Source organism: Vulpes lagopus, chromosome 23 (genome assembly GCF_018345385.1).
Source record: "Vulpes lagopus strain Blue_001 chromosome 23, ASM1834538v1, whole genome shotgun sequence".
NCBI classification, from domain to species: domain Eukaryota; kingdom Metazoa; phylum Chordata; class Mammalia; order Carnivora; family Canidae; genus Vulpes; species Vulpes lagopus.
In genome coordinates, this window is record NC_054846.1 from 47160739 (window position 1) to 47404531 (window position 243793).

Here is a 243793-nt window from a genome sequence, read left to right on the forward strand (position 1 = left end):
CCATGATGCCCCAACAGGACGGACCAGAGCAGACCTTTCCAACTAGAGAAGTATCCTAGCCTTCTTCTACCCCACCTTCTACATCCTCCCCCAGATTTTGCCCCAAGAAAGGGAAGGCTATACTTTGGGGATTCCAGACTGGGCTGGTGCTTGGGGAGTTAGTATGGGCTTGGGAGCCATATCGATTTAGGAATCTCCCACATTGGGTCGTTCACACCAACAGAATTGAGTGTTTCAGGCCTTTGAGTTAATGGTAATTTCCCTAGAAAGCTCTGAACACCACCTGAAACCCACTCACCTGGCCCCTAGTCTGTGTGCATATCTATCCAGTGAGGAACTGGGCATCTCTCCACAGGTATGCTGTGGGGCTTCAAATATAAGAGATGGAGGCTGTCTCAGTTGAGGCAGACCTAGATTCTGAGGCTGGGATTCTTCTCCCAAGGCTTCATCTCTAACAGTGAGGAGCGGAAGTTGTCTCATCTCGGGGCTCCAGCCGGGTAAATCCTACTGGCTCCAGCTGCGCAGCCAACCCGATGGGGTCTCCCTCCATGGCTCCTGGGGATCCTGGTCCCTCCCTGCAACCGTGGACCTGCCTGGAGATGCAGGTGAGTCAACACAAGAGTGGGAAGATGGGGAGGCGATAGAAAAGATCTCTAAGAGGTGTGGACTGGATATGGAAGCTCTAGGAACTGTGGTACTTCCTGATGACTTCAAACTTGCCACTGGACAGAGTGAACCATATTCGGGGAGAGAACAAAGAAGGGGGGTAAATATTCCCAGTTATGTGGCTAAAGATGATCTGGAGAGTGGGAACGTGTTGGCCCTAATGGGACTTCCTTCTGTTAACTCAGTGGAAATCGGACTGCAGTGTTTTACCTTGAACCTGAAGAATGTTACCTGTCAGTGGCAGCAACGGGACCACGCTAGCTCCCGAGGCTTCTTCTATCACAGCAGGGCACGGTGCTGCCCCGGACACAGGTGAGAGCTGAACTGCTGATTGGGACGTCATGGGAGAGAGGCACGATCACGCAGAAGGGGAGAGATTGCTCTTGGTCCTCTTCACTCCCCTCCCTTGTCCCCAGACCAACTGGCCTCCATGCTCTCATCCTCCAATAGGTATTTTACCTTCTCAGCCTCTCTCCATCCCCATTGGCCTGGGTTTAGCCCAGATTTAATCATAGCACCTAAACCACTGCAACAACCTACATTCTCATTCACCTGCAGTTTATCCCTCATGCTGCTGACAGAGTGACCTTTGTTAAACTTTGAATGGCCTTCCCATACTCAAATGCATACTGAACCCCTCCACCAGCAAATCCAATTAAGATTTCACCTTCAAGAATTACCACCAAGCACCTCACTGATCTGTCACTCCCCCCACACTCAATCTAAAACCAAGTTTGTGTTTTTCAGATTTTTATTTAAATTCTAGATAGTTAACCTATAGTGTACTACTGGGTTCAGAAGTAGAATTTAGCGATTCATCACTTACAACACCCAGTGTTCATCACAATACCCTCCTTGATGCTCATCACCCATCTAGCTCATCCCCTGCCAACCTCCCTCCATCAACCCTTAGTTTGTACTCTCTCATTAAGAGATTCATATGGTTTGTTTCCCTCTCTTTTTTTCTTCCCATATGTTCATCTGTTTTATTTCTTAAATTCCACATGAGTGAAATCATATGGTATTTGTCTTTCTCTGACTTACTTATTTCACTTAGCATACCATAATACACTCTAGCTCCATCTATATCATTGCCAATGGCAAGATTTTGTTCTTTCTGATATATATATCCCACATCTTCTTTATCCATTCATCAGTCAATGGACATTTGAGTTCTTTCCATAGTTTGGCTACTATTGATAATGCTGCTATGAACATCGGGTACATGTATCCCTTCGAATCCGTATTTTTGTATCCTTTGGGTAAATAACTAGTAGTGCAATTGCTGGGTCATAGGGTGGTTCTATTTTTAACTTTTCAAGGAACCTCGGTACTGTTTTCTAGAGTGGCTGCACCAGTTTGCATTCCTGCCAACAGCGTGAGAGTTCCCCTCTCCCCCCCATCCTCACCAACACCTGTTGTTTCTTGTGTTGATAATTTTAGCCATTCTGACAGGTGTTAGGTGGTAGCTCATTGTGGTGTTTGTTTGTTTTTTTCTCATTGTGGTTTTGATTTGTATTTCCCTGATGATGAGTGATTTTGAGCATCTTTTCATGTGCCTGTAAGCCATCTGTATGTCTTCTTTGGAAAAATGTTTATGTCTTCTGTCCATTTCTTAACTGGCCTATTTGTTCTTTGGGTGTTGAATTTGTTAAGTTCTTTATAGATTTTTGGATTCTAACCCTTTATCAGATATGTCATTTGCAAATATCTTCTCCCATTTTGGAAGCTGCCTCTTATTTATTTTTTAAGACTTTATTTATTTATTCATGAGACACAGAGAGAGAGGCAGAGACATAGGCAGATGGAGAAGCAGGCTCCCTGTGGGGGGTCGGATGTGGAACTCATCCCAGGATCCCAGGATTCCTTCTGAGGTGAAGGCAGATGCTCAACCACTGAGCCACCCAGCACCCCGCCAGTTAGGCTCCCTTTTAGTTTTGTTGATTGTTTCCATCACTGCGCAGAAGCTTTTCATCTTGATGAAGTCCCAATAGTTCATTTTTATTTTTCTTTCCCTGCCTACAGCCACATGTCTAGTAAGAAGTTGCTACAGCCAAGGTCAAAGAGGTTGCTGCCTATGTCCTCCTCTAGGATTTTGATGGAGTACTGTCTGTCATCCATTTTGAATTTATTTTTGTGTATGGTGTAAGAAAGTTAAAACCAAATCTTGTTGGCTTTACCTACTAAATATCTCCAGAATCTGTCCACTTTTGTTCAGCATTGCCATTCCCCTAGTAGGAGCCATCGTGATGTCTCACTTGGGCTACTGAGAAGACTTATTAACTGATCACCTCTTAAATCCTCCAAATCATTCTCCACATAGGAGCCAGAGTTATCTTTTAAAGTGTAAAAATGAACAACACAACAGTCTCTGCTTAAAAATCTTCAATAACTCCCCACTGATCTTGGAATTCAAAAAAAGAAGAAGAAGAAGAACCCTATTGTGGCCTCATAGAGTACTTAAAAGACTCAACCCCTACGAATGCCTTCAGCTTCCTCTTACACCATGCTGTCTTTTCTTCTCTACAACTCTTTATTTCTTCTACCTGCCACATTGTCTCCCACCTCCAGGTCTTTATACATGCTGTCTACCCAGCCCTCCTGTCCTAACTTGTACTTATCCTTCATATCTCAACTCAAATGTCACCTCCTCAGGGAACTGGCTCCTGGTCTTCTTCATCAGGTCCAATAGCACCTGATTGTACCACATACCTCTCCTTCCTAAGTACTTATCATAGTTACAATTTTACATTTATACTGTATGTGATTATTTAACTGATAATATCATTCTGTCTCAGGACTCCAGTTGAAAAAGGATGATCTTTATTTTTTATTGTTTATTTTTAAAATTTCACTCATTTATTTGAGAGAGAAAGAGAATGAGCGAGAGAGAGAGCACAGGTGGAGTGAAGGGCAGAGGGAGCAGCTGGCTCCCCGCTGAGCAAGGAGCCCAAAGTGGGGCTCGATCCCAGGACTCCAGGATCATGACCTGAGCCAAAGGCAGATGTTTAACCAACTGAGCCACCCAGGCGCCCTGAGAAAAGCTGATCTTGACTATACATGATCCCTAAGGGCAAAGTCAATGTCTGCTTTTACTCATTAATGTATTCTCACCTACCACAGCGCCTAGAACTTAGCAGTTACTCAGCAAAAATTGCTAAATTAATAAAGCATGAAGAAACCGCCATTAACAGTTTTAATGTATTCTTGCAGTTTTTCTATGTACTTACACATATCTATACATAACATTTAATTTTCAGTATAAATTGGATCACATTATATATATGGCTTGCCAACTTACTTTTTTTCCTTAAAAATGTGTCTTGGAGCCCATTGCAAAAAGATGTAACTGATTCTTTTTAATAACTGCACAGATTTCCACAGTCTAGAGGTGTCATGAATGGATTAAAGGGAAGCAAAACTGACATCACCATTTTTTTTACCCAAACCTGCTCCTCTTCCTTTTGTCCTCCATCAACTCAGTTTTCTGGGCCTGAAACATGAAAGTCACCCTGGACTTCTGCTTTTTCCCCCACCCTCCAGGTCCAATCAGAAACAGTCTTGTCATCTCTACCTCTTCAGTATCCCTTGAATCCATCTCTTTTCCTCCACCCTCCTTGCCACCACCCTGTTTCTGGTCCTCATCACTTCATACGTGGAGACCATAAAAGTGTCCTATTGGATTTCCCTGCTTCTAGTCTGTCCTCACACATTCTTTCCTACAAAGTGTGGTGACAGTGACCTTCCCAAAGTACAATGCTAATTTTGACAAGTTTCTGTTTAATCCTTAAATTGTTACATATTACTACATTACTACAATCCATAATTACTCCAAGACAAGTTCAAGCTCCTTAAAAAAGTCATAAGGGGTCAGCCCCGGTGGCTTAGAGGTTTAGTGCCGCCTTCAGCCCGGGGCGTGATCCTGGAGGCCCGGGATCAAGTCCCATGTCAGGTTCCCTGCATGATGAAGCCTGCTTCTCCCTCTGCCTCTCTCTCTCTCTCCTCTCTCTCTAATAAATAAATAAAATCTTAAAAAAAAAAAAAGTCATAAGGCCATCCATGACCTTAGTCTGCCCTCTGCCACTTACCACTCACCACTAGGCCCTCTAAGCTAAGAGCATTCTGTACCACTTAGAATTTCCCCCAAAGCACCGTATCTCTTATCTGTGCACAAGCATGTGCCTGGGATGCCTGTTTATCCCCTTTGCCTATCCTATTTATAGTCCAAAACTCAGTCCAAGCACTGCCTTGTCCAGGAAGTATTCTCTGACCCTCCCCATCTGGGTTAGATTGTCCTCCTTGATGGGACGCCTGGGTGGCTCAGTGGTTGAGCATCTGCCTTTGGCTCAGGGTGTGATCCCAGCATCCTGGGACTGAGTCCTGCATCAGGCTTCCTCTGAAGAATCTGCTTCTCCCTCTGCCTATGTCTCTGCCTCTCTCTATGTCTCTCATGAATGAATAGTCTTTTTTTTTAAATAAAGGGGTTTTTTTCCTCCTTGATACCCCTCAAACCAGGCTGTACACACCACAGAAAAATACCATCTGTCTGTTTTTCTACCATTCCCACTGGAATGAGAGCTCCTTGATTATTCCTCTATATATTCATAGGGCCTAGCACAGTGCCTGGCACATGGATCAACTATCTGTTGAATAAAGAAGTAAATACATAAATTCATTAGTAAATAATTTTAGTAATGGCTAGCCATTTAGGAATTATAATCAGGAAGGAGACATGATTCATTTGTTCAATAAATAATTATTGAGGGTGGCTATGTGCCACACTGTAGAGTGCCAAATAAAACAAAAAGTTTCCATATTGTTGGGGCTTCCATTATAGTTGGCGGGAGAGGAAGGGAGGGCTAAAAAAGAAGTAAAGAGACCACGGAACAGGTTATATGACAGAGACTAAGTGAGAGTATGGGGGATGGGTGCTAATTTAGATTGTGTGGTCAGAGAAAGCCTCACCAAGGAGCAGACAGGGAGTGGAGGCCTAAATGGCATAAAAAGAATGAGTCACATGGAGATCTAGAGTCAGAGCAATCCAGGGCAAGGTGAAGTGCAAACGCGGTGTTCGGGGCACATCTGTAGAATAGCAAGGCAGCCCATGTAGATGAAGGGTGGCACACTGGTGTTAAGAATTATAGGAGATGGGGACGCCTGGGTGGCTCAGCACTTGAGTGTCTGCCTTTGGTTCAGGGGTTGATCCCAGGTCCCGGAATCGAGTCCCGCATCGGGCTTCCTGCATGGAGCCTACTTCTCCCTCTGCCTGTGTCTCTGTCTCTCTCTCTCTGTCTCTCATGAATAAATAAAATCTTAAAAAAAAAAAAGAATTATAGGAGATGAACTAGATGTTATACTATATGTTTGCCATTTGAATTAAATTTTTTTTAAAAAGAAGCATTATAGGAGATATGAATGGCCAGGCAGGGAGGAACTAAATCATATGGAGTCCTGTGGGCCCTGGCATGGAGTTTGGCTTTCATTCAAGGGGGGACAGGGAGCCACCGAAGGATTTCAAACAGAAGAGTGATGTAATATGACTTTCCTTTTAAAAAGGTATGTTTCTCTGTGAAATGATGAAGAAGTAAAGGTAGAAGGAGAGCCACCAGTTAGACGTTTGCCTTAATCCAGGCCAGAGATCGAGGTGGTTCATTGAATGTGGTAGTGGGAAAGGTTCAAACAAATGGACAGGTTGGGGATATCTTCTGGACATCCTCAAATCAACGTTTTGGAAGCAAATTCAGGTGGCTCTGTGGAGAACAAACTCCACAAGGGAGTGGTGAAAACAAAGGCAGAAGAGCCAGTTGGGAGGCTATTGTAATCATCTAATAGTAGAACATAGAGAGGTGACTAACAGGCCTACTGTACGAGATGAAAAACATGATCTTTCCACCAGAAAGATGAAGGCTCTTTGAAACAATCCTGTGAAGTAAGGATTATTAACCCATTTTACAGATGAGGAAATGGGAGCAGAGATAAATCATTTACCAGAGTAGTACACCAATAAGCCAAGACCTGAACTCTAGGGCCCAGGCTATTTTCATGAATCATTTAGCTCTTTCCTTAAGGGGAAGAGGCTGGACACCAAAGTCAACTTCCGAAAACAAAAACATCAAGGCAGGAAGACAGAAAGCTTTGGAAGCTCATCCAAGGGAAGATTTAGATTATAATCCCTACAGGCCATATCCCGTGGGATGGGATTTATCAGGATTAGTATAGAGGTAGGTCTGGTTCAATGACTCCATGGGGATGATTCTTAGGGATCCCATTTGGGAGAAGTGTGAAGAGGAGAAAAATCCAGGATTACAACCCTCCCGGTTCTCCCGCTGCCACTTCAAGTCACGAAACGACAGCATTATTCACATCCTTGTGGAGGTGACCACAGCCCAGGGTGCTGTTCACAGCTACCTGGGCTCCCCTTTCTGGATCCACCAGGCTGGTAAGAACTTGCTTCCCTTCTCCTCCCACACATTTTCTGCCCCTACCGCCCCTGACCCCATGCCCCAGGATCACCACTTCTGACCCATGGCCCTGGTGGCACGATATCTCATGCACAAAAGGGCTTAGGCCAGTCCCTGCTGGCATCCCCGTAGTGCTCATCCCCACTCCAAACTTGCAATGGAGGGAGGTCTCCAGTGGGCAGCTGGAATTGGAATGGCAACACCCATCATCCTGGGGAGCCCAAGAGACCTGCTATCAGCTCCGATACACAGGAGAAGGCCATCAAGACTGGAAGGTATGACCAAGGAAAAAATGCCCACAGATCTCACTATACAGGGTATTCCTGAGTTTCATTGGATCTGTTATCAAGAGTGAGGGCATCCATGTACCTGTATCTGGGTTTGTATATCTATGTTTATCTGATTCAGCTGGTATCTTAACCTGTCCTTGGCATTTGACACTGCTGACTACTCCCATTTAAAGTTTTCTGCTCCCTTTGCCTTTGGGATACCAGTCTCCTGATTCTCAACTACTTCTCTGGCTGAACCTCCTCACTCTTTCCTAGCTCCTCCTTTTCCACCCTTCCTGAATATGTTATGCTTCCTATAGCCCCATTCTAGACTCTTTTCTAGATAAATATATATGCTCACCCTATGTAACTGCTTATAGTTTTAATGACTATGCATTAACCATCACACACCATTCCAACACCCATATGGAAAGGAACTTCTATGCCCTAAGTAAATTACCTGAACTTTGGAAGTCTCACTTTTGTCATTGGTGAAATGGAGATACAACTACCTATCTTCCAGAGTTATTAGTAAAAATTAAATGTATAAATATCTAGCATACTGCCTGGCAGATAGAAGGTACTCAATATAACTTAGTTAAATATTACTTTCTCGGGATCCCTGGGTGGTGCAGCGGTTTGGCGCCTGCCTTTGGCCCAGGACGAGATCCTGGAGACCCGGGATCGAATCCCACATCAGGCTCCCGGTGCATGGAGCCTGCTTCTCCCTCCGCCTGTGTCTCTGCCTCTCTCTCTCTCTGTGACTATCATAAATAAAAAAAAAAAAAAAGAAAAATATTACTTTCTCTACTTTTATTCTCACTAACCGCATGTATTACAACTTCTTACCAGACAGCTCTGCACAAAAGGCCCCTGGGGCATTGCAATCCAGTATATCCAAAACTAAACTCCTGCTCCTCCCCAAGTTTATTTTACCTTTTTTTAAAAAAGATTTTATTTATTTATTCATTCATGAGAGACACAGGCAGAGGGAGAAACAGGCTCCACGGAGGAAGCCCAACATGGGACTCGATCCCAGGTCCCCAGGATCACACCCCAGGCCAAAGGCGGTGCTAAACCGCTGAGCCACCTGGGCTGCTCTATTTTACCTTTTTATAGGGGTATAAGTTACATTCAGTAAAATACATAGATCTTAAATATACAATTGATCAATTGGTACATGTATACACCCATTTAACCATTGCCCAGATCAAGATATAGGTTATTTCTAGCACCCCAGAAGCTCCTCCTGCCCCTTTCGGCCACACACATACCCCAAGGTAACCACTAGTCTAGTCTCACTGTATCATTGATAAGTTTTGACTGTTGTTGAACTTAATAAAATGGAACCATATAGTATGTCTTCCTCAAACTTACTTATTCCCTGACCACTTACCCTGGAATCACCCTTGGCTCTTCCTTCTTTTCCCTTATCCCTCCATTTATTAACACGGAAGTTGAGGTTATTGTACTAACAGTCCTCAGATCCCTACTACCGCTGTCCTAGCTCATCTTTGAGCACCCAGCCTGCCCATCCACCCGCTTAGCGGGTTCCTGAACTACTCTGTAACCCCAAGCAAGCAACTCAGGCAGCATGACATGCCTCTTCATGCTCCCATTCTCCCTTACTTGCATCACCATTATTGCACTAATTACTCGTAATTATTTACGGGTTTGCATGTCTTCCTCATTAGACTTGTGAGAAACCATGTTTCATTTATGCTCTGTCCCGATGCCTAGCACAGGGCTTGACATCCCCTACAGTTATGTTTGCTCGTCTCCCTGCTTGTCCACACGACGCTTGTTCCCTCTGCTTGGAATCTGTCCCTGTATCCTGAGCACCTGGCATCCGCCGCTGGATGCATGTTACTTGTATGTGATGCATGTGAACAGTCTATGTGGCCCTGAGCATCTAAATGTGCCCGGGGTTTCCCGTCGCCTGACCCGGATCCTGGAGAGCACTTCTGGCGGGATGCCCGCGGGACCTGGTCAGTGCTGGGTGCACTTGTGTCAGGAGGAGTAGTTAGTTCTCGGTGCAGGTGAGGTCGGTGTGTCGGGCGCGTTCCTCTCGGGGCTCGGGAGGGCTAGGCGGCTCCGTCTCCCAAGTTTCCGCAGGGATGCATGTATTTTGCCTGGGAGGCCCTTTGGGGAGCGGGGATCCCCGGAGATTCAGGGCGGTAGGACTGATGCCAGGCTGCCGAGGCCCCGCCGCCCGAGCCTGCCCATCGCCTCGCTCCCCCCCCACCCCCGCGCAGGTGCTGGAGCCGCCTCTCGGGGCCCAGGGAGACACCCTGGAGCTGCGCCCGCGCTCCCGCTACCGCTTACAGCTGCGCGCCAGGCTCCACGGCCCCACCTACCAAGGCCCCTGGAGCGCCTGGTCAGACCCAGTGAGCGTGGACACCACCTCCGAGACCGGTGAGGGCCGCGCGGGGCGCCGGGCGCTCTGCGGCTGCGCGAGGGGCGGGGCCTGGGGCTGGGGGCGGGACATGCGGGCCTGGGCTGGGCTGGGGCGGGGTCTGAGGCCCCCCTGTGGTGCCGGGGGCGGGGTCTGAGGGGCCGGGGCGGGGCCTGTGATGCCGGGGGCGGGGCCTGAGGGGCCGGGGGCGGGGCTTCGGCCCAGGGCCGCAGAGATCTGACTGGTTTTGTCCCTTAGCCTGGATCACCTTGCTGACCGCTCTGCTCGTGGTGCTGGTCGTCAGCGCCCTCCTGGGCCTGCTGCTGCTGAGGTGGCAGTTCCCTGCGCTCTACAGGTACCTCCCCGGTCACTCAGGGGACAGGGGTGGGAGGCCTCTAAACGAGCATCCCAGGGTTACACTCTGCCAAGGACCAAGGACCGAGGACCACATGTCCACACCTGTGGCTTCAGCCACTTCGTGCACGCCTCCCCTAGGAGTCGCACGCCTCCTTACACTCTAACGTGCCGCTATACCGGACACCTCCAGCAACCCCACCTCCTGACTCCCCATCTCAGTAACAGGGCTGCTGCCCACCCATCACGTAAACCCGAACACTAGGCACCTCCCTCCCCTTTATCCAGTCTGGCCTGGTCTGGTCATCCCACCTCCTAAACCTCGCTCAAACGGTGGTCCTCTTTTTCTAGCCCTACAGACACTGTCAGGCTACTGAAACAGACCCTCTTCTCCCTCCAATCTAGCCTCCCACAGCCACCCAAATAATCTCAAATCCACATGAACTTGCACTCCCCTCCTTAAGCCTCATTACTTGCTCCCTAGGATAGAATCCAGGCTCTGGAATGACAAGCAAGGCTCTGTAAAATCTGGCCCTTGCCAGCCTTTCCACCTCCTCCCACCCTGTGCATCAGCCTTGCCAAACTGTTGGTGATTTCCTCCATAAGTCAAGTGGTTTTGCTTCTCACTGCCAGGGACATCCTCCCTGGATGACTAATACCCCTTTATCTTTAAATAACTTTCTCCACCAGCTCCTAGAAACCTTCCTAAACCTTCCCCTATTGGCTACTCTCTTTGTGTCACAGTACAGACATCTGTCACAGTACCAGTAGCATTTTGCAGTGTTTATTTCTTTATATATCTTCTCTATACCTTACTTGGTCATCTTTAGATCCTCAGCCCAGTGCCTGCCAAATAGCACACCCTTAAATAAATGTTGCTAATGACTTGCTTATGTGGGAAGACAAAAGCTGAAGAGAAATGTCATGGGAAGTTATAAACAGAAGGATAGAAAAGCAAAATATAACAAACAAATATGATGATGGAATCCACACCACCTCAGTCCTTCTGCTGGTAACATCTCTTGGTTCTTGAAGACTCGTCTCAGAAGGCAGCTCCTTCAGGCAGCCTCTCTCGGTGACCCTAGACTAGGTCAGATGTCCCTCCTCTATGCTCTCATCTCTCCTTGAATGTGTCTTTCTTTGAATTTTTAATTCACTCATCTGTATGAGCAGACCGGATTGTCGCCTCTGTGCAGGTAGTCAGATCCAACAAAACAGCTGGGAGATGCTGCTGAATCAGGCAAACTCAGCTTCCTGACCCCAACTTGCCAGATAAATCACTCCTCCCCTGGAAAATGTGAGTGAGGTCGCAAAAGAAGCCTGAAATGTTATTCAGCGAAAGTCTTTCCAATGTGGAAATATGAGCCTAAAGAAATGCAGGTTCCCCAATTTACCTTAATCTATCCTCTTCCCAGAGAGACCACCTACCCCAGTAACTTAGTAATAAGCACCCCCCCTGGTTCTCTTCATTCACCCATTCAACTAATTTCTTGAGCACCTACTATGAGCCAGACAAGTGTGCTATCTATCCCCTAGAGATATAGGACTCAGCAAACAAACTCTGTGTTCTCATGGAGTTTATATGCTCGTGGAGTGAGACAAACACAAACATGTATGATAATCTAATGTGTATACAATAAGCATACGAGTCAATAAGTGCTGAAAAAGAAAAATAAAGCAGAGCAGGAAATAGTGACAGGGAAGGGAGGTGGTACTGTTTTAGACATGGCAGTCAGGGAAGGCTTCTCCCTCAGGATGGCAGTTGAGCAAAGACCTAAATGACATGGGATGACAAATCAAGAGGAGCAGAGTGCTCCTTTGCAAGTGCAAAGGCCCTGAAGCAGGGCTATTTTTTGCACGTTCCCACCACTGACCCCCCTTCCCCTCCCTTTCACCAGCGCCCCTCTATCTTATCTCACTTATTGCCTTGACTCTTGCTTCCCCAAGCCTTACTCCCTGACCTCGGCCTCACTCACCCCCAGCTCAGTGGTCTCCCCTTCCCTCTCCATTCATCCCTGTGACTCAGTCTCCTCTTCCTTCTCCCCAAGGAGCCTGAAGCATGCCCTGTGGCCCTCACTTCCAGACCTGCACCGGGTCCTAGGCCAGTACCTTAGGGATGCTGCAGCGCTGAGTCCGGTGAGTGTGTTCCCTTTGCTACTCCCCACTCCCAGCCCTGCCTAGAGTTGGATCCTTGCCCCACTGCCCACTTTTCCAAGGCCCTTGCCCCACCAGCATACCATCCCTGGGCCCTGCCCCCAGCTAACCCTCCTTCCTGCACAGTCCAGGTCTTGCCCCCACCACACCTGCTCTAATCCAGACTCCTTTCCCCCCCATCTCTCCCAGCCCAAGGCTGCAGTCTCAGATGCCTTTGAGGAAGTAGAACCCAGCCCCCTTGAAATTCTACCCAAGTCCTCAGAGAAGACTCCAGTGGCCCTGTGCTCCTCCCAGGCCCAGATGGACTACCGAGGCTTGCCCCCTTCTTGCCTGGGGACCATGCCTCTGTGTGTGTGCCCACCCATGGCGGAGTCGGGGTCCTACTGCACCACTCACATCGCCAACCATTCCTACTTACCTCTAAGCTGCTGGCAGGCCCCTCTCTCCCCATACCCTGGACAGATCCAAACCCACCAGACTTCTTTTTTCAACCTCCCTACCCACCCCAACCCCACAACACAAACATCTCAGACCTCATGTCCATCCCCCTCTGTCTGTCCTCATAGTTGGGCTCCCCGACACTGACAACGTTTGGTACTGCTGCTGACATAAAGCCGGGTTCATGTATTTGACTAAGCTCCTCTAACTCGCCTGCTTTCTCTCTCCTCCCTAATGCTCGACTCCTTGAGAAGACATCTCCACATCCCCACTTCCCATTTGCTCTTCAGACAATTTTGGTTAGTTCTCCTGCTTTGCTAAGGAAACTACTCAGGCCCAGTTCACTCTAAACCCTGTAATTGCCATGTCCGGTAGGGGCTTGTCAATCCTCAATTTATTTGGTCTCTCTGGGCATGTCATGGTGACGGCTCATTTCTCCTTTAAATTCTCTCCTACCTTGGCTTCCATAATATCACCACCTCTCCTGGCTCTGAGTATAGGAGTAGTTAAAAGCACAAACTCTTGAGTCAGAGCTGGGTTCAATTCCTCTCTTACCTACTTGCTAGCTGTGTAACCTTGGGCATGTAATTTAAAACCTTTGAGCCTTGATTTTCTCACTGTAACACAGAGATAATGCCAGAGCCCCGCAGAGTTGTGAAGAGGACAATGAGCTGATCTAAGTAGAGCACAGTGCCTAGAACATAGTATGTTTATATCTGAACTATTGTAATTATTCCTTCCTGTTCTCTTATCCTGGCATCTCTCCCACCCCTTAATTATCATAGCTCCTCAAGAGTCCATTCTCTTTCCTGTAAGCTGGCCATTCCAAAGTTCTTACCTCCAGCCTTGACTTCTACTACTGTACCTGTGATGCTTTCTGCAAGGAATTGTTTATGTGTCTGCCTCCTACTACTAGATGTGAGCTCCTTGAGGGCCACAGCGCCGTGATTTATTTGTCTCTTTCCCCCCAGCACCTAGAGCAGTGCTTGGTGCAGGAGAGTAGGCCTTCCATAAATGTTTCTTTCTTTTTTTTTTTTTTTTTCATAAATGTTTCTTAAATGAAGGAAATCTTTCTGGACAGTGCCACCTTGACCCCATGCTAAGCTCCCTCATTCTCTAAGCCATTCATTCGCAGCAGTAAATGTGCTTAGGCCAGGGGCACCTGGGTGGTTCAGTCAGTTAAGTGTCTGCCTCTGGCTCAGGTCATGATCTCAGGGTCCTGGGATCAGGCTCCTTGCTCAGCGGGCAGTCTGCTTCTCCTTCTCCCTCTGCTCCTCACTCCCCCATCCACCCCCCCCCCCATGTTATCTCTCTCTCTTTCAGATAAATAAATAAAATCTTTATTAAAAGTGTGCTTAGGCCATTCTGGTTATGGATTCTCATGATTCATTCAAACTCGAAAATAAATTTTTTTTTTTTTTACGGGCTACTAAGCATACCCACTATTTTAATCAGGGTCTTGGCAGAAATAGATGGCACACTCAAACTGAGCATCTTGATGAGAGTCTAATAAAGGGTGTATTTATAAAGATGAGGCAGGACTTAGGAAAACCGTCAAGGAATAGTGCCGTACCCTAGGGCTAACAACAGCTGGGAACTGTACCACCTGTAGGGAGCAAGGGGCAAGGGGGGAGTGTGGTTACTAGATCTGCAGAAAGCCACTCTAAGAGAGGGCTGCCTGACTGGAGTGTGACCTTTGGTAGAGAGCCAACCTGTGACGCCATGGCAGAGAGAGAGCCAGGGGAATAAATAGCTCCGGTTCAGTCTCCCTCCACCCATTGTTCTCCCCTGTATTAGTTTGCTAAAACTGCCGTAACAGACTACCACAAAGTTGGTGGCTTCAAGAACAGAAATGTACTGTCTCACAGTTCTGGAGGCTAGAAGTTCAAGGCATCATTAGGGTTGGCTCCTTCTGAGAGCTGTGAGGAAGAGTCTGTTCATGCCTCTCCCCTAGCTTCTAGGGGTTCCCTGGCAAACGTGGCATTCCTTGGCTTGTAGAAGCATCACCCCCATCTCTGCCTTTATCTTCACATGGTGACATTCTCCTTGTGTGTATCTGTGTCCATGCTTCCCCGTTTCATAAGGACACCAGTCTCCCTGGATTGAATGACCAAAATGACCTCACCCAAATGACCTCATCTTCACTAATTACATCTGCAATGATCTTATTTCCAAATAAGGTTCCACTCTGGGGTATTGGGGCTTAGTAATTCAACATATGAACTCAGAGGGAGTGGGGTGGACGAAGTTTAATCCATAGTATCCTCCAATTAGTAGAACCCAAACGGGAACCAAAGCCCAAGGGAATCCATTGATATAGGCCATATAAATCACCCTCACAAGGCACAGGGCATGGTAGAGACGGATATAAGAATATATCTGAATGGGACAAATGGATGACATCCAGTATACTCATTTTCCTTCCCCTAGCCATGGTCAAGGCTCCAACTCTGGTCCTAGGGACTCAAGACTAGGATTGAGATCCACAGCACTGAACTTCTCACCTTTGCACTCACACTTAGCCATCATATCCTGACCACTTTTACTTCCTAAGTCCATCTCCTCCATCTCCACTGAGCTATTGCTACAGCCTGCTAACTAGTATCTCTGCCTCCAGTATCTCTCCTTAAACCCAACCTGTCTGCTGATTGATCTTCCTATCCATCCCACTCTATACCCCTAAATCTTTAGCTTCACTCTTCAGAACCTGATCTCTTCCTCGTCTAGTGTTTTCCTACCTTAGGATTAAAAATGTTAACATAATACCAAGCACATAGTAAACACTCGATGTTTATTGAGCTATTTTTATTATCATCCCAACCGGGCTGTTCCACCACTCAGATGTCACCTGTATTTTATTCCTTTCATGCCCTTTGCTTTCCTAGACTTGAGTTCTAGTGGGAGTCCTCCCATCTAACCAGCTCTTTGGCTCTAATTATCCTTCTCTAAAGCCTTGTTCTCCATCCCCTCCACATGAGAAGCAGTGATCTTTCTTTCCTAACTGGAAAGCTCCCTGTGTTTTCTATCCCATTTCTTCCTGAGTAAGGTAACCCAAGCACCTTGCTCTCTCAGCCAGCCCTTGCCTGGCTTCTTCCATTTCCCTTGGCTCTTTTGCCTCCACCTTCAGAAATGTATAGGCTCTTGGTACTGGTTCCCTCAAGCTCTCATGCACTGTCCCTGTCTCAATCCCAAGTTTCTCACGCAAGTATCCCATGCTTGCTGCCTCTACACGTTCCCCATCCCCAGCCTTCTTTCTCCAGCTCTTTCCTTGAGCACACACTCTTCTGACCCAGCTCTCTCCAAGGTTGCTGATGATTTATTGTCAATGGCCAGACCTGACCTTTTCTGTCATCATTCTTCTTAACCATTTTGCATATCTTAGAATGCCTCCCTCTTTACGGTCCATGTCAGTATAATTTCCACTGACTTCTTTCATTCCTTTATTTTAAAATGTATGAAATCCCTGAGGTTTTCCCCCTATCCTTCTTTTTCTCTATAGTTACCCTTACTCCAGAGGTTTGCTGGCCACGTCTTGCATTTAGATATGTTTTGTTTGGCTCCTCTCTATGCAGAAACTTACTGATTCCACAATGTCTAGCAGATAAAATCCCAATTCCTTAGCTTCACATTGAATTCCAAGCTTCACCAGCTTGACTCTAGACAACTTCTTCTACATTCTCTGAGGTTCAGGGTCTCCCTGTCTCCAGCCGCAAGTCGTCCATGTAATTGGAAATTTAAAAAAAAAAATGAATACTTCAAAATCAAAATTAATAACAATATTAAGTTTGGGCTAAGAGCCCCATATTTTTCTCTGTCATCATGAGTGATCTAAGGTAATTATTAGAAACATGATTTTTCCAGCCTCTCTCTGGGACAGTAAACAGCATATGATTAGGAGTGAAGGTGTTAGCCAGATAGTTTGGCTCCGCTATTTATTTTTGGCTGTGTGCCTTTGGGCATGTTTCTAACCTTTTTCTGACCCAGTTTCTTTTTCCATAAAAAGGGAATAGAGTATCTGCCTTATGGGATCAAGGATTAAAGTCAATAATGTATGTAAACTTTTTAAACACGGTAGTTAGTGGATGGCCAATAAATGGTACCCATTATTATCTTTATTACTGCTGCTTCACCTCTAAGCATATTCACACAATTCATCCAGGTCCTTATGAGAGCACTGGATTGAATGGGAGTCAGACCTGGCTTCCCACCAACTGTGTGGCTCAGGCAATCCCTTCCCCTGGGCCTTGGCTTTCTCATCTGTAAAATATGGGTATGTTGCCAGGATGGGGAGGATGCACCGTGCTCAGATTAGACTAGTGCATCTTCAAAATTCTTGCCACCTCTAAAGCCCCATGGAGGTAAGCCACAATGGCTCTCAGAAGGCAGTCCCAATCTTATTATTTCCAGAAAGGCAGGTCTGGGTCCTGATCTTTCTTCTTGATCTTAAGGAATTCATGCCTTTCCCACCCTCATTTTCCCCCATTTGCAAAACAACAACAAAACAATTTTTTAAAATTTATTTATTTATTTATTGGACACAGAGAGGACAAGCAGGGGAGAGGTAGAAGGGGAGGGAGAGGCAGATTCCCCACTGAGCAGGAGCCCGATGGGGGGGGGGCTCCATCCCAGGACCCTGGGGTCATGACCTGAGCCCAAGGCAGCCGCTCAACCCCACCGACGAGCCACCCGGGCGCCCCACAAAACCACGTTTCACGCGTGCTGCTCCTTCCTAGCAGTGCTCCCACAGGCACCAAGCTAACAAGCTAATAATAGCTCTGGCTTCTTTCCGCTCCTAAGCTGCCCAACCACTTCCCCGCCCCTGCCCACCTGCCGTCTCTCCCTCCTCTGAACGGCTCGGGGCTGTAGGGCCCTCCACCGAGTTCCCGCACTTCCGTAGCATCAATACCACCCCCCGGCCGGCCTCAAGTGCGAAGGGCGGACGCGGGGAAGGAATGAATGGAAGCGGCTCGGGAGGGCGCAGGCCCCGCCCCGGCCCCGCCCCCAGGCCCCCAGGCCCCGCCCCTCTCGCCTTCAGACTCCGGGCCTCCCGGGACCAGCCTTAACCCTCTCGCCCTTCGAATCACGCTCCGCGGCTGGATTCTCGTGAGATCTGCGGCTCGCACCGGAAGCCCCGCCTCCCGTGCCGTCAAAGGCCAATGGGCGAAGGCGACGGTTGCGACGGTTGGGTTTTGAAGGAGCCAATGAGTGCTCGGAGCGGAGAGTTTAAGAAGCGCAGGCCGGCGCGGCGGAGGCCGGTAGGCGATTGGAGCCCGCTGGGAGCTGCAGGTGGGAGGCCGTCTGGGGGCGCGGGCGGGGCGCGGCCGGGGTGGCCGGGGCTGAGCGCGGTCGCGTCTTCCCCCAGGACTCGGCGGGCACCGCGTTCATGGCGCAGTTCGTGTTCGAGAGCGACCTGCACTCGCTGCTGCAGCTGGACGCGCCCATCCCCAATGCGCCCCCCGCGCGCTGGCAGCGCAAGGCCAGGGAGGCCGCGGGCCCGGCGCCCTCGCCCATGCGGGCGGCCAACCGGTCCCACAGCGCCGGCAGGACCCCCGGCCGGACTCCGGGTCAGTGGGGTGCGGCGGGCCGCGGGGGAGGGAGGCGGGCCGGCCGACAGCGCCCCAGGAGCCTGCTCCCACTCTCGGCCTCCCTCTCCCCGCGCCAGGCAAGTCCAGCTCCAAGGCTCAGACCACTCCCAGCAAACCCGGCGGGGACCGCTACATCCCCCATCGCAGTGCTTCCCAGATGGAGGTGGCCAGTTTCCTCCTGAGCAAGGAAAACCAGCCTGAAGAGAGCCACACGCCCACCAAGAAGGTACGTGATCCAGAGGGGCTTGGAGCCCAACACCAGCCCGTGCACCCTGGACCATGCATCCTGCCTCACGCCCACCCTGTTGCCAGGAACATCAGAAAGCCTGGGCTCTGAACCTGAACGGTTTTGACGTGGAGGAAGCCAAGATCCTGCGGCTCAGTGGAAAACCACAGAACGCCCCAGAGGGTAAGACCTGAAGTTCTTGGTTCCGGGAGGGAGGTGTCAGCACGACCCTTAGTCTGCTCCTCCCACCTAAGACTGTAGCGAGGGCAGGTGTTGATCTGACCTTCCAGGCTAGGGGCCGTGGGAGGAGCCCGTTGTCCCACTGTGTGGGCCCGCTGGGTTGCCACAGGTTACCAGAACAGACTGAAAGTGCTGTACAGCCAGAAGGCCACGCCAGGCTCCACCCGGAAGACCTGCCGTTACATTCCCTCCCTGCCAGACCGAATCCTGGACGCCCCTGAAATCCGGAATGACTACTGTGAGTGCAGCCTTCCCCTTGCCCATTCATTGGGTGGAGGGAGAGGGCCTGGGCACCGGGCACGCGGGGAAGCTCATGCTCCCCCTTCCCGTCCCCCTTCCCTGCTCTGGCAGACCTGAACCTTGTGGACTGGAGCTCTGGGAATGTGCTGGCTGTGGCGTTGGACAACAGTGTGTACTTGTGGAGTGCTAGCTCCGGTGACATCTTGCAGCTGCTGCAGATGGAGCAGCCTGGGGAGTACATATCTTCAGTGGCCTGGATCAAGGAGGGCAACTACCTGGCTGTGGGCACCAGCAGTGCTGAGGTGCAGGTGAGACCCGTCCCTGTGCCGCAGGCCTGTGGTGCACAGACCCAGGGGGCTTGTCCGGCAGGAGCGGAGTGGGGCACCAGCAGTGCCCCTGTGGGCAGCAGTGCCAAGTCGCAGTGTCTGATCCTAGCAGCCTTCTCTCTCCAGCTGTGGGACGTGCAGCAGCAGAAGCGGCTTCGAAACATGACCGGTCATTCTGCCCGAGTGAGCTCCCTGTGCTGGAACAGCTATATCTTGTCCAGGTGTGTGGTTTTAGCTGGTCTGTTGCAAACCCTGTCTGATTTTTGCCAGCTCGCCCCAGAGATGCACCTGTGAACTGAAGCAACTCAGTCCTGCTGGGCAGTGTGTGGCACTGCCGCTGACCCTCGTTCCGTTCCCTTCCCTCAGTGGCTCACGTTCTGGCCACATCCATCATCATGATGTTCGGGTCGCAGAACACCATGTGGCCACACTGAGTGGCCACAGCCAGGAGGTGTGTGGACTGCGCTGGGCCCCAGATGGACGACATTTGGCCAGCGGTGGCAACGATAACTTGGTCAATGTGTGGCCTAGTGCTCCTGGAGAGGGTGGCTGGGTCCCCCTGCAGACATTCACCCAGCACCAAGGGGCAGTCAAGGTGAGAGTGGGGCTGGGTTGGGTCCTCTGCAGACCCTCACCCGGAACCTGGGAGACGGGATGGTAGTTTTGGACAGAATTACCCTGTGACCCCAGTAGCTCCTTGTCTAGCCCCTGTACCTGCTGATTCCACCTTTATCCTACCTAGGCTGTAGCTTGGTGTCCGTGGCAGTCCAATGTCCTGGCAACTGGAGGGGGCACCAGTGACCGACACATTCGCATCTGGAATGTCTGCTCTGGGGCCTGCCTGAGTGCCGTGGATGCTCAATCCCAGGTAGTCTTTTACCTAGCCTCTCCCTCCCAGAAGCAGTCTTACTTTGTTTAGTCTTCCTTGGGCAACTGTCCCCACTAGTGGCTTCGCCGATTCTATACCCTGATGATTTCCAGAATTGTAACTTCACTCTCACTCAAGAGGTCAGGACCATACTGATGTGTGTGGCTTAACTCCAACCTCAGTCCTGTAGGTGGCAACGCCCTAATATGTCCTAAATTAAGTTTGTCACTTCTTGTCTCTCTGAAATGTGTGTTCCTCTTATATTGTTTGAGAGGGATAGAACCTACTCAGGAACCTGCTGCAAGACTTCCTAGAATCTTTCATCGTCTCTTCATCTAGTCACCGAAACATAGCATTTTTACCTCAGGATCATTCACATGTGTCCCCTCCACTCGAGGTCACTCTTCTTCCCAGTGGAGGCCCATTTCAAGAACTGTGGTGGTTCGGGTCCAAGTCTGGCACCTGGCGGGGCCCGATACTCCAGTGGACTTAGGTCTCATTTGGATAATGTTGCTCTACGTTGTGCCCTCACCTCAACCCCTCTCCACAGGTGTGCTCCATCCTCTGGTCTCCTCACTACAAGGAGCTCATCTCTGGCCATGGCTTCGCCCAGAACCAGTTGGTTATTTGGAAATACCCAACCATGGCCAAGGTGGCTGAGCTTAAAGGTAGGTACTAAGCGACAAGCCAGACACAGAAGGCTACATGTTCCATGTGGTTGATCACATGAAATGTCCAAAGAGGCGAATGCAAAGAAAACAGATTGATGGGGGCTGGGGGGGGGTGGGCAGAAGGTGAGGAGAGACTTTCTTTAGGGAGTGATGAAAACATTGTGCAATTAGTGTCGTGATGGGGTTGCACAACTTTGTGAATATACTAAAAACCAACCAATTGTGTACTCTAAAGGGAAGAATTCTGTGGTATGTGAATGGTCTCAGAGGTGTTCTAAAAAACAAAAGGAATGTGGCCCTCCACACTGGCGGCTGGAGGTGTGTCTATACTCCCAAGCACTGCTCTCATTTGTTCCCTCCTCGTGCCTCAGGTCACACTGCCCGGGTCCTCAGCCTGACCATGAGCCCAGACGGGGCCACTGTGGCCTCAGCGGCTGCAGATGAGACCCTGCGGCTATGGCGCTGCTTTGAGTTGGATCCTGCACGGCGGCGGGAGCGGGAGAAGGCCAGCGCGGCCAAGAGCAGCCTCATCCACCAAGGCATCCGTTGAGGACCAACTCATTACCCCAGTTTTTTGTTTTTTATTTTTCTAATAAAGTCATGTCTCCCTCTCTTCTCCTCGCATGAGCTCTGTCCAAGCAGCCTTCCCCAGAGCTCCTGTCCACTGTCCTCAGAGAGCCAGAACCATCCCTCCTGTTTGCAGACAGGGCTGGCACCTCTTCATTCACACATGTACACACGCAGCCTGGGTGGTTTCCTCTGTCACTTTTAATGAAGACCTAAGTGAGTGAGCAGCCTCCACAGGCTGTAGTCCCAGGCCCCCCACCCACTCTGACCTTTGGTCAAGAAGCTTCTGCTTCAGTGTGGGCTAGAGAAGGAGGGGTCATGGGTCCAGAGTGACAGATTATTGCTGACCTCTTCAGTGTGAGGAAAAAGGCCACAAGACCCTGGTGGGGGCCAGTCCTGAGTGCTCCCCTCCCAAGTTTAAGGCCAGGAGGGGAAGATGAGTGTCCAGCCCTTGAGCCCCCGGCTCTGGAGTGGCAGAGGGCAGTGCGGCCGTGTCCTCGGAGCTGGCCGGGAGAAGCGGGTGAGCGACGGAAGCCATGGTCCCTGTGTGCCAGCTGTGGGGAGGGGAGGGCCTGCCCCCTGCTCAGTCCTGACCACACAGGGCCCTGGTCACAGGTCACCGGTGTAGGCGGGGAGGACGTCAGATGCTGCCCAAGGTGCAGTCCTGAGGCACTTAGGTGGGCACCTAGCTAGGCCACGTTTCTCAGTTGGCCTTTACTTTGGCGGTACCTGGAGCTCCGTTTTGCTGAAGTACACGGGGCAGCCGCTTGCCTTTGGTATAGGAGTGATACCAGAAGTTGGAGAAGAGCACAAAGAAGATGGTGCCGTACATCCAGATGAGGTGGATGATGACTGGGTACTGGTAGTCACAGCTAGGCATGAAGTAGTACTGGGAGATGTGCAGCGACACCAGCACGAACTGGATCTAGAAGGGAGAAGGCCAGGGTCAGATGAACAGTGCTGGTGTAGGGAAAGGCTGAATGCGGAGGCCTGGGGTCAAAGGGGAGGCAGGATGAATAAAGGGCGGGTGGCTCCCGGGCCCCTCACCAGCTGGATGGCTGTCATGTGCTTTTTCCACCACAGGTAGGGCTGAGCCACAGGGCCCAGGGCGGACAACCCGTAGTACAGGTACATGATGACATGCACTGAGGAGTTGATCATGGCGTGGAAAGAGCCCATTCCTCCTGTCGGGACAAGGAGCGGGGTCAGGAGAGGCCAGCGGCTGGTCCTCAGTGCCTGCCCCTCCGCCCCCCCCACACTGTGGCCTTCACCACTCACCCGGGGCAATCTTTACCCCCCACCACCAGCTCCAGGGAAGCACGGAGTGGTGGAAGACATGGAGGAAGGTCACCTGTCCATCTTTTTTCCGGAGAATAAATATCACCTAAGAAGAGTGGGGAAATGGGTTTCAGAGCCAGGGCCGCCGCTTTCTCCCCACCAGGTCCTCGTATCTCCTGTAACCACTCACCGTGTCCATCAGCTCGATGAACTTGGAGAAGAGGAAGAGCCAGGCCACTCGAACCATCTGCAAGAGGTCAGACAGCCTTAGGACCCCCACACTACTCCAGAAACGTCTCAGAACTGGCCCATGAGCCCAGGTCACACCCAAACTGCTATCCCCAGGGTGCTTATAACCTAGCACGAGTACCCCCCCGCCCCCCGCCGCCCCCGCTTACCCTTAGTGCCTCCGGGCTGTTGGAATAGTCTACTGGATCGCAGCGCCAGGTGTAGGTACTCAACCAGCCAGACATCAAGAACTAGGAAAGGGTGTGGATTAGACCACCAGAGTTCCACCCTGCCCAGTCCCTCCGGCTATCCAGCTAAAGCAATGGATCTGAGCCTCTCTGGAAAGGAGATGTCATGCTCTGACCTGACCTCAAAGCCTGCCCCTCATCCTGCCAGCAGGAATTAAAACCTGGGCATCCCAGGGGCCCACCTCATAGACAATGTAGAGGGAGAGCGCCACCAGTGAGAAGTTGTAGACAATCATGAAGCCCCGGAGCTGGAAGGGCTTCCGATTGGCCATGATGCGAGGCCCAAGTGAGAGAACGAAGTACACGTAGGTCAGGAGGATGGAGGTCATTAGCAGGGGGGACCCCATCAGAGGGTAGCCCTGGAGCCGAGGATCTGTGAATAAGGGTCCAGGAGTCAGGAGGAGTCACGGGATCCGAAGGGGCCCCACCAGGTGGACAGGGGTGGGGTTGGGTCACAGAGGGTCAGGGAGTCCCTAGGGACTCTCCACTAGGAGACAGCCCCAGATCCAGGGATCCTGGGGCAGGAGGGAGGAGAGCAGCTTACCTGCATGCTTCATCATCTCCTGGTACAAGTTCACGATCGCCTCCATCCTGGCTACGGACTCTGGGGAGGTGAGGGCGGTGGGTGTCAGGGCTGGGTGCCTCCATCCCACCCCTGACCCCCCGACAGGACACAGACCAGACCAGACAACTCCTGACACCTCCGTGCAGAAAGGTCAGAAGAGTGAGGGAAGGAATTGCTGGGGAACGGGGGTAGGAGGCAGCTTCCCGCCCCTCCACACCTCCCTTCCCTCCCTCTCGGCCCGCCACGCCACCGAGATTCTTCCCACCGACCTCACTCCCCCTCTCCCTCCACAGGAGCTCTCCGTTGCCGCACTCTCCGGAGAAGCTCACCTTTCCTCTCCAGAGTGACTGCCTCTGCCTTGCCCGCCAGTCTCCCACTTCTCCAGCTCTGGGTCTTTTTTCTCCCCGGGGGATCCTCCCAATCCACTTTCGGGATGCTCAGCTCCCGGGACGATCCCCCCCCATACTCCCTCCTCTCCTCGGCCCTCCTGGGCCCTCACCTCCCGTGACTCTGTCTCCGCTCTCCGCTCCCTGCTCCCCTCCTCTCCGGCACTCCCCTCCAGCCCTTCCTCTCGGGAGCCTGGCCCTTTGAGACTCCTGCCCCGGCGGCTCCACCTGTCTGACTAGATCTGGGAGCGCCCCGCCCTCCACCCGCCCCCGCTGCACTGTGCATGGGGTGGAGGGTGGGTCCAGGCCACAGGTCAGGGCCTGGAGGAGCAGGACCCACCAGGATTGGGAAAGCCAAGAGGAAAGCATGGGACTCACCACCCACCCACCCACCCCGGACGGCCAGATGAGCTAAGGCTCTAGCTTAGTTTTGAGCCAGAAACCTCCAGCCCAGCCCTAGCCTTGGCCCAAAGAGAGCTGTTGAAAACCCATACCCAGCATCCTCTCCTGATCTAGCCATAAATTCTCGGTTTGCCCTGCTTCGGAATGGGTACGGTAGCCCTTCTCTCCCTGGGAGGGGCAGGGAAGCCAGTGGCATGTGAGGAGGTGGGTGAGTGGAGGAGGTCTCAGGAATCTTCCCCTCCCTTAGGGAGGGTCCTAATGAACTAGGCCCTCTCCCCCTCAGAACCCGAAGGAATGTCGGGGGAGGGCACACTGGGACACAAAAGCCTGGGCCCAGACCCAGGAGGGCCAGGGATGCCGAGGCTGTCCCAGAGGGACAAGGCACTCCCCTCACAGCCAGGGCAGGAGATGCTCAGGGCAGGAGATGCTCGGCGAGCTGCCTGCACCCAGGTGTGCCCGGTTCCCTCTATCAAGAGAACAAGCCGTGCAGGCGCTTAGTGAAGAATGTCCGCTTCACCTCCTGACACATCCACCCAGGCCATCGGCGTGCCCCTCGCACACTCAGCTGGGCACGCATCTCACAGGTGCTCCCCCAGCCTCCGGGTGGACCCCCCAACCACACCCCGCCGCGGTCGGTCCCCGAGCCCTCCCTCCCACACAGCTCTCCCCACCACCACCGACAGGCTGACCCATGGTGAGCAGGAGCACACAGGTGTTCACGGACACACCTCCCAAACAAGCCTCCATGGACTCTGACACGCACAGTTTCTGATGCTCAGACCCACTCCTGACTCCACTCACGCGGGCAACACGCCCCAAACACTCACACGGCCTCCTTCGCTGGTCCTGCGTTACCATGTGCAAGTGTTCATGCTCACACCCTCGGGCCTACACGCAGATTTACTCGCACGTACGTGAGTCACAGATCGGTGTGGTCACAGACATAAACTCAAACACCGCACTTAGAGGTGAGTGAACATAAAATCACCCACACCACATTGAGACACACCTGCCTTCGGTCATGCACGCAGATCTCTCCCACGGATGACAATCCCCATTCATTCATTCACCGTCCGATCTCGCGGGTCGCCTCTTCTGTGGCAGGGCCTACCTGGCACAGGCCTGTGCTCGCACACGCACACACAGTTCCTCCCCGACCCGCGAGCCTGCCAGCTGGTTATCTCTCCCGCTCTCTCAACCACCTCCTCGAGTTCGCCCTCCACAGACACTCATGCACCCTGGAGGTCAGGAGCGGCTCGAGGCTCTGGAAATGACCTGTCCCCAAGCTTGAGGAGCGCCGGGTGTGTCCCAGGAGGGGAACCAGGCGGGTGCTCCCTTGAAGACGGATGGAAGGGGAAAAGGAGACAGGCAGGGGCCGGGGGAGGGGAAAGAGGAGGAGAAGAGCTCGAGCGCGGAGAGGGAGGAGGAGAGGGAGGGTAGGAGGCGCAGAGGGAGGGAGGGAGGGTCGGGAGGTGGTGAGAGAAGGCCTAGGTTTGAGCAAATAGGGGCCGGGAGCGGAGGGAGGCGGCCGGCCAGGCCCGCCCCGGAGAGCTGGGACCTCCCACCCACGGTCCCAGGAACCGCCTCGCCCACGGGCAGGGCAGGGCAGGGCAGGGCGGGCAGGGCGCCCGGGCACGTGGACGGCCCGCGCGTGGAAGGGCCGCACTCACCAGCGGGGGGCCGGGCGGGCAGCAGCGGCGGGCTCGGAGGGAGCAGGGCCACACAGAAGTCCCCAGGGCCGGCCTGCCTGCCACTTCCTCATCTGCTGGGCCGACTTTCTGTCACCAGAGGGGGACGGGGCGGGCCGGGCGGGGGGCGCCTGCTGATTGGCCCCGACTCGGCTCGGCCCGAGGGGCGGGCGCAGGGGCGGGCCGCCAGATTCCGGGGCAGGAAGCACGCCCAGCGCGGGCTCCCCACCCCTTCCCTCCGCATCCCGCGGCCCGCCCCCCGCCCGCCCGAGGTGCACCTTGCTCGCGCCGGGCCCTCCGGGGACAGTCCACCAACGCGCCCCACGCGCCCTGATGGGCCCTGCCCTCCGGGGCGCCCCCTCCAGGGGATGGGGGGCGGAGGCAGCACGTGGGTGCCGGGGCTGGGCTGGGGGAGCAGCTGGGCCGGGAAGCCTTCCCTGCTGAGCCCTAGCATTAGGAACTGCTAGGAGGGCTCCGCAGTGGGAGAGTCCGAGTGGCCCGAGGCAGGAACAGTGAGTCACTGGCTAAACTGGCCTTGAAGGCAGTGAAAGGAAAAAAAGGCAAGTGGAGCCAACTGTGGCTGAATGCAGGAGGGAGGGCTTGAAGGCCAAGCCGGGCAGTTCGGTTTTATTCTGGAAGCACAGGAGAAACAGCGAAGGTTTCCGAGGAGGCTACACAGTCAGGCGTGTGTCATCAAATATTTATTGACCACCTACCGTGTGCAAGAGTGTGGTAAGTGCTAGTGACACATCGGTGAGCGGGGCAGATGCTGTCCCGGCATGGGGTTTACCACCCAGCTGAGTCACTTCACTCTGGCAGCCAGGGTGATGAGGTTATTGAGGCAGGCCAGGTGAGAGCCTGACCTACGGAGGTTTGGAGACTGATGGGATGAGAGTGGCAGAACCAGAGACGTCCCCAACACAGGTGGACTCGTTCTCTCTACATATACTTAGCTGTCTACCCGGCTTCCTGCGCTCTCCCCTCTCAGCTCCACACACTCACCCACGAGACTGAACTGGGGTGAGGACCCCGTTTTAGCGGAATGAAATCTCTATCTCCAGGAGCTCCTGGGGTGGTGCTGTGCATATAAGTGACCCAATAACTGCTTGTCAGACTGGATGGTGTAAATGTGGACAGGAAGGGAATTCAGAAGAGACAGTGGTTTGGGAAAAACATATGTTCATAAATGGTGGGCTGGAGCCATGTGGGAGTTCAATCTTAGAGGTAAGAGGCCAGAGCCAAGGTAGAACTATGGTCCAGCCCATCAGTAGCTACCCTTGAAAGGAAAGGGTGGAAGAATTCAAAGGCTCAAATTTAATGGCATTTTATAACACTAAGGCTTCCCTGATCTCGCCTTGAGCCTGCGTTATTCTCCTGGGCCACATCCTGTTGCCCAAGGATGTCTGCATCTTTCACACACCCCCACCCCTCTAAGCCTTGTCCCCTGGCTCAATACAAGGTACAGCTCTCCCAGGTAGTAAATCACCTCCCTCCGCTCCCGCAATCCTACAGCAAAGCAATAATCTGCAACCTCCTCCACTCTAAGTTCCACTCAGTCCTGTGTTAGTGGTCTCCGTATCTCTTGCACCAGGCCCACTGTCTGGTTCATTTGATCCTTCGTAATATTTGTGGAGTGAATATTAGAATAAGTGAGACTGTGAGAAAGCTAAGAGAGGTCCTGGGACCCAGAGTCAGGTGGGGAGGACAGTGAGAATTCAGAAGGCTTTTTACTCCCCCCCGGGAGTGGCAGTCTCCCTTGAGTCAATAAATATTTGTTGAAAGCCTAATGTGGTCCAAGTATACTTTGGTGGCTTTGGGGTCACCTCTGCCTCCAGAGGCCTGAGTTTTAAGTCTTCTACTGAGGACCTGCATGACCTTCTGCAAGTTGTTGAATCTCTATAAAACAGGAACAGTGCCTCCCTCATCGTCAAGTGTGGAGGAGCTAGCCCGCATACAGCGCTTAGCACTGCTTCTGTGCTCGACAATTCACAGACACGGTGGGAAGCAGCCCGTACGTCAAGAACCTACCACTCCTGATAACCAATGTACCAGTCTTGTGTGTGGATTCATGAGCATCGGTTTAACAAATATTTCCTAAGTGCTTACTGTGTACGCACAGTGCCCCGAGAGTACTGTCAAGAGGTTCTGGATTCAGCATCCATCTAGAGACAAGTCAGACACGAACGAAGCAGACTACTGGAGATGATGTGTGTGCAGTCCCACAGGTCAAGTACAATAGAGGCAGACTTCAACTACCCATTTATTCACTTGGGCCATGGTGGTCAATGTTGATTACATGAATGAACAGGCGCCAAGACTCCCTTCACTCAGTTCCAAGCCTAGTCCCGGGAGACACCGTCTTCCAACATCTGATAGATGTCATGTGGCCCCAAGTCCTACAAATGGCATCTCCAGGGCCCTCGGTTTCCTGCAAAAACACTTGCAGTCTAGAGGAGAAGACAGACGTCTAGATGACCAATCATAGTAGCAGGTGGCGAGTGTTCCCACAGAGATAAACAGAGGGTTATGAAAGCACTGAGGAGGAGCACCTTACCCCAGGGTGGGGGTGAGTTCATGACGGCTTTGTAGAAAGGACACCTAAGGTGAAGATTGAAGGGCACTTTCTAGAAAGCAGGGAAACACAGGGGCAGAGGCAGGCACATGTGTGAAGGCACAGAATCAAGAGATGTGGTGGATTTGGGGAGCTCTAGGTAGTTCAGTGCAGCTCCAGCTCAGAGGGCAGAGAGGTCAGGGCAGGAGACACAGGCAGGAAATCAGTTTATACAGAGCCTTACATGCCATGGTAAAAAGTTTGGATTTTGTTCTGTTTATGTTTTTCAGCCATGGCTGTATGCAATCACCTGGGGAGCTTTTAAAATATCAATGTCTGGCTCTCACCTTCAGATTGACTCTAATGGCTGTTTTTAACGGGAAGAGGCTTGAACATGTTTACGGGCTGTGCGGAAGGAGACAATGGGATCCAGCATACAGAGGGTGGGATTGGCCTCTGGCTAAGGAGACCTCACAGACTGACTTGTATGGGAAAGGGTAAATCAGTCAGGTGACTGGGAGAGGAAGTCATTTGGGGCCTGCAGAGAAGCTGGATGGAAGGGACAGGTTGATCAACTAGAGAGACTGAAGGGGTCCAGGAACTCAGTCCTGATAAGCTGGAGAGTGGGGGTTAAGGGAAGAATGCCCAGTCCAACAGCTAAAATTCCCCCTCCTTCATGGAACCTTCCTGACCGGCTAGGAGGGAGGTAACTCTCCCCTAGGGTCCCACCCTGTCTGATGCCCAACTCATTCACTACTCTCTCAGGGGTCCTGCTCTATCCTCATTCCCCGGAAGATAAATCACTGATGTACTTTCTGCAAGGGTTTGGTCTCAAAACCACCATCCACGTGAAGGCCAACAACTCCGTTCCCATGATGATCGGAGGCTTGACATGTTTCAGCAGAAACATTTAAAGGAAATGGGATCAAAGAAGCAGGCATGGCAATGAGGAACAAGTGGAAAAAGGCAGGCCTGTGTGTGCATGAGCAGGTGGGCAAATGGGGAGCAGTGGAGGGGCTGCGGCATGGGAGACGCGGGGAGTTGGCTACAAATGACAGGAACTGAAGGTCTAGGCTAGCGGATGCCAGAGTGGCAGGTAGAGATGGAAGCAGTCGCCAGGGGCTGTGTCAGGCTTCTCCCTTCCCCATCCTGTAAAGGACAAAGGGCACTTTCTACCCAGTTATCACACAGGAGTTGGGGGGAGGGCTGAGTCTGTGAGGACAGGGGAATGAAGAGAGGATGAAGGGTCTGTCAGTTAATCACTCTGCATATCCCTGGGCCTTTGCCAGCTAGAGGGTGTCCTCCGCCTGAGGCTGAGACTTTTGCTGAAGGAACCCGAGCTGGAAAGATATCCAGAGGGCAGGAGGGAGAGACTGTGTGCAAATACCCATCATGTCTGTCCGTGGGCAGCCAATGCCTACACGCTGTGGGCATCAGTCAGTGTTCACTGAACAGAACTAAAGAAACTCTGGTACAGGGAGAGGGCTCTGAGAGGCCCTGCAGAAAAAGCTGTGGAGAGAGAAAAGGGAAGATTTTGGGTTCGGGACAAACCAGGGGAGGTCATCAAGATGAGGGGAAAGAGAGCCGGATCCTGAGGGTGTGTTGAGAAGGGCCAAAAGGGGAAAAAAGAGAAAGTGTAGCTTATTGTTCAATACTTTCTCTGGCAAGAAAGGGGCCAGCTGCTTTCCACACACTCCTCAGGTTCGGTTCTGTACGGTTAACTACTATTAGCACTGCTTCGTGGACGTAAAGAGTGGAATCAGAAACGGTGATGGAGGGACGCCTGGGTGGCTCAGTGGTTGAGTGTCTGCCTTCAGCTCAGGTTGTGATCCTGGGGTCCTGGGATTGAATTCTACATCGGGCTGCCGGCAGGGAGCCTGCTTCTCCCTCTGCCTGTGTCTCTGTCTCTGTCTGTCATGAATAAATAAAGTCTTTTTAAAAAAAAAAAAGGTGATGGAATTCTCTCAAGGTCACGTGGCAAGTAAGGCAGCAGGAACACAGGTGTTCCAGGCTGAGGAAAAAGTGTGGACAAAGGGATGGAAGGAGACAAGCACAGCACAGGTGTAGGGAACTGGTACATCTGATTCTGCTTGGCCAAAGGGTATGCGGAATAAGAGGCCTTCATGTGTAAGAAGGTGAAAACATAGGCTGGCCCCAAATCCTGAAGTAGTCTGAATGAAAGAATGAGGAGTTTTGTTTGTATTGGGGTGTCCCTAAGAATTTTTAAGAAAGAGGTTGGTATGACCCCCATTATCTGTTACAAAGACAAACCTGGGGACAGTATGCTGTATAACCAGCAGGAAAGGAGAGGAAGAGGATCCAGCTGGGAGGTGTGACCCACGGAAGGCCTGCCCTAGAGCAATGGGAGTGAGCAGGAAGGCAGGACAGAGCAGAGAGGACACAGGATTGACAGGAAGGTGGTCATGCTGGATAACTCAGGTGGGAGCGGAGTGGAGGAAACTAATGCCTTCGGGGACATCTGGAGTTTGAAGTAAGATGGCACATTCCACAGGCAATCTTAAACACGGTTCTGTAGGCTTAAAGAATGGACTTGAGGAAAAAAAGGACTTGAGGGCTTGAGGGGAAAAAAAAAAAGTCCAAGGATTCCCTGAAATCCCACAAAGTGGGCTGTGGGGGCTCAGACACATTCCCACCCCTTGCCCTCATCTCCTTTAGGAACTCCTGCCCCCACCCCACTAGCCTGATAACCACGGTGGTCTCCCCATTTCCCTCAGTCCAGGCTCCTAGCGACGCAGAATCCAAGCAAGAACAATAGGAGTTCGTACACGAGACGAGCCCTGCTGCCGCAGAGTGGAGAAATACAGAGTCGGGGGCCTTGGCCATTGGAGCCCTGGAGCCCACCTGCAGCCAGTTACCCTTCAACCCCCCATCCCCATAACCCAAACACACCAGGGTCCCCCTTTCTTTGTGTTTGGCTAGGGCTAGTTTAACTGTACTGTGCTGTAACCAAAGCAGTCCAACACACCATGATGCAGTAACAATGAAATTGCTCAGGAGAGAGTAAGGGAAGAGAACAGTAGTTAGTATTTGAGGGCTGACTCTTGACCTCAAGGACCTTTCATGTCGTTCCAAGAAGCTTGGACTTTACCCTGTAGAAAATTACGAGCCACTTAAAGGTTTAACTTTCATTTTAAGTATGTTCAGTGGAGGACTGAACATGTTCAGTTGAGGACTGGGCTATCGCCCCATTTCACAGAGGTGGAAACTGAAGTTCTTGGAAGTGAGACAACTCTTCTAAGGTCACACAATGAATGTGTCCAGGTCAGATATAATTTAAGAATGGTGGAACGTACAGGGAAGGAGATGGCAAAGGTAGGTATCCCTGGAAGAATGAGTTATTCACTAGATTGAGGCGGGGGGCTCAGAGCAGGATAAAGAGGGCAGAGCCTGTGCAAGCAGTGGAGGTGTGAGACGGCACCAGACTCCCAGGTCCTGGCTCCAGGTGAGAGGGCTCACAGCTTAAAGGCAAGAATAGGGGAGCTGCCATGACACAACGAGGCCTACGGGGCAGGTGGGGAGTGTGAAGAAGCAAGCACGAGCTCTGGTCTGCCACACCTGGGGAATTACAACAGCAGCCCACGGACACCTGGACGCAGGCCTAGTAAGCGTGGACAAATGAGAAGGGAACTCATCACAAGTGCACACAGAAAGAGACCTCTGCATGGTGTAGGGCCCCCTTTAGGGACAGGATGGAGGCCAACTATGGAACTGAGTCTTTACCTAGTTGGGACAGGAGATACGGTTTAGGAGGGAGGATAAAGAATATTTTGGGTGAGGGAGCCTGTCGTTTGGTCTCAAAGCAATATGACACAATTGAAGAGACCAAACTGGGCTTTAATGGAAGAGGGTGGGTGTCAACTAAATGGGAGAAAGAAAATGTACAAAACTAGATGCAAAAATGACTTCTCACGCCAGATAAACCAGTGTCAAAATGCTCTGCACTCGGTGCTGAGGTGATACCATGGGGGCTGAGATGCATGCAAAGGATCTCTCAGGAGGCTGCTGAGCATGACATCCCCGTAGACGAGGTGCAGAGGGAGGAAGAAGTTCTGTCCTCATAAAGGGACTGATCGATCGTTGGTTTAAGCAACAATTGCTGACGGCAGTTCTAGACACTACCTGAGGACAGCAAACGTTTATTGAACATCTATCGTTAAGCACTATTCTGAGCACTTCCTATGTATTAACCTAGTTAAACATCACAGCAACCCTACAATAACAGCCACTAATATCATCATCCGCAGGAATAAGGAAACTGAGGAACAGAGGTAAACTAATTAGCCCAAGCCACACAGCTAGTAAGTGGCACAGCTAGGATTTGAACCTAGGCAGTCTGAACCTGCTCTTTTAACCTAAACGCTACACGGTACTATCTCTCCAACATCAACTAAACCACACCACTACTGGTAATAGCAGCAGCTAGCACTTAGAGTGTTTATGCCCCGCTGAGTGCTATACAGTGTGCCAGACACACACATTTCATGCCAAAGATCACACTGCTCTCATGTAGATGGACTGCGATTCAAGCCCTGACAGCTCAGAGTGCTTGAACTTGGAGGACAATAAAGAGCATAAAAGAGGAAGTAAGTGACCTTATTTTGAGTGGCACCAAGTTGTGCCTACACTGGGGTGTCAGCAAGCTTCACAGAGTGGCTCATGGGCTCAACTTTTAAAGATGACTGGGTATCGGCAGACAGAACGATGGGGCAAAATGTTTCTTGCAGAGGGAACCATGGGACTAAAGGAACGGAGACCAGAAACAGTTTGTGACTTTCAGGAAACTTTAAGCAGCTTCTATGGCTTGGGAATAAAGTGGGTGGCAGGACAACAGAGAAACTAAGTCAGGAGAAGTCAGGGGGCCAGATCACACAGAATCTTTTACTTGCCTTCCCAGGAACTTTGAACTGTTTTTCACTTTTTCAATAAAGTACATGTAATGGCAAAAAAGACAGAAAGAAGTATTCCCCAGGGAATCTGGTGGCTTACTCTGAACCCCTTTGGACTAGTAGGAATTCCTTGAACTCTATTTTCTCTTAAGAATGCATACGTGATCATTTTTTGTTCTCTAAATTACCCTCAAGAAAATGAGTGTTCTAGGGTGATTTGATCCTAGGACTTTCAGTATGTGTGGCACACTGCCCCACCACCCTGCCAGGTACTTGGACTCCCCCGTTTGAGAAACATGGGGAGGGAACTAACTACCAGAGGATTTTAATCAAGGGAGCAATGTGATCCGATCAGTTTAGAAAGACCTGGCAGCCATATCAAAGATGCGTTGGAGTGGGAGAGAGGGAGTCTGAACACCACTCTTAGGGAAAGAGGCCTAGGGCTTAAACTGCAGGGCAGGATGGAGAGATATTAGAAAGTCCGAGAGACAAGATTTGGTACCTGACTAGGTAACAGGGGCTGGGACCCAGAAGGATTTAGGGTGGCTTCCATAGACCTAGCTCAGGGCACACCCAAGAAACTGGAAAAAAAAAGACAGGCTTCGAGGGAAGGATGACTGGACTTGAACGTTCAGAATCTGAGGTACCTATGGATCCTAGGGGCAGAGAGCTCCGAGCTGAAAATAAAAGTGGCGATCACAGAGACAGCAGGCAGAGGGAGAGGCCAAGAGCTACAGAACAGGAATGGTCAAAGATGTAGAGGCCAAGTGGGGAGAAAGAGATGAGAAGGAAGTGGTGAGCACTATCAAATGCCATGGAGATAAAGTCAGATGAGCACTAAAAAAAATCCGGATTTAGTTCAAACAGTGATGTTTGAGGGGGTGCCTGGGTGGTTCAGTGAGTTAAACGCCTGCCTTCGGCTCAGGTCATGACGCTGGGGTCCTGGGCTCCCTGCCCGGCGGGAGTCTGCTTCTCCCTCTCCCTCTGCCCCTCCCTACTCCCCCTGCTTGTGCTATCTCCAATAAATACAAAAGTTCTTAAACAAACTAGTGATGTTTGACAGAGTAGTTCCAGAAGAATGGTAAAAGGAATGGCAGGTGTGAAAGAAGAGGCAATGTTGTGTGGCCCCTGTATTTCAGGAGTGTGGCTGTGAGTCAGTGAGCAGGGATGTGGGGTCAAGGAGTACCATGGAAGAGACACTAAAAGGACACTAAGCAGGGCCATGAAAATGGAAGCAGCCCAGAGAAAGTAGTAGAAAGAATAGAGGTGGTATACAAGCAGGGGTGTGGGCAAGAGAAGACCACAGACGGGAAATCTGGGTGAGAACCAGAGAAGGCAGTGGAGTGGCAGAGGGCAAGCAGGGAGTGGAGCAGCCCAGGCCTCTGATTGTTCAGTAGGACAGGTTATCATCCCATGGAAAATGTCATTTACTGCTTTCATTGCAAGTCTCTCTGGTCACAGATCTTGCCCACGGGATAGAGGGATGCCAGAGAGCTGGAAGGTAACTTCTGACATACATACTACATGCATCTCTGGGGTAACTTACCACATCTTTGATGAGTTTTCACTACAGAACTAGTCCAAGCTAGAAAACAATCGTAGGGAAGTACTCTGGCGGGATATAGGTATGTTAACTTGCAGGTGATGGAGAGGGAACTTCAGTAATAGTTTGTACAGGTTTGAGGGCTGATCTAGGAAAATTCTGGCTTATTTTATATAACATAGTCACGCAATGAGGGAAACAAGCAAAATGCATGGGAATAAATAGGCTTGCGAATCACTGCCAGAGACTTTAAAGCTAGGAAGGATCCCTGGGATCAGCCAGTTGACAAGACGGAGACCCAGGGAAGTCAGGTGCCTTGTCCACAATGCATTTGGGGAAGCAGCCACATAAACTCATCCAGAGACCATAACAGAGATCCAGACCTGCCTGTGACCCTAAGAGGCACAAGAACCAGGGAGAAGTTAAAGGGAAGAAGAGAAGAAAAGAGGGAGATTGTTCTGTGGGACACACACGTTGAAGTGATGGGGTGCCACGGCCTTGTCAGATGGGCTGGAGAGTTTGCCTTCTGCTTCAACTAGAAAGCCCCGTCCGCAGAGCAGCAAATGCTTCCCAAGTGTTACTCCTGTGTGTTTGAGGCCGTCAGGACAGAGCCACATCAGAGCCTCCACAGGGTTGGCATGAATAACTCTCAGGACTAAACCAAAAACAGACCACAGCCCCTGGCCCTATTCCTGGCCCACCACTAAACTTCAATAAGCTATCCCCCCACATCTGGAAGATGGAAGAAAACGTACAGCTCTTAGTAATTTCTCTGGACAGTAATCAGGAGTTGACCCAGGGTGGGCGTTTGGAAGGATTCAGCCTCCGTCCCGCCTGGTGCTGGGATCAGCTCACACGGCTCCTGTGTCCACGGGGCACAGAGAATACATTGTCCGTAAGGAGGATTATTCTGTACAAGAAGCTCAGACAAAGGGAGAGGTTGTTCCCAGCTGCCTGGGGGAGGTGAGCATGGAGTGGGAAATGGGACCAGCCTTGCACTAGGGCATTCCTGCAGAGTGCAGCTTCCTCCCTGACAGCAGGACAGGACGTGGGCAATCCACCCCTCCAGCTCAGTCCTCAGGCCAGAGCCCATAGTGGAGCTGGAAGGAGCACTCAGCTACAGCCCATCTATTTTGGCCATTTCACAAAAGTACAAGGTTATGTAAGGCTAGCTAGGTAGGTGGGGCAGCAGTAGACCTCAGAAGGGGTAGAGAATGGGGTGACTGGGGCAGTGAGTAAAAGGGAGCTTCAATGACGGAATTCCAGCCACAGGCCAGAGCTGGAGATGCTGTCCTAGGCAATGGCTGTCATGCTGATATGGATTAAGTAAGCCTCTGCCTTCAGCGGGATGAAGACCACACTAAGTAAGAGCTCATGGTTTCGCAGCGCTTCTTTCTCCACCCGAGACATAATCCCAGGAGACAATGGCCTCATCTCATTCTCCTCATCTCATTCGCCCCGAGAGCAGGAGAAAGCACAGTCCCCAAGCAAAACAGAGGAGTCAGAAACAGAGGAATACCATCAAAGGGGAGCGACACCGTTTACAAATTTTAAATCTGAACAAGTAAGCCCACCACGTCCTCTTCTTCAAAGGGAGCTACATATATACTCGCTCTCGCGGAAATGGGGGGAATGAGTGTGTGAGGGGAGGGAGATGCTTTCCGTTGAGGCATTTACTGGGTTGTCTGAGTCCCAAAACTGGCAATGCTACATAGGTGTATGCACTCTAGAGGGGGTGGGGGTGCGGGTGGGGGGTTGGAAATGAGAACATGTGTTTCCAGAGTAAAGAATATAGATGTGAGTGCCTCCAGAGTAAAGAATGGGGCCCAAGAGGTGGGTAAGGTCCTGCACATGCTCCTGTTGGGGCAGGACGGCATTTCCACTCTGGAAGGACAAGGAACCCGTTTCAAATATTATGGTGGCAATGAAGGTGGTATGAGCCTGGGACAACAAAGAAACTTGGGGTTGGTGCCTCTCAAGAGGAGAGAATCTTCTGGGGGAATTAAGGACCTAGCACAAAGCTGCTTCAGGGGTTTTAGAGCAGCACAGCTTGAACCCTACCCAGTATGATGTTTAGCTCTGACACTTCCAGCAGAGACGGAAAAGATAAGAACAGAAGGAACACCTGAGTGGGCTGACAGAGCAATAGAGCAGTACTGCTGAAGTGGAGGAAAGGTCTGGCATGGCCTCAGAGCTGATAACAGGACTCCTCGCGTGGCGGTGTGCTAGGACCAGTGAACTCTATGGATACCGTTTCTTGTCTTGATGGAGCAGGAGTGGATCTGACACATCGCGGACCACTTTTCCAGTCCTTTGCTGCCACAGCCTGGCACAATTCTGACCGGCACCAAACAAAAGCCAAAGGATTGGTGTGTGACAGAAGAGAACAGAAAAAGGCAGCAAGAAGGTATGGGCAGGCTCTCTGCATACCTCTTGGGATTTTTGGATCAAAGCTAATCAAAGCTAAGAAGACATTTTATGGGGAACAAATTGGAACCGCCTTGCATCAACTCTGAAAGTCTCTGACACAGGGCCTCTGACCGCTAGAGAGCTCCCTCGTAAATCACTGTCGGCTAACATGGACCCTGTGGCCATCAATTTAAAGAACTTCATTCAGAGAAACCCTTTGGTCTTCTCCGGACTCAAACCCTGCCCCTGCCTGCAAAGGAGCACCAAGAAAGGGGGCTTAGGTTGCAGACCCAACTCACTCTGCTCTTCAGCTTTATGTAAAGCATGCGGAGGTCCTGAGGGCTGTCCCCACCCACCAGCAATCTGGCTCTCATTTGAGCCACAATTTTAGTGGACTGGAGGAAAGCCATCCTGGCCCGAGTCCAGGAACCAGGAGCTATTATGAGAGCAATGAAACCCAGAAGAAAGACGGTGTAAAGCGTGATTCCCCTCTCCCTCTAAAATAAGAAAAATGAGTCCGGGGAGAAGGGGCTTCACGTGCTAACAAAGCCCCTTTCTCACACAGTCCTACCTGGTAGAGCCACTTCCTGGGAAGCCCACACCTACTGGACCTTCAGCATCTTCTTGCATGTGTATAAGATAGGGTGAAGGAGAGGGGAGGGCAGGCCCACGCTTCACCAGAGCTGTGGGTGGACCCTCTGACCCAGCCCAGAAGCCCCGTTGCCGGCAGCTTGGAGAGATGGCCCTGATGGAACCTGGGCAGGGGGGCCTGTGGAGCCGGCATGCCTCTAAGGACATACACAGGCTGTGACAGTTTCTGGCACCATAAAATACGGACAGGCTTTCAAACAGAACAGAGTGGTCCATGATCTTGTGTCCATCAGCTCACCGCTGACACGAAGGAGTGTCAGATCCTGCTGGGTTCTGGATCCAGGACTGAGGAGGGCAGTGGGAGAAGTGGCTGTAGAAACTATCATTTATTGAATGCCCATTATTTCATAGGCTGTACTGTTTTACATTCATTTTCTCATTTCAGTCCTCACAACAACCCTATGAGGTAGGTATCATCACCATTTACAAAGAAAACAGGCTCAGAAAAATCAGGTCACTTGCCCAAGGTCACTCAGCTAGTCTGTGGTGCAGCTGGAACCTGTCTGGCGCTGAAAGCCCATGTTCTCTTTATTATACCCGTCTAGTCCAGCTTTGGGCAAAGTTGCCGGCCACACTCACCGCTGGTAGGGATGCATTGAAGCGGACTTGATGTTGGTTTTTATTCCACTTGGCATTTTCCCTAAAAGGAACATGAAGAAAGACACCTGAAGCACAGTAAGACTTTCATGATAAATCAGAGAGGTGGTCTCCCAGGCTCCCTTCTGCCACCCTTTCGCTCTATCAGCTCAGAACCTCTGTGGCCTCTGACCCCGGGTAGCAAAGATTAGAGGTGTGGGTCCTGACCAGCCCTCTCCCGGAAGGTATCTGGAAAAAAAGGACTGATAGTATGAGGGGTCAGAACACACCCCAGCAGTCTCGTGCTCAGCTACTTCCGGAAAAGACAGCTAGACCCCATTTACTGTCACAGGCAAAAGACTGTTCTCTCTTACTGTAACTGCTCCGTTTCCTGGAGGGCTTTGGAAAAAAACAAAAAAAACAAAACAAAACACAAAACACCTCTTCTAGCTACGCACATCTGAACTCCTCCAGACTGTTCTCATAACTATTAACAGTAGATCAGAGAGATTGAATACAAAGAAAAGAGTACGTGTAGCTTGCTTGTCTTTCAATCCCAGCATCCCTACTGAATGGTCTTAACTGAAGCCCACCCACTGGTCTAAGACCCTGACAGCACACTCAGTGTCCAGAGTAAACGGGACAAGAAGGTAGTTGACACAGAGCTCTAAGATGGGGCTGGGAGGTGCAGTCCTGCTGCTCAAAGTTCTTCCTTTCGCTGGTACCTGCTACAGTCTCAAAAGGGTGTTTTTACTCTTAAAAATTGATTTCTGGGTCACAGTCCAAGGAGGATAGGAGAAAATCTCCAACTCTGGAATACTGGGGGCCCAGACAATCCAGCTTATCCCTATTTCCATGCTTCGAGTCTGCTACCATGTCATTCTCCGCCACCTTACCTGTTTGACCTGCCTGGGCCATCTGCACCCCACTGAGCAGTGGCTGCTGTTGGCTCGGAGCTCCTGCCATCTGTACTTGCTGTAATCCTGAGGCTCCAGCAAGGATCGGCCCAGCTCCTGGCTGGCCGGGCTGGCCAGGACCACTACTACCGGAAGGCCTCCAATTAGACAGCCCCTTCCCAAAGGCCACAGCTGCTACTAAGGCATTGGTGTCTGCGGGGTTAAAGGTCTGCTTGTTTGGCCGGAGACCTGAAGAAAAAGGGGAAGTGAAGAGCTTGTGACGCGCCGCTGACCCTGGACTAAACCTGGCAGCAGGAAGACCAGCCCCAGGAGCCCCAGGGCTTCAGCAGCACCCAAACTCACCAGCAGCCCAGAAAAAGAGACCCCAAGAGACCCCCACAACTATCTCAGAATTATCTCTTCTCATTTTGCCCCTTTCCTCTGCCTGCTCCAGGGCTGGCCCTCAGTATAAACGGCAAACAGAATGGACACATCCCTCTCCTAAGCAGTTGTCTTCTATCCTCACTTCACCACCACCCAAACCACCAGTCCTAGTCCAGTCATCTTCTCCTCCTTTCCCTCCTCCATTTTTGCCACCAATCCTTCCATACCTCCACTCTCAGATTCCCGTTCCTCTTTGCTGATTTTCTCCAGAAGGTTCGAGCACATTTTATTCAAGCTCTGGATCTGCTTCTGTAACACACATACATTTGTGCAGAGATCAGAGCAGACAGGAAATGCTTGTGATGAGGGCTGTTCCTTGTGCTCTTCCAGGGGCAACTTTTATATAACCAATTGTGCACCCCTACCAGACACCAACAGTACTGCCCAGCTTCTCATGAAGGGCCCCAGGGGAGGGGGGAGCAGCAGGGCAGTGACTTGGTCCAACCTGAGCTGCGTCAGCACCAATGCGAGCAGCATCTGTTGTGAGCTGTTTCTCTTGCTCTTCGACCTCAGGGTCAGGCTTGGTTCTCAGGTGGTCAGGGACCACCTCGTGGCTGAAAACAGGCACTCGTCCTTCGGTCTGCCGCTGTAACACACAGATGTTACTGATCCTCCCATGCAATCCAAGACAATTCAATCTGGCTTGCTACACAGCTCCTTCCACTGGCAAATGGTACATTTTTGGGGAAAACACAGCCTGACACTTACAGTATCTGGCTTCCTAGGACACTGTTGCTCTTACTCCCTGCTTCATTTCCATCTGCTCACACCTCTATTTCTACCAGACATAGAGGCAAGTTTCTCTTTGCTACATTTTAATAAAATACCAAAAGAGACAAAAATCACAAAAGAACACACTTTTTCCTCAAGATAGGTATTGGAGGAGAAAGGTCTTTGCCTTGGCACAGAGGCCTCAGGTTTATTTGGCACTACTTGGAAGTAGCTCCCCAATTCCAGAAGGAAAAAAAGGCCTCAATAAAGCAGCCCTTGCTTTCTATTACCACACACTACACATTCAGAACTTCTAAAATAACCAAGCAACAATTGTGCCCTAAGCCCTCATCTAAGAATTTAATTTCCCATGTTATGCCCTTCTCCTCTTCTTACCATGAGATCTTCATCACGGTCTGGGGACAGCACCAGGGGGATGATGACCTGGTTGCGGAACAGCGGTGTCTTTTCATGCTTCAAGACCTTGTTCAAAGTGTTCAACTGTCCAGAGAGCAAGGCGAAGCTGTCCAGAACAGACGGCCTGGTAGTGGTAAGAAGGTGTCACGATGTTCTCAGTAAAGTAGCCTCGAAGGGGTCTTTCAGACTAGGAATACCCAGGCTCACTCGAAAAAGACTCAGAGCACTACAGCTGGACTGGGCAGGAACCAGAGTGGATCCCAGGGATTGTGGGGTTATGAAAAAGGGACATGCTTTTAGTTTCTAACACAGATGGAAAAATAAGGCAGCTCATTATTTGAATGGGGTAAAAGACCAGTGGCAAAGTAAGAACCATGGCTACGCTTATCATTAAAAATTTATAAACTGGGCAAAAAGAGATCTTTCAGGCCTGAAAACAGGATCCACACTTGCAGAGTAGGTTGGACCTAAAAGACTCAGCAATATCTATCATAAGAGATCCGAGATGAATGCTGTACTCTTACTGTAGTGGGAGGACCCACTGACGGAGTACCTCCACCCAGAGAAGTCAAAGGGTGACAATCAAAAGCTAGAAAAAACTTGGGTTGGAAAACTGGGCATTTCTCTATTTCTGTGCCACAGTGGCTCTACGACAAACTTCACTTGTTAAATGTTGGGAAACATAGCTCTTTTCAAATTAAAAGATGTTTGCAGGACAGCACGGGTAGCTTGGCGGTTTAGCACCACCTTCAGCCCAGGGCGTAATCCTGGAGACCCGAGATCGAGTCCCACGTCGGGCTCCCTGCAGGGAGCTCCCTGCAGGGAGCCTGCTTCTCCCTCTGCCTGTGTCTCTGCCTCTCTCAATCATTCTGTGTCTCTCATGAATAAATAAATGAAATCTAAAAACAAAAAAACAAACTTGGAAATTTAAAAGAAAAAAAAATGTTTGCAAAGTGATAAATTGTGACATCCCTGGAGATGTCCTATCAATCAGGAGGCCTGCCCCCTCAACCCCCACCCCATGGAGCCCTCCTCAGCTTGCCCTGGCAACCCTTACCAGGTCAGCCGGTCATACTCGTTCTCCAACTTGTATATGAAACTCCCCAGTGAGTTCTTCAGATCAGCCACTTGACTCAGCAGTGCATCTAATGATGCCTCCAGCTGCTTCTCCTCCCTCTGCACCAATAGGAACAGGTTGGTTACCCAGATAGGTGTGGCTATGTCGCATACAGAGAAGGCTGAAAAGCCGGGATGACAGTATGCAAAACTAGTCAAGTAACCCAGGCTCTCACTGGTTCAGGAAAGCCAGGCTGTTCTCTATCTTTGGTATTTGGGTTACAGACAGCATCAATTCTTAGACCTTTCAATCCATTTGCCTGACCTCAATTCCTCCTTTCCCTCATTGTCTGCTAATTCATGTCTGGCTTTCCTCTGTATTAGACACTCTCTCAGGGAAGCCCGCGTGGCTCAGTGGTTTAGTGCTGCCTTTGGCCCAGGGGCCGTGATCCTGGGGCCTCAGGACTGAGTCCCACGTCCGGCTCCCTGCGTGGAGCCTGCTTCTCCCTCTGCCTGTGTCTCTCCCTCTCTCTCTCTGTCTCTCATGAATAAATAAATAAAATTTAAAAAAAAATAGAAACACTCTCTCACTGAGGCATTTTTTTCAGACATAATCCCTGGGCTTTATTAACTTTTGTGTGCCTCTGCAGTATTTTGTCTTTCTCTTGTCCTAGAACTTGCCTTGTGAGCCTGGAAGTTCTTGCCAGTCACACAATCTCCGGAAAACATACCCATGCTTGTGGAAACGAAGGAAACTAAGGTTTCCCTGAAACTTGTACCCCCACGGCCCCTCCCCCACTCCTCATCTGCCGTCAGCATTTGAAGTTTTCAAGCTTCTTCTTGCTGGATTAGTCGGCATTCGCTTTATCTCTGTGCCCATATTCCTGCGTCCCTTCCACAAGCTCACTCAGCCTGAAGACATTTACTGACAGCCAACCAGGTGCAAGAAAGTAAGCCGCAAGTGAAAAACAAAGACAAAACGCACATGCTCCTAGGAGCCAGAGACACAATTTTAAAATGCTGGGGTGTCTGCAGTTTCCTCCCGTCTGTGATCTCCGGTTTTACTCCATTTCTTCATCCTCAACAACTAACAGGCTCAGGCTGGGAGAAATGATGCAGAGCTGTCTTGCAAACTCACCAAGGGGCATGACGAGGGCCTGGATCCGGGGCTCCACTCACAGAGCCTCAGATTTTAAGTAGCTCGGCTCTGGGCCTCCCTCCCCTTCCCCCAATCCCTCGGTCCCTCGGGCTCCTCTGCAATTCCATCCAGATCCCTCATGTCTACATCCAACAGCTTGGGCAGGGGCCGGAGCCAACTTGCATTTTCTTGAGCTGCCTTCCTTGCATTGCATGTCAACCGTCCCAGTTACCGTAGCCTGATCCCTCCGTGCACGCCAGCTAGTCCACGCAGCCTCCTTCCCCATGACAATGCCCCAACCTCCCATCTCTTGCCAAGTGGGCCCCACCCCCACCGCTCCAGTCGTCCGCGCCCCCGCGGGCCCTTACCCGTCAGCTACGCGCTCTGCCCCCTCCCGTCGGCCCCGACTCCTCACTCTCTCCTCGGCCAGCCCATTCTCAGTCCTGTCACCTGAAGCTAGCTGGCGGTTAACAGCCCCAAGCCCGCTCTCACCTGCATGGCGATGGCGGCGGCGGCGACGGCGGCGACTTCCCCTTCCGATTTGCTAGTCGGCGATCCACTCTGAGAGGCCTCGTCCCCCAATCAGAAAGCTCAGGGAGAGCGCGGCCCGCCCCCTCACTTCCGGTTCCGGCGGGGCTCCAGGAGCCGGGTCAGGGGTCGAGAGTGGAGCATCTTCTCTGGCCCGGGCCGGCGCGGGAGGGCTGTGTGATGGCCTCGGAGCGCCCGGAGCCGGAGGTGAGGGGCGGGAGGGCGCAACGCAGGGCGCTGGACCCCGGGCCCCGAGGGGGAGGCCTCCTCCCGGTTTGGGGGCGGCCGGGCCGCGTAGCCTGCGCAGGCACCCGCCCGGCCCCAAAGGCCCGACCACTGAGCCTCCTCCCCGCGGCCCGCAGTGTCGTCGCGGGGGCGGCTAGAGCAGAAACCCGTCGCTTTGTTTTGTTTATTGAAATTTCAGACACGTCCCCGGCTCCAGGGCTCTCGGATTCTTCGGTCTTTAATATCGATGTTAACAAAACTTGAGGTTTGATTTTTCTACCGCAGTTTCCGTGGGCAACATGGCACTAGTGTGTTGATGGTTTTTGCATTTCTGCAGGCATTGGAATGCCGTGAACAGCGTGAGTTAACTTAGTTGTAGCGCTTATGCACTTAGGGAGCAGCTTTGGTTTCGTGGGGAAAAAAAAAAAAAAAACACTTGGCTCAGAGTGAAGTCTCGTCCCAGTATTGGTGTCGCCATTTAGCTGTCTGTGCAACTTTGGGCAAGTCTTGACTATCCCGATCCTGTTTCCTTCTTCATTAAGATACCTGTCTTACGGTGTGTTGTGAGGACCTTCTGCATTAAACCAGAAAATGCATATGAGCACCCATTAGGTGCTAATGAAAGGAACCTGTACGTACATGATGTTATTCAAACTTGTGCCAGGGAGGTGGCAATATCCATTTCTCATTTGCAGATAAGGAAACCCAAAAGTGAAGGTTAAGTACCTTACCCAAGTGCTGCTGAGCTGGGGAGTAGCAGAGTTTTGAAATTATAAGATCTGAGCATAAAATCAGATTTGGAAAGAACATCACTAAAAGAAGTGCCCAGTATTCTAAGAGAATATATGAGTAGGTGGGAAGGGTGAAGGATGTGTATAGTGACATAAGTAGTAGTTATTACTTAGTGAATGCTTACTGCATGCCAGGCACCATTCTCGACACTTTGCAAATATCAATTAGTGCTCTCATCCCTAGATGCTTTTTATCATCTCCATCTTTCATTTGGGGGAAATTGAGGCACAGAGCTCACCAAAGCAACATAGTAACACAGCTAGTAAGTAGTAGAGCTAGGAATCCCAAACGGGGCCTGGCTCCAGGTCTTATGTTCTTAAACTTCATGATTATAGTATAATAACATAACCACAGGATGGTAAATCTCCAGTTTGTGGGGATTTGGTGTGATGAGACCCGAGATTAAGTAAGAAATGTTGCCCTATTTTAAAGAATCAGATAGGGACACCTGGGTGTCTCAGTCAATTGAGCTCTTGGTTTCAGCTTAGGTCATGATCTCCCGGTGGAGAGACCCGAGTCCCATGTTGGGCTCTGGGCTCAATGGGGAAATCTGCTTGAGAGTCTCCTTCTTCCCCTTCCTCCCTCAAATAAAAAAAAATAAATCTTTAGAAAAAAATAAAAGAATCAGACACATTCAGGGATAGCGGGATAGCCTATGCATCGTACATATCAATATTGAGAAAGCCTGAAAGAATTTGGAATACATCTCTTTAAGGATTAAGATGAGGGGAAATGGGGGGATGTTCTAGGAAAATACAGTATACCTTTTAGGCAGGTAGTCTAAAACAGCACTGTCATCCCCCCCCCCCATTCTTGCTCCCACACCTCAAATAAATAAATAAATAAAACAGCACTGTCCAGTAGAAATCTAATGCACATACATAAATTTTCTAGTAACCCCATTTAAAATGGTAAAAAGAAACAAATGAAACCAGTTTTAGTAATGTATTTTATTTAACTCTACATTTACAAAATATTACCATTTCAACATGCAATATTTAAAATTATAAGATATTTATCATTCTTTTTTGTACTAGAGTTTAAAAATCCAGCATGTATTTTATACTTAATAGCACTTCTCATTTTGGACTACTGAACTAGCAACATTCCAGGTTCTCAGTAGCCCCATTTGGTAATGGCTTCCATATTGATCGGTGCAGATCTGTAGTAACTTGGAGTCAAGACAAAGTTGGAGTCTCATTCAGCCAAAAGTTAAGCATGTGTTAAGTTCTTGATCTGAATTTCTGAAAATTTTAACTCAGAAGGTAAGGGGAGTGAAGAGTTCTGCCCCTGGTCAGAAAAGTGACTGACTTTTAGAGGTTGTTAAAATCCCAAGAGAAAAAAATTGGGCATAGTCAGAAATCATTCATTCATCAAATACCTAAAATATTTTATGAGTGCTACTATGGACTCAGAATCATGCTAAGTATCAGGGTGGATGCGGAGCAGTGTAAGACAGACATGTCCCCTATTTTAATGGAGTAAACAAACACTGAATTATAGTGAGGGCTGCAAAGGAAAACTACAGAGTGAATTAATGTTTGAAAGGGATTCTTAACTGACTCTGTTAGGAAGTGTGAGAAGGGAGGGCTGGGTTGAGAATGCCTTCTCAGAGAAATGACATTTCAGCCTGAAAACTGAGTAGAGGTTGGCCATGAGCAGAGGCAGAGGCGATTGTGAAAATCCTGAGAGAGAAGGAGCTTAGAGCCTTCAGAGAACAGAGGAAGCAGTGGCCGCTGTGAGTGCACTGTGGCAGTGGGAATAGCTAACACTTCTGGAGTGTTTACCGAGTATTGCCTAATCCTTGTAAAACCTCCATGAAATAGGCACTGTTATTTTCCCAATGTCACAGATGAGGAAACTAAGGTACAGAGAGTTTAAGTAACTTCAGCAAGGCCTTGTACTAGCAAGTGGCAGCAAAACCAGTGTTTAAAAGATCCCAGGTGTGCTGATGCAGTGGGAGATTGGGGAGAGATGAGCAGATTCAGGTTGAGCCCATGCTAGAGGTTCAGGACTTTGGCATAAGCACAGTAGTAAGGAGTCTACAGACAATTCAAGGGGGAAAAATGTCTAAATTGTTTCATGGGATTCTATGAACAGAAAACAGCATGAGGGTTAGAAAAGGTTTCAAAGATGATACTTTAACCACAAAGGGACAGGTGCAAAGAGCAAACAAAACCCAATAAATTGAGAAGGGCGATGATTCCTTCATGCTGATATACATGGTATGCAGCACAGTGCCTAATTATTATTCATCTTGTTATACATACATGGTATGTAGGTCTCAAGAAATGTTCCAAAGAATGATAGGCTGCTTCTACCATTATTCAGATTCTTATTGAATTGCAACAACATCTTTATGAAGTAGATATTCTTACCTACATGTTATCAATGAAGAAACTGAGGCCTAGAAAAATTAAGTAACTTGTCCGAGCTCACACAGATAGCAAGTAGTAGAACCAGATTTGAATTGAAGTCTCTGACTCCAGAACCACGCTTTCTCTGCCAGACTACTCCAAGAGGACTGCGCTTCGGACTCGGGTATTAAATATCAGGGAATCAAAGCTCCATGGGAGTCTGGAAGCAGGGAGAACACAGCTAATTCAGGGATTGTCAGATGTTAAAGTAGAGGAATCCCTCGGGGAGCTTGTTAAATTTCCTTTCTGGAGTCCTATCAATTCAAATTCAGTTGGTTTGGGTGGTGCCCAGGAATCTGCATTTTAATAAGCACCTGAGGCCATTCTGATGCACCTGGTCCTTGGATCACACCTCAAAAACTACTCTTCTATCTGCTTAAATTAATTATTAAGTTTTCTGGATCTGATCAATTACATCTTGCATCTTCGAGATGGTGATTTGAACACCTAGCTGTTGACTTTGAAGGGGTCATGGATGAGGCAGAATGTTGCAAGAAAGCTCAAATTGAGGAGATGTCCCTGGTTTTAAGAGGGTGGATTCTGTAAGAACTGGTTGATGAACTAGGTGGGTTTCAGCTTGGCCTTGGACAGTCAGTCCATCATTCAAAACAACTTTCAAGACAAGGTGGAGAAATGGAAGAGTACTGTAGTGGAAATAGGCGGCCTAATAGCCACTAATCTAAATGTTGTCTAATAGCACAGCACCCATCTGTGTCCCACCTGGTTTGTCTCCCCTTTCCCTCCTTACCTAGCAAACCCTGCTCAACCTTCAGGGCCACTTTCTCCCAAGACCCTAGTCTAGGTTAGGTTACTTTATTATATGCTGCCACAGAACTGCATTCTCCTTTGGTGCATTTACTCAGTTTGTAATAATATAGTAATTAGAGAAATTATTTGATTAAATTTTTTCTCCATTATGGGGTAAATTTTTTGAGAGCAGAGAATGCCAGTTTTTGCTTTCCAAGGTATCCTTAGGATCCAGCCCAGTGCTATCAAGTAGCTGGCTCTCCATAAATTTGTTGACCAATGAATGAGTACATACTCTCCTTGTCTCTGTCCTCTTTGGACTGCGATGAGAAATTGATGGCATCCTGATCGAATTAGCAGGGAAATTAAGCTGGAAAGAGATTTGCTAGAAGGCAAAACAGCACTCCGAGCTTCACAATAGAAAAACAGACTGAATTTATCCAATGTAACAAGACTAATTGAATAATTGTATGTGTCCCAAAAAGCCAGCTGCATGAGGACAGAATGGAGGATGTGTCTTAACAGCAACATAAGTGAAAAAGTCATGAAGTTTCCCTGCACCAACAGTACAGTCAATCTTCCAAATAGAACTTAAGAGACTGAATCTGTGACTGCACCTGGATATTGTATTCCATTCTGGCCCCCACATTTTAAGTTGAAAAAGAGACCAACCAAAGCTCATAGGCATATGATCTAAGATATAAAATAGGGATCCCTGGGTGGCGCAGCAGTTTAGCGCCTGCCTTTGGCCCAGGTCGCGATCCTGGAGACCCGGGATCCAGTCCCACGTCGGGCTCCCAGTGCATGGAGCCTGCTTCTCCCTCTGCCTGTGTCTCTGCCTCTCTCTCTCTCTCTCTGTGACTATCATTAAAAAAAAAAAAAAAAAAAAAGATATAAAATAATGAGGAAACTAAAAACCATGCCATTTGAGATACATCTAAAGAACTTGGGATTGGACGCCTGGGTGGCTCAGCTGTTGAGCACCTGCCTTTGGCCCAGGATATAATCCTGGAGTCCCAAGATCAAGTCCCACATCGGGCTCCCTGCATGGAGCCTGCTTCTTCCTCTGCCTGTGTCTCTGCCTCTCTCTCTGTCTCTCATGAATAAATAAATAAAATATTTTTTTGAAAAAAAGAGTTTGGGAGATGTTTACAATGGAGAAGTAGACTCCAGACTCCCCTCAGATGTTTGCTAGATTCTCCTTTGGCAGAGGGTCAGACTTTCCCTGTGGGGCCTGAGGAAGTAAAACCAAAAGTGGGTTAGATGTTTTCAAGAGAACAGATCTCAAGGTTGGATGAATATTATATCAAGAACATATTTTGGCGCAGATAACTGAGGAAGAGCAAAACTGGTGAATGGCTGTCCGGACTCCTTCCAGACTTAAAGGAGAACCTGATGGTTGAATTACTTGTTATTACTTGTTACACTAATATGCTGTTGGAGAAGGTGATCATATTTATAGAGGAGGAAACTAAAGCTCAAGCCCAGCGGCTCCACTATAGAAACACACTGTCTTTCAAAACAAATCTGTTGAACCCACACCAGCTCTCCCTCCCCAGATTCCAAGAATAGTAGAAAAAGAGAGAATATTAGAAAAGCACACTTTAGTGAAAATCTGGTAAAAACTTATACGGAAGCAAAGGAAAAATCCACACAATAAAATAGGCTAGTTTTTTCCATAAAGTACATGAGGAAGGAACACTTGAATAACAAAGAGCAGATGTTGACAAAAATGAAAAATTTGGAATCACTGGTAAGAAATTCAGAACAGAGCTTGAAACAGAAGAGAATAAATTAAGCTTATGAGAGCAATTTCCCTTATTTATACATTTCATTCAACAAATATTTGAATACCTAGTGTGTCTTGGCACTGTGCTAGTTGCTAAGGATACAGCAAAGAACAATATATAGACACAGCTTCTACCTCCCTGGAGCTTCTAGACTTGTAGGTGAAACAAACATTACAAAATACAGAAATTCTTCATTATAAACTGTAGTAGGGGCTATGAAGAAGAATTGTAGATTGTTTTGTGAATGCTTGACATGAGGTACCTGATTTAGTTTAGGGGATCATAGAAAGATTCATTCATTAAACCCAGAATTGCCAAGATTTTAGTCCTAGAAGATGGAGTGACCCAAGTGTTCCCAGTTGTTCCCACGGTGCTGATTTAACCCGGCTCAGTTTGGGCCCAAACTCCCTTTGTTGTTTCCTTGCATAGCTGAAATAGGCTGGCATTTGGAAAACAAAGTCTTTACTAAGTACCAAAGAGGAAAATAGTAACCGAGATTAGTGTTAAAATGATCTCACCTGGGATCCCTGGGTGGCGCAGTGGTTTGGCGACTGCCTTTGGCCCAGGCGCGATCCTGGAGACCCGGGTTCGAATCCCACGTCGGGCTCCCAGTGCATGGAGCCTCCTTCTCCCTCTGCCTATGTCTCTGCCTCTCTCTCTCTGTGTGACTATCATAAAAAAAAAAAAAATTTATCTCACCTTGAGAAGAGTTGTACTGATTATTAGTTTTAATTTTTTTTTTTTTTTTTTTTTTTTTTTTTTTTTTAAATTTTTATTTATTATAGTCACAGAGAGAGAGAGAGAGAGGCAGAGACACAGGCAGAGGGAGAAGCAGGCTCCATGCACCGGGAGCCCGACGCGGGATTCGATCCGGGGTCTCCGGGATCGCGCCCTGGGCCAAAGGCAGGCGCCAAACCGCTGCGCCACCCAGGGATCCCAATTTTTTTTTTTTTAAGTAGGCTCCACGCCCAGTGTGGAGCCCAGTGTGGGACTAAAACTCATGACCCTGAGATCAAGACCTGAGTTGAGATCAACCCGGTTGGATGCTTAACCAACTGGGCCACCTAGGCACCCCCTGATTATTAGTTGTAAACATCACTGCTTTGCTTAGAATGATATGGTGAATTCACTTATTCAGCAAAATCATATAGAGCATCTGATGTCCTGGGTACTGCTTAGGCTCGAAGAATAGAATGATGAACAGGATGCTGAATTTGAGTATCCTTCTTATTCTCATAATATTCCAAGCCCCAGGGGTGCTTGAGTGGCCCAGACCATTAAATGTCTGCCTTTGACTCAGGTCATGATCCCAGGGTCCTGGGTTCTAGCCTCATGTCTGGCTCCCTGCTCAGTGGGAAGACTGCTTCTCCTCCCTTTGCTCCTCTCTCCTGCTCTCTCTCTCTCTCTCTCTCTCTCTCTCATAAATAAATTCTCAAACAAACAAAAAAAAAACCTTGGCAGGGGCCCAGCATCAGCAATTAGATAAGAGTGGGCACCCATCTCACACCCACACCACTTGTCCTGAGGGAGAGCTTGACTGGCTCATGAGAGCATCCCACCTTGAGACCAAGGGCCAGGCAGAGGGCAAGTAACTGCTGCAGTTTCCTTCTTTGCAAAGTAGATCCCTGTTCTGTTTTTAGCATCTTGGCGATAAGAATATGCAATCTGATGGGACCTTTTGGGGGAATGGTGGTTAGAAGTGATGGTAAATACCTATATCTGATTTTTCTAGCTAACTCGGAAATCATTCCACAACTAACTGGTTTCCAGTGCTATCTTAGCCATCCTGACACCTTTCTGTTACTTTCTAATTAATCACCAGTTTTTGTCTTATTCTAAAGATTCCTTAAAATGGTAGCTAAGCTCACTTGTCTTGAAGGCTAGTTCAACTGTCTTTACCTGTGTGTGTGTATGTGTGTGTATAAAACCAGACTTTCGGGGATCCCTGGGTGGCGCAGCGGTTTGGCGCCTGCCTTTGGCCCAGGGCGTGATCCTGGAGACCCGGGATCGAATCCCACGTCGGGCTCCCGGTGCATGGAGCCTGCTTCTCCCTCTGCCTGTGTCGCTGCCTCTCTCTCTGTGACTATCATGAATAAATAAATAAATAATCTTTTAAAAAAATAAATAAAACCAGACTTTCTCAATGAAAGTCAGTGCTGGCTTTACATTCTGGCACAACTGGTGTCTCATGGGGGACCAGTCTCAAACAGTTCCCGGAATGGCTGCTTTGAGTAGCTCTGGTCTAGGCCACTGTCATTTCCCCTGGTTGTTAGGGGATCTTTCTGAATCACATGGTAGCCAGAGGGAATTTTTTTTTTTTTACACAGATGTAATGTTACTGCTCTGCTGAAAAAAAGTTCAGTAGCTTGTCCTAACTCTTGGGATAAAATCCAAAATCCTGTCCAGTACCTACCTGAGCCCAGTGTAGGGAAAGAAGTGTAATAATAGAGAGTAGGGTGATTTTAGGTTATCTTAGAGACCTAACACAAAATAATACTGAATCATATCATATCAGTGTTTCAAGTATCTTATCTTTCTGATGATGACAGAGCATCCTTTCTGCCTCCTAGAGATCTGTCATGTTCTTTCTTTTCTTTTCTTTTCTTTTCTTTTCTTTCCTTTCCTTTCCTTTCCTTTCCTTTCCTTTCCTTTTCTTTTCTTTTCTTTTCTTAAGATTTTATTTGTTTGAGAGAGAATGAGTGGGTGGGGAGAGAGCAGAGGGAGAGGAAGAAGCAGACTCCCTACTGAGTCCAGAGCCCAATGTAGGTCTCAGTCCCAGGATCCCAAGATCATGACCTGAGCCCAAGGCAGAAGTTCAACCAACTGAGCCACCCAGGTGCCCCAAATCTTTTCTGCTCATCTTTTTTTTTTAAAGATTATATTTATTTATTCATGAGAGAGACACAGAGAGAGACAGACATAGGCAGAGGGAGAAGCAGGCTCCCTGCAGGGAGCCCAATGTGGAACTCAATCCCAGGACCCTGGGGGTCACGACCTGAGCCAGAAGGCAGATGCTCAACCACTGGGCCACCCAGGTGCCTCTTTTCTGCTCTTAATTAAGTCCCCAGTTCTATCCATTTGTCACTCTCAGTCTTTGGGCTCTGTGGCTTATGAGGCCTGGGTTTGACTTCTGATCCTCTACCTACTAATTATGTTAAATTTTTTCAATATTTTGGACCTCGGAATTTTTCTGTTCAGTGTTTTATGTACAGACTGGATGAGTGTACTTGTGTGAAGAGCCTTGTATTGTGCCTGGTAATAACCTCTAATAGTTGATTTTTATAATATTCTTTATAAGTGTCAGGCATTGTGCAGAACACCTCATATGCCTGATTTCACTTTACCTACTTAACAACACTAGATCAAGATTAGGATTATATCCATTTATAGGACACACACACCCCTTGTGCTCACTCATTCTCCAATAAATAAAATCTTTATTTTTTAAAAAAGATTTATTTATTTTTTCATGAGAGAGAGCAGCAGAGACATAGGCAGAGGGAGAAGCAGGCTCCATGCAGGGAGCCCAATGTGGAACTTGATCCCAGATCCTGGGATCATGCCCTGAGCCAAAGGCAGACACTCAACTGCTGAGCCTCCTAGGTGTCCCTAAATAAAATCTTTAAAAAAAAAAGTTTTTTTTTAAGAATTATATCCATTTTACAGATGAGAGCACTGAGGCTTAGGAAGGTTAAGAATGCTTTCCCTGACCTCACAGGCTACTAAGAGGCTGAGTTGGGATTCATGCCAGGCTATCTGAGTCTGAAGTTCTTGTATTTAGTCTGTCCAGGGCACTGTTATATATATTATAGGTGTTCAAAGAATGTTAACCTTCTTGCCTTCTGCTCTCACTGTGCCACATCCCAGGGTCTGTTTCTGCATCTTTTGCCACATGCCTCCTGTCCTGGAGAAGAAAGACTTTCTTCACCTTTAGTCCTCACATCTCTGTTCTCCATGCTCCTCTTTGCTCCCGGGCACCCTTCCTTAGTGCTTTTCCAGGGCTTTTTCAGTTTCTCTTCCACATTTCCCCCATTTAGGGGAGAAAACTTTCCTTTCAATACTACATTTCTTAATAGGTGGTCATTAGCCTCTGTTCATTTCTCTTCTACCCCTCTCCAGTGCTTGCAGCCTGGCATTTCCCCCTCACCCTTCAGGGACCCTGGAGGAGCAGTTTGCAATTTGCCTAAAATGGGAGGAGAGTAATCTTTTCATTGGAGGCTAGAGTAAGGGAATAAAGGAATTTCAGATAACCTTGTTCAGGAAGAAACATTGAGGGAGTTCAGACCAATGGACCCAGGTTTTCTGCATGAAACAGTAGGTGAGTTTATCTGTTGGGATCCCAGGAGTTGAGAGATCAGGAAATGTTCTAGGGGAATAGGAGAGGTTGCTCACCGGGGAGAAGTAAAAGGATTGCTAAAGGCCTACTGGAGGTGGCATTCCTGGCAAGATGACAAGTTTCTTTGTGTCAAAGTGCAGCTGGCATGGTATATGTGTGGACAAAAGAGAATGTCAAATCCATCCTGAGTCAAGATTTGGCAAGGCTTGTGAGTGGAAGGACAAGGATGCGGATAAGGGAACTGATGCTTGTCAGGACACTGTTGAGTCAACTGCCTGTGAGGCAGTGGTGGGAAGGATCTAGAGTACTGACCGCAATGAAGTGTGGAGGGTGGGAAAAGTGGGTTGTGATCCACAGAAGTTGAATCTGGAGGCATTCAGCAGGCTTGCTAGTCACCCAGCGAAGAGTCCTTTAAGTGGCCATTGTTGTCAAGGCTTCTTTGGAGGAAGCGTTGGCATTATTGATTATCTGCTCTGTTGTAAGCAATTTGCTGTGCATAGGGACACAAGACTAGAACAAGACACAGTTCCTGCCCTCAACAAGTTCGTAGCTTATAGGAGAAACACCTAATGTGAAAAGGTCACTTCATCAACATAGAAGTCCGCATAAGGGGAATGGGAGCAGAGAATCAAGTCCTTGGGAGCACTTTGCACTGAGGTGGGAGTTAACTTTTTGCCTCTGCTGCCTTGTCTCTCACTTAGGTATTATGAACTCCTTAGACAAGTTATTTCCGTGTTGATCTACGAATGCTAGGAACTTAGTGAATTTTTACATTTTTTTTTTAATGTCTCTTTGTGTCCAGGTAGAAGAAGCTGGGCAGGTGTTCCTGTTGATGAAAAAGGATTATCGAATCTCCCGAAATGTCCGCCTGGCCTGGTTCCTCAATCACCTGCATCAAACTGTGCAGGCCACACCCCAGGAGATGCTGGTGAGGCCCAGAAACATACAGGATACGCTAGGCTGGCCCAGAAGGATCTGATTTTTTAAAGAGGATCCTAGAAACGGGAGGGGAGATTTATCCTGGGGGGGTCTGATTCTAGAATGGACAAGTGACTTTGCCCGCAAGATGGTTTCACAGGGGAAATGTTTAATTTTCCATACAGGAAGAATATATAGTTGGACTGTGGGAGCTGGAGCCAGTGGTTTGCCATTGGATATAGAAGTTCAGGTCCTGGAAATAAAGGGGTGACTCTTCCCTGACACTTTTCTGGTCTCTATCCTAATTGTCAGCTCCAGTCTGAGCAGGAGTTGGAAGTCCTCAGTGTCCTGCCCCCTGGGTGGCAGCCAGATGAACCAGTGGTCCCAAGGCCATTTCTCCTTGTACCTTCCACCCGGGTCACCTTCCTGGCTTGGCAGTATCGATTTGTCATTGAACTCGACCTTAGCCCGTCCACTGGCATTGTGGTAAGGGATTGAGGGGAGACAGTGGGAGGGAAGGAGGGAGAAGAGGGTGAGGGAGAGAGGGAGAGGCATGAGAGAAGTGGAAAGTGATCCCAGCCTACCATTGGAGGAAGGAAACAGGCTTGTACATGGTTGAGTGTTTAAAGAGATCCCCTTCGATCTGTGGCACTGTATTGTGTGTGTGGGGGTGTGTGTGACCAACCTTCAGATAAGAGTTCCACTGAACCATGGAAGCTGCTTGCTCCTGCCCTGTGCTCAGGGCTGCTTTGGTCACACTTGAGAGATCTTTCTCTGCATTGCCCTCAGGATGATTCCACAGGAGAGATATTGTTTGATGAAGTTTTCCATGCCCTCTCCCGCTGCCTGGGCGGGCTGCTTCGACCCTTCCGCGTGCCCGGATCGTGCATCGACTTCCAGCCCGAGATCTACATAACTATCCAGGCCTACTCCTCAATCATTGGCCTGCAGGCCCACCAGGTATTGCTTCCTCTCCTGAAGTCTATACCCTCAGAACTCATTTCCGAGAGTCCACTGATCAAGCCCTTGTCTCATCTCTGCGGTCTATGCCCGGAGTCCCTAGCTCTGCTGGCTTCTTGAACCTATTTACTAGTCATCTCTGAGTCTCTCTTCTCTCAAGAAGAATCTGTTCCTCTGTTCTTCAAGAGCCTTCTCATGAACTTTAGGTCATTTGGCCTTGATTGGACAAATGCCTCTCTCATTCCTGTAAGTCTGTGGTTCCGGCCCCTGAATGTCTGTTTTATGCCACCACCACTCTCCTAATTTGATTAGAAGGTTTGCTTGTATTCTGACTCATGGCCCTACCTCTGGGAGATGATCTTTTAGAAGAATTTTATGATTTTGAAATATAACAAATACCCAGAAATATAATTTCTTCCAAGGACAGAGGAGGGTCATTTTCTCTGAGGGCCTTGTGAACTGCTGAGTGTTATGCTGACCATACAGATAATTACAGGGCTTATCCACCACCCAAGCAGGCTATCACAAGACACTCCTTTTGGACAATGGCCAAGTCTGTTACTGGGATATCTGTTTTGGGCTTAGATAAGCAGTGGCCCAATTTCCCCTCATCTGCTTTTAACCTTTTAACCACCCTCAACTCATTGGTAGGGGCTTACCCGAAAACAATCTTTAATGGCCATGTTGTCACCTTAGCTGTCAAACAGGCTGTGAGAAAGGGATGCGAGGAACAACACCTGAAGGTCGGTCAAGGCAATTGATGCAGGTCTGGATCCCAGCCCTCTGTTGTGTTTTAAGTGCTCTCCTAGCACAGCTGTTAGGACTGTTGGTTGTAGGCTACATCCCCAGAGAGAAGCCTGGCTTCGCAGGCACTAACAGCCAAGATAGGGAAGACATGGGTGGTAGGTAATCACTCAACACTTGGTTCATCTTGGCAGATGCTTTCTGAAACCTGATCTGTGCAAGGCCTGGGCTATGTCCCAGAGTCACAGATGAATCAGACACTGTCCCTGTCCTGATGGGAGGAGTTGAGAGTTTAGTGGGGGAGACAGATATTGAAGGAGGTAGTTTCAGTTGAATGTGATAAGGACACTGATAAGTAATGACTCGGGTGCCATGGAGCACCAAGAGGGAGCACCCAGCCAAGCCTGGGGCTGCAACAGGAAAGACTTTCGCACAAAGAAGCATTTGAAGTAAGTCTTGAAGGAAGGATTGAGGTTAACCCTTCAAAGAAGATGGACTTTCCAGACAGAGAGGCCCAAAAGCAAAGCCACAGAGCTCTGGAACTGTGCTTCCCAATCACAGGTGTCCTAGTGAACTACATGTAATTCTGTTTGATAAAGTAACATTTGAATGTGGGGATGGGGACTGGTAGTAAAGAGGAGACAGATAAATGGAGGGGCAACTGACTGACTTAGTTGGCAGAACATGTGACTCGATCTCGGGGCTGTGAGTTTGAGCTCCACATTGGGTGTAAAGATTACTTAGAAATAAGATCTTTTTTTTTTTAAGACTTTGTTTATTCATGAGAGACAGAGAGAGGCAGAGACACAGGCAGAGGAAGCCTGATGTGGGACTCGATCCCAGGACTCAGGGATCACAACCTGAGCCAAGACACTCAACCACTGAGCCACCCAGGCGCCCTAAAAATAAGATTTTTAAAAATTAGGCAGAGAGAACCAAGCAAGGTTACACTTATATGGTATGCTTCTATATTATTCGAACAGTATAGCCTTTTGGAAAGTAATTTGCTAGTATGTAGTAAGGATAACAATAATGATCACTGTGATTGGAACTTTCTGGGAATGTTTTCTGATTAAATAATCTAAAAGAAAAAAAATTTTTTTAATAAAAAAAGAGAGGGCAGCCCGGGTGGCTCAGCGGTTTAGCGCCTGCCTTCAGCCCAGGGCCTGATCATGGAGACCTGGGATCAAGTCCCACATCAGGCTCCCTCTCTGCCTCTCTCTCTCTCTGTGTGTGTGTCTCTCATGAATAAATAAATAAAAATCTTTAAAAAAATAAAAATGAAAAAATAGAGATAAGTGGAGGCAGAATAAGAGAGGCCTTAAATGTCATGGCTAAGAACTTACCCTTTGTTCTATAGAGGAGTTTAGTGTGGTGATGACAAGTGCTAGACGTGGATTCACACACCCCTGTATTTGCTTGCTGGCTGCATTCACTTGTAAAAGTTACTTAACCACTCTGTACATCTTTGTCTTTTCCCCAAAATAAGAGTATTAACAGTACCAATATCATATGGTGATCGAGTTCATATATATCACTTAGAACAGTGCCTGCCATGTAGAAAACATGCAAACGTTAGCTATTAGAACTGTTCACTATTATTAAAACTATTAAAAATGGGAGGTTTTTCAATGGATGGTAACAGGATCAGATTTGTGGTTTGAAAAGATAGAATGGAGGACGGATCCTGTTGGGGAGAGCAGGCAAGAAGATGAATGCAGCCCCAGAGAAGAGGTGGGCCCTGAACCAGGGCAGCCCCTGTGGAGAAGGAACAGGCTTACTCAGATTACCTCACCCCCAGGGGCCTCAGCCCTGGGCTAGCTTCTTCCCTATCTCTAAAGCTCCCCAAGATGTATCCTGCTTTTCCTTAAAACAAAACAAAAGTTAAAAAAAAAAAAAAAAGTTAGATCACGTGTATAGCGTATGTCCATTCAAAGAAATTTGAAAAATACATAAAATACAAAGAAAAACAAAACTCACCCAGAATGAACCACTACTATGAACATTTTATGGAATTTCCTTCTTGTCTTTGAGTACTTGTTTATCCTCCTTCACTACCACCCCACCGTCCAAAGAGGAGAAACATCAGGCGAATTCCAGACATGTAGTTTGACATCCTGCTTTTTCAGTGTATAGTCTGGGCATTTTTCCTTGTCAGTAAGTTTTCTTTGAAAATATGATTTTTAATTGCTGCCCAGTTTAATATTTTATCGCATTTTATCATTACATATTTAGCCAGACTCCACTGTTGGGCTCTTGGGTTGATCCACTTTTCACTCCTATAAATGGTACAGCTGTGAACAGCTTTCCCACTTTAGAGCCCCAGTTCCTACTCTTGCTCTGATTCTGGTTTTCTTCTTAGAGTCCCCCTCGCCCCTCTTCTGGCTGGGACCACCCCCTTCCCAGTCCCAAGTAGGGAGTGAAGATGTAGTTATTGCCTGGGAAGGCAGGGGCAGGGGAACAGCAGGCATATGAGGAGGTGGTGGGAGTCTGAGAGAGAGAAGAGATCACAGGGGCCACCAGGCCCGTGTGAAACTTCTAGGATGGGCGCACTTATTTATGTTGAAAGGAGGAGGAAAGGAATCCCATGGAGAGAGAATGATGGTATTAGACAAGAGATCCAAGATGAGTTGGAGAGATTAGCTTTGGGGGGAAGAAAAAGCAAGGAATCTTTTCTTCAGAGCCTTGAAAGAAAACCAAAAACCCAGATAATGTAAACACGGAGCAAACATTGTGGGTATTTTCTATGGGTTGGAGAGTAGTACACCATTGGGGTGAAAGTAAGCCAGGAGTTCCTGTTGACTGGTTTCCTTTCTCTGTGAAGAGACAAGTAAGGGGCAGCCCTGGTGGCTCAGTGGTTTAACACCATCTTCAGCCCAGAGTGTGATCCTGGAGACCCAGGATCGAGTCCCACATCGGGCTCCCTGCATGGAGCCTGCTTCTCCCTCTGCCTATGTCTCTGCCCCTCTCTCTCTCTCTCTCATGAATAAATAAATAAAATCTTTTTTTAAAAAAAGAGAGAGACAAGTAGGAGTTACCTGCTGAGGTTAAAAGGAAGAAAGGAACGCTCAACTGGGAAGATGATTTTGAACCTAAGAGAAAACCTACCTGTGCAGTATTTAGAAATCAACAAGAATAAGAGTATGAGTCAGAATGAGAAAGGCTTTGCCAGGCTGAGGTGGGGCAGTCTGGTGACCTGAGATGGAAAATCTTATGGCACCCCCATGCGGGAGCTTGGGGAAACCCAGTGTGCAGGACTGTAAGCAGAGGGAGGTTGTGAACCCAGTTTAAGGTCATTAATAGCCTGATACCCTGATGGAGGAGATGATCTGATAAGAGAGGAACTGGCTGTGGATTTAGCCAACTTTAGATCCTGGGTGAGAAGTCAGGATCGCATAGAGGGAGCTGTGGAGAATAAATAGGGAGGCTAGATAGGGGCTTGCCAGTGTCCCCCCAACCTTCATATCTTTCCGTTGTGCTTTTCAGGTGCTGGTGCAGGGCTGCCTTTTGGACCCTTCTCAGCGAGAGGCATTCCTGCAGCAGGTATACGAACAGCTCTGTCTGTTTGAGGATAAGGTGGCCACCATGCTACAGCAGCAGTATGACCCCCAGAGTCAGGTATGTGGGAGAGAAAGCAGGTGGAGGCCATTTAAAGAAACTATTAAGAGACAGAAGGGCGAGAAGAGGGATAAGCCCCAATATGGAGGGAAGAGAGGGCAGAAAAAGGGGCTAAGAGCCAGAGTGAGCCAAGGATAGAATTGCTGGTGAGTGCACACAACAGGTTCCTCCCCTGCTAGAAGAGGGAAAGGGTCAGCTATGTTCCCCAAGACATGCACTCTTGCCAGGAGAAAATGTGAAAGCTGTTTGCCTGTGTGATTTCAGTCCTAGATGTCCTTCACTGGATCTGAGAAGGTGATTGTGGGTGGTTTTGTTCTCTAGGACTTTGTACAGTCAGGGATAAAGCTGCTTGGACTCAGTTGAATGCGCTTGCTCATTCCTTTGGGTATCCTAGAAGTAGCCCACATATCTGAAGTCCTACATGTCTGAAGACTTAATTTGATTGATATATAAAATATTTTCTAATAGCAATGGGAAACTACAGGAAAGGGGTCTTATTGACAAAAGGTGGGGAAGCCTGCTCCCCTGTAATCCGGTGCACCATGCGTTTTCAGGCTGCCTGTCCATCTACGGGTCAGCATCTGAGCACACCTGGGCAAGCAAGCATAGTCAGGACTCGGCTGCACAGCAGGGCATTGGGGTCTTCACAGGGTAGGCCTGTCTGGCCCAGGCAGTGCGGGGCTGTAGATTCCAGTGTTGCTGTGGAAGGGACAGTCGTGCCATCTGTTGAATTCGGTCTCCTCTGTGATTTGGGCCAGGCAGAGGACCAGTCCCCAGACTCAGGGGAGCCCCCGGGCCGGAAGGTGGGAGTCTCCATGGTGACAGCTGACTTGGGGCTGGTCAGTATGATTCGTCAGGGCATCTTGGCACTGCAGTTGCTCCCTTCAAACTCTAGCGCAGGTCAGTATAAGGAATGGTGGTGAGGTTGGGGAAATAGGAGGGTGTAGGAAGGGGGCATTATCAGTACAGATTGAGGTTCCTGGGTACCAGTGGGTCCCAGGGAAGAGGATCTGTCTCCTTGTTTGAGGAAGGTCAATGTGCACAAGTGTATCTCTCAAGTACCCTCAGCTCTGACAGCCATCTGGGACCCTAGTGGGAAGGAGTAGAGCTCTAAGGACATCACTTAGGACACCAGGATCCAGCAATCAGGAGGGAGAAGCAGGATGGACGGGAAGAAGAAAGGATGTTTGCAGATCATAAAACATATTGGTTGGTGGGCACTAAGGCCTTATGGGCCCCATCAGTTGAATGCCCCCCTGTGACTTTGATCTGGTCAGTGTCCCCAGGTCTGTCCAATGTTTCCTGCTCCAGGTATCATTGTGATCACAGATGGGGTGACCAGTGTCCCTGATGTTGCCGTCTGTGAGACGTTGCTGAACCAGCTTCGCAGTGGCACCGTGGCTTGTTCCTTTGTGCAGGTGAGGACTTTCTAGGAAGGAGGAAAGGGAAGTATGGTATATCACAAAGTTGGACATGGCTGGTTACTTTCTTTTGGGGGGGGTGGCGGGGACTGGTTACTTTCTTACAGGTGATGATTTCTTACAGAAAGCCAATAACATAGTTACATGTGTGTTAATGGGGGGAATAGTTGTCTAGAACAGGGTAGGCGGCAGTGGTGGGAGAGGACTCTCATCTTCATCCTTAGGGTATGAGGAGACAGCATGTTGTAATAATAAGAGTGCTGAATTTGAAATCTCATGGTCATTTCCAGCCTCATCTCCCCCATTAGGTTAGTTATCACTGTTTGATTGCAAAGATTGGAAAACCCAACTCAAACTAGCTTGAGCAAAGGAAGGAATAGGATAATGCAGCCAATTTGGATTGATGGAATAGGAAGGGTAGGAAGTAAAGCACTCTGGGAAACAAGGCTGGAGGGTAGGCATTGGCCAGAACATGAAAAGCTGGTTCTGATATGTTAAGAACTTCAGGATAATTCTGTGGGTGATGCAGGTAAGCACAAGGAAAGTCATTAGTTGCATTTATGTTTTATAAAGGTCACTCTTGCTGCTACATGAAGGCAGGAGTAGAGAGGCAGGGGGATTATTAAATGGAGTGCTCAAGGTGAGAGAGGAATAGGGCTGGGGAATAATGGTTAAGAGACCAGGGGATAGAATTGAGAAAATGGAGAGGTAGGGTCAACATGACTTATGATTAGCAGAGTATGAGGGGCGAGCAAGAGAGGTCAAGGGTGTCTCCAAGTTTGTGACCTCAGTGGTAACTGGATAGCTGACTGGCAGAGCAAAAAGGAAAAGAAGCAGCCTAGGTGGAGTGAGGACAAGATGATGAGCCCAGGTTTGTGCATGTTGCATTTGAGGTGTCTGTGGGTCAACAGGATAGCAGTTGAAAGCATCACCTTTGGAGTTAGGCATGCCTGACCCGAATCCTGGCTCCACTTATGAGCTGTGGGACACTGGGCACATCGTTTGATTCTTGGTCAGATTCATTTGTAAATGAAGATTATAACAGTGCCTACCTCGTTGGGTGAGACAATGCATTTAAAGTGCTCAGCAGAGTGCATAATTATGTCATAGCTGCTATTCATAGCAGTTGGATATGCAGATCTGATACTCAGGAGACAGCACGAGTTGAGAGAGTTAGGATTTGTCAGCCTACAGATGGTAATTGGGCAGAGAGGAGGGCCCCTGAAGAGCCTTGGGGAATACCAGTGTTTAAAGGTCTTTCATAAGAAGGGGGCCCAGCAAAGAATGAAGGGAAATAATCAGACAAGAACCAGAGGATAGCAGGGAAGTCCCAAGTTTGGGGAAGAAAGGAGCGGTTAACTGTGAGATGCAGCAGAGAGATCAGGTAAAATGAAGAATGAGACATACCCTTTGAATTTGATGATTAAGGGGTCATGAGGATCTTTTCCAGGCCATTTCAGCAAAGAGATGGCAAGGGAAGGGATTGCAGTGGGTGGAAGAGTGGATGGAAGAGAAGGAAGCAGAGACAAGTGGACATGAGGACTGGGCTTGTTTCAATTGAGTGGGGAGCAGGAGAGAAGGGAAGCCAGAGGGAAGTGCAGGGTGGAAAAGGCAGGTGCTTTGTTCTGCCGGTTTGTTTTCCAAGCTAGAGACTTTAAGCATGTTTCTAAGGATCCATGAGGAAGCGGAGTTTGAAAATAGGGAAAGAAAAAGGAAGCCTGATGGAGTAAAGTGTTTCCATGGACGAGAGAACACTGGCTCAAAGAAGTAGATCAAGGAACTCCGCTACTCTTTGCTAGAGAGTAGCACTTCTTCCTTTGAAAGGAGAAGGATAAAGTGATGATAGGGATAAATTCATTTAGGGGCCTCGGGTCCCTCTCTGAAGGAAAAGGTGAGGGTGAGTACTGTGAGGAGGGGCAGCCAGAGTGGGGGAGAAGTGTTGAGGACAGCCCCAAAGGACTTGCTGGGTTGGGTGTCACATGTGTACCTCTCTCCATTTGGTGATCCTCGTTGGGGTTTGGAGGTCGAAGCAGAGTGAGGTCAAAAGGGCCAGGGATAGACTTAGAGAGCAGAGGTTCAAGGGCTTGCAGTCTTAATGAGGTCAAAGAGCAGCAGGAGAAGGAGAATGGAAAGAATCCAGGGAGGGATACAATGGTGTGTAATCAGTAGGATGTGGCAATTGAAATTGCAAAAATGAGGTGGTTCCAAACGAAGCCAAGGGCCAGCATGTAGGCAACAGGCGGCAGTGGAATACAGAGAGTTCCTGGAGATGAGGGTTCAGGAACTGAGAGATCAAGGAATTGAAACAACTCAAGTTTTTCTGTGAAGGACTAGCCAGTAAATATTTTAAGCTTTGTTGGCCTATATACAGTTGGCACAACTATTCAGCTCTGCTCTTGTAGCATCAGAGCACTCACAGACAAGATGAATGGGCATGGCTGTGTTCCAATAAAACTTTATTTACAAAAACAAGTGATGTGCTAGATTTGGCCCAAAGGTTGTGTGTAGTTTGCCACATAACCTTTGGCAAACTGATCTACGGGCTTAGTATTCAAATTATGGTCCATGGACCAGCAGCATTGGCATCACCAGGGAGCTTGTTAGAAATGGAAAATCTTGGGCCCACCCCACACATAATGCATCTTAACAAAATCTCCAGGCGTTTTATATATATCCTAAGGTTTGAGAAGCACTTTGTTAGAGACATTGAAGTCTCTCCAATAGTAACAAAAAGCAGTTCTCAAAATCTTTAGTGAGTGATGCAGTCTAGCGTTTGATGTTCTAAAGAAGGGTGTAGCGACATGGCATGGGCTTCAGACAGGGGCCCAGGGAAGGACAGCTGCAGAGCAGCAGTCTGTCCCGGGAGAACATTGACCCACTCCCAGCTCTGTGGTCTCCGGGGGTGGGAGCAGCCACCAGCCTAGTCTCTTCCACTCTTTTTGTACTTCCTTCTTGGCTGCCTCTTTTGGAGCTAGGCCTCTAATTGTTCATTTTCTCTAGGTGGGAGGAGTTTACTCTTATGACTGCAGTTTTGGCCACGTGCCCAATGTGGAATTGATGAAGTTCATCGCAATGGCCACATTTGGCTCTTACCTGTCCACGTGTCCTGAGCCGGAACCAGGCAGCCCGGGTCTGACTGTCTATCACCGGGCATTTCTCCTCTACTCCTTTCTGCGCAGTGGGGAAGCCCTGAACCCCGAGTATTACTGTGGTAAGGGGCGGGGGGCAAGGGTGCATAGCACAGACCCGGAGGTAATGCCCTGGGGGACCTGAGCACGGGCCTGGGGCCAACTGTTCTGGCTCGGCTCTCTCCCCGGGGATGGCGCATAGCCCCTCCCTGTAGCTCTCTGATAGCCACCCACCCCTCTCCCACCCTGCTGGTCTTCTAGGCTCCCAGCACCGCCTGTTTAATGAGCACCTGGTGTCCGCAAGCAGCAACCCTGCCCTGGCTCTGCGCCGGAAAAAGCACACTGAAAAGGAGGTGCCCGCTGACTTGGTCAGCACTGTGTCCGTACGGCTTCGAGAGGGATACAGTGTCCGAGAGGTCACGCTGGCCAAAGGTAAAAGGGTCTCTAGGCCCTGCCTTGTCACGCAAGTCTCAGACCTGCCAGACGGAGCGGCAGGCACCTAGGGATCACACAGGAGATTCTGCTTGTCATTGGAGACAAGTGGGTTATGATCTGCCTTCAGGACTTAGTTCTCTTAGGATTTAGCTTCCCGGTTCCCTCTCCTTTGCCAGAGGTGAGTCAAATGAGGGTGGTGTGGTGTCCTGAATTTGGCTCTGTTCTCGCATCACTCCTGCAACTCCCATCTGTAGTTTGGCAGTTGGCAGGCTCTAGGCCTGAAATCTCTGGAACCATGCTTGGAACCTTTAGTTAAGCTAGAGTTCCAGGAGGTGGGTGGGGGTTTCGGGTAGAACTTGGTCCCCGGCTGGAGTCCTGCGTCTTCTTCCCCTAACTGGCCTCCCACTTCCCCCATAGGAGGGTCTCAGCTGGAGGTAAAGCTCGTGCTGTTATGGAAACACAACATGCGCATTGAATATGTGGCTGTGGCACCCTGGCCCCTGGAGCCTGAGGGCCCTCGAGGAACAAGGGTGGAAGTGACAATGGAAGGTGGCTATGACATTCTACACGATGTGTCCTGTGCACTAAGGCAACCCATTCGCTCACTGTATCGTACCCACGTTATCCGACGGTTCTGGAACACACTGCAGAGGTGAATGAGGTCACCACTCAGTGAGTGATGCCCCATTTGTTGTGTGGAGGGACAGAGGTGTGGAACTGGGAGCTGGTGAGAGTCCCCCTGAGCACCAGGCTTGTGTCCAGGGTCACCCATCCTCCTGAGGCTCCCTTCCTCTGTGCCCACCGGAGTGAGGTGTGGCTCAGGGTCGGCCCTTATTCTGCAGCATTAACCAGACGGACCAGATGCTAGCCCACCTTCAGTCCTTCTCTTCAGTCCCAGAGCATTTCACGCTTCCTGATAGCACCAAGAGTGGAGTGCCACTCTTCTATATCCCTCCTGGCTCCACCACCCCGGTAAGTGGCTCTAATGCTCATTATCCCCATTAATGTCATGCCCACCCAGACTTGGATTGGCACAGCTTCTAGAGCCCAGAGCCACCTTCTTTTTCTTTCCCTCTCAAGTCTGAGGCACTTAAACCAGAATCTTAGCCTTGAGAGCATTCTCCCTCCTTCCAAGTTCCTGGCAGAGAAAGATCTATAGAGAGAGGCTGTCCTTAGCAGACCACGGGGGTCCGAGGTAAAGACTTGGAGAACATCTAGATGCCCGTGAGCCCCTTCTCCACTTGGTGTATTCTGGCCTCCCCCAGCATCTTCACCCATTTCCCACCAGCACCAACTACCGTGGACTGTGTATTTTGCAAAGACCGTAGCTTCCTTTGTGCTAATGATTTCACACTCGGCCACAGACGTCGGCCTCATGCTGCCAGGCGGGGGCTTATGCTGGCATGAAGCCGCCTCACCCTGAATTCCTGCCATCACTCAACCGCTTTCCTCTTCAGTCAGTGATGGAGATGTGGCAAGCCGCATCCTTGGTCTGAATTTAGCTCTAAAGGGCTACACAGTCTGTCTCTGGGCTCATCCCAATCTGACCTTCATCCTAGAGGCCTGTGTTTTTCTTCTTTCCCAGGCTGGGCTCTGAGTTCCTTTAGCCATAAACCATTGCCCTCTCTGAGCCCTGGACTCCATAGTCCTGTTTGCTGTGTGGTTCTTGTGCCATGTTTTCTGTGAATGCTCCTATAGGGCGGTCCTTCCTGTCCCCAGGTGCTCTCCCTTCAGCACAGTGGGTCCGACTCATCCCACGCCCAGTTTGCAGCCTACTGGAAGCCAGTGCTGTCCATGGATGCCAACTCATGGCAGCGCTGGCTGCACATGCATCGCCTGGTGCTAATCCTGGAGCACGACACGTGGGTACCCTCTGCAGGCCGAGTGGACAAGGTGTGATGGGGAAGGGGAGCAACTGATGAACTCTCACCCACCTTCAGCCAAGGATAAACTATAACCCTTCCCTAGCCTTCTGGGTTACCCACCCCCACCTCCTCAGACAGGACCTGGAAGAGACAGGGAGCAGTCTGTTCTTTGCCCCCAAGCCTGCAAGATCTGACCTAGGCACGCACCCGTCTTGCAGACCGATCCCCAAGCACTTGCACACCCCCGGCAGTAATGGGCGCTACAGCACCGTGCAATGCAGGATCTCACACTCCTCACTGACCTCTCTGCTTCGGGACTGGAGCAGCTTCGTGCTGGTTGAGGGCTACTCATATGTGAAGCTGCTCTCCAGGTGGGCAAAGTCATGTCCCCTCGCTCCCCGCCCCCCCCCGTCACCACACCCCATGCCTCTTCCTCTAACCCCAGACCTCACCACTCCTTCTCCTCAACCCACTGACTCCCAGTCTAGAGCTGCTCACTGACCCCCATTTCTCCCTAGTGCCCCAGACCAGCCACCCTCTTCCTTCTACATGGTCCGCATCATTTCCAAGGCCCCGTGCATGGTCCTTCGCCTGGGTTTTCCCATCGGCACACCAGCCCAGGCCCGACACAAGGTGAGCTGAGCCCTGACTGCCTCCCAGACCCAGGAGTCCTGTAGGTTAGACTCAGTCTTTCTCCTCAACTCATACAGGGCCAGGGCCAGTAGAGATGGGAGACCCCAAACCAAGAAAGGCTTAGAGTAGAGGACTCTCCCACTTTGTCTGGGGGACCCTTCTCCCAGACCTATAGGAGACAGGGTTAGGAGGATCTGATCACTTTTCTCCTCCAGATTGTATCTGGCTTACGGGAAGAGATCCTTCGGCTGCGTTTCCCTCACCGGGTACAAAGCAAGGAGCCAACACCCAAGGTCAAACGAAAAGGGCTGGGGGGCATTGGTGGGGGCAGCTCTCCCTCCAAGTCCCCCCCCATGCTGGGCCCGCAGCAGGCCCTATCTGACCGGCCTTGCCTTGTGGTCCTGCATAAGCCCCTCGACAAGCTACTCATCAGGTTGGTGTAGAGGCTGGACTGTACAGGAGGGCTGGGACTCAGCTGGGTCTTGAGTGGAGGTCGAGGTGTGGCCTCTGTTGCCCAGGTATGAGAAGCTACCCTTGGACTACCGGGCGCCCTTCTTACTGACACTGGAGCCACCAGGGCCACTGCCATTGGTGTCCGGCCGCTCAGCCTCTTCCAGCCTAGCATCTCTGTCCCGCTACCTCTACCATCAGCGCTGGCTCTGGAGCGTCCCATCAGGCCTGGCCCCCGCACTGCCACTCAGTGCCATTGCACAGCTTCTGTCCATCCTCACTGAGTACGTCATCTCAGCATGACCGGGCAGCTCTGGATGGGAAGAGAGCAAGTGTAGATTCTGGGTTGAGCCACAGGCAGAAAGTGAAGTGAGACCCTGCCCTCTCTCAGCCCCTGTGCCATCGCCGTTACACACAATATTTAGCTCAGAACAGCGCCTGCCCCTGCCCTGCCCTGCCCTGCCTTCACTCCCACACCCCATAGTCGGCCTGTGCAACTAGAATTTGTTGCACCCAAGACACCCATGATCTGAGGAGGGCTGCCAGCAGACAGGTCTGCCTGGGTGGCTGCCAGAAGTGGCCACATACGGGGATGGGGGGCAGTAGGATAGACTCTGAGTGTCTTTCCCCAGTCTTATCCTCTCCCCACCCCCACCTTTATGGGGCTTTAGAGTCCGACTCTCTGAAGGCTTCCACTTCGCCTGCAGTGGGGAAGGAATCATCAACATGGTCCTGGAGCTTCCAATTCAGGTATGTGCCATCCCTCATGACACTTCCCCACCAGGGTCCATCATTAGAGGGACACTTGCCTCCAAGCTGCGTCGGGACTGCTATAAACTTGGCCTCATGGGGACCCTGTGACCAGAGGACCTGAAGACTGAGGCCCATCCCAGGACAATGTGACAGGGGCTAGGGTTCTGGGGGCTAGAGCTGGGCCAGGCTGGATCTCTGACTTGGCCAAGGTTTGCCCACCATCTCCCGTTTTGCCCCCAGAGCGAGCCCCTGGGGCAGGCTGCAGGTGAAGAGAGGCACACATGCGTTGTGCAGTACATCCTCTTCCCCCCACACTCTACGTCCACCAAGGACAGGTGAGACCCAGGCTCTCTCTGGGAGCTGCCTATCTCCATATTCCCACTTCTCCTACTGCCCCTGGAGTTCTGTCTCTGAGCTATTAGAGAGTTGGGGTAGGGGTGCTTCGTCAGGCAAATGCCTGTCCGGAAAGTCACATGGGAATTATGTTTGTCCTGTGCCCCCTCCATGGGCTGACCCCCTGCCATTGGTTATGGATCAGACTCTCCTCCCTGCCAGGCTCAGGCCTCCTCCTCCTCCTCCTTTAGCTTCTCAACAGATGATGACAACGATGTGGAGGTAGAGGCCCTGGAAGGAGACTCAGAGCTCAACCTGGTCACCGAGGTGTGGGTGGAGCCTCAGTATGGGCGGGTGGGACCCGGCCCCGAGAGCTGGAAGCACCTCCAGGACCTGACCTACTCTGAGATCCCTCAAGCTGTGAGTGGCCTCTAAGTACCCCCACGCCTTAGCGAGTGAGGTGCCGTCCCCTCTAGAGTACCACAGCCCGCGGCCTTCCTGGCCCCTCTGAGTCTCTGTGGTCTGCCTGTCTGTGACAGTGTGGGCTTCCTTGAGAGCTGGACCCCAGAATACTGGCCTAGGACAGGCTGACCCCTGACCTCTGCTGTTTGTGCCCCAGCTCCACCCTCGGGATGCAGCCTGCATAGGCTCCATGCTGAGCTTCGAATACCTGATACAGCTGTGCCAGAGCAAGGAATGGAGTCCTCTGCCCCCAGAGCCAAGGGTCTCTGATGGTCAGTGGGGAAGGGACCCCTGGGGTGGACTGTGGCGTAGGGAGTGGGCGGCAGTCCTAGTTGGGGCATCTGGGTCTCACTATGGGTCTTATCTTCCTTAGGATTGGAACAGGGAGGAGATACCTATGTCCACGAGATCCCTTTCCATTTTGACTTAATGGGACTGTTGCCTCAGTGTCAACAGCTCCAGATGTTCTTCCTTCTGCTTTCCAGAGGTGGGTGAACTTCGTACTTACCCACACCTAGAGGGCCAGCGGGCATGGGAATGATAGAGAGCAGATGAGTCTGCAAACAAGCAGATGAGTGCTGGGGCAGGAGGAGGCTTGGAGGCCACCCGAGGGCTGCCGTGGTCAGGGCTGAGCCAGGGTGCTAGGCCACAGGAGGCTCTTGGTGCTGAGCGGAGTGTGTGTCGGGCAGAGCCAGAGGGCGTCCCTCTCGCCGAGGGGCCCTGTCCCGCCAACGACATGGTGCTGTGCCTGCTGCACAGCTGCCTGGGGCAGGAGCTGAGTGACCGGGAGATCCCGCTGACCATGGCTGAGCAAGCCACCTTCTTGAGTGAGGTGCTACGACGGACCTGCCACGGTCCAGGTGAGCTCTCACCTCTTTCCTAAAGAGCACACTCTGGCCCAGCCCCCTTTGCCCCACCCCATGGGGGGTGGGAGAGTTCTGTCTTTGGGTTTGGGCCTCCCTGTCTCTTCACCTCAGTGCCCTGCCTCTGCTAGCCCTGCCCTCGTCCACCCACCTCTACCCCTATTGTAGGTCCAGAGGAGCCACCGGCAGGGGGCCACAGGATCCTAAAGGATCAAGCAGTCAGCAGCACCCAAGCCACTGGAGACTCAGCACTTCCTCCCCTGGTCAGCACTGATTTGTCTCCTTGAGCCGGTTTTCCCACTGACCTCCTTCTGTTAGCACGTATTCATGCCCCGATTTTGTATCGCCGAGGATATTAAGCGCCTCCTGCCAGCGACAGGATACTGTCACTCCCCTTTGTCCTGGATCTCATAAGCTATACTGAGGGCAGCACTCCAGGGTAGAGGAAGGGAGCAGGGGTTGGGTGGTCCCTTGCAGATCACTCTGTTTCTCTCTTACAGGCTGGAGGCCCTCCTGAGACTCTCAAGCCTCTCATCTCTGCCCAGCCCCCACAGTGGCGCTGCTATGCAAGGCTTGTGACTCCCCAGCATGTGTTTCTGACTTTCCTCCCAGCTACCTTCCCAGGTACCACCTGCTTACCTTCATCACCAGCCCCAGATACAAACCCCTGGGCACCCTCACTGGCCCACCAGGCAGCTCTGACTTCCATCTCTCTTCTCTTCTTCAGACGTCCAACATCTGGCTGCCTATGGTTTGGAGGGACCCTCTCAAGAGGAGACAAAGCCGAAGTTCGGGGATTGGAGTGGGGCCGCCAGCCCGAAAGATCTGGGAGGACCTGGGATGAGGGCTCCAAAGGCCCAAGTCCCCATGCTCAGTGTTACGCCAGCCGGCGGTAAGGCTGCTCCCTTTTTGGTCAGTTAAGCAGGAGCAGGAATGGGAGCAAAGAGAAAGCTTGGAGACCATGTGACATCTCTTCCCACAGACACTGCCCAGGACCCAGGGGACCTAAGCCCACCTTTCCGTCGGGACTTACAGGCTTATGCTGGGCGTCAGGCTCCACAGACAGAGGGTGCCGATGGCCCCCGGACCCGGTGTCCTGTTTACATCTATAGCTGTGCCCTGGAAGCACTGAGGGAGCAAATGGTTGGCCTGCAGCCCCCTCAGGCACCCCGAGACCTCATCTTTCAGTGAGTACCCTCGGTGTTGACCTCGGTCCTCCCCCAGCCACGGCCCCCAGCCAAGGCTCATGAACACACTCATGGGTACGGACAGACAGGCTGATGATCAAGGCAAGGACTCAGTCCATGTCCTGCCTACTCCTGGCTTAGCTTCCTTCAGCAAATCAGTTGAACTTGCTGGGCCATGAATACATTCAGTAGAGACATATGGACAGTCCATGGGAGCATGGGTGGATGGGGAGTCTGAGATGTCCTTTAGGAGAGTTGGCCAAGCTTGTGCCTCCCTCCTATTGCTAGGACTCCGTTCCTCGACCAGCCCTCCCCATCCTCAGTCTGGATGGAGCCCAGGTACAAGGAGGCAGCCAACCATTGTGCCTTGCTGCAGGAGCACGCGCAGCGATGCTATGTCCGTGGTGAGCAGGAGGCCATGCAAGAGAGCATCAGGGAGGAGCGAGGCTTCTCGGGATTATGGGCATGGGCACTGGAGAGGCCATGCCAGAGCTCAACTGTCATGGCCCCTTCCACTTTCTCAGGGCTGTTCCGGAGTTTGCAGCAAGCACAGAGCGTCAGCTCACAGGACTTGCTGATAGCAGTCGATGCCTGTGAGGAGCTGCTGCAAGAAGTAGACATCACCCCTTTCCTGCTTGCACTGTGTGGCCACACTCGGAGTCTGCCCCAGGCACCCCCAAGCCCTGGGCCTCTCAGCCCTGGGCCCTTCAGCAGCAGCATCGAGGAGGCCCCTGAGCCTAGAGAACGAGCCATCCTGGCTTCCGAGTCCAGGTTAGGATTGGCCCTGAGTGGTGTGTGAGGCTGCACAAAGTCCCTGGAAAGAGAGCTTCTGAGCCAGGGTGAGGGCTGTGCAAGGTGGTGCCCACACACCACGGAGGCAGTTGCTTTGTCGCCAGCTTCTTCTGCTTCCCAGACTTCTCTCTCCCATCTATAGTCTCTGTCTTCTTTTCTGGCCTGGAATGTTGAGCTGGGTGAGAGGTATGTAGAGTTGCCAGCTGCCATCAGTGAAAGTAGGAAGCTTGTTCTGAGGATATTTGTGCAATAGTAGTAACCCCTAGAACCACTTGTGCATTTCCCGAGAGCATGTCCCTCACTGCTGAGTCCCCAGCTCACCTAAGAGGTCCAGCAGGACCCTGATGGAGGGAGGGAGAAAGGCAAGTGAGCAGACATCTGTGTGTCTGGCCCCCGCAGTGTATTAGCCTCGAGGAAGCAGAAGAAGCAGAGGGAGGAGTGTGCTGACGATGCCCAGGCCCCGAACTCCAGCCCTTTTCCCCATCTAGAGCTCTAGACGCACCCCCCCCCCACCTTTCATGCTTGAAATCCATGCATTTTTTTCTCACCAAAACTAACTTCTCTATCTGTGTTCTCCCATGGGTGAATGAGATCACCCTCCACCCAGCAGCCCAAGTCAGAAAACTGGGAGTCCTCCTTACTCATTGCTTCATGTCACAGAAATGTCTGGTCGTTAAGAAACGTGGGGGTTCGAGCCAAAATGGGTGGGTCGGTTCCCCTTGCCCCTCGCACCACCTGTGCCGTTGTGCCAGGCACCCTTGCTAGAGCCGAAGATGGGTGTGTGCCACTCCCAGTAGGGAAGCAGGCTCCTCCAGGACTTGGCGGTCCTTAGTGCCTCGACACCCCTCACCCCCATCCTGCCTTCTCAGCATAGAGACCGAGGACCTCAGCGAGCCTGAGTCTCAGAGCAGCCGTGTCCCTGGCAACCCAGACCCTAGCCTGGAGATCTCTCTGACAGACGTTTGCCAGCTCAGAGGAGAAGCCCATGATGCCCTTCATAGCCTCATCCAGGTGGGACGCTTGCTGAGGGCAGAGGAGGGTGGAGGCCTGCCTGTGCTGGTGTGTCCTCTCTTAGGGGTGGGGGGTGGGGGGCTGTGTAGGCATCTACTCTAGGGTAGGGGGCAGTGTCCTGCCAAGGGCCGGCTGACATAATAACTCCCAAACAGGAGAAGTTCCTGGAGATCAGTGGTCTCCACTTCCGCACGGTGCCCTCCAATCCGCACTACTTCTTCTATTGCCCTCCATCCAGCCGGCGAGAGGCGAGTGGCTTCTTCCCTTCCTCCCTTCCTCCCTTCCTCCCTTGTACCCCCTGAGCCATAGCCTCACTGAGCCCCCTGAGTCTAGATCCTCTTGACTCTTGGCTCCCTGAGGCCTGGATGTGACTCTTGTCCTGCCTCAGATAAAGCTCTCTTTCTTTTGCTCAGGATGAGGGCCCCCGGGACATAGTAGACAGAAAAGTCAGTGATCTGGAGTTTTCAGAGGCTGAACTCCTAGGAGAAGAAGGTGTGTGGGCAAGTGGGTAGAGGTGGGAAGGCTGCTTCAGGCCAGGGAAGCTGCTTTGGGGCCCTCCACCGCCAGCCTCTCCCAGCCACCACATGACATGCTCCTTGTCTAGGAGACACGTCAGCCTGCTGCGTGGTCACTGAGAGTGACCCAGAGCTGGAAGTAGAATACCGAGAGAGCCGTGAAGCAGACCTGGGGCCGGCGGGGCTCGACTCCGCCTCACTGTCAGATGCAGACACCGTGAACCCTGATGAAGACTCCTTCAGTATACTGGGGGGCGACTCACCAACGGGGCCTGAGAGCCTGGTGCGTGACCTGCCGCCTCTCTTCCTGCACCTCACGTGCTCTGTGCGGCTGCATGGGCAGCACAGCTCAGTACCTGTGTGCAGCCTGCCCACCTGCCTGGGTGAGTCCAGGGTACCTGAGGGAGGGCCCCAGGTGCCAGGACAGCCTGCCTGCCTGCCTGCCTGCCTGCCAGGGGTGGGGGTGGGGGGAGGGGGAGAGCCCATGGCTGTAATTCATGAGCGCTGAGGACTTGAAGTCTGTGCCTGTCCCTGGGCTCCGGCAGCCCTCTTGACTTTTCCCCTCTCCCAGGCCAGGTGCTTTCCAGTCTGGAGGGCCCCCCCCTTGGAGGCCGAGTGCCCCTGAGGGACCTCAGTGTTACCCTGGATGTCTTCGTGTTGACCTTGCCTCTGGAAGTGGAGCTTCCCCCGACCTCGGACCCTCAGCACCACAGGTGTGGCAGCAAGTTTGGTGGGGGGATCTAGGGCCTTGATGGGGGTAGGGGCCCATTAAAGAATCTAGAGACACTTGGGGACTCAGGACCCCTTGAGGATTCCAAGAAAGGAGTTCTGAAGAGGCCCTAGGAAGAGAGTAGCTGCTGCTCTTTGACCTTTGCTCCCACCTTATTCAGATCCACCTCTGAAAGCAGTGCTTCATTCCCACGATCTCCAGGGCAGCCATCATCTTTAAGGTCGGATGATGGCCTAGGACCCCCACTGCCACCCCCAGAAGAAGACAGGTACTTTCCTTTCTGTCTCTCAGAGTTCCTTGCTCTCTGTCAGTTTTGTTTTTTGGAAACCAACATCTAAACTTTTCTTCCACGTAGGCACCCTGGACTGTCCAATTTGGCCACACCCCACAGACTGGCTATTGAGACCACCATGAGTGAGGTGAGGGCCTTCCCTTCTCCAACCTAAGTGGTGACCCCTCAACACTGTAACTGATACCCTTTCCATCATGTGAGTAAGGTTAAGGGGCTCCTTTATTCTAAGTTCAAAGTAAGGCCGCCCTCAATCTGTGAGGCAAAGTGTCTTTTGGTCTGCAATTGAGGGGATGCCCCAACTGGCAAGGAAGGTGCCCTTCACCACTTGCTGGATTATTCTCTGACTGTAGATCCGCTGGTTGCTGGAGGATGAGATGGTGGGAGCCCTCCGAAGAGGGGGCATCCCCCAGGGCCCTACTCTGCACCGTGCAGCTGCCCACATCCATAGCTCTCCTGGACGCTCTACCTGCCTTCGCCAAACCCTACCACTGAGTTTTGTGTTTGGACCAGAACGTTCCCTTACACAATTCAAGGAGGTATGCTGCCCTCAGAAACCCCCCTGGTCATCCTGGAGCCCGTTCTTCCCTGGACTTCAGATACAGAAGTAGAAGTCCTGGTTTGATTCCATAGCATTACCCTCTGGACGGCCGCCTCACCACATTGTCCCTCACCCCGTGCCTGGCAGCCCAACTCAATGGGAAGAGACCCTGCTCTCCTTCTTGCCACTATGCCTGTTAAACTTTAGGCAAGCCACTGAACCTTTGCACACCTCAGTAATTGGGGTGCCAGAGTCTGCTTCACCAGGTAGTTTTGAGGGTCTGATGAGGAAGTGTGGGGTGCCACATACAGGGAGGGCTGCTCTTGCCTAAACTGTGACCTTGGCTCCTGCTCCCCAGGAGTTCCGCCGCCTTCACCTCCCTGGCCATGTTCTTCTTGAGGATCCCGAAAGTGGCTTCTTCTTTGTAGCAGTTGGCCAACAGCCAGGTGGGTCCCAAAGGGAGCCCCCTTCGACTGCCTGGGCTTGGCACAGCCACGAGGACAGGGCTGAAGGCATCGAAGGGGAGGTGAGCCTTTCCCGGGATGCCTTGGGAATGGAGGGGGTGGAGGTAGGTATGTGGAGCCTATATTCACTTCTAACTTTCTGCCCCTCAGGCCCTGACAACCAGCCCCCAAGCCCCTGGCTCCCCAGAGGGTTCTGAGGGCACCCCCCTCCTTAGCTTGCCACAGGGAGGTAAGAGAGGACTCAGGTAAAAAGTCTGGGGGCTAGGACCAGGGACTTGTAGGTCCCTGGCCCTGCTTCCATTTTCAGAGGGCGATCCTCAGCCAGATCAATAGAGGTTCCAGGCCTTTCCCTTCTCTTCCCAGGGAGCCAGCCTGGGCCCAGCCGGGGGCTGAGCCTTATGTCCAGTCAGGGCAGCGTGGACTCTGACCACCTAGGTAAGCTGGGACAATGGGGGAGGGTCTAGGCTGATGGGAGGCAGACTCAGGGCTGTGCGGCAGGACCAGGCAGGGGGCCTCAGAATGGACTGACGTGAAGGGGCCAGGCCCAGCAAACCTGATGATGCTCACAGGATCAGATGAGCCAAAGGATGGGACTGAACTTAAGCACGTTTGACACAGGTTACGATGGTGGCAGCAGTGGCTCAGACAGCGAGGGTCCCAATGAGACCCTGGGGGAGAAGGCTCCCTTCACGTTGCGGACCCCACCTGGGCCAGCACCTCCCCAGCCTTCACTCTCAGGCCTCCCTGGGCCCTGCCTGCCTGACTTCTGGCTCATCGTTCGGGTACTGCAGGACCGCGTAGAAGTATATGCTCATGCACGGTAAGTAGCGCCCTGCACCTGACTCTGATGTCTGCTGCTTTTCCCTGGTCCCACAACACTCCTCTCCAGGGTTGTTCAAAAGTAAGACTTGGGACTAGGCTTTGGACAGGGGTCTGACTGCATTCTGGAGCTGGGTGGTCCTGACTACTTCCCGCAGCCTGCAGCAAAGCAGGTCACTCTCTACTTTCCTAATGGAGTTAAAAGCTGGTAGGATTTTGGCTCCTGGCCTTCATTAAGAGCTGCCACAGTTCAGAGCAGCTTCAGAGGTTGACATGGGAATAACAGGTGATACTTAACAAGCGCTTACTGTGTGGCAGACACTGTTCTGAGTGCTCCACCTGGATCAGCTCCTTTCATCTATGCAGCAGTGCTAGACAGTATTACTCTCCTTATGGCAGGGGGAGGATACTCAAGCACAGGTAAGTTCAGTACTTGCCCAAGGTCACAGGAAAGGGCAGAGCCAGGATTCCCAGCAGAGCCTCTTTATTTTATTTTATTTTTTAATGTTTTATTTATTCATAAGAAGACACAGAGAGACAGAGACACAGGCAGAGGGAGAAACAGGCTCCATGCAGGGAGCCCCACGTGGACCTCGATCCTGGGTCTCCAGGATCATACCCTGGGTCGAAGTCGGCACTAAAGCACTGAACCACCCAGGCTGCCCAGCAGAGCCTCTTTAAATATGACTCCCATCTTGGGATGGGGTGGGTTTGAGAAGGAAAGACCACCGTTCTGCTCAAGATCTGAGAATGGAGAGCAGATGAGCTACGTGAAGGAAGCTTCAGCGTGCTGCCCACGAGGAAGCTGATAAAGCAAGCATGGGATCTGTGTTTCTATAATTGCTACGGAGAGTTCTGCTTTTCCCATTTCCCACCATGTTTGCTTCCCTTTGGCCAATCCTACTCCCTTTTCATGGTTTCTCTTGGCCCCCCCGCTCTCAAGACCCCACCACCAACAACAACTGTGTCTGATCCATCCCTCCCCTATAGGAGCCTGATTCGGGAGGATGGGGGTCCAGGCACCGAGTGCCGTCACCTGCAGCAGCTCCTGGTGAGACAAGTTGGGGAGATCTGCAGGGAGGTCAACCAGGTAAGGGACAGCTAGGGACAGAGCTTTCTTTTTTAAAGATTTTATTTATTCATGAGAGACACAGAGAAAAAGGCAGAGACACAGGCAGAGGGAGAAGCAGGCTCCTTGCAGGGAGCCCAGTGTGGGACTTGATCCCAGGACCCCGGGATCACGACAAGAGCCAAAGGCAGATGCTCAACCACTGAGCCACCCATGTGTCCCTGGGGACAGGGCTTTCTGGCATGGGACACTGCTCAGATGAGGCAGGAGTTTCCAGGACTTGACCTTCAGAGGCTCTTAATCTGCCTTGGACATTTCCTACTGAGATACTGTTACTCCCTGGGCTCTACAAGCTGGGGAATGCTCCCTCCCCTCGCCCAGTAAGGCAGGTTACTCTCCCAGACCCTGACTAGAGCTAGCTGTTCCATCTTGTGGTGCCGTGCTAGCATTAGGGATATAATGGTGAACAAGACAGGGAAACCCTGACTCTCTGGGAGCTTATGTCGCATGGGGGAGATAGACATTGAACAACTAAATTACACAAATTATTTCCATTACAATTGTGAAGAATCATACAAAGGAAAAGTAGAGACTGCTTGCTACAAGAGCAAATGACGGGGTCCGATCTTCTGCAGTGTCAGGGGGAAAATTGAATTTTTAAACTGAGGCCTGAAGGCTGGGTAACAGATTCTGGCAAAGAGGAGGGACGAGTGTTCATAACCTGGGGTTCAGAGCCCTGAGCCCAGTGACTGTGGGACACATCTCTGATTCCCCAGTGATTACTGATACTCTCTTGATCGCTGACCCCACCCCCTCCCCAAGATAACGGGCATCCTCTCTGGCCTCTGATCACCCCTGACCACTGCCACCAATGTATGAGGAATTGAGGAATGTTTCAGTTCCCTGATACTTGGCTCCTCCTCCCAGCGGCTGCTTCTGCAGGACCTCCATGACAGTCACGTGTGTAACTCTCTTCTGGTGGCCGAGAGCGAAGAAGATCTGTGGCGCAGTGAGACCCCCTTCCACTCCCGTCAGCGGGCACCACTGCCTACCGATGGTGAGACCCCACCCAGAAGCCTCCCTCATGGGCTGCTGCTGCCCTTCCAGTAGGAGGATTTGCCTTCCAATCTGCTGTCCCTCCTGACGGGCAGGCACAGGACCCCTTTGGGCTTCCTGAGACTTCTGGTCATGGTTAGGAAGCCTGACGATCTACTTGAGATGCTAATGAAGTCTTGACACTCCTGCTCTCTTCTGTTACTCCTGATGACCCCTCACCCCAGCTCAGGGGGAAAGCCAAATGATGATATCATTCTTTGCAATTCTCCCATCCGGTTTACAAGTAAAATCAGACTACTTCTATATTTAATATTCTCACCAAGTCTGTAGGTGAATGTTCCTAACAGTTCCGGACACTGCGTCTCTCAGCACATCCTGAGATGTGCTCTATATCAAAGCACCATTCCCCTAATTAGCAGGCTTCCCAGGGTTTTGATGGTGTCTTCCGCACATGGAGCATGTGCTAGGACAACCACACACCTTTGCTTCAAATGCCTTCTGGCAGCGTGCGATGGGAGACTGGTCGGAGCCCTGAGACGGCCCTTCCTCATTAGAGTCTGTCCACGTGTTTTTGCTGGACAACCAGCATTCTGTTCCAAACTGCAGCCCTCTGTGTGCTCTAAACATGCTCACATCCAGCATCCATCCCTGGTTTCTCTGGGAAACCAGGTGGCCCCCTCTGCCATCAGGAGGCTCCTCATCAACCTGGCAACCTGGAAAGGGTCAGACAGGGTGCTGGACTGTGTCCCTGGGCTCTTGCTTTCTGCCCTACTACCCTGTGGGTTCTTTGGGGTAGCTGTCCTCCGGCGCACAGTGTTTTCCCTGACTCTGCAGGTGTGTATCAGCACTCCTATTCTCAGTTCTTACTTCTATTCTTTTATCCTATTGCTACTCCCTGTGATTACACAGCTGGGGGTGTATGTTATGTATTATGACACAGCCAATGTCTCGACGTTATCTTAAGGATTTTCTCATGTCTACCTTACCTGCCACCTCTTCTTAGCTCCTTCTCCACATCTTCCTGAGAGCCTTCGTGCTGTGACCTGGCTTCCTAAGAGCACGGTCCTGCCACCTTACCCAGAATGGCCATCCTTCCCCTGCAGAGTAACAGACCGGGCCAAGGAGTCCTGAGGAGTGAGGACAAGTAGACCAGTTTCTTTTTTTTTTTTTTTTTTTTTAGTAGACCAGTTTCAAAGTGAGAAGTAGCAAGGGCAGAAGGCTGTGTCCCGCTTCTGACCCCCTGTCTCCCTTCTCCCCAGATTACGCTGCTGATGAGAGCTGTGCACCCCGAGGGTACCTAGCAGCCACAATGCAGTTTGTCCCTGGCCATTTCTCCTGTGATGTTGTGTGGGGAACCGTGATTCGCGTCCATTCACGCCTGAAAATGGGTCCCAGCATGGGAGTCTCTCGGGGTATGTGACGGGCAAGAGAGGGCAGGTAGAGTGGGAGAGAATCTGGAGAAGGGGGCGTCCTGAGCCCCTGTCCCTCCACAGCCATCCAGGCCCTGCGCTCCGTGCTCAATGCCTTCTCTGTGGTGAACCGGAAGAACATGTTTGTCTATCAGGAACGAGCTACAAAGGCTGTGTACTACCTGCGGTATGTGGGTGAGCCCTGGGAAGAGGGGGTAAAGCAGGGGTCAAGGATAGGGGCAGAGGACGTATGCCCAAAGACTGTGCCACTCTCTCCCAGGCTCCTGGAGACGTCGTGCAGCGAGCGATCATGGGAGGGTGACGCGCTGCCCCCCTCCCTGGCTCTGTCACGAAGCCAGGAGCCCATCTACTCTGAGGAAACATCGGCACGTATCACCCCCTCCCCACCCCCCAAAGCCTCTGTGCTCCCCTCATACTTGGCCCCCTGGAGCCGGGCCCTGACCCACGTTTCTCTGCAGGGTCCTCGTTCTCCCCTGGACATGGCTTCTAGCCGCAGTTCAGATGCTGCTCGTCCTGTGGGCCAAGTGGACAGGCATATCCAGCTGCTGGTGCACGGCGTAGGACAGGCAGGTAAGCGCCACGAGGAGGGGGCAGGGGAGTAACCAGAGGAGGTTCCAGAATCCTCCTGAGACTTCTGGCACCTGCCCGCTCTAGCTCATGCTGTGCTCCCGGTTTCCCTCAAGCAGGAACCAGGCAGAACAGACCCCCGTGATGTTTAGAGGGTAGGCGCTGCAGCTCATTGAAATTCAGCTTGGAGAGAGGACCCATTAAAGCCGACACTAGCTGTCTAGCCTGGCTGACTGGGGGGATGGTTCCAGTGGGTGGAAACCGAGGGCAGGTTTGGGGTGAAGGTGCTGGGTTCAGATTGGGAGATGGTGAGCGCGAGGGACCCAGTAGGCAACTGGATGTTGCAACTCATACTTATGGCTGATTTAATGTGTACTTGGCCTTGGGCTCAGACTATTACGTATGAGGTAGATGTTGGTATTATTCCCATCATATGGATGAGGACACTGAGGCTTTGACAGGTGACACTCCCCTGTCCACAGTTACATAGTGAACTAGAACTTGGCAGAGCTAGAACATGGTGCCAGCTGCCTCCAGTGTGTGGGGGACTGTTCAGGTATGGGGGTCAAGGGCTGGTCTGGGGGTTGCTGGATCCTCTGCCAGTGACTCTGTGGCTGCGTCAAGGTCCTGAGATTACAGATGAGCTAGTACGGGTCCTGCGTCGGCGCCTGGACGAGGCCACACTGGACGTCATCACTGTCATGCTTGTTCGGAACTGCAAGCTGACACCCGCTGATGTGGAGGTCAGCTCTCTCCCAACCTCAGCCTCCCTCCAAGGCTCGGGTGCGGGGACAGTGTCTGCTTCACCCTCTCCATATAGTTCTGATCCCCCTTCCTTCACACTCCCTACAGTTCATCCAGCCCCCCGGAAGCCTCCCCTCAGAAGTGCTGCACCTGGCCCTCCCTGTCTCCTGCAGGCCCTGGCTTCCTGCCCTGGCCTGGTACCTGCGCCAGAACCTGCTCATCTTCCTGCACTCTCCCAAGTACACGGACAGCAACAGCCGGAACCACTTCCAGGTGAGGTTTCAATCCCTCTCACACTGCCTGTCCCGATGCCCCCACACCCCCCTCACTGTGTGACCGTTCCCTGCGGGTGCTGCAGGTGGTATCCCCCTGCCTAAAGACCGGTATACACACACCCATGCCTCCCCCCACCTCCTACACCTTTATTGCCTGCCTGCGTCTTCCTGTGCTCCTAGGAATACCTGTCTGCCATTCCCCACAGTGGACACCATCCCCTGATGGTTTCTGTCTACCCACTGGGGCTTAGTGCTCTCTGGTGCTTCTCTCCCCAGCACCCGCTCCCACCGCAAGGTGGCCTCCCTGACTTGGACATCTACTTGTATAACAAGCCTGGTGGGCAGGGCACCGGTGGCAAAGGTATGCTGCAGGGCGCCAGCCTGGGCCCCTGCCGACTGTGGGAGAGCCTTTTCCTGCCTTATGGCCAACAGGGCCTTTCCCAGCCTTGCAGCTCAGGGCCATCTAGAAGTCTCAGACCTGGGTCTTCCTGTGGATTTCTACCCAGGGGTCGCCTGCATCACTCTAGCCTTCGTGGATGAAGGGGGCAGCCCCATCTCACTGGCATCATGGCCCCCTTCCTCTCCGGGGCCCCTTGACCCACTGCAGGAGGAGGAATTTGAGCAACTGACCCAGGTCACTCGCTGCCCATTCATGTCGGACAGTTCTTCAGGTGGGGCAGCCTGGTCAGTGGAGGGGGTATTCAGTTAACACTCTGGGTGGGAGCCAGAGGCACCCTCATGTTACACCCATTCTTTGTTCCAGCTCAGAATGGGGCCCCATGGCTCCGACTGGATGTGTGGGAGAAGGGCAACATCAGTATCGTGCAGCTGGAGGAGAAGCTCCGAGGAGCAGCCCGCCAAGCCCTGGCTGATGCCATCATGGAGCTGCGGCTGCTACCAGCCTCACTGTGCACAGAGGACACATCTCCAGGTACATGGGATCCGGAGAACATCTCAGGCCCAGGCAAGACAGCGTCTCTAGTGAGGTTGCCAAGGATGGGGGTTCGGGAAGGCATTGCAAAGGCTCTCTCCAAAGTACACACTCACAGTTATCCTTTTATTCTCCGCGTCAGCAAGGCCACACGCCAACAGAAGTACATACATGCAGCTGGTCACCCACTTCAAGAGAGAGATTCCTCCTCAGGAAGCTCCTTCATACATACACATAGCTGTCAGTTGTGTATGCTGCCATTCACTGATAGGCGGGATAAGGAGCAAAGTGGCAAGTCACTCTCACCTGTCTCGGGGCTAGGCTGTCTGACACATGGACTGATGGTTAGTGATGGGAGTCTGTAATGTCTGATGTCCACAGGAAGTCTCAGGAGCGGGTCATTGGAAACCAAGAGCCCTGCGGGCCGAGCTAGCACCTTTCCTCCTGTGCCTGGCCCTGGCCCTGGCGAGCCTGTGACTCCCCCCAGCAAAGCTGGCCGGCGTAGCTTCTGGGATATGCTGGTAACAAGGGGATGGGAAGAGGTGGTGGACTTGGCGTCTACCTTCTTGCCTGCCTCCTAGCTCCCCTCCATTCCCCTGCAGACCTTGCCCCAGATGGCCTGTCCCTTGGGGGGCTGCCAAGTGTGGCAGGTTCTCTAGGATGAAGAGAGCCCAGCTTAGCAAAAGCCTTCACTTCCCTTTCTCTCGTGGGGCCCTCACAGCCACCCACAGGAGAAGTAGGGCTCTTACCAGTGCAGGTGCTGGGGCTCGGAAAAGCCAAGTGGCCTGCCCAAGGCTGCGGCCAGCACCTCTGAGCCCCTAGGCTCTCCTTACCATTCCACAATGCCCCCATCCTCCACGCCATCACCCTTCCCAACAGCACTTCCTCATTCACTGCCTTGCCCCTAGAGTAAAACAGAATGTGGGGACTTGGGTTCTCCCAAAACAACTGATGACATTGTCCTGGACCGGCCAGAAGACACCCGGGGCCGGAGGCGTCACAAAACAGAAAGTGTTCGGACTCCAGGTGGAACTGAGCGGGCACCAGGCCCAGATTCTGGAGCCCAGAGACAAAGGTGCATTGTGTGGTAGTGCGTCAGGGTGGAGGAGGATGTGAAGTCACAGGTGGGTTTGGGGTTTGTGTGAACACACACGTGTCACACGTGGAGGCGAGGGTCTTACACCTGCTGTGTCCTCAGACGCCGGACCACACAGCTAGAAGAGGGTGAGGTGGGGACCTTGCAGCCGGTGTTTGCTCGTGTGACTCAGCGCTGGATGGAGTTTATGGTTCAGATCGGTGAGGCCCCCCTCCCGCGCACTTACCCCCGTGACCTGGTCCCCGTGCTATGGCCCCAGCCTGACTTCTCTGCCCTGGCTCCAGGTTGTGCCTCAGTGTCCAGGAGCTCCACCCACATGGTGTCCCGATTCCTCCTCCCATCTGTCCTCTCTGAATTTACTACTCTGGTCACCTCAATGGCCGGAGACACCAGCGTCCGCATCTTTGAGCAGCATTTGTGAGTTTGGGGGTCTCGTGGAGCCTGAGCTAGGACAGGCAGGGGCTAGGCCTGGGCAGTGGTGGCCAGGGAATGGGGCCACACATAGATGGTCTGCTTTCTAGGAGCTCAGAACCAGAGATCTTCAGTCCTTGCTCCCTTGGACAACTGGGCCCAACTCCACGCCCGGCAGCCGAGCGGCATCTGCTGCTTCTGGGCAGGAACTTCTTGCAGTGGAGGAGACCGACCCAGCAGGGTGAGGGCATGGCCTAGAGGGGGTGAGTTCCGAGTTCCATGGGGGCAGGGTGAGCTCGAGGGGCTCTGCCTCCAGACCCCTATCGAGCTGCTCTCCCCTGTAGCTGCCAAAGCCGTGCAGCGCTTTGAGCCAGGGGGTGACGGGAGCTCCGGGCGAAGCGCTCCCCGGCAGAGGTTCTTGCTGCTGGAGGTCGTGGACAAGAAGGTAAACATGAGGGATCCCTGGGTGGCACAGCGGTTTGGCGCCTGCCTTTGGCCCAGGGCGCGATCCTGGAGACCTGGGATCGAATCCCACGTCGGGCTCCCGGTGCATGGAGCCTGCTTCTCCCTCTGCCTGTGTCTCTGCATGTCTCTCTCTGTGTGTGACTATCATAAATAAAAAAAATAAATAAAATAAAAATAAAAAATTAAAAAAAAAAAGAAGGTAAACATGGGGCCAGGGGCTGGGCAGGCGAGGCGGTTCAGTGATCTCGCTGACCCTGACCCCAACTCCCAGCTGCAGCTGCTGACCTACAACTGGGCTCCGGACCTAGGAGCAGCCCTAGGCCGAGCGCTCGTCCGCCTAGTACAGTGGCAGAACTCGCGCGCCCACCTCACCTTCTGCCTCCTCAGCCAGAAGCTTGGGCTCTTCCATCATTACGGCCAGTTGGACTTCCCGGTGCGGGATGAAAAGGTGCCCGTGCCTCGGGCGCCCCCCTCTAGTTCTGGTTCTGCAGGGATCAGTTCCGGGAAGTGCCAGTGTGGCAGCAGGGGAGAGGGGATGGGCTGCGGGCAGATGAATGGGGGGATGTGAGAGAGGCTCTGGAGGCAACGGCCATGAACCCATTGTGGCACTCTGTCCGCTCAGGAGCCAAACCCATTCCTCCTTCCAACCATGGAAGCAGAGACCCTCATCCGGAGTGCAAGCCCACCGCTGAGCCGCGAGCAGGGCCGGCTGAGTGCATCCTCTCGGGGTGGGGGCCCCCTTCCCCTGGACACGTTCCCCTTCGATGAGGCCTTGAGGGATATCACAGCTGCCCGCCCCAGCTCCTCACTCGGTCCTGTGCCCAGACCCCCTGATCCTGTCACCTACCACGGCCAGCAGTTCCTGGAGATCAAGATGGCAGAGCGCAGGGGTGAGGTCCTGGGCTGGGCAGGGGCATCTATGGAGTGTGAGAGGGAGGCTGGGGTGGGGTGTGCCAGCTCCTGGGGGCTGTGACTAATGCCTGCAACCCCCAGAGCTGGAGCGCCAGATGAAGATGGAGAACCTGTTTGTGACCTGGCAGCAGCGTTCCGCCCCAGCCAGCATGCCTATCAGTGTGAGTGTCCCAAGCCCATGTCCTGTGTGAGCACCTGTGACCCTTTCCTGGCTACCCTCCCAGTCCTTACCACCTCATCTCCCCAGGCCGCGGAGCTGGAGACCCTAAAGCAGTCATCCCGCCTGGTGCATTACTGCGCAACGGCCCTGCTCTTCGACCCAGCTGCCTGGCTGCATGGGCCCCCAGAGACCTCCGGACCCCTGGAGGGCCAGGTGAGGCTCCAGACTCCCGGGTTTCTCCCGTGGGACCTCCCTTTACCACGTGCCTTCCATTCCTCCACCCTGTGATGTGGGTGCCAGCGGCTGGAGCCTTCCTGATCTCCACCCCCACAGCGGCGCCATCGCCCCGAGGCAGGGGCTGGGAGCCGGGAGGCCCCCGCAAGCTGCGAATCCTCAGATGCGCCTCCACCAGGTGCCCGTGAGGAACCTTGGCTGAAGGAGCTGAGCCTGGCTTTCCTGCAGCAGTACGTGCAGTATCTGCAGAGCATGGGCTTTGTGCTGGTGCCACTGCGGCCTCCCTCACCTGCCCGCAGGTGAGCCCCCTCCGTCCCCCTCCAACCCCCGGTCCTTCACTGCAGACGAGGCCCCACACACCCTCTCTCCTTTGCCTTGGGCCACATTTAAACAACGTGGGCCTCGTGCCTGTCCATCTCACCAGGCCGAACGCATACTCGAGGGTCTGGAGAGCCTTCTTGTGGGTTCAGGCACACCCTCTGAATCTCAGAGGATGACCTACACATTTGTACGCACAGCCGTTACAATCTCACAGGCTCATGCCCACGGATGTCTTGTATGCCAACGTGCTGGCATGCATTCATGCACTAGAAGCTCCCAGGCCTCTGGATCTGGGGCTTAGTGATGCCTGGCCCAGTCGCTGCACGGGCTTCTCTGGGTATTTCACATGGCTCGTGGCCCAGGAAGCCCTGTCCTCACTGAGTTGTCTCTCTCACCAGCAACCCCTGTGCCAGGCCTACCTGTATCACCATCCTCCTGCCCGTTCTTGAGCAGTAGTGACAGGTCTGAGTCTAGGGAAGTAAGTAGCTTCTCTGTCACCACCTTTCAGGTTCCTGGAGCACAGTGACACATCCACAACCACCTTTCCTGTCCTGTGTCAAATCTTACCCGTTTCTGTGGCCCCTGCTTTGTGCTCCTCACAACCTCTGGGCCTCCAGATTCTGTTCCCAGCCCCTTCCCAGTGGCTGTGGGAATGTACCTGTTCATGTTGCACACAGTTAACCTTTGTGTGTAAGTTGTACTTCCTTACTCAGGACACCACTTGGCCCAGAAAGTCAATTCCAACTCCTTAGTGTTTTCTGAAACCAGCTCTCCAGCTCCCAGGCCTCCCTCCTTCCCCCAGGCATTAGGAAGAGAGGACAGGCCTGCTCCTCTGGGACCCCACCCCTCTCATTCTGGGCAACAGGACCTGAGCAGGAGCTCTGCTTGTTGCCTTGACAGGTTTCCCTAAAGCAGCATCTGAGAGACTTTAGTTTCCATACTTTGCATTCAGTTTGAAGCTCTTCCCAAAACTCTGGGTTCCTTTTTAAAACCAAAGATTCTGGGGGCACCTGGGTGGCTCAGCTTGTTCGGTGTCCAACTCTTGATCTCAGCTCAGGTCTTGATCTCAGGGTCATGAGTTCAAGCCCCATGTTGGGCTCCATGCTGGTTGCGGAGCCTACTTTAAAAAGTAAAATAATTTTACAAAAAAAAACACTGGGATGAAAAACATATTTCTAGAACCAAATTTTTAGTCAAGCCTTCCTTTCTCACCATTCGTGAAGTATCACCAGTCATTGCTGAAGTCTTGTTCCAATTTCTTTGAGGACTTAACATTTCTTTTCCCCTGAGGCTTTGACACACCCCACCCCAGCCTGCCAGCGAGAGCTCTGGCGGTTTAGAGCTCTGGGGTAATGAGCACCTCCTATTGGCCCTTGCTGTTTTCCTTGCTCATGGTTCCTTCCCTGCTTCTCTTCTCCATCTGCCTGAGTTGAGTAGGCCCATGGGACCCTGACACTGCCATTCCTCAGTCAAAAGAGAACCTCTTTTCCTGCTCAGAGAAAAGTAGGTAACAAGGGCATTGAGCATGTCCTTGAATTTTTTCTTTTGAAATCTTAGACATGCATCAGCCTCTTCTTCCTCCCATCCCAAGGCCCCAGTATGGGGACATCTCCATCCCATCACCGTGTCTCCCCGTAGTCTCAGCAGCCTCTTATGCCCTAACCTGCAGGGAGAAGGGCCTGCTCTCCACCTCTCCACGGAGCACTCAGGAGAGAGCCCTGCTGCCCCCACGGTCTATACCTAGACTCTAGTCCCAGCCACTTACCTAACACAGTACCCCAAGCAGGTCCTTCCCTTCTCTGGCCCCATTTCCACTTCTGCAAGACGCCTTCCCCATGAAATCAACTGTGGGTCTGCTGGCTATACCGCCTCGCCCACTGGCCTGCTTCATCCTCTTCCCTCTTCTTTTTCTGCAGCACCAGCCGGCTGAGGGCCATGGCTATCCTTGGAACGGAGGGTCGTGGCTCCTTTTCCTGTCCTAAAACCAAGAGTGATGGGAGCCCCAAGGTAGTGTATCATTGCGTACCTTCCCTGATAGTGCAATCAGTGATGCCCCAGACCCAAGTGTCTCTGAGCCAGAATCATCGACCCAAGGACTCCCTTACTGGTTCAAGGCTGGTAAACCCCCAAACTTTGCCCCTGAACCCTAATCTTTATCCTTTCTTTAGAGCACTGGCTCTCCGGTCACCACCTACCACCTGCAGCGGGCACTACCCGGGGGCATCATCCTCATGGAGCTGGCTTTTCAGGTGAGCATGAGGAACAGTGAGTGGGGAGAGGTAGATCCACCGGTCTGTTGCCCTCCTGACCTCATCTTCACTCTCTCTCCAGGGCTGTTACTTCTGTGTCAAACAGTTTGCCCTAGAATGTTCCCGAATCCCCATGGGGCAAGCTGTCAACTCTCAGGTATGTGGTGGGGACAGAGAAAATAAGGGGATCTCAGGCATAGGGCTTCCCCAGTGTGCTGTGGCCAGTAAGAGGAAAGCACTGGTGGTCTGGGCTGGGGTGATCTGTTGCTATGGGCTGGATAGGTCAGTGGTCATTCTGGTGCCATGACTAGTCATCTACCCATCAGCCTCACTCTCTCAGTGGGCCAGAGCTGTATTCAACCTCAGCACTGGAGGCTGGTCTGGTCCTTTGGTCATTATGGCACTGACAGGAGCCCGGCAGTGTGGTCGATCCATACCCATAGCTGGTCAGTGAGGACTTTTGAACATGGTGGGTAATCTGTGCTGCAGGAAGTCCTGGCCTTAGAGCTGAAGACAGCCAGGCTTTGTCAGCATCGCCACAAACACTTAGAATGAGGACCAGAGTCGCCAGCCACCCAGCGCACCCCTGACACTTAGTGGTTATTTACGTCCCTGTCTGTCGGCCTCAGGGCAGGGCCTCTGTACTCACAAGAGCCCAGCACCCAGGAGTGCTCAGAATGAGTCTGGACCGAGTGAGGTCAGGAACGTAAAGCCCTTGGTACTTGAGTTCCTTCAGCTCCTTCAGTCACCAGGCAAGTCACGTGGGGGCCTGTGCCTTCTTTTTGCCTCTCACTTAGCTCTTGAAATGAGGGTCTGACTGGGCCTGGTCTGCCTGGGCCTCCTCATATCTGGAGAGCTCACATCCAGCCCGTGGATGGTTGCCTTTGACTTGAGTGTGGATACCTAGTCCAGTCCTCACAGGATAAGGTGACCCAGAAAGGCATGGTGACTCTACGTGCAGGAACCTACCTGGGCCAGAGTGCTCCAAAGGGAGCTCTGGACGGGCAGGTATGCTTTCACACTTTACTCTTGTGCTGGCGGGAAGGACCCACTGCGAGTCTCTCGAGCCTCTTGAAGTCCTCTTGAGTCCTTGTGGTTTCCTGCCCCTGATTTCCATCCAGCTTGGCTCTCTCTGATCCTACTTGGATTTCTAAATTTGGTACCATTGCTATTGTTATTAAGCGCAGAGTGTGTATACTCAGCGGAGAGGAGAGTTTTCCTCCTGCTGTACACATAAGGAGACCAACGTGCACAGAGGTAAAGTGCGTGCTCTGGGCACATGCCCGTTGGTGGCGGGACTGGGGCTGTGGGCCAGGAACCCTCAGGTGACACGTCTTCATGCATCTTCCCTGACAATGAAGTCAGCCATGTCTCTGAGCCTGAATTAGCCCTCCCCCACCCCCACCCCCTACTGGCCCCGGTCTTCCTCTCTTCCTCTTCCCCTCCTCCATGAGCATCCCAAGCCCCTTGCCCAGGCGCCGCTCTAGCACTTCTAATAATCATAATCCGTGGGCGGTTCAGCTTATCCCGTGTTCTCTAGTTTATGAAGACCTCTGCTTTATCTGTGTGTGGTTGAGGGAGGTGAAGCCGAGATGTGACTCAGCCAGGACCACACAGCTACCCTGACCCCTGGGCTGTCCCATCTCCCAGAGCCAGCTCTGTCCTTTCCTCGGAACTCCTGTGCACCATGCTTCCGAGGGCACAGGCGTGTAGATTCTGCTAGCCCGGCAGCACAGATCCAGCTGCTAACACGTTCTCAGTGATGGTGACGTCCACCAGGAGAAGCACCAGCTCCATCTCTGTCTTCCTTTCTTCCTCCGTCTGTGGTTCATGCATTCATTCACAGATCAGTTAGAGGAGGCCCGCCCTGGCCTCGCCTTGGCAGGACGTCCCAGAAGACGCTTTACAACCACTTAGGAGCTAGATTTGGGGAACAGAGAGCAACATTCCAGGCAGAGAGAACAAGCAGGTACAAAAATGTGAAGAGAACAGACGATGTACTGGGAAGAGCAGGTAGTTCGGTGGGAAGGTCAGGCTGGAGAGATGAGAGGAGCCAGGAAAGACTTCCTACTAGTACATCACCTGCCTGGCCACCTTTGTAAAACCACAGTGCCTCACTAGGTTTCCCATACCACCGTCTTCTAACATGCTACGTGCTCATCTCTGCGGCCTGGCATTGGTTGTCCTACTGCCCACCGCTAGGATGTAAGCTCTCAAGGGCAAGGTTTGCTCACTTCCCAGTGTATCCCCAGCACCTCGAACAGGACCTGGTGGGCACTAAATGAGTATTTTTTGCATCAGTGAATCTGGGCCAGACTGCAGTGGAATCTGGGATCCAGCGAAAAGGCCCTTCTATCAAAATAGTCATCGTTGCAACGTAAACTGAATCATAGTACTGGGTGAAGAAGGGAATATACCGAGGAGGGCTTCCTGTAGAAGTCATCCCGGCAGAGGGGCTCCCCTGGGCCCACAGCAACAGAGGCAATCTTGATTTCGCTTCCCATGGAAGAGGGGGAGTGTGCTGGGCAGCCTGCCACATCCTGACCCGATCCCCTGCTGCCCACTCCCCAGCTGTCCATGCTGTTCACTGAGGAATGCGACAAGGTGCGCGACCTGATGCACGTGCACTCGTTCAGCTACGACTTCCACCTGCGCCTCGTGCACCAGCACGTGCTGGGTGCCCACCTGGTGCTGCGGCACGGCTACCACCTGACCACCTTCCTGCGGCACTTCCTGGCCCACCACCCCGACGGGCCCCACTTTGGCCGCAATCACATTTATCAAGGTTGGTGCCCAAGGGCAAGCTGGTGAACCAGAAATGGGACAGACCCCAAGGGATCTCCAAACCAGGGCCAATGGGACCACTTCCTAGGCCAGACCCTGCCCCTCCTGTCCCATACTGTTACTCACCTCATGTCACTTGGACCGTGTTCCCGTCTCTGGGTTGTCTTCAGCTTAGGTTCTTCATACTGTTTCATATCAAAGTTTAGATCATTTGCCATGTGTACCCTGTCCTCTGTCTGTCCTGAGCCACTTTGGGCCCATCCTGATGTCCTCCAGGATCTAGGAGCCCCCAGAAAAGTAGAGCCAGTCCACCTGTTGGAGCCTTAGTGGCTTCTCTCCCCCATCCCAGCAATTATTAGTCTGTCTGTCCTAGCCTCAGCATTTCCGACAACTTGCCCCTCAGGAACACTGGAGCTTTCCACACCACTCATTGCTGCCCACCAGCTGTACAACTATGTAGCTGACCATGCCAGCTCCTACCACATGAAGCCATTGCGGATGGCCCGGCCAGGAGGCCCAGAACATAACGAATATGCCTTGGTATCAGCGTGGCACAGGTGAAGTGGCAGGGGAGCATCAGCACCTGCTCGGGTGGAGCCCAGGTCAAGGCTATCCAGGCAGTAGGGAGACTGGCATTTTCGGGAGCCAGAGGGCTGGGGTTGCCCTCACTAGAACCTCACGGTTGGCATCTCCCCATCCCCACTGTGCAGCTCTGGCTCGTACCTGGACTCTGAGGGACTTCGTCACCAGGATGACTTTGATGTGTCTCTGCTGGTGTGTCATTGTGCCGCGCCTTTTGAAGAGCAAGGAGAAGCCGAGCGGCATGTCCTGCGGTCAGCAGATCCCCCACTTCCAATGCGCTCGTTGCCCAGCGTCCCCTGTGCCCTTGTTCTGTGTGTCCCCTGCCCTGGTCAGCACATTCCCACCCTCTCCCTGCCCCAGGCTGCAGTTCTTCGTGGTGCTCACCAGCCAACGGGAGCTCTTCCCCAGACTCACGGCTGACGTGCGACGGTTCCGGAAACCACCCACACTGCCACCTGAGCCAGAAGCTCCTGGGAGCTCAGCTGCTGGTCCTGGGGAGGCCTCCGGGCTTGGCCTGGCCTCTGGACTGGCTCCACTGTTCCCCCCACTGGCTGCAGAGGTGGGCGTGGCACGGGCACGGCTGGCCCAGCTGGTCCGGCTGGCCGGTGGGCACTGCCGGCGGGACACCCTCTGGAAGCGCCTCTTCTTGCTGGAGCCTCCGGGGCCTGACCGGCTACGGCTAGGGGGGCGCCTGGCCCTGGCTGAGCTGGAGGAGCTCCTGGAGGCAGTCCATGCCAAATCCATTGGGGACATTGACCCCCAGCTGGTAAGCAGCTGTGGGTTCTAGAAGGGGCTGGTTTGGATTCTAGGGATCCTAGCAGCAGCCGGGATAGAGGGTACGGAGGTCTCAGGTAGCTCTGGGACAGCAGATCCAGCCCCTGACCTTCCCCTAGGACTGCTTCCTATCTATGACGGTCTCCTGGTACCAGAGCCTGATCAAGGTTCTCCTAAGCCGCTTTCCTCAGAGCTGTCGCCATTTCCAGAGCCCAGACTTGGGAACTCAATACCTGGTAAGTCTATGAGCCGCCTCTGAAAGGGTAGACAACAAGTGTCCCCCAAAAGGAACCCCAGCCCCTCTAAACAAGGACTGCTTTGGCGGGAGGCCTAGATAGAACAGGATCCAGGTACTCCTCTTCACGCACTGACCCTCGACACAAGATCTGTGAGAACGACCTAGATCTCTGACCTTAAAAACTCAGACACAAGCCCTTGGCTAGAGATCCTGAGGGCCAAGCTCTGGGAAGCTCATCAGTGGTTGGTCTTAGGGCCCAGAAGCCCCTAGGCTTTGGGGCTTTAGAGCCTTGTTACCCCAAGTGTGGTGTTTATACCAGCAGCAATGGTGAACACTTGGGAGCTTGCCAAGATGCAGATTCTCAGGCCCCAGCCCCAATCTGCTGCCTCAGCACGTGCCTTCTAGCCCATTACCCAGGTGCATATGAGAGGCTGAGATCACTGCCTGGGCCAGGTGGAAAGGGAGGGGCTCCAGTGGCCAGAGCCTGGGGATTAAGAGACTCGAAGAGGTGGACCTGATGAGAACAGTGGTTGTGGGGAGATGTTCGGAAGACGACTTCAAAAAAAGTAGGAGCTGGTCCGTGGGGTGGGGTCCCGTGACACCTGCTCGTGAGTAGGCTAGTTTCAGGGTGCAAAGGGGCATCCTGGGATGCTGAGGTGAGCTGGTGAGGCTGCGGCTGTGCAGGGCAGTGTGAGCAGATGGGGGTGCTCCTGTGGGTGGTGGGTGTGCTGAAGCAGGGGCGGCTTTGAGAGAAGGGTGACAAGTTGAATCGGAGGCCCATGGGGCCCTCCTGGGACCACATTCTAGAAGGTATATGCATGCTGGGGACCTGGGCCCAGGAGAGAGAGACCTGGGTAGCATCTACAAGAACAGGTGGTCACTGAAGCCTGGGAGCAGAAAGAATCACCTGGAAGAGATCACAGAGCCAAGCAAAGGGACAGTTGCACGGGGTCAGAGACAAGACCCCCGACAGGAGGCAAGGGGTTGTGCCAAGGGTAGAGAGCTCTCTGTCACTGATGGGCTTTGGTGTGCCAGCTTTGTGCAGGGCCTCTCAGTGGACCAGCTGTGAAGCCTTCCAGTCAGGCGCCTCCCCCTCCCTCTGCTGAGGCTGGTCGGGCTGACGGGGAGCCAGCCAGGATGTGGACTGAGGTTCAGTTTAGAGGCAGGGGCCCGGGCCAGTGGCATGCAGACGGGCTCAGGTGTGGCGATGGAAGCAGGCCTTCCTCACACTGGTCGCGCTTCCAGCATGGCCTCAAGGAAGGAAGGTGGAGGCTGCCTCAGGTGACCTCACTCCCCATGTCACTTTGTGTTTCACTGCAGGTTGTATTGAATCAGAAGTTCACAGACTGTTTCGTGCTGGTGTTTCTGGATTCCCACTTGGGAAAGACGGTGAGGATAGCAGGGAGGGGCTTTCTGTCTGCCTCATGGGAGGCTCCTCCAGAACCTGCTGAGGCTGGGAGCCCTGCTCCCTGTGCCTACCCTCCCTCCTCTCACCACCGCACCCCTGCCATGTTCCCCGCAGTCTCTGACAGTGGTTTTCCGAGAGCCCTTCCCGGTACAGCCCCAGGACAGCGAGAGCCCTCCAGCCCAGCTGGTCTCCACCTACCACCACCTCGAGTCCGTCATCAACACAGCTTGCTTCACCCTCTGGACCCGCCTCCTCTGAGGGCCAGACCAGTGAATGTCCGTTCCTCAAGCCATGGGGGTCTGTAAGATGGCCCACTTGAAGCAGGACTGACCAGCCCTTCCAGGCCCGGACACTGAAGGACAGACACCCAAAGCTTTGTGACTAGATCTCCGGGGTCTGCAGCCCCAGCCCCTCAGTGGGAGCTGCCCTCCTGAGCACTTGCCACTGCTGGCTGGCCTGGGGCTCCAGAGGGTCAGGTCAGCTCCCTGAGGTGCCCATCTCCTCTCAGGCCCCTGGACCCTTCCAGAAAGGGACTTCACCTTCCTGTTCACCTGGTGAAGTCCCAGGAGTTCACACCAGGTGGCGAGCACTCACCCCTGAGAGCCCCTCTACCTGAATGCTGCCTCCAAGTCTTGGATTGCTCTCAGCCCCCCGCCCCCATTGTGAGACCCCTGGTCTTCATTTCCCACTGGAACATCATTGCGGGACGTTGCTGTTGAGATACGACACCTTGGTTCCAACCCCAGCGCTGCCTCTGAAGCCCCTGTGACCACAGGCAAGTCCCTTTGCTCTCGGACCTCTGGTTTCTGGTGTGTAAATGAGGAGGTGGGCTCAAACCCCCCCACGTGCACTGCAGCACTGGTGCCAGAGACTGGGGTACCTGAGCCGGAGCCTGCAGGGTTAGACACCGTGCCCCCCGCCCACCCAATAACACACGCTTGGAGAGACGTTCAGCAGCAGCTCTTTAATTCGAGAGATTGAGGATGCTGGGTGCACTGTCCCACAAGTGCGCGTGCAGCAGGACCTCACTGGCCAGCCTGTGGGCGGCCCTGCCTCTCCCAGTAGGAACGAAGCCAGTTCAAGCCCTCTGCCGTGTCTCCTGAGGAGAGGGGGAGGCGGTGGCATTCACTCCAGGAGAAGAGCAGTAGAGCAGCTGTTCCTCCAGAGCTCCCTCCCCAGGGCCAGGCCCAGAGCCCCAGCACCCCCTCACCTAGAGGCCGGTACTCGCAGCCCACAAAGCCCTTGTAGCCTTCGTTCTCCAGCAGTTGGAATAGATAGGGGAAGTTCAGCTCTCCAGGGCTGTCAGGCTCCCCTCGGCCCGGGACCTGTGCCACCTGCACGTGCCCTGGAGACAGACAGATATGGCGTGGGGCCCCGGCTCCAGCTGAGGCCCGACGGACACATTTGGGGGCACAGGTGTAGCGCAGCAGACCAGAAGGAGATCAGAGATCCCTCTCACCCACGAGGGGCAGGAACTCCCGGATGTTTCCTGTCAGGTTCCCATCCATGATCTGCCAGTGGAACAAGTCCTGGATAGAGAATACTGGATCACACCCTGCGGCCCGTCCTCCCCAGACGTGGAGCACACGGGCCTCCTGAGCAGCACTCCCTTTGTTCCACTTACCATCTGCAGCTGGAGGTTGGGTCTTCCAACCTTCTGTAAGATGGCTGCCGCTGGGAGAGAGCCCGGAGAGGGGGCCGTGAGCCCCAGGGGGAACCCAAGAATCAAAGGGGCCTGGAGGGGGCACAGGGCTGCAAGTCCTACCCTGCTGGGGCGTGTCCAGGAAGTACTGGGGGTCCGTGATGCGGGTGTTGATGGGCTCCAGCAGTCCCACGAGGTTCTCCTAGCACCACGGTGGACCCGTGAGCAGAGCTCCGCTGTCCATCAGCCAGCCACTGAAGCTCCTCACCATTCCCTCTGAGCTGGGCCAGCGCCCTCCTCCCTCTGCACACACAGGCGTTCACGTGCATATGTGTGTGGCTCTATGGCCTTGGCCTCACCTGAGCCAAAACCCCAGCAGCATGCCTCAGGTTCTCCAGGAACACGGTCTCCATTTCACTCCTGATTGCTGCTCTGTCAGCCCCCTGGGGTACTCGGCCAGCCATCAGGTGAATCCTGGGGGAAGATGGCACTGGAGGGGGCTGGGGAGTCCATCCTGAAAACAGGGCCCTTGCTCCTTGGCTCCCCTGGGTGCGCCCCTTCCAGCTGCCCTCCCACCCCTACCCGCCCGCACCCCACTAGCTGGTCACCTGGCCGCCAAGCTCAGTGGCCTGACCCTCCTGTGTCAGCCTGAGGCTAAACCCTTTTCCAGACACCTTTGAGGGTCACACCATCCTCCTGCGTCAGAGACCCCTAACTGAGCCCTCCCTGTCCTCTCTACCTCTCCTTCCCAGTCGCCCTCTCCTTGGGCTATAAACGTGTGTCGGCCTCACTTGCTAACAAGTACTTTGACCCATTCCCTTAGATATTCCGTGCTGCCTGTCTCTACTTCTGGCATCTATTCCTTCCATCCTTCCCATCTGCTTTCTGCCCCCACCACTCACCAGTGAGGACCCCCCCCACCCGTTGCCAGTTCCAGCTCAGCCCATTTCAGTGGGATTTGACATTTATTTGATCAGCCCCGCGCCGCCTCCTGCCATCACCTCATCCCTCCTGGCCACACCCAAGTCCAAAAGGCAATGTCTGAGCCTCGGGAACTCTGCTGAGCACGCCGCACCGGTCTCTGGCCACTGCATCCTTGCCCCAGTGCCCCTCACCTGTACGTTCCTTTGAGACCTAGTTTAACATCACTACCTGTATCCGGCTCTGCTCCCCGACAGGTGCCTGCTGGCTGCCACAGCTACCATAAACTGATCCTTACTCAAGTGGACCACTGGGTGGTTGGCTTTGCTCTCTCCCTGGCGGGGCAGCTCCGGGCATGGGGTCCCAGCGTGAAAGAGGAGCAAATTGAGGACACGGGCCAATAAGACACAAAACGCGATTTACAAAGGCTCGGGGCTGACTCCGGACCCTCTGCAACCTGGGTGCTCGTCTCCCAGACCCCAACCGCGGGGCAGGGTGTTGGAGGAGGCCGGGCGAGAGGGGGAGGAGGAGGGAGGAGGGGAGGGTACCTGGGGCAGCCCAGGGCCCGGGCGTACAGCACTGCCTGCTCCAGCCCCTCGCGGAAGGCCGCCTGCCTCCCCGGGACGGCTCCCAGCCCCATCTCCCCTTTCTCTCCGTCCCCTGCGGAGAGAGAACGGGCCTCAGCCCCGGCCCGCCGCCCCGGCCTCACCACCGCCCCCGCCCCCGCCCCAGCCCCGCGGCGCACCGGGGGGCGTGTTGATGAGCACCAGCCGCAGCCCCGCTTCCCGCGCGGCGCGAGCCACTGCCTCGGGCGGCTCCGCGTACGGCCAGGCCACCTCGGCCGCCTCGAAGCCCGAGCTGCCGGCCGCCCGCAGCCGCGCGGGGAGCCCGGGGAGCTCGGGGAACAGCCACGACACGTTGGCCGAGAAACGGAGCGGAGCCATGGCCGGCGGGCGCCCTGCAGCGGGGCAGAGTCCGGGCCGCTCGGGGAGCGGAAGTAGGCGGGGCGGGCGGGAGGGCAGCGCGGATCCCCGGAGGGGAGGGGAGGGTGCAGCGGGGCGGGCGGGGAGCGCGGATCCCGGACGGAGGCAGGCTGCACAGGGTTGCGCGGATCCCAGGGAAAAGTGCATCTGGGGAGCCCGACCCGAGGTAGGGCGCCAAGAGTCAGACTTTTTTGGTTAGAAAAGTGTGAGGTAAAGACCGCGGCTGGTCCAGAAAAGTGACATTCTTCGAGGCTGGAGCAGGGGAAACGCGGGGAGAGGCGCCAGGGCCAAGCGAGAGGAGAGCCCCCGCCCCGCCCGCTCCGACCGCGGGAGGGCAGACGTGGCCCGGGGCCCCCTGGGCGGAGAGCCGGGAGGGAAGGGCCCGCGCCGGCTGACCAGCCCCTAGAGACCCAGTTGAGGAACGTGAGCTTTAACAGTTAGTATTTCCCCCTCACTGTAAAAATAGTATCTGTTCGTTTTGCGACGTTTGAAAGCTAAGAGACGAAATCAAGAACATTTAACTCACTACAGTCATCGCACCACTTTCCCTTACAGATTAAAAACATAAGCAGGTCCGTTTTCTTAGAATTCTTATCACACTGTACGTGCAGCTGTATGGTTTGCTCTTTCATGTGATGCTCTCTTGTGGGCATTTCCCCGTGTTCTTCAGTACCCTTCAAAGTCCCATACCCAGGCAGCCTAGGATTTATCCTACTGCTCACCGTTGGTGGTCTCTAGGGCTTTTCAAAATTCGTGTGTGCGCGCTGTGAAAACACTTTAATGCACCTCTTGGCTTCACCTCTGAATTTTTTCCCTAGATTCCTTGGAGATGTCCATTACGGTATTTGCCAGCCCGAAGTCCTTTATGCGAAAACTACCCCCTCCCCCCCCCGCCTCCCCCCCCCCCCCCCCCCCCCCCCCGCTGCTCTCTGCGCGCAGCGGCTAGGAGCGGGCTGTTCCCTCTTCCCCCAGCTGATTGGGCCGCAGGAGGACATCTGATCCTAGGGCAGCCCACCCATTACTTTGCCTGGTTTGGAAAGATGATCTGGCCAATCAGATTCTTTCTCACCGTTCAACCAAGGAAGTGCTGAGAAAGTCAACTAAAAGGTGGTCTTGCCAGATGGCTGTGGCTGTGGGAGCGAAGTAAGCCGGAGTCCAATGGTAGAGGAAGGCTGGCGCAGACCCGGGTGTAACCAGGTACCAGGGTAAGGGTGGCACGTGGAGAAACCTCTGTGAAACCCACAGCTGCCTGGGTCTGCACTTCCCAGGCTGGGATGTCTAGACCTTCCTGGATTTCTGTGTCTGTAGCCTCTTAATGATGTTTCTTGAGAGAATTGGAGTGAGTGTATTTCATCCTCGGTAACCCGAATGACTGGGCTGATTCCTAAGGCCGAAATTACATAACAAATAGGAACACATTTAAGGTCTTGATGCTCTGCAAAATTGCTTTCCAAAAATCCACCAACACGTGAGTGGAAGTCACGTTGGTCTGTTTTCTGCGCTAGCTTTGACAGAAGGAAGCTCCAAGTGCAACATTAGGAGCACCCAACCTCCATTGTCTGTTCTGTAACTGCTTGGCCCTCTCCACCAAGGCAGGCTCCCTCAGACCCCTGGGGTCCCCGCCCCGCACCATTGTTCATCCGAGTGGTTAGCACGTTCCATTTCTTCAGCTCTAAGAACAGACTGCCACCAGCTATTACCGATCACCTGACTTCTCGCCCATTTGTAGCTCGTGTTCTACTTGGAACTTTGACTTGTCCTGAAACGTGTTACTTGGGTACAGTCCAGTCAGGACGTGACCTCAGTAAGTTTAACATTTTAATCGATCCCAACTTCAGCATGTTTATAGTCCAATGTTGACCATGCAGAATAACACCTAAGGAAAGTAATTCCTCTTTATCACTTCACTGTATATCTCTGAGAGTGTAAATTCTACTTAAGACTTCTTTAAAAGCACCACTACGTGCTGGGGTCCACCCTTTTGCGTATATACCCTTTAGGACAGCAGAGATGATGTATACACATAAATTAGAGGTGCATGACTCACTTTCCCCCCTAATTCTCTTCAACACCTTCACATAATATATCAAAATAAATCCCAAAGGAGTACAATGCCCATGAAAATTATTTCCCTTTTTTTTCAAGATTTTAGGTGATCTCTATACCCACTGTGGGGCTCAGACTCACCACCCCAAGATCAAGAGTCACATGCTCCGCCAACGGAGTCAGCCAGGTGCCCCGAAAATTATTTTCTTTATTCACTGTTTGACTTCCTACCATATACTACTTTGCAACATAGTCCTTATACTAAATTATTATTGCAAATCTTGATTCTTTGCATTTAACTTTTAACCAAAGAATTTGACATAACAATGAGTTAAGATAACAATAATTTATAAATAGTTACATGGATGATGGCTAAGACTTGACTGCAGAGTTTAGAGTCTTATTTGATCACTGGATTGCACTTGCCAGTGTGGTAAAAAAATATATATTTTTTTTAATATATAAATATATATATATTTTATATATATATATATACACACACACGCACACATACACACATCTCATGTGAAATGCAAATCAAAACCTCAATGAAATTCATTTTATACCTTCCAGACTGACAAAAAATTTTAAGTCAGACATTATCTAATAGTGGATTGGATTTGAAACAGCTAGAACATTTATTCACTGCCAGAAGAAGTGTGTGAATCCCTACAATCACTTTGGAAAACAATTTTGCAGTATCTCTTAAGGCTGAACACCCATATACGTTTGATCCTGCAGTTCCTTTCCCAGGTATATCCCTTCAGAAAGTCTGCACAGGTGTACCAGGAGTCCAGGGATGTTCATAGCAGCACTGTTTATGTAGCAGAAATAGGAATCTAACCCCAACTACTATGTATGGAGATGAGTGGCAGGCTAGTCATCCAGTGTTGTATAGAAAAGTGAAGAGAAAGCTGGTGGCTCAAATAATAGAATTGAGTTTGCTCTTGTATTCAAGTGATACATGAAGAGCTTAGTGAAGTTTGGATCAAATTGGAAACATTAGTGTGAACACATCAACTGGATAAATCTCAGAAACATAATCTTGAATGAAAGAAGCAAATCACAGAGAAACACATAGAGTGTGGCCCCATTTATATAAATTCCAAAGCAGGGAAAACCAGACAATATCTTGTGTAAGGATGGGAGCATCTGTGGTAGGACTGTGAAGAGCAAGTGAATAATGATGGCAAAATTCAGAATGGTGGTGAGCTCCAGATGGGTAGGGAAAAGAGGGGCGTTGGAGGCTTCAAAAGTAGTGGCCATCCCCTTTCTCTTACACTGGCTGAGATGCTCACGTATGCGTGCACCTCTATTTTATCACTACCCTTTATATCTCGCATATATTTTAGAAATACCATTTTATATCTTTCGTATTTAATAAAAATGAGTCTTTAAAACCTTGTAAGCATTATCGGCACCTGTTAGCCCACTTTGCATTAACGTCCTTCTAGTAGTGTCATCATAACTGCAAGGATTTCTCTACAGAAAAAAAAAAAGGATTTCTCTATAGACAGCCTATTTGTAACAGACTCATAATCACCACGTTTTGGATTTAGGGTGTCGCTGTGCCGTGTAGGGGTCTTTTCTTGTATTACCTGCCTAGAAGCTATGGTAGGCAGCCTGTCGACTGGTCCCCCGGTGATGTCCACCTCCTGGTCTTCACACCCTCTCCCCTCAAATGCAGGCTGGATCTGGCAACTTCCTTCTAACAAATAGAATAGAACCTCAGAAATTAGCTAACAAAAAGGCTGTGGCTTCTGTCTTAGGTGCCCCTCTCTCACTCTTTTACTCACTTGCTCTGAGGAAAACCAACTGCCATATTGTGAGCTGCCTTATGGAAAGACACACGTCAAGGGACTGATGTCTCTGGCTAACAGCCAGCAAGGACCTGAGGCCTGCCAACAGTCATGTGAGTGAGCTTAGAAGCAGATCTGCTGCCATTAAGCCTCAAGACTGTACCTCGAACATCTTAATTGCAGCCTTATCAGGTTAGAATCAGAGATACCAGCTAAGCCACCCCTGAATTCCTGACCTACAGAAACTCTTTGATAGTAAATGTTTGTTGTTTTAAGCCACAAAGTTTTGAGGTAATTTTTTTGGCAGCAGTAGGTTACTAATAAAGGATCTCTTTCTTCTTCTGGGATAAGCTCCCTGGTTTGAGGAAGCAATGTCATTTCTACCACTCCTTCACCTTAAGGTGTAAATGGGTGCTACCATTTTCTCATATGATTCTCTCGTCCAAGTCCCAGTAATTGGTCAATGAGTGGGCGCCTGACCCAAGCTGGATCAACCATATAACCTGTTACAGACATTGTAGGTCACCTACCCAACGTCTGTTCCCTCTCTTTTCCTTCCTAACAGAACCATAGCTCATGGGGACAGTCAGCCAGAGAGAATAAAGCACTGGCCCTCTTACTTCATCTTTGCTCCTTCTAAAAACCAGATGTCCTAGAACTAACTTGCTTTTGTCATCCCGAGATCCAGCATGGTGCGCCTTTCGGGAAACACTTGGTTTTCTTGGTAAAATGTAAATGCTTCCATTTAAAGACCTGAATCCTGGGCACTGGGGCTATGTATTGATGTCATTTTCTGAATTTATATAATTTCATATAGCCTGTGGCAGAGTCTTTATCTTTCAAAGTCATGAGTTTATACTGATGTTTTCCATTTCACCCAAACTTCATTAAACTCTTTCCTACCCTTGTTCTAATAGAAGAGTATCATCTTTTCTACCTAACTTTCTTTTTTCAGCCACTGGTCTTTTTTTTTTTTTTTTTTTTTTTTTTTTAATTTTTATTTATTTATGATAGTCACAGAGAGAGAGAGAGAGAGGCAGAGACATAGGCAGAGGGAGAAGCAGGCTCCATGCACCGGGAGCCTGACGTGGGATTCGATCCCGGGTCTCCAGGATCGCGCCCTGGGCCAAAGGCAGGCGCCAAACCACTGCGCCACCCAGGGATCCCCTCAGCCACTGGTCTTTATACCACTTCTCTACAGCAGTGCTCAAATCGGATTCGATATGTCATGTTCTATATTTTGACATCCAGCCATGTGTTCAGTTACAGGTGCCTGGATGTAAGAATATCAACATTCAAGTGTTACTCTATTTTTCTTTTTTTGAGCCATTGAAGCTGCATTGCTAAGACTTCAGAAGTGATCTTCCCTGCTTTACTCAGTATGCCGGCAATAGTCCATATCACATGGATTCATTTTGAACTGTTATCAGAAAGGAAGCTAAGTCTTCAGTAAAGTTTTCTTTCATAGTCTTCTCTTGTATCCAAGCACGTCCTAGAGAAATATCCATGGTGCATCTACATTAGGACTCTCCCACTAAAATTTCAGCAGAAATTTAAACAGAATCATCTTGCACACACAGTATATTGAATAACATCATTATACCAAACAGCATGGAATCATTTTATGAAATTTGTTTGCATGAATGATCATATAATATTCTTGGAAGAGTATTATCATATTTGCTGTTTCATGTTATACGCCCTTGTCTTGCAAAGGAAATTCCTATAACTGGCCCTTCCGTTTTTATTCTATTACTGGTGTTTGGATCACATCCAGACACTCTTCTTGTGCCCTTCCTTCCCTTACAGATGCGTGCTATTAGTAACACACAAAGCCCTTGGAAGTCTTAGCTAATGGAGTGTTAATGAACTACACACCCATCCACATGCAAACTTTAAACTTGGTTAAATACAACCAGTGTATGTGTGACTCAAAGGGTACAGGTGTGAATATTCAAAACGCTGTTTTTTATGTTTGCAATTTTGAAAAATCTCGGTAACCGTGACTACAAAATCCTATCCTTCCCTTGTTTAATTTTTACACATCTGAATTCTACTCGTGGTGTTATGTATATACTTTTAGCAGCTTGTTTATTTTATAATATCTATCAGACATATGTAGGAAATATATTTTTAGGAAAATATATCAGTCTCCCTTACTGTTCTCTTCCCCTTTCTTAGGCCATTCTTTTAACTGCATTTTATTCCAAAATATGTAGTTTTTTAAGATTTTATTTATTTATTCATGAGAGACACAGAAAGAGAGAGAGGCAGAGACACAGGCAGAGGGAGAAGCAGGCTCCACGCAGGGAGCCCGATGTGGGACTCAATCCCAAACTCCAGGATCACGCCCTGAGCCAAAGGCAGACGCTCCACCACTGAGCCACCCAGGCATCCCCCCAAAATTTTATTATTAAATAATCTCTACCCCCACCGTGGGGCTCAAACGCACAACCCCTAGATCTAGTTGTATTTTCAGACTGAACTAGTGAGGTGACCCAAAATACGAAGATTTTTATCGTCCCCCTATTAATGGATAAGGATTGCCTCCAAATCACTATTACAAACAATAAGCATCTTTGTGTATGTTTTGTGTGTGTACAAATACAAGTATTTCTCCAGCGTCTATCCCATAAGTGGACTTGCTAGGTTGTAGGACATGCACCCTGAAAGCTCTAATCCACAGCCAAATTGCTCTTTAAAGGACTTTATCAATTTGCATTCTTTCTATCAGTCTGTCGGAGTACCTGTTTCCCTACATCTTCATCAACACTGAATCATAACATTTTTAAGATTCTTGTCAACCTGAAGGGGTTAAAAATCAAGTCCTTGAGGTACACCTGTGTGGCTCGGTTGGTTAGTTGAGCAGCTACCTTGGGCTTGGGTCGTGATCCATGATCCCCATGGTCGTGGGATAGAGCCCTTGGTCTGGGCGGTCCCTGCTCATCAGGGAGCCTGCTTCTCCCCACCCCCCCTCACCCCATTATGCATGCTCTCTCAAATAAATAAATGAATAAAATCTGATAAATAAATAAATATCAAGTCCTTGATTATTACTGAGATTGGACATCATTCCAGAGGTTTATGTGCCATTACTCTTGCCGCTTCTGTGACTTGCTGAGCAGTAGCCTTTGTCCGCTTCTCCTTGGGATTCTTAGAGTTCTAACAAGTCAGTGTGTAGGTACTCTTTATAGAAATCGCAGACGTTACGTCTTTGGCTGTTTTGCTTATCTTTCCCTTTCTTTAAAGCAACATTTGCTGTTCTGAGTGCCTTTCCGTGGAGCTTCCTGTTGCTATGTGGAAAGGAAGGCTGCCCTCAGTCATCCAGGCGAAACCCCCAGGTCGGTGGAAAGGGGGTGCTAAAGTGCTCAGGCCCTCCTCCCTGATCTTGGCGAGAAACCACTGCTTAGAGATGCCTGGGTGGCTCAGCCATTGAGCGCCTGCCTTCAGCCCAGGGCATGATCCTGGAGACCCGGGATCGAGTCCCACGTCAGGCTCCCTGCATGGAGCCTGCTTCTCTCTCTGCCTGTGTCTCTGCCTCTCTGTGTGTCTCTAATGAATAAATAAATAAACCTAAAAAAAAAAAAAAACGTAAGCAAGCACTACTTGGTGCTCTGCGGGGGTTACCAGGGTCATAGGACCGGGACTCCCGGGCTGACCCCGGGGTGGGCTACCAGCGAACCTGCCTGCCCCGCAGACCCAAGCCATATTGCCCAGTATCACTGGTGGCTGTCATAAAAGTAATATTTGTATCTCCATCTGTCACACTCCTGTGTCTATCTCTTGATAGGTTCTTGTATCAGTCAGAGTCCAAACAGAAAACAGATGGCACATTCAAATTAGGATAATTTGGGAGATTTTTAAAAAGGCAGTCTTTATGAAGGTGTGGGCAGGGCGTGGGCGGATATGGGGCTGGCACAGCAGCCCAGGCCATCGCAGCAAGCCCGCTGCCCTGCCCGGGCCCGGAAAGGTCAAGGGGATGGGCCCTTGCGGGGGAGGCTTATGTGGAGACAGCCGCCCTCCACCCACAGCTGAAGGACCCCACAGCCTGAAGTGGCCTGCAGGGAGCACGTCCAAGCACCGGACGCCCGGACCTCACTCTCCTCCCTCCTTCCCATCTCTGGCTAAACCAGATAAGCCAAAGCAAACAGACACAGAGGACAAAGGGGCCCGGATGATGAGACGAGGCTAGGTCTGCCTACTTGGGCAGAGATTGGGAAGGAATCAAACTCTGGAGGGACAAACATGGTGCATCTGGCACAGCTCATGTCTTTCCTCCCTTGGGATACACTGTTATCCTTCATCTGAGTGAAGAACTCGTGTCCCAATCCACAGGACACACCAAGTCTCACTGGCTACTGTTTCACCACATGGCGATCCTAATCCAGCATAATCCCCCCTGAAGGCTCAAAGCATTACCACCACTGATATTCTTTGGATAAGGAATCAGAGGAAAGCTGGGGGAAGCGAGCCAACAGGATCCTGAAGCAGCCTCTTAAATTCCTGCTCCCGGGCGTGTGCACACGTTCCCTCCCAAACTCAATCAGACACTCATTGGTACCACTCTAAAGAGAGTTTGCAGATATAATTATGGTCCCAAACCGTTAGGAAAGGGAGATTGCCCTGGGTGATCCTGGCCTAATCAGGTGAGCTCTTGAAAGGGTGAGGTCTCTTTCCGGAGAAGGGATCTACGGGAGGTCTCAAGGCTACAGTCACAGGGAACTGAATTCGGCCACAACCACATGCTCCTGAAAGAGGCCCCTGAGCTCCAGATGAGAACGCAGCTCAACACCCACAGGAGCTTTCTGAACTGAGGCCACAGCCATGTCCACCATGCCCGGACTTCTGACCTCCAGCATATAAGCTAACGAATGGGTGTTGTTTTCAGCTGCTATATTTGTGATAACGTCTCAAGAAGCAATGGAAACTGGGGTTTAGCAGCGGTTTAGCACCACCTGCAGCCCAGGGCGTGATCCTGGAGACCCTGGATCGAGTCCCACGTCAGGCTCCCTGCATGGAGCCTGCTTCTCCCTCTGCCTGTGTCTCTGCCTCTCTCTCTCTGCATCTCTATGAATAAATAAATAAAATCTTAAAAAAAAAAAAAAAAGAAGCAATGGAAACCAAACGGGATGAGCAGTAAAGTCACCTAAGTGGAGCGGTTACAGTCCTCATCACCATAGCCGGTGACAGTGCCTAGGTCATACCCCAGCAGTGTGCTTCCAACACTTGATCCAAGTTCCCTCTGCCCTCTTCTAGCACCGCAGCCGGATGAGTTTCCCGACCTGGTGGAATGATTCATACCCTCCTTCTGGAGGAGCTGAGTCATTGACCATCCTGGGTTGTCCATCTTCCACTGACCAGAGTTTTGTAGCAGGAGAAGAAGAGACATACCCTACACAAAGTCCTCCTCGCCCCCACGGGGGCCACACAATTTCTCCCTGGTGACCAGGAACAGTTACCCCAGCCAGAGAACCCCTGTCCTGGCTACGGAGGGACATGGGGAGCCTAAAACGATCACGATAAATTTTAGCCTCGAGATCATTAGCACTGTGACTGTGCTTCCTGGTGGGAGTATTGCTACTGAGCACACTAGAACCTTCAGGTGCGCTGGGCCTACGGTACTGGGGATGGAAAGCAGACAGGTCTTCTCTGAAGCATGCTTCCTGGCTCTGGGGGAGATGGCTCGTATACTGACGTCTGTTTTATAGCATAGGCTCTTTTTTTTTTTTTTTAAGTGTATTTGCTTATTTATTCTTTAGTAATCTCTATACCCACCGTGGAGCTCAAACTCACGGCCCTGAGATCAAGAGTCGCATGCTCTTCCAACTGAGCCAGCCAGGTGCCCTCAAGCCTATGCTCCTTGGAAGCTGTTTGGTTCCTGCTGGCGCATAACTGAGGCTTTAGTAACCCACTTCATCATTCTCTCCAGTGCCTCGACCCCAGGCAGCAAGCCGCATGGTGATACCAATGATTCTCATGGGCACGCACCAATTGCCACACTCCTTGTGCTGTGAGACGTGTCCCTCATTGGAGATGACGTGTCTGATACCCCAGTCAGGGATACGGCGTTCTGTAAGTCTGCACATGATGCTGGCAGAGGCATTTCAGGCAGAGAAGACAAAAGAAACCAAGCTCCGTCTTAATTTCTTTTTTGCTTTTTATTATTATTTTTTATATATAAATTTATTTTTATTGGTGTTCAATTTGCCAACATATAAAATAACACCCAGTGATCATCCCGTCAAGTGCCCCCCTCAGTGCCCGTCACCCAGTCACCCCCACCCCCTTCCACATCCCCTTCCACCTCCCCTAGTTCGTTTCCCAGAGTTAGGAGTCTCTCATGTTCTGTCTCCCTTTCTGATATTTCCCACTCATTTTTTCTCCTTTCCCCTTTATTCCCTTTCACTATTTTTTATATTCCCCGAATGAATGAGGCCATATAATGTTTGTCCTTCTCTGACTGACTTATTTCACTCAGCATAATCTTTAACCCATAAGAGCAAAGCTCTGCTCCCTCTAGGATGGAGCTGTGCCAGGTGACCTCCTTCCGACCCCAGAGTGTGAAATTCAAGAGGTGGCAATTTGCCTCTCACTCTAGGAGGCCCCAGACCACTGAGGCCTCAGAAATTGCACCTATGTGGCAGGGCCCCCTGCCAAAGGCATACATATATCTTGCATGGAGAGTGCTCGGCACGTCCCACTACCCACATCACTTAGCCGAGCTGCCATCAGTGGAGTGAACCGGGGCGACATATGTCTCTGCCTCTCTTTCTGTGGTTCTCGTAAATAAATAAATAATCTTTTTGAAAAAAAAAAAGAAGAGAAACTCTGAGGGTTTTTTTTTTATGTGCCCCTCTCCTTTTTTAAATTTTTATTTATTTATTTATGAGAGAGAGAGAGAGGGTCAGAGGCAGAGGCAGAAGCAGGCCCCACACAGGGAGCCCGACGTGGGACTTGATCCCGGGTCTCCAGGATCACACCCCAGGCCGAAGGCAGATGCTCAACTGCTGAGCCACCCAGGGATCCCCTGTGTGCCCTTCTTCAAAGGCAAATGTGTCCTCCTCCCTGAACCCAGAGGGGACCACCATCCCAAATTGCTGTTGATCATTTCATTGCATTTCTTCATAGTTTTATTACATTTATATATTCATATGTACTATTATATATATAATATACTATATGCTGTTTGGTTCGGCCTGTGTTGTTACCTTGCGACAGGTAAAAGTGTATTGTGTGTTCTCTTTTGCGATTGGCTTCCCATCCCCGACACTACTGTTTGTGGCTCATTCTGGCTACCGTGTGTCCAGTTCATTCTTGCTGCTAGGTCCTGTTGCATGCAGCGGTCTCACATCGCGTGGACATTATTGCAGTTTATTTGTTTGCCAGTTGATGGATATTTGTGTTTCCAGTTTTCCATAATTATGAATAAAGCAGCTATAAACATTTGTGTATAGATTTCAGTGCAAACATAAGGTCTCATTTTTCTCGGAAAAATGCCTAGGCGTGTGATTGCTGAATGACATCTTAAGTGTATGCTTGACCCCGCCATGCCGCCTCCCAGAGTGGCTGCTGCACCGTGTGACAGGCCCTGCGTGGCCTGGTCAGCTCTCACCCCCTGGCACCGACCCAATGGCCAATAACCGTATGGGGGTGCCACACAGCCCTTCCCTAAGATCTACTGCTGTAGAGCATCTTTTCATTGGCTTATTTCCTACCCAAATATCTTTTTGAGTGAAGTGTCTGTTACAAAACTTGGCCTATTTTTAAACTGAGCTATTTTTTTATTACTGAGTTTTGAGAGAGTGGTGTGGTTTTTTTTTTTAAATGTATTTTAGATACATATCCTTTGTCAGATACATTTTTGGCAAATATTTCTTCCCAGTCTGCAACTTGTCTTTCTGTTCTTCAGTGGGGCCTTCCTTCCACAGAGCAGAAATGTTTACTTTTGACGAAGTCTAATTTATTTTCTTTTTTTAAATTTATTTTCTTAATTAAAGCTCTTCTTTACCTTCTTTAAATGAATCATGCTTTTGGCATCATATGCTAAAAAGGACACAGTAATTTTCTTTTATGTTTTCTCCAAGAGGTTTTATAGCCGTAGGTTTTACATTTAGCCTCTGAACCATTTCGAGTTAATTTTTTAAAAAAGATTTTTGTTTATTCATTCATGAGAGACACAGAGAGAGAGAGGCAGAGACACAGGCAGAGGGAGAAGCAGGCTCCATGCAGGGAGCCCGACGTGGGATTTGATCCCGGGTCTCCAGGATCACACCCTGGGCCGAAGGCTGGCGCTAAACCGCTGAGCCACCCAGGGATCCCCTCGAGTTAATTTTTGTATAAAGTGTGAGGTGTGTGTCAAAGTTCTGCATATGGATATTCAATTGTTCCAGCAGCTGTTTATTGAAAATACCATCCTTTCTCCATGTTTGTATCTTTATAAAAAAACAAATTGACCACGTATATGTGGTCCATTTCTGGTCTCTATTCTCTCCCACTTTACTTCCACTTTCTAGAATTTCTATTTTGTTTCTTTTCAAACCTGCCTAATCCTTCCTGATGATCTGTTGGGCCTTTGTCAAACTTCTGATGTCTTTTGTGTTTCTCGAAGCCCCTGGGTGGCTCAGTTGGTTGAGCATCCCACTCTTGATTTCTGCTCAGGTCATGATCTCAGGGTGGTGGGATCCAGCCCTGAGTTAAGTTCCACACTCAGCACAGAGTCTGCTTGTCCTTCTCTCCCTGTCCCTCCCCACCCCACACTCCCTAGAGCTCACTTGTCTCCTCTCAATCAATAAAAATAAAAAAGGGCTGGCTCCTGGCTGACCCAATGGAGCACATGTCTCTTGATGTTGGGGTCATGCATTTGAGCCCCATGTTGGGTGTTGAGATTACGTAAATATAAAATCTGAAAGAAATAAAGAAATGTGTATGAACTCTAGTTCTTTGGAAATGTATCTGTGGGAAGTGAGGCCTCAATGAGAACGTGTTCCTCCATGGAGAAATCTTCCATGTTTGCTTCTGCCAACTAGTTGGAGGTACCACAAACCTAGACTCACTTCTAAGTTTTAGACTTGATGAGAGTTTTTTTGATACACCGTTATGAGGCATCACTTCCAAGTTTGTAGACAGGGCATCCTCACGGTCTTTTCCTGTTGGTAACATTTTTCAGTTCAATCATATCCCTGTTGCCCTGTGGAGAATCTCAGCCTCATGTGGAGGATTCTGGTCCAAACTCCTTACCAGGCACCCCAGAGTGGTATCTTTTAAATCAATTTTATTTTATTTTATTTTTTTATTTTATTTTATTAAGATTCCATTCATTCGTTCATGAGAGACACACAGAGAGAGAGAGAGGCAGAGACACAGGCAGAGGGAGAAGCAGGCTCCATGCAGGGAGCCCAATGCGGGGACTCTATCCCGGGACTCCAGGGTCACGCCCTGAGCCCAAGGCAGATAGATGCTCAACCACTGAGCAACCCAGGCATCCCTAAATCAACTTTTAAGACATTTCTACCCTATCTCCTCTTGCTCATTGGGGCAGGACATTTAGGAGTCATGGATAAAATATATATATATAGAAGGGGTCTTGGAAACCTATTTTTAAGTGGAATATCCCCCAAATTTAAAAAAATTGTACTAATATTCACTCCTTTAATGGCTCTGGGATTTTTACTCCTGTGTATTGCTTTATGAATAAATCAAATATATTTCAAAATCTATATTACTGAAGCTTTTTCTTTTTTTAAGATTTTATTTATTTATTCATGATAGACATAGAAAGGGGGGGGGCAGAGACACAGGCAGAGGGAGAAGCAGGCTCCATGCCGGGAGCCTGACGTGGGACTCGATCCCCAGTCTCCAGGATCACACCCTGGGCCAAAGGAAGGCACTGAACCACTGAGCCACCCAGGGATCCCCTGAAGTTTTTTCTAATAACCCAATTTTATTTCTTGATCAGGGAAGAGGGAGCTAGGTCTTCTGATTTACAGACGAAGCAAACACAGGTCAACATCATTTCGTCCTAAAGAAAATTATAAATATGAAAGAAGGAAGAATTCGTAACATTGGATTCTCGAAACCAAAAGTCATACTAGAACAGAATTTAATATCAGTTTAAAGACCAAGTCAATTTTCTATCAGGCAAATTCATTCTAATGGATAGAAAACAGAATATGTCGCAAAATAATTTACAGTGTGTTTTTCATAAATTTTAACATAGTGGAGGAGTGAGTACACTGCTCAGCCCCATTCACATATAGGCAGACAGACATTAGAGAACATCAGTTCACAGCATACATTTATATTTTCAATCATGTTAAATTGTTACTTGGGAAGCACAATCTTAAGGAAACAATTTCTGAAGCCCTGTAAACACTGTTTTTTATTTTATTGCCCTCAGTCAAGCTAAAACATCAAAGAAGACCTCAGATACAAAGCTCTATGTTCCAGATATGAATCCCCACTTAGAAGAAAAGATATTGGGGGGGGTTTAAACATGCTTTCTAAGGATCTATATTTGAGACTCCTGGATGGCTCAGTGGTTGAGCCTTTGGTTCAGGTTGTGATCCCAGGTCCTGGGATCGAGTTCCACATCGGGTTCCCGACAGGGAGCCTGCTTCTCACTCTGCCTGTGTCTCTGCCTCTCTCTCTAGGTCTCTCATAAATAAAATCCTAAAAAAAAAATCTGTTTTTATTTTACTCAGTGACTACAATTCATGACTGAAGTGGGGAGACCCCTTCTTGGTTCTTCTATTAAGGTAAAATATATGTACAGTAAAATGCTCAGATTTTAATGGATTTTGACAAGATTATACATTCAAGTATCATTACAATCAAAATAGTAAACATGTCCATTACACAGGAAAGTTCCCCCGGCCCTGATCCAGTCATCCCTCCCACACCCCCCCACCCAGGTGAAGCCACTACTCTCACATCTGTTGTCATAGCCATTTGTGGGGATCATATATCCGAGAACTCTTCTGTAAGGAGACAAATAGTAGCGCGCCTGGCTGGCCTCAATTGGTGGAACATGTGACTCTCGATCTTGGGGTTGTGAGTTTGAGACCCATGTTGGGTGCAGAGATTACTTAAAAATGAAAGATCTTTAAAAAGAGACAGATAAGAGACATTTCAGGCTCTGCGGCCTACTGGTCATTACTACTTTTCTTCCTCCTCCTTCTCCTTTGCAATCTTCTAAACATGTAAAAACCACTCTTAGCTCAAGGTCACACAGAGAAACTGGTATGAGGCCCAATTTGATCAATGGGCTGTCTAGAGACATCTGAGTGGCTCAGTGGTTGAGCATCTGCCTTTGGTTCAGAGTGTGATCCCGGGGTCCTGGGATCAAGTCCCACATCGGGCTCCCTGCATGGAGCCTGCTTCTCTCTCTGCCTGTGTCTCTGCCTCTCTCTGTGTGTCTCATGAATAAAAAAATAAAATATTTTTTAAAAGGGGGTGGCTATCTAGAACCCTAAACAAACAAACAAACAAATAAATAAAATAATTAATTAAATAAAAACCTGTATGTACTCTTTTGGTCTGGCTTCTTTCACTTAACATACTTTTAAGATCCAAACATGTATTACATGTATCAGTCATTTGTCTTTTTTACAGATTTGAAGTTTGTTGATTTTTTTCTGTTTTGTCTGCTTCTCTTTCATTTGTTGCGACTATTATTTCCTTTCTCCTTTATTATTTGAGTTTAATTTGCTCTTCTTTTTCCAGCATTCTAAAGCAGAGACTTAGATAATTGATTTTTAGATGATCTTGTTTTATAACATTAGTATTTAAAGATAAATTTACTTCTAAGTGCTGCTTTAGCTGCATTCCCCAAATTTTGATATGGTATAATTTAATCATCACCCACTTCCAGATTATATATTAATATCCCTGTGATTTCTTATTAACATAGAGGTTAAAAGTGTGTCTTCTAATATCTAAATGGGTATTTTCTGGTTTTTAAACTTATTTTTGTTTGTTTTTAACTTCCTTCCACAGTGATCAGGGAACATACTCTGTATGGTTAAGTCCTTTGAAATTCACTGAGACTTGTCTTATTGCCTAGAAAATAGTCTACTTTGGGGGCACCTGGGTGGCTCAGTTGGTTAAGCACCTGCCCTTGGCTCGGGTCACGACCCAGGGGTCCGGGGATCAAGCTCCACATTAGGCTCCTTGCTCAGTGAGGCGTCTGCTTCTGTCTCTCCATCTCTCTGTCCCTCCCCTGCTTGTTCTCTCTCTCTGTCTCTCTCTCTCTCTCTCTCTCTCTCAAAGAAATAAATAAAATCTAAAAAAAAAGAAAGAAAGAAAGAAAGAAAGAAAGAAAGAAAGAAAGAAAGAAAGAAAGAAAATAGTCTACTTTGGTAAATGCTCCTACTCTTTTTTGTTTTTTTTTTTTTTGGTAAATGTTCCTCCTGCACTTGAAGAGATGTATCCTGAAGTTTTGAAATCAGTGTTCTATTTATAAAAACTTATAAATGTCAATTAGGTCAAATTGGTTGAAAATGTTAGTTCAAATATTCTGTATCCTTATGATCTTTAGTGCACCTCCTTTCCCAATTGCCAAGAAGAGATAACAATTTGAAAAATGTATACATACCTGTATCAGTCGGCTCGGGCTGCCATAACAAGATACCACAACTGGGTAGCTTAAACAACAGACATTTATTTCACATAGTTCTGGAAGCTGGGAAGTCCAGCATCAAAGTGCTAGCAGACTCAGTTCAGAGTGCAAGCCCTCCTCCAAGCTTGCAGACAACCAAGCTTGTCACTGTATTGTCACATCCCAGACAGAGGAAGAACTCTGATCTCTTCCTCTTCTTATAAGGACACTAATTTCATCATGAGGGTCCCACTCTCATGACCTCATCTAAACCTAGTTACCTACCAAAGGCCTTTCCTCCCAAAACCATCACTTTGTGGATTAAAATTCCCCATATAAATTCACGGGTGGAGGAACACAAAACATTCAACCCATAACAGCAGGTAATAACAGCCTAAAATACATAAAGCAAAATTGACAACTATCAAGACAACTAGTCAAATCCATGGTCATTGACGATTTCACCCTCTTTCTTGAAAGGTTGACCCTTTTATCACTAAGAAATGATAGCTTTGGGGGTCCCTGGGTGGCTCAGCGGTTTGGCGCCTGCCTTTGGCCCAGGGCGCGATCCTGGAGTCCCGGGATTGAGTCCCGCGTCGGGCTCCCTGCATGAAGCCTGCTTCTCCCTCTGCCTGTGTCTCTGCCTCTCTCTGTCTCTCTGTCTATCATGAATAAATAAATAAAATCTTTAAAAAAAAAAAGAAATGATAGCTTTATCTCCAATAATATTCCTTGTCTTAAAGTCTGCTTTTTCCGTTTTTCCCCTCGTCTAGACTTTATTTTTTTATTATTTAAATTTTACTTAGTTAACATACAATGCAATATTAGTTTCTGGAGTAGAATTCAGTGGTTCATTACTTATGTGCCAAAAAAGTCTACCTTTTCTAATATTAAACAGTGATAAATGATTTCTTTCTTTTTTTTTTTTAATAAATGATTCCTTACACTTCCAGCCAAGATAGAGTAGCAGAGACCAGATTATCCTCTCACTGGAAACAAACAAAAACAGACAAAATATATGGGACAGAAATTTTCAAGACAGTAAACATCAAGGAAAGAAGACGTGATCCCTAAGAGATGGGAAACAGATCATTTAAATTCTACGATTGTCAGGATGTCTGGGTGGTTTAGTTGGTTGAGTATCTGACTCTTGGTTTCAATCTCAGGGTCTTGGGATCAAGCCCAGGATCAGGCTCTGTGCTTGGCATGGAGTCTGCTTTGGGATTCTTCTCTCCCTCTCCTTCCCACACTGTCCCTCATCCCACTTGCACTCTCTCACACTCTCTCTCAAATTAATAAATAATAAAATATTTTTTAAAAAATAAAAATAAATCCTATGACTGTCCAAACCTGATGCCTTGGGAGAGTTTCTAGGTCAAGGCATAAATGGGGGGAACTTGGGCAGAATCTAGAGATGCCATGATTTGAGAAGATGGAACTGAGAATCTGGAGATGAGGTAGCTAGAGTTCACAGAATAGAATATGAGAGTGGGAAGAGCTGCACAGAGAGAAACCCTGAAGATTTACAGAGGATCCCACTCCAGTATTCAAGAGTCCTAGTCAGTGCATATATGTGAGGACACATCCTGAGGCTAGAGAAAGAATCATCCAAAAGGATTAGAGGGAATAGTGCCTGGCACCCACACAAGTCCACACTAGAAAACTCTAAATTCACCAGATATTAGGCACAGTACTCAGGCATTTTGTGGAATGGCCCCCAGGAGTGGAAAATAATTAGTCTTAGACTGAGCACTGCTACAGACTCACCTAACACCTGAAAGGATCAAACTGTTTGAAAGTAATTTAGTTGCATCCAGAGCAAAGCTCAAGAAAGATTAAGAGAAATGGGAATCAAATCCTGCTCTGAAAAAAAATTCTAGGGACACCAGGGTGGCTCAACAGTTTAACATGTGCCTTAGGCTCAGGGCATGATCCCGGAGTCCTGGGATCGAGTCCCGCATCAGGCTCCCTGCAGGGAGCCTGCTTCTCCCTCTGCCTGTGTCTCTGCCTGTCTCTGTGTGTCTCTCATGAATAAATAAATAAAACCTGTAAAAAAAATTCTAGTCTGTCAACCACTAATCTACTTTGTCTCCATAGAATTGTTTATTCTGGACATTTTGTGTAAATGAAATATTTTATCTGTGGTCTTTCAGGTCCAGCTCCATAATGTTTTCAAGATTCATTTATGTCATGCAGCATGTATCAGTACTTCATTTCTTTTTATTGTCGAGTAATATTCCATTGTATGGATGTATCAATTTTACTTATCCATTCATCAGTGGATGGACACTGAGTTGTTTCTAGTCTTTGGCTATAATGAATGATGTCACTATGAACATCTGTGTATAAGTTTTTGTGTAAACATGTGTTTTCATTTTCTTGAGCGTCCACCTAGCAGTTTAAGTGTTGGGGGTCATATGGTAACTCTGTGTTTAAACATTTGATGAACCAACTGCTAGATTGTTTTCCAAAGTGACCCATTTTAAATTCCGCTGGCAACGTACAAGTGTTCCAATTTCCAACATCCTCACAAATACTTGTTATTACATGTCTTTTTTATTATAGCCTTCCCAGTGACTGTGAAATGGTATCTCATTGTGCGTTTGATTTGCATTTCCCTGGTGGTGAATGATGCTGAGATCTTTTCATGTGCTTATTGGCCACTTGTATATCTTCTTTGGATTCTATTGGCTTTTCACCTCTACCAGCAAAAGGGAGTGGGATGAGAAAATCATAATAGCAAGTAGCAGGTGGACTTTGGCCAAGTCACCTTCCTTTAGGGGAGGGCAGGGGTCTCTCAGGCAGATTACCTCACTAATAGGTGAATCCTGATTGACTGGTTTAATATTTCATTTCCAGGAGAGACTGAAACTGTCATTAAGTCTCAGTTTGGCGATGGAGGGCTTTGCATAAGTGACTCCATTTGGGGCCTATTGTCTTGTTTTTAAGAACTGCTTCCCCTGAAGTGGGCAACTACTGAAATCTCTGCTCAGCTCTTTTAGGCTTCCAGCTGTTTTTCTTCCTTAATCTCTTCGGAGTCCTTCCACTCTTGTAGCTTAGGGATCAGCCAAGGGTCTTAGAAAAATTTATATATAGATTTAGTGCTGCCCCTTCTGTAACTCCTTTCTTTCTGATTTTCCCTCCTCGATGCCCTGCTGCTCTGACAGTCCCAAACCCCGTCCTGTGACTACTGAGTCCACAGCTTTCTGTTTTTTTCTCTATCCTTATGTTTTGCAACAACTGGGAAGTACCCTCAGAGGAGAAACCATATAAATGTGGCTCTCACCCACACAGTTGCATTTCTCGGAAGAACTGAATCGCCTCAAGTTTTTGCCTGCTTTTAGTCATTCTCCCAGTCATTGCCTTTCCAGTCATTTCCAAAAAATATTTTGACCAGACTTTATCATTTTTATCTGCAAGAGGACTAATCTTCTCTAAACCACACTGCCAGTACCAAAGGTTAGGACCCTTGTTCCTGCACTGTTAGCCTCTTATTATTAGTTATAAAAAGTTATTATCAGGACACTTGGTTGGCTCAGGTGGTAAAACATGTGACTCTGAATCTTAGGGTTGTGACTTTGAACCCCATGTTGGGCATAGGGATTACTTTAAAAAAATAAAATCTTGGGATCCCTGGGTGGCTCAGCAGTTTAACGCCTGCTTTCAGCCCAGGGCATGATCCTGGAGTCCCAGGATCAAGTCCCACATCAGGCTCCCGGCATGGAGCCTGCTTCTCCCTCTGCCTGTGTCTCTGCCTCTCTCTCTCTTTCTCTCTCTCTGTCTCTGTCTCTCATGAATAAATAAAATATTTTTAAATTAATTAATTAATTAATAAAATCTTTCAAAGAACTATTTTTATCTATTTTGATTTACAAGTGATAAATACTCATATGTCACACAATTGCCAAATGATACAGAAGTATACAAAGGAAAAGTTAATTTTTAAGTAATTAAAAAATGCATCACTTTAGCTATTTATTTAGTTATTCACCTCCCATCCCCCTCTCCAATAATAGTTTGGCATTTCTCCTCTATCAGCACACACACATGTTATTTTTACATGAATGGTGTAATACTATGCACGTTACTTGACAATCTGCTTTTTGTTCACTTACCACCCATTTTAGGGTTTTTCTACGGGCACCTATTTATTCTCTCATCACATATTCATAGAGCATCTACTGTTGTGTCAGGCACTGTTCCAGGTCCTAGGAAGCAAATCAGTGAACCAAACATACACAACACTTGGCTTCACGAAGCTTACATTCCACCAAGGGTGGGAAGAGGTGGCTTAGAAATTGGCGATACATAAAATATATCAGGTGCTAAGTGCTTCAGAGAAAAATTAAATGCGAAAGGCCATAAAATCACTTCTCAGCCTTTTGGCTAAGATCCAGTGAGAAAGGCAATAAAGACCTAGCCCACTGGGAGGGTAAAGGGTTTGCAGTTTTTCAAAGCGTGAACAAGGAAGGCATCACTCACAATGTGATATTCAAGCAGACGTGTAAGAAGCGAAGCTGGAGGAGAAAAGGACTTTCCAGGCAGAGATGGAGCAAGAGCAAAGACTAAGCAGGAACGTGCTAGCATGTTTGGGGAACAGTAAAGAGGCTGCTGTGAAAAAAAAGAAAAAAAAAAAAGGCTGCTGTGTCTGAAGCAGAGTGAGAGAGGTGGCCGTAATCGAACACTGAGTCTGACGGCTACAGAGGACCAAGTGACACTGGCCTTGGAGGCCACCACACTTGTCTATCTCTCCATGACACTCCATGGAAGGGGGCATTTTGACCCCTTGAACCACTAGTATGTTTTTTCTTCCGGTTGATAACCACCCAGTGTTCCTATTGAACCTGGCCCCTACAATCCAGTGAATGCCTTTCTACTCCGTTGATGGACTAGTTGGCCTGGGTCTATCTTAGTAGAGCTGTAACCCAGCTATAGTTTCTCCAAAACAATGCCATGCCGGGGTACTCTGGTCTAAAGGACAGCTTTCCCTGTCATCTCTGGGATACCCATTTGGAGCCCGGATCCCACCTTCCTTCATGGTCATCCCTCCCTTGGAAACCACGGTGTTCTTCCTACCAGCAGACCCTATGTCAACACCCAAGTGTTCCATCTGACCAGGTCAAGTCTCATTAGTGTCAAACATCGGAGAAGGGGGGCTGTCACTGCCATTCCTCCCTTCTCACAGGCCTTGGGCTCCCAATGCAAATCAGTCTACCTTCCCCTCCCAGACCAAGTCTCTGCACCAAGGGCGTCTGTAAGAATCCTGCTTTCATGAAGCCGCAGAAGGCTTCATCCCTCCATTCCCTCAGGGCGAGGGGTGCCTATCTAACCCGCACTCCCATAAATAATGGATACCACCAAGGCTATCCCTCTCTGAATGGAGGAGACCTGTTTCAAGGTGAAATATCAAATCCACCTAAGCGGAGAAGAGGGACAGCTGTTGGCAATCTCTTACATATGGATATATTGTAATTTAATTGATTGTTCCTCTACTTTGGGGTATTTGTTTCCCTCCTTTTCTATTATTATAAATAATTCTGCAAGAGTATCTTGGCATGAGTGCAGATATTTCTGTAGAGTAGATGCTTGAAAGCAGGATTGCTGGGTCAAAAGACACATGCATTTAAATGTAAAACATTCCCAAATTGCCCTCCAAAACGGCTTTCTGGATTCTTACTCCTGCACAAGCATGCCCCCCCCCCGCATCCCCATCACTAAATACTAAGAATCATTTTTCACTTTTGATATTAATATTGTTTCAATTTCCATATCTCTGATTACTAGTGAGCTTGAACATGGTTTTATGTTTATTGACCGTTTTCCCTTTTTGGTGAACTGTCTGTTGGAGACCTTTGTTTATTTTTCTATTGGATAGTTTGTCATTTGCTTATCTTGTACACTTCGTTTTAAGTGTATTCCTAGGTATTTTGAAGTTATCATTGTTAATAGATTACTACAGACAAATAGAAAAGCTATTGATTTTGGTGTGTTGGCATCCCTTCTGAACATTTTTCTTGATTTTAATGGTTTTACAGTTGATTATCACACCTTTCCTAGGGAGAGCAGCGTATCATTTGCAAATAAGTTTACTGTAATTACTAATGTATTTGGATTTATGCCCACTGTTTTATTTTCTATTTTCTATTGATCATGCTTTCTGATTTCCTTTTTCCCCCTCCCTGCCTTTTGAGGCTTGATAGCACATCTTTGATTATTTTGTGGTCTGAATGTTTTGCATTCTGTTTTTTTCCGACTGTTGTCCTTCCTATTTTGTTAAATACTGAAACAAATTTCTCCATCGGTGTCAAGAATCAAACCAGTTAATGACTTTCCTCCAAGCAAGGTAAGACCATAACACACCTGAACTCCACTCCTGACCCCTCATATACCCTATTTTATTGAAATCGTTTGAAATCTTAGCATCAGATTATTTTTTTAAATCTTTTTTTCACATTCCATCTCTATTACGGAGGAATCCTTTACTTCCTGCTTTTTTGCTATATAGAATGTTCTGGGGGCGACTGGCTAGCTCAGCCGGTAGAACAAGCAACTGTTGATCTTGGGGTCGTGAGTTTGAGCCCCAGGTTGGGTGTGGAAGTTACTTTTTTAAAAAAAGCCTTAGAATGTTCTGTTTTCTTTTGTCACTTCCTATGGTTTAAAAGGTTGTAATCCTGTTTTTAACTTTATTAGTGATTGACTTTTATATTACCAGATATATTCTTTTTTTTTTAAGATTTTATTTTTTTTAATTTATTCAGAGAGAGAGAGAGTCACAGGCAGAGGGAGAAGCAGGCTCCATGCAGGGAGCCCGATGTGGGACTCGATCCCGGGTCTCCAGGATCACACCCCGGGCTGTAGGCAGCGCTAAACCACTGTGCCACCGGGGCTGCCCACCAGATATATTCTTAATTCTTTTCTTTTCTTTTCTTTTCTTTTCTTTTCTTTTCTTTTCTTTTCTTTTCTTTCTTTTCCTTTCTTTCTTTTCTTTTCTTTTCTTTTTTTCTTTTCTTTCTTTCTTTCTTTCTTGAGAGAGAGCATGAATGAAGGGTGGGAAGGGCAGAGGTAGAGGGAGGGAGAATCTTAAGCAGACTCCCCACTGAGCACAGAGCACAGAGCCCAAGGCTGGGCTCCATCCCAGGACCATGAGATCATGACCGGAGCCGAAATCAAGCGTCAGTTGCTTACCTGACTTAGCCCCCCAGGCACCCCCAGATATATTCTTAAACCTCTATTTCCCTGATTAGACAAGTTGAGAATAGTCAGTGTCTCCTAATTCCCTTCCTCGACCTCCGATGACGACCTCCGCATGCCTCTGTCTGCCTCGCCCTCTCCCCACTTGGGGCTTCTCAGTCCTTAAAAATGTCCTGGGGTTTATAAATCCAACTTACATTTCAACCATCTATATCTTTACTGTTGTTGTTCAATTCTTATGACATATTTAGTCGGTTTTAACTCTCACGACCACATCTTCTATAGTATTATAATGTTCCCACTTTCAGGTTTTTTTATTTTAATTCATCTCCTGAGCAACCGAAGTGCATCTTCAACTTGTTGACTTACAGAGAACACAGGAGTGGTCCGTTCTTTTCTACACCCTTTTCTGTAAATCTGGAATATGTTTCTGTTGTTTGGGCATGACGTGAATGACAGTTTGTTTGGCACAGAACTCTTGGGTCACGATCTTTCCTTCTCAAAGCTCTAACCATTGCTCCCTGCCTTCCAGTGTTCAGAAATGCTGAGGCGAAGCCTCTCTTCCATCAGCTGACTTAACGTATGGATCCGTATACCTTTCTCTCGTCTTAGAATCATTTTTTCATTGCCAGGATATGCCCATATCTTCTCATTCATTGTTAATTTTCCTTGGAATTCATGGACTTATTTACCTCATCAAGTCTCAGCACAGGAAGTCATTTCCATTGGATCTGTGACTATTACTTCCGTTCATTTGCTCCAAATGATTGTAAGTATCTGTTGGCTGAGCCCTGCTCTCCGGCAGCCCTCTCCAGGGCAAAGGCCGCATCCTTCGAACCCGTCTCTCCACTTTCTCTCCACCCCTCATGCCTTTCTCATCCTTTGCCTTCATTTACGACCCTTGAGGCGGAGGCCCTTGACTGCTTTGTTCACCCCTCTGAACACTAGCTCCCCACTGCTCTCAGAATGGGATCCAAATCCCAAGTGTGGCCCCTTGCAGCCTGGGGTGAGTCCCCCCCGCACTCATGTCAGGGCCCACTGACCTCCCTCTGCTCCCTCGGCTCCTCCTGGTCCTGCCGGCCTACTGCCTCCAGCCCCACCTTCACAGATCCTGTCCCTCTGCCCCTGCCACCTGGCCAACTCCCCTGTGTTCTCTGGACAGCCGTCAGCTTAAGTGTTGCTTCCAGAGGAAACTCTCCCCGACTCTCATGCCTCCTCTCTGCTAAGTCCAGAACTTTGTCCTTTGTTCAGTTTTTTTTTTTTTTTCAGTAAACATTTACGTACAGAGTGTCCACTGCGTGCCAGGCTCTGTCCTCAACCCTGATGGTGTGTCAGTGAATAAAAAAGACAAAGGTCCCGCCTTTATGGAGCTTAATTCTACAGGTATTCAGGGCACCTGGGTGGCCCAGTGGTTGAGTGTCTGCCTTCGGCTCAGGGTGTGATCCCGGGGTCCCGGGATGGAGTCCCACATCGGGCTCCCTGCATGGAGCCTGCTTCTCCCTCTGCCTGTGTCTCTGCCTCTCTTTCTCTGTATGTCTCTCATGAATAAATAAGTAAAATCTTTAAGAAAAAAATTCTACAGGTATTCTCCATAGCTTTTCTTAGGATATCTATGTAAAATAATTGATTGTGGAATTGTTTTCATTCTGCCTCTCCCACAAAACAGTAAGTAAGCTCTCTGAGGGCAGGGATTAAATCCACTTGCTTACTCTTGTAGCTCTAGGGTATGGGACAGTGCCTGGTGCGTGATAGACACTCAGCTCGTGCTTGAGTAGCAAGCAATGCTACTTGTAGAGAGTGGGACTCTCTGTTACAATCCTTCTCTAGCTGCAGCAACAAGAGGGGAAGGGGTGTGGATTCCCCAGCTCGCTCCGGCAGCTCAGCACCCTGCACAGCTGTATCCAGAGCCTCACTCAGTGCCAGCGAGCCTCCTTCTGCTTCCCTCTGTGTGTCCATCTCATCGTCTATCGCCCTGGATGGATCTCCTCCGTGTTGCCAGGGGAGATGGGTGCGGCCAGCTCTGCATCCACATATTCTCCGCTTAGCAACACTAGGGAAAAAAGCATTTTTGCTTCTCTCACCGTTTGCATGGCTGCAAGGCCCAGACCACTGTGTGACCAAGGCCCAGTTTAGGTCACATGCCTTTCCTGGCCCCATCGGACAGAGCGGGGGCATTCTGATTGGCCAAGCCTGGGAGGAAGTCAGGCAGGCAGGATGCCTTGACCTTCCCACGAAGGTGTCTTGGGGCTCAGAAGGGAGTCCCCAGAGGAATAGCAGGTGTTACCAACAGGAAGAAAGAAATGTGCTTCTCGGCCACAAGCACCAATGGCCCATTCTCCCACAGTGGGCTTTCTTGTACTCTTCACTTTCCGCAGCCAGCGCCTTTGCACACACCTCTCCCTCCCGGCCACTTGCTTCTGTTTTCTCTTTAGCAGCTGTCTCCTGGGGAGGCTGGCCACATGCGTAGTGTAGGCCATGGATGAGTCCAGGGAACCTGAGCCCGCTCTACACGAGGCTGCGTCTCGAGGACAGTGGCTTCAGATGGCTCTTTCATACTTTGGGGAGCTCGGTCGCATAGGGCTGCTCCCCTGGAGAGGCGCTCAGCCTTGTGATCAGACCTGAAGGCCACTTAGTAGAAATCCCCGTCCCATTTCTTGCGTGAGGCGCTGGGTCTGTACCTAGAGTGGGGCTGCCCACATGGCCAGCTCCCTGGCTGTGTGCAAAAGTCAGGCCCAGGGACGCCCGGGTGGCTCAGGGGTTGAGCATCTGCTTTCGGTCCAGGGCGTGATCCTGGAGACCGGAGATCGAGTCCCACGTCGGGCTCCCGGCATGAAGCCTGCTTCTCCCTCTGCCTGTGTCTCTGCCTCTGTGTGTGTGTGTGTGTCTCTCATGAATAAATAAATAAAATCTTAAAAAAACAAAAACAAAAAAACAAAAGCCAGGCCCAGGCCGAAGCCCCCTGCATGCATGTGCAGAGCCCTCGGCATTCGCTACATCAACATGGAGGTTCCATGAGGGGCCGCATGCTCTGTGTTCAGGGGACACAGAGTGAGGATCTAGGCTCAGAGCAGTATAAACAGGCCATCCACTTACACGGAAGTCCAGGGGCTCCCAGGTCGGGCCGGGGGTAGTGGGATTCTTCACTGCGTGGGACTGTCCTGAGTTTGCAGAGCACCAGCTTCCAGTGCACCTGACCCTCGAATCTGAGGACTCCCCTCCAGCACGAACACAAGCAAAGCCACCACCAGGCGTTTTCTATGCATCTCTTGAGGAGTCGTCTACATGCTCTTCCTCATCTTTTGAAGACTGGATGGGGGCTCCCTCTCCCCATACCCCGAAGTTCTGCCAGGATCCCGAGTGATGTCGCTGTCCTCATGGACAACCCCTCCAGGGACGGAACAAACACAGCATAGTTGGAGAGAGGGTTGGCCTTTGTTCCACTTAGAACTTTTCCAACACCTGCTTGCCGCCTTGGAAAACCACTGAGAACAAAGCCCCTAGAGACGTGTTCATTCCACACGCTACATCCGTAGCCACGGTGTTCACGGTGATTCCATGTTCACGCATGAGCACCTGACTCCTTCATCGTGTCTTCAGGGCAGTCAGGCCTGAGCCCTCACGTACTGACCCACAACCTTATCATCCTGCATCATTCTCCCTATGTCTCTCCTTTTTATCACTCATGGGGCCTTCTTTAGGCATTTTTGACATTTGGACAGTTTGGACATTGAAACTATAGTATCGTAGGTAATGTCACCTATGCATTTATTTCAGGATAGTAAAGGAGATGTTAGGAAACATTTGTGAGAAATGCGTGCTGGGTGTGATAGCATCGAGAACGACAGGTCCAGAAGCTTGGCAGATGTCAGCAACAAGAAGGAATCTCTTTCTGCTCGGAGCTATCTTCCTTTGCGTACTCACAGCCCCATGGCAGGAGGTAACCTGCCTTGGGCCAGGCTTACCGGTCTTCGCTGCTGCCGGGGACCCAACAGCGGCTGAAATTCAGATTTTTGTACCTTCTCCCTCTCACAAGCGTCATACCTAGACTCCCCTGCTCCCCAAAGGGCTGGCCCTGGAGAGGAGAGTCCTGGCATGGAAGGGCTCACACAGCCCTGGAGAGAGGGCCCCACCGCCACCCCTCAGGGGTCTGTATCACCTGTGTCTCCTGAGGTCTCATCAAGTCCCTGGTTTTTCTCTGCAGCCCCTATGGCTCTGAAAGTCTCATACTTCATGGGCCTAGGATCAAATTCAGGGCAAGCACGCGGGCTCCCCGATCCCCCTTTCCCCAGGTCTTTGTCCTCTGAAATGTTCCCTGACCCACCGGGGCTGGTCTGGTGGCAGGGCCTGGCTAGCCAGGGCTGGTCTCCAAAGCAGCAAAGCCCACCATCTCCATCCTGCCGGGGGAGAGCTGGAAGCCTTCTCTGAGTCCTAAAGCCATTCTCCCTTGCTAACCACCTCTTCTGGGCTGCACAGGGTCATGTTTGTCCTGAAAATAGAGGAGCAGAAACAGGAGGTCTTCATTGGGATTCTGAGCACAGGGGCCTCTCTCACGCCTCCACTTGAACCTTCTCTGGATTTCACTGGCTTATCATGTCGCCTGCATGTGAGCGGACCAAACAGAAGCCCTTCCTCTGACAGCCTGGAGGCCAGTTCCTGTGTGTCTCTATGCATCCCAGATAAACAGAATTCCAACTCCAAAGGCAGCAGTGGATAATTTGGATTTTCCTGAGGGTTTGTGAGGTGCCAGAGGAGTCCTAATGCTCCCCACCTGCTCCTTCAGCAGAGGTCGGCCTGCAGCACGTCCCTCCCATCTCTGCAGCCTCTCTTCCTTGCTCTCTCTCCCTGGTGGCTCCAGCCTCCTTACCCATTCTGTCTCAAAATCAGCGTGCAAAACTCCAGCACCATTAGCCACACAGAGGCCACCGCGGTCACTCACCCAGCATCCCCTGGGAGGCCTTGGTCCAGCTTGCCAGCCTCTCCTGCTCGGCAGATGCTTGTGGTCTTTAGCAAAGTGCGGTCAGTGTGCTATTTGCTTGTGTCCTAGAGTCTCTTGGGGCTCGAGCCCAGCCCGCTGCCCCCTCCTCCCTCTGCTCCCCAGCCTGGTCTTCATCCCTGAAGCTTTGCTTGGTGATATGCTCTCCAGTGCCCGGCCTAGCTTGTCAGCTCCTCTCCAGGGCCTCTCCTTGGACCCCAGCTGAGGTCACCCTCAGGGGTGACCTGGGAGCTAAGGACCGGGAGACCTGCATGAAGGCAAACCCGCAAGTCCTGGGACTCCCCAGGCACGGGGCCAGCACGCTGCACCTGCTGCTGGGGCCCCCAGGGCCCCGTCCTCCAGGCCTACCACTCCATGTCTCTCACCCCCTCACTCCCCAAGGAGCAACCAGGGTGGCTGCTGTGCCTGCTGCAGGCCCTTCAGGGAGAAAGGCAGTGTTTGCCACCCTGTCCTCCCCCGGACACGTTCTGCTTACCACGCCTTCATTGTCTCACTCTCTACAGATTCCCAGGGCAGGAGAGAGTGGAGGCTTTTATACCACAGAGCTCCGGACTGTGGAGAGTTGTCCCTGAGACTGCCACACTTCTGCTGAGGCCTAGGGGGTCCGAGAGACCCCAAAATCCCAAAGGACCACCCCAAAGACAAAGTTGGGAGTTGTAGCTAGCCAGGTCCAGGCCTGAGGGGCCCCCAGATGAGGGGCTTACCTCCCCCTTCCCCAGGCTTCACTTACCGAGACCTTGACCTACATCACCACCAGCTCCCCCAAAGCCGACCCCTCTGAGGCCAGCCCTGATCCTAACTCCCTCTCTTGCTCCTCAGTAAGAGCTAGAATGTGGGTGGCCCCTCCATATTCTGGAGGATCTTCAATTGTTCAGGGAAGCCTGGCTGAAACGTCCCCACACTGACTGGTTTCAGCCATTCCAGATTCTCAAAGCCCAGGTTCTGTGCGCCTTGTCAAGCAGCTCACCCCAAATGTCCCCAGAGACCGTGCACATGTGAGGGATCATCCCCCCGGGTGATGTGGGGCTACTAAGTCAGCACTGGGAGGGCACCTTTGCAAGGCGCGGTCACAGCTGTCAGCTAACGGGACCACGGACACTTGGCCTGGTTCCTCAGAAGCAAACCCTAAAAGGAGGATGGGTATGCTGGTGATCTAAGTGTCCCCGGGGAAAGCCGGTGGGGCAAGAAAGGAGTCAGGGACAAGGACGAGAGGAGGTCAAGTGAGGTGGAATGTTGAGCCAAGTCCCACAGAGGGCAACTGTGGCTTGACCCCACCGTGGGCATCAAGGGTGGTGTGGGCACCCCTAGGATTGTCCTGACGGGGAACAGGGGATCCCCACAGTCACTGGTAAAGGCTGCCCTGCCCCGGGTCAATTCTCAGGCCCTTGTCTGAGCCTGGTCTCCGGCTGAGATGGAGTGCAGGCTGCTGGGTGTGAAAGCCCTCGTGGAGCCGGTGTGCACAACACCATCCCGGGGAATATGGGCAGAGCACTGACCGTGCCGCTGTGGCCTCTGTCCAGCTGCTGCACTTCTCTGGCATGTTCTAGCCACTCGCTAACTCATCTCCCATCCTGGGGGCACAGTACCTGTCCTCTGGCATCTGCTCAGCCAGCAGGTGAAGCAGGACTGGACCCCAGACTAGTCCAGGTGTAGCTTGTCCCACTCCCAGGAAAAGCTGCAACCCCTTAAGGAATTGTCAGTCCCTCGAGGCTGGAGTTTCTCATTTCCTCCTAAAGAGGGGGACACAGATCCCTTCTACATGAAGGGCAGCCAGGGCAGCCTGGGGCGTACCCCACGCCCCACAGAGAGACAAGTGGGGTCTGTCTTGGGCCAAACCATCCTCTAATGTATCAGCCGAGTGGCCGGTGGCTTCCCCTGCGTGCCACGGGGGCTGAAAATTGCCCCTCCCCTCCTCCCACCACCTTCCCTCCAGGGTGCTCTTTTCTTCCTCCTCATTCTCTGGTGTCCAGGCTGAGTGTTGTAGAGAGGGCTTGCCATGTGCCCATGGACAGTCACGAGGGTCTCACCCTGGCCTGGGATCGGGGCATCACTGGATTCCCATTCCCAAGGGTCACCAGCAACCCCCCCACCATCCCCCTTCCCACCATCTGTCTCCCCACCTAGTCCTCTCAAAGGGAGGACTGGCTCGTCCTTGGCTTCTCTGGGGCATTTCCTCTTCAGCTGTGCATGGGGGTTACGGTCAGTGTCCTCACATGTGTCTGTCATCCCTCCAGGTCTCTCTTGGCTAAAAGCTCAGTTAGATGCACAATCTTAAGAGCGCGGCCTCTGGCTGCATTGTTATAACCTGGCAGGGACCCGGAGCAGTCCTCCCTCACAGGAGGGGTTTCCTTTAGTGCTAAACTATCTCTTGCCTACCTGGGGCCACCAGCTGCATCACGGAATCCAATCTCCAGTTTGCAACCACGGCTCTGTCCGGGGTGACTTAGTAAGAAACTTCTCCGTTGTGTTGACGAGAACACCAGCTCAAATTGCTCTGCGTGGAGGAGGAACGTACTGGTTCATTACCTGGAAAGTCACAAGGGCAGTTAGCATCATGATCAGCAGGTTCCAGGTACTCAAACCAAAGGTTGGTAACTATATACACACCCTAGGCCGCGTCTAGCCTGTCGCCTGCCTCATGAATAATTTTTTTAAATTTTATTTATTTATTTATTCATTCATTCATTCATTCATTCATTCATTCATTTATTCATGAGAGACACAGAGAGGGAGAGGCAGAGACACAGGCAGAGGGAGAAGCAGTCTCCATGCAGGGAGCCCGATGTGGGACTTGATCCCCGGTCTCCAGGATCAGGCCCTGGGCCGAAGGTGGCGCTAAGCCACTGAGCCCCCTGGGCTGCCCATAAATAATTTTTTTTTTAATTTTATTTATTTACCTGACAGAGAGAGAGTGAGAGAGCACAAGCAGGGGGAGCAGCAGAGGGAGAGGGAGAAGCAGGGAGCCCGATATAGGGCTCCATCCCAGGACCCCAGGACCACGACCTGAGTCAAAGGAGGATCCCTCACCGACTGAGCCACCCAGGAGCCCCATAAGTAAGCTTTTACTGGGACACAGCCAGGTTTATTGGTCTACACACCGCCTCGGCTGCTTCCAGTATATAGTTGCAACAGAGCCCGGAGAGCTTGCAAAGCTGAACATATTTGCTACTGACCCTTGGTAGAAAACTTTGCCAAGCCCTGGCTTAAACAATATCGTCGGGAATCCACCTCTCTTCTTGCTTGAAGGTGTCATCAGCTCCCCTCACCCCTGGCCCCTGAGCTACAGGGACAGAGAGGCTGAGGCATGGTTCCCCAAGTGACCGTCGGAGTGTGGTCACCAGGAGGCTAGATGGCCTCTGAGCAGGCCAAAACAACAGATGTCTGCTCTACAGGCTCAGATAGAGTTTTCCGTGCAGTGTTCTATCAACCTGCCACAGTGGCGAACCATCAGCCACCTGGAGCTTGGCGGCATACGGCGGGAGGCTGTCCCTGCACATCCCCTTGTCGTCAGGCTCAGGGTAAGACCGATAGTGGCCATGGCTCCAGGACAACTCTCGCCATAGAGCAGAGCCCCAGGGCCCCGTAGGGATCAGGGTGGCTGGACAACCGGCGCCATGGCTGCCTTGGATCTGAACAGAGCGTTCCACGCACGTTTAGTAAAGTTCTTTGAAATCCCTTGGCTCGGGGTCCACCTTTGGGGGGGCAGTCCTAGCCTTGCTGTGACAAGTCGGCACGCAAAACCATTCTCAGAATCTCCCAACTTCTTGGCAAGGATGCTTAAAAATGGGAAAACACCAACCGAGAGCCTCTCCCGCCACACCCCTGCCACAGAAGCTTCTTGATCCCCGGTGGAATATGCAGGCCCAGGAGGAGCTGCGACACTCTGATGTGGACTGTCTGGTTCCAGGAGATAGCAATTGAGGTTCACCATTCCTTCAAGCCTGGCACTCTGAGTCATCTCCAGATAGGCTGCATGGTGAGCAGTGTTGTCCCTCTAATGCTCTGGACGCAGGTGTCCCATTTTATCTGGACGTCCTCTGCCATCCTGGGCCAGAGGAACCGTGTCCTAATTAGCCCCCGCATCTGTTCTCTCCCCAAGGCCCGAAATCATCATGCGTGGACCTCGGTGCTGCGGGGCACACTTTTTGAACCAGTACCAACTGCTTCCAAGCTCATTTATGAGGCACGCAGAATCCTGTGCAAAACCCACTAATCAGAGCGGCCCGTGTCATCCCTGGAGGAGGACGTTCAGGCCGTAAGAGGGGCTCTGTGTGCTTCCTGCCAAAAGGACCCACTTCTTCCCCTCCACTGGCAACAACTGCTCACTTCCCGGGAAAGCTCCTTGCTTGCTCCGCACCTCCTCCTGGGGCTGGGAGGTGGATTTGGGTCACATAATTCAAGGTTGCAAGTACAGCTTCCGAGGGTTGCCCAAGGCTGTCGGCCCAGCCTCTTCTCCAGACCCCTCTGCCATTCCAGCTGGCCTACACTCCCTCATTAAAGATGGTCTCAGCAACCAGAGGATGTGACCTCTGTAGCACAGCAGCTGCACTTGCAGAGTATATGATAACAACGCTGGGCCTACAGGCTCCTGGAGCCTCCATCCGACCTTCCTTCTAATAATCCGATTCAGTCCTAGCGAGGGAGGTGAGTAGCAACCCGCGCTGGAAGGGGGCTCCCTATTCGTGGTCCTTAAATATAGTCTCAATAACCCGCTTCAGCATTGAAAATCCTATAGCCTGTTAACTCTACGGTCTAGGCCTCCCTGCCAGATGGGCTTGGATGAGCAAATGGCATCGTTTTATCACCCCCACTGACCTAACATAACTACCTTTCATCCTCTTGCCCTAGACCACGGTTGTTTGTGGAGCATCCTTCCTTCCCTTTGGAGAACCATCCCTCCTTCATTTCATGTGGTTGAGATGGCACTTACCCCCATTTGGTCCCCACCTCCAGAGCCCAAAGGGGGGGTATCCAGCACCGGCCTGCAGGCCACTCCATTCCTCTAGCCTCAGTGATTACTAGTTCAGGGATGGGAGGCCCCCAAAGCTGGGCCAACCTGATTCTTGCCTGGGAGTTTTCTATCAGGCCTACGAAGAAAAAGCTCTCTCATTCCCAGAGAGCACCAGCTGGAGTTGCCTGTGGTCATTTCACTGTGCACATGGAAGAGAAATTGTACCACAGAAGAGAATGAGGCCAACAGGCCAATCCAACCAGAGATTAAATAGAGCTGAGAGCCAAACAGATAGAGGCAAACAAAGAAATAACTCTGATGACCATGATTTGAGCCCCTGGCCCCAGCCATTTGGGAGCATCTATCCTTTGAGGAAATAAATTATTATAAGCCCGCAATCTCTTATTTCACCTTTGTCTAGAATTGCCGTTGAAACCAGAGATTTTTGGGGCACCTGGGTGACTCAGTGGTTGAGCATCTGCCTTTGGCTTAGGTCGTGATCCTGGGGTCGCAGGATCGAGTCCCAGGGAGCCTGCTTCTCCCTCTGCCTCTCTCTCAGAATAAATAAATAAATAAATAAATAAATAAATAAATAAATAAATAAATATTATTTATATTGAATAAATAAATAAAATCTTTAAAAAGAAAAGAAAAGAAACCAGAGGTTTCAGTAATAGTAAATAAGGAATCTCAAGAGAATGAGAAGTTACTGGCATGAAGCCTTCTAAGGATGCAAAGCATTGGCTGGATATAATTTTTTCTGTGGCAAAGATCAAGAGTAAGTTGAAAGGTACAAGGAACAGAAAGAGAGAGAGGAGAGTATTAGCCATATGGAGTCGAGATCTTACTTCAAATTACATTTATTCTTATTTTGTATCTCGTCGCGATGATATTGAGTGGCTTGTATGCAAGAAGCTCTCCGATAATATTCTACTCTAACTACAATGGTTTATTGTTTTATAACCCTTCACCTTGAGACTGTGATGCTGGTTTATTGTAGAAAATTGTATTTACTCATCGTAAGTTTGTTAGAGGATATTGAACTTTCCATCAGCCTTGTAATATTTAACCTGTCGAGTATGACTTCAGCGGTCTTGTTTTCCTCAAGCTGACCAGCAGTACGGGAGTGGTAGGGTTTCTAGGCATTTAGGAAAAGCAGTTGTGAGGTCTTTCCCCCTCACACAAGTTGTGCAAGAAACCTAAGTACTGATTAGGGCAAAGTCCCACTAAAAGCACACTATGATGGCTAACACCGATGTCCGTAGGAAAGCTGTGAGTTCTTACCACGAGGAGCACATCTTCTTCCTTTTGGTCTTTTTTCTTTCTTTCTTTTTTAAAAACTTTCTCAAAAAAAAAGAAAAAAGAAAACTTTCTCTGTACAAGGAAATGGAAGTCAGCTGAACCTATTGGGTTAGTCGTTTCACAATGTACGTAAAGCAACCCATCGTGATGCACGCCTTAAAGGTACACAGTGGTGTACGTCAGTTATTCCTCAGCAGGCTTTTCACTTCCACAAACCAATTGTCCTTTTTCTTTTCCTTTCTAAGTGTATTTATTTATTTTAAGTAATCATCTCTCCACCCAACGCAGGACTCGAACTCATGACCCCGAGATCAAGAGTCGCATGCTCTACTGACTCAACCAGCTGGGAGCCCAGAGGCACGGATATATTGACTCACCATTCCCCCAGCTATACCAATTGTCTTTTCTTTGCCACCTGCAGTGGAAAGAATCCTAACTAACACACCTTCCAGGAGGGAGTGGTGAAGGAGGCCTAGGCTGGATAGGTCAGCAGAGGCAGAGGAGCACAGACTAGCTGATCCCTGGGGTCCTGAATACACTACCCTCTTTTGGGGCCTGGGCCTTCGTGGGATAGGGTGGAGATTCTTGGGCACTGATACTAACCTAACATTGTCTCCTGGGGCTCTAGGATGCCCCTCAGGCCCACTGGTTAGGGTGGGAGTGGATGGGTTTGGGGCAAGTGGAGATCTGAACCTGAGTCCATCTTGCAGGAGGCCCCAGAAGGCCCCAGCCTTATCCTGCTACCAGTCCCCTAGCTCCCAAGAGTGCAGCTGGAACAACAGCACTAGCAGCCCCAACTCCCTGCCCACATCCCTGACCTGTATGGATTAAGAGCTTTCCTTGTAGGAAGGATCTAATGTTATATTTTGTTTGTTTTTTTGGCATAGCCAAAGAAGGATAGGCCTTGGAGAATGGCAGTAGGTCGTCATGTGTCTCTTTAGTGATGACTGTTTGCAGCTGTCACTTGAGGTTTGTTCAGATCGAATGTGATCGCTTGGCTCCCTGCACCGGCGGCCTCCCCTCCACGTCGTCCGTGGCTGTGTGGTCGGACCACCTGTTCTCAGCAATGACACCCTCCAGCAGCTCCGGAGCCAGGCATGACCGTGGCCCACCTGGACTCTCCTCTCTGTCCCTCTCACGCCGGATGTCCCCTGTTCCTCAGTACGTTCATACCACTCCTCGGATGCCGCAACGGGCCACATGGCTCCCTCAGCTCAGTGGGGTGGTTGGGTCTGGTCCCAGCTGACACCTGCTTTGGTCAATACTTCTGGGTGGTGTTTCCTCCAACACTACACTCTGCACGTGGAAGGCCGGGGGAAGCACCATTTACTCTAAGTAACTGTACCGCTAGCCAGAAACCCATGTCTCCAAAGCGCAGAAAAAAAATGTACAAAATCATTGTTGACTTCTGTCTTGAGCTTTTCTCCAAACTGCACAAGAGCATCCAGAGAACTGTTTCTCAGGAATGGCTGACCCCTAACAGCACCTCAGTAAGCAAGGGGTTTTTGGGGGAGGCTCTCTCTGCACCTACAATGCCTACCCCAATCTACACTGGGAGGAAAAAAATTCTCAAACTCTCCTGCTCTCTTCTTCAGCTCCACCTATTTGTGTCCTATAATCCCTTTCCTTCCCTCCTGCAGGAGCCCGCCTCCTTGGACTCTGGTACAAGCTATCGGTTGTTTGGTCCCGTCTGGTTGCACACCAGGGGAGGAGGGGCAGGGTTGGGGCTGGGGCCACTGGTTAGAGGATCTACAAGAAAGAAAGATCGACTTTCATGCTACCAGCACCCATCCCCTCCTGGCAGCTGGCCTGTGTGCCATTTTGCAGAAAGAGCTGTTGACTCTTCAGTCAGGAGTCACGTGGCCCCATGTCCCTTTTGTCGCTCTGGTCTTTGCATGTCCCATGCTTCAGGAAGGCGGGCAACATAGGCCTACAGGGAACCTTGTACCACCACCGTTGTCGTTTCTGTCTCAGAGTGGTTTCCACAATTTCCCCCCGACTTTGAGATGGGATTCCAAATCTCATTACAGCTCAAGCCTGATCAATCCTCATTTCTTTGTGCTGTAAATCTGCAAGCTTGGCAGCATGAGGTTGTACTCCGGAGCAGGAAGGTTTCATCCAAGATGTAGCCTAGGACCATCACCTGGTAGGTTAAAAAAAAGAAAAAAAAAAATCTCAGACGAGACCCCCACCAGGGAATCTCCCTGCACCACTGCTTGAACTCACACTCCACGAAATATCCCCCAGATACAAACCTAAGTCCGGTGTGACCAGAAGCTTCTGGGAGAGCAGGCTGCATGGCCCTCTGCACAGAGAGCCCCGTCAGAGGCATGCTCCTGGAGCACCCCTCCCCAGGCCGAGCCCACTCTCCCTCTCTTCCCCAGCCCTTGGTACTCCAGCCCCTGCCAGCCAGGCTGGCCCTGGCCCTCCCGGCTCTGTGTATCACAATCCTGCCAGCCTGAATATTCCACTCAGTGGAAGAGATGCCAGCCAAAGGGTGCTTTGCAAAAACAAAAGCCCAGTCATTAGCTGAGCGGCCAAACTAACCAAATGTTTACCCCAGTGTGCACCTGGTGGGCCTCTGTGTACCCCACCACTCCATGAAACACAGCTGCGTCCAACTTTGTCCTATTGTTTCAAACAATGCTTCCACTCCTATCCCCAACCCATCTTTGTGCCCACCCCCTTCTCGATGTGTGAAGTTATGAAAGTAGATCGAAACGTTCCATCCTTTGTTCAACGTGTGTGTTGCCTGTAAATACTAATGGGGTGAATGGTAATTATCTGACACTCGTAATAAGATGGTTCATTGTGTGAATAAACTGGGTAGAATGACATCAGAGAACTGACTCTTGCCTGGTTAGTTTGCGGGGCGAGAAAGAGGCAGATATACAGAGGAAGGGGCCTGCACCACCCCCGGGTCCAGGGTTCTGCTTGGGGGAGCCGGGGTGACCCAGTTGGTTAAGCTGCTTTTTCTTTTTTTTTAAGATTTTATTTATTTATTCATGAGAGACACAGGCAGAGGGAGAAGCAGGCTCAATGCAGGAGCCAGACGTGGGACTCGATCTCGGGACTCCAGGATCACACCCTGGGCTGAAGGCAGCGCTAAACCACTGAGCCACCCAGGGATCCCCCAAGTTGCTAACTCTTGACTTCAGATCAGAACCTGGAATTGGAGCCCAACCTGAGCTCCGCACTAGGCAGGGAGTCTGCTTCAGGAGTCTCTCTCCCTCTGCCTTTCCCTCCCCGCAAAATAAATAAAGTTTTTTAAAAAATGGGTTCTAGGGCAGCCTAGGTGGCTCAGCGGTTTAGTGCCTCTTTCAGCCTAGGGCCTGATCCTGGAGACCCAGGATTGAATCCCATGTCGGGCTCCCTGCTGGAGCCTGCTTCTCACTCTACCTGTGTCTCTGCCTCTCTCTCCTCTCTGTGTAGTCTCATGAATAAATAAATAAAATCTTTAAAAAAAAAAAAAAAACGGGTTCCACTTGTTGTTGTGGTTAAATCAAAACCACATGGGGTGCCTGAGTGGCTCCTGTTGGTTAAGGGTCAGCCTTCAGCTCAGGTCATGATCCCGGGATCCTGGGATCCAAACACCCCCCCACCCCCCCACCCCACCTCACCCCACACCTCCCCACACCTCCCCCATTATCGCAGCCATCCTCCCTGCTCAGCAGGGAGTCTGCTTCTCCCTCTGCCCCCCCATCCCTCCTGCTCCCACTCACTCACTCTCTCTTTCTCAAATAAATAAATAAAATCTTTAAAAAAAAAAATGAAACCAAATGAAATACTTTTGCTGCCTCACGGTTTCATCTTCTCTACATAAGAAACATAGTTTCTTGAATATTTACATTAAATTTTAAGCTCACACCTTTAATAAAGTTTTATTAAAATGTAAGAAAAAAACTTCTGCCCTTGCCAAAGTTGGGACAGAATTACTCTTTCCCCAACATCCTAAGGTCTAAGCTTACTTTACTTTTACTAAATGACCCTCTAGCCTAGCGCTAGCCAATAGAACTTTAGGCAATGATGGAAACGTTCTGTAGAGGCACCATCCAATGTGGTAGCCACGAGCCCAGGGGCCTACTGAGCACTTGGAATGTGGCTAGGTTAATTAACTTCTAATTTTATTTAATTTTAATTAAAATAGGGACACCTGGGTGGCTCAGTGATTGAGCATCTACCTTTGGCTCAGGGCGTGATCCCGGGGTCCTGGGATCGAGTCCCACATCAGGCTCCCTGCATGGAGCCTGCTTCTCCCTCTGCCTGTGTCTCTGCCTCTCTCTCTCTGTCTCTATGAGTAAATAAATAAAATCTTTAAAAAAAAAAAAGTAGCCACAGGCAACCAGTCACTATCTTACTCGGCAACACAACTCTAGCCTAATTCCACCAGTGACGATGAGAGACATCATAGGAAGCCATCAAAGAAAACTGAAAATTAAATCGACTGTAGGTTGGCACTCGGGGTGCTCACTGGCTCATGGGCTGTCCTCTCGCTAGGAAATATTTTTCTCAGGTCTAAGGACCTGAAGAGGCAAAGTCGCTCTTAAACAACTAGGTAGTTTTGTTTTATTTTTAATCCTAAAGATGCTATGAATTGCATACTCTGTCGAGTTTCCTTTCTCCCTGGGCTGTCAGGAAGTTGGGCCAAATTTGGAACCCGCCAGGGATACTGACGTGGCCCTCACTTCCACTTGTCCCTTTCCTACCCTGTTGCCTTTTTCACTTGTCTGCTTGATTTTTCAGCGTATCCTTCAATGATTTTTAGTACATTTACAGAGTTGTGCAACTATCCCACACACATTTCCATCACCCCAAAAAGAATCCTTGTGCTCATTTCTAGTCACTCCATATTCCCACAGGCAACCACTAATCTACTTTCCGTTTCTGTAGATGTGCTTTTTCTGGGCATTTTATATAAATGGAATCATATCATATGTGATTTTTTTGTGTTTGGCTTCTTTCACTGAGCATAATGTTTCTGAAGTTCATCTGTAAAATCTATCAGTACTTCATTCCTTTTTATTGGCAAATAGTATTCTACTGTACAGATACACTTCATTTTGTTTATCCATCCACCACTTGATAAACATTTAAGTTATTTCTACTTTTTGTGGCTGTTGGGAATGCCGCTACTATGGGCTTTCCGGTAGAAGTCCTTCTGCAGATGCATGTTTGCATTTCTCCTGGGTACATGGCTACCAGTGGAATTGCTGGGTCACATGGTAAATTTATGTTAAGAATCTGCCAAACTGGTGCCAAGTGCCACACTGTTTTCTCATTCCCACAAGCAACGTAGGAAAGCTCCCATTTCTCCACATCCTCATCAACACCTGCTATAGCCTGTCTTTTTTATTATAGCCATTCTAGTGGGTGTGTCGTGGGTTCTCATTGTGGTCTGCATTTCCCTAACAACTAACAGTGAGCATCTTTTCACATGCTTGTTGGCCATTCACATGCCTTCTTTGGCAAAATGTCTATTCGCTTTCTTTTGCCCCATTTTTAAATATAGTTATTTGTCTTCTTATCATTGAGCAGCATATTCTGGATACAAATGCTTTTTATCAGACATAGGCTTACAAATATTTTCTCCTAGTCGAACCTGGCTTTCACTTTCGTAATGGTATTTTTTGAATTGAAAAGTTTTTAATTTTTGTGAAGTCCGATGTATCATTTTTTTCTTCTATTGCTTGTGCTTTTGTGTTTTTGTTTTTTTTTTAAGAAAAATTTTTTTTATTTTTTTAAAGATTTTATTTATTTATTCATGAGAGACACAGAGAGAGACAGAGAGAGACAGGCAGAGGGAGAAGCAGGCTCCATGCAGGGAGCCCAATGTGGGACTCAATCCCGGGTCCCCAGGATCACGCCCTGAACTGAAGGAGGCGCTAAACTGCTGAGCCACCCAGGCTGCCCTGCTTGTGCTTTCCGTGTCATACCTAAGAACTTTTCCTAACCCAAAGGCATATGAAGAGTCACTCCCATGTTTCTTCTAAGACTGGATTTAGCTCTATGGCCCATTTTGAATTAATTTTTGAGTATGGCATGAGATAGGAGTGTAAATTAATATTTTGCATGTGGATATCCAGAACTATTTGTTGCAAAGACTATCCTTTCCCCATCAAATTGCGTTGGCACCTCTGTCAAAAATCAACTGACCATAACTGTAGGGATTTATTTCAGAACTCTCATTTCTGTTCCATCTATTTGTGTATCTATCTTTATGCCAATATTGCAATGCTTGATGATTATTTTGGTTTGTTTTTTTTTTTCTCAGTTTCTTCATACAGTTACTCTTAATTTTATTTAACTGGAAGAATAGGTCATCCTCTTTCTCTTTCCCCAAATTGATATTAGCTCTTGGTGAGAATGTAATTGAGGCTTCCTAAAATCAAGCCATCAAAGCCTCTCTTGTGAAAATCATTGAGAAGTCATTAAAGGGACTATGGCCATATTCTTATTCGTACAAATCCCAAAGGGGATCAAGAAAGGAGCAGACATTCTACCCTTGCCACAATAATCGGATTTACTTTTTCCCAGGGAGAAGGGAAGACACACTGCTAATTATGAGGCAGTTAAGGAATTATTTCCATTCTCAATATGGCTTTAGAATGTGCTAGACCTAAGAAGTAACCTCTGTCTTTGAGCTATGGATATGAACGTATTTGTTTAGCAAGTTCAACATTTAAGGAAACCAATATGGATATAGAATATCATAAAGAAAGCCCTCGAAGAAAAGGAACCCACCTTGAAAGATGGGATGTAGAATGCCAATGCCCTTCCCTACAAACATGGTCTTCGGGAGGAGGTGCCAATATGCACATTACTGACCAACTTAAGGAAGCTGCAGATGTGACTCCCCAGTTATCCTGGCTTGGGAAAGTGAATAGGGGAAGGGAAGGGAGCCTGGGAGATAGATGCCCCCCCGCCCCACTACTGGTGAAGACAGAAGGGATTTTCTGCAAATGAGTTACAAGGGGAAGCTGAGGAAGGATGAAGTCCAGAGAGAAGATATACAATGGAGGACAGGAGAGCAAAGTTAACATTTGAATCCTGAGATAGTTTTTACTTTGGTCTCTAGGAAAGTCCTACTTATTGTCCAGCTATAATTTTCTCTTTCTTTTTTAAAAGATTTTATATATTTATTCATGAGACACACCGAGAGAGGCAGAGACATAGGCAGAGGGAGAAGCAGGCTCCCTGGGAGGAGCCTGATGCAGGACTCAGATCACGCCCTGAGCCACAGGCAGACGCTCAACCACTTGAGCCACCCAGGCGTCCCTAGTTTTCTCTTTCTGCATTGTAATTACTCTTTTAAGCTGTCCTGCCCTTCATTAAAGCAAGTCACACTGGGCAGCCCAGCTTCATAAGATGGTCTTGGGGGATCCCTGGGTGGCGCAGCGGTTTGGCGCCTGCCTTTGGCCCAGGGCGCGATTCTGGAGACCCGGGATCGAATCCCACATCGGGCTCCCGGTACATGGAGTCTGCTTCTCCCTCTGCCTGTGTCTCTGCCTCTCTCTCTCTCTCTGTGGCTATCACAAATAAATTTAAAAAAATTTAAAAAAAAAATAAGATGGTCTTGGGGAGAATGAAAAGGTGTGGTGGTAAAGGGGATGGGGGTCCTGCTCTACCCTCCTCTCATTGCTGAGGTTCATGAGGAGGGAGCAAAGTTTCCTTAAGGTCTCTACATCCCAAGCTCCAGGTGATGACAAGCATTATGAGATGTGATGAGAACTTAGAAGAACATTTAAATACGGCAGGCCAGCTCCCAGTCGAAACAACTCAAGGGAGATCTAAGCTAAGCCTTCCACTTCTCTGCTTATGTTAGATGAAACCCACCTCTGAAGGTGGGTATTGGGGAGAGGTAAACATCTATGTAATATTTTTAAGGGCATTCATCTATTCACAAATATAGAAGTCCTACTAGGTACCAGGCACCTTATATTACATGTTTTGTTTTTTCTAAGTCACGGAAATCCTTGGTGAAAGAAGATAAGGGAGAGAAAGAGGAAAAAGCACTCAATAAATCTTGGTTGAACGAATGAATTGCAAGAGCCAGATGGCATGAGCCTTAAATGAGCAGGGGTTTTTCCATGAGGCTAAAGAAATAATGATCTGGGAGTGGCTTTTGAGAGCGGGGAAGGCTCTGCCCCTGCCTCCTCACTCTGTGGTTGTGGAGAATGGCAGCTCCCTGTGGAGAATGGCAGCTCCCCTGGAGACGGGTGCTGGGTCCTCAGTTAGGCAGGAATTAGAGAAAGGACCTCTGAAGGGGCTGAGGGCTTCTGGAGGGCTACAGGGAAGGTTGAGGAGGGAGAAGTGGGAGGTTGGATCAGGGGAGAGGAAATGCAGAAGAAGGTTGATGGAGGATGAAGCCAGCTCTCATTCAGACAGTGGCTGAGGATTACCAGGATATGGGGCCCAGTGGGATTAGCTTTTAAATAGTCCTCCAAACTGGTGCAATTAAAGGCTTGATTATGCTAATTCCAATAATCATCAAATAGCTTCTATTTTCAAGGACCTGTGATGTGAAGCTCTGGTGAAGCGCTTTATAAACACAATCTCATGTCATTTTTACAATGCTGCAAAGCAAGTAGCATCCCCTTTTTACAGAAGAAGAAACTGAGGCTTAGAGAAGTAATTTATCCAAGGCCACGCAACTAGTAAGTGGCTGTCATTCAGACCAGGTGCGGAAACCCCTGGATGCTAGGCTGCCCCCAGTATCTGGTCTGTCCTGACTGGGGCCAGTCCAGCCTGTGGCGTTGGTTGTATTGGTGGCATATGGGGAACACCTGGAGGTGTTCCTGATCTTCACCCATGCAGCTCCAGGCCCCAAGCCAGAAGCTCTCACCACACCTCTGAATCCCACTGCCCGTAATGCCTGAGATGCCCATAGACTCCACCCACCTTCTGCACACAGCTGTGGTCCCAGAGAGGTATGGATGCATCATTCTTGGTGGAAGAAACAGAGCTGTGTAAGAATGTCTAACAAACAACCCTGACCTAGACCAAGGGTCCGAGACGGCTGCCCCAAGCCAGTGATGCTTGAGAAAAGTGAAGATGAGCTAAAGGTAAAAACAGGTGGGGTGTGGGGAAATCACCTAGAAAAAATGTTCAGGTGGTTGGGAGTGGGGTGTTCATGTGTGTTTGAGGAAGTGAATGGAAGCCAGCACAGCAAGGAGGGGAGCCAAGCAAGGGGGAGAGTGATGCTGGATGAGGCTGGGCAGAAGGCAAGGGGAGGGTAAGGAGTGGGCTTTTTAATCCCAGGAGCAATAGGAGGCTATCAGAAAGTCATAAAAGGAGAGTGACGTGAGAAGACTGAAGAAGGGCTGAGCAGGTGCAGTGAGATCGTTTAGGAGCCACCGTAGGAATCCAGATAAGACACAATGGTAGCTGGGATCAGTGAGATACCGGTAGAGATGAAGAGAAGAGAGTAGGTTAGAGAGATGCTTTGGAGGTAAAACTGACAGGATTTGGTGATGGCTCCTAGGGCTCCAGCTTGCCTGTTAGGTGGACAATGGTGCCATTCACTGAGACAGAGAACGCTGGGGAGGTGAGAGAGCAAGTTAGGTCTTGGACGTGCTGCGGTTGGGTGCCTTTGAGACATCAAGTTGGAGATGTTGACTAGGCAGTTAGCTAGGCACCTGCTGGCTGCTTAGATGGGAGGCTCCCCCGGGCTGGAGACACACAGGTGTGAATCATCAGCAGATGCACGATAATCAAAGCTATGGGCATGGGTGAGATCACCGGGGAGAGTCCACAGCAAGGGGGTGGGGAGGCCTGGGAATCAGCCTTGAGGAAGATGAACATTTGGTGGAGGAGGGGGACCCTGCAAAGAAGCCTGAAGAGGAGACCAAGGAGTTAAGAGAAACGAGGAGAGTACAATGTCCAGGGAGTCAAAGAAGCTAGTGGTTTTTTTGTTTTGTTTTGTTTTTGTTTTTGTCTTTTTTAGAAGCCAGTGTTTTAAGAATGTAGTAATCAAGAGATCTAATAAGATGGATACTGAAAGAGGGAAAAAAAGGCCATCCAGTTTGAGACATGGAGGTCATATCTCAAGCATCATGTTCTGGGGGAGCTGTGGGAAGTGAAAGCCACATGTGACTGAATGTTGGAGCGACTAGGAACCCATAATGGCCAGCAGTGAGGAAGTGAGCCAGGTGGAGGTTGCAGGGGGCAGGTTGATAGGAAGGCTCCAGTTGGGAGGGTGCTCAGAGGAAGAGGAGATGACACTGATTGAGTGGCCTAGGCAATCAAAGACAGGCAGGAGCACTGGCCTGAGACAGGAGGGGCAGTTTCTCCAACGCAGTAGGGGAGAGGGCAGATGTAGGGAGACGTGGGCTGTGCCAGGGGGAGACTGGGGGAGCTCCAGTCTGGTGGCTTTAATCCTCTCTGTAAAGGAGCAGCAAGGTCACCTCTGCCATCGAGGAGGAAATGGGCTGGTGGGAGACTTCAAGAGGACAGGGAAGGCTGAAAACAGCCATCGCAGGGAGCAGGTGGAGAAACATGTCAAGGGCCCATATGCCGTCAGGGGCTATGATTTATGGGAACATCAAGCTGACCTGTCGAGTCACTTGGCTGCTTGAGCACAGCACAAGAAGGCAGATAGAGGAGTGCCTGCCTGGCTCAGTTGATAGAACATGTGACTCTTGATCTTGGGGTTATGAGTTCGAGTAGAGATTACTTAAAAAAAAAAAAAAAGGCAGATAGGAGGGCTCCTTCGAGCTGCGCGTGTGCCTGACACATGTGATATAAAGGCAGAGAGGCAGAGTTTGAGGTATTGGCAAGTGTCATTGAAGTGTGGGGCCCTGGCTTCTAAGTTGGCCAAGAAGAGAAGTGACACAAGGAGAGAGCTGGTGTGTGAGGAAAACACTAAGAGGTCAACAGGGTGGGGGTCTGATGAGACCAAACAGCCATCTCAAAGTCCCATGAGCAAGGTGGGAGCAGTTGGAGGTGCGTTCAGGGATGGGGACAAGCCCAGTAAGAATGGGTGGCCTGGAGAGCCTGCCTGGCTCAGTCGGTGGAGCATGAGACTCTTCATCTAAGGGTTGTGAGTTTGAGTCCCACGTTGGGTATTTATTTGAAAATAAAATCCTAAGAAAGGAAGAAAGAAAGAAAGAAAGAAAGAAAGAAAGAAAGAAAGAAAGAAAGAAAGAAAGAAAGGAGGAAGGAAGGAAGGAAGGAAGGAAGGAAGGAAGGAAGGAAGGAAGGAAGAAGGAAGGAAGGAAGGAAGGAAGGAAGGAAGGAAGGAAGGAAGAAAGAAAGAAAGAAAGAAAGAAAGAAAGAAAGAAAGAAAGAAAGAAATGGGTGGCCTAAGTGGCCTGTGGAAGATGGGCATTGTGATGACGTCAAGGAGCTGGCCTATCTGCACTTGTACCCAAGTGACCCAGGCCGATGGCAGGAAGCAGCAAAAGCCACTGGGAAGTCCCCTCAGCTGCAAACAGAGGCAGGGCCACTGGGTTTGGCAAAACGGAGGTGAATAGTCATTATGTCAAGAGCCATTGCCGTGGAGTGTTGGTCGGAGAGCGAGGTCGTAGGGGGTTGAGTGTGAGCACGGGATGGAAGAGTGGAAGCTTCATGTACAGACAGGCTCTTGGGTTTGCTGTGAAGGAGAGCAGAGAAATGCTCAATCTCTCCCACTCTGAGGGGGGTGTGGGGGCAAGGCAAGGGATTTTTCTTAGGATGGGAATGACCTAACATGACTGCAAGCAGGTGGGAATGACACAGTAAAAAAAAAGGGGGGGTGATGGAGTGGGGGGAGCAACCAAGTCACAGAGAAGCCGAAGCATCCTGCACACGGGGGGGGGGGGGGGGGGGGGGGGGATCAGCGCCTGCTGTGTGGGGCGCATCCTCCTGGGAACCAGGATGGAGACTGACATGAGGAGACAGGGTGGGTCGGTGGATTTGGTAGTGGGGGGATGATGGAGTCCTCCTTTGGGGTTTCTGTTTCCTCAGAGAAGCTTCAGGCCAAGTCCCCAGCAGAGCGCTCTGTTGAGAAATTGACCCCTGGCTCATTTTCCCCCCTTAGAGTGACTCATCAGGAAGGAATGAAGGGCATCAACCCGGCTTTTGTGTTTGAGGCCTGGGCCTTTCTTCTCCCGCCCCACACCTGAGAAGGTAAACACACTGCTTTGCAGTCTCAACTCCTTCCGAGGGGGCTAAAAAGGAGAACACCCCGTATCTCGTATCTCGGGGAGCTGACTGGCCAACACGGAAGACGGGGCCAGGGGTCAGGCATGCCCCCTCTCATGCTGACAACCTCCAGAAAAATAGCTGTGTATCACCAAAAATGCCAAGAACTCAAGGCTGCAACTTGGTGCATCTAGGGGAGAGGCCCCCTTCAAGAGCCTGGATGGAAGGAGTTTGGGGGGGTCCCCTTACTAAAGCCCAGGCTGAACAAGTGAGGCCCCGCAGATGAGGCCAAAAGGAGGAATCCCCAGAGCAGCGACGGCTGTGTCCCTCACAACAGCCGCGGCCTGGAACAGACCTCAGCCTTCCCCTGCAAAGCTGCGGAGCCCAGATTGTTTTGGGGGGGCTGTGCAGGCCCGGAGGTCTTGGTAATTGGAGGGGGGTGAAGGAGGGTTGTGGGATATGGAATCCTCGCTGGTCTGCTGGGCAGGGACTCAAAGCTGAAGTTAATTTGATTTAGACCCACGAAGAGATTATTTACGACCTGAGTTTGAGGCGAGTGTCCGGTGGGCCCAGGGCCTGGACAAAGGGCAAAGGGTGAGTGGGAGCTGACATCTGGCTCTCCCCTCACCCGGCACCCTGGGGCTGGAACACAGCAGACACAGAATGACCACGTGGTACCACTCGGCCTTCACAGATGAGCACAAGGACGTCCCTCCCCTCCAGGCCCAGGGGCAGGGAGGCAGGTCAGTCCCACATGGACCCCGTGCTCACAGAGCCTTGGCTCTTCTCCTTCCACAGCTGTCATGCACTCGCAGGCCCAGCCACCTGAGGCTCTGGTCTGAGTGGCCCTGGGGCCTGGGACTCTGGCTTCTCTGCCTTGGCCTTGTGTCCAGTTTCATGTGAGGCCCGGGCAGGCTGCACATAGGCACCCTCGTGCTGCCTCGGTCAACACTTGACCATGTGTGGTACCAGAAGCTGGGCGCTCAGGGGACTGGGGCCCGATGGGCTGAGTTTCCAAGACCACTGCGTCCTTGGGGTTGGCGGGGGGGGGGGCCTGAACAAGACCCTGGTTAGCACAGCAGTGAGTGGGGGCTGCTGGCTCCAACCGCAGGAGTGTAGGGGCCTTGCCTACCCAACCTCCAAGCATTGTGGTCACAGACCAGGCTGTGCTGCGCAGAGGGAGCTGGCCTGCCAGGGCTTTAGCCCTAGTGAGGTGCAGGCTAGCAGGCATGGGGGACAGCAGACATCACCAGCCCCTCCTCGGCATTGGCTGCGCCTGTGGAGGCCCCAGGAGTGGAAGAGCTCTGAGGCTTGGTCAGGGAGCTTTGCCCTCCCTCGTCATTTACGTCTGATGGGTCCCTGAGCACAGAAGAGGAACATTTACCTTTTCACTCCCTTACAAATACATAAGGAGCACCTCTGGGGTACGGGGCCCTGTGTTGGCTACCGGGCTATGGCAGTGGACAACACAGTCTCATCCCTCCTGCCCTTGGGGAACCCACAGTCTGCGGGGTGGTGATACCTAGTGCTTAGCACTTCAGCAGGCCAGCCCTTGACCCAGCCAAGGATTAAGAATGGCTTCCTGGGCATCCCTGGGTGGCTCAGCAGTTGAGCATCTGCCTTTGGCTCAGGGCGCCATCCCGGGGTCCTGGGATCGAGTCCCACATCAGGCTCCCTGGATAGAGCCTGCTTCTGCCTCTGTGTCTCTGCCTCTGTGTGTGTGTGTGTCTCTCGTGAATAAATAAATAAAACCTTAAAAAGAAAGAAAGAAAGAAAGAAAGAACGAAAGAAAGAAAGAAAGAAAGAAAAGAAAAGAAAAGAATAAAAGAAAAGAAAAGAAGAAAGAAAAGAAAAGAAAAGAAAAGAAAAGAAAAGAAAAGAAAAGAAAAGAAAAGAAAAGAAAAGAAAAGAAAAGAAAGGCTTCCCATTGGAAGCAATGGCTGTAAACAGGTTCCCAGGTACCATTTCAGGAAAAGCAAATCTTAAGGGGTGTTATTTAATGACTACATGCAAGAGATTTTAGGACCAAATTGGTTTTATATGGATCAAAACCCCCAAAATCAGAAACTCTGTCTCTCCCCCTCACCTCCTCCCTCTCCTCATTTTTCTGTACCCCTAACTCCTAGCTTTTTTTTTTTAGTTTTTTTTTTAAGATTTATTTATTTATTCATGATAGACATAGAGAGAGAGAGAGAGGCAGAGACACAGGCAGAGGGAGAAGCAGGCTGCCTGCGAGGAGCCTGATGTGGGACTCTATCCCAGGACCCCAGGATCAGGACCTGAGCCAAAGGCAGAGGTTCAACCACTGAGCTACCCAGCTGCCCCTACCTCCTACCCTTTATGTCTCTCAAGGAGCTCGTGGTCTCCAGTCTCTCTCTTTCAAGGTTTACAGGACTAGTGACTGATTGAATGGGGTGAAGGGGTTTTTGTGGTGTCCGTGTTTGTGGCCCTGTGGCAGAAAGAATGAGGATGCCATGACCCGGGGGGGAGGATTCCTGATGGCCAGCAGATGTGCGGCGGGAGAAAGTGGGAATTCGGTTTACCCAAGGAACCTCCAGGGAGTGGTATGGAGAAGGTTCCTGGTTAATTGGAACGGAGCTCAGAAGGGAGCCCAGACTGGAGACGGGGCGGAGGTCATGGGCACACAGTGGGCTGGATGGTCCCGGGGCAAGGAGCAGAGGGGGGAACGGGAGGCCTAGGATAGACCCTGGGAGGAGCAGGGGATGGCAAAAGAGCTTGAGAAGGGGTAGCCAGTGAGGACGGTACAGGCCACTGAAGCCAAGGGGAAGTCGGCCAAGAACAGGCTTAATTGGCTAAAAAGTATATGTTTTTAAAATCAGAAAACAGAAACGAGAAACTAAACCGGCTCCAAGCTCAAAAAACCAGGCAACATGTCTAAAGATACATAAAACTTACAACACCTCCCCCACAGTACACCAAAATGACCAATGGGTAAAAAACCACCGACTGGGAATACTCATTTTTGAGCTATTTGTCATCGGGACCTAATTGTTGCCCACATTTGTGGTCCATCCCGTCCTCGCACACCAGGGGGCGCACACGCACTGCTTCTGAATCCGCGTCCTGCGCCAAAGCAGGCAGTGAATTAGGTGACAACCAGACCTTGACCCTCAGCCCAGATCCCTAGAGCCCCCCTCCCCCCCCCCTGCCGGCCCAGGAACGCTGTGATCCCTGCGTCCAGGTGCCTCAACAATCTTCTATTTCTCACCTGACTTCCAGACTCACGAGGGTATCAGGGAGACCCTAGATCAGAGACCCCACAGGGGTCAACTGCCCGAGGGTAGTAGGGGCGGGTTCTCATCTGTCCCAGGAAGGAGAGGGCTGTGTGGCTGATTCTTAAACAGCGGTGACATGGACTGGGAGGGTGGGTCTGGAGCAGATGGGGAGGGGAGTGCTTTCGTGTCCCCGTGTGTGGCGCTTGCTTTGGAGCTCACCGAGTCTCCCCTCTGAGTGAGGACTTGGAATGAATCTTCAGGTAAGTATAGGTTTAGCCCAGAAATTTATAAGGTCAGCATTTGAGTTTGGTATGAGAAGTCAGAAACTCAGTACCGTGGGATTTTGTTTTTGTTTTTTTATTTATTTATTTAATTTTTAAAATCAGGTTTGGGAGACATTTATCGTCTTGAGCTCGGGAACCAGTGAAAGACTTGATCCAGGCTCACAGTTGGAATTGGTATAAGTATTAGGGTGTTGGCTAGCCTCTCGTTCGTGTTGACATCAGGTCAGATAAGAGGAGGGCGAGCCCCGGGATGAAAATTTATGTGGTGTTTCCGCAAAGCTAGTCCCATTAGCCTTGCGTTCTAAGATTATTATCAGAGTTGGGGCAAGTTAGGGTCTTATATTGCCCCCAAGGATTTGTGGGGTTTCAGGTCAGTATCTGATGACCCAATCCAATTCTGGAATTGGGAATCCCAAGTCAGAAAGTACTGGTGTTGGCCTGGGACTGGGAGTGCAGTATTGGAGTTTTATGTAAGTCTTGGGGTTCAGAAGAGAGTACTGGGGTTCATAGCAAGGTAGCCGGCTGTTGGGCTTTAGGGTTCACAGAGGGATCTGGGGCTGGGCATTAGTGCTGGGGTCCATTTGCCGACCAGAGCTGGTGCTGGTGTCACTACTAAGCTTCGGCAGGTAGAGATGACAAAGGGGTTTGGAGTCAGAGCTGGTACTTGGGGTCGATATGGGGGTGCCAGGTGAAAGGACTACTTGTGCCGAGGTGGGGGCAGACTTGGGGGTTCGGAGGCAATATTGTTTGGGAGTGGGCCTGGGCTCCCCGTCAGGCGCAGAGGTGTGGGAGGAGGAAGCGGGGCCCAGAGGAGGCCCCGGCGCACGGTCGGGGCGGGAGCCCCCGCTGGCACGCGGGCCGCGGCGGGGAGCGCGGGTCGGCCGCGCTGGGGCCGGGCTGTGGCCTCGGCGGCCTGGCTGCTCGCGGCTCCGCGGGCCCGAGCGCACGAGGGGAGGGGCGGCGGCGGGCGCGCGCACGGCGGGGGCAGGGGCGCGGGCGCGGGCGCGGGGCGGGCGCGGTGGCGGGAGAGCGACCCGGCGGCGGCGGCGGGAGCAGCGGCCCCGGCGGCTGGGGGGGGACATGCGGACCGACGGCCCCTGGATGGGCGGTGAGTGACCCCGGGCCCCCCCCCCCGGCCCCTCCGCACCCCGGCTCCCGCCGCCCCCTTCCCCGCGTCCTCCGAGCGCGGTCGGCGGCGCCGCTTAGGCCGGGCCGCGCCCCCACCTGCCGCGCCCGCAGCCCCGGCGGCCCCCCCCGCCTGGCGGCTCCTCCCCGCGCCGCCCCCGCGGCAGACGCGCCCCCCGCCCCCCCCCCGGCCCCCCGGCCGCCCCCGCGCGCGGGCGCGGGCGCGGGCGCGGGCGCGGGCGCGGGCGCGGGCGCGGGCGCGGGCGCGGGCGCGGGCGCGGGCGCGGGCGCGGGCGCGGGCGCGGGCGCGGGCGCGGGCGCGGGCGCGGGCGCGGGCGCGGGCGCGGGCGCGGGCGCGGGCGCGGGCGCGGGCGCGGGCGCGGGCGCGGGCGCGGGCGCGGGCGCGGGCGCGGGCGCGGGCGCGGGCGCGGGCGCGGGCGCGGGCGCGGGCGCGGGCGCGGGCGCGGGCGCGGGCGCGGGCGCGGGCGCGGGCGCGGGCGCGGGCGCGGGCGCGGGCGCGGGCGCGGGCGCGGGCGCGGGCGCGGGCGCGGGCGCGGGCGCGGGCGCGGGCGCGGGCGCGGGCGCGGGCGCGGGCGCGGGCGCGGGCGCGGGCGCGGGCGCGGGCGCGGGCGCGGGCGCGGGCGCGGGCGCGGGCGCGGGCGCGGGCGCGGGCGCGGGCGCGGGCGCGGGCGCGGGCGCGGGCGCGGGCGCGGGCGCGGGCGCGGGCGCGGGCGCGGGCGCGGGCGCGGGCGCGGGCGCGGGCGCGGGCGCGGGCGCGGGCGCGGGCGCGGGCGCGGGCGCGGGCGCGGGCGCGGGCGCGGGCGCGGGCGCGGGCGCGGGCGCGGGCGCGGGCGCGGGCGCGGGCGCGGGCGCGGGCGCGGGCGCGGGCGCGGGCGCGGGCGCGGGCGCGGGCGCGGGCGCGGGCGCGGGCGCGGGCGCGGGCGCGGGCGCGGGCGCGGGCGCGGGCGCGGGCGCGGGCGCGGGCGCGGGCGCGGGCGCGGGCGCGGGCGCGGGCGCGGGCGCGGGCGCGGGCGCGGGCGCGGGCGCGGGCGCGGGCGCGGGCGCGGGCGCGGGCGCGGGCGCGGGCGCGGGCGCGGGCGCGGGCGCGGGCGCGGGCGCGGGCGCGGGCGCGGGCGCGGGCGCGGGCGCGGGCGCGGGCGCGGGCGCGGGCGCGGGCGCGGGCGCGGGCGCGGGCGCGGGCGCGGGCGCGGGCGCGGGCGCGGGCGCGGGCGCGGGCGCGGGCGCGGGCGCGGGCGCGGGCGCGGGCGCGGGCGCGGGCGCGGGCGCGGGCGCGGGCGCGGGCGCGGGCGCGGGCGCGGGCGCGGGCGCGGGCGCGGGCGCGGGCGCGGGCGCGGGCGCGGGCGCGGGCGCGGGCGCGGGCGCGGGCGCGGGCGCGGGCGCGGGCGCGGGCGCGGGCGCGGGCGCGGGCGCGGGCGCGGGCGCGGGCGCGGGCGCGGGCGCGGGCGCGGGCGCGGGCGCGGGCGCGGGCGCGGGCGCGGGCGCGGGCGCGGGCGCGGGCGCGGGCGCGGGCGCGGGCGCGGGCGCGGGCGCGGGCGCGGGCGCGGGCGCGGGCGCGGGCGCGGGCGCGGGCGCGGGCGCGGGCGCGGGCGCGGGCGCGGGCGCGGGCGCGGGCGCGGGCGCGGGCGCGGGCGCGGGCGCGGGCGCGGGCGCGGGCGCGGGCGCGGGCGCGGGCGCGGGCGCGGGCGCGGGCTCTTCCCCGGGTCTCTATGTTCCCCCTCCCCAGGTCTCTCTTTTCCCCCTCCCAGGTCTCTGTGTTCCCCCTCCGGGGGTCTCTATGTTCGCTCTCTCTGCTCCCCCTCCCCCATCTCTGAATCTGTCTCCCCGGGTCTCTCTCACGTGTGTCCTATTGGTTTTTCGGTGTCTCTGTCTCCCACTGACCAGAATCTCTGCCAGCCCTCCTCAGGCCCCCTCCTCATTTCTCTGGAATGCCGCCTCTCTGGTTCTTCCACCCCAGGGTGGGGGAGGGGCTAGCCTTTCTCCCCATTTCAACACCCCCCACCCCCACCTGGCTCGGTGCAGGGCCCCCACCTTGAAACAGGTTGGGGGTGGGAGCACCATACCTGAGCTGTGAGCTGGAAGGGAGGGGATTCTCTGGATTCCCTTGAGGGCCACCCGGCAGAGCCTGGGAGACTGGACTGCTGAGTGTCCATGAAGGTTCTAGTTTGGTTCCTGAAGAGACAAGGGCAGGGATCCAGAGTGACCTGGTGCGGAATCTGGCCAGAAAATCCAGGGAAGTGCATTGGGGTGGAAGGCCTAGAGAAAGATCCAGGGGAATCCTTCTGGGGGATCCTTGGTGGTGAGGGATCCCCTGGGAAGGGAAGGGACTCTGCCAAGGGATCCTTTGGGAGGCATCAGAGACCTGATGGGATCCAGAGGAGGGTCCTGAGAGGAAATCTCAGAAAATTCTATGCTTGGCGCCTTATTAACTCTTGCTTCAGGAAGCAAGAAAATCCCTGTTTTTCACTGATTGTATGAATGAGCCTAGGGCTTCCAGAAGGAGCAGGTGTAACTTCCCAAGCACAGCCCCCAACATCCGCAGCCTGGGGCATAGGCCACACACTCGCATACACGCACACACCCCTCCATTCCCACACTCAGCTCACCCCACACACACTGCACACCCACTTGCCTTCTTGCCCTCACACTTGCAGACTGGGGCCTGCACAGCAGCCAGAGCTCAGGAATCTGCTTGCACGCCCATGCACCACGCTGTGTGCTTGCTTGTGCCCTCACAGCACCCCTTTGCACATCCTGGGGAGGGGTGTGTGTGCACTCACAGTCTAGCGTGCTCTCCGGCACCCACCTTCTTGCACATCTTGGCTGGCTCAGTTTCCCCCTTATTATTGGAAATGTGTCTGTAGTTTTGTTTTCTTTTCCAATTGCTCTTTCTCTTCCCTCTTTTTTTCCTTTAACAAGGAAATTGTTTGAATATTATTCTCCCCCACCCCACCCCCCACCCCCACCCCCCCCCCCCCCCCCCCCCCCCCGTGCGCCCTGCGACTTCTGACCTCCTCTCTGTTCAGCCTTGTTCATCCCATCAGCATAGGGGTGGTGTCCAGGGCGTTGAGTTGGGGGCCAGTGAAGCAGTTGGTGAGGGGTGGCTGAAAAGCTTTTCTTGGGAATTGGGTTGATATGCAGCAAAATGCTGGCCCTGGCAATTTGCGGTCTCTCCACTCTGCCCTCAGGAGTTCAGGGCCCTCCGTCAGGGGGAAGTGGGACCCAGGCCTGTTTGATAGCGACTGTGACATGTGTCACAGCTTCTCCACTCTCCAGCCTGTCCCTTCCTGCACCTCACTTTTACCCCCTGTGAAATGGGACCACCAGTCCAACCCCGATCGGGCCCCAAGGCTGCTGTGAGAATCTCAGGGAGCCGTGTGGCAGTGCATCATCAACAGTGGCAGGCCCTTCTCGTGTGACTTGACACTGTTGTGTGCTTGGGCCAAGCTTGCAGCCAGGGCCCTGCCCTTGAGAAGCTCTTGGTCCCTGGGGGAACAGACTGCATCATGGGAACGCGGAGCAATTCACTAACCTCTTATTGATTCCCGACTGTGTGCCAGACACTGGGCTAGGCACTTTCAGCCAGGCTGCCCTGCTTCCTCGGGGACTAGCAGCTGCGTGGAAGAGGCAGCCCTCCCCTCAGGAACCACTGAGGTTGAGCTCAGCATCAGCTCATCTAAAGCAGCCGCGGTCCAGAGCTGAAGTCACAAGGCCGGGGAAGCTGCCTCTGCATGAGGCAAGGGAGAGTTCAAGGGTCACAGTGAGATGAGTTCCGGAAGGGACTGAGAGGGGGCTCTCTGAAGTGGGTTTTGAGGAATGAACAGGAGTTTTCCGATTGAACAAAGGGCTCTCCAGGCAGGAAAAAAAAAAAAAAAGACTGTGAGTGAAGACTCTGAGGTTGAGGTGTTGTAAGGTAGCGCAGATCACAGAGGATCCTTAACGCTCTGTAAGTAGCTGTGATTTTACTCTGAGAATATAGAAGGGAGACACCAAAGATTTAAAGCTTGGGCAGGGGTGGAATGAGCTATGATCAGATTTACATTTCTGGAAGAGGATCTGTGGCTCTGGGAAGCGGATGGACCCAGGATGCCCAGTGAGGGGAGTGTGGATGAATCAGGCAAGAGGTGGCGGTGTCTTGGATAGGGCAGTAGTGCGGAGCCACTTAGAAGGCACATTTAATTTATCAGGACAGGGTGATTTATGGGAGGCGGGGGTGGAAGAGAGGAAGAGGAAGGGGTCCAGGCTCCTGGGGGTGACCCCGTGGGGCCTCAACTGAAGGCCTCACTGAGCTGGGAACAGGGAGGAGAGATAGATTTAGGGGGCAGATAAGGAGCTCGAGCTTCTGGTTGGACTTGTCGTTGAGGTGCTTGGGACACTTGAGTTCCAGGAGGGGCTGGAGTGAGGATCTGGAGTTTGGGAGAGAAACTCAGGCTAGAGGAAGGGCGGAAAGAGGTCGAGAGAGTGTGGGGCCGTGCCCTGCAGTGGTTAGTGCAGGCTCTGGTTCCTCGCTGCTGAGGTGCCATTCCTCTTGCAGCAGTGTGACCTTGAGCAAGTTGCTTAAGGTCTCTGACTCCGTTTGCTCCTTTGTGGGATGGACAAGAATAAGACAATCCATGCCTCGTGGGGTTGTGACGGGGATTAAGGTGGAACATGTAGAATGTGCTTAGAACAGGGCCTGACCTCTAGTCAGCATGATATCTCAGTAGCATTAGAGATAGCGTCGTAATCGTCATCAACGGGGCTGGTGCACACCCACCCCCATCAGAATCCTGGGGGGGGCAACGAGGTGCCTTTGAAACTTAAGGTTAGGGCACCCGCCCGTCTAAGCTAATTGCAATTCCGAACTGAGGTGAGCAGGTTGGGGGAGCTCAGCAAGGAGCCTGCGTGGCCCCCAGCTGCCCACCCTTCATCTGTGGGCCTGGGAGTGTTGCTCAGGTGTATTTGACCTTCCGGGGGGCTGGTGTGAGACTATAGGCCTCAGCGTGCTCAGGACCCCCTTGCCCCACCCCACCGGGGTCCTGGGCGTCTAATGAGGCCCTGCACTGGTCTGAGGTCCAGATGCACTGGTCTCTGTGTGTCCCTAACTTCCAGATCTGAGAACAGTGGCTTTTGCTCCTCAGTGGTGGTTCAGCTGCTGCCTCTGGGGATTGTACCCGGTGTAGCCAGAGGACCCGCGTGGGAGGCTTGCCGGGTCTCTCCCTGCTCCTCTAGATTTCGGGCTCACTCCTGGTCCCGCTGCCGGGCGGGGTTCCAGGTGCGGGCATGTGACCGAGAGCCCTGCTGGGGGCCAGCCCCGGGCTGTTGCCAGGGCCTCTTACCTGATCCCGGTCATTGCTGCCCAACCTCACTTCTGAGGCCTTCCTGGGTGCCAGCCAGCGATTCCAAACTTGGGTTCAGAACCAGTCGGTCCTTTCCGAGTAGTTTTCTAGTTGGCTTTCTGGGTGCGTCTGGTGCCCTGGGTTTGTCCCAGGATGAGTCTAGAGTGTTTCTGGGAGCTGCTGCTGGTGAATGTAAGGGGTGACTGCCTGTCTAGGTTGTTTCGGGGCCAGTTTGGTTCTGGGCTGCTGTGGTCCTGGGTACTGTCCTGGCCGTTCCAGAATGCTGCCCTGGTGCTGTTCTGTGTACTTCAACGTCTTTCCAAGTGCCAAGTTTTGTCTGTGCCCGTCTTGTCCGTTCTCTGACCCACCGCCAGGCCATTTTGGACAAATACCTCTTTCCAGGTGTGACTCCTGGTCATTTTAGAGCACTGCTCCTGGCGTGGCCTTGGGAGTGGCGTTAGTGCCAGCTGGCTTAGGGGACCCCTCCCATTCCTGCCTCAGACTGTCCCCTGCCCCAGGGTCCCTGAGCAACGGGAGAGCCAACAGCCTCACAGGCGGCACCAGGAGGCCCCAGCGGGCGTCCCCGACAAACCGGCCTTTGAGGCTGGGACATGGAAGCTGGTTTGTCTGGCCGGACCCGCCCAGCAGTCCGTGTGCAGGGAGCAGCGGCCACAGGGAACGTTGTGGAATCTCCTGGACCTGGGCGGGGAGGCACGCGGCCGTCCTGAGGGCCAGGGCTTGGGTCGGGCAGGGGCAGGGGCCTGTGGGACTAGAGAGAGGGTGAGCTGCAGGTCCGCCCGGGATGGCGGTGGGTTGGCGAGGCTCGCCTTGGGCCCCTGGGGGCCTTCCGTCAGTGAGGACGCCCCGTGTTGGCAAAGGCCGTCGGTCTCGAGGGGGCACGATCCCAGGTGCGGGAGGCTGGCTATGGGTTGGCGCTCCTGACCCCCGACCCGGGGGTCCGTTTGGGGAGGAGCCCCCCGCGACGTGTGGCCTTCGCTGAGAGGGCCCCAGGGCCCGCATCGCTGAGCTGGGGTGTGGTGGTGACAAGACTGTGTGGGCCTGTCCGCACCCCACCCCCGGGACGGCGCCCACGCTGGTGGGGGGCTCTGTGATGATTCTGGAGGGAAGAGCAGGGCTGAGTGGCTGTGTGTGTGCCGGCGGAGGAGGCATCCAGGGGCACACCTTCATTTTAAAAATTATAGAGAAGCAGAAAGTCAAAAATAAATATTGCTGCTGAAGCTTCTTTGAAGGCTGCACGTATGCCGGTGTGGTTCTTCCGAGCTGGGGTGTTTTCTCTGAACTCATTCATGTGTTCATCCACCCATTCGGCACATCCTGATGGAGCACCTACTATGCACCTGCTCTCCACTGGGTGCTGGGGACACGCACCTGAGCTGGGCACACACCAGGCGCATGGTCATGACTCAGGGACCACTCAGCAGTTGTACGGAAAAATAATTAGCAGGGCTCCTGGGTGGCTCAGTCGGTGAAACATCTGCCTTTGGTTCAGGTCCTGGGATCAAGCCCCACGTCAGGCTCCCTGCACAGCAGGGAGCTTGCTTCTCCCTCTCCCTCTGCCACTGCCCCTGTTGTGCACTCTCTGCGTTTCTCTCTGTCAAATAAACAAAATCTTTTTTAAAAATTAAAAAAAAAAAAAAACAGGCAGCCTGGATGGCTCAGCGGTTTAGCGCCTGCCTTCAGCCCAGGGTGTGATCCTGGGGTCCCAGGATCGAGTCCCATGTCGGGCTCCCTGTGTGGAGCCTGCTTCTCCTGCCTGTGTCTCTTCCTCTCTCTTTCTCTCTCTCTCTCTCTCTCTCTCATGAATAAGATTTATTTATTCATAAATAAATAAATCTTTTTTAATATTTTATTTATTTATTCATAGACACAGAAAGAGGCAGAGACATAGGCAGAGAGAGAAGCAGCTCCATGCAGGGAGCCCGATGTGGGACTCGATCCCGGGTCCCCAGGATCACACCCCAGGCTGCAGGCGGCGCCAAACCGCTGTGCCACCGGGGCTGCCCAATAAATAAATCTTTAAAAAAATTTTTTTTAAAGGGGACGCCTGGGTGGCTCAGCGGTTGAGCGTCTGCTTTTGACTCAGGTCGTGATCCTGGTCCATTGGGCTCCCCGCATAGAGCCTGCTTCTCCCTCTGCCTGTGTCTCTGTGTGTCTCATGAACTAACTAACTAAATCTATCTATCTATCTATCTATCTATCTATCTATCTATCTAATCTATCAATCTATCTTAAAAATAAAATAATCCATGTAGTCTGGGATGTCATGGAAAGCCTCCCTGAGAAAGTGCCATTGGCTCTGAGATCAAAGGGTACGTGGCACAAGAGCATGGGCAGCATATTTCAGGCACTGACAAGGCTGGAGACTGCACAAAATGTGGCACATCTGAGGAGCAGAAGAGGAAGTTCTTGTGGTTGGCTGGCAGGCCAGAGCTTGGGCAGGTGGGGCTGCAGAGGTGGGCGGGGCCTCAGTTCTGCTGGAGGGGTGGTGGCTGGAGGGATGTGCTGGAGGGGTGGTGGCTGAAGGGGTGACTGGAGGGATGGTGGCTGGAGGAGTGACTGGAGGGGTGACTATAGGGATGGTAGCTGGAGGGGTGACGGGGAGGGATGGTGACTGGAGGTGTGGTGGCTAGAGGGGTGGCTGGAGGGGTGACTGGAGGGGTGGTGGAGGAGCGCAGACACCAGTTTGCCGACTGAAGTGGGGGGCTCAGTCCATGCATGTTGCTCACGGCTGGTACCTGGATGAAAGCCCCGCACATAGATGCTCAGGAGTCCTGAGAAGAGTGAGTGAGCGAGTGAGTAAAGAGATGGGCATATTTACTGAATAGTTTTTCCCCCCTTAAAGAGCAAGGTTTTTTTTTTTTTTTTTTTTTTTTTTTTTTTTTTAAGATTTTATTTATTCATGAGAGAGGCAGAGACACAGGCAGAGGGAGAAGCAGGCTCCATGCAGGGAGCCTGACATGGGACTCAATCCTGGGTCTCCAGGATCATGCCATGGGCCAAAGGCAGGTGCTTAACGCTGAGCTACCCAGGGATCCCCAAAGAGCAGGTTTTGAATGTCTTTCTGTGTCGGGTATACTCTGCTGTGATGAAATTCTTGGTGTTTTCTCATCCTTTACTCTCTCTCCAGGAAGGAGCGGAGACCCCCATGCCCTGCCCTCAGAGCTGGTTGTCCAAGAGTGACTGACGTGAGCCAGCAGAGACCTGGTGAGTGTGCCCCAGGAGGTGGCAGGGGTCAGGGGCACAGAGGGATCCCATGAGCCAGGCTGAGCACTCGGATTGGGATGCAGGCTGGTGGTGAGCCACGGAAGGGTCACCACTGGACACATGACATGGTCCAGTGTGTATATGGCTGAGTGACGGCGAAGGAGCAGGGAGGTGGGGATGGAGGTGGAGAGAAGAGATGTGAATGCTGTTTTGGGGTGCAGAGGAGACAAGACAGGGTGAAGGGCTGAATGTAGGACATGAGGGAGGAGGGGAGGTGTCAAGGATGGTGCCGGGTGTCTGGCCAGAATGCTTGATGGAGGTGGGTGGGGAGCGAGATACAGATCGTCAGCTGCTGTAGGTGTGAAATAGGCTTCTGGGACTTCACACTGGGATCTGTCTGCTTCTCCATTCTCCACGTTTCTGAGGAAAAGTCTGTTCCCATCAACTGTACGTTGTGGTAGGAAGAGCAGGGGACTCCTGAGATCCAGGTACCTCCTACTGTGTCTCTTTCACGTCCCCTTCTCCTCCTGTCTTTCTACCAGAAGCACAGAGCAGGTGGGGTGGGGCTGGAAAGGGTGAAGTTGGAGATAGAGCTGATGAGCCTTGGACATCTGGCTAAAGACTCTAGACTTGGGATCCTTGGGTGACGCAGCAGTTTGGTGCCTGCCTTTGGCCCCGGGCGCGATCCTGGAGACCCGGGATCGAATCCCACATCGGGCTCCCGGTGCATGGAGCTTGCTTCTCCCTCTGCCTATGTCTCTGCCTCTCTCTCTCTCTCTCTCTGTGACTATCATAAATAAATTAAAAAAAAAAAAGACTCTAGACTTTTTCCTGAGGGTTATATGGAGTCACTAAAGGTTCTTAGGCAGAGAAGCATCATCTGTGGATCCATCTTTCCATCTGCCCATCCGCTCAGTCCTGAAACTGTGTCTACTATGGAATCAGGCAGTCAGATTCATTTGAGGGCCGTGATCACCTTTGCGTTTCTGTAAGGCCGTGGGGGCATTGGTTTGTGTGCAGGGTGGACGGGGAGAAGCCTGAGGCAGGAGGCCCCCGGAAGAGGTATACAGACCCGAGGCCTCACCAACATCGGTGGTTGGCGCAGAGGCACACAGATTCGGACTTACTGACCTCTTGGATGTGTGGGGTACAGAAAAGGGACAATTTGGCTGGCTTGGGAGCCCAGGTCAGCGGTAGCGCTCGTCACTAAGATGGGGACCTGGACGAGGGACGGGACAGGGAAGGGTAAGTTCTGGTTGGGTCATCTTCCGTAGGTCCTGGAAGGCCCAGCCCATGGCTCTCTGGTTCCTCTCCCTGCCCTGTGGTTCAGGGCCCAGTCGGGCCCACTGAATACTCCTGTCCGGTCAACTGATGAGGAGTGTCATGATGGGCCCAGCCTAGGCAGGCAAGGGGATGAGCGTGCATTGGGTGTCTGCTAGGGGCCAGGTCCTGTGTGTGGCGAGGTGGACATTGGGGTAGCATAGAGGGTGTGGCAGGAAGGCTGTGTCACCGGTGGGAAGGGTCAGCTGGGGAGGGTGGATGTGGGGCTACCATGTGTCCCTTCACCTGTCCATCCTCAGATGTTGGGTCCCATCACCTGGGAGCCCATTCTCAGCAAAAAACATACCTGAAAATGGAGCTGTATCTTCTAGGGAGGCCACTTGCTGAGGCATGTGTGAAGGGCCGTGGGACATGTGTGTAAGGCCTGGCTCCTGGAGGCAAGGCTGACTTTGACGGGGAGGGGAAGATGTCCTGAGGTCCTGAGGCCCACGTACAGCTGATACAAGAGCCAGGCTGGGGTGCCTTCTGGTAGAGAGTCCAAGGTGCTCCTGGGGGACTGGGCTCTGGGGTCGGCCCTAGCCTGCATCAGCAAAGCATCTTGCTGTCTACGTCAGGGTTTCTCAACCTCAGTACTGTTGACTTTTTGGACCAGACAATCCTTTGTTGTGGGGGGCTGGCCTATTCCTGTAAGATATCCAGCAACATCCCTTGTTTCTTCCCACTGGATGCCAGCAGCACCTGCCGCCCCACCCCGCCTCCTCCACTCTTGACAATGAAAAGTGTCTGCAGACATTGCCTGACTCCCATGGGGTTGGGGGGCAGATGCAGGATCACCCTGGATTGAGAACCACTGGCCAACACCACCTCTTACTGCCTTCACTAAACTGGGGGGATTTACAGGGATGGGTCACCTGAGCTGAGTTCTGAGGGGTGAGTAGGTGGCTGAGGGCATAGAAGGGCATTCCCCCCAGTAGAGAGAACAGCAAGTACAGAGGCCTGGAGGTGCTGCTGAGCGCTAACCCCAGGGAGGCTCCGCCGCCTGAGGAAGGAACCCAGAACGCTGGGGGCTCAGGGTCCGTAGCTGTAAGCAGGTGCCTCCGCTGGTCCCCTTGGTCTTTGCCAGCTTCACCCCTGGTGGCCCTTGTGCCACCTGGAGAGACTCTGGGATGCTCTTCCTCAGATCCCCTCCATTCCCAGGGGGGCCCAAGGAGCTGAGGGCTGTGAGAGGGTAGGGGGCCCAGCTGTAGGAGGGTGGGTGGGCCGCTGCAGGCTGTGCCCACAGACTCTGGCCACCCGGCTGTAAGAGGGAAGCTGCCTGCTGCCGGCTGCCTCCTTCCTCGGGGCCGGGGTCGAGGCTGAGACTGATTTATTCCTGTCATAATCCGGCGGTCGGTTTGGTGAGAGTTGGAAACATGTTGGTTTTCCTTCCCAAGTGTAACAAGGCCTGTTTCCGCCTCCGCGGCCGCTGCTGCAGTGCCACGCGGTGAACTGTCCAGGACATGACAAAAGGGCTCGGTTAGCTGCCCGTGGGTGAGAGCGTGAACGGCTCCGGCGCTCCCCGCCCGCCCCGCTCCCAGGCCCCTGTCGCCCAGGCGCTGGTCACTCCTCTAGGCCGGCCCCTCTGAGGGGGGGCCCGGGTACCCTCCTCTCATTGATGTCCATTTTGGGGCCCCAGCCTCCAGGGAGCCGGGGTCCTGGTCTGGGGGTGGGGGAGCTGTAGGAACAGGTGGTATTTGGAGACTAATTAATATTTGTGAATAATAACACGTGCCCAAGGGAAACAAATCAATCTGTGTTTGCATATTCATGAAGAGGACTCAGAATGATCCCAGCTGTTCTCCAGCCAGGGATCCCCCCCATCTCTGGCATAGCACGGTGTCTTGGGGTGGGAGGGACCCACGGCTGGCCGGGGTGCTTAGGTCGGGCTGCACGGAGGTGACGTGGCCTCCCTGTTACCTGCACTTCCATGACGTTCTTATTTGCATCTTGTGGCTTCGTGTGCTTCCTTCCTTTTTCCTCAAAGCAGTGATTCCCAGACTCTTCGATTTCGCAAACCAGTACACTTTGCAAAAGTACTTGGGGTTCAGACACAGGAATGGCAATTTTTTATTTTGCCAAGTAAGGACATTATAGAAAATACTGCTCTCTGCTGTCACCGTATTGCATACAAGAAAGGACATTTTAACACCAAAACACAATTTGAGAAGAAAGGACAGTTCTTCCCAAGAAAGGGCATTTGGCGGCTTTACACTGACGTAGCAAAGAAAAAGGATATATCAAAACCATTCTGAGTGTAGGAAAGCCGTGCCCACTTATGTCCCTGAAACGTCGCCCAGTATGGACGCACAGCATTGTTTTCCTGCCCAAGTACGTCAGGGAGGTAGAACCAGTGGTCCAGTGCATTTCAGAGACAAGCCTTCGTTAACGCCCGGAGCTCAGGCCTTGCTCTCATCTTAGCTGTCAGGACCCCAGGCTCACCCACCCATGCTGGGGCAAGTGGACACTCGGCCCTTAACACGGTCACGCTGGATTCAGAAGGTTCTCGGCGACCCCAGTAAGGTCAGCATCAGTCCCCCGCTCCCTGCTCCTCTCCCACCTTCTCCCCACAGGTGACCCCAGGCACTCTGGGGTGGGGACACGGTGAGGCCCAGGGACCCAGGACTCGGAGGAGGGGGTCCCGGAGCTGGGGCAGCTCGCTCTTACCAGAAGCTGGTGACGGAGAAGCCCTGGCTTGGACAGCATTGTGGTTGCCGGAGCAGTTCCCTGAGAACGTGTCCATGTCTGTGTGTCTCCTGTGTCTCCGCCTCTGGGTAGCCTCATCCCTGAGTCCATGGGCCTCTGGGAGAAGCTCTTTGCAGAGAGAGGGAACGTCTTTGTTTTCACCTTCTCCACCTTGCCGTGTCTGCACAGCTTGCTGGTATCCCAGAGTCAGATACATAGGGGGCCCTCGGAGTCCCCGAGTAAGTGTCACTCATCTTCTCACCCTGGGGGCCCAAATTCTCTGACACCCATGGCCCAGAATCTCATCCTAGACTGTACCATGTGACATCTGTTCTGGAGTTAGGCCCCATTCATGGTGGCTGTCCTGGGGACTCACACCCCTTTGATATCGGTACCAGGGACGGACACCCCATGACGTCTGTGTCCGGGGGGGTACACCTCTACAATGACATAATGGGAAGTTAGGCCCCTATAATGTCTGTTGGGCAACTGGACCCTCAATCCCCACTCATGCCATGTCTGGCCCGGACAGCTATGCCCTGCCACGATGTCTCCACCTGGGAGTTACGGTTCTGTGATTCCTGTACGTAGGCCCACTACGCGGGGCTATGCCTCCGTGATCATCATCCTGGGGAGTCACGTCTCACGCTATTGTGCCGTGCACTTGTACCTCTGTGACATCTCTTCTTTGTAGCTTTATCCCCTTTATTTCATGCCAGGGAGACCTGCCATGATGTGTGTTGCAGAAGGTTACACCCCTGCGGTGTCTACACTGGGGACGGGGTGCACACCCATAATGCTTGTACCTGGGAGCGAAAGCTCTGCAAATATGGTGTTGTCGTACCCCACGATGCCTGGCCTCAGCCCCTGTGCCCCTGCCTGTCAGTGCAGCATGCCCCTGCGCCGTAAACCCGTGGTCTCTGTACTGGGGGGTGACAGGATGGTTGTGTCAGGGAGCCATGCCCCTGCTGGCCAGGCAGTTCACCGCCTGATGTCTGCTAAGAGGATTCTGTTGTTGATTCCCTGGCTCCACCCCAGCGATGGCCATGCTCAGACAGGGCCTTCATGATACGGGGGCCTCCATCGCAGGCTGGCGATACTAGGCATCATGGTGGGGATGCCCTCTGTCCTGGTCACAGCCACCTGAACTTTGTGACTGCTGAGTGGAACTGCAGGCTTGGTGTGAATGGGCCCCGATGCCCTCCACGCCCCTTCAGCTCTCTTGCTTTTGTTTCTCAGCTCCCATCTAGGACTTTTAGCAAGATCTCAGGCCAGAGGGCATCTCCCTTTGTGTGTAGCCCCTGCCCCACTTCACGGCCCTGCCTGTTTTGCCTTAGCGCCTTTGCTTACCTAGCACCCTCCGATTTTAGGACCTTAGTTCAAGTTCCAGAAAGGAGCAGAGCCATCTCTGAGCCCCGTCACTTCCTCGCACATTCTCTTACTGTCGTGGATCAGCGGGTACCTGGGTCTTATCAGGGCTCTCCCACCAGAGCCCGTGGGTACCACCGCCTGGGCCCGGGGCGTGTTCATCATCACTCCCTCCCCGCTGCATCCCCTGTTGTGCTCTCAGAGCATCATTGAGGAGCTTCTCATGTACCAGCCACCTGCTCAGAGTAAGGCGTGAGTGGAGCTAGTGGGCACCGTTGTGGATCCCCTGACGCCCCCTGGGTGAGGGGCCATAGGAGAGAGCCCCTTGGAAGCTCACCATCGGGACTATAGAGCGAGAGCAGTGCATCTGCGGTGCGTGTTGTGGCCGTGCCAAAGGCTTCTCGCAGGTGCCAGGCAGACTGGGGAGGACGCACCTGGCGGAGGAGCCCTGTGAGCAATCTCAGCACAGCCTTCCCTACGTACAGGTGCCCGCCTCAGTCTGGAAGGCTGTTCTGAGAAAGCTGCTCCCTGAAGCTTGATCTGCCATGGGCCACCAGGGCAAGGGCAGAGGAGGTGTGGGTGGAATCTGCGGGTCTGCACCCCCATTCCTGGCCACTAGGGACTCCCTGTGGTTTCCTTTTGGAGTGGGAAGGTGCCATGGGAATTGGGTAGGACGAGGGTGGCCGGGCAGGGCAGCTACGACTTGTCAAGAGCACGTCCTGGCGAGCCCGGACGGGTTGTGGCTTTGGCTCCAAGCCTCGGATACCTGGATTCTGTCTGCTGCTAACAAGTCTGTGCTCTGGGGCCTGTACTCAGCATGCGGGGTCTGGCCCACTGCCTCCGGCCTCCCCGTTGGGGAGACGAGAGACCATGGGATGCCCCGGGGACACCAGAGTCCTAGGCCTGCATGGGTCTGCTACCTTCTCAGGCTCCCTGTCTCTGGCTTGTTTAGTCTGTGTGTCTGTGTCCAGTCCTGTTTCCTATTCCTGTCCCCTTATGGAGGCAAGTTGGGAACCCACAGTCTGGGACAGAACAGCCCTGTACAGATCCTCTGGTCCCAGTGACCCCCTGCCCTCCTGCTCAGGTTTACAGTATGACCTGAAGGCCTCTTATGCTGTCTCTCGCCCAACAGTATCTGTCAGGTTATCCTTGGCATTGGTGAGGAGCCTGGGTCGTCAAAGGGCTCTGGGTCTGGGTGGCCATGACCCAGTCTGAAGTCGAGGAGGTGTTGGGTGGGGGTTCGATAGGGACACTGTTCAACACTGTCTGTTGAACTAGGCTCTGGATGGTCGGTAAGGATGAGCGGGCTCTGGGGGGTGAGCAGGGGCCAGGAGGCGGCATAGGGAGGGTGATAGGGACACTGTTGGACACCAACTGACTGGCTCTGCCCTTCTCTCCATCACAGGTTGGCTGTGGCTGTGGTGGTGGCTGGCCGTGGTGCTAGAGCCCTGGATGGCCCCTGAGCCAGCCCCAGGGAAGACGATGGTGCCCCTTGTGCCTGCGCTCGTGATGCTTGGCTTGGTGGCAGGTGCCCATGGTGACAGTAAGTCTGGCCCCTCAGGGTGCAGGACCTCCCGGGTCCAAAGGTAGCGGTCCTTGTCGTAGGATTCTAGGCTGGGGGACGCGACCAGCTACCATGAAGGGCGGGATAGTCTAATACCTACCCAGACCCACTGCCCTAGAGAGACACCCCTGCTTCAGTTAGAGAACCCACCCTCCAAGAAGTGGTCCAGCCCCATGCTTCCTAGGAGCATCCTGGAGAATGCCTGCATGGCCCTTAAGGCGCTGCAGGGTGGAGTGTGTCTAACTGCAACCTGTTGTATGGAACTAGGGTGAGACCTGACCAGGATTCATGTGGTCATCGGGTGACATGCTCAGGCGTGTAGCGTGTCTGCCACTGCAGATCTGTGCCGAGGACCCAGAGTGATCCATGTCAGGGTTGAGTGGGAATAGGGGGTGGCACACAGGGAACATGTACGGGCGTGTGAATGGGGTGCCAGATGTGTCCGCAGGTCCAGGGAGTGAGAGGAAGCCAGAGCCACCACAGCCCTTTCCCTGGGCCAGACCCTTGGGATTCAGATGTGGGGATACTGAGCCCCTCCTTCCCTTTCTCCACCACCTTTAAGGCAAAAGGTCATCCCCCTTCCCCCAGCCCTTCAGCCTGGGGAGGGGGGGGGGCTCTGTGTGTGTGTGGATGTGTGTGTGTGTGCGTGTGTGGATGTGTGTATTGGGGGAAGTGGGATTGTCCCCTGCCCAAATCCAACTCTGAACTTTCGTCCCTTTCCTGCCGCCCTTCCCCCTGCCTGGCACTACGAGACTGGCCGCAGCCCGCCCCGTCACCATGGTTACCACTGCTTGGTTACTGGTGGGAGGCGGAGCACAGGGCAGATTTAGCCAATCTGCACGCTGACTGGGAGGGGTGAGGTCGGAGCCAAGGTCCCTGGGGGCAGGGGCTGTTCCCACCCTGTCCGGAGCCCAGAGGTGGCCAAGGGCCAACCTGGAGGTCAGCCTGGGTGACAGTGGGCCATAGGGCTTCCCTCACCCCCCACTCCAAGTATCTGGACACTCATCTGTCTCCTTGCCCCACCCAGGCCCTCTCTCCTAATGGCTCATTAATTATTCAGGAGCAGATCCTGGAGAGGGGTGGGACTCAGGCACCCCGCCCTTTGTCCTCTGAAGCTGGGCCCTGGTGGGGCTAGTAGGGCCCAGGAAGGGGAGGGCGTTCCTCCTGGGGGGGGGGGGGCGGTGCAGTGAGGGGTGGTGGTGGGAGCTTTGAGGTGCAGGCCAACGGAGGCCTGGGCAAGCAGGAGCAGGGCCAGGGTGGGGGTGGGGGGTTGATCCCCAGGCCTGGCCGGGGCTGCTGGAGAGAGCTTGAGCCTGCAGGGGCAGGCTGGGGTAGAAGTCACTGGGTGTGACTCTGACGTTGGCAGGGAAGCAAAGGCTTGTCAACAGTCAGGTGTGGTCAGTAGCCCTTGGACGCTGAAGTACTGTCCTTGCTCCCCGACCTCACCCTGGACACTCTTATGGCCTTTGGACAGGAGCTTGAGGGCAGAGGGAGGAGCGCCCAGCTGGGTTTTCAGACAGCACATCCTGGGAGACTGCCTCCCCCTCCTGCACAGACTGAGACATGCCCTAACTCGTACCCTCATCCCCCCAGACCTGCTCTCCTTCCTGCCTTCTCTCTCCTGGCGAATTGGCATTACCACCCACCCCGCCACCCAAGTCAGAACCTGGGGCCTCCTCCCTGTCTCATACCCCACATCTAATCCATCACCAACTTCTGTTGCTTCTCCCTTTTAAATATCTTTGGAATGCATCCACCTTCCCCTCCGCTGCCTCCCCCCAAGCCACCCTCAGCTCTCTCTTGGGCTTTCACACATAACTGCCTTCTGATGGCTTCCTGCCTCCATGCCCTCGCGATCCAGTCCTCCTTCCAGCGTGAGAGCCTGACTGTGTCACCCCTCAGTTTGAGATCCCTCACTCTCTTCCCCTGTTGCCTTCAGGATCAAGCCTAGGGGTCTCAGTGCTTCTCAAGGCCCTGCATTTTCCAGGCTCTGCCAACCTCCTCCTTTACTCTGCCCCCCCTCCCCCACCCCGTACTCCCTCCATGCTGACTTCTCTGCCCCTCGTGTGCTCCCCAGGCCCCTGTTCCTTCGGATCCCTCTGCTTGGAACACTCTTCTCATCCCCTCACCTGGCCAGTTCCCATACACTTCCTCCAGGAGTCTGGGTCATGTGCTACTTGGGGGGCAGAGTGGAACGATTTTTGGAGCAGAGTCCCAGAACCTCCATGCTGGTCCCTCAAGACCCAGAACCCAGAGACCAGGGTCTGGAAGGTAGGAACCAGCTGGAGATGCTGAAATAGGGTGAGTGGGGCTCTGCTCCCAGGCAGAGAGCTGTGGGAAAGGGGCCTGGGCTGGGAGCTGTGGGGACCTGGCCCCAGGAGGCAGGGTCTGTCTCGCAGGCCTGCCTTACGCTACACACCCTTTTGGATCTGTACCCCTCCCACTGTGACCAGGCTTAGGCTGGGCTTGGGAGACTTCTAGCCAGGGTGAGTGGGCAAATGTGGACGGAGCTGCTGCAAAAGGTAGGGCAGGCGCCCCGGAGAATTGACGACCGGGGCAGTGAAGCGCGGAGCGGACAAATGTGTTTCTATAGGCCTCTTAACGAGACAAATGAATGAGAGCCCTGGCCTCTGAGGGGAGCGGAGGGAAGGGGGGTGGAGAAGCATCTGCCAAGAGTTAGCCCAGAGGCCCCCACATTAATGCCGAGTCAGCTCCAGTGGAGACCCAGGCACCCGGGGCTTGGGCAGCTCCCTGAGCCCAGCCTTTGTGCTTTGAGCCAGGCTAGAGGTGGTTCCAAGCAGGAAGAGGTTTCTCCTGCTTTAACGTGTGAGTCAGGTGCTACATGGCCACACAGGCCTGCCTTTGAGACCCAGAACCCGCAGCGGGGCTTCTGTTGGGGGTGGCACCAGCGCAGAGGTAGTGACCTAATAAGTCCCTGGTAGAGCCATTGGGAGGCTTCCCGGAAGAAGGGAACCCTGAAGGGTGACTGAGTATTTGCTGATGGGGAGTGTTGCTTGGTGGGGTGAGATTCAGGGTAGGGGGAGGAACAGCCCTGGGCTTCTCCATGGAGCTCATGACAGCTCAGTGAAGATCTTTTGTCCCCAGACAGCCTGCAACAGAGGCAGAGATGCGGCACAGGTGATCAGTTTTGAGCTGGGGCCCTGGTTTTGGTTGTTACTTGGACTCATCGGAGGCCAGAGCAGGATGCGCAATAGCTGCGGGGGTGGGGGCAAGGGCCTGTGTAGCGGATGATGTGTGTGTCATGGCATACCCCCGCCCTGCCAGCCTCATGGGTAGGCAGGGCCACCCGGGGGGGTAGGACCTGGTGGCCTGCCTAGACTCTGCCCTCTGGGGCACTTCCGGCAGATTGCTTTCCCTCTCTAGGCCTGTTTTCCTCTTGCCTAACGAGGGTAATCGCTCCTACCTGGAAAGGTTAACTGAGGTCACGTGTTCAAGGCACCTGGCAACTAGTATGTGGTCCCTGCATACGAGGCCATGACCTGGGGCACCCCGTGTGTTCCCTGGGAACCCAGGGTTGTCTCCGAGCAGGCTCCCCCCTGGAGGGCACCAAGAGTGGTCACCGGAGCCAGAATTGATAAGTCCCCAGCACAGTAGGTGGTTGAGGGCCTGGAAAATCCACCTCTACAGGAGCTCCCTTCCCTGCCTTGCTGTCCCTCACTCCCTAATGGCTACGTGTCTGCTCTCCGCTTCTGTGTACGTGTGTGTACACGTACACTCCCCCCATGTGCCCACCTTCTCCCCAAGCCGGCTCACTCCCACTGTGCCTAGGCTCAGTGGCCTGCTTGGGTGCAGAGTGCCCCAGGGCACACCTGGGAGCTGCTGTCCAAAGAGCTGTGAGGCCCACAGTCGCCCTGCCCTGCTGCAAGGAAGGGGGGCCAGCAGGGGTGCTGAAAGTCAGTCCCTCCCTCGACACCAGCTCTGGGTCTGCACCAGGCAGGGTGATTGGGCTGCCTGGTTCTGACGGTGTGTCCTCGGTCAGCATAGCTGGGATCAGAGCTGAGGTGGGACACCCAAGGGCTGCTGGAAGCAGAGCAGGTTCCCACAGGCTTTGGGGGAAGGGGTGCGGGAGGGGGCAGGGCACACGCAAAGGCAGGAGGGGCCCTCTGGCCTGGCCTGTCAGGGCAGGTCTGGGGAGGGGGTGGCAAGTCCACCAGGGCCCAGCCGTGTTCTAGCACAGTGCTTGGCCCGCAGGGGTGCTCTGGGCCTGAGCAAGTGTGCGGAGGGCGTCAGAGGGACACGGGAGCCCGCACAGTTTGTAGCTGGGGAGCGACCTGGTCAGATTTGTGCTCCCCAGAAGTTGGCCTGGGGAACAAAAGGGGCAAGGGCTTGGCAGGGCTTTGGGATGGGGCCCAGCGGGGTTTGGCTCCAGCGCTGGGCGAGGGGACCCTGGGTGGGAGTGGGGGTGGGTGAGGCCTAAGTGAGCGCAGGGGCCGGCCCCCTGGCGGTGCATGGGGCTGGGGGGGCCTCTGCCCGTGGGTGGTGGGTGGGTGGGCTGGGCGGGGTGCTGGCTTCCGGCCAGCCTCCACGGGGTTCCGGCTCCTCGGGCGGCCCCAGGCCTTGGGCGCAGGCCAGCCTCCACACAGTACTTAGGCCTTTCCCTTCTCGCCTGCCTGCTCTCTCGTGACCCGGACCTGGCTCTCCTCTCCGGCTTCTGGTTCTTTGTTTGGCGGGAGGCCCCGCCCCCAGGCGCGCTCCCCTGGCCATTCTGGTTCTGCAGGTTTCCAGCCTCTGGTTTCTGCTGTGGACACGTTGAGGCAAGAGCCAGAGGGTTTCTACCCTGGGCTGCTTTCCCTGGGGCACCAGGCATCACCCCACCCCACCCCCGGTGTGTAAGGGGCTACATTCTCCATCCCCCCCAGGCATTCCCTTGTCAGGTCACCCCCTCATTTGTTCTACACCCCTGTGTGCCAGGAACTGGGTCGGACACCTGGGACAGGGCAGGAAGCAAGGCAGGCATGGTGTCTGTTCTGCCCCGGGGTATTATTCTAGGTGGGGAAGCTGCTGTGAGCCAAATATTCCCCCCAAACTAGAAAAGCAATAACCCCACACAGGTAGGAGGGAGGCAGAGGGTGTTTACCAGAAAGCTGAGCTAATGGAGCAGGGCAGGATGACAGGGAGACCAAGGAAGGTTTCCTAAAGAAATGATGTTTAAGTTGGGATCAGGAAGGTAAATAGGAGTTAATGAGTAAAGAGTTTTTCCAAGAGGTTTGTGGCAGCAGGAACAGCTTATGCAAAGGCCCTGAGGCCACAGGGAATATTGCTTATCCCAGGGAAAGGAAGCGAGGCCTGGGGGTAGGGGGTGGCTGGGGTCAGAGCTGCCAGGGCTCTGTCCACCAGGAAAGGAGTTGAAATTTTGTTTTCATAGCAATGGGAGGCCCTCACAGGATTTTGATCAGAGGAGAGAGGCAGTTCACTGGCTGCTGAATAGAAACTGGACTGGAGGGAGCCAGACTGGAGGCAGGGACACAGGTAGTGTCTAGTCAAGGGAAGGCGGTATCTGGACTAAGGGGGTGAGGAGGAGATCATGGAGCTGTTGTGTGCGGGTCCTCAGGTGTGGAGGAGGGGTGCACCCAGTAGAGCCCCAGTGTGCAGAGTCCTGTCCGGGAGACCCGTCTGAAAGGACCAGCCAACAGGGGCAGGCTCCGCTGACAACCACAGGCTGGGAGAGTCTGGAGCCTCCTTCAGAGCTCAGGTGGAGGAAATGTGAAGCAAACTGAAGCTTCTAGAAGCTTGTTATCTATCCCCAGGCCATTCTGTCCCAGCTTCCCTCACCCACTCTGAGCACTCCAAGAGCAGTCAGGTGGGGCCCACATTTCCCTCCTCGCTGGAGCCTTGGGTGCTGGTGCTGGACAACGAGCCTTAGGATTTGGAACTCCAGCCAGAGCCGAGCTCCACCCCTGTATCGCTGTGACTTGTCCGTTACTTAGCCTTCTGAGCCGCCATTTCCCCATCTCTCAGATGAAGATGCTAATCCTACCCACGGCATGGTTTGAAGACTAATTATATGAAGGAGAGTGATGACTGCCCTCCGGCAAGGCCCACCAGGTGCCAAGCCTGTGCCCACAGTTAATAGCATCACATTTCGTCTGCACAGACTCTTGAGTCACTAGCACCATTTTGCAGATGAGAAAGCAGGGGCTCAGAGATGATGGGTGGCTTGCTCGGAAATTACATAAAACCCCCACGGGGCCCCAGGGTGCTCAGTAAGGTGGTACCCTTCCCTCTCCCTGCAAAGCTGAGCCCTCCTACTCACTGTAACTGCTGACGTCGGTGGTCCCCCGGACCCTCCCCTCCTCGGGGACTGTGCCCATCTCTGCCCACTGGATCCTGGATTGGCACCCTCTCCTCTCTGCTGCCTCCTTCCCATCAGCACGTAAACATTGTCTTTCACGTCTTAGGAAACCAAAAAAGAACCCAAGATGTAAACCTCCCTGGACCCCTCCAGGTGCCATCTGTTCTGTGCCTTCTTGTCACAGCCAATGTCTGTTAACGGTCACCGCACTCTTCCCTCTACTTCCTCACCCCGCACGCCCCTGACCCTACTCTACACAAGTCTCCTCCGTTCTGTACCAAGTGTCTTGGAGTCAGGCTTGAATTCAAGTCTTGGATGTGCCACTCGATGGCTGTGTGACTTTGGGCAAGTGACTTGACCTCTCTGAGCCTGTAAACTGGGAATAACGATGATGAAAGACTAAACGAGACAAAGGTCCTGGTGCAGAGTGGGTGCATAGGGAGAGATTGTTATCATGGCATGTGCATGTTTCTGCCATGAGGATTGGGTTGGGCCTGGGCTTATCGGCCCTGACCAGGTGGTCCGAAAGGTCATTTCTCACGGTATTAGCCTCCCTAGAGCTGTTCATTGGCCTGATTAATAGGAAATGGATCCTCTGTCAGGATTAACGAGGCGTTGCTGCGTCTTAATGGAAGCAGGTTTCTCTGGTCTTGTGACCCCGGGAGGTGGGATTCATAGGGACAGGTGCTCCAGGTCAGCCCTGGTGTACGTACCCAGGTGATGTGGGCATGGAAGTATGGTGTCTGAGGCCCCTTCCTCCTTCCCCTCCCCGCCTCCCAGCGGACACCTTGGGGAGATGTGCAGGCTAGCTGTATCAGAAGGCAATAACCAAGTCAGTGGGGGCGGGTGGGGGGTGCAGATTTACAGGAAAGCATTCACCTGGGAAGCCGTCCAGAGACACTTAAGAGGTGGAATGTCTAGGCCTTTCGGGACTGCTGGTGTGTGGGGGCTGAGAGAGAGGAGGAGTCACGCTTTCTGGCTTGAGCCTTGGGGTAGATGGAGGGACCATCACCCAGATGGAGAGCTGTGGGGGAGGGACAAGCCTGAGAGAGATGCTGGGGCTCTTCCAGCCTTTGTCCTCCAGCTTGGAATTGATGAGGGGATGGGAGACAGAGCATAGCGGTTAAAGCGCAGACTCCAGACTCAGAACTCTAGGTTCAAATCTCCGCTCTGCCACTAACCAGCTGTATCATGTTGGATAAACCCCTTCAACTCTCTGTGCCTCTTTATAAGCAGATGTATTGTAGTACCCACTTCATATGCTGGGTTCTTTGAATAGTGTCTGGCACATAGTAAACACTTTAGGAGGGTTAGGTGGCACTATTAATATTCTTTATTTCTTTTTTTGAAAGATTTACTTATTTATTTTAGAGAGCGAGAGGGGGAAGGGGCAGAGGGAGAGAATCTCAAACAAACTTCACGCTGAACACAGAGCCCGACACAGCGGGGCTTGATTTCACACCCCCAAGATCATGACCGGAGCAGAAACCAAGAGGCGCTTGGCCGACTGAGCCATGCAGGCATCCCTAATATTTTCTTTATAGATCTTCTTGCCACCCCCCTATCGCCATGACTGCCACCTATGGAGCATTGGCCATGTCTGTAGTGACTGTGCCATGGTGACTGTGTGTCTCCATTTTTCCAGGCAAACCTGCCTTCATTAAGGTCCCCGAGGACCAGACTGGGCTGTCAGGAGGAGTGGCCTCCTTCGTGTGCCAAGCCACAGGGGAGCCCAAGCCACGCATCACATGGATGAAGAAGGGGAAGAAAGTCAGCTCCCAGCGCTTTGAGGTATAACCTTGGGTAGGAAGGGGCAGGCAGGGCTCACGGTCTGCCTATCCTGTTCCAGGGTCTGGCCCTACATCCTCTCTCCTTGGTCTCCCTCCTCAGGGCCCTTTTGGGGGTGGGAGAATGTCTGACCCCAGGCAGGCTGTGACCCTGTGTCTGTCCTCTGGCAGGTCATTGAGTTTGATGATGGGGCAGGGTCTGTGCTGCGGATCCAGCCATTGCGGGTGCAACGAGATGAAGCCATCTACGAGTGCACAGCCACCAACAGTCTGGGAGAGATTAACACAAGTGCCAAGCTCTCAGTTCTTGAAGGTATGCGCTGGGGAGGAACGTGGCGGGGCGGGTGGGTAGACTGACTTGTGGGAAGAGCCAGTCAGCCAGCCCTTGTCCCTGCCGCGGGCTGCTCTGTGTTTGGCAGAAAGGAGAACTGGCCATCCTGGCATCGGCAAAGGTCAGGTGTGGAAGGGGATGGTCATTGGATCCGGCCTGGATTGTTTAGCTGTGTGCCTGGCGTCTGTATCCTCCTGCTGAGCCGTGGCATTGCTCGGGTAGGGTCTGAGGTCTGACTTCAGGTGTGGGGCTGCAGTTATCTAATGTTTGGGTTACGTGGCTCATGGCAGCGGATCTGATTTTCCTGTGGAGCCTGGTGGGGAGCTTCGGAGAGGTGTGTTCCCTGTAGCCCTTATGAACAGGAGTCCTAGGCTGGGGGCTAGGGCTCTGTGTGGATTTCAGTGTCCGCTCACCTCCTGGCTCCTGTATTCATGCACAAACACTCCCTAATGCTTCTCTCAAGTCCAGAGGGCCATTGACCTGGGCCCAGCCCTTGAGACAGTCTCCAGGAAGTTTTACAGGGGCAGCCAGGGGGCTAGAGGAGCACAGAGGAGAGGGAACTATTGTCTGAGCTGAGCCAGAAGGGTAAGTAAGAGTTGGGGTGGGGACGTAGGCATAAAGAACAGCAGCAGCCACATGCCAAGGCCCACAAGCAGGAGAGAAGGATGCTCTCAGGAAACTCGAAGTTACTCAGTTGGGTTTGGGGGGGCGGGTGGAGTTTGAGGGCACGGAGAGACGCCAGGGGAGATTTGGAGAGGCTGGGGGACAGATGTCACAGGAGGAGGCTGAGAAATGAATGTTTTCCTGGGGAAGTAGGAAACCACAGGGTAGGGAGTGACACAATTGGCCCCCAGCCACAACGGATTCCTCAGCCTGAATGTCTGTGTATTTTCAAAATATAGTCTTGATCGTTGCCTTTTAGAAAAAATTTACAGTAACAATACCTATTCACTGTTGAAAATTTGAGAAGTATAAAGGCGCATAGGAAAAAGTAAAGAGGGATCCCTGGGTGGCGCAGCGGTTTGGCGCCTGCCTTTGGCCCAGGGCGCGATCCTGGAGACCCGGGATCGAATCCCACATCGGGCTCCCGGAGCATGGAGCCTGCTTCTTCCTCCGCCTGTGTCTCTGCCTCTCTCTCTCTCTCTCTGTGACTATCATAAATAAATAAAAAAATTTAAAAAAAAAAGGAAAAAGTAAAGATCACCTGTCGTCTTGCCTCTACCAATGACACTTGGTTCTTTCCTTAAGGTCCATTTTCTAGACAGGCATTATGTATGCAATTGACCCTGGAACAACGCAGGGGTTAGGTATGCTGACTCCGCCACCCCTCACTGCCAAGCAGTCCACAATCTGCATATAACTTTTTGACTCTTTGAAAACCTAACTACTAATAGTCTACTGTTTACTGGAAGCCTTACCTATACCATAAAGTCAATCAGAGGCTCCTGGGTGGCTCGACTGGTTAAGGGTCTGCTTTCGGCTCAGGTCATAAACTCCGGATCCTGAGATTGAGGGACCCTCTTTGGGCTCCCTGCTCAGTAGGGGAGCCTGCTTCTCTCTCTGCCTCCAGCTTGTGCTCTAGCATGCACACATTGCGTTCTCTCTCTCTGTTTCTCTCGTAAATAAAACTTAAAAAGAAAAAGTTGATTAACACATATCTTATGCATGTACGATATACTGTATTCCTATGATAAAGTAAGCTAGAGAAAAAAAAAATCTTACTAAGATAATCATGAGAGGGGGGCACCTGGCTGGCTCAGTCAGGAGAGCTTATGACTCTCGACCTTGTGGTCGTGAGTTCAAGCTCCACGTTGACTACAGAAATTACTAAAAAAAATGATAAACTTTAGAAAAATAAAATCATGAGACAAAATACATTTGTATAGTATTGTATTTATCGAAAGAAGCCCACAGGGGATGCCTGGGTGGCTCAGTGGTTGAGTGTCTGCCTTTGGCTCAGGGCATGATCCCTAGGTCCTGGGATCGAGTCCCGTATCGGGCTCCCTACAGGGATCCTGCTTCTCCCTCTGCCTTTCTCTGTGTGTCTCTTATGAGTAAATAAATAAAATCTTAAAAAAAATAAGTCCACATTAAGTGGAACTGTGCAGTTCAAACCCATGTTGTTCAAGGGTCGGTTGTATAAGAAAAATGGGATCACGTCCTCCCCAATGGTTTATAGACTGCTTTTCTTTTTTCAAGATTTTATTTTTGAGTAATCTCTACACCCAATGTGGGGCTCAAACTCAAAACCCTGAGATCAAGAGTTGCATGTATGCTCCATCGACTAAGCCAGCTGGGTGCCCCTCATTTGTAGAGTGCTTTTTAAAATAGCGTATCATGAACATCTTCCTCACCATTAAATATTCTATATCATTATCTCTAATGGTTGTAGGTTCACACAAAGCACCTTAACTTATTTAGCCGTTCCTTTATTGTTGGACACGTATATTGTTCCCATTTTCTTGCTTTTATAAATAAAGCGCTCTGCACTTCCTTGCGGAGAAGATGTGTTCACCTTCCTGATTATTTCCTTATTCTAGATTCATGGAAGTAGAATTGCTGTATCAAAGGACACATGAATTTTTTTTAATAAATTAATTTTTTATTGGTGTTCAATTTACCAACATACAGAATAACACCCAGTGCTTATCCCGTCAAGAGGACACATGAATTTTTAAGCCTTTCAGTATTTCCAGAAGATTGTGTCAGTTTACACTCCCACCAAGCAGGGCATGAGAGGGCCTCTTTTCTGCACATCCTCACCAGCAGTGGGAATTATCATTAAAAAAAAAATCTTTGCCAAGTTAATAGGCAAAAAATGGCATCTCAATTTAATTTGCATTTCTTTGATTACAAGAGCAGTTGAACATCTTTTCACATTGGCCATTTTTATGCTATGGCTTTATGTGTTTGAACGCATCTATTCGGTAACTCCCTTGTGCCTGAGCATCTCCTGTGTGTGTGTGGTGGGGGGTGTCCAGTTTAGAGGGACAGTGGAGGACAGTGGTGAAGAGCAGGGGCTCTGCAACCCCTTCCTGTCTTCCCCTGGGACCTGGACAAGTAACCGTGCCTCTGATCAGGCTTCATTTGCTCCATCCATAAACCTACGACCTGAGCTGGGTTGGAGAACTGAATATGATATAGAGGACTTCACGGGATTCCAGGGGGAATGGTGGCTGCTGCCGGGCTGGAAGCTGGCTGTAGCTGGCTCCCATGGTATCGTGGAGGTGGTGCAGCCTCATGGTCTGTTCCCACGGGGGGACTTACCTGTGGAGCAGGGACCCAGATGACAGGCCCTACGTGAGTTTCTTTCTTTTTTTTTTTTTTTTGTTTTTTGTTTTTTAATTTTTATTTATTTATGATAGTCACACAGAAAGAGAGAGAGAGGCAGAGACACAGGCAGAGGGAGAAGCAGGCTCCATGCACCGGGAGCCTGACGTGGGATTCGATCCTGGGTCTCCAGGATCGCGCCCTGGGCCAAAGGCAGGCGCCAAACCGCTGCGCCACCCAGGGATCCGCCTACGTGAGTTTCTTTTTTTTTTTTTTTTTTTTTTAATTTTTTATTTATGAGAGTCACAGAGAGAGAGAGAGGCAGAGACACAGGCAGAGGGAGAAGCAGGCTCCATGCACCGGGAGCCCGATGTGGGATTCGATCCCGGGTCTCCAGGATCGCGCCCTGGGCCAAAGGCAGGCGCCAAACCGCTGCGCCACCCAGGGATCCCCTACGTGAGTTTCTGTAGCCATAACCAGGGACAAATAGTTTAGCCCTGCCTGTCCCCCCGCTGTTGGTGTCTGCCCCAGAGGACATTGGATCATCTTCTTCTCTTGAGGGAAGAGGACCTCCATGTTAGTGTAGAAAGAAAAGCAACCCCCCCAGTCCCTGCACCCCAGTTCCATTGTGGGCACACTCCTTTCCCGCCACCCTGGGCAGCTTTATCTTCTAAAGGATTCAGGAAGATGAGGATGGTCTTCCAGGTCCTGAGGTGAGAGGGGTGGGGTGGGATTCAGACTTGGACGGGGTCCCTCCATCCTGAGGGGCATTCTGGGTGTGTTTGCACTTCTGGGCTGTGGGAGGTGTCCAGTAAGGTTGGGGTGAGTGTGGGGCAGGTCCCTGCCCTGCTCGTGCTCCTGCCCCCGTGGGCCTCGGTGAACCCCCCCGCCTCCTCCTCCTGAAACGCAGCAGCCGGAAGACGAAATGCTGACTTACCATGTTGGTCTGTGTAACCTTGACCAGGCTCCTGGCTTGGCAGAGAGGAGTGGAGCGGGAGGCCTTAAAGGTGCCGGGAGGCGAGGCCAGGAGGAAGCAGCCCAGACTGTGCCCCTTCCCCCCCACCCCGAAAAGGTGTTGGGGGGAAGCAAGGGAGAGGGTAGTCTGTCTGGGGCTGTGGGCTGGAGCCAGAGGAGGGCCAGGGTGTTCCTGGGAGGCCTCCACAGGCTCTAAGGAGGCCCAGGGAGCGCTTGAAGCTGGTTTGGGGGTTGGGAATAAGTGAGCCTTACAGGTGTCACACACTGCACGTACGCCCCAAAGCACCTGTCTGTGCACATGCTTCCTGTGCGCTGGGCTCCTGGGGAGCGGCTGAGGGCCGCCTACGGCGACAGGGCTCAGGGAGGAGTCGGTGTCACCGCCAGAGGGGAGCCCAAGCCTACAAGTCTGGTCCCGTGCCCCCCTGCCCGTGTTGTCCCCGGCAGGCCCAGCCTCCCCAGACGGGCCCTGACACAGGCTGGGGAGCACCCCGCAGCGCCCCGCAGCCTCGAGGCCCGCCACGCCCTCGCCCCGGCCTTTGCACCGGCTCCCCTGACGCCGCAGCCGCTCCTCGCGTGTCCGGGTGTGGCCCAGTGTGGCCTTGCGTGCTCCGGCGGCCCTGGGGGCTCCACCACGGCCCCCTGCCCCCCCCCGCCCCAGGCCAGAGCCGGGGGGCTGGGGACAGGGAGCGGTGCCCGGCTCCAGGGGCTGGGCGAGCCAGGCCGGGGAGCAGGGCCCGCCGCCCGGTGTTCCTGTCTGAGAGGTAATTGAAGCCATTAGCGCGCCAGCCTCTCCCTCCCCGGTAATGGCAGGAAAAGCTCTTCTCACTCCGCACTCTTGAGGCAGAGGCTGAATCACTCCCCCTCCAACCCGCCCGCTGCCACCACTGAGACAGAGAAGCTGACATTTTCTCTCTCTCGAGGGAGGGGGAGGGGAGGCAGGCTTTGCTTCCTGGCCTTTCCCTCCCCGGGGTGGGGGAGCGAGGGTCTTGGGGCTCATTCGGGCGCAGGACTTGCCTGAGCCACCGGGTTCCAGGCCGGGCAGGACAGTGGTCAGGAGAGCCCCAGGGAGGCCAGCAGCAGAGGTGTGGGCAGGGCCCAGGTGACCTGGGTGGGTTCTAGGAGGGCTAAGGCAGGCGAGGCGGGAGGGGGAGGCTGGGGGGGAGCCCAGGAGCACTAATGAGCTGTTTCCCACCCTGCCCTGGGGGGGCCTGGTTCTCAGGGCTCAGGGTGCAGGTGGTATCATGGACAGGGCCGAGAGGCGCCCCGTGTGTGCTGTGGCTTACCTGTATGCCTTGGGTAGGGCAGTGTGTGCGTGGCGTTGTGTATGCGGCAGGTGTGTGCCTTTGTGCTCAGTAGGGGATGTGCAGCAGATTGTGCGCACGTGTGTGTGTGTGTGTGTGTGTGTGTGTGTGTACCCATCAAGCACTGGGGAGGTGTATATACAGCAGGTGGTGTGCATCGTGCTGTGTCTGCGTGTGCACGCACATCAGTGTGTGTGAGGTGTGTGGTGCTTGTGTGGCAAGCGGCCTGAGCTGAATGTGTGGGGGTCAGTCTGACACTGGGGGGGATGGTCAGAGAGGCTGTGTCTGGGCTCATTGTCTTGGGGACCCATGGGTTCCCTGCTCGGAGCCGTTGGTCAGCACGACAGCTGGGCAGATGAATGTGGGGCAGAGTGGTCAGGCTGACCTGTTCTCAAGTACAGTGGCACCCCCAGCGTGGTTCCTCTGCAGCCAGCCAGAGGGAGGATACACCAGACCTCGGGACCCCTCCATGTCCCTCCTCTTACCTGTTTGCACTTGGCCTCGGTGTCTGCCGACTGATGTGGAGTGTACTATCCTCGGATGCCACGTGGGCCAGGAATCCAGGTGCCCACATGGAGTGCATCCAGTCTTGCCTACTTGGTGGCAGGCTCTTGGGGTGCCAACTGTTAAGCATGTTAAGCATACAGGATACTCCCTGGGGTAGTGGGGCAGTCAGTACTGGGCCTGGATCCCCGACTTTTCACAGTGGCTCTGACCCTGGCTGGCTTAGAGACCTGGAAGGTGATGAAGGACCTCTTGAGACACCCCCTACCTCCTCACCCCCATTCTCCATCCCTTTAGAAACAGCCTCAGGGACCGGAGGGCTGATCAGCCACATGTGACCCTGTGCTGAGGCCCTGGGCTGGGCTAGGCCTAGAGTAGAGTCAGTAGGGAACTTGCTTTCAGGATGGGGGGGGTGTTTTCCCCGGGAGTTGGCACTCCTTACTCTACCCTCCTTTCTGCCACTGCCCCAGGCCTGACTGGTGTTGGGGGCCTTTGGATAAAGGGCTACCACAGGCAGAGGATGACTTCCCAAGTGGCAGGTCGTGCCCTCTCCCTGTTGCCTACGTATGTGTCTGGTTAACAGGTTGGTTTTGCAGAAGCTGGGCCTGTCCCCTCCCTGAGTTGCAGCTGCAGAAGGGCTACAACCCAGGCCAGCTCCTGCCCCTCCCCTCACAGCTGAGCCATGGACCTGCATGCTTCCGGTCCAGAGCCTGTGGTCTCTGCGACCTGTCCTTCCACCCCCCTTCACGGCCACTGCAGCATTTGGGACCATACAAACATGAGGCTCTTCAACCTTTTCCTGGAGAGTTCTGGCCCTGAGGCCTGGGGCTGAGAGAGGTATTATAGATGGGCATTGCCAGGAGGGTCTTCAACTCCAGACTCTGGGTTTCTTGGTACCTAGACTCCCTCATTTTTTCTAGTTTTGATCCTTTTCCAAGGACCCAAGTGGATTCCCTTCTGAATGGTCCTCCTGGGCCGTAGGCAGTACACTTGTGTCTTCTGTTAGCCAGACAGTAGGTCTGTGCCTGGCCCTGCTGTGGGCTTGGCCCCCTCGCTGACTCCTCTCTCCCCCAACCTCATGACCACAGAGTGGAGCCAGCGGCTCTGGGAACAGCTAACCAAGTTGGAGGTTTTAAATGCCCCCGTGTGTGCACATTCTTCATTCTTGGTAAGATGCCTCCCTCTGGTTGCCAGGAGAGAGAGGATTTTAATCAGAGGAATGACACGATCAAATGTATGCTTCAGAACGGTCCCTGAGGGTGCAGAGGGTGCAGAGTGGCAGGAGACCAGTGAGAGGTTGGGGCAGCCCCGCAGCCCAGGCAAGTGGTGGCAATGGCCCAAACCCAGGCAGCCAGCAGGGGAGGAAGGGGGAATGGGAGAAAGAGTGGCGAGCTGCCTGGCTACTTGAACTGGGGAAGTGAAAGACTCTAGGTTATGGCTCTGGGGCCAGGTAGATGGTGGTGCCATTTTCTGAGGTTTAGGACTTAGTCTGAAGGGGCAGATTGACAAGTTCAGCTAGAAATCTGTTGTATCAGGCATGTGCGGGCATCCAGGGGGAGGTATCCAGGAGGCCTTGTTCAGATTCGCCTGGCACTCCAAGGGACATCTGGAAATGGAGTTTTGAAGGCTGAGAAATGGCACATCTCAGAGAGCTAGAGCCAAGAAGAGAGGAAGAGGGCCCGGATGGAGCCCCAGCTGGCTAGTACTTTATGTTGGAGGGCGGCGGAGAGGAGGGTGGTGGTGTTCCATAGGAATCTGGTGAGGAGGGGCCTGAAAGGGAAGAGGGAAACCCAGAGCGAGGCTGTGGAAGTGGAGAGAAGAGAGGTATGTGAAGGAGGAGGGAGTGGTCCATGGGGCGGGGCGCTTGTCAAGAGGTCAGGCAAGATGCGCACTGGCAAGTGTCCTTTGGACTTAGCCCCCATGGAGTCATGGTTGGCCTTGGTGAACTGGCCAGCTGGGGTGACAGGTCTGAGGAATGAGTGGGAGACTGTTGGTGGTCTGGAGTGACTGGGCCTGAACCTCGGCGGGGGGGGGCAGTAAATGGATAAAAAGAATCTTCCTGGAGTAGGGCCAAGGTGGGGGAACCCCAGGAGGAGAGTCCAGCCTAGGGCAGGGTCCGAAAGCCAGAGTGCGGGTATGGTGTCTGTCTGGGGATAGCCCCGGGATTCACTTGGGGGTGTGTGGCGAGGAGGCCTCACCAACCAGGTAGAGTAGGGCAGTGTGAGATGCCAGGGAAGCCCTGGGGGAGGGGAGGCCACCACTGCTCTCAGCTCTCACTGCCACTCTCGGGCTCTCGCTGCCGACAGGCCCCAAACAGCTCAGATTCAAAAACAAAACAGGCTTTTAAGATGCCAAGTTTGATGAAATCTGAGTGCTAGAAGAGGTGGGAGTTTTCTCTTAGAAAAAGCTGAAAATCGAGACTGAAAGCTGTGAAGGAAGATGGGCCCCAGGCTCCCTCAGCCCCCCCTTACTGCCTAGAAGCAGGGTGGGGGTGCTCTCTGGGAGAGCAGGAGCCTACAGGGCTTGGGGGGACCTCCGAATGGGTAGCTGGTGTCTTGGCCCCAGCCCTGCTCAGGATGGAGCCGCCTCAGGGCCAAGGCTTGAGGTGCCTCGGCTTCTTTAGGGTGCACAGGGCCTGCGGGAACCAGCAGCCGGGCTACCTGTGAGCTTCCTTCATGTGTGTCTACCTGTCGGCACATTTGCCGTGTCTCTGGGCGCACGTGCCTCGGCATACGTGTATCTCTGGCTGCACGTCTTCACATGTGTGTGGAGTACCCGTGTGCACTGCCTCTGGAGCTGCTTGTGTGAGTCTGCTTCCACAGGTGCTTGGCACCACAGGTGCCCCTCCACACACGCATGTAGGCTTCTATTTTTGCACCTGTCTCCTCCATGTATATCTCCGCAGGTCCCTGGTTGTGCATGTTTCTAGGTGTCTGTGTTCCGAGACAGGGTGAGGCCAGGCCCAACACTCAGGCACAGGGGAGGAGGTCAGGCTTACAGATGGTGCCACCCCAGGGAGCCTGTGTACGTGTGTGCTGGTGTGTGCCTGCATATGCACAGAGACGCCATGAAGCTGGGTAAACACGGGTGAGAAGGTCGTGCTGACAGACGGTGCTGCCCGCCCCAGGACCCTGCAAGGCGTCTCCATCTGTCGGCTTCCCTGGTGCAGCCCCCTCCCTCTGGCCCAGACTCAGCCTCAGGCATCCCAGGCTGAGCTGGACAAAGAAACCTGTGTGTGCTTTGTAGGGGCCTCACCAGCCTCCCTCCCCTCAGCCCTTGCAGCCAGCTTAAGCTCATCTCCTTGTCCACCCCTACCCCAGCCTCATCTATCAGGACCTCAACATTTGCCTTAGCTGCAACCAGACTTATCTTCCTACTGGCCCCCTACCCTCCTATAGCCTTCACTCAGATGTCTCCCCCCAACCCCACCCCACCCCCGCCACCAAAGTTCTCCCTGCCTCCCATGCTCAAGGGTTTAGTACTCCTGCATCTGTCTCCTCCTCCAGGAAGTCACCAAGATAGCAAGTGAGTCATGGAGCAGAAGCAGCTCCACCACTGCTGTGGGGCCTCAGCCAAGTTTCTGGCCCTCTCTGAGCCTTAGTCTCTCAACACCCTCCACCCCCACACAAGCACCCTGTCATCTGCCTCTGCCCAGCGGGGACAACAGGGGAGGAGTTTAGATCTGTTGCAGCATCCAAAGACCAGTGCGGTTTGCTGCAGGAACTGTTAACATCCAGGTGCGCACCCACCAGGGGTTCGCAGGGATCCGTTGGGGGCCGCCCCTTGGGAATGTGCGTGCGCCCTACCTGTGCGCGCTGTCAGGAGCCACAGGCAGCTGTAGAGACCGGGGCTCTGCAGTCCCTTAAAGGCCCCGTGGGCTTCTCTTTCCCTCCCAGGGACCCCCATATCAGAGAATGGAGGGGCCTCTGCCCTGCAGGCACACACACTGCGAACGTGGGGCTGAGAGGCAGGTGTGCGAGGCGGGCCCGCGGCTGAGCGCTTGAGCGGGAAGGAGGCCGGGAGGGGAGCGGAGGGCTGGGAGTTGGGATGGGGGAGCAGGGTCCCGGCAGGTGCGGGTCGGCAGGTGCGGGTCGGGGCGGAGGGGCGGCAGCTGTCCGACCGACCCCGGCGCGCGCCCGCTGGGACACGGGCGCGCGCAGCCTTCCTCCGGAGCCCGCCTCTCCGCGTTGCCATGGTTACCGGTGGCCGGGAGGGGGAGGGGCCCTTCCTCCCCTCCACCCGCAGCCCGCAAGACAGGTTCCGAGGGGCCGCGCTGAGCACGCCCCAGGGTGCGGGGATGTGGGTGCGCGCCCGCGGGCGGCCCCGTGTGGGGGACATCCGGGGTCGTGTGGCCGCTCGGTGCTGGGGGGCTTCCAGGAGCGGCGAGCCCCGAAGCCGGCGGAGGGCGTGGTAGGGGGCGGGATGGTGGCACTGTCCCCTAGGGGCGCCCCCACCGGGAGTCCGAGGCCCGGCCCTGCCAGGTTGGGGCCCGCCCCCGGGTCACCCTAGCCCCGCCTCATTCAGCTTGCATGACCTTGGCCAGGTCTGCAAGCATCCCATTGCTCCTCCACCCGCTGTAGGGTTTTGCTAAGAATAAATCATGTTTTAAAGCATGTTATTATCTCTCTACGTGGAGCACGGTAAATACTCCAGAACTTCTATGCTTCTTATCTGGGCCTCAGTTTTCCTGATTGTTGATGGGTTTGCAGTGATCATGTGAGGTCAGAGTGAGGGATTTACCCTGAGCCTCAGTGGTTCAGGTGGTGGTGTGGGTGCAGGGCAGGGGGGCAGTGCCGGATGAGAGAATGGGTCCAGCGTGCCCTGTGCCCAGCTTGGCCAGACACACAGTGGGCATCAGTAAGCAGCTGCTGACCTTGGCTCCGTTTGAATGTGCTGGAAGCCTCCTGGGGAGCAGAGAGGGAAGAGACAGCAGCGAGTTGCCCCTGAGGGGCTGGAGTCCTCCTGCGAGACACGCTCCCTCCCCCTCCGCTGGAGGTGCGGGACTGCGGTCGTCTGAGTTCTGCCTAGAAGCCTAGTTGGCACAAGGGACTGGCGTTTGGGTCCTGCTTTTTTATGGACAGCTCTTCACACATGCCGGTTTTAGGCTCTGGCGGCAGCGCCTGAGGCATGATCTGAGCCAAGGACGGAGCCATTGAGGGCGCGATAATTGAGGGAGGAAAATTAATTGTCCTTAATTTGGCGTAAATCCCCCAGACCTTCCCCGTGTTAGGAATTCAGAGTGGATGCCGGGACACGGGGCCGCAGGTGTTCATACTTCTTCCTTTCTCCTTGCTCTACCTTGCCAGGGAGCCAGGGCCGGCTGGCCCCCGGGCCTGGACTCGGGCCGACTCTGTCGTCCCTGCATCCCCCACATGCTCGGGATGGCTGAGCAGGGAGGATTGAGGACTGTCACTTCGGTGAGCTAGGGTGGCTCTAACTGTCCTGAGTGTCCCCCAGCTGCTGAGGAGGGTGGAGGGGGGAGGGTGGGAGCACTGGGCCTCAGGCCCAAAGGAAGCTGCTTCCTGCGTGGTACATCCCAAGTCCTGCTTCCCTGCCACTGTTTAACGTTTTCCTTGGAAAATCAGAGCTGGAAGTCAGGACACTGTGGGATCAGATTTACAGTCAAGGAGATGCTGGGTTCACATCTGGAATTTATAGGGCTGCAGGTGGGGAAGTAAGCATAGTGCCAGCCACTGGGAGAGGCGGGGGTAGCCACTGGGAGAGGCGGCCTTGCACTGGGAGCAAGGCCGTGCTCCAAGTCCTGCTGCTCCCCAGCCCAAGACCCCCTGTCCTGATGGGGCCACCACCGCCCCTTCGGGATGTCCCTGGCAGCCGGAGCCTTGGCAGGAACCCACCCCCTCACCCCCACCCCAGGTCTGGCAGCCGATAGAGGGATGTTTTATCCCTGCCTACTGGGGCTCCTCCAGCTTCCTCTCCCGCCTGCCTCCCCAGTCAGTCCCCCTGGGTCTCTGAGAGTCTATAGGGAGGATCAGCACTGCCAGCCTTTATTTTCTAGAATCACTTCTGAGGATGCCATGTGCCTTTTCCCTGGCACAGGAGTCCAACCTCAGCAAGTGTCCCCACACACCTGTGTTGTGTTGGGCCTGAGGAAGGGCTATGTCCTGGTTTCTGCCACCACGGAGCCTCGCTCCCCCATTGGAAGACAGACACTGTTCTCTGTCCTCCATAGGGCGTGTCAGGCATCCACACCATGGGAGAGGCTCTCTGCTGAGTGCTCAGACGCATTCTGAGCTTTGCTCTGGGGTTTGCAAACCCCACCAGCCCCAGGCCCTAGTCTCGGTACCCGTCCACCCAGGTGGCTTAGCCACTGATGATGATGATGTCAGCCAGTACTCCCTGGTGCAGATTCTCTGTCAGACACTCCCCAGCACCTTGTGTATCCTTAGATGTGGTCCTCGTGATGGCTTTACAAGCCGGGCACTTGAACCCTGTCTACAGATAGTGGAGGCACAGAGAGGACTAGTAAGGCACCCAGGTCACAGAGCTAGTTAATGGTAGAGGTGGGAGCCCCAGTTGGCTCGCACCAGTCCAGAGCCTGTGCTCCCAGCCCCTGGTGCTTCCAAGGGTGGGGAGAGGCCGGCCTTGCTCCGCCAGCTTCCAGGGCTGTGTGTCCGAGTCTCTGCAGCGGGAGTGAGGGTGTGCTGACGTCTGTGGCTGTTGCTCCCTTGGGACCATCTCCTGCATGAACCTCCAACCCCCAGCAAGGTAGGAAAAGGCAACCAGGGAGGAGTTGTGCCTCCCTTCATCAAATGTTGGTGTCCTCATAGAGTTTTTTTTTATCTCCTTGGCCTCCACGTGCTCCAACATGGTCCCCAGGCCTGACTATGGCCCCCCCAGGGACTACGAGAAGGTCAGGGTCAAGACTCTAGTAGAGGGGAGCCCTGGTGGCACAGCAGTTTAGCGCCGCCTACAGCCCAAGGTGTGATCCTGGAGACCTGGGATGGAGTCCCACATCAGGCTCCCTGCGTGGAGCCTGCTTCTCCCTCTGCCTGTGTCTCTGCATCTCTCTCTCTCTCTCTCTCTCTCTCTCTCTCTCTCTCTTCTGTGGTCTCTCATGAATAAACAAATAAAATCTTAAAAAAAAAATGACTCTAGTAGAGAATGGGTCAGGACCAGGGTTTGCGGGGGCTCACTGGTAGGGCAGGGGTTGCCCAGTCCGGTCCTGAATCCGGGCTGTGATGTGGGATTCTGCTATGCTGTGGAGCTAAAGGCTAGATGCAAACGGTGGAGGGGACACCGCATGTTCAGAAAAAGGAGTGGGTACCAGACAGCCCCGGGAGCCTTTGGGCTGAACTGTGGCTCTAGGGGCTGCCGTACGAGCTGTGGGCCCCTTGCAGCCCAGCATCCGTGTAGCACTTTCTGCTGTGGCCAGCAGAGCATCAATCCTTGTTTTTCCCAGAGCCCAGAGAGATAAGTGCTGACATCTCCAGTCTGAGGCATTGTTTCTCAGACCTGGAAACTCCCTGACGGGGCAGGGTGGGTCCCACTGTGTAGGACTGGGGAGCAGGCCTGGGAAGCAGGACTTGGGACTCTGGTTCCTCACATGGAGCATCCTTAGAAGTCAGGAACTGGAAGACGAGGGTCTTAAGGGTCCCAGCCAACCCAGGAGTCAGGAGAAGCTGCCCATGCTGGAAGGTGCCAGCAGGCAGGCAATGCCGACCCTAACTTGCACTTCTGTTTTTTGTCTGCAGAAGAACAGCTGCCCCCTGGGTTCCCCTCCATCGACATGGGGCCTCAGCTGAAGGTGGTGGAGAAGGCGCGCACAGCCACTATGCTGTGCGCAGCAGGCGGGAATCCAGACCCTGAGATCTCTTGGTTCAAGGACTTCCTCCCTGTGGACCCTGCCACAAGCAATGGCCGCATCAAGCAGCTGCGTTCAGGTGAGCAGAGGGTAAGGGGGTCAAGGGGCCACACAGACTCCAGGAAAGGTGTCCACCTGACACCCAGCACTGCCTTCCCTCTTGGGGCTGAGCAGAGGGCATCCGGTGGGTGGGTCAGATCTTGGTACAGGCCCTCCTGGCCCAGGGAAGAGAGCTTGACAGTGTGGGTTCGTTGCTGGTGATTCTTTTACCTTCCTGGAATGGTCAGAGCCTAAACTTTGGTCCAGCGTGGCTCCATGCAGCATGAGTGATGTGCCCAGTGTGGTGCTGGGCTCTGCAGAGGTGCTCTGTGGGTGTCTATCCTCCATCTTGCCTACAGCCTGGCCCGAGAGGAGGCCTACATGATGCTTCTCTTTACTTCTCCTGGCTTAGCCAGGAATAGAGGCCAGAGATGCCTGATTCATCAGGCTTCAAAAGACTGGACCTCAGGAGCTTAGAGCCAGGAGGACTTGCTGCCATCCCTTGGCCACCAAGGCCACCTGTCTCCTCCAGATATCTGAGTTGAGCCAGCTCGGAGCCCTGGCAGCAAGGATGCTGTCATGACCAGGCAGGAGGTGTCGCCCCATTGATCGATCTGCCTCCGAGACTCCCGCCAGGATAATTGATTCAGTTTTTGTGGGAACGGTGCAGGCGGGAAAGGAGGCTCAGAATCGGCTTAGCTGCATTCTGCATTTGCCCGCCAGCCAACCCTGGACCGATAGACCTTGGTCCAGAAACTTTCCGCTAGCTGCGGGACGGTGGGCTCAGGCAAGATGGCCAGCGCCACCAGAGCCCCTGCGGCCCGTCAGCTGTGAGGTCCACACTACAAAGGAGTACGTGACTCTGCCCTTTTGGGGTAGGCTTTAGAGGTGCCCATGCTGCTCCCTGGGGTGCCAGCCCCTCCCCGCTCCCTCCCACCAGGGGAGGAGGGAGCGGTGAGCTGCCCAGCAGGGGCAGGATTCAGGCCCTAGCCATGGCCGCCTGAGACAGCCTATAAAGTGTTAGCTCATTTAATTTAATTAAAACTCAACAAGATGGAGGCAGCTGTAATGCAGTTAATTAAAACAGCCATAATCAAGGCAGGAAATGGTCCGGCAGCATTTGCAGCCACTGCCCAGCACTGCCCAGCGGCCGGCATGCTTCAGCTCCTCTGCATTTCCCCACAGCCCCCCAAGCAGGCTCCCCAAACAGCCAGATGGTCCTCCCCACAGGCCTGGCCTCCGCCCCAGAATGGCACTGACTGTCCGTGGCAGCAATTCTGGGAAGGCTCTCTGTCTCTCGCGCTTGTTCATCAAGTATTTATGTGGTGCTTACTGTGTGCCAGGCCCTGTGCCACCCATTCACTGCCCGATGAGTCGGCTCCTGCCCGTTACTCCACTGGCTGCTCCCCCTCCCCCTTCTCCCTGGCTTCCCTCTCCCTCCTGGCTTCCCTGAGGCCTCCTCTTCCTCGGCTCCTCCCTCCGGCTGGGGAGCCCTTGGCCCCTGCGCTGTCCCCATGGACAGGGCCTTCCCGTGGGCCAGCTCACCTGCTCCTGTAGCTTCAGGCCCCCTCTGCTCCCACACCCCTCGTTCTGTCTCCAGCACCACACAGCTTGCCCGAGCTTTAGATTAAAAAAACAAAAAGACAAAAAAAAAAAACCTAGCTGCCTTCAGGGTGTCACCCTGACTGGCCGTGAGTGGTGACTTCTTCCCAGACAACTGTGGCCTTCTCCCACCGACCATCTCCCTGCTAGTGGCAGGGGATGCACGCCGACTCCTTCTCCCATCAGGACGCGTCACGTCCACTGGTCACCCACACGGCTGTCATGCTGGACCCGCTTTGTCTACCCGCTTTGTCCTCCCACTGCCTCCCAGCCATGTCCCAGTCACCAAGTGCTGTGCTCCCTGCCTCCGGGCCCTCCCCGGGAATCCAGCCCCCAGCAGCTGCCAGTTTTCTGCCCGTGTCCCTCTGTGCTCCAACAACCTCAGTAGCATCTCATTGCCCACGTGGCCAGGCACCTGCTCCTGAGCAAGCCACACAGAACCGCTCCTGACCTTCCCAGCTCACACCTCCGGCTTAACCCCCTTGGGTCTTAGCTCCGCACCTACAAGCTCTGTGGCCTCAGTGAAGTTCTTTAACTTCTTTGAGCTTCTGTTTCCCCACCTTTAAAAAGGAGTGACAGGAAGGATTAAGCAAGACAACAGCAATGGCAGCTTTAGTTCCCCGCCTGGCGTATGGGGAGGGCTTCAGGAATGGGGTTCTTGTTATTTCTGGCCACTTGCCGCTTGCACAGAGCCACCCTGACCCATCCTTGCCGTCTGCTCTAAGCCACCAAATCAGGAAGCCTCTCCTTTCTCTGCCCAACTAAGGCCTCCTCCTTCAGGACACACCCCACGCCGTGTTGTCACTGCCTGGCTCCAGCTCGGCTCACTTAGGCGAGGGCGCACCTTGCAGGGAGGGCTTGGGTCTGGGTCCCCACTGCGAGGTCCCCTTCCCCCCCCAGCTCCCAACCCAAATCCAGCTACAGGACAGGTATCTCTGAGCCCTTGCTGATAAATTATTTCATGAACGAGACCTTTGGGCCCTGTCCCTGCAGACAAAGGTCCACTCCCCCTGCCTCTTAGGTCCAAGGAAGACCTTGTTTGACCTTTGCTGCCACCTGGAAGCTGTAACCTGGGGGTTATGGACCTCAGGTCCAGTTCCTGGGATGGCACCTGAGGGGACTTAAATCATCCCACCTGTATAGTAGCAGGACTCCCCACACCCCCCTTCTGCCTGGCCCTGGCACCAGGCCCTGACTCCAGGAGCTGTTGGCCCTGTCCTATTACCATGTAAAAGGGTGCTGGGGCCAATCCCCACACATTTGACAGGGACATCTCTTCATGGAGTGGAATCAAGCCCCCAAGCACTCAGCTGTTTACAGGGACTTTCACAGTTTATGCATCACCGACGGATCACAAGGTATTTCCCTGCCTTTTGTTGCACTTGGTTTTTCTGCAACCCTGAGAAGTAGGACAGGTTGTGATTACACACTTTACAGCTCACTTTACAGCTGAGTTAAAGGGACTCACCCGCGGTCCCACATGGAGATCCAGGGCCGGAAACTCCCCCGGGCAGTCACCCAGAGGCCTTCTAGTGTCACAAACGCCAAACCTGGGGCCTGGGGTACGCTTGGGACCCTGCGAGCACTGCAGAGCTGCAACGGTCCCATCCTCTCCAGATCTCAGGCCCTCCCTGACAGTTCCCCAGAACTTATCAGGCACCTGCAGGCTGAGCTCCAGCACGGGTCACAGGGTGTGGCCCCTGGAACAGCAGCTGGAGAGGAGGGCGGCTGGTGTGAGCGCTGTCCAGGCCTGAGCTCTGTTCTGCAGGTGTTTTCCTCACTGAAGTGCCACAAGAGCCTCTTGGGAATTTGCAGTTGAGGCCCAGGGTGGGCCCGCGAGGAATGGAGACAAACTCAGGGAGAGTGGAAGTCAAGTCAGGTGCAGATGGTGTCACCGGAGCAGCAGGCGGAGACTGACCTCCAGGTGGGGCTCAGAGCCCCTTCTGGGTCCTGAAAGAAGCTGGTGGCCCACAGGCTCTGCCCAGCCCGGACAGGGTGCCGAGGAGCCCTACGAGGCTCTGCTCCATCCCAGGGCCCTGAATGCATCACTGTCGAGGACAACCTGATCCACCACATGCACGTGCTCACCCAGAGCACGGTCTCCTTCCACACCCTCTGACACCCGGGCTGAGACTACAGGGCCTGAGCAGAGATGCCAGCAGCTGACTGTGGGTGGAGGCCCACCGGCCCTGGCAGATGGGACCCAGAGCCAGGTGCAGACTCCAGGGTGGGCCTGAGGCCTGCAGTCCCCTACTCTGCTGGCTGGCCCGGCTCTGACTGAAAGAGCCTGTCCCCCGACTCACCCCTCCCACCAGCTGGGGCTGCCAGGAGGGCACGCTGGCAGTGCATGGTCATGATTTCCCTTTGGCCTGAGCACACTGGCACCTCTCAGGAGCGCTGCTGACTCCTGGGTCCCTCCAGTCTCCCACACCCACCTTGTGAAATGGTAAGGCAAATTTTTTATTTGGTGGAGGAATGACTCTGAGAGGTCCAGAGACTCATTACCAGCAGGTTAGGTTTTGGGGGAGCAGAGACCGGGAGCTAGGGGTGCCAGCCTTGGCCCATTCCACTGACGCCCTCTCCCAGGCCGGGCCTGCCCTGCAGAAGCAGATCAGCGGTTGTTGACTTTTTGGTCTTGGGACCTCTGATTGTAAATATTAGAGGACCTCAGAGAGCTTTTGTTTGTGTAGGTTTTATTCATCAGTATTTACCGTATTAGATGTTGAGACTGAAAAGGTTTTAAATATTTAAATCTTAAAATAATTTTAAAACCCATTACACGTTAAATAACATTTCTAATGAAAAATAATTGTTTTGTAAAACAAAAACATTTTGTGAAGAGAGTGGCATTGTTTTACATTTTCGCAAATCTCTTTAATTGGGGCCTGGATAGAAGACTGCCGGATTCTCAGGTCTGCTTCTACGTTTGGTCTGTTGCAGTATCACACTTCGTGGAGTTTCCGGACGACTCCACCGTTTATTCATAAGAGAGCCAAAGTGAAAAGGGCAAATAACTTCTTAGTATCAGGAAAATAGCTTTGACCTTGTGGACCCTCTGAAAGAGTCTCAGAGACACTCAAGGTGCCTGGACCATGCCTGGGGGATCGCTGTGATGATGGTTCTTCCCAGGGTCTCTGCAGCCCCTCACATGCCCAGCCCAGGTCCCAGCAGCTGCCTCTGCCTCCCGTCCAGCCCCTGTGTCTGCAGGAGGCAGTCTAATCCAGTGGGAAGGCTGTGCACCAGACCTGGTTAGTTCCTGCCGCCTCACAGGCCACATGACCTTGGGCTCCGGGGAAGCCACTTGGCCCTTAGCTTGTTTCATCATTCCGACATAGACACGGATAATTCCTCCTAGGCAGGTGTCATCAAGTTCGATGAGAGAGTGATCGGTGTTTGTCTCTTGGCACACTTCCCTCCCCACTGCAATGGGCAGAGAGGGCAGGGGCAGGGGAGGCAGGGTAGATGGCATTGGGGCCAGGCCCGCTCATAGGCTCCTCACCTCCTGGATGAGGCAGTAGCAGAAGCAGGGCCCTGAGCGCAGCCTCAGAGGAGGCACGTGTGGGAAGGCAGCCTGTGCAGACCTCGTAACAGCCCTGCATTGGGCATTTGGAGGGTGCATGTCTGGCCCTCTGGGCTTGAAGCACTAAAAGGGCAAGGAGGAGGCCCTGGCCTCTGGCTCTCACCAGTCGGGTTCAGGGAAAGCTCAGTAGTCACAAACTTTTTTATGAGTGGGATGAGTGCGCTCTACAGGGCATCTGCCACTGGGTTGTAAGTTCACCCCAGGTCCCACGATGGGGCCCGGCCGGGCTGGTGTGTCTGCTTGAGGGAGACCTGGCCTGGTGGTAGCCTACAGCAAGCCCTCCCATTAGCCCATTCTGTGTGCTTAACCTCCTTGGTTTGTTTTGGTAAGTGCTTTATTTTGAAATCTTGCCCACCTGTGACATTTGGGTGCCCCTAGGAGTGGGGTTGCTACCTCTTTTATTCACTTTCCCCTTTTTGGCTTCAGCCAGCTTGGTCTGCAGGAGCCCTGACCCCACTTTCCTGATTCCCGTCCCCTCCAGCCCCGATGACCCCAGCCCCACTCCCCTCTCTCCGCCCCCTCGGAGCAGTGCCAGTGACCTGGGGGACACAGCTTCACCCACACTCAGCCTGGCTCAGCCTGGCGCCTGCGCACTTACCACCTGCGTTGGCCTAACTCAGGCCTTGATTTCTCCGTGTTTTATTTTATCTGGTTTGGCTTTTTGTGGCTTTTCCTTCCTTTTGTACTAATGCTTCTCTCTGATCTTATTTGCATTCAAATTACCTCGCCAGGTGGTTCACCAATCAGAGGTAAGAATGCTGTCCGTGCATCTCGCCACGCCACGCCACGCCACGCCACTGCCGTCACCACCACTCCATCCCGTCCAGTCCGTCACCTCCCCCATCCCCATCCTGACCTCTCCAGCCTCCTCATCTCCAGCTCCGGTCCCCCAAGCACCACCGACCACCACACACCTCCACTCTTGGTCATTCCCTCCTGTGGACTCATCCATTGCAAGTCTGGACTGTAGATATACTCAGCTGAGCCCTGCCTGGGGGATGGCAAGCCCTGCTTCCCGGGCCTTCCAGGCCAACCCCACAGAAGGGACCCTGTCCGCCCCACACTGAAGCTAAGTGCTGAGCCCCAAGCCCGACCACAGGTGGAGAGCCTTCCCGGGAGGTGGGGCAGCATGACCAGGCCCCCCTTTCTTCCCAGGAAGCTCCTTTTTCTTGGGGTCCTCCATGATGGCTTGACTTCCCTTTAACATCCTGGCCCTAGAGCAGACTGACGACCATCCTGTAAATCCCCGTAGCCCAGCACAGATGCTGCTGGGACACAGGGAACAACCAGGGTCCACCATGACTAGCTCAGATCGCCTGCCAGCCCTGGCTGCTCGCATGCCCCAGAGCCCTGCAGCCTGGAGCTCCAGAACCACACTCTGGACCCAAAGATCCGGGTGCAAGTTTGAATCACCTGTGTGACTTTCAGAAAATCAGGTCTGATCTCTCAGAAGTCTGCGTCCTCCTCTTTAAATCGGGGCCAGGGCCCACCTCACGGACTCCTGAGGTTTAGAGGAGGGGATGAGGGGCTGGGCAGTGTCTGGCTCGGAGCAGGCCCACTGTAAAATGGTCGCTTCTGGACTGATTTGATTCATATCATTTCTTCACAAGTCTCTTGGCTTCCCTGGGCACATCTGGACACTCAGTCCAGGGCCAGGGTCGTCTCAGGACAGAAGATAGGGCTGAGAGGAGCAGCTGCCTCCCTGTGGGGCATCTTGTCCGTGACCCTCCCAGGCCAGGACCACTTCTAGTTCTTCATGCCCCTGCCACCGGGTCTTGGTGTTGGTTCCAGATTTGGGGGTTTCTGTGTGTATCCAGGCCCGGGCTGTGTGTTGGGTCCCCAGCCAGTCCTAGGTCTCCACACAGGGGAGCCTCCTCCCCGAGCAGGGGTCTCACCCAGGCACTAGTTCTTGTCCCTGCCTGTGGCGCCAGGCCCCCAGGTCTCCCCTCACTCCCCAGCTGAGCTGACCTAGTGCAGCACCCCCCACCCCCAACCAGCCAGGGGCCTGACCCTGCCTGCTTGAGGGAACATTTTCTGTAACAGTGTCCATCCATCCCATACACATGACCTGTTGGGTGCCCGTCAGAACTGTTCTTGCAGGAGATGGGTATTTGGCATGTGCCCTGGGCCCTCGTGCTCCCTGAAGTCCAGTGGGGAGGGCTGAGGCCAGAACCGCAGAGCAGGCCGGCCTCGGCGTTAAGCCTTGGCTGCCCCTTCCCCCACCTCCAGCCCCCGGGCCCCAGCCCCCTGAGTGTTCAGGGCCCCTCCTGCTACCCTGGGTCTGGGCGGCAGAAGAGGGAGGGCGGGCAGTGGGGGGCTGCAGCCCTGCACCCAGGGCAGTCCTCTCCTGGGGCCTGGGCCATGAGAGTGTGGCTTGGAACTCTTCCTCCGCTTCTTATGCAGTCCACACAGGTGGGGTTCAGCAGTTCTGTCTCTGTCCTTTGTGGGTGTGGTGCCATCAGCCGGCCTGAGCCCCGGGAAGGGGCCTTTAGGGTCGCTCTGGCTGTTCTGTACAGGCGGCGGTTCTCTGTCAGGCTTGTGCTGTGGGGTTATTAAGTGTCCGTTGGACTGTCCTGTGTGGGTTTGACTGTCTGTCGGCTTGTTCCCGGGAGGGGGTATTGCCTGTGCCTTGGGGTGTCACTGTCACGGACGGCTTGCCTGGTGTGCTCTCAAGAACAGTGTTTCTAAGTGTTGACTGCCGGGGCCAGGGGGTGGCCAAGCCGAGTGGTTTCACGGCCCACCTCCAGAGCCGTGGGCTCCCCTACCCAGACCTGCCAGGACTGGCCCTGTGGAGGGGCCTTTACAGCTGCCCTGCCCCCCCCACTCCTGGCTCCTGTCTGTCCGTCTGCGGCCAGAGCAGCTCCTCAGGGCACTGGCCCGAGTGGGAGCTACAGCCTCCATTAGCCTCCTGAATTATGCAGCAGCCGTGGTGGGTCGAAGCACTTTAGCAGGACCAGGCTGAGGAGAGGAGCCGGAATGGGTGGGGCCGGCGGGGTGGGGGTGGGGTGGAGGGAGAGGATGGGTGCTCTGAGCCGAGGCTGCTGGGCACCAGGCCCCCAGAGCAAGCCCCTTCCTTCCTGTGGAGTTCTGGTGGGCGATGAGGGCCGTTGCATGCTTGCAACTCCCGGGCCAGCAGGTATTCAGGTGGCTCCCACCCACGCCTGGCTCCACATCGCCTGGCAGGGCCAGGAGGTCTGGGAGCACTAACGGGGATGCTCACTTGCACTCCATGGAGCTGGGGGATGGGATGGAGTCCCTGGCCCAGCCGACAGCTCCACTAGAGTGCAGGGCAGGGCAAGCGGGACTGTGCTCCAGAGCCCAAGGCTTGCTCCCTGCCAGGAGGCCGGTGGGCTCATCAGGGAGAGCTTCCTGGAAGCAACACTGGTGTGGCCCTGATTATCTACAGCGTCTGGTCAACACAAGCCCAAATGCCATTGAGCCCCCTCCCCATGATCCAGACCTGACCTCTGTCACCGTGTCCCCACAGGTGCCTTGCAGATTGAGAGCAGTGAGGAGTCGGACCAAGGCAAGTACGAGTGTGTGGCGACCAACTCTGCAGGCACACGGTACTCGGCCCCCGCCAACCTATACGTACGAGGTAAGGACGCAGGCAGTGCCCAGCCCTGTCTCCACGGAGCTGAACTGGCCCTGCTGGCCATGCTGTCTGGATCCCTTGCTGGGGACAGTGGGGGCTGCCATGGGCCCCGCTTCTCCTTTTCCTGCCTCTTTCTGCAGCAGCAGGAACAGCCACAGCAGCTCCCACTGGGCACACTCCTGATGGCCGCTGCTACTTTTCCTTCCTTCTCCGCAGGCCCTTTGGGACACAGCCACTCTTGGGAGTATTTGTATCTCTTGTAGGTTCTGCCTCAAGGGCCCAGAGCCCCAAGGGAGTCTAGAGCCTTCCAAGCAGACTTTTCACTGTGGTGTGTGTGTGTGTGTGTGTGCACGTGCACGTGCACCAGCAGGCACATATTTGCGTGTAAACATCGGGCATACTTCCCTGGTGTTCCTCGAATCCTTCCTGCCCAGCCCAGCAAAGGGGTTCCAGGCCAAATGAGCCTGCCCTCTGGCCAGGGCTGCCCAGGGCCTTCCTCCTGGAGGAGGAGCCAGCTGCAGCCTGTCACCAGCCAGGACCCTTGTATAGAAGGTCAGTGTGAGGCAGCTGTGAGCCCCTGCAGGTGAGCACCTGCTGTGTTTCAGGTGTTCCTTGCTGAGACTTAGTGGATCCTGCATCTTCATCAGCCCAGGTTCCCAGCAGAGAGAAACCTGGAGACTATTGGGGAGTGTCCAGTGTCTGCTGTGCTCCCAGCCCCAGGGTGACCAAAGCTGGTCACCTGCTCTTTCCAGAGAACGTGCTGGGTCTGCTGTGCACAGTGCACCCTTGGAGCCCCTCCTGCCCCCACATCCCGTCACTTAGCCCTTCTGCACAGATGGGCGTCATTACAAGTGAAACTGTCTCCACTCGGGGGATTTGGAAAGGAAAGTGGCCGTGGCTTCCTTGCAGCGATGACTTCATCACGCTAAGTGCTTAGTGTAGCTTCTCAAGGGGATCTTCTGCCCCTCCACCCAGGCGGTGTTAGTGGCCTGTCCTACTCTTTGGAGCCACATGGTCAACCATATAGTTATCGAGGAGCTGCTCCGTGTCAGATTCCCAAGAGGCCAAGGGTACCAGCCCATAGGGTGATAGGCACGTTATGTCTCAGAGACGACAGACGACACTTCACTGGAGTTGGGGGTGTGGAGTAGGAGGTCCCCACTGGCCCCTCAGTCAGGTGTCCTGCCCCTCAAGGCTTGCCTAAGTGGCCCCAGGGCCTGTCTTAAGGAACAACATCAGGGCAGAGAAGCCAGGGGCCTGAGAGCCACCCAGATGGCTGAGATGCGTACGGTGGTGAAGCGCACAGCCTCCCCCCCACCCATGGCTTCAGACAGAGCGCCTGACAGGCACACAGGGCTTGGACGAGTCCCCTCCTAGGGAGGAACGCTAGAACAGCCCTGCTCAGAGACCTGCCTCCTGCCACCTGGACCATTCCAAATGCTACGCAATCCTGACTGAACACTTTTCCCAAAAGATCATAGGGTCAAAAGAGATGCCTCGAAAGCCTTTCGCTGTATGTGGCTGCACCAGGGAGAGGAGCGGCCCAGCAGGGCCACTGAGAAACCCAAGCAAACTGCCTGGGCATGGTCTAATGGACACATTTCCTGGGGCAGAGCTGCAGGGGGCCATACTGAGGCAGGAGGAGGCCCAGACGTAGGTGACGGAGCCTGCGTTATTATCTTGGCTGGGTAGTATTCTCTGAAGTCTGCGTCACGCTGGCCTTGGCCCTGAGGCGAGCCGGTGGGTCTCTGGAGGTGAGCTGAGCCCAGCCGCCCCAGGTGGCAGCTCGGGTACTAACCAGGGAGCTCGTACCTCCAGCCCCACGTGGTGGGATCAGGCGGGGTCCCAACACCACGCATATGCACAGGCCTTCTGGGCAATGAGTGTGGGGGTTTCTTTGGTTCTTGACCCACTTGCCGGGGACCCTAAGGCAGGCTGTCCCAGCTCGGTCTTTCCCTCTCACACACATTCCTGCGGACCCAATGTCTGCGGGCCAGTCCTAAGTCTCTGTGCCCAGGACCTGCCTTACAGCCCGGCCCCACCTGCATCTGTACCTGCCCTGTTTTGTCAAGAGCAATTTGCCCTGTAGCCCCAGGACAGGCCCTGCTGAGGAGACCTGGAGACACCTGGAAGCCTCTTCCTAGGGCTTTTTGCCTCTGGTGTCCCCACCGCTTCTCACCTCAGTCCTGGCTAAAAGCCCTTGCGTTCTGCTCCCAGCAGTGCTGAGGGCCCATCAGCCCCGGCGTCCCTGAGACCACCTCTCCCGTGCCGGCCACCAGCTCTGTCCTGAACCCTGCTTGTGAGTGAGCCGCCCGTAGAGCAATCCCCCGGTGCCTGCCCGCCTGCTGCCAGCAGAGCGGCTCTGAGACCTCCTTCCAGAGCAGGCACCTGTTCCCCTCCAGACCAGTGGACCCCAGCTGTCAGGAGCCTCAACATCCGGGTCCGGGTGGCTTCCAGCCCAGGATTCTCATCCTCGGCACCGTTGACACTGGGGGTCAGATGACTCTTTGTGACATGGGGCTCTCCTGGGCGTCATATGATGTGTAGCAGCCCGTGTGGCCCCCTAAATGCCAGCAGCACCCCTAGTCCCGAGAACACACAATATCTCCAGACCTTGCCCAGTGTCACCTGGGGGGACCCCTCCCCGCCCTGGACGTTGGGAACCACTGCTCTAGATGGACAGCCTCCTGCCAATATTCAGCTCCCTTCACCTCCCTCTTCTCCCGCTGTGTCCACTGTGTCCACTGGGCTCAAGGCTACGTCTCCTCCTTGGATTTGTCTTCATTGCTTCACATCCTATGTCACCCAGACTCTCAGGGCTCCGCTGTCTCTCTGAGCCCCTGCGGCTGCCGCTGATGCTCCGGGCACAGTGGCAGGGACACAAGAAGTGCTTGGCGGCCACTGACCGCTGCTGCCGTCAGGATAGCTGTCGGGGGATGCGTCATCCAGTTACATCTGCCTTTGCTCACGGTTGCCCGCAGCTCCACCCGCGGTCCAGCAGGCCCAGGCAGGCTGGGTGGACCAGCCTCTCTGTGTCACTATCCATCTCCCTCCGAGTGACTCACCCTCTCCTTCTATCCACAGCGTCTCTTTTCTCCAGTTCTCAGGACGCAGAGCTGCCAGGGGCCAGGGCGTGCCGTGCCCTGCCTGCCCCCGACCTTTCCTTTCTCTGCAGGGAGCTGGCCGCTGGCCACAGCTGTCTCTAAACGGGGCAGCGTCCCCACAGCCTTTCTCCCCATAGGTGCCCAGACCGGTTCCTCACCCTGCTGCCCTGCAGTGTGGGGCTTCCTCAAGATGGTGGGAATCTAGTGGCCCCTGTGCCTTGGTGGGTTTGTGGGCTGGGGGGGCCCCGACTTGAGCCCAGCTCACTGGGTCTGTTGAGCCATGGGGTGTGCGTGAGGCATGGGGGCCCACCTGTGCTCCCCTTCCACCCCTCCCTGTCCTGCCCATGGCATCCTGCCACACCTGCCAGCGGGACCCAGCCCTGTCCACCGTGTCCTCCATGAGTCCTGAGTCTTTCGTGAGCGGCGTGGTCCACGTGTACCTGCGTGCACGTGCGTGTGCGTGGGGCACAAGAGTCTTGTCTCGTGTCCGTGCTGTGTGGGCAGATGAAGGTTGGCCTGTTTTTACTCTCTCTGTGTTTCTCCTTGTCTTTTTTTTATTCCCTCCTCATCCTCATCGCACTCTGCCATCAACCCAAACTCTCATCTCTCAGATCAGCGAGAAGGTTGGTCCTTTTCACTTCTTATCCATCTACAGTTCGCCCGTCGATGGGATGCTCCCGTCAGTAGGGACCAGCGGGCTCGGTCAGCTCCCTCGGGCTCACTCCAGCCAGGCCTGCCCGCCAGTCGGGCTCTGCTCTCCGTTGTTTGGGCCGGCAGGCCGGCAGGACTAGGGGTGGGTGGGCAGGCCCCCTGCCCTGCATGTTTCTGCTGCTTGAGTCCCTGATGTGCCAGTGTCTGCATGTCCCCTTAGCTGGGCTCCCCTGCAGGGGTGGTCAGGCAGGCATGGTGCATGACACAAAACTGTGCCCCCGTTATGCCTGGGTCGGGCCAGCTGTCTGTTCTGGGTGGGGCCCAGGAGTGGTTGGGGGAGCCGTGAGAGCTGTAGTGCATTACGTGTGCCTCTGGGACCTTCCACAACCTAAACTCCACCTTAGCCCGAGCTCAGTTGCAGCCACTTGTGAAGACGAAGGGAATAGACTAATAATCTAGAATGAGCTCACGCCTCAAGGTCCTGCAGCACAGGACAAAAGTCCCTCAGGTCTGCCGTGACTTTGAGGTCCCCGTGGAGCTCAGTGGGGCAGCCAGCCCTGGTCTGCCTCATGAGGCTTGGTGTCCATGGCACGGGTTGGTGGCGTCACCTTAGGCACAGAGGAAATCTACACTCTTGTCTTTTCCCTCCCCGACCTGAGCCAAATGAAGATCTTGCCACCTGCCCTAGGTCCCTCTGCCCAGGCCCTCCCAGCCTGCTCTGTTTCCTCAGGCCTGTGCTGGGTGCTGAGCACTCAGGTTCACAGAGCTCACAGCTGAGGAACGGTTGACGGAGACTTAGTGAGGTCCACGTGGGACCCCCGGAGAGGCCCCAGCCCGGCCACAGATTGGGGAGGGCTCCCAGGAGCCCCTGCTCTAGCTCACTCCAGAGCATTCTCACACGGGGCTCAGTTCTCAGCCCCACCCAGGTCAGACCTCTACCCCAGCCTTGGGGCTGGCAGCAGGGGCTAGCGGTCATTCTTGGGGCACATGGTCCAAGCAGGTCAGACGAGACTCACTTGTCTACTGGGCTTTGGGCTGAGTCCCAGGGAACAGGCTCGGGCCACCGGCTCCCCCTCTGCATCATATCTCCTTGGCTTGGGTTTTCTCCATGAGGGAGAAAGGAGCCAGTGGGGAGGAGGGCTGCGTCCTGAGCTCAGATATCAGCCCTGAGCATCCATCCATATGCACTCCTGAGCTCTGGGGCATTTCGGTTTCACCATTTCGCTGACCTGGCGGATCTGCTGGGGCGTTCAGAAAGCAGTCATCAGCAGAGACAGCCCAGCCCTCAGCCACCTCCCCCTACACCCCTCCCCACCACTGTCCCGGTCCCTGGTCCCTTCTCCTCCCCCCTCTCTGGTCCCACCAAAAATAAAGCGCGTATACAAATATTTAACGGGAAGGCAGAAATGAGTTTCTAAATATTCCAGGGGGATTTGCCGGGCTGGTAATTTGTTTGGCGCTGATAATTACATCTTACATTTTTCCAGCTTTACTTAAAACTGTGTGCCGAGTGCGCCGGCATTTAATTACTGCTCTGCGGCAGCCACAAGGTTATTTATTAAAGAGTTATTTTATCTTGATACAGTGGATCCTGCCCCTTATCCCCTCCTTAATGTTGTGTTATTTTCATCAGAGAAATTTCTGCGAGCGAATGCAGATTGCGGGGCTGCCTCCCCCTGCGATTATGCTGTCACTCTGCTGAATGCTGATGCCTCCGGGCGCCACACCGCCCTATTATATGGGGTTGTCAGCGCAAATAATTAGACTTAAAAGTTACAGCTGAAATATAATCCAGAAATGGCAGAGCCCTGTTTTGGAAATTGTCTATAAAATGTCAGCAGTAAGGATGCACGGGGAACAGTAATAGACCGGCATTGTTGGAGGAGCCCAAGATTAGACCCTAAGTGCGTTTTTTTCCCCAGCTCTGGTTTTTTTCTTCCCTGCTGTTGCTTCTGTCAATAGACTGAGTCCAGGGCGAGTCCTGCTCCCTCTTGGTGGCCTCATGTCTGGGCCAGCGGGAGGAGTGCTGGTGGGGCTGCTGCAGGGAGGCTCCAGCCGCTCCTGGCTCTTAGGATGGGGGTGGCTGTCCAGGCAGGTGCAGGACACAGGGCCCCACTGGCGCTCAAGATCCCAGGAGGGTGTGTCTTCCCTCTCTTGCCCCCACCCTCCCTCTGTGGACATACCCTAACCTCCGTCACACTGCAGGGAGGATGAGCCTGAGCTGTGGGGAATCGCACCCCAGAACTCCTTTTATATGTGCCCGGAGCCCAGTGTTCTGGTGAGAGCGTCAGGGGGGGGCGCCCCCAGCAGTCTCTGGGCTGAAAGCCCTTGCCTGGTCCTAGGGATGATTCAAAGGGTCACATCTGACCTCTCAAACTCATCCTTAGCCCCTGGACTTCTCCCTTCTACCTGCATGGAGGAGAGGAAAAATAAAACTAAAAACAAAACTATTCCCAATGTTTGTTCTGAAAGACCTCCATTACTTGGCGGTGGAACAGAAGACTTTGCCCGCCCCCCCGGGACCACTTGGAGTACGGTCCTATCCGCTTTCTGGACTGCTTAGGTTGGGACCCGACGTGTATTGGCCAAGGACCTACTTCCTTTCTGTGGGGCGCTTTGTTTTTCTCCCCTGGGACTAATCAGGCCCCAAGATTTCTTTTAAGATTTTATTTATTTATTCATGAGAAACATAGAGAGGAGAGAGAGAGAGGCAGAGACACAGGCAGAGGGAGAAGCAGGCTCCATGCAGGGAGCCTGACATGGGACTCGATCCCGGGTCTCCAGGATCACACCCCGGGCTGAAGGCGGTGCTAAACCGCTAAACCACCAGGGCTGCCTGGCCCCAAGATTTCTGCCACTGGCCAGGGTCACACCTGCGGCCATGACCTCTCCTGACGCAGGCTCCTCCAAGCCCCGTCCTGCCAACTGGAGAATACCTTCCACCAGCCTTGACTACCCAGAAGCTCCAGAAGCTTCTCCCTGGAGCCTCCTCAGCATCTTTTTTCCACCCTGTCAGCCAGGCCTTAAAAGGCACGTCATAAACCCAGGCACGTCACTTAAAAAGTATCAGTCTTACATCCATTCCCTTGTCCGCCATCGAGAGGTGATGGGATCTACAGCAAGGAAGCCTGCCTCATGTAGCAGGAGCTCAAGAGCAGTTTCCCTTCCCTAAGGCTGTTCTGATGCCTGTGAACCAAGAGGAGATGGGCCGCCCCTGGCTAAGAATAAAGACCTGATGACTTAAGGCTGCGCCCCTCTGCCTTTCTGCTCCAGCCAGGGCTGAGCTGGACCCCTGGCCAGCAGATAGACCTGCCTGTCCCCCAGGCCCAGCTCCAGAGCTCGGGAAGGGCACGCAGCACCAGGCTGGGTGACACGTCTGTCCTTGCCTCCTGGTCTCACTCTTGTGCCATTTGAGGGAGTGCTGAATGGTGCTCTGGCATGGGGCCCTCCTGCCAGCCCTGCCCAGGACCCACCTATTGCCTACCATGCGGAAGTGTCTACCCATGACATGTTGTCATCGTTCCATGGGGGACTTCCAGCTTTGGGACAAGTGACAGAAACACTTAATCAGCTTAAGCAAAACAAGGAGATTCTTGTCTTACCCAACTAAAATATGTAGAAGTAGATTTGGTGTCAGGCAGGGCTAGATCCAGATATTTAAGCAGTTTGATCAGGCTTTTCTGTTTGTCTCTTAACTCTGCCCTCCACAATAGACTCCTTTATTCTCCAGCATGTGCTCCCATGTGTTAGGAAAGGTGGGCCTCAGTTCCTCTCAGGTCGGCCCCTGCAGTACAGAGAGAAAGTCGTTGTTCTAATGGTCTTTGCAAAAGTCCACAGGCTACATCTCGTTAGCCAGATCTGGGTCACATGTCCCACGTAGCAAGACTAGGGTGGGGAGAGGTGGTTCCTCTAAAGAAAACAAGGCCAGTTCTAGAAGGTAGAACACGAGATGTCCATGAGACGCACCGAAGCCCCCAGTGAGCCTGTGGTACAGAGGGAACTCAGCCCACGGTGCCAGTCGCACGTGGCTTGCTTGGGGGTGCTGTGTGGAGGCCTCGGAGTGAGGCTGAGTGAGGAATCCCTCAGGGAACCGAGCAGGGGTTTTTAACAGAGAAATGATGCAAGCAGACTTGCTTGTTTGTGGGGGGCCGGTTCTGGGAGAGAGCCCCCCAATGCGTCAGTGCAGGGAGAGATGGAGGGGCTGAGGCTCTGGTGGGGCAGTAGCTTCTGGGGTTGGTTCACTCCAAGGCATTTCTTTTTCTTTAAGTAACTCTACCCCCAACCTGGGGAACCTCTGGGTTTGGAAAGATGGAAGATTACTGGGTTGGAAAGATGCCTTTGGGCCATCCGTTAACAGGTGATTCCTTGGGTGTCTAGGCTCTGGGCCACAGCTTGACCCCTGTGGCAGTGAGGTCAGGGGTTGGACAAGATGGTGTCTGTAGTTACTACTTCCAGCTCTGATTTTGTGGTTTGGGGCTACACGAGCAGCAGAGTCTGGAACCCATAGCGGAGGTGCTCCTGATGGGACAGCATGGGTCCTTTGCATGCCGGGCGCCCCAGCAAAGGTCCTGGGAGACCCACACACACTCTCAGTGAGGCCGTTTGGTCACTCTGCCTCACTGCCTGCCTCCTCCAGCCCTGTCAGTAGGGGTGCCCAAGAAGGACACACCTCAGCCCCTGCCCACCAGCTGCATGACCCGTCAGCACGCCAAGCATGCCTGCCCATGGCTAGGTCTTGCCTGACTTCCCTCCCTCTGCATGTTCCAAATGTTTGTGCCAAGCTTGCAACTTTGGGGGCGGGGGGTTCCAGGCTGCACCTTGGCCTGGGAAGCTCAGAACAGTTTCTGGCCTGGGAAGCCCAAGGCCGGAGGTCGTGGCCAGGCACAGCCACCCTCCCCCTTGAGACCCTTGTTCATTGGCTCAGAAAGCCGTCTGTTCGGCGCCCTCATCATGTTACTGCCATCGTCATGCCCATCCTGCCCGCGGACCACATCCCTGGCCCGCCCTGATCCCTTGCCCCTGCCCACCCCCTTCTGAGGGGCAGCCCTTTCCCTGGAGTTCCCAGGCTATGCCTTAAGCATGGCTGAGATCCTGGCAAGCGGTCATGCCCCTGCCCTCATCTCTTCCCTCAGGTCACGGCCCAGAGGTGGAGGCCGTGACTCTAGAGAAGGTGGCCACGTCACTCCTGGACCAGCCCTGTGCCCTGCCCCAGATGCTCTGAGGTCCTCCACCCTACGGTGCCTGGACTTCACTCGTGCCCCAGTGAGCCCCTCTGGAGGCCCATTGTGGGGGTCAGGAGCAAGTAGGGGCAGGCACCGGATGGCGACCTGGAATGTGGCCCTGAGGAGGCCTGCGGTATAGACCTGGGGCCTGGACCTTGCGCTGAATCCCTATGTGACTCTGGGCAGACAGCACATTTCTGGGCCTCAGTTTCCTAGGCTGTAAAACAGGGGAGCTTGGTTGTGGAATCTCTTGTGTTCCATTCTCTTGAGTGTGGGGGCTACTTGTAGCCAAAAGTGGGGTGGGAGGTGGTAAGCCGGGGCCCCGGGACTCTACCCCACCTGTCTCTCAGGTGGGTTTGGCTCTGACAAGAGGGGCTTCCTGGATGAGGGGCCCCTGCCCTTCCATCCTCCCAAGTATCTTGCCCGGCCTGTGAGTGCCTCTCTCCCTCCTCCCGCAGTGCGCCGTGTGGCTCCTCGTTTCTCCATCCCTCCCAGCAGCCAGGAGGTGATGCCGGGTGGCAGCGTGAACCTGACTTGTGTTGCTGTGGGGGCACCCATGCCCTACGTGAAGTGGATGATGGGGGCCGAGGAGCTCACCAAGGAGGATGAGATGCCAGTTGGCCGCAACGTGCTGGAGCTCAGCAATGTCGTGCGCTCCGCCAACTACACCTGCGTGGCCATCTCCTCTCTAGGCATGATCGAGGCCACGGCCCAGGTCACAGTGAAAGGTGAGTGCCATGTGTATGCCTGCTGTGACCTAAGGCCTGCCTTGGTGCAGAGGGTGACGGGAAGTCCCAGCACCTGTAGCAGGTGAGCATGGCTGTTGTGGGGATGGATGAGGTTGAGGGGTCGTTGCCCTCTCCCAGGTGCCTCCTGGGGTCCTACCAGCCCTCGGGTGAAGAGAGGGGTTTCTGTCATTCGTGGTGTTAGTAATAATAGCTAACGGGTACTGAGCTCCTGGGGGCAGATGCTGTGCTGGTTAGCACAGATTGTTCAGTCTCTGTTACGCTGGGAGGTAGATATTCTCATTCTCTTCTTACAAATGAGAGAACTGAGGTGCAAGGTCATGCGGGAGTCAGTGACAGGGCGGGGACTTGAACCGGCAGGGGTCTGATGCCACAGAAAGGCCCCCGAGCCGTGACCTGGCGCCAGACCCTCAGCTTCATCAGCCTCACGTCAAGGCTGCAGTGAAAGAGTGGCCACAGGGAGTGGGCTCTCCACCAGGGCCCCGGGATGGGCACGCACACTCCTCCAGGCTCCATGCTTCCATCCTCCCTCCTCAGACCCATCCTCCCTTCTGCAACTAGAATTATCTTTTGAAGATACAAAGCAAGATCTCCCCTGTTTTAAGAAACTGCCTTCCAGTGACTTCCCATTGCTTTCAGGGTAAAGAGCGGGATCCTCACTCCTCTTGCCTGGCCCTCCTGGCTCTGCTGGGTTCCTCCCGGCCCTCACCCAGCCCTCGCCATGCTGGTCCTCTCACTGTCTGGGCCTCAGCTCTCTGAGGCCTTCATGGATTTTCCCCAGCTCAGCATCCCGCTCTCTGCTGTCCTCGCATGCACCAGAGTCATGGTTACAGACTCGGTGCTTTCCAGTCACCCTAGAATGTAAAGTCCACCAGAGCAGGGATGTGACCAACCGTGTGACCTCGTGTCCTCAGCCCAGCACTTAGTAGGCACTTGATAATTGTGTAATGTTTGGCCTGGGATCTGGGACTGCTCCACCTTCAATTTGAGCCAAGCCACAGGTGTGTAGGGCCAGCAGCCCCATCTAGGCTGTCCTCTTAGGCACATCTCTCCCCGACACCAACCCCAGTTACACGTGAGGAAGCACAGACAAGCCCCAGAGGCAGACCTCTGCCTCCCAGCCGGAGCGCTTTCCATCTGCAGGGACCCGGCCAGGCCACGCCACCTCTGGGGCTGTTGTTAAGTGAGGAGCCAGTGAGTTCTGGAAGTGATGTGGGTAGACCCTAGATGACCGAAGGCCCCTGAGGGCTCTGACAGGTGTTGCCATACCCTGCTAGGTGCCCTTTGAGGTCACCTCGAGCTCCCCAGGCCATTTTTCAAGGAGGCCCGTGGGGGCCAGCTGTACCGTGGGTAGTTAACACCCGGAGCAGGATTGGCCTCTGGGGTCCTGACCTCGGGCAGCTCTGAGCCTCCCGCTTTGTCTCCCAGCTCTGCCGAAACCTCCAATCGACCTCCTGGTGACTGAGACAACTGCCACCAGCGTCACCCTGACCTGGGACTCTGGGAACTCAGAGCCCGTGTCCTACTACGGCATCCAGTACCGCGCGGCGGGGACGGAAGGCCCCTTCCAAGAGGTGGACGGCGTGGCCACCACCCGCTACAGCATTGGCGGCCTCAGCCCCTTCTCCGAGTACGCCTTCCGCGTGCTGGCGGTGAACAGCATCGGCCGGGGACCGCCCAGCGAGGCGGTGCGGGCGCGCACAGGGGAGCAGGCGCCCTCCAGCCCCCCGCGCCGCGTGCAGGCACGCATGCTGAGCGCGAGCACCATGCTGGTGCAGTGGGAGCCGCCCGAGGAGCCCAACGGCCTGGTGCGAGGGTACCGCGTCTACTACACTCCTGACGCCCGCCGCCCCCTGAGCGCCTGGCACAAGCACAACACGGACGCGGGCCTCCTCACCACCGTGGGCAGCCTGCTGCCTGGAATCACCTACAGCCTGCGCGTGCTGGCCTTCACCGCCGTGGGCGACGGCCCTCCCAGCCCCACCATCCAGGTCAAGACGCAGCAGGGAGGTGGGTGCGGTCAGCACGCCGGCCGGGCCGCTGCGGCGGGGCCTTGGGGGCTGGGGGAGGCTGAGGGCCTGTACCCTGCCGTGTGCAGTCACCTGGGATGCGGGACAGGGTTCCAGGGCTGTCTTTCCGTGCCTCCTTTCTCCGGGTGCCCCCGGCCCTCGCGGGGAACCAGCGAGGCTCACGGCGCCTGGCGTGGGGGTGTTGCAGTGCCTGCCCAACCGGCGGACTTCCAGGCTGAGGCGGAGTCGGACACCAGGATCCAGCTCTCGTGGCTACTGCCCCCGCAGGAGCGGATCATCAAGTACGAGCTGGTGTACTGGGCAGCAGAGGATGAAGGCCAGCAGGTGGGTGCTCGGCGGGGACAAGAGCAGGGAGGAGGGCTCCCCTGGATCCCGTAGGCTCTGTGCGGGGCTCCCCCCGGCAGACTTTCTGGATCCTGTGGTTGTATGGACATGGCCCCCAGGGGTGGCCCTGGGGCTCACGTGGCCAGCATGGTTCTATAGTCTTTGTCCCTGCTGCTGGGCGACAGTCCCTCAGTCTGCCCTTGGGTCTGTCCGGCTCTGTGGCTTACCTGGCACTCACAGAGCTGTTGTCTCAGACGCTCATGGCCACGGAGTCTGTGCAGTGGCCGTGTGATATGGAGGTGGCCCTAGGCCACAGTGGGTCCACAGGGGCCAGCCGCAGCCCAAGTTGGGGAGCAGCCTGTGAGGTCAGAGCGTCAGTGAGTGCTCCCTGCTCTTCCAGCACAAGGTGACCTTCGACCCTACCTCCTCCTACACCCTGGAGGATCTGAAGCCTGACACACTGTACCACTTCCAGCTGGCCGCCCGTTCTGAGATGGGGGTGGGCGTGTTCACCCCCACCGTTGAGGCCCGCACAGCACAGTCCAGTAAGTGTCTCCTGAGGCTACGCCTCCTGTAGCTGGGCAGAGACACACACACCCTTCCCCCTCGACCGGGGCGGGGGGTGGTCAGGTCTGCTGGGCCCTGGATGGGCTCTTGTCTGGGTTCCGGGTCTGGACTCACAGGGGCAGGTAAGTTTCTACTAGTCTGTGTCCAGGCAATTGCTGCCCACGCCGTTCCCCACCCGACTTCTGTCCCTCCCTCCCCCAGCCCCCCACCAGGTAAGTTCTGTGTCTGTGACTCATCCCCCTCCCCCGCCCCCACCCGTCTGCGCTGGTCACACTAGCTGACTGGGCCATGCTCAGCGCTGGGACGGCCACGCTTGCCATGTCTCAGACATGTCCCCGCTCTGGCAGCTGTCCTCCTGCTCCATATCCCCACATCTCATCTCCCCTGTCACCTGCATTCCCTGCCTCATGCCCCGCACCACGAGAAGAACATGGGAGCTGTGTCATCACACTGAGCCCACGGCACGTAGGGACATGTCTGTGAGAACGAGCCCAGGTGGCAGACTGTCCACGTGCCTGCCTTAGGACCACGCGGCCTTCCGCTTGTAGGGCTGCCTGCTGTGTGGTTATCATATTCCTGTGTACGTGAGACTAGTGCTGTGGACCTGCGTGTGACCCCGTGTGGCCACCTGGCAGGGCCGCACCCATATGAGTGTCTGGTGTGCCCCGGGGTTGGGTAGCCGTGAGGCTCTGTGTGCTAACAGGGGCCGTGGATGTGTGACTGGACAGGATCATGACATTGAGGCAGTTACAGCACGTGTGACGGCCTTAAACACGGCAGTGTCTGTGAGGCAGTCCATGTGCCCCCAGACTGTGTGTAGATGGGACTCCGTGTTCACGGATCTGACTTACAGGCACCTGCTGCGCTCCCACTGTGCCCATGCACGGAGCAGGACTGGCAGCATGACCCCGACGTGGCCTGTACCTGCAGGGAATCCTAGTCTAGTGGGGCAGATGGATGTTCAACCTGCAATTACCCAAATGAGCTTTTAATTACATTTGTCTGAAGTGCTACGGAGGAGACAAACAGTGGAGAGGTGCTGGGATGGGAGCTTCATCTGGTCTGAGGGGGCCAGGGGGCTTCCTTGGGTGATGTAGGCCTCACGCAGAGGGGCAGCAGGTGCAAAGACCCTGAAGCGGGAAGGCACTTAGTTGTGGTTTGGGATAAGCAGCAGGCCATGGCAGCTGGCCACGGGTTGAGAGGACAAGACAGGTAGGAGGGACAGCCCAGCAGGATGCTGGACACCAGTTAGGAGGCTGTGCAAGAGTCTAAGCAAAAGACGGCAGCTCAGATGTGATGGTGGTGGATCAGATAGCCGTCTGGGGTGCTAGCTGCCTGGGACTTGGTGACGGCTTGGCTTTCGGATGCTGAGGGAAAGGAGAGCATCAGGCGAAGTCTGTGCTTCTGGTGTGCAGACCTGGGAAGAAGGCAGGAAGTAGGGCCGAAGCAGGCACCTCAGCCCGGAGCCTTGTGCCAGCTGTGCAGGTGGCGATGCTGGGCTAGGGGTGAGGGAACCTGAGGACAAGGACCAGAGGTAGTGGGAAATCCCAGAGAAGGGAGTGTCTCGGAGGCTGGAAGAAGAGAGCAGAAGGAACAGAGCCGATGCTGCTGCTGAGCAGTCAGGGCCAGAGGAACGCAGGAACGTCTGCTGGATGGAGGACCTGGGGCGAGGGTTGTGAGGCCTAGCCGGAGGGAGGGGACTGCTGTAGGTGGAGGCTGAGTGCTGCGGGCCCAAGGATGGGCTTTTGTCTTTAAAGATAGGAAATTTTTTAGCTTTTTTTTTTTTTTAAGATTTTATTTATTTATTCATGAGAGACACACACAGAGAGAGAAGCAGAGACACAGGCAGAGGGAGGAGCCTGACTTGGGACACGATCCCGAGTCTGCAGGATCAGGCCCTGGGCTTTTTTTTTTTTTTTGACAAAAAGCACTTTATTTAACCAAAAAAAAGGGGGTGGGGGTTAGGAAAGCACAATGCGCCTGCAGAAAACTACTTTTTCTTATAATTCTTTTTCTTAAAAAAAAAAAAAAAAAGGGAGGTGCTAAACTGCTGGGCCACCGGGGCTGCCCTTGAGCATGTTTAAACGTGGTGAGGAATGAGTCCATTCAGAGAAGTCGAAAATTCAGGAAAGACAAGGATTTTGGAGGCTCAGGAGGTAGGGGGAGGGGACAGCATGGATGGGAGAGATCCACCTTGGATGGGAGAGCACAGCTCCCTCCTCATGGGAAGCAAGGGTGGCTCAGTGAGATTGCAGTTGTTCGGTGGGTTTGGTAGCGAGAGATGGAGGGAGCTGCTGGTGGGAGGCTTCAGTTTTCTCTGCAAAGTGGGAGACAGTTGTGTGCTGAGAGCTGGAGGTTAGCGGAGCGTGGAGGAGGTTGAAAACGTTCTGTGTACAGCAGCAGAGTGAGCTGGGCAGAGAAGAGAGGCCGCAGACAGCACACAGGGCCCAGGTGAGGCCATTGGGGACTTTGCACACAGGATGCCAGCCTTCCAGGGTAGGCAACGCTTTTCCACCTGCCTTAGGACCGACCGCCTTGGAGAGGGCAGAGGGTTGGACCCATCCAGGGCTTGGCACCGGCCGGGCAGGGGCTTGGAAAGAGAAGTAGGTGAGGGAGTTGGGGGTAGATGGTGAGGTGCAGACCTCAGGGTCAAAGCCCAACATTGAGGGCAGTAAGGATGGTAGGCAAACAGGCGGAGGTTGCAGGGGGGCGAGGAGCCAGGGTGCTGCTGCGCACCTTGAGCAGCTGAGCTGGGACAAGGTGAGGGTCTGTGAGGGGGTGTGGGAGGCCACGTGCAGGGAGTAGGACCATCCTGAGCGTGGCGATACCCAGGGTGTGCCCACTGCGATGCAGGGAAGGAGAAAGCCGTGGAGATGAGGGCCTCGGGCCAGGGAGGGAAGTGCCCAAGTCACCCTGGCACAGTGTGGGGCCACAACTCCAGATGGTGAGGAAGCCATGTAACAGCACCAGGTTCCTTGGTAGGACTGAGGACTGGATATGCCCCTGGGGGCGAGGGAAGGGGGCTCAGATCTGCTTCCTGACCCCAGGGGACTCACTGAGGGAGAGCATCTCCATAGAGTACATTTTCTCCAGATTACCCAAGGCCATGGGCCTCCTTCCTGTCCAGCCTCCAGTCTCAGGTTCCTAGTGGCTCCGGCACAGGCACCCTGTCCACGTAGGCACAGGCCACGGCTCCCTTGTGCCCGAAGAGCCACTAAGGCTGCTCGTCCTGACAGGAGCTGTGGCACAGCAGCTAGAGGTTCTCCTTACATGGCTGTGTGTGTGACCAGGGGCCAGGGGCCCAGAGGCCAGGGGCCAGGGAGTCATGACCCATGCTTGTGTGTAGCTGGCAGGGTTTGATGCGAGGTTTAATGCAAGATGGCATACATGTGGGAGAGACCTTGTGTGTGCGTGTGTGTGTGTGTGTGTGTGTGTAGCCTGTGGTCCAGAGGGAGCCGGGCTGTCTGGCGGCGGTGGCAGCCTGCCTAGGAGGGGCCCTGGGATAGCTACTCTGCACTCAGGGAGTAGCCTGCCTGGGTGAGTTTCCCATCCTCTGTGACTAGTCACTGTGCCCGTGACCCCCACCCTCCATCTGCCTGCTTCCCCCCATTTGTCTTCCCCAGCCCCCTCTGCCCCTCCCCAGAAGGTGACCTGTGTGAGCACGGGCTCCACCACGGTTCGGGTAAGTTGGGTCCCGCCGCCAGCCGCCAGCCGCAACGGCGTCATCACCCAGTACTCAGTGGCCTACGAGGCAGTGGACGGCGAGGACCGAGGGCGGCATGTGGTGGAGAGCATCAGTCGCGAGCACTCCAGCTGGGACCTGGTGGGCCTGGAGAAGTGGACGGAGTACCGGGTGTGGGTGCGGGCGCACACTGACGTGGGCCCTGGCCCGGAGAGCAGCCCGGTGCTCGTGCGCACAGACGAGGACGGTAGGCCGTGGCGCCAAGGGGAGGGGCAGGGGAGGGAGGCACCCCTCCCAGATACCCCCACGGCACCCCAGGGCCTTCGCCTGGTACAGGCTTGGTAGCCCATGCTGGGGGAATGTAGCAGAGGGGGATAGCCTGTGCCCGAATCCCAGGCTTTGGGGCTAGCTCCAAGGCAGAAGCAGCGGCCCCTCCCGAAGGTCTGGGAGGTTGAGACTGGGGAGACTGGTGCAGGAGACACTCAGAGCACAATCAACTAGACTCGGTCTTGGCCAGACATCGGCACGATGTGGGGGCCCGGGAGGAGATGGAACAGGTCGTGCTTGACTCCGAGGTGGCCGAAGGCCTGGTGCCTCACCACCACTCTCCCCACCAAGTGAGGTAGCTCAGGGACCGGGGTCAGCTGGGCTTCCCTGTGCTAGGCACCTGGGACAGACGGTCTGTAGAAGCCATATCAGGGCCTTTCCAGGGGCAGGGAGTGCAAAGGCAAGGCCCTGGAGTGTCTGTGTCCCCCCCCCCCCAACTCAAGGTCCATACCGCCAGGCCTGACTCTCCCCTCCTCCTGGTCCCCAGTGCCCAGTGGACCGCCACGGAAGGTGGAGGTGGAACCACTGAATTCCACTGCTGTGCGTGTCTCTTGGAAGCTGCCTGTTCCCAGCAAGCAGCACGGCCAGATCCGTGGCTACCAGGTCACCTATGTGCGGCTAGAGAATGGCGAGCCCCGTGGCCCACCCATCATCCAGGACGTCATGCTGGCTGAGGCCCAGGTGTGCCACTGGGAGGTGGCGGGTGGAAGGGTGGACAAGACCAGCCTGCTGCTCTACATCTTTGGAGCCTGCGTCCCCTGCCTCCCCTCAGAGGACGGAGACACCCAGATACCCTGCTGCGTCAGGCTGGGGAAGTTTCAGACCAGGAGGTCAGGGCTAGGTGCCAGGGACACCCCCTCTTCTGTCTTGGGTCTACCTGAGTCATGCCAGCCCAGGCCCCGCCAGCCCCATCTACCCTGGTGACTGTCCCAGCCTGGCAGTCCCTTCTGTGACTAGCAGATACCAACACAGGCAGCAAGGAGCCCAGACTCCGGCTCCCAGTGTACACCCCCCCTGCCCCGGCCTGGGCTTCAGCTCCCCCCGGACCCTCCTTTGTGTTTTGCAGAGAGCACGTTCACTGTCGGTTAGGCTGGGATCTGTGATCCACCTTCCTCCTCAGCAGTGCCGGGCTGGGCAGCTGTTCCCGTCCCAGCCAGGGCAGGGAGAGTGCTCCCGCAGTCGCTGGTCCCCACTTGGCCTTTGGCCATGGCACTTTTGTGAACGGCTGAGCCAGGGTGTTGCTCTGTGCCTGGCCCCGCAGGAGGATGGCTCAGCCCCTGGTGTTTACGCTCAAGATCTAGCCTGGCCGCCAGCCTCATGTGTTCCTCTGTGCGCATCTGTTCTCCAGGGGATAATGATTTTTGCCTGTGAGCTTGGGGTGAGGTCCCTGGGGTGTTCCGAGCGCTGGTTTGCGATTCAGGGCAAGAATCTGGGATACTGGGAGATTACGTGAATGGCCCAGAATCTCCCAGGAAGTAGGTGGCTGAGCTTGGACAAGAACCGTCTCTGAACTCCTGGAAAGGGCTGTGAGTGCTGTGGCGAATTTCCTCCCCAAATACTCTGCTGAAGAGTCCTGACACCTGGTGTGGTCTGCCTTCAAGGTGTCCCCAGCCAGAACCAGGGCCTTGGGAGGGGACCTGCAGGGCAGCACTGAGCCGGCCCTGGCAGAGGGGGAGAAGGAGCCCAGATTCCCTTCGGAGACCACACGCCTTCCCCATCCAGCTTTCCAGCCCTATGTGGGCTGGACCCAGGGGTGCTGGGGACAGACCCCCTATTCTATATGCTGTGCTCAGGGTGAGCTCACCCACATAGAAAGACCCCCTTCATGCCTCTGGCTGGGCTTAGCCCTCTGAGGCAACATTCCTCTCTGGCCAGAGGGTCCTGTCTTCCTCTCCTCAGCCTGCCCAGTGCTGAGGGGGTATGGGGGTGGAGGAGGCGGACATGTGCACCCGCCTGCATTCCTGGGGCAGGTCGAGAACTCCTCCTGGAGCATCCACGACACACCCACCCAGAAACATCCCGGGAATGGGCTCCCTCCAGCCCCTCCCATCCTAGGGGGCTAGCGACACAGCTGTACAGTGGGGTTACCCTTTCAGGTGCCCCTTCTGGTTCTAAGTGGTCAGAAGGGAGCTGGGCCATAGGAGGAGGGACACTGTCCTTGTGACCTCAGACATCCCACAACAGGGGGGCAGACATGAGCTCCAGGCTCCAGGAAATCCAGCTGAAGATGGAGGGCCTGCCCTGTGACCCCCTGGGATTGGGTCATTCTGCTCCAAGCCTGGAGGAGAGCAGATGGGGCCTGGTCCCCAGCCTGACCACAGGGCCCAGCTGTCCCCTGACCGTCTTGTCAAGGACACCACAGCCTGTCCTCCTTTACCCAGCAGCTGCCCCACCTGCTTAGGCCAGGGCTCCCCTCAGTTCTGGAAGTACCATGGGGGTCACACCCTCCTCAAGTGTGTGGCCAGACCTGTCACCTTTTATGTATTGTACACTCCCTCTCAGGTCTGTTCTCACAGCATGTTTTCCTTTGCTCCCTCTTTGTCTCCTCTCTTTGGCTGTGTCCACCTCGTCTTCTCCCTTCCGCCACTCCCTTCCATCCTCTGTCCTTCCATTTTGCTTCATCCGCTTTGTCTTTCCTCCTTCTCACTCCCTTTGCCTCCGACACGGGAGAGGTGCTCTGTGAGGACCTTCATTCATGCCCAGGCCTGGCTTAGACAGCGAGAGGTTCCCCCCCCATCCCCCCAACGGGGAACCTAGAGCAGAGGTGGGCCCAGCCACACCCTGGAAAGTGGACATGGCCCGCAGGGACCCATCGATGGCCTCCTGCCATATCCTGTCCCTTGCCCCTTTCAAGGCCTTTCCAACAGCTTCCCAGAACAGGAGAAACCGGGGTCCGTGGACAGAGGCCACACCAGCATTTCGACGAGGGTGGTTGGGCCAGAGGACCCCATGGTACCTCTAGCCTGGAGGTGTCCTGAGCCACCTCCCTTTGCTGTGCTGGATGCTGGCCAGCTTCGGCCCTCTGGTGCCGCAGGACCCCAGAAGGGACACCTCACTGCCTCTGCCTGTCTAGCGCATCTGCATGCACTGTTGCCTAAAGAAGAACGTACGGAGAAATAGCAACTTTGCCGGCCCTCAAGTATGCCTTCCTACCAAAATGAGATCTCGGGCACCCCCAGGAGGAACAGGGGTCTGACTGCTTCCCTTGTGCCTGTGGGGAAGGGCCCAGACTCCAAGCTTGGCACTCACCCTTTCATCATCATGCTGGCCAGCCTGCCCCGACCTCCTGGCCCCGTGCAGCTCGTCACCGTTCTGGAGATACCCTCCTGCCCGGGCCAGCTGTACTGTCTCCCAAGTGGGAGACTTGGGAAAGTGAAAGATTGAATAGTCACCGTGACTACAGGCATTTAGGCCAGACTCTCCCAGAGGAGTTGGGGGTCTTCCCCTAAGTCTGGCGGCCTCTCCCTCAAAGCACCTGTAGGCAGCGCTCCCTGGTCCCTCTGTGTCCTGGCGCCCTCCCCCTTCAGCCTGTGTGCCCTCCCCGACTCCCTCCTCTCCTCAACCCTGGCGCATCTGCAGATGGGGAGTGGTCCTGGGGTGCTACCCGCCAAGGGCAGGCCCTTCAGAGGCCCACGGCCTCCATCTGCCCTCCCCGGGCCAGGCCCACTCCAGCCAGAGTCCTTCACATCCTGTCTCCCTTTCTCTCCCTCCCGCGGTCAGTGGCGGCCAGAGGAGTCCGAGGACTATGTAAGTAACAGGTGTGCGAGCGCAGGAGAGACCTGGGTCAGGCTGGGCTCGTGGGACACTCCCCTACCCCGCCTTCTCCCCCAGCCTGAGCTGCCAAGATCCGCAGGGCACCAGCCACATCCGGAGAAAATTGGCGTTTAGACTCAGGCGGCGAGCTGAGCAGCGATTGGCATTTCCTCTAATCCTTACTTCTCGCCTGTCGAGCAGCAATTTCAGGCCAGTGTTTGTGATCGACCAGGGCCTGGCCCCTACTCTGGCCAGACGGGGATGGAGTTAAATCCGATCCTGATCATTAGGGCTTATTGATCCCTGGAGTGAAAAATCCCCTGCTCCCGGGCCCAGGCTGGGAGGGAAATCAGGGGAGCCGGTTCCAGCATTGGTACATTCTGGAGCCCCAGCCCTGGGACACCCTCCAGCTGGGGCAGGAGGGTGTCTGCGAGGGGTGGGTGGTGGCTGCAGTGGCCCCACCTGAGACTCAGAGCTGGAGGGACACCAGGGTTGGCGGTGACAGCTCTGTTCCCACTGCTCGGTGGTTCCCTTCCTTCCCACTCTGCCCTCCATGTGGCGTGGCTTGGCCTTCTGTGGTGTTTGTCCGCATGTTCTGGAAATAATGCCTCAGCTGGAGATGGGCATAGGCAGGGCCTGCCAAGGCTGGGAGACAGTACCCTGGCCGACTCCTTGGGCATCACCTGGGACAGTGGGGAAGTGTGTTCCCCATGGTGGGGGTTTTCTATCTTCCTCTGCTTTCTTCTTGTCTCATGAGGTATTGTGAGCACATGGTGTTCACAGAGCCCTTTCCTACGTGAGGTCGCATGGGGTCCTGACTTGGTCCTGCAGGGTGGGACCTGGGCCCACTCCACCTTGCTTGTGGCTGTGGGTGTAGATGGGTGTGTGTGTGTGTGTGTGTGTGTGTGTGCGCGCGCGCGCGCGCGCACACCCGTGCACTGCAGTGGCCCTCTGCCTGCTTACACAGGTGGAGCTGTAGGCTGCCTGCATGTGTGTGCCAGGAACCACACAAGGTGCTACGTGCATGCGAAGCTCTATGCCCTGTGTGTCATGTATGCACAGTGCAATGGAGTAGAGGAACAGTGTAGCCCTTTGTTTTTACCTGAGAGGAAGAGTGAGCTGTCTGGTGCAGGCATGCGGCTCCCGGGATGGGCGGGGACCTCCTGGGCACACATCCCACCTGCCCGCCCTCTGTGTCCAGCAGAATCCAGCATTGCACAGCACCGCCACCCTGCCCCCCAGGACCTCTAGCCCTGTGTGCCCCAGCCACTCCCTGCCGGCTAAGGTCCTGAGGGGCTGGCACAGTCTGGCCTCCTTGCTCCTCTGTGATGGGAATGGGCCCCTCCTCCTCCTTAGGAAACCATCATCAGCGGCCTGACCCCAGAGACCACCTATTCCATTACCGTCGCCGCCTACACCACCAAAGGGGATGGTGCCCGCAGCAAGCCCAAAGTTGTCACGACGACCGGGGCAGGTGAGTGGGGGCGGTCCAGGACAGCCGAGGGCGGGGGCAGCAAGGCGGGCAGCACCAGAGCCAGTGCGTGGTTGTTCAGTCCCAGGCCGGCCCACCATGATGGTCAGCACCACGGCCATGAACACCGCACTGCTGCAGTGGCACCCCCCCAAGGAGCTGCCGGGGGAGCTGCTGGGCTACCGGCTGCAGTACCACCGTGCCGATGAGGCAAAGCCCAACATCCTAGATTTTGGCAAGGACGACCAGCACTTTACAGTCACCGGCCTACACAAGGGAGCCACCTACATTTTCCGGCTTGCCGCCAAGAACCGGGCTGGCCTGGGAGAGGAGTTCGAGAAGGAGATCACAACTCCCGAGGATGTGCCCAGCGGCTTCCCCCAAAACCTGCGCGTGATAGGGCTGACCACCTCTACCACGGAGCTGACCTGGGACCCCCCGGTGCTGGCGGAGAGGAACGGGCGCATCACCAACTACTCCGTGGTGTATCGTGACATCAACAGCCAGCAGGAGCTACAGAATGTCACCGCCGACACCCACCTCATGCTCTCTGGCCTCAAGCCGGACACCACTTACGACATCAAGGTCCGCGCACGTACCAGCAAGGGCGCCGGCCCACTCAGCCCCAGCATCCAGTCCCGGACCATGCCCATGGAGCAAGGTGTGTGCTGCCGGCACATGGCCGCGCCTGGGGATCTCTGCTCTCCTTCACTCACTGACCTCTGGCTACTGTGATCCACCAGCCTCTGCTGTGTGATCCTCCAATCTCATGACCATGACCACTAACCTCTAGCAAACAGGTGCCACATTCTCAGTATGCGACCTTTGACCTCTGCTCTCCTTGACCTACTGACCTCTGCTGTGTGACTCCAATCTCTCGTGACCTTGACCCACTGATCTCTTCTGACCACATCACCATTCTTGGGTGTGGGACGCTAATCTCTTGGGGCCATGACCCACTGACTTCCAGTGAACATGCTCCACCGTGCTCTGGTGTGGGGTCACAGGCTTCTCATGACCAAATCCCACTGACAACTGGTCACTGACCAGCACCTCTGGAGATCCTGACCACGGGTCCTGTGGCATCTGCCCGGCTCGGTACTCACTGTGAAGAGGAGTTTGGGCTGAGAGCTGAGCTGTGTGATTTGAAGCTGGCTAGGAGCGGGGTACCTGGCCTCTGCAGCCATTCCTGACCGCCAGCCCTGACCGACGTCTCTTCCTGGCAGGGAACCTGTCACCCCAGCCTCGTTACACAGCCCGAGATGATCACCCCCTCCCCCCCATTGTATTCCACAGTGTTTGCCAAGAACTTCCGTGTGGCGGCCGCTATGAAGACATCTGTGCTGCTCAGCTGGGAGGTCCCAGACTCCTACAAGTCGGCTGTACCCTTCAAGGTGGGTGAGGGCCATGGCCAGCCAAGCCTAGCATGCACACAGGCCTGCCATGGGCCGTCCTATGTGGGGGCATTTGTGACGCAGTTTCCTGGTTAGGTGACCACACATGCTCTGGCCCATAGGCCCATGACAGGGAGGCCCCCCCTAAACACACCGCCTGTCCCTCCCACCCCCCCACAGATCCTGTACAATGGGCAGAGTGTGGAGGTGGACGGGCACTCCATGCGGAAACTGATCGCAGACCTGCAGCCGAACACGGAGTACTCGTTCGTGCTGATGAACCGTGGCAGCAGCGCTGGGGGCCTGCAGCACCTCGTGTCCATCCGCACGGCCCCAGACCTCCTGCCACACAAGCCGATGCCCGCCTCCGCCTTCATAGAGGATGGTCGCTTCACCCTCTCCATGCCCCACGTGCAGGATGCCTCACTCATCAGGTGTGTGGATGAGGCCGTGCGGGAGAGGGACAGGGCTGGTGACGCCAGCATGGGCGATGCCAGCCCTCATTCCTGCTCTGCCCACCCAGGTGGTTCTACATCGTGGTGGTACCCATCGACCGCGTGGGTGGGAGCGTGCTGGCCCCGAGATGGAGCACGCCTGAGGAGCTAGAGCTGGACGAGGTGCCTGCGGATGGGATGGGGCGCCATCAATGACAGCCCCATTGCATTGGTTGGCGGTGGCCCCAGTGACACCCCCAAGTTGGAATCACTGTCTGGCTGCTCTGGCCAGTAGCCTGGGCCTCTCTGGGGGCTCTGAAGCGGTCGGTCCCCTGGGAGTTTTCAGAAAACTCTTGGAAGGCTTACAGAGACTAGAGACACCCTGGAGGGTTTTGCTGAGGATCCCCCAGGACCTGCTTTGCAGGTCCAGAGGCTCCTGAGCCCTACCGACTGGGCAGTCCCAGCAGATTGGGAACCCCCGTCCCCTCCTCCTAGAGGTGCAGAGCCAGCCCCGTCTGGTTAGGGTGAGGGGCAGGTTACCCAGAGGCCCTCTGCTCACAGGGCTGGCATGTCTCTATGCTGGTATGTGGCTTTATTCTGTGAGGACGAGGGGCAGGGCCAGACTCAGGCCCCTTCCATGGAAAGTGAGCCTTGGTCTCGGGCCAGGGAGATGTCAAGCCACAGGCCCCGGGGCACCTGGTCTGAGGCTCGGTGTGATCCCTGTGCTCTGCTCCGTCAGCTTCTGGAGGCCATCGAGCAGGGCGGTGGGGAGCGGCGACGACGGCGGCAGGCGGAGCGGCTGAAGCCATATGTGGCTGCACAGGTGGACGTGCTCCCCGAGAGCTTCACCCTGGGAGACAAGAAGAGCTACCGGGGCTTCTACAACCGGCCTCTGTCTCCAGACCTGAGCTATCAGTGCTTTGTGCTCGCCTCCCTGAAGGAACCCGTGGACCAGGTCTGCCTTAGCCGCCTGGGCTCCCAGCACCCCGAGAGTAGGCCATGTCAAGCACCATGGGATCCCAGACCTAGGGCTGCCCCAGAGACCCCAGACCTGCACTAGGGATCTCAAAAGACACCAGCCCCTAGGGCCCGGAAGACCAGAGCTGATCCGGCCCTAGGGACTCAGTCAGCTGGCCAGGCTCAGGTCTGCCCCTTAGGATCCAGGCCCAGCCAGCCCAGCAGAGCCCAGCCCCAGAGCCCTTTCTCCAGGTTTGGTGGGCAGACGGTGGGGGGTCTCACACTCAGCTCACCACCCATGCCGTTCCTCCACTGGGACACAGAAGCGCTATGCCTCCAGCCCCTACTCTGATGAGATCGTGGTCCAGGTGACACCAGCCCAGCAGCAGGAGGAGCCTGAGATGCTGTGGGTGACAGGCCCCGTCCTGGCAGTCATCCTCATCATCCTCATTGTCATCGCCATCCTCCTGTTCAAGAGGTGAGTGCTGTACTCAGGGCTCTAGGGGACAGCCACCTGCCCCTGGACTCTGAGGTCCTCCCCGGCATGGTTCACACAGGTACAGGGCAGCCACCGCAGCCTGCACCCTAGCTCCTGGGCTCACTGGGGAGCCCAGAACAGCAGAAGCAGCATGTGTGCACACACGTGTGTGTTAATCTAGGTGCGCCGAGGAGCCACAGCTTCACAGAGGGCTGGTTCACTTGCATCCCTGGGCACGTCTGTCCATCTGTGTCTCTCTTTCGGTGGATGTGAGCATGTCTGTCTTTAAGCTTCAGGACACTGCCCTCTCCTAGTCTCCTATATCCAGCACTTCTTCTGCCACCATTCCTAGACGACTCCCCAGCCCGGCTCTCCCACTTAGGCCTAGAGAGGTGCAGACCCAACTGCAGGCCCACACACCCACGGACATTCACTTGGCGCCCGTGTATTGCGCTCCTGGTGTAACCACAGCATCCCTAGCTGTCGCAAACTCAACGTGTCTTGAACCTTCCCCTTAACCTTCCTCCGTGCAGTCCCTGCAACAAGGGACTGGTCCCTCCACCTGGTTAGCAACCAGAAAGCTGGATGCCAGCCTCTCCCTCCTCTTCCCTTTTACTTGCCCGGTCCCTGAGAGTTCTGTCCCGAAGATGGCTGCACCTGCTCCTCCTCTCCCGGTGGGCTCCCTGTGAGACCGTACACGTGCAGACATAGCTGGGGACCTGGCACAAGGGGCTCCTCAGTCCTCTCGGGTGCTGGTAGCCACCTACCCCTGGAGCCACCCCTTCTATCCATCCACCTACCAGCCTAAAAGGTACTTCCAAAGATTTGTCACCCACAGTTGTTTGTTTTAAGATTTTATTTATCTATTCATGAGAGACCCAGAGAGAGAGAGAGAGAGAAGCAGAGACACAGGCAGAGGGAGAAGCAGGCTCCATGCAGGAGCCAGACGTGGGACTCAATCCTGGGACTCCAGGATCAGGCCCTGGGCTGAAGGTGGCCCTAAACCACTGAGCCACCCAGGCGTCCCTGTGACCCACAGTTTAAAACTTATCAGTGGCTCCCAAAATACAGCGTGACCTCTATCACCTGACAGTCAGGTGCCTGACTCGTCTGGCCCCTCCTGCCATTCCTGACCTCATCACTGAGCTAACGCCATTCCCTGGCCAACCAGGGCTGTGCCCCCTCCACTCTGCAGCTTTCCTGCTCAGGCCCACCCAGCTGCTACCATTGCATCCTTCGAGACTCCCTTCCAGGGACCCCTGGCTGGCTCAGTCGGGAGAACATGCATCTCTGGATCTTGAGGTGGTCAGTTCAAGCCCCACATTGAATAAAGTAGAACTTACTGTATTTTTATTTTAATTTTTATTTTTTTTTAAGATTTTTTTTAATTTATTTATTCATGGGAGACACACACACACAGAGAGGCAGAGACCCAGGCAGAAGGAGAAGCAGGCTCCACGCAGGGAGCCTGATGTGGGACCCAGTTCCGGGTCTTGAGGATCATAACCTGAGCCAAAGGCACATGCCTTAACTGCTGAGCCACCCAGGCATCCCTAGAACTTACTTTAGGGAAGGAAAAAAAAAGACTCCCTTTCCTCCCTTCCAGACTCTGGTGCCCACCAGACCCTCCTGGTCTCTGCTTCTTCCCTACATCTCCCCTATCTGCCCCAGTGGGCACATCACTAGGACTGTGTTTCTAGCACCCAGCACACCGCTCTGAGCCCTTAGGGCATGTCCGTGAACACTTGTCAGTGAGGCCGTATTGGTTTGTATATCTGAACGAGTCTGCACAGAGGAGGTCCTGTGCTCTGTGCCCCACCTACCCCTGACCCCTGACCTGGACCGAGGGCCTCCCTCTTGAAGAGTTCATTCCTTCCTCCTGGGGTGAAGAGGGACAGGCTTTCCTGGTCCAGGGCATGGAGACTAGAGGCGGCGGCCCGAGGAGTGCCCCGCACATCCCCTCATCCTCCTCCCTATCTCATCCGGGTCCTGGGGCCTTTCAGGAGAGCCAGCACCCTGCCTGGGAGTGCCACGTAGGTGCTGTAGGTAGGTCCCTCCATGTCCCCCATGTCGCAAGAGGGCCTGAGTGCTTGGCAGAAACAGTGACCATTCCTTTCTTCTGTCCTTGCCTGTCTTTCGGGACCTAGTAAACAAGAAAGGTAGGACTCATTCCTTCTCTCTTCACACGCCTGCCCCTTCACTTCTTATCCCTCTGCACATTTCGGGCCCAGCAGGGAGGGACGAGGCTCCGACCAGAAGCCTCCTGGCCTGTGCTTGTCTGGTCAGCTCAGCAGGCTCTGGGGTGGGCTCTGTTGCTCTCCCGCCTTGTACCCTGCACAGGGGAAGCCCTGTCCCCATGGCGTGAGCACAGTGCAGGCTTCAGTGCCTCCCCTGAGTGCACAGATGGGCTCCAAGTTCACTGGAACCTTCTACCAGGCTCCTGGTTCTCTAAGATTATCTAAGTGCTGCTGGAGACATACGTGCAAAGAGCACTGGGTGCGAGGCAGGGGGAGGTGTGTGTTTCTACACACTCGTGCACATTTATGCAAACACCAGTGTCCACATAGCAGGAGCGGCTCCCGGATGCTTGTCAGCAGCTGGACCCCATGGTCTGTCTCTGACCCTGTCCTCATAGACAGGGAGCTGAGGCCAACGAGGGAGGACTCTGCCCAGCTAGGGTGACGCCTTCCCCGTCCCTCCCCTGCTTCTCTGGACATTGACCCTGATACCGAGAGACAGACAGCTGGGACCCGGCTCTCTGTGATGTTTGCGTATCTTATGTGTCATTTGCATGTTTATTCCTGGTGGCTCCTGCTGCCCTCACTGTGGCAGCCTCGGGGACAGCAGCTCCTGCCCAGCAGCGGCCTGCCCTCTGTTGGGAGACGCCACCAGCCTTTGCAAGCCCTTGCCCCCTTGCTGCACTGGCCCTCTGTCCACCCTGGTCCTGCTGTCTCCCCACCCGCCCTACCCTGTGTTCTCTGTTAAAGCTGCTCTGCCACTGGCTCCCCTATGCTCCAAGACCCCAGGAGGGGCTGGGGCGGTGGGAGGGACCGAGCCGTAGACGCAGGGTCTCTGGCACAGCCAGCCACACCGCCCGTCTCTGTCCTCTGCGTGGACCTCAAGTCCTCACCAGCCACCCTGCTGCCTCCTCAGGAAGAGGACCCACTCCCCATCGTCCAAGGACGAGCAGTCAATCGGGCTGAAGGACTCCTTGCTGGCCCATTCCTCTGACCCTGTGGAGATGCGGAGGCTCAACTACCAGACGCCAGGTAGGCAGCTCCCCAGCCTACCTGCCCCCTGCCCAGGCCTGCAGGTCCTGGAGTCTCTCCCAAGAGCTCCTGGCCTTGTGCCCCCACCTCCTACTCTTGTTTCTTGCTGCCTGCTCCCTGAACCCATCCACTTTGTTGAAGTGACAGAAGCTTTTATAGGCAGCAAATGCCCAGGAGCCCTGGAGCCCCACAGCGTCTCGGGAGGCCCAGCTGCATAGGCCCTGTCTCATGTTAGGTCAAGGCCTCCGAATCTGGGCTAAGGACCCTTACGGGGCCCACGTCCCAGCCACAGGGTGGCCAGGGTCTACACCTGCCCTTTGTCCCTTCTGTACAAGAGGTGGTAAATGCCCCATCAGACACTTCTGGTGAGATAGGTTGCCCAGACTTAACTGTGTGAGCACAAGGACCCCACTCAGAGCATTACACCTGCCCTTCCTTCTGCAGCCACTCTCACACGGCTCTCTGGCTGTCCCTTCTTCCTAAAGTGTCACTGCCTCCCCATGCCCCAGTAGACACACCTGAGATGCCTCCCCTAGATGACGCCTTCCAACCCACCTCAGCTCCCACACAGGCCTAGGGGTCTCCCCTGGTTTCCAGAACCTCCCTGCTCCTTCCCCAATGACACCTCTCGCTCTGGGCTAGAATCACCTCCATGGCAATCCAAGTTCTGTGGAGCCAAGAACTGTGTCTTGTTCATCGCCATCCCTTGTACTGTGCACACAGTGGGCTCTGATTGGATACCTGTGAAATGGACACACGATTGAGTGAGTGAACTAACACACACATGGGGCTTACGTGAGGTAGTTAATTAGCGCGTATCAAATTGCTGCAAAATGTGACGGCTTAAGACAACAATAATTATGCGTTACCCTTTTCAGTTTGTGGATTAGAAATTCAGACAGGAGTATATAGCAGGAACAGCTTGTCTCTATTCCAGGATGTCTGGGACCCTCACCTGGAGAACTTAGAGTCTGAGAGGTAGAATCACTTAAAGTAAACGTTAGCAAACTTCGGCTTATAGCCAAACATGACCCACCACCTGGTTCTGCAAATAAAGTTTTATTAGAACCCAGCCACGGCCACTCATTCATATACCACGCACGGCTACTTTCACGCTACAAAGGCAAGGTGAAGTAGCATCTACTGTATGGGCACAAAACCAAGGATGTTTACTAGTTGGCCTTTGTGGAACGGTTTCTTGTCCCCTGAATTCTGAAGACTCGTTCATTTACATGTCGGGTGTTGATGCTAGAGTCAGTCAGCCGTGAGCCCACCTGGGGTTGTCAGCGGGAACGACCGCACGAGGCTCTTCACATGGCCCTGGCTCCGTCACAGCACGGTAACTGAGTCCCAAAGGCATGCGTCCTGAGAGCAAGCAAGCCGGGCCACCTCGCAGGCTGTTGCAACCCAGCATGATCATATCTACCTACGCGGAATCCACTCTCTAGGCTGCTTAGGGGCCTGGAGGGTGGAGAAGCCTCCTCTGAGAGGGGATGCCAGGGGTGTGAGCATGAGTCAAGCAAATGGGGGGAAGTGGGAGGGAGCTCCATTCGGTGGAAATAGCACTGCGGAAGCAGCCCACAGGCACTGGGTGTCCTGCATTCTTGGAGTTGGGGTACTGAGAGCCCACAGATGAGATTGGGGGGTAGACAGGGGCCACCACAGGGGAACCTGAGTGCCAGGCTAAGGTTTGGACTTCATCATGACGGTACCAGGGAGGCATTGAAAGTCTTCACCAGGGGAGCAATAGGGTCAAATTGTGATTTGGACATCTCACTCTGGCCACTGTGTGGAAGTCAGACTGGAGGGGAGAGATTGGGAGACTTGAAAGCCATGGAGTGAGAGGCGCCGAGGACGTGGACAAAGAGGGTGGCCGTGGGGGTGGGGGGCAGGCGTCGCCAGCGTGAGGAGGCAGCAGGGCTTGGGCTTAAGGCTGAGCAATGAGTGTGGGGTTCCAGGAGGCCCCCCGGTCTGTGGGTCCACGCCTCCACCACTGCCACCCACCTGAAACTACGGATGTGGGAGGTGACAAGCAGCCTGTGGTGGTCAAAGCTGGAGGACAGAAGGCAGGGCAGCCAAGAAGGAGGGGAAGTTGAGGAAGGCTGAATGAAGAGTAGCCAGGGAGATTAAGGAGCAGCCAGAAAGGACGAGTATGGGAGGAGCGGAGCGTCCCTGAGCCAAGGCCGGGGCTGGCTGTGCACTGGGAGGACTGTTGGCTTTGGCAGTTGGGACTGTGGAGAGAGCATGGTGGTCAGGTCCTGCTGGAGCTCTGGGCTGGTGGCCGTGGTTTTCTCCACGATGAGGTGAGATTGGTTAGAGCATCAGGGAAGGTGTGGCCTGGGTGTGGGCGCTAAGCAGGCATGCCCCGGGAGGACTGCTGAGCCGCCAAGGGCCCGGGGTTCAGATCCCGAGTGCCTGTGGCTGCAGGGGCTGGAGGGAAACTGCAGGGATCTGAGAGAAAAGGAGGGATGGAGAGAGAGTGAAAGGAGGGTGCAGACGTGGGAAGGGCCGAGTGCAGAGGGATGGGGTGTCCAGGAGGGGCTGGGGGCTGGGGCCAGCCATGAGTCACCACACGTGCAGAGCTCAAGGAACCGGCCCTGCCAGTGGGGAGAGGCATCCCCGCGGACACAGCAGTCCCTGGACTATTGAGAGAACCGGGGACCAGAAGGGACAAGGGAAGGGATCAGGGGCATGGCGAGTTTTCTTCAAATTTTTTTAGTTCATAGAGGGTTTTTTTTCCTTCTATAATTTAATCTTTATTCTGAAAATGTTTCAGAATCACAGAAAATACAGTCCTATATGCATATCCTGTGTAGCCTGACCCTGTTGTTTCTGGCCATGCGTGCCTCCTCTCTCTAGGGGAAAGCACGCTCCCCTTTTGCCTAATCATCTGAAAATAGCCAAGGTCAAATGTTGATACCAGAGGGGCTAAGGGTTGGTTGGGATCTAGAATTTAGTCTTAAAAAGAGTCCCCCACGGCTGCCCAGGCCCCTGGGGGTTGGGAGCGCTCCGCTCCTGGTGGGAGATGGACGAGCGTTCCTGGGGGGAAGGGTGCGGAGGGGGCCTGTGGTCGGGCCCATTCCCCCAGTCCCTTCACGCAGCCCCCCTGAGAAGGTTCTGGGCTTCCTTCTTTTGCCCCGCTAGTTTTTCTGTTTTCTTTCTCTGCAGGTTCCAGTGTCCCCAGTTGCCCGAATATCTCAAGTTAGTTTTCTGAGTTCGGGGGCTACTCTGGCTTCTGTGTCTGTTTCCTCCAACTTTTTCTCACGCCATCGCCTCCGTCCCTTCTTGAATCTTCTTCCCCTCCTCTCCTTGTGTCCCCCACCTTCCTCCAGTCCTGTCTTCCTTCCCACTGGCCCGGCCCTGGTCTCTGCCTCTGTGATCTCCAGTCCCCATCCGACACCCTTTGGGGGCCTCCTCTGTCTCCCGTGTCCACATCTCCCTCCCCATCTCTGCGCCTCTCTCGGGAATCTTCTGCGCCATTCTATGTCGTCGTACTTTGCGTCCACTCCATCCACATGCTCGGTGTAGCGCCGATGTCACCGAGTCTCCCACCGTGACTGGCGCCAGTGAGGGGCAGGAGGGCTGTCCACAGGCAGGGCCCGTGGGGTGGGGTGTGCAGCTGCTACCTGGGCTTCCAGCCCCCACCCGGGAGGAAGGAAGCCTGGTGTCCCCCTAGAGGACCCGCCAGGCGGGGCCCTGGTGCCCCCACTGAGCGCCGCAGCCCACGCCAACGCGTGCTCACAGCACACACATTGCCTCACTCCACCCCTGCCCCCGGCCGCTGTGTGCTCCGCCATCCCTGTCGCCGCATGTGCTGCTGTCCTCATGCCACCAGTGCCGAGTGCTCCATGGTCACACGTGTGCACATAACATGCATCGGGCTATCTGCACTGCCGGCGTGGGCCTCGTGTTGACACCACCCGTGTGTGCCCCCCCCAGGTATGCGAGACCACCCACCCATCCCCATCACTGACCTGGCCGACAACATCGAGCGTCTCAAAGCCAACGACGGCCTCAAGTTCTCCCAGGAGTACGAGGTGAGATGTCCCTACCTCTGCATGTGCCAGGGCTAGGCCCACCCCCATGCCAGCTCCTGCCCTGCATCGGGTCCCAGCCATGGTGGGGGGGCCTCTGGACTTCCCTAGAGCACAGATTTGGAGGAGTCAGCAGTGGCTCCTGGAGAACCCAGCTCCTCGGGTGCTAGGCCTGGCTGAGCCCTTGTAAGCAGCCCACGGCTGGACCCGCTCACGCGTGGACCAGTAGTAACAGCTCACACATCAGGAGCTTCCACAGGCCAGACCAGCCTAGGCAGTTTATGTGCGTCTTCTCGTTCTGCTCTCCTCACAGTGTGAAATGGTTCTGTTGTTAGCCCACCTTACAGATGAGGAAACTGAGGCTCAGAGAGGTGAAGTGACTTGCCCAAGGCAGAGAGCTGGTGCATAGTAGAGCCAGGAGTCAGACCCAGGCCTGCCTGACACCCTCGTGTGTGTTCTCAGAGCAACACAGGTCACAGAGCAGGGAGTCTAGGGACTCCAGGCCCGCTGCTCAGGCTGCACAAACCTTCCAGCTCACGGCCCCCCACGTACGTGCCCTCTTCACTCTGGTCTTGACTCCTACCTGCTGAGGGCTCCAACCTCGGAGCTCCTGGAGTCTGAGGGCTTCCAGGCGGCCCAGCAGGGAGGGCTCTGCTGGAGAAGGAGGTGATGAAGGAGGCCCCCACCTCCTCACCTGTGCTCCAGGGAGCACACACAGGTGGTATCCTGCTTCAGCTCCTCTCTTGCCGTTGCCCCTGCTCCCGGCACAGGCCTGGCCAGTACTCACCCTCGATCAATAATGGACAGCCCAGCCTGTGAGTCCGCTCCCTCTCATCAGATGTCCCCCACCCTCACCCCGGTGGTGCGTGGTACCCTGGGGTCCCAGGATTCCCCTTCTGGGGGCTGTGGGTCAGCTGGGTTCTCACGGCCGTGGGCCAGATTTCTGCAGAAGCAATTGGGCCTGGCAGGCAGGTTGATAAACGTGTCTGTCATGAGGAAGGCATGCCGCCTTGACCTGTAGAGCAGCTCCTGGGGCCTGCTTTCAGTTCTTCCACTGGCCTGGAGGACCTTCCGTGATTTCTGCCCACCCCTGTCCCGTCCCATGTCCCAACAGCTGCCCTTTCTTTCTCACTGTCGAGGCTCACAGCATCCCCTCTCTCACCTTCTGCCCACTTCTCTCCTCTGGCCTGAGCTTTTCCTCCTCCTCCTCCCAGAAGCCTTCTCTGCCCTCCTGGGCCTGCTATGGGCTTTCCCTCAGCCAGGATCCCATAACTCTGTCACCTCTGACAGCCAGTCAGTGATCACACTGCCCAGCGCCTACCTGTGCTGAATGCTGGGCTTACGGAGACAAATTCGTCAGGCGGCTCAGCCAGTGGGGAGGCCAGCTCAGGCAGGTGATCGGCCCTGAATACAACATTATACCTTCGGATTACATATGCCAAATCGTGCAGAGAAAGCAGGCTGGCAGCACCAAGGCAGGCCGAGGGGCGGGGTGTGCTGGAGGGCCTCAGCCGTGCCTGCTGTCCTGTAGAGAGTAGTAGCCTGGCGCCAAAACACGAGCACAGCGCGCGCTCTGCTGAGGACTTCGGGTAATGTCCTTCTGTAGAACGGGGATAGTCCTGGAGCCTGCTTCAGAGGGGCATTAGGTGAGGGAATATGTGCAAAGTGCTCAGAATAGCGCCATGTACACCATGGGTTCTGAGACTGCTACTACCGTCATGATCTGTGGTGGTGAGCGCAGAAGGCACTGAAGCAGGAAAATGATAAATCAGCATTTTCTGAGGGTTGTTCCAGCCACAGGACAGAATGGGGTAAAAGCAGAAAGGGAGATGCCCAAGTTGGGGTGGCCTGGCCGAGGCCGGTGACAGCAGGTTGAAGAGAGGCTGAGGAGGGTATGGAAGCCCTAGGACATGGTGGGGCCTGAGGGGACAAGGGCACGGAGGGGTTTTTGAGGATGACATGAGGGTAAATGCATGAAAGTGCCTTTGACCGAGATGGTGTTCCGGTGGCCGAGCTACTTAGCAAGGGTTGAGATCGCAGGGCCTGTGGGCCCCCAGGTGGGGTTGCCCAGGAGGCTGCCGGCCATTAAGCTCGGGAGCTCAGGGAGACTGGGCTGCGGCTGGGGGTGCGTGCAGCCCCAGGATGTGAGTGCAAGACCCTACGAGCAAATGAGGGCCCCAGCAAGTGATAGAGTGCGAAGGAAGCCCAGGAACGGCCCCTGGAGGAGTGCTGGGCCCTGCCTGTGGCAAGGGCAGGTGGGCGGAGCAGAGACAGACAAGGAAGGGCCGGGGAGGTAGGAGAAGAGCCGGACACGGTGATGCAGCAGGTGCCCAGCGCCCTCAGTGGCGTTGGGTGGGGCACCACTGGCTATCATCGCTCCCTCTTGGTCCGTACGCATTTTGCTAGTTGGGCGCAGGGTCTGAGGGACTTTCCCCTGGCCACTCTACTGGGGAAGGAGATTTGGTGCCCCATTCAGAAGGGTCTTCAGAAGGGTCTCTGGTCCATCACCTACCCAACAGGTGGTAGGGCAGCCTCAGCCCTACGGCTAGGGGAGCGTGGGGCTGGTCGAGGCCCGGAAGCGAAGGCAGCATGTGAGCACCACCCGGCAGGCTGGGTCTCGCGAGCAGCAGGGAGACCTCAGCCCTTACCCTGCCCTACCTGCCTCCATTTCCTACAGTCCATTGACCCTGGACAGCAGTTCACCTGGGAGAATTCAAACCTGGAGGTGAACAAGCCCAAGAACCGCTATGCAAACGTCATCGCCTACGACCACTCCCGAGTCATCCTTACCTCCATCGATGGTGAGCCAAGGGCAGCGCCCCCTCCATCCCCTTGCTCTCCTCCTTGCTGGCTGGGGTGATGTTTCCTCCTGCAGGAGAGGCCCGCGGGCCTCAGGTGCACCGAGGTAGAGACGGCTGGATGGGGCCCCTGGAATAATGCTCTCCTGGGTCCCTTCCTGTTCACAGGTGTCCCAGGGAGTGACTATATCAACGCCAACTACATCGATGGCTACCGCAAGCAGAACGCCTACATTGCCACGCAGGGCCCACTGCCCGAGACCATGGGCGATTTCTGGCGGATGGTGTGGGAACAGCGCACGGCCACCGTGGTCATGATGACACGGCTGGAGGAGAAGTCTCGGGTAGGACTGTGCAGCAGCCTTCCTGCTGGGGAGGTGGGCTGGGGAAGACTCAGTCTCCAGTGACTTTCAGGCACCTCTTCCTGCCTCTGTCAGAAGCTCCCCAAGAGGTTCACCAAGTCCTCTTGTCTTCTTGGGGTGTTCTCACGCCCCCCAGTTGCTGGGTATTCCTGGGCTGTGGCACGTTCTCTAGACGCCGGCACGTTCCTCGGATATTAATATGTTGTATCAGATGCTGTCTTTCTCCAGGAACGTTAATGTGTTCCCCAGTTGCTAGCATGTTCCCAGGATGTTCACATGTTCCCCAGATGCTGGAGTGTTCCCGGGACATTAGCCCATCTCCTAAGTTAATTAGTGGAAAGAGCTGCTGTTATCTGCTTCTGCACTGCAAAGCATCAACCGGAACGTAAAATTTACAGAGCTTGAAAATGGCGCATAAACGTTATGGGTAAATTTGGCAGAAAATGTGCCTGGTGCGATCTGGTCATGAATAAATAATTTTCAATTATGGCCCTCATTCTCCTAGCTAGGGCAGGGATGGCAGTGTAGCGTGAGAACCTGATTTGGTTTGGCAGGGAGGTGGCATGATAGATGTGAGAGTTCGGGGCTGGGGGCCTGGCAGCCATGTGGGCCAGACCTCCCACCCCCCCTTTTGCCCCAGGGTCCCTGCCTGTCCGGGCCTTTGGGGACACCTAAGCACCCTCAGACCTGCCCCACTTGTCCCTATATAGGTGAAGTGTGATCAGTACTGGCCAGCCCGGGGTACCGAGACCCACGGCCTCATTCAGGTGACCCTGCTGGACACGGTGGAGCTGGCCACATACACTGTGCGCACCTTTGCACTCCACAAGGTACAGCCTGCCCCCGTGCTCGCCACCCCCCCCCCCCCCCCCGGCCCCGGCCCTGTCAGGAACCGTTCTGAGCACGGTGTGCTGAGAGTCAGGGCCCAGAGGTGTGTAAGTGCCCTGTGGCAGCCCGTGCCATGGGGCGGGGGTGGGGGGTGGGAACAGCGCCTCAGGCTCCTCCAGTCCCCCTCCTGTGGCCGGAGTCCTGGCTTGGCCTCAGTGCCAGGTTGTCCTGCCCTGAGTCTAGAGTGGGCACGCTTGCCCTGACACTTCGGGTCTCCCCGCTTTTCTCCCCAGAGTGGCTCCAGCGAGAAGCGGGAGCTGCGTCAGTTCCAGTTCATGGCCTGGCCGGACCACGGGGTTCCCGAGTACCCCACCCCCATCCTGGCCTTCCTGCGGCGGGTCAAGGCCTGTAACCCGCTAGACGCAGGGCCCATGGTGGTGCACTGCAGGTGAGAGTGTTCGAGGCCACCCTGGGGGCGGGCGTGGGAGGCGGGCTGGACCTCTGCCCAAGCAAGCCCGTGTCCTGCAGTGCGGGCGTGGGCCGCACGGGCTGCTTCATCGTCATCGACGCCATGCTGGAGCGGATGAAGCACGAGAAGACAGTGGACATCTACGGCCACGTGACGTGCATGCGATCGCAGCGGAACTACATGGTGCAGACAGAGGACCAATACGTGTTCATCCACGAGGCGCTGCTAGAGGCCGCCACGTGCGGACACACGGAGGTGCCTGCCCGCAGCCTGTATGCCCATATCCAGAAGCTGGGCCAAGTGCCTCCCGGGGAGAGTGTGACTGCCATGGAGCTCGAGTTCAAGGTGGGCTCAGGGGCCTGGACTGGGCTGAGGGGGAGACCCCCACCCCCACCAAGAAGCCAGGCCTGACTGGCCTATCCCTCTGTCTAGCTGCTGGCCAGCTCCAAGGCCCACACATCCCGCTTCATTAGCGCCAACCTGCCCTGCAACAAGTTCAAGAACCGCCTGGTGAACATCATGCCCTATGAGTTGACCCGTGTGTGTCTGCAGCCCATCCGTGGTGTGGAGGGCTCTGACTACATCAATGCCAGCTTCTTGGACGGCTATAGGTCAGCATGCCCGTGACCGCCCCCCACACTCTGCAGGCGCCTGGGCCTGCAGCAGGCCAGCTGGGGGGCACAGCAGAGTAGGGCCAGCCCGGGAGATCAGAGCAGGCTTCCTGGAGGAGGGGGAGTCCAAGGGACTGATGAGGCAGTCTTGGGGAGACTCAGGGGACAGCAGCAGCTCCAGCATGTCCGGTCCCATGCCCACTGCAGGCAGCAGAAGGCCTACATCGCCACGCAGGGGCCCCTGGCAGAGAGCACCGAGGACTTCTGGCGCATGCTCTGGGAGCATGGCTCCACCATCGTCGTCATGCTGACCAGGCTTCGGGAGATGGGCAGGGTGAGCCCACCCCCCACACCTTGGCGCACGCCGACCACCTCTCCACACCTCTCCCCTTTCACAGCCGGCCTCCCCCCAACCACCCCGGCAGAGCCTCAGGCCCCCTCCTCACCACCTGCAGCATCCTGCCCCAGAACCCTCTGAAACCTGCAGCTGTCCCCCCAATCCCTCTCCACTTGACCACGGGGACTGGGCCCTTTGTCCACAGGAGAAATGCCACCAGTACTGGCCAGCAGAGCGCTCCGCTCGCTACCAGTACTTTGTCGTTGACCCGATGGCTGAGTACAACATGCCGCAGTACATCCTGCGTGAGTTCAAGGTCACGGATGCCCGGGTGAGTGTACAGAGCAGGGATGTGTATGTCTGCACGATAGCATGTCTGTGATGTTGCCCAAGTACATGTGGGGTGGTGGCAGTCTTCACGGAGCCCTGGCTCAAGCTGCAGGAACCTGAGGTGAGGGTGAGGGTGTGGGGCCAGGAGCACCTCTCCCGGGGCCTTAGGCATGATAGTTTCATGGGCGCGCACCCATGTCGTGCTGCCCGTATGGCCTGGTGGGGCCGCGGGGGCACAGAGGCTAACCCTGTTCCCTGCCCCCCTCTTCCAGGATGGGCAGTCGAGGACAATCCGGCAGTTCCAGTTCACAGACTGGCCCGAGCAGGGCGTGCCTAAGACGGGTGAGGGCTTCATCGACTTCATCGGGCAAGTGCACAAGACCAAGGAGCAGTTCGGGCAGGATGGGCCCATCACGGTGCACTGCAGGTAGGGCCGACCCTGTGGGGAGCTGGGGCACGGGGGCGCCCGTGGGCCTGGTGGGCAGGACCCCAATCCAATGATGTCCTTGAGCAGCGCCGGCGTGGGCCGCACCGGGGTGTTCATCACTCTGAGCATCGTCCTGGAGCGGATGCGCTACGAGGGCGTGGTCGACATGTTCCAGACCGTGAAGACCCTGCGCACACAGCGCCCAGCCATGGTGCAGACGGAGGTACGCAGGCCCCCCACTGGCTGGCACAGGGCCCGGCTCCTCCCACGCGCGTGCCGCCAACGTTTACCATTCCCTGCTCTGCCTGAGGCGCTGCGGTAGGATGAGTGGAGTGTGCTCCTCCTTCCGCAGCTGTGCCCTGAGCACCAGCAGTGTGCCTGGTTCCGGCGAGGGTGGGACAGCAGTCCTTATGGGCTGCGCAGTCTAGGAGCAGATAAACATGGTAGGGGCAGGGCAGTGGCAAATGGGGAGAACCAAGCCTTCCAGGGCTCCTCCAGGCTCCCTGGACACCGCCTGGGGCAGACATCTGGTCTAGCACCTGCCTGTGGCCCCCAGCTGCAGCGTGAGTGCCCTTGGCAGTGCGTCGGGAGTATCCGCTCACGCTGCCTTGGCTGACCCGCCCCTGTCCCGGCAGGACCAGTACCAGCTGTGCTATCGTGCGGCCCTGGAGTACCTTGGCAGCTTTGACCACTATGCAACGTAACTACCGCTCCCCTCTCCTCCGCTGCCCCTGCCTGGGGCTCCGGAGGGGACCCAGCTCCTCTGAGCCATACCGACCATCGTCTAGCCCTCCTGCACGGATGCTGTTGCTGGCAGAGCACAGCCCACTGGGGTCACAGCGTTTCAGGAACATTGCCACACCAAATGGAGAGCCCAGAACACCACTGGGCGAGTGGGTGGGCCGACAGGCGGATGCCATGGCCCGTCTCTGTCCACCAGGCCTGCCCGGAGCCTGCGTCGAGCTCTCTATTCTGTGCCGCGTTTCTCATGCTTCTTCTCATGGGGTGGGGATGGGGGCAAAGTCTCCCTTTTTATACATTAAGTGGGGGTAGACTGAGGGGATTTGATTCTAGCCTCTTCCCTCTTGATTTTCCTTTTGCAAATCCTTAACTGCAGAATGGGCCGCTGTGGGGGTTGGGGTTCAGTTGTTTTCTTTCTTGAGTTCACTTTGGATCCTTTTTGTGTATGACTTTTGCTGCTGAAGGACAGAACATGCCTTCCTCTGTGCGGAGCTGGGGCCGCCAGCCTGAGTGGAGGCCCAGCCGTGGGCCTGGGAGGCACCGCTGACCCAGCTGCTCCTCCAGCCCTTCAGACAAGATCCTGTTTCAGCCAAATGTGGGGAAACACAATTCTTTTTTTAAGTTTTGTTTTGTTTTTCCTCCAGAGCCTTATTTTAGGCCCCACAGACAGTGGTGGGCGGGGAGGAGATAGGAAACACTCATCTCCAGTTGTCTATTCCCGTGCGTGTGTGTGTGTGTGTGTGTGTGTGTGTGTGTGTGTGTGTAACATTCACAGCCCAGAACCACAGACGTGTCTCGGGGAGCCTGTCAAGGCATTCCTCATCACCATCGTGTTTGCAAAGGTTTAAAAAAAACACAAAGACAAAAAAAAAAAAAATCCCAAAAAAACAAAACCCACCAAGAAAAAAAAACAAGAGTCATCCCCCTGGCGTCTGCTTCCAGCCCCCAAGAGGGGGAGGTGGCCCCTTGTGCCTGGGCTCCCCAGGGGAGCTGCCAGGCTGACCTCGGGGGCCCTCAGAGCCGTGCTTTCGTCCCCAGCCTTGCGGTATGGCGTGGTGGTGGTCAGCTGTGGATCTGGCCGTGCAGCCACAGGGATCGACACAGGTCAGGGTGTGTGCCACACCCCGCACACCTCAGGGCCGAGCAGGGGCACAGCTGGCCCTTCAGGTCCAGGCCAGTGGGCCTGGGAGCACACGTGTGTCCTCAGAGCAGGGGCCAGATGATTCCCCCCCCTGGTTTGCAGCTGTTGTCAGAGCCCCTGAGAATCGCTCTATTCCACTCTCTCAAGATGCCCTCATAAACCAATGTGGCAAGACTACTGGACTTCTCTCAATGGTACTATAATCAATCCTTATTATCTCGGCTTGCTGAGGGGCAGGGAGAGGGCCTCTGGGCAACACTATCTAGGTAGGTAAGCGGGGGGGCGGGGAAGGGTGCATAGCTGTTTTAGCCTAGGGACATGGAGCTCATCCCCAGATCTAGCTAGGCTCAGTCAAGATCAACAATCCAGGGTTGGTAATGTTGGATGAAACATTCATTTTTACCTTGTGGATGCTAGTGCTGTAGAGTCCACTGTTGTACACAGTCTGTTTTCTATTTGTTAAGAGAACTACAGCATCATTGCATAATTCTTGATGGTAATAAATTTGAATAATCCGATTTCTTACAAACCGGGCCTCTGTCTCAGCTCTTTCCGGAACCAAAGAGTGGGCTCTGTAAGGTCAGTAGCGAGGGGTAGATTCTGGAGATGCCCTGCTGCCTAAGGAGGCAGCGAGGCTGGCCTGAGTATTTGTGGCAGCTCGGGCTCCCAGCACTGCGGCTCACTTTCTGAAAGGAGCGTTACGAAGCCTGGAAACCAGCCGCCGGTGTGTATCAGGAGCACCCCATGGGGGACCCAGTTCCCCAGGCAGCCAGCGGACGCTTTGCCTCTCCTCCCCTTCCCTCTCCACCTCCCCTGCCAAGGAGAGAGATGGCCTGGGTGCCCCCGGAGGCTGGGACCCAACGGAGATTGGTTAGTGAGGACTCTTGGAATCCACATGATGAAGCAACTGGACCTAAAGTGGCCGTCTGGCCCCCCGATGAGCAGCAGCATCATGGGCCTGGCTCAGCTCCTGGAGCCCTGCAGCCTCTCCAGCAGTGACCGGCCCAGCCCTGCCAGCTTGTGAGGCCACGGAACTTCCCAGGCACAGAGGCCAGACCCGGACGGAGCAGGGACGGAGCTAAGTCAGCAGGGACCGGGCTGTCGGAGAGCTCTGGCCGTGATGAGCCCAGCACGGAGGAGTCGCGGGCACGCCCGGGCAGCACCTGCACCTGACTCCACTGCGGGTGGGCGCAGGCTTCCCAGAGGAGGTGACCTCAGCTGGATTCGGAGTGTTTCATGGGGCCAGCGGTGATGACTTTTACGAAGTGGGGAAAGCATTTCCAATGGAGAGAGCAACTCACAGAGGCTTGGAAGTGGGAAGCAGACCGACAGGAGGAACTGCAAGGAGTGGGGTGTGACTGGGTGGGGGGGTCGGGGGCTGAGACACCCCGAGAAAGGCCGCTGGAAGTAGCCAGATGGCGCAGCGCAGGGGTTTCGGTTGATGTGGACCGGACGAGTTCCCGGCAGGCAAGGTCCCTCAGTCACATCCTGCCGCCTCCAGTGTTGACAGCTGCCCCCTGGGGGACCCCGAGTCCCCGAGGCCTGGGATCCGGGCTCCCCAGCACCTCACTCAGTGCCTTGCGTGTTTCTACTTGCTTAGAAAAATGACCTCGTCATTGCGTTACTCTTGATGGTATTAAATTTGAGTGATTGTTTACTAAATAAAAGAATGAACCGCCAGACATCTCCAAGTGAGGAGTAAGTGTCAGATCGTCACTTGGACAGGAGCCTGAGGACCGCGGGGCAGGCTCTGCACATCCTGAGGTCCTGATCGCCAAGGCTGGGCAGACCCTCTGTGCTCCGCGCCACAGACCAGACTGAGGTTTACGTGGATTCACTTGTCAAAGACCACAGGGCAGGTGAGCGCCAGAGCTGGGACCGACACCTGGCTACCTCTGCTCCAGAGTCCCTGCCCCTCCCCCCCCTCCTCTGGGCCCCTGTCACAGTGTGCAGCACCCCATCCACTCAGTCCCCCCCCACACACCCAGGTCATCAGCGAGCCCCGCCCATCCGGCCTTCCCTCTCCCCCTTTGGCCTCTCTGCATCCCCTGCTGGTGTCCCCCACCATCCTCCCGCCTGGACTCTCACCTGCTGGGCCTGCCCCCAGCCCCGCCCCAGCCAACACATTCTCAGCACAACAGCCGGAATGATGGATTCTTCCCTTGGGCAGAAGTGACCTTGTCACCGGCTTGACCAGACCCGGCCAAGCCCCCACGGTCGGCCCAAACTGCACAGGTTTCCCAGGGGGCAGGACCCGGTCTCTGCAGCCTCCCTGCCCCTCGCCCCCTGCCCTCCAGCCATGACACAGTCTACTCTGTCAGCTTGTGCCTACCTCACCACTCCACCTCTCAGCTCCGTACCGTCCCATAAACTATTCTGGAACATTCACACACACACACCCCACCTCTGTAGCTGGCTAAATCCTTTTTTTTTTTTTTTTTAAGATTTCATTTATTCATGAGAGACACATAGAGAGAGGCAGAGACACAGGCAGAGGGAGAGGCAGGCTCCACGCAGGGAGCCTGATGTGGGACTTGATCCCAGGTCTCCAGGATCACTCCCTGGACTGAAGACGGCACTAAACCGCTGAGCCACCAAGGCTGCCCTAGCTGGCTAAATCCTGCTCATTAGGTCTCCACTGAAACATTTTCTTCAGAAACTATCCTTAACTATCCTAAATTAGGTTGACTGACTCTCCTGTGCAAACAATTTGGATGTTTTTTCATGTAATCCTGTACAGTGTGGGTCCTATTATGCCCATTTTGTAGTTGAGAAAATTAGGTCTTGTCCCCTCATTCAACACATACTTAAGAAATAAAAAGGTTTTACTTATTAGAGCACAAGGAGGGGAAGTGGCCGGGGAGGAGTGGGGGACTAGCAGACTAGCAGGCCCCCCGCAGAACCGGGAGCCGGATGCAGGGCTCCATCCCAGCACCCTGAGATCAGGACCTGAGCTGAAGGCAGACAACCAACTGAGCCCACCCAGGCGCCCTCAGCACATCTTAATGAGCATGGGCTGTGTGCTAGTCACACTGGTGACCTAAACACAGACTAATGCTCTTGGGGTATTTACATCCCTAGGAGGAAACCTGGTGCTGCACATGACAAATCATAAATGTATATGTAGTTTCTTGCTGATAAAAGCCATGGAGAAGGGGTTAGAATGGAGGGATCAGGCCTGTAGGAAAGTGTGGTCAGAGGAAACCTCACTGAAAAGATCCGATGGGAAGAAAGAGGAAGCTGGTGAGGGATTTTTGCCTGACAATGCATGCGCATCCAGGCAGAAAGAGTGGCCAGGAGCCAAGGTCCTGGGCAGGAATGTGCCTGATTGTTGAGGCTGGTGTGGCTGTGAGACCAGGAACCAGGGGCGAGAGAGTAGTGGAGGGGGAGGTCAGAAATGGGAGCCAGACTTTGCAGAAACCCAGGTGTGGCAAGAAGTGACCAGATACTCGTTCATCTTGGACGTGGGACTAAGAGGCCAGATGAGAGTCAAGGTTGAGGTTGACCCCACAGCCTTGGCTGGAGCAACTGGAAGGAAGGAGTTGTCATTTATTAGAATGGGGAAGGCTGAGCCTAAGTGTTGAATAACCTGCTTGAGGGTCCCCAGCTGGAATGCAGTGGAGTTGCCAGCGCTCCCTGGCCGGCCTGACTTTAGGGCTCTTCCCACACTGCCACCTGCCCAGAGCCAAGGACACAGATGCGGGAAAATGTATGGAAGGAAATACACCACGAGTTGTGAGGTTAGATGATTGTCTTCATAATTTTTTAAAATTTCTGGAAAGAATTAATATTGCTTTAATTTTTTTAAAGGTGTTATTTATTTATTCATCAGAGACACAGAGACACAGGCAGAGGAGAAGCAGACTCCCTATGGGGAGCCCCATGCGGGACTCAATCCTAGGACCTGAGCCAAAGGCAGACACTCAACCACAGAGCCACCCAGTTACCTCTACTTTTAATTTTTTTAATGTCTTTCAAATAGGATAGAAGCAGAAAATGTTCAAGTCCCTGTTCTTTTTCCTGACCCCAAAATCCCGAGAGGTAGTCACAAAGATTTAGTCTATAGCCTTCTGGGCATTTTCTGTGAATATATAAACATGTATACAAACTATTTTTTATACAACTGGAATCACAGCCCTACCTTTTTTAAAAAAGATTTATTGATTTGAGAAAGAGACAGTGAGAGAGGGAGCACAAGCAGTGGGCAGAGGGAAAAGCAGGCTCCCCACTGGGCAGGGATACTGACCTGAGGCTCCATCCCAGGACCCTGGGATCATGACCTGAGCCGAAGGCAGCTGCTTAACTACTTGAGCCACCCACGCACCCCCCCCCCCCCCCGTAGTCCCACCTTTCTGCAAATCACCCTTTTTCACTTACATATACTGTAGACCAGGATCCGTGGGTGGCTCAGCGATTTAGCGCCGCCTTTGGCCCAGGGTGTGATCCTGGAGACCTGGAATCGAGTCCCACATTGGGCTCCCTGCGTGGAGCCTGCTTCTCACTCTGCCTGTGTCTCTGCCTCTCTCGGTGTGTGTCTCTCTGAATAAATAAATACAATCTTTAAAAATAAATAAAACATTTAAATATATGTATATGTATATATGTATATATATGTATATATATATATATATATATGTATATATATATATATATGTATATATATATATATATATATGCTGTAGACCTCTTTCCATGTCAGTTCCTCATCCTTTAAACTGCTATACTCTCTACTGTTAAAAACCTACCATAAGTTCTTAAAACGGTTACCAATACAGTTTTTTTACTGAAGAAAAAAAATGGGAGCAAGTTATAGATAAAAATAATTCTTGGAGGACACAAAACAAAAGGTCAGCTTTCCTCCAACCTCTCCCCAGCTCCACTTTCATTCCCTGAAGCTTCTGGCTGAGGTTTCTGGGGCGGGAAGCATCACAGCTTGGAAGGATGAGATGCACCTTTAGCAGACAGCGCCTGGGGACTCCAGGTCGTGGGGATTTGATCCATTTATGTGACCTCCCACCTGTATCTCCTGATTTGGTTAGCTATATTATTACCTTTCATTCTTCTGGAACTCCCTTATGACTTTAAACAATATATTTACACATCTGTGTCTTGATTTATCGCCTTCAGCAGTACCTATTGATTGCCCTCTATGAAGAATGAGGACATTAGCTCACTTCCCTGGACCCCCCTCCCTCTCCCACCACCATTTTTTGTTACTTCGCCTTGTCAAGGTTTACAATATTTCCTGTTCTATTAGTGCAGTTAAGCCGTCCATTCTAGAAAGTGAAAACCGATAAACAGTATTTTAATTGTATGTTTATGAAAAATCTTTCAAGCATCAATTTCAAATATGTCTTCTGATTTTTTTCTTTATTCCCTTCACTTGTGGATCACACTCAGCTGCCACTGTTGCTCGGACAGCATTATTAATCTTTTTCTTTGGTGAGTACTCCCTTTGTGAGATTTTGGCGCCCAGGGTTAGAAACTTTCTGATTCTTGTATGTCTGAAAATATCTTTTTTTTTTTTTTTTTAAGATTTTATTTATTCAGGAGAGACACAGAGAGAGAGAGGCAGAGACACAGGCAGAGGGAAGAGAAGCAGGCTCCACGCAGGGGGCCCGATGTGGGACTCGATCCCGGGTCTCCAGGATCAGGCCCTGGGCTGAATGCGGTGCTAAACCACTGAGCCACCTGGGCTGCCCTCATATGTGGAATTTAACCCGATCCCAGGAATCTAGAATCATGCCCTGAACCAAAGGCAGACGCTCAACCACTGAGCCACCCAGGCATCCCTGAAAATATCTTTCTTTTACACTTGCAGTTTTAACTTTGCCTGGTGTGGGCTTTTTTATAAAAAAATTGTTTTCCCCAGAAACCTGAAGATATTTTTCCTGGTTCTGTATTAACCAGTTGTTGAAAGAAGAGGGGATGTATGGCAACCGTGGAGGCTTCGCTGATGGGTTTCCTTATCAAATTACCCCAATATTTGCCCTGTGGACCACTTTGATTTTTTATTTGTGGACTCTGAACTTGAAACCTGTCCAAGCTTCTCTTGGGAAGAACAACCTTTGACTCAAGTATTTTGGCTTTGAGAAGAATGTCGGATTTTGATGGGAAGCCAGGTGCCCCAAGGTAGAGTCTATTTGAAAGAAAAGGAAAATAATAATAATAGGTCATGATCCCAGGGTCCTGGGATCAAGTCCTGCATCGGGCTTCCTGCAAGGAGCCTGTTTCTCCCTCTGCCTTTCTGTAAAAAAAAAAAAAAACTTTGGTGTTTGGTTAATGTGAATTGAGTTAACCACCCCCCCAAAATTTGCTTTTTTCCCCTCCAAATAATTATTTGTTAGATCACCTTTTCCCCTGCACTGATTTGTAATGCCTCCTTTTTATCTCCTGTGAAATCATTATCAGTACAGTGTCTATTTCTGGGTCTCAAGTCTATTTCATTCATCCGTCTAGTCAAAGCCAAAACTACTCA

General features: G+C 53.7%; 7 protein-coding genes across 23 annotated transcripts in view; 4 read left to right on the plus strand and 3 right to left on the minus strand.

Moving 5' to 3' along the window:
* MPL (MPL proto-oncogene, thrombopoietin receptor) overlaps positions 1-13965 on the plus strand; it is a 15552-nt gene extending 1587 nt beyond the window's left edge. Inside the window, exons 4-12 of the mRNA XM_041738929.1 lie at positions 1-50; positions 443-605; positions 852-978; positions 6927-7105; positions 7260-7402; positions 9652-9811; positions 10050-10146; positions 12194-12281; positions 12489-13965. The exon at positions 1-50 is cut by the window's left edge and continues 249 nt beyond it. Coding sequence (XP_041594863.1) covers positions 1-50; positions 443-605; positions 852-978; positions 6927-7105; positions 7260-7402; positions 9652-9811; positions 10050-10146; positions 12194-12281; positions 12489-12884 — 1403 coding nt within the window. The 3' untranslated portion in view covers positions 12885-13965. The remainder of the gene's footprint in view (positions 51-442; positions 606-851; positions 979-6926; positions 7106-7259; positions 7403-9651; positions 9812-10049; positions 10147-12193; positions 12282-12488) is intronic.
* A 3987-nt stretch (positions 13966-17952) lies between these two features.
* On the plus strand, positions 17953-21508 carry CDC20 (cell division cycle 20). Its single transcript, XM_041739186.1, has 11 exons — positions 17953-18023; positions 18100-18301; positions 18400-18548; positions 18635-18731; positions 18898-19026; positions 19140-19336; positions 19481-19575; positions 19721-19949; positions 20097-20222; positions 20773-20890; positions 21265-21508. The coding sequence occupies exons 2-11, from the start codon at positions 18121-18123 to the stop codon at positions 21441-21443; spliced, it is 1500 nt and encodes a 499-aa protein (XP_041595120.1). The 5' UTR covers positions 17953-18023; positions 18100-18120; the 3' UTR covers positions 21444-21508.
* A 135-nt stretch (positions 21509-21643) lies between these two features.
* Positions 21644-26386, minus strand: ELOVL1 (ELOVL fatty acid elongase 1). Of its 4 annotated transcripts, none has more exons than XM_041739188.1 (8): positions 26238-26386; positions 23759-23818; positions 23397-23587; positions 23137-23217; positions 22929-22985; positions 22739-22844; positions 22508-22644; positions 21644-22385 (listed from the first exon to the last, which is right to left on the minus strand). In XM_041739188.1, the coding sequence occupies exons 2-8, from the start codon at positions 23802-23804 to the stop codon at positions 22164-22166; spliced, it is 840 nt and encodes a 279-aa protein (XP_041595122.1). In that variant the 5' UTR covers positions 23805-23818; positions 26238-26386; the 3' UTR covers positions 21644-22163. The 4 variants fall into 4 exon arrangements, with proteins under 4 accessions (XP_041595122.1, XP_041595123.1, XP_041595124.1 ...); XM_041739189.1 differs by lacking the exon at positions 26238-26386 and adding an exon at positions 25679-26158; XM_041739190.1 differs by lacking the exon at positions 26238-26386 and adding an exon at positions 25577-26158.
* Positions 26387-38627: 12241 nt separating this feature from the next.
* Positions 38628-44091, minus strand: MED8 (mediator complex subunit 8). Its single transcript, XM_041737812.1, has 7 exons — positions 44047-44091; positions 42418-42536; positions 41340-41484; positions 40678-40818; positions 40400-40481; positions 39789-40037; positions 38628-38956 (listed from the first exon to the last, which is right to left on the minus strand). Exons 1-7 carry the CDS (start codon positions 44050-44052, stop codon positions 38892-38894), a joined length of 807 nt encoding a protein of 268 aa, XP_041593746.1. The 5' UTR covers positions 44053-44091; the 3' UTR covers positions 38628-38891.
* A 98-nt stretch (positions 44092-44189) lies between these two features.
* On the plus strand, positions 44190-95973 carry SZT2 (SZT2 subunit of KICSTOR complex). Of its 3 annotated transcripts, none has more exons than XM_041738175.1 (72): positions 44190-44289; positions 55192-55317; positions 55620-55793; positions 56097-56267; positions 60498-60629; positions 61388-61529; positions 61941-62047; positions 65051-65261; positions 65440-65610; positions 66031-66265; positions 66456-66585; positions 67333-67475; positions 67697-67849; positions 67997-68111; positions 68327-68544; positions 68630-68845; positions 69233-69311; positions 69555-69649; positions 69899-70067; positions 70267-70381; positions 70483-70596; positions 70799-70969; positions 71141-71235; positions 71473-71596; positions 71700-71864; positions 71955-72159; positions 72448-72563; positions 72684-72930; positions 73821-73962; positions 74118-74210; positions 74376-74454; positions 74567-74860; positions 75049-75190; positions 75368-75475; positions 75563-75626; positions 75850-76035; positions 76396-76563; positions 76652-76730; positions 76865-76936; positions 77120-77321; positions 78311-78410; positions 79317-79446; positions 80705-80857; positions 80939-81041; positions 81135-81240; positions 81334-81445; positions 82067-82185; positions 82295-82459; positions 82738-82822; positions 82968-83132; positions 83225-83392; positions 83774-83913; positions 84301-84467; positions 84591-84688; positions 84773-84905; positions 85010-85140; positions 85244-85344; positions 85636-85812; positions 85987-86254; positions 86358-86437; positions 86524-86649; positions 86770-86969; positions 88908-88998; positions 89160-89240; positions 89323-89397; positions 91812-92025; positions 92428-92581; positions 92735-92857; positions 92967-93372; positions 93500-93616; positions 94939-95007; positions 95141-95973. In XM_041738175.1, exons 1-72 carry the CDS (start codon positions 44263-44265, stop codon positions 95282-95284), a joined length of 10296 nt encoding a protein of 3431 aa, XP_041594109.1. In that variant the 5' UTR covers positions 44190-44262; the 3' UTR covers positions 95285-95973. The 3 variants fall into 3 exon arrangements, 2 of the variants coding, with proteins under 2 accessions (XP_041594109.1, XP_041594111.1); XM_041738177.1 differs by having other exon boundaries at positions 85636-85797; XR_005985191.1 differs by lacking the exons at positions 89160-89240; positions 89323-89397; positions 91812-92025; ... (4 more) ...; positions 94939-95007; positions 95141-95973 and having other exon boundaries at positions 86849-86969.
* Positions 95972-98592, minus strand: HYI (hydroxypyruvate isomerase (putative)). 2 transcript variants are annotated; one of them, XM_041738190.1, is made up of 8 exons: positions 98335-98589; positions 98138-98249; positions 97028-97142; positions 96792-96870; positions 96651-96700; positions 96486-96555; positions 96237-96371; positions 95972-96125 (listed from the first exon to the last, which is right to left on the minus strand). In XM_041738190.1, the coding sequence occupies exons 1-8, from the start codon at positions 98531-98533 to the stop codon at positions 96052-96054; spliced, it is 834 nt and encodes a 277-aa protein (XP_041594124.1). In that variant the 5' UTR covers positions 98534-98589; the 3' UTR covers positions 95972-96051. The 2 variants fall into 2 exon arrangements, with proteins under 2 accessions (XP_041594124.1, XP_041594126.1); XM_041738192.1 differs by lacking the exons at positions 96486-96555; positions 96651-96700 and having other exon boundaries at positions 98335-98592.
* A 1101-nt stretch (positions 98593-99693) lies between these two features.
* PTPRF (protein tyrosine phosphatase receptor type F) lies at positions 99694-237844 on the plus strand. Of its 11 annotated transcripts, none has more exons than XM_041738179.1 (35): positions 99694-99769; positions 158699-158775; positions 165551-165688; positions 173668-173813; positions 173981-174122; positions 187903-188091; positions 196721-196831; positions 206264-206533; positions 207980-208561; positions 208769-208905; positions 209306-209450; positions 213096-213401; positions 213969-214162; positions 217202-217228; positions 218591-218708; positions 218788-219366; positions 220002-220099; positions 220280-220533; positions 220623-220716; positions 221273-221488; positions 221814-221968; positions 225122-225237; positions 228406-228438; positions 229177-229274; positions 231949-232072; positions 232238-232413; positions 233142-233261; positions 233553-233707; positions 233788-234073; positions 234161-234339; positions 234547-234673; positions 234882-235007; positions 235279-235433; positions 235521-235656; positions 236069-237844. In XM_041738179.1, the coding sequence occupies exons 3-35, from the start codon at positions 165598-165600 to the stop codon at positions 236135-236137; spliced, it is 5754 nt and encodes a 1917-aa protein (XP_041594113.1). In that variant the 5' UTR covers positions 99694-99769; positions 158699-158775; positions 165551-165597; the 3' UTR covers positions 236138-237844. The 11 variants fall into 11 exon arrangements, with proteins under 11 accessions (XP_041594113.1, XP_041594112.1, XP_041594115.1 ...); XM_041738178.1 differs by lacking the exon at positions 99694-99769 and adding an exon at positions 150089-150197; XM_041738181.1 differs by lacking the exons at positions 99694-99769; positions 228406-228438 and adding an exon at positions 150089-150197.
* The last annotated feature ends 5949 nt before the right edge of the window (positions 237845-243793 follow it).

What these genes read in the sequence shown, in the direction of transcription:
- CDC20 (XM_041739186.1), top strand. Translation starts at nt 18,121, where the DNA reads ATGGCGCAGTTCGTGTTCGAGAGCGACCTGCACTCGCTGCTGCAGCTG. An exon ending in AACAGCTATATCTTGTCCAG is followed by an intron (nt 19,576 to 19,720) that starts GTGTGTGGTTTT and finishes CCCTTCCCTCAG; the next exon opens with TGGCTCACGTTCTGGCCACA. An exon ending in CAAGGTGGCTGAGCTTAAAG is followed by an intron (nt 20,891 to 21,264) that starts GTAGGTACTAAG and finishes CTCGTGCCTCAG; the next exon opens with GTCACACTGCCCGGGTCCTC.
- ELOVL1 (XM_041739187.1), bottom strand. Translation starts at nt 24,534, where the DNA reads ATGCTTTCCTCTTGGCTTTCCCAATCCTGGTGGGTCCTGCTCCTCCAG. An exon ending in CGGAGACAGAGTCACGGGAG is followed by an intron (nt 23,819 to 24,278) that starts GTGAGGGCCCAG and finishes TCACCTCCCCAG; the next exon opens with AGTCCGTAGCCAGGATGGAG. An exon ending in TCATCGAGCTGATGGACACG is followed by an intron (nt 22,845 to 22,928) that starts GTGAGTGGTTAC and finishes CACTCTTCTTAG; the next exon opens with GTGATATTTATTCTCCGGAA.
- MED8 (XM_041737812.1), bottom strand. An exon ending in GAGTATGACCGGCTGACCTG is followed by an intron (nt 41,485 to 42,417) that starts GTAAGGGTTGCC and finishes TACCACTACCAG; the next exon opens with GCCGTCTGTTCTGGACAGCT. An exon ending in ACGGGAATCTGAGAGTGGAG is followed by an intron (nt 40,038 to 40,399) that starts GTATGGAAGGAT and finishes CTTTTTCTTCAG; the next exon opens with GTCTCCGGCCAAACAAGCAG.
- SZT2 (XM_041738175.1), top strand. Translation starts at nt 44,263, where the DNA reads ATGGCCTCGGAGCGCCCGGAGCCGGAG. An exon ending in CTCCATCCAGCCGGCGAGAG is followed by an intron (nt 74,211 to 74,375) that starts GCGAGTGGCTTC and finishes TCTTTTGCTCAG; the next exon opens with GATGAGGGCCCCCGGGACAT. An exon ending in TTGAGACCACCATGAGTGAG is followed by an intron (nt 75,627 to 75,849) that starts GTGAGGGCCTTC and finishes CTCTGACTGTAG; the next exon opens with ATCCGCTGGTTGCTGGAGGA.
- HYI (XM_041738190.1), bottom strand. Translation starts at nt 98,533, where the DNA reads ATGGCTCCGCTCCGTTTCTCGGCCAACGTGTCGTGGCTGTTCCCCGAG. An exon ending in GCTCATCAACACGCCCCCCG is followed by an intron (nt 98,250 to 98,334) that starts GTGCGCCGCGGG and finishes CTCTCTCCGCAG; the next exon opens with GGGACGGAGAGAAAGGGGAG. An exon ending in CTGCTGGGGTTTTGGCTCAG is followed by an intron (nt 96,871 to 97,027) that starts GTGAGGCCAAGG and finishes CCGTGGTGCTAG; the next exon opens with GAGAACCTCGTGGGACTGCT.
- PTPRF (XM_041738179.1), top strand. Translation starts at nt 165,598, where the DNA reads ATGGCCCCTGAGCCAGCCCCAGGGAAGACGATGGTGCCCCTTGTGCCT. An exon ending in GCCATCCTCCTGTTCAAGAG is followed by an intron (nt 221,969 to 225,121) that starts GTGAGTGCTGTA and finishes CTGCCTCCTCAG; the next exon opens with GAAGAGGACCCACTCCCCAT. An exon ending in GCTCAACTACCAGACGCCAG is followed by an intron (nt 225,238 to 228,405) that starts GTAGGCAGCTCC and finishes CTTTCTCTGCAG; the next exon opens with GTTCCAGTGTCCCCAGTTGC.